Source organism: Pyxicephalus adspersus, chromosome 12, assembly GCF_032062135.1.
Source record: "Pyxicephalus adspersus chromosome 12, UCB_Pads_2.0, whole genome shotgun sequence".
NCBI lineage: Eukaryota > Metazoa > Chordata > Amphibia > Anura > Pyxicephalidae > Pyxicephalus > Pyxicephalus adspersus.
The window spans coordinates 37,958,360-38,178,416 of record NC_092869.1 but is presented as its reverse complement, the minus strand read 5'-3'; the positions used below and the strand labels follow the sequence as shown (position 1 = coordinate 38,178,416).

General features: G+C 40.5%; 3 protein-coding genes and 1 pseudogene across 7 annotated transcripts in view; 3 read left to right on the top strand and 1 right to left on the bottom strand.

Annotated features, from left to right (window-relative positions):
- The first annotated feature begins 4,385 nt into the window (after nucleotides 1–4,385).
- TMX1 (thioredoxin related transmembrane protein 1) lies at nucleotides 4,386–15,966 on the top strand. The gene is made up of 9 exons (XM_072427764.1): nucleotides 4,386–4,631; nucleotides 6,402–6,517; nucleotides 7,185–7,230; nucleotides 8,377–8,505; nucleotides 9,314–9,359; nucleotides 9,791–9,892; nucleotides 11,009–11,078; nucleotides 11,830–11,982; nucleotides 12,599–15,966. Exons 1-8 carry the CDS (start codon nucleotides 4,495–4,497, stop codon nucleotides 11,958–11,960), a joined length of 777 nt encoding a protein of 258 aa, XP_072283865.1. The 5' UTR covers nucleotides 4,386–4,494; the 3' UTR covers nucleotides 11,961–11,982; nucleotides 12,599–15,966.
- Nucleotides 15,967–40,319: 24,353 nt separating this feature from the next.
- On the bottom strand, nucleotides 40,320–40,428 carry LOC140342749 (U2 spliceosomal RNA; annotated as a pseudogene).
- Nucleotides 40,429–50,631: 10,203 nt separating this feature from the next.
- On the top strand, nucleotides 50,632–171,338 carry FRMD6 (FERM domain containing 6). 2 transcript variants are annotated; one of them, XM_072427583.1, is made up of 14 exons: nucleotides 50,632–50,838; nucleotides 144,810–145,042; nucleotides 145,322–145,412; nucleotides 148,519–148,598; nucleotides 151,863–151,939; nucleotides 154,223–154,409; nucleotides 156,021–156,176; nucleotides 156,937–157,002; nucleotides 157,864–157,932; nucleotides 158,904–159,078; nucleotides 160,234–160,560; nucleotides 161,450–161,569; nucleotides 164,378–164,469; nucleotides 164,603–171,338. In XM_072427583.1, exons 2-14 carry the CDS (start codon nucleotides 144,944–144,946, stop codon nucleotides 164,885–164,887), a joined length of 1,824 nt encoding a protein of 607 aa, XP_072283684.1. In that variant the 5' UTR covers nucleotides 50,632–50,838; nucleotides 144,810–144,943; the 3' UTR covers nucleotides 164,888–171,338. The 2 variants fall into 2 exon arrangements, with proteins under 2 accessions (XP_072283684.1, XP_072283683.1); XM_072427582.1 differs by lacking the exon at nucleotides 50,632–50,838 and adding an exon at nucleotides 115,717–115,863.
- A 17,254-nt stretch (nucleotides 171,339–188,592) lies between these two features.
- GNG2 (G protein subunit gamma 2) overlaps nucleotides 188,593–220,057 on the top strand; it is a 45,386-nt gene continuing 13,921 nt past the window's right edge. Inside the window, exons 1-3 of one of the 4 annotated variants that reach the window (XM_072427899.1) lie at nucleotides 188,607–188,685; nucleotides 188,932–188,987; nucleotides 219,258–219,323. The gene's annotated coding sequence lies outside the window, so the exon portion shown is untranslated. Of the gene's footprint in view, nucleotides 188,686–188,760; nucleotides 188,988–192,825; nucleotides 192,845–219,257; nucleotides 219,324–220,057 lie in introns of those variants that run through there. The other 3 variants (XM_072427900.1, XM_072427898.1, XM_072427901.1) reach the window with 3 other exon arrangements.

Sequence of the window (220,057 nt, the reverse complement as noted above, 5' to 3'; positions counted from 1 at the left end):
GGCACCCCACATTATAACACTGCCCCCATAGGCACCCCAGATCATAACTCTGCCCCCACGGGCACCCCAGATCATAACTCTAGCCCCCATGGGCACCCTAGATCATAAGACTGCACTCACAGGCACCCCAGATTATACCACTGCCCCCACAGCCACCTAAGATCATATCATTGCTTCTACTGGAACTGCAGATAATTTTACTGCCCTCAGAGGCACTCCAGATCATAACACTGCCCCCCTCCCCCCAAGAACCCCAGAGCATAACACTGATTCCACAAGAACCCCAAATCAAATTAATGCCCCCAGAGGCACCCCCGGATCATAACAGTGTCTCCACAAGCAACTCCAGATCATACCACCGACCCACAAACACCTTAGATCATTACACTGCTTCTACAGGCACCACAGATCATCACACCCTATTTTTATTTTATTATATATATATATATATATATATATATATATATATGATTATATGATTATAGCTTTGTCCCTACAGGTGCCCCACAATAATAACACTGCCCCACAGGCACCCAGATCTTAACACTGACCCCATAGGGACCCCAAATCACAACACTGCTCCCACAGGACCCCCCAGTTCATAACACTGCCCCACATTCATCCTAGGTCTTAAAACTGCATCCACAAGCACCCCGGATCATTACACTGCCTAATAGGCACCCCAGATCTTATCACCGCCCCACAGGCCTGGATTTATCCTTGACCCTTAGCATTTACAGGCACCCAAAATTTGGCCACTCAGAACAATTCTAAGTGTCCATTTTGGTTGGATGACTCCATATTAAAGGGGAGCATTGCAGCAAAAGCTGCCTTATTTTCTTTCCTTGGGCTTTCCATTTTTTCCTGTATTTCTATTTTATTACCTGGTGTATTTCCCAAACCCAAAACCACATGTATAAACAGAAAACAAGACAACAATGCTATATTGTGCCGGACACACATTAAAATGCCCGAAACTGGAAAGATTGGCGTAATTACATCAGCCCGATAACAGCGATCAGAGCAACAATAGTTATGTTTGTGCAGCCCACGGCACGGCTGCCTGCAGAGACCCAGTGGGGAAAAGTGCCATCGACAATCCAGGCCTGTGGATAACAATTTGAACGTTTTAACGAGAATATTTCAAAGGCGTAGAAACGTTGGAAATCTGACATGTAGCTAAGGAAGACTATTGTTACAATAATAGTACAAGCTGTATGAGCTTCGTCCTATTGTCTTGGTGCACCATAGACTTACAGAATGACAGGAGCTCTTCATTTATTCTAGAACGATGCATGATTCATAACACGCGTGCGTCATTCCATGAGCTCAATGCTGTACCTTAATATCAATGATTCACTTTTATAGAACATTATAAATAATTGTTACCCGGGTATATAAATAATTGGATTATGAAAGAATTAAAGTATAGGATCATTTTGGATAGAATATGTATTGTTGTGTGTGTTGCCCATTGGGACCCACCCAATTGGGGGAATTTTTTACTTCCTATCCTTGAGACACAACAAGAAGTAAAAGGAAATCTCCCTTGGCACATTGGGTTGGCAGCCATCCGCCCTAACCCTAGCTAGCTCTCGTTGCAAGTGCTTACCCAACAAACATTACCCTCCGGACACGTGCAGAACAAGGGAAGTGCAAAGTGTGCCCCAGGTTCTACATAGCCAACAGGGGCTCCTATAGCCAGGGATTGACCTGAGGCATTAATGCAATGCAGTAGTGGAAGGGCCACTCCTTCAAGGGCCCCCTCTGCAGGCATGGGATTGCAAGCAGATCTTTCCCCAGGGTTAGGGGTCCCCAAGTCATTTCTGCACAACTGTTGGCTACATCTGCCAAATGGGGTGACATTCAAAACTCAATCTGTATGCAAACCCTGGATAGTTTAGAAGGGGATGAATAAATCCTCTTCTTCTCTGCATTGAATGATTTAGTTCTTGAGATGCTACAAAACTCAAAACTTACAAATACCAGAAAATGTCTGCATCCTCTTCCAGTATCACTATGGAAGCCTTTCTTAATTTGGCTGCAAAAGAATCATTGGAACATTTTGTACTGTATAATATTTGTTGGCAGGAAAGCAGCAAACATAGACCAAGAAATAAAAGCAATTAAAGCAAGGAAATTAATAGAAGAATCGCAGCTTCAGTTCCTGACTTCCAATGAGAATGGTAATGGCCTGGCTGTCTCTGGTTTTCTTTTGCTGACCAAGAACAAACATACAATAAGTAAAATCAAAGAAAAATCAGCTTCTAATCTTTTCTGGGTTAGCAATTCAAAAAGAATCGAAGTCAATAAATTTTATTACTGCAAGATAACCAGATTTTTAACAAGGTCCATAATGAGAAATGTAACTTTGCCTGAACTGAACTTACATAATTAGTGAGAATTCAGAAGGCCTGGACACAACCCTGGAACTCAGCCGCAATAGCCATGCAGGAATAGAGGGGCTGAATACAAAAACACTTTATTTATTCTTTTCATACCCCAAGGCTAGATCCAATGTAACCCTTTATTTTAATTTAAAATACTCTTTAATGGTATAAAAATAAATAAGGAACCAAACTGGATTGCGGAGATGTTTGTAAAATAAGTAGAAAACTGGTGATTGTTGAACACCTTCCTGATGTATTATGAGTACTAAACTATATTAATTTATGATTTTTTTATCTGGAGTTCAGCTTTAACTTAACTTTTTTTTGTAATTGTATGAGCATTTACATTTAGAATCACTTAGCAAACTATTCCATGTTTCAAATTAATAGATAGATAATTTATAGTTTTTTTATATTTTAGGATTCAAAGGTTTAGGTTTCAGCATTTATCATTCTATGGGGATAATTCGGAATTTATCTTTTTAAGAATAGCTAAGCAAAATTTGTGCAATTTCTGCCACCTGCTGGCCAAATGTGAGAGTACATACAAGTCTTTTCTGCATTAGACTGATCCTGCTAGATGGAGTCATTGCTATTTCACAGCTCATCTTCTAAACCCAGGATTTCATTTATTCAGAATAATTGTAACCTGTAAACTAATTGCACCACAATAATGCTTGATGTATAAAAAGTATTGCAAAAGACTTTTTGGGTACATGTGAATAGCGCCTACAGGTAGCCAGTGAAGTGCAAAAGCCAATGACATCTAAAAAGAATGGAATTTTGTTCAGTGAAAGTGCTTGTTTATTCATTCTGTGTGCATTTAGATGAGTGAATGTAATTGAAAGGTAACTAGAGGTTGGTGAATGTAATTTATTGTATTTGCAATGCATGAAATAGACATGGGTGAATGTACTGAGAAGTGCACAACATTCAATGTGTATTTCTGTGCAAATGTCCTGTATTATGCTTTTACTTTATACTAACCTGAGTTCATGGTTGCAAGAAAGGCCACAAGTGAAGGGAGTCCACTATGCTTAAAATGTAGGCCAATGAGAGATAAACATTATTAACTAGTGTGGACATGCTGGTTATTGGGGTGCACAGCCTGCATGCTCCTATTGTCTGGTGGTTGTAAAAAATACTAACCTAATGCCAAGAAGAGCAGACTATTTTTTTCCTTTTTCTGTTGCTGTGCTGCAATACAGGTGCATCATCTTGCGCCAGGCGCCAGGTAGGATTTATGTAAACGACAGAGGCCTTAGACATGATTGCATGGGGGGTGAGGGGAATAGATATACTCAGCAAGGGGTAAAGGGGTCAAAAAAATAAACCAATCCATAAAAGTTGATGTTGTTAAAGTTGGGGATTACTTTTACTTTTTCACCTTTAATGAACATTGTTTTTTATAAAACCGTTAAAAAAAGTGAATAGCTGGTGATCCTGTCAGTCCACATCCTACAGGTCACTTGTTATCATGGAGTCTGATGCTAGAAGGTCATTTTGCATCCCTGTGCAATAACCTGACCCATTGTGTCCCAGTAGCTCCATAGTTGGATTGTTCCTGGTGAGCCCCCAGATCTTCCCAATTCAGGTGACATTGGCCCTGGGGCTTGTAGCATCATGGTAATTATGTAAACGTGTATAGAAGACGGTGTGAATGAACCCCTAGGTAAAAATGCCTTTTTTTGTAGCTGTGATTTTAATACATTATTGTATTGCTTAAAAAAAACAAATGACAATGCAAGTCAGTCAAGAGCAATGGGTGTGTGCAGTGCAACTCAAGCCAAATCTCAAAGAGGATTATTAGAAATTATAAAAAAATATTATGCATGTACTTCAGCCCTTATATTTGTATTGTATTGGTTGATGTGCTTGCTGGAATTTATTCTTTCAATTCAAACCAATTTAATCCAGCAGATGGTGGAGTTGTTATGCCTCCGTCCACCAGGTGTCGCTGCAACAAATCTTGATGGCTATTCCTGGTGTGGAATGGAAAGGGTGTGTCGGTGACAGCTTGCTGGGCACTTCCTGTAGAAGCCGGTCTGCTTACTCCTCACTGATCAGCCCGGGCTGGGTATAGGGAAGGCTGAAGGATCCGGTCATGGCTCCGCTCTATGTTCTCTGTCTCGGGCTGCTTCTCGCTCTCCCGGATGGGCTGCTGGCCGGGAAAGGTGACGTCATCGAGATCACCGACAGCAACTGGAGCGAAATCCTGCAAGGAGAATGGATGATCAAATTGTAAGGGGCTCGTGCTGGCCCAGCTGTGCACACTGACTTTCGGGGGGGGAGGCATGCAGAGATCATTAGAGATCTCAAAGATTCAAACAGAGCTCAGTATACTTATAAAGTCCATGCAGAGTTCTGCTGGAGATCCATATGGAGTTCTGTTGGAAATCTCTGAATCCGTGCGGAGTTCTGACGGGGGGGATCTGTGTGGAGTTGTGGTGGAGGGGATCTGTGCGGAGATGTGATTGATTTTTTCAGAGATCCGTGCAAAGTTTTATTAGTGATCCAAGGTCCTTTATAAATTTCAGTTCTGTCTCCTGCCCTCTATATTGGATCCGGGCGTTCGGCCGGAGATCGGTGCGGTTCAATCTCCTGGTTCTTCTGGACATCTCAGTGTTTTTTGGACATCTCAGAGATCCCTGCAGAGTTTCCGAGATTCTTTTAGGAATCTCAAAGCTCCAATTAGAGCCCTGGCCAGAATTCCCAGCTCCATGTTCTGTGATAATGATATCTGTTATCATCCTTAGAGATAATCATCAGAACTGAGGTCTGTGATTGGACCCTATCAGCCTGACACTTCCTGGGGTTTAATTGAAGAACCTGTCCTCTGTATACCGGCACCATGAAGGTCTCCTCCTTTAGATATCAATATCCTCCCAGATAATTATTTAAGCTGGGTGTGAAGAAGCTGTAGGCGGGTGGCAGCCCCTGTAGTGTGACTGAAATGTAGTAACAGCCGGGTGGTGGGCCCAGCTTAAACGGGCCAGGGAGAACACTGGATTAGTTCTGGCTCGCCCCGTCCAGTCTGAAATCAGTAAAAGTAGAAGCGCACTCCATGCTGCAGCCATGTTCATTCCTGTAGAGTACAATGGTACTATGGTGGTCTCTGGGTCATGGACCTGCACAGTACGGTTCTTTCGATATGAAGGAACTGGCAGCGGTGTTGGTAGACACGTTGGAGAGAAGTAATCGGGGACACTTTTATACAAAATGCTGTGTGGCTTTGGCCAGGGCCACATGGTTAAGATTGCTGGAATAAGGGCAGAGGAAAGTACTGGACCAGGTGGGCTTTATTTAGGGGTGGTGCTTTAATGGACAACTGGTACCAAAGCTTCAGTTATCCATTTGAAGCAAACCATTTTGTTTCCTTGGCTATATCACATCCTCGGCTTTCCTTCACCACCCCTTCTAATATTCACCCAGAAATGTGGAAAGGAGGTGCAGGGTAAGCCCTGGGTCCCTGAAGCTGTCATGGTGCAGAGGACTATCTCCCCGTGCCCCAATTCTTAGCCAATCGCCAGCACTGATTTAGCAATTGAGTATAAACTCGTTCTTATCTTAAAGTGCTAAATATTGTTTTTGCTTTCAGTGGCTGAATTGGCTACATGGAGAAAGGGGCAGCCAAGTGAATGGGGCAAATTACAGGTTGTGGTAAAGGATGCACAAAGAGATCTCAAAGAATTTCATCTCCAGGGATATATTGAGAGCAATGGAAGTCATGTCTCTGGTGTGATTTTTTTTTTTCACCAAGATGGTCAATAAACTAGAAAAAGGTAAAATACACAACAAGGATTGAGGAACTCCAAACTCTGTCCTTGCATGTTGCTGGTCGTTGGCTGTCCAGGTAGTGAAGGCATTTCGCTCCCTACACTTTCAATTTAATAGTCGGCTTCGATATTTGTTTCTTTTAAATCCTGGTTATGGTTTTTTGCTTAGTAGCCCTGTAATCTGTATGTGCCATGGTGTACAGTTCTTGGATAGTAATGGCTTTCATGTTCCCAGCTATGCGCCCTGGTGTCCTGCCTGCCAGAAGCTGCAACCAGAATGGAAGGAATTTGCAGAGTGGGGAGAAGACCTCAATGTCAACGTGGCAAAAGTGGACGTTACGGCTCAGCCAGGTAATTCTGCTTCATTATTCTACCAGGTGTAAGAAGAAGGGTGGTGAGGAAAGTTCAGAAGCCTACAGGAACCAGGCATGAGCCAGAGGTTACCATTCTGTATGGGTTACTAGTTATCTTTGTCAGGACATGTGTGGGAAGACCTTGTGCGCCATAAACTTTTTTTCAAACAGTTTGGAGACTTCATTAAAAATAATAGACTAATAAAGCCATCGAGCTCTGTATGCTTCAGAATAGGAGAACCTCCCAAATGTGTACTTGGTTCAAGGAGGCCATCACATCCAGATCAAGGTCATTCCTAGACAACATTGTCTATCAAATGTCCACTTGGCCTGAGGAGGCCATCACATCCAGATCAGTGTCAGACGTAGATAACAATGTCCATCAAATGTCCACCTGGCCTGAGGATACAATCACATCTAAATCAGCGTCTACCATAGACAACATTGTCCATCAAATGTCCACTTGGTCCAAGGAGGCCATCACATCTAAATCAGCGTCTACCATAGACAACATTGTCCATCAAATGTCCACTTGGTCCAAGGAGGCCATCACATCCAGATCAAATGTCCGCTCATAGACATTTTAAAAACATGGTGGAAAATTTGATTGTTCAATTTCTAAGGACTGTGCTTCATTCCCAGTAATTTATCTTATTATTTTACAGGTCTGAGTGGTCGTTTTATTATAACCGCCCTGCCTACAATATATCAGTGAGTATTCTTATTATTATTAATAAATAGGATTTATAAAGCACCAACATATTACGCAGCGCTGTACATTAAATAGGGTTTGCAAATAACAGACAGTGGCACAGGAGGAGGAGAGGACTCTAGCAGTAGAAGTATCTTTGAACAGACATCACTTATGCATTGTGTTATTCTATGGGGACACCAGGGTGACACTGCCATGGCATCCTCTTTAAAATTCTGTACTAGGTGTCAGGCAGTGGTTTAATCTCCTGGTCATGTGATCTACCCCATCCCATAGTGTTGGAAGGCTGATAAGAGGAACCGCTGAGTGCAGCAGGCAATAGACACAAAAAAAATTCTCCTGAATGGGGCAGCTTGGGTATCCTGGAGAGTTAGGTATTTCTTTAATTGGGACTTTAGGTTTGGATATATTGTTCCTTCAAAGCTGAAACCCTACCAGATATAGAGATACAAGTCAGTGCTGCTTACAGGAATCATTCTTCTCTGCAAATGAGTGTAAGGAAGGTAAGAAGTAGTGGGGGGTGAATTGACAGGAAGAAGAGAAGAGAACCTGTCACTTTGCCAGAATGCAGAAAGTTTTTGGAATATATTAATTTCACCTCACTAGCAGTAAAATAGATTTCCCTGTAAAACTTCATACCTACAAATCAAACATTATCATTTCACTCATCTGTTTGACCTTTGTTAATGGAGAGAAATGTAAAACTCACCAAACAGAGTTGACCTTTATTATTATGAAAAGATCAGTGCATTCCATGATAAAACCACAGAAATGTGATCTACTCCCAAATGTAAATCAGAGGATGTCATTGCTGATCTTCTGAAAGGGCTGATTGCCTGGCTGCTGACCGTTTTGTGCACCCATGTGATAGTGCTTCTCTGTGATTGGTGGCTTAGATGCTGAGTACTGCTTTGTGAGTGGAGGGAGGTGGTCACATGTCCTTCCATACTCTGGAGTATGGGATAGTTGTGTGTTGTGCAGCAGTATGGTCAAGGTGTTAAGAGATGTGGGGGTGATAAAGGGGTTCTGTCATTTTATAGTGAATGGGTAAAGGGACTGTTTCATTTCCCAAAAAATTGTGTAATTTTAGTGTTTTTTTTTTCTATTTGGCTAACTCATTGTCTATTTATTGTCTTTGCTATCAGCTGTAAAGATGGCGTTTTCCGCAAATACCACGGGGCCAGAACACACAAGGACTTCATAAGCTTTGTGAATGAGAAGGAGTGGGAGGCGCTAGAACCCATATCGTCCTGGTTCAGTCCAAACTCCCTGCTGTAAGTAAAGATACGGGATGGAGTGCATACGTTGTATTTGTGCATTCAGTGTGATGGCATTCATCTAATCTGCTCATTACAACAAAACCTCCCCTTATTTGAACATGCTCACCAGCCTTTACTTAATTAAATCTGCCCTTTGGCCTCCCCTTTATTAAATCTGCCCCTTAGCCTTCCACAAATGTACCAGCTCCTCTTCTGGACTGACATTGCTTCCTCTGATTTCACTGCACAGTACAGGTCTGATTTATTAAAGCTCACCAAGGCTGGAGAGAATACACTTTTATCAGTGAGGCTGGGTGATCCAGCAAACCTGGAACGGATCTGGTCCAGGATTCAAAACATTTACTCACAAATGGCAAATGATTTTTAGGAAATCTATTCCAGGTTTGCTGAATCATCCAACTTCACTGATAAAACTGTGTATCCTCTCCCGTCTTCGTGAGCTTTAAAATATCAGGCCCAATGAGTTTCTCACAATTTGCAGAAGCTGCAGCAAGGCGGATGAAACCCATTTCCTCTCCTGGCCGGAGGACATCCAGCATTGTCTAGTCCCTCCCTCCCCAGCTTGACTGTCCCTGGCACGTCTCTTTTAATTTGATGGATTTCAGTTCTTTCGGAGGCTCAGCATTACTTGCAAGTGGTCTGCATCAAATACAGCCATCCTAGGAGCTTCTTCTCCTCCAGACTGATATCTACCCATCAAAGGATTTTGATATTTGATTAGCATATTGATAAGGGGGGGACTCATTGAGGCAAAATATAGGAAACTTCAGCTTTATACATTCTGTGCTTTTTTTTGTTCTAGAATGAGTGGTATGTCAACTCTGTTCCACCTATCAATGTACATTCGGGTAAGTAGAGTCACTTTGTTTTCTGCATTCTCTGCACTCTGTTATACTGAAAAATCAGTGACTTGTCACTTATAGGACAGCTCTGTTGGACGTTTCAATCACACAGGTCAGTCACAAAGCAAACTACTTTTGCTGAGCTACCCCATAGTGGTCTTTAAATCCTTTACTTTGTATTAAATATTTGATTATAAAAAAAAGTTTGTGGTGGGGGGGAATCATAAATTATTTAAAAACATGAAAAGACCGAGCCAGACCTGAAACTGTTATTGCTTTCTGATATAGCGGTAGTAATAGCAGCAGTTCTGTGACTGAAGCTGTGTGATGAGCTTGTGCAATGGCAGTTCTATACATCTATGTATTCTGATCATTTATGTTTATTTTCTGTAAGTACCATATGCCCTGACTTAGAACGATATTCTCTTTCTTTGCAGTACTGTCATGAATATTTTGTTGAAGATCTTGGTATTCCAGTCTGGGGATCGTATGCTATATTTGGATTGTTCACTCTGTTTTTAGGCCTCTTTCTGGGCTTGGTGAGTACACAAGATTTTTTTGTAGTTGGGGGTTAGATTCAGACAGATTTCACCCTTTTCAGTCCACCCCACACCCTTGTGTCTGTAGTCCGGTGATCTTGCAAGACACTGCCCTGTTATATTAAACTTCTCCAGATGGTGATTGGTAGAATACTAGGAGCAAAGAGAGGATGATGCATAGGAATAGGAAGTACTGTAAAAGTGATCTGTGTGCTTCAATAGCCTACAGCGACCTAAAAGAAGAACTAAAAATAATCAAATAAAATACTTCCCCCTTGTCCTTCTCCTGACTCTTTCTATCGGAAGTTCAATAAAAAGAAAAATGGAAGGTTCTCTACATTCTCTGCCCCCTGTCCATCCCAAATCACCTTCTCCTGAAATTTAAGTAAATGGAAAGCAGATCCTTTATTGCAGAAGGGACAGGCAATTTCATCCCTGGCTCTACCAACTTCATTGGGGATACCTTATCTTTGGCCATCTCGATTAGCAGGGTGATGTTTCGCATGCACATGCCAGTGGGAGTTCATTCTGTTACAGCAGCCCAGGGGTATGCCATGATACCTGGCATATAATTCAGTCTTATTATTTTTTTTTAAAAGGAAATATCGAACAGGCAGGTAAGTATGTTTTATTGCAGAAGGAACATCACCTGTAATAAAGACCTGCCTGCCTGCTCTCAAATTTTGCAAACGGAACTATAGTTCTGCTTTAGAGAATCCAAGAAGAAAACATTTGGAGTATACGTGCCTTAGCCCTGTTTTTCACCTAGGAGAGGATGACATCACTGTCCCTCCATGAAGATTCCTGTGCAAGGCAGGGCGTTTTTCCAAAATGTAAATGAACCTGCTTTTTAAAGCTGCCATGTGTTGCACATGCACCATCGCATGTCATGGCCATTTCATTGATTCCTTAGCACATTGGTAGGTTGGAGCCTTCAGAGTAGCTTCTCACTGATCTGCAGATGGGACGGCCTCCCTGTTCATAATGCTGTATTTATAGAAGAAATCAATACTGTATTTTCAGTTTAAATTATTGTTTTTGTACTTTTCTATACAGCAGATGGCATTGTGATCTATGCTGTGTGCCTGCTATGATAATGTTCCTTCTTTCTTGCAGCTTCTGGTGTTTGTGGCAGATTACCTGTGTCCAACAAAGAGGCACCGACCTCAGGGATACCCACACCACAGTGAGTGTTCCCATGTGTATATGTATTGTTTCATCACTGGAAATCCAGATTAATTTTATGTAGTTATGATTGTAGAGAAGATTAAAATTCTCCTTGGTGCTTTTATTGTGGTTTGTGCCCCAGTTAGGAAGAATTGCCTTCACTTTCTGCCTCAAAGACAGACAGGAATCCCCCCGTGGAGCAGGGGTTTTACCCTTCCACATTCTAAATATCTGTTAAAACACATGTGCATTTGCTGTTTAAATGCAGCATTTGACCCTTAAAATCATATTTTCTCACTTGTCCCTGTCACCTACAGGATAATTGGACAGGGAGAAACCATAAGAAAAAAGTAGACCAGAATAATTCGCCCGACTCCCAGCATGCCTCGGGTTTTTGCTAATGTGCTAGGAGTATGCAAACATAAAATCCTTAAATCCATTAAGGGACACAGGTCCCAGCCCTCTGTATTTAGGAACATGCTCTCAATATCTGCATTTTGGATTTCTTTCAAGCTGTTTGATCCTGTACTCCCCACCCCAAAGAGAACCAGTCTAACTAGTCTAATCGTTGCATCTAATTGCTTGTGCACATACACCTAAATGAGTCAGAAGGACACACCTTCTTTCTTCTCTTTTAGAATTGATGGGACCTGTAAGGATATTCAGAGTAAAAGCTTTATTTTATAGCAAAAAAAAAAAAAAAGTTTTACTCATACACATGGCCACTTTTTTTCACTGAACTTATTGGTGTATACGTTTTTTTTTTTCAGAAAAATTGAGCCCAGAGGCGGCCAGAATACTTAAACAGTTAGAAGAAGAACAGGACAAAAAGTCGGCTGACAATGAGGAAACGGGAGAGAATGATCTCTCCAGAGTCCGGAAACGCACTGCAAAATCCTAAACCCCTGCACCCTGTGTAATAGGTGTGTTCCTTCCTGAGGCTATCCAGCAGATAGAATAGTTAGTGTTCTGTAAGACTAAGGGACTTAGAAGCTTGGATTGGATAAACAGATCATCACTTCTCTTCTCTATTCTCCATTTTTGCAAATCAGATCACCAGTTTTTTAATTTTATATTTATAAAATTAGTGATCAGAAGCTTTATTAACTTAAAAGAAAATACAAAGTGCTTCAGTGAAGTGAGGGTAAATGTTCCTCTCCTCTCCCTTCTCTTCTCTACTCTGTTATTTTCTCTTCTCTTTTTCCCTTTCTCGTCTCTTTCTCGTATATTACTCCATAGTCCTGTATTTTTCCTCTCTGCCAATTCCAGGGGTAATGAATGGTCACATTATTCTCTCTTCTTGCTGACCAGGTCACTGCCCACATTACCCCCCAGCTATCAGGTAAGGTGGGAGACTTTGACACCCCAAGCTCTACAAAGCCACGGGACACAGATAAGAACTTTTTAGGGTTCCCAAAAACCAAATTGTTTTTGTCCACGTCAGTCACTTACCTTGGGGCCATCTATAGGTTAGGTCTCTTTAAAAAATTATCACAGTAACAGGAGCATATTGGTGACCTTTTTGTTTTCATTTCTCAGCCAGAAAAGTTACCGAAGAACGGTCATGACATTCTGCCCCAGATACAGTTCCTCCACATGACCTGGGCCCAGGAATTCGGTTGTCTCTGTCCTCTTAGTCAGACTTGCAGACTTTGTCTCTCCTAAACCAAGGCCTGGAACGACAGACTCTTGCTAAAAAAAATGATTAGTATTTGAGAGATTTGCATACTGTTTCTTTTCAATAGACCATAATCTCTTTGGTGAAAACACTGTTTTATGCAATGCTCTGCACCTATGGTTAAGTATTACTGTACATAACAGTCTATGTACATTGCTTCTGTCTTCCTACACCTGTTCTGGCTGCTTTGCCATTTGTTTAGCTTGTAGACTTTAATTCTCCACTTCCAGTATTCCAGAGGTTGTATGTTTGATAACCAATAATTACCTAACATAATGTGAACAGCAGGGGCTTGAATCTGTCATATGAGGGCTGTGAACAGGAAATATATTAGTTTTCCTATACCTGTACCCACTCCACAGAATTAGATTGCCTTCTGATTTGGTCATTCACGTTCATATTTAATAGATTGGGTTAGAGATCCGGGACGAGCCCCCAACCACGCGTACCACGGGATCCTCATTTTATTTGGTTTTCGGCAGGGAGCTTCCTGATCTGAATTGCATTACTGATAGTTGTGTTGTGACAAGCAAAGCTCTCGGGTTCACTTTATTACACAGCAAATTTCCTACTAAGAATGGCTGTTAAGTTAGGGCAGGGAACAATATACAGTGTGCATTAACTAATTTTAGCCAAATATATATACAGGTTGACAATCGAAAATCCGGCCATTGAGAGTCTGGTTCCTTCGGTTTTCTGGCATGAAATTCAGAGCGCATTTTCAATACAGGGACTGTAGTACACTGTTTGGCCCCTTATGTTTTGATGGCGCTGTTCTGCAGAAACAGCTGTTAGGTCTTGCTTGCTATACTAAATACACATTGAGACGTCCCTGCTGCCTGCTATCCGGAACTGTGCCAGATGTCCGTGTGTGCTTTTGGGTTTTTGAATGTCAACCTGTGTGTGTGTGTATATTTTTTTTTTTGGATATGCTTTGGGTGGTATTGGGAAATTGGTAAGGCCTATAATAAACTGTGTACTCTACATGATCATCTTCATGTTAATGCATTAGGTTAGTGATCCCGGATGAGCCCCCAACCACGAGGACCATGGTGTTCTATTTTTTTTTCTTTTGGTTATCAGCAGAGACTTTCCTAGGTGTATTGCCATACTGATAGTTGTGTAATGGCCAGCATAGCTCCAAGGGTCAAAAGGACACACAAGATTTGTCTTTCTGGGCATAGCTGCTTAGTTAAGGCAGAGAACAGTAAGCTTTGTGTAATTAGCAGTCGGCTTTTGGTGGTATTGGGCTTGTAAATTGTGTACTCCATGTAAATAATACTGCTATAGCTGCAATGCACTTCACTTCGAATAGCCAGGCAAATAAAACTTTGTTACAATCCTTACTCTTTATTATCCCCTAAAACGCTAGTTGCCTGGCTGTCATGTCTTCCTTTCCCCATACCAGGACACGCAGAGTAACTCCAATAAATCTGTATTAATATTACTTTATTACAACATATTATAAGATGATTTCAGTTTTTGTACAATGTAATTTCTGCTGTTTGTAAAAGCACAAACACAGCAGCATTTGCTATCCCAAATAAAGAAGGATCAGCACTGCTTCTTTCTGGTAATTTCTGCACATTTGGCTGCTGCAACTATGCAGTGCACTCCAGGACCTTTCCTAGCCAGTATGTGGCACACAGGCCTAGTGTGAAAAAAACACTTGTGTGAATGACGTGTCAATATGCTGCATTGAAAGCTGAAATCTATGATAATATTGTGTAAATACAAGAGGCGTGTGTATTTTTATTTGATTTTGGTGAGATTTGTATATTTCTTCCATATGTGCAGTAACTTCCTGTAATAAGGACCGGTCACTGCTGCTCGCTGATGATGTACAAGGACATATCTGGCTTCCAATGCACTCATAGTAGCTTTATTTTTTGTGGCTATTGAGAACAAATTCAAAAAAGGGTTTTTAGACTGGACATTGTATAAAGAATTATCCTAACGTTGACTACTTTGTAAGGCAGCCACAAGTTTTTTAATCTTGAAAAGACCTGGAAAGTGTAATTTTATAAAGTTTTTATTACTTTCTGTGTCCCCCGTCAGGAAGATATTGTTTCCTGGACCGGTAACAGCAGGATGGGAAGTAATGGGAATAGACGTGTCTGTACCTAGAAGGCACTGACCGTAATAACCTGAGAGGTCCGAACCCTTTACCAAATCGCGTTTTGGTGTAATCAGTGACCCCACTGGAAAGATTTCAGATTCCTTCCTGTCCTGATGGGAAAACATTCTCAAAAGGGACCAACTTAAAAAAACAGGAGAGATTTAACACACCAAATTCAAATTCTAATCAGCAATGTCCTTTGTAACTTAAAGAGAACCTGTCACCAACCTAAACTACAGAAAAACACCGGACTCAAGTACTCTAAATGCTTATTTGCAATTGAACTGGCTAGGAACTTGCTAGACTGCTGGCATCACATTGAAGATGGCAGCACCCAGCACCAGTGTCACGGCAGATGACTGCACCAAGGGGGGCTTTTACAGCTACATAATATATGTAAAATACATAAAATTCACATATAACCGTATGGGAGAATTTGGTACATAGAGAGGTGTGATGACAGGGACTCTTTTAACACAGTTTTGATATAGGCAATAAGGTTCTTATATCCTCACCTAGAAAGGGAAGTCTGCATTGTGTAGATAACGGCTTTATAATATTTCTCTGGATTTCGGCATCAATTGTCCTGCTCTTCCAAGAAATTACTTCTCATTCCTGCTGCCTGCCAGCTTTCCCCTCCCCATTGGCTCCTGAATTGGTGAATTGGATCACAGAAGGGTTTGAGGACCCTTAAAACAGTTCCCATTTTAATCACTGTGACTTACAAATTATCCGCCATTTTCCCTTTAGTTTTTCCATAACTTAAAATAAACCAATGTGGGCAATTACAATAAAGCTTTGTCAGAGGTAGCCTAAACCCAACAAGGAAACCTTGGAGAAGACTTTGGTATCGGTGTCACTTCCCACCCGGATCCAATGTATGTAGGTTTATTATTATTGTGGTGTCATATTGTGGGTGGAGGTTGCTCTGGGGCGCCTTAAAATGCATTTTGGGTGTATGGCAGCTCGCCTGTGACTGTATTATTGGGAATATTTTGTTTTCTAAGAATGATAAATATCATGTATTCAATGTGTAAGATAGTTCAACCTGAAAATATTTTGTATTTTTTGTAACAGCTAAAATGCAATTAATAAACCTTTTTGCTTTTATGTTTCCTTGTTTTGTTACTCCCATGATCTCGGATGATGTGCACTTGCATTGATTGGGATCTGCTGGATGCATGGTAATTGTTGTTAAAATTTCCGTAACCCCAGGAACAAAAATTGTATCCTTTGCAGCTTATCAGTTCTTTGATTTGATGGCTGCATTCATTATTTAAAATACTTTTTCATTGAAAAGTATGGAAATTCTGCCTCCAAGACATTTCCTGTTCTCGGGTGGCCATGCTTATTACTATATGGTATCCATATGTAGTGTTTTAGAGGGGGTCATGATGGAAAAGGCTTTGTATTGTTTTTGTGTAGCACGAAGACAAGGTTGCAAAATGACTACATACAATATATGGCTTGTGGTCACCTGACTATCACACCTGTATCCGCTTGTTGGACATTCAACCCAAAGGCATTCCAAACCCAAGCCAAGACCACTTTGCATTTATGGCAGTCTCCACCCTTCTGAGGTTCTATGGCTTCACAGAAGATTTTGCATGGTGGCCATGTGGATGGATTTGTGTCATTTTAGCCTAAAGAACATTCATAACATTATAGGTATTCATGTCAGATGAGAAGATCTGACTTACAATGCTCATTACAATTCATTTCAATGGGGCTGAAGTTAGAGGTCTGTGCAGGACATGAGTTCCTAAACATCAAACTTCCCAAACTAGAGAAACTTTAATGCAGTGTTCCTTAATCAGGGTTCCTCCAGCGGTAGCTTTGTGTTCTTTGAGCAATGAGCAGTTTGTGCCTCTCAGGTCAGTTTAGGTGACACCAATTGGTTATCTGTAAGGGTGACATTCCAATAGGGACACTACGAGGAGCTGCTTTTGTATCCAGGACTGGAAGTTATTGGAATCCCCCCAAGGAGACATTCCTTTCTCTTTATGTGGATTTTTGGCTTTAGATATACTTTGTTTTAGGGGCAGAAAATATGGGATTAAATGTTTAATTAATGTAAAAAAATGCACAAAGCTGGAAGGTTATATGCAACCTGATTCAATTAAATTGTGGTACCTTAGGGGTGTCAAACTGTGGCCTGCGGGCCAAATGTGGCCTGCAATGGCCCTTTTTTTTTGGCCCCCAAAGGAATCCTAAATATGATTTGCAGTTGGCCCGCCGCTGCATTGAAATAGCGCTGCTACTACAGTTCCTGGCATCACTCGTGTGTATAAACCAGCGGCCTCTCTGACCATGCATGGCCCCGCATTGGACTGTTTTATAGACGCAAGTATTGCCGGGAATTGTAGTAGCGGCATCACTCGCGTCTACAGACCAGCAGCCTCACTTCCTATGCGTGGCCCCGTATTGGACTGTTTTCTTGACACAGGAAATTGTAGTAGTGGTGCTATTTCAGTATCAAGTTTGGCCCGTGACTTTGTCTAAGTTTTTAATTTTGGCCCACTGTGTGTTTCAGCTTGACACCCCTGTTTTAGGTGATGTAACATGGGGGAAACCTTGAAATAACTTTCAGAACATCAGAGACCCCCTTCTATAATAACTATCAGTATTAGCATGGTGATCAATGGGAAGAATGCCTTTTACATTGCTGGCCATTGGGAAGAAAGTCACCCTTACAGATAACCAAAATGATAATTGGTGTCCTTTGTGGATCCACGAGAAACAGTTTAAACCTGGCAGGGTTGCAGCAAAACATTACCATGTCAGTCCACTAGGTGACAGTCATGTCTTTCTAAATCAATGTGCACTGAATTTGACCCCCTGTTTTTTGGTGCAGGGAGGGTCATGTGACAGTCAATTGTCATCCATTTGTGGCAAAAACAGGATCATATCATATTTCATACTAGACATTTAAATTGCTTGACGTAAATCGGTAACTGCTGCCTTTTATCCTACACTGTTCTACAAAAGTAGTTCCTGAAAACAACTTTTATATATGCTTAGGCATTAACATATTGAAGAGAGGGAACCAAAATAGTTACTAAAATGGAGCAATGTGCACCTCAGGCCAGTTTAAGAGACACCAATTATCTTTTTTGGCTATTTCTAAGGGTGACATTCTTCCTACCGATTAGCAATGTAAGAAGGATTCCTCCCACTGGCCACCACACTAATATACAATGAGCTGTAGATATTATTATTATAGAAAGAGTTCCCTGGAGACCTGAAAGGTTTTTTAATGGTTCCCCATGTTAGAAAGGCTGGGATAGGGACTTGCTCTGCATTGTGCACATTCACTCAAAGTCAATTTTTTCCCCTACAAAGTCTTTAGCTTCTCCTTTTATGTAACCCTGTAATTTAGTCATTAGATTGTCATCTTTTAAGTATATTTACAGATCTTTGATCTCCTCAATCTGTTTCATCTCTTTAGCTGTCATAATATCCTAGCAGCTGCTCTTCCAGGTCCTGATCCTTTGTCTGCTCCCCCAGGAATGAAATCCTCAGCTCTGTTGTAATGTAATCATACAATAAGATGGTAAATCTCCTCCGCTGGTGCCTTGGATCTGATGATCTGGTCAGGTCATGACATGTGCTGGTTATAATCACATAGCTAAGTGTATACTTAACACTCCGTGTCCTCAGTATGGAAGGCAAGGCCTGCAGGAAGGGAAATGGATCTGATTATGGGGGAACTTATGTTGGGGAGTAACATAGAAAGAACAGACTTATTTCTGCAATACGTGGACATTTCTCAATGTTTTATCCTTGCAAGCCACAAAATCCAGTGTGCACCCAACTTCCTGTATAGGCCGACAACACAGTTCCTCTGCAGCACTGAAATTCCCACAAACCTTGTCATGCCTGCTTGCTGGACTACAGCAATCCTTCCCTGACCCACTCTCCACCGCACTGTTTCTTCAAATGTTCTACTTTGACTTTCAAGATCTTCTGCAGACACCTAGGGTACCTTCAGAGGTTTCTATGGGTTCCTTGAGCTGCAGCTGGTTGACCTCTGATTTTACGGTGCTTGAATATTTCCAAGTATAAGTCAATACCATGACACCTAAGATCTCTTTCACCGTTCCTTATTCTATGAGAGCATTCTTCCTATTGGTCACCATTGTAAACGGCACTACCTTCTGACCCCCCTGAGACCTGTAAAATCTTTAAGGGTTCCTCTTTGGTCAAAAGCTTGGAAAGAGCTGCTCCATGGGGAAAGGACTGTATTGGGAGATGTAGTTCTGGAGGGGTTCCTATGAAAGAACCGAGCTCCCAACAGCTGCCCCAGCACATTGTTTTTACCAGCCTGATGTCCCAGGGAGTAAAATAAACTGCTAATAAAATAATGATAGAATGTTCTAAAGCAGTGGCCGCCAACCTCTTCGAGCTTTTGGACCACTAAATTTACGGACTCCGGACTGAGCATGTGCGGGGAGCTGTGTTGCACTCAAAGGGGAAGAAACTGACGTCATGATGCCTGAACCCGTCCTGAGCCTACGATTTGTATGGAAGACATGATCCACAGTTCTGGCCGGTGCGCCCCCCAGCAGGGTAAGAAGGACCACGCTGGGGGGCATACTGTCAGAGCCGCGGACCACCAGTGGTGGTTGGCGACCGCTGTTCTAAAGAAGAAGAAGAAGTAGGTGTGGGGGTATTTGTAGCTGATGCCAAGATATATCAATAGGGGACGTACAGACATCAGTGAATGTATCAGGACCCATCATGATTGTGATGAACCAAATCGTCGGGGGTGAGTTTCACTGGCTGATATTGGCAATTATTGCCTTCTTTAGTGGTATGGAGAGGAGCAGTCACTTCGGAAAGGTCTGGAACATGTCCTTGGTGACACGTCCTCTTAAAAAGGCCCTACTGGTGGGCCCAGGGGAGGGCAAAGGAAGGTCCAAAGTGTGCCACTGTATGAGGGCTCCATACCCTTCTCAGATACAAGGGGCCCTAATCTGCCATTAAGAGAACCCGGAAGTGTCTTAGAAGATACCCGAGGGAACAAGGACCCTACTGATTCTGCCCCCGCAGAACATGGAGTCCCTATAACCAATAATGGCAGAAATACAAATCACATCCCTTTTGCCCCCGCAGTTGGTCTACCCCCATCCAGTGCATTTTGTGCTTTTGCTTTTAACAGTGTAGACCTCCTGAAGATCCAATATCTCATAGGACTCTTGTCTGTATGTAATTCCTTACTTATTCCCAGCACCTGTAGCCTTGGATATATTTAATACTCTGGTTGAGCATTTTCTAATTTGGTGTTTTGGTGTCCTTCTGTAGAAGTGACGTCCATAGATGGGGTTCCGCTCAAATGGTGGGTGAAGCCCTCCTGTACCTTCTGAGGCTGAAATTTGTATTGGGCCAGTTTACTACATATAGTGATCAATACAGTTCACAAAGTCATAACAGTTCTAAATCTCCCCTCCAGCCTTCCTCTGCCCTGTCCCCTTTCAGGAAGCATCCAGTGTTAGACTGACAGCACTGTGTAGTGCAGTCTTATTGGCTTAGCACACTGCCCTTCCCCCTTCCAGGATTGCACAAATCAGATACCATTGTTGTGTACTTGTATATTTCCTTTTCTGTAACTTTTTATATCTGTTTGGATCTTGTTTTAAAATAATATAACTGAGGCAGCTTAGAGAAGCCAACGCTTAGTAATAAACCATTTCCAGGATGGAAAATGGACTCAGCGTCACTCTCGGCTGCCTCAATAGTTACAATTAGGCAGCAAATTGATTGGTGTGTAGAGATAAGTACGAGGCTAATTACTGCACTAATTAAAGCAATTTGGTTCTTGCTGAGCCATCACTGGAAATACAAAACCCATAAATTCCTTGGAAAGGGGGCTCATCCAGTGATTGTATTTAAAGGGAGCCTCATGTTTTGGATTAGATTGAATGCAGGGGAAGAGCTGGGAAGCCGGGCACTGGTTATGTAGACCCTCTGCCTACAATGTCTTCTGGGTCACTGACCTGGGGGAAAATAAGCCAATCAGATACAGGGAAAGAAGTCAATTACCTATTGGGGTATTTGTTCTCGGGTATCATGGCCCATTGTAAGCTACAACCTCAGCCATTAATAGCTCACCCATGACTTTCCTCTGAATAACAAAATCCATGTCCCTTCCATATACCTTGTTCTGTATAAAGAGGTGGGAGTGTTCTGTAGTCGTTATAGTGTTTTTGACCTGGGGTGACAACGCTGCTCATCTATTCAGTAAGGGTTGTCATCCTAGGACTGAAGATGTGGCTTTTAATGGTCACCGGGTGATAGTAAGACCTGGCTAACGTGCTTAAAACTAAATCCCAAAGAAGTGGGAAATGCACCCATGTATGCTATGGGAATGCCCACAAATGCCAAAAGCCTTATTCTTTTCACTGCTGTTTTTTTGAGCATTTGTGGTCATTCATGGCCATGACATGCAATAAAACAAACTTACCTGCCTAACCTCAATCATCTTAACCTTTTCCTTCTATAATGTACATTGGGCCGCGCATGAGCAGATCAGCGTATGATCCTAACCGTTTTCATGTGCTCATGCGTGGGAGTTTCATCATTCTGGTCTGGCCAATCAAGGTGACCAAAGAACCATCAGGAAAAGGTGAAAATATCGGCACTGGCAAGGGAGCAAGCAGGGTGAGTTTGGTTAAATAATTGTGAACAGGCAATTGTTGAAATGACATGGTCTGTCCCTTCTGCAGTAAAGAAAGCCAAGGCACCCAGTACTTCTAAAGATCAGACAGGTTCTACATTGTTTTTTTTGTTCTTGGGTTTAGATCAGCTTCAGTGTAAATGTTTGGAGTGTGGAATGGTTGAACCTCGTAGTCTGATACTTATGGCGATGGTTAAGGGTTCAATGGGTTTCCTCCTTGATCCTCTAGCCTGGAAGGTGAAGAATGCCAGCCTCTTGGTTGCTCATCACACTCCCCATATAAAAACATAGATTCCATTAGCTTATCAGTGTCATCGCTCAGGATGTGACTGCGGCTGATAAGACAGAAGAATCCCAGGCTGAGGGTGGCTCAGTGCTCCATGCGGTCATGGTGTCACTTCTCACTACCGTGGTTATGGCACAGACCAAGCATTGGCTCCATATGCTCTGTGCTGCAAAAATAGAACCACACCACTGTGCAGCTCTTTTCCTTGGATAAATCCAATTAAATGCTTAGTTGCCCCAGCAGGGGGTTTGGGGGCTTATCAGCATATCTGCCCTAGATGCAGTTTGTTGCTGACAAGCCTGAATGTGTTGTCAATGGCGCTATTGGGCAAGCAATGGGGAAAGGTACAAATGGGCACTGAAGTAAGAAAGAAAGGTTTATTAGCAGCAAGAACTTCCAAAACAAGGACCAATTGGAATATGGAACTGGTAACCAAACATGTGGTACTCACTCATCATCCATCACTAACTTGGAGCACCCTACGAAAACATTGAAATCACATAGAACTTGCCCCTTCATCGTTATGGTAAATAGAATTGTCCCTGAAAATTGGCCATTTGACCAATACCCCATCACATTTTTTGTAAGTTGTTTTTGGAAATCTGAGCAGGTAATAACCAGCACCCAAGTCATGCATAGACTGCCACAGCCAATTGGAATTTCTGGTTTCATGACTTTCCTTATTTTAGATCAATGGCATCTTCACTGGGTCTTTGTGTATCTCTGTGCAATACACTCAGATCAGAATTGCTAGGAGGGGCAGCAGGGCGCATACTGAAAACAAGGAGCTATGGCAATGCCCACATGTGATACGGAGCCATCATGATTGAAGAGAGAACGGAAATGTAGGGGCACAAAGGCTGAGGAGTAACGGGGTAGATCACACCTAATGTCCTCCAGCTAGGAAATCAAATGGTCTCTATCTCATTGGTCCCCAACCTTTTGCACGTCACAGACCACTAAATGCACAGACTCCGGACCGCGCATGCGTGGGGAGCCATGTGTCATTCAAAGGGTCTAAGCCTGCAAAAGAATAGTGAGTGGGTTGTGTCCAGAGACAAAACCTGCCCTCCTCCCTGAGCCTGCGATGCATATGGGAGACATGGTCCGCAGCTCTGGCCAGTGCGCCTCCCCAAGCGGGGTCTTTCTCCTGACCCCGCTGTGGGTGTACCTACCGGCCAGAACCGTGGCCCAACTGTCAGACGGCCAGGGATTTAGGGACATTTTCTCTATCTGACTGCAGCTGCAGCTTCTAAGGCTTTCTGTGAGCAATTTCAGTACAGCAGATGAACCTGTATGATACTGCAAAGCAGAAAGTGAGAATTGAGTTTTTGCACTCCCACTTTTTGCAATCAGCCAGAAGATGCCCACAACATCTCCATAACCACTTTGCTGCAACCTGGTCATGTGGTGAGCATGGGGCACCTATGAAACCTCAATCCATGGCGAATCTAAGGCACCATTCATCAGCCAAGTTATAAACCCAATTGTTTTCCTATTGATGTACCCAGGGCTTTTCTCTGCTCCAAAGCCTTTTGTCCAATACAACTGTCCATCTGGCACAGATACCTCCAGACCCTGCACCCAGCTTTACACCACCGTCCTGAACATTGGCTTCCATTTAGACAGTTCTGGTATCGGCCATCAATCAAAGTAATTATGCAGCAATTAGGGGCAGTCATCTGGGTTTACAGTAATGAAACTGCTGGGGTGGGTGTCAGCAAACAAACCAATTACCAATGGAACAATTGGGGCAATAAACCAATCTAACGCCTTGTTAAAAAAACAAAAAAAACAAAAAGGAGCAAATTGTAGTGATGGCTCTGAGGAGGGTGAGGGTAGCACATCTCTGTTTTCACAATTCTACAACCAGTTTGTCTTCAATGTTACTCCAAAGGTGAAGATTTAACTTAATTTCTTTCACTGGTGTAGACTGAATAGGTGTGCAAATTTCCAAGCATTAAAATTGAATCTGGATGCCATGGGCATGGCTGTATCTTATGGATCAATGCACTATAGACATCTCCCAGCTAGGTCTGGCTGATTGAAAGCAATAGATTCTTTGTGTGGCTGATATTGTATTTAAGCAGCCAGTGATTAGGAAGGATGTATAAAAAAAAGGAAGGGATGGAGCAATGGGAATATGGTGCAGTTATATTGAACAGCATAATAATTATTTAGTTAAAAGTGGGATAACAAATCCCTTAAAGCTGAACTTCATATAAACATAAAAAACACAAAAATGCACCACTGGAGGTTGGGAGAGAGTTATAGCTAGGGCCTAGGGGTTTTTGTTGGCCCTAGGACTACTGGGAGTTATTGCTTAGGGTGATCATTTCTTTCCCTGGGGGTCATCACAATGTTTATGTAGGACCACATCTACTTTTATATCCATGCTCATCGGACTCCCATTTTTTTAATTGCTTTAGACCTCCCATCTTGTTGGGACGTCCATATTCCACTCCAAGGGTGACAATGCTCCATCCTCTTCCTGTTTCAATATAAGAATAGTGTTGTCATGCTAAGACAGGGCTACAGAATACCTCTCTTTATTTATATATAGCATTTAGGGAGTATGTTCTTGTCCTTAGGACAACCTAGGGTTGAGTAAGTGTTTACCACCAACATAAAAGAGATGTTGTTGGTGTTTACAAACACTTTATTCAAAAATGATTTCAGTAGTGCAACTCAGATTTAAATGGTGGCAATGGAGCTCCAGCCACAAAGATTTGCCAAGAAGATTTATGCCAATAAAGAATCATAATGCAATTGTTTGTATTTCTAGGAGCCATTGCACAATGCAACATTCTGCTACAAACTCCTCCATGGTTCCAGCTATTCCTATTCAAGTGAAAGGCTGTTGTTGGTGGCCACTTTTGCATGTGACTGTGGCTGTTCGAGAAAGCAACAAATCGCTTTTGGATATGCAGTTGCTTGTGGAAGGAATGCACAGAGATTGTAAGCTCTTCTGAGTAGGGTCCTCTTTTGTCATCAGCAACCCCTAATTAATGTACAGCACTGCGTATTATGTTTGTGCTATATAAGTACTGTTTAACAATAATATTAATAATAATAACTAAATAATAACCATATGCAGTTTTCCACTGCAGGTATGAAAGGGCCCTAAGAATGGTTTAACTGGCATCATTTCAAAAAATCTTGAATTGTTTTTGTTACCCATTTAAGTTACAATGAATCCCTTGACATTCCATGCATTGATTTTATCTCAGAAATGACACCTTAGCTGCTAACTTTGATGTGCATTTCATAGAACTACAAGACATAATTTATGTGTCATGGGTGTTTGAAGATTCATGATGACCCCATGTTTACTGTATGAAAAAAGCCCAAACTGTCCTGTTTACCAACATTGTGCAGGCCCCTTTTGTCATCAGAGAATTAGTTTACATTAGCAGACATGTCTGCTTCTGTGATCAGGATAAAAGCTCGCCTCTGATCTCCAGAAACCCCCCACCACTGTCCTTGGTTGCCTTGTTCCCCCCCCTCCTGTGCTTTGCCTTCAAATCCCTCCACAGTTCTTGAATAGGATTTTGTATTTTTTGTTTTAATGTTTTGGAAAAACTAATAAAATACTTCTAAAAAAAAAGTTTTGGTTAGATAAAAACTTCAGGGCTACAACACACTTTTGTGATCTGCTGGGTTGGGTAATATGAGGGCTATTGTACTTTGTGCTGCATCAGAAAAACTACTACAGGACCATTTTTTTCCATTGTTGTACGTTGGCAACTTGAAATGAATAGGCTGTCTTAACAAAACACAAGTTACCAGGACTGTAGTAATATAATGCATGGGAATGGCAAAGTGTGAACTTAGTATTGGAGTGGGTTACGGCACATTGTACTGACTCACTAAGTATATACGTGTGTAGATCTGCTTAGTGTAGACTTTGTGACATCTGCACACACTGCTGTATATAGTACAATATCTGCTGAGACAGCCTTCCATGTTTAGAATACAGAATTGCTGCCAACCCCATCTCACCTGGCCCTGGAAGTGACAATGCCAAAAGTAATTCTGTATAACTTATCCCTATGGATATAAATGTCTTTATTAGGAACCTTTGTACTGCATCTGCTTCCAGGCTCACCTCCCCAATCAAGGAAGAAATTGTCAGTGTACTCACATAATATCAGGTTTTGCATGTAATATGTGAAGTTCCTTTAATTAAAGTGAACCCTTACAGCGCTGCATGAATAAATTGCTGACATCACATATACAGTAGTGGTATAATTACACACAAATTGTATCTTATCATCAAAGCATATATGTAAAATGTTTTTATTTTTGAAAGTTTATTTTCAGATCTCATGGAATTCTTTTTATAATTACTGTATCCACATTCCCATTGGGAACAATGTCACCCTTACAGATAGCCAAAAAGATCATTGGTAACAAACCTGAGAGGCACAAATTGCTCATGTCTCAAGGAACCGCTAGCAACTTCTAGAGGAATAAAAGGAAAAAGACTAAAAATTAATTATGCATTGATAAAATGGTTCATACATATTTGTAGGTTGAAGTAAAGAATGAAAAGAAAGCCAGAGAGTTTCAATTATGGTGAAATATATCCAATAAACATTTTCAAAAAGAAGGAATGATTGTCTTTCTTATGTATACACTAACAATATATACAAATGTGCTTTTTCTCCCCACCAAAGACAACTTCAAGGGGGAAAGTTCCCTTGAGGAAGCCTAAGTAGGCGAAATGCATCGGGACACAAGACTTCCATTTACCTATATAGTGATAAAATCCAGCAGTAATTTATTGTCTAGTGCAGGGGTCGGCAAAGTTTAATGGCCACAAGGTTATTTATAGGGTGGGCGGGAGCACACTAGGCCAGACTTGTCCTAATGGCTCTGCCCACCACCAGGGAATGCCCACTGAAGTGAAATCCCTCTCCTCCGTATGCATTGCGGAGGAGAGGGATTTACCTTGAGGGAGCTTTCCCTATTTACGGCGGCAGAATAAATAGGGGAGCAACAGCAAGGAGGCAGCACTGGGGCTCCGACGGCTCCGGTAGTTCTAACGCCCCCTGGCAGATCCGGAAAGCAACCCGAGGCCCCGGAGTTGCGGGTTGCCGGCCGGCATTTTCCGGATCAGTTGGGGGGCGTTAGGCCGGAATGAACTACTGGCTAGGCTGTATCTGGCCTAAAGGCCAGAGTTTGCGGACCCCTGGTCTAGTGCATGGTCTTGCTTTTTTTTCCCCCCCGATATTGTCTTTGGTGGGGGGAACTAGCGCCTTTGTAAATATTGTGATTGTAAACATAATATTGCCATTTCTTTTTGAAACTGTTTATTGAATATATTTCACCTCAATTGAAACACCCTGGCTTTCTTTTCATTCTTTATTTCAACCTACAATTATACATATCAGGGTATAGGGGCCAAATTTTGCATGGAGATGTTTGATTAGCACCCCTCTTCTTAATTATTACTGGTTCATAAATAATTACATAGCAATCACCTTGTATATCGCCAAGCCTGGTACATCATCACAGGGTTGGGATATTCATGCTAGACAACGTTCTACTAACACAATAATCATAGGATAACCGTTCCAGTTTGATTCAGCTGACGCGTTTTGCGTGATAAGGCTTCCTCAGGGGCTTTCTGGGACTAAGACGGTTTTTGTGTAGATATTGGATCAGTACTGGCAAAAGGCCATTCAGTAAAAAAGTAAGTGAACTATTCATGCTCCCAATATAGGGAAGTCAGTGTCTGTTCAGTATCCACTGGTGGTTATTAGTATCCCCACAGATTTAAGTTTGTTATTAGTAGATTATCTTTCTTGTTTCCTAGTATTATACTAAATCACGGGGTGGCTACCACTTCCACACCTACCTCTACAGAAAGACAGAGAAATTCTATATCCATCGGGAGGAAGCCTGGTTGAGAAACGCTGGCCCAATATATTGCATTATATGGCTCAACTCAGATTGATGGAGAGAGAAACAACACAAGAAGCCAAGTAGTTATAACTGAGCGCTGAGGCTGCTGTGATTTGCAGTTTGCTTGATTGGCCATTGCAGTTTGGCAGCTGTTGTAGGGGTGTTTAGACCAACGATACTCAGAAGCAACCACAGTCAGCACCCACTGCGCTTTTACTAACCTGTGCAGGCATTTTGCAATTGACCGCAAAAGCCTGAAAGAGAAGAATATTTGTTTTTCCCCCTTTTTTTATTCTTTTTGTGAATTGCAAGTGCAAACACTTAAAAAAGCTTGCATGAGCAGGGACAAAAGTTTTATTAAATTCTAAATAGACAGCAAGGGGCAGAGTGCCACCGTAAGAGATTGTGTGTAGCGTCTGAAACAATATGCAGCAAAGTAGCAACACAGGGATTAATAAGGACCTATATGGTCCAATTGTAAAGCCAAATTTAACTTCCCTGCGGAGGTTAACTCGATCGGGTCCTACGCTGTCCTGTTATCTGTCTGCTGGGTGCCGCCATCTTCCTTCCTCTCCTTCTGCCTTCTGCTTACGTCCCCCGATATTGCACTGCACAGGCGCAGGATTGGGTGGCTTAGCCTGCGGTAAACTGGAAAAAAAAGAGCGCCAATCTTAGGGAGCATGCGTGGTATCGGCAATTTTATTTTCCCGAAAAAAAGCTCCGAAATCGGACATGCGCCAAAGGAGCAGCCAGAAGCCTCCTGGGATCTATGACAAATGTATTCCAGGAGGCTCTGGGCTCCAATCACCGTAGCAATAAAGACAGAAAGATAGGGGCGTACCTTTTTTTTTTAAAAAAAGGGAGGTTAACTCCCCAAAAAGAAGGTATTTTATAGGTAATAATAGTTTTGTATATCTTTTTTATACCTTGACAATTTTTGTTTAGGTCTACTTTAAGTGACAGATCTGCTTGCAAATTCTGATTGTCCGATTACTCCCCTTCTCTGTACACTGATTTGTCAAATCTCAGAGAATGCATGAAAATGCAAAGTTGAGAAAGAATATTATTTGGTGGAAAACTTTTTAGTTATATTGGAATAAACAAATCATTTTTAGTTTCCTCCACATGAACCTCAACAGAAATCTTGGAGGAAGATATTACTGTCAGGATCAAGCTTTATTATTGTTTGCTGGAAAAATAAATTCCTCCATCAGGTTGGATTTTGTCTTTGGCCGCCCGATAGGACCCTTGGCTGTTACGCTGAGCTTTTCTCTGCCCCACAGGCAAAATTCTTCAAGCTCAGCAACCCTCGCTGGGATTTTCCACATATCACATGAAACATCAAAATACATTCCCAGTGAAATATTCAGCGTGGATTTCCTGTTTGTCTTCTATTTTCGTAGGCAGCTCTTTTTTTATATAATCGAGTCTCTGTGGGGGTTGAAAGTGACAGATGAGGGCTTAAAGGAATGTATGCAGTGGGCTATTATGATCTGATTTATAGTGATAAACGGGAAGTCATGTCAAGAAGTGTTGGTGAAGGACAATTACCGGCATGTAAAAAGACAGATCAAAACAGAGAGAGAAGAGATAGATAGATAGATAGATAGATAGATAGATAGATAGATAGAGATAGATAGATAGATAGATAGATAGATAGATAGATAGATAGATAGATAGATCTCATCACTTTGCACTTTCACTTGTAACTGTCTAGGCTGGGGTGGATCCATGATGATCTGGGATCAGAAGAAGTGGGTTAAATGGCTCTGGCCATCAGACTTAGGACACCTAGGGCAGAATAAAAGCACACAAAGGCAAATAATTAGGAGATCTACCTAAATCAAATGCACCTATAACCTTCTTTCTGAAGGCCTATTTTGATCTTGGCATGATGACACCACTTCCATCAAATCACAATAAGAACATCAAACCCTTGATTTTTAGGTTCATCTTGGATTGGTTCCACCCCCATATTCTCTACCCAAATCTTAATTGTTGGCATTGACCTGTTCTGGTGACTACTGTCTAAGCAGGGATTGCCCTCATGTTGAAGACATCTATCACTTCTTGTTGTTCTTCAAGACAAGAAGTGAAGATAGATTTTCCCAATGCGACACAAACAGCAAAAGTAATCTGAATGGGTTTATAACCCTCCCCTACTCTAACCAAAGCTGAAAAGAAAAGTGGTGACAGGGTTGGAGACAAACATGATGTTGTAGAAGTCCCTGAGGGCCAGGAAGGGAGGAGGTCAGATGGGGGCAAAGAGGTCATCAAATCAACCAAACCATAAGGAAATGTGTTTTATCCCTTTCATATCTTATGTGGTTATTCCTAAGAGGATCAGACAAATTATTTAACAAAAAAAAAAAAAAACTAAATCTGGGGTCATGGAAAGCACATAAAATAACATATAACTCCACCACAATGCTATTCATAGTCCTTTACTGCAGGGCTTACCTATAGGAAGGACAAATCAGCACAGCAAAGGTTGTTTAGTAAGATGAGAAGACGAGTCATTTGGCATCCATGAATAACTCTGTAGCTGTCATTCTTCTAATGCAATTTATAAAGCAGAATTTGGTTAATTTTCTTACCCCCATCTACTGGAAAATGCAAATGGAAAGTACAACATCAACATCAGCCCAGGACACTTTCACTGCTCTGCAGATTTAGCATATGCATGGGAGAGAATTCACCCCAGAACCTAGGGAAGCAAAATGTAACCCAATAAATGGCAAAATCTGTGCCTGGATTTGACATTATTTTAATACCTATGCTCCTTAGAGTCCTAATTCTGGTATTTAAACAGGACTCTGGGTAATTGTTTTGTTTTGATAGTTAATAAATAACAAAGTTAAAAGTGTTTGTTGCTGCAATACTCAACGTCAGTCTATAGGCGTCACCTTCAGTACTTCTTTTCCACCACTAGATGTCTTCAGTCTTCTGGCTGAATGACGCCCATTGATAGTTAAACCTGAAGTATCTCCTGGGCGTCATAGTCCCTCCCCTTAAATGGACATCATCACAGCACCCTGCATTTACAGTGTAAGTTTGCAGATATTTGCACTGATATCATCTGCATCATCCAAGACCACCCAGCTCTGAGAGAAGGCTGATGCCCTCATGTTAACTTGGCAAACCAGTAAATACATACGAAAAAAAGTAAAAAGTGAAATATAGAGGCAGCTGCAGTGCATTTTTTGTATTTTAAACTTGACTCTACCAGTAACACACTTCCTGTCCTATAGTGACAACAGTAACTGTACTGTATCAATGGCAAAGCAGCGTTGTCACCAAAGAAGTGTGTTAGAATTATAGAACATATCCTTACCATAACATTGCGTGGCAGTGTTTTGTAGTCCACATAGAAAACTAGAAACATTGTAACCCATTACAGCAGAAGTGGGATCACAAGAACAATGGGTATTTTTCGCACTTGGAGCAGATATAACAAAACACATCCATTGGTATACTTAGCTGATCAAAAGGGAACAAATAGGAAAAGTTCATTGTTAAGGGTTACATAGGAGGTAGTCTGATGTGTTGGCAGATTCCTGGAAGGACTGTTATTTTCTGAGCCGTTGTGGACAGTGGCAGTTCACGGATTAGTAAATTCCCAGTAATTTAATGTTCCCTGGGGAGTATTTACGCCATATGAGGCTTTGTGGATTGTGCAGATGATGCAAATGTGGGAGACGGAGAGCCAACACTATAATTCTGGAGCCATGAAGGCAGTCCGCCAGTTGTTGTGTGTATTATATGGGTTAGAACGATTCCCTACATTCATCTGTGTGGACGTTGTAATATGTGAACGTGTTCTGTATCAACGGTGACTGCAGCACCAAATTCACCTTTGTAAATGGATTTCTACAAGTTCCTATGTGGGGTTTTTGCATCTTGGTACTTGTCCGGTCATATGTAAGGTGCAAGCTATAATTTTAGGTCCATTTTAATATCACACATTAAAAAAAGCCAAACTATAGTTCGGATTTGATGGCCATGGGGTTGAGGTGTTGTTACTGCTTCCTCATGCCAGCAAACTGATTCCTCGGGGGAGTGGCTACAAGATTCCCCTGTGGCAGCTGAATAGAGAATAAATGGGGGCGACAGCTGTACCAGTACCACTCGCCGCCACCAGTTATTAAAGTACCAGTGCAGCAGTGCAAGTGCCCGAGTAGTAAGATACCATCCACCAGGAACAGCAGGTGATCGCTCGATTCTGAGGCAGGTCTAACCCTGCCATTAGAAGAAAATTCCATCTTCCTGCAGCTGCAAACTCACACCCATGCACTCTGTGGAATCAGTGGTCTTGTTGCAGAGGTTCCACACCCCTCCTGCCAGGTCAGACCCATAGGCCTGCAATCAGTTCCTCATACTGACAAAGCAAGGGGTGTGTAGCACCTATACAGAGAGACCAATGCTTCCATACAGACAACAAAGGTAGCCTTTTGCAAGGTTCTTTTACTTAGGTTGAGTAGAAAAGTTTGCATTTCTTTAGTTTTGATGTCCCAGGAAGCTAATTTAAACTCAAACTCAATTGGGCTCTATAGTGACTGAGCTTCCCATTGGGTAATAAATGCTGGGGTATATTCTCAGAAGCTCAGCTGCTTAGAAGTTCTTCAAAATTACAAAACACATTACAGTCCCATTGATTTTGACTAAAGGTGGCCTAGCCTGGGTGCATCGATATCAATATCAATTGTCTCCATTGTGCACCCATTGAACAGCAAATCCAACATTCAGATGCAAGCATCCCTAACATCCAATCCTATTCCGACCCTAACATCCCTAACAGCCAATGGGAGCTGAGTTATTGGTGTAAACTATGAGTAGTACTCCCATTGAGTGGCAGTGTGTGTTTTCTACCAAATGATGATAAAGAAACAGGCTTTCCAAATACATTGATCAAATATTGATTGGGAAATCCCTGTTTTGAATATATCTGCATTAGAGTTGATAGTTTTTTATTGAACCGAATATCTCACCTATCACATGCATGGTGGACTTGTAGTAGTATATATTCCCCCACCTCCTAGATTGTAAGCTCTTCAGGGCAGGGTCCTGTCCACCTGTGTCAGTGTCTGTAAGAATCTATCATTTGCAACCCCTATTTATTGTACAGTGCTGCGTAATATGTTAGTGCTATATAAATCCTGTTTAATAATAATAATATGCTACTAGCACTAACAATCTGAATTAATGAGACCCTTCACAGACTTGTTGGTGCTGAAAGTGTCTGTTCTTCATGAACATCATCATCAATGAATGCCTGAAGGTATTGTCCACTGAAATGTTAGAATCTGGATGGTCCTACAGGTGGTTTGGGGTCTGGTGGTTTGGTTGCCCATTTTAGAGCCAGGAAAGCCTAAAGCAGACCTATACCTAAAGGATTACAATTCGTCTTTTAGAATACTGGGCTTTAATTTTTAACCAAAAGTTTATTTATTTTAATATAAATTGTTTTTATTTGCCTACTACATCCTGTTAAATGCCACAGGGATGGATGGTCTCTACAGCACATATTCCAAAGCTGCAGAATTCAGTGCAAATTGGTGTCTAATCTTGCTCTTCATTTGCAAGATGGCGGCATGGGACTGGACATATAACAGCAGAGTGGTTGACTACACAAGGGTAATACAGGATGGGTAAGATGTTTATGTTTCTTGATAATTTTCTAGTTGACCAGGTAAATGTGGAGTTGTATGGACATTTGTCATGAGGGGGAGTCCACTTATGCGTCAGGAAGGGAAGTGGTTGGGGACAAGGAGTCCTTTCGGAGTCTCTACATGGAGTAGGTCCTATGTAGGTTCACCTGCCCCTTTCATCGTATCACCCTCATTATCCGAGAACAGCTAGAATGTTGTTTGCTATCACACATCACTGTGATGAAGGCAGATTTAGAAATGATTCCTGTAGGTGTCTTTATCAGGCCAGACAAGTCAAGCGAGTTTGAATGAAGCTTTTGTCCCCGGATACGGTGCCACCTCCATCAAGACTCGCACATGCATGATGCTACAAGTTACTGGTCGCCTACATACTCCTTCTCTGAATAACAATACAACTACACCCAAAGACCAGTTTCCCCAACACAAATCTGATTATATTTATCAGCAGCCCTTTTTTTTTTTGCATAGTCTAGGTGTGGGCCCCTATTAGTCATTGTTAACCCTGCAGAAATTCAGACAGAAGTACAAGCGAGGATTATTTCAGGAATCTCATTACGGGAGGTAACATGGCCTCGTCTTTTATTGTACACAACTATTTGTGACATTTTCACATTGGAATAGAAGAGCTTCTGTCATGCTGAGCACAAACAATAGCTTAAAAGTGAACTCATCACATTTAGCACTTAGAATGAGGAAGAGTTAGAGCAGCCATTCTCAATCAGGGTTCCTCCAGAGAATGGTAGGGGTTCCTCGAACTTTGGCTCATGGACCTACCATTTGATAATGCTTGCATCAGCAGTGATGTCAAAACATTGGGGCCAACATCATTTGGCCAACATCATACCATCTGCATGACTCTTATAATGTTTTAGTTGTCTATGAAGGCGTGTTTCCAGCCACCACTGTAGGAGATCATTCTTTCCACTGGCCACCAATTTAAGAGGCCTTTTTCCCACTGGCCCCAATAAATTGGTGTTGCAGATGGTTCCCTGAGACTTGAAAATTATCGGGTTTCTCAGAAGTAGAATGGTTGAGTTGAGTGTGCCCACGGGGGGATTCCCTCGGTTTTTCGTACTGTTGCCCACTCACACAAGGATAGAAAATAAGGGGACATTTGAACTAAATGTTTTACCCAAGATTCACCTAAATTTTAAAAATGTTGCATTGTGAATTCAATTAGAAAATTTGTAAAGTCTTATATTGTCTCGAAGTCTTCTTATCTTCTCTAAGATGTGCCAGTACCGTTCCTGCCACTAATATCCATCAATCAATGGAAATCCTCTCTACTAATAATTGGGATCAATGGTTAGTAATGAAAACAGTGGGGAATACTGTTGGCTGATGGTTGTTAAGCACTGGACTGTGCCATACTGTTAACTTAAAACAGTAGAAAGTGGCAAGCAGGACACCCCTATCCTGGCGTTCACCAGGATTTAATAACTTCTGCAGCATTAGCACCCAAGGGACACTGGGTAGGGGCCCTCTTCTGGGTTAGGGATCTTCAGCTATCCTGATTGGCAGGGCTAAAATGACATGTGGGTTATGCAGCCATATCTGGCATTGTAACTAAGCCGGGCATGTGAAAAGTTTTCGAAAGTTTGTTTTATCGGCAAACAACCTGGCTGCTCACAGTTTTTATTTTTTGCATTTAGTTCTAATTTAGGTTAAAGGTAAACAATACATTTTCCACATCACTTCTGAGTTACAATTTACATTTTCTGTATAATACCATTTTGTTTTTCCAAACTCTAATCCTTCCACTATTCTTCGCATGTCTTGGATGATAGCTTGGACCGCACCCTTAGCACTTGCATGACCAAATCCATGTGCCAGATTATTGCTCCAGTTCACAAGGAGTGAAGCTGTCTCCATTATCTATTGTCTTCACTATTCTTGTGCAATCATTGGCCAAGATCTGTGTTTTCCATTTTTCTGGCGGTAGCTGCCATCTGCTCATCTGCTTTCCAGTTATTTGTTTGGCTACTGATTGCAGTTTATGAAAACATACAGCATTTACAGTGTTTATGAAGTGCAGAACTTTTATTACTTTGGAGAAATTTTTGGGATTTGAAAGCATTTTAATTCTAAACAGCAACTTTCTTTCTTGATCTAAACTCTGCAGCTGTTGTGGCTGCTACAGTACAATCATTTAAAGGGAGACTTATCTCCAATGAAGAGCTTCCAATAGCTCCTGGTGTGCTAAAGTAAACCTCAGATAAAATAAATATATGGGCTGCCATTGCTGACCATTTATTTGTTTTACAGCCATTGCACTCCTTTGGCATTTATCCCTTTAGAGACACTAATCCTATATTTTATGGGCATACTTTCTTTTATCTGTGTGCTTTTATAACTGTGTTGTTACAAGCAACCCAGTAAAAATAAAGTAAGGCTAAAGCTACAAAGTCTTTTTATTATGGTGCTTGTTCCTTATCTTCAGGATGCCCCCCACATTGATAGTCCGCTAGTTGAGCCATGTGAACATACATTGGAATTGCCATCTGCTTTCTGAAAGGTTACCTGCACAGAGGAAAACAAATAACCTGATTCGGGATTGACAAAGCTGCTCACCGACCCATATGTGCCAGTTCTCAGGCCTAACCATTGCACACTCAGAAGTGAGCCCAAAAACAGACCATGTTGCATTTTCCCCCAGGGCTGCAAAGTCCAATTGGGGTTGCAGGTGGCAGATTTAACCATTGCTTCATAATCATTACAAGGTCCCTATAATTTTAGCAGGGTTGGACGAAGCAGCAAATTTAACATCTATTTGGCTATTCCGTCCACTCTTTGGACTTTTCCTAAATTTAGCAAAAGAACTGCATTGAAAAGGAGTGCAGAGGCCCCCATATAGCAAAAAAAGCATGAACCCATCGCTTTTTGTATGTTGGGGTGTACTTTAAACCATAAATATATATAATATACCAGGGGGTGCTGAGAAGTTCCTGGCTTTGCCCCCTTCCAGATCAAATAGAAAATGAGTGTGGGGGCATATGACAGCCTAATATCTTAGTATGTAACTGTGCAAATATCAGGTCTTTGTGATTCTTAAAACTGTTTTTTGTTTTAGTGTGAAGCTGTAATTGCAGAGACACAAGCAAGTTCACGTCGTTGGAGTTACGGGCCGTCATGAAGTTTTGTTTCTCCAGGAAAAGTCAGCAAAGGACATTCACACTGAGATATCACACTTGGGGAGAACTGTCCTTCCTACAGCACTGTCATACCTGGATATCTCATTTCAAGACCGGGCATTTCACCGTTGAGGATGAGCCCCGCAGTGGGCGCCCCCCAACCTCAGCTGACCCGGCAACCTGCAATGCTGTCCATGAGCTTATTATTGGGGACCGGTGAATATCCGCAAAAAAGATAGCCCAGATACTTGACATCTCACGGGAGTGTGTTGGGCTTGTTATCACCACTATCCTAGACATGTGCAAGCTTTAAGCGAAAGCTTGAACAGTGATCAGAAGAAGGAACGAGTTGAAACATCCAAAGCCGTTTTGGCCCATTTTGAAGCTGCGCAGGACTTTGTGGCCAGGTTAGTGACTGAGGATGAAACCTGGCTCCACATCTATGATCCTCAAACCACGGAACAGTCAAACGAATGGCACCACAGCGGGTCCCCGCATCTGAAGAAGTTCCAAACCCAGAAATTGGCCAAAAAAGTCATGGTGTCCATTTCTGGGACAAAGACGGTATTCTGTTGGTGGACAACCTACCACAGGGCTCCAGTATCACCTGACAGTATTATGCCAACCTCCTGGACCAACTGAAGGAGGCAATAAAGACGAAACGCTGTGCAAATTTGACCAAAGAGAATCCTTTTTTTACAGGACAATGCACCAGGACAATGCACCTGCTGCGTTGTGGCTGCCAAATTGAACACCCTGGGTTTCCAATTGGTCCACCATCCCCCTACTCACCTGACCTGGCCTCTTCAGACTATCTGTTCCCGAATTCAAAGAAACACCTGAAAGGGGAAACGTTTTGAGGACTTTTTTTGACGTGCAAGATGCTGCTGAGAGCTGGTTTGCGGCCCAACCAAAGGACTTTTATTTGAACGGTCTAGAAAAGCTGCAACTACGCTGTATCAAGTGCATCTATCTCAGGGGGAACATGTTGAATAAATCAGTTATTTCATAACTCTGGCTCTCTTCTTTCTGGGCAAAGCCAGGAACTTCTCAGCACCCCCTCATACAAGCCACTTATCAATAATGGAAAACAAATGTGAGGCAACACCCTTTATTAAATTTCACTGTATTTTTTCATGTTATCCCTGTGCAAAGCTCTGCAAATAACTGAAGTTCCTGCAACTGAAGCTTAAAGTGATGGCGTGGCAATGATGCTGCAATGCTACTGCATTCAGAGCAGAGTTGCCACTTTTATGAAGACCGTGCAGGGGCTGTGGCTATCTGCATTGTCACTGCTAGTTTACATACTTGTCAATCAGCACCTGGACATACCGGTTCCCACTCTGTGTTTCTGGATTGACAGCTCTGCCCCTGTTGCTGAACCCCTCCCCATAGGATCTGCAGTGTGTCTAGGGGGGAGGGGAGGGGGGCATGTGAGGCACAAAGGTGGATTTGGCTTTTTCAGGTAAGGCAAAGAAATGTATTGAAGTTTTTTTCAATATAATAAGCTCTTCTGGGCAGGGCCCTCTCCTTCTCCTGTGTCACTGTCTGCAATTGGCAACCCCTATTTAATGTACAGTGCTGAGTAAAATGTTGGAGCTATATAAATATTGTTTAATAATATTAATAATATTAATAATAGTGACTGGTTTCTTGGGCATGAATTTTATAACATCTGTAGAAAGGTAGAAGCATGCTTCTTAACACAAAATTAATTTCTGCATCTTTTTTTTCCCAACAGTGCATTTTAGCAGTTATTTTTCTACAATAATTACATGACATGAAGGGCAGAGCAGCTACAAAAGGGCATCATTGAAAAGCATGGCATACAACCCCCAGAATACCTTTGCTAGTAATTTCTGCTACCAGTCCTCCTACATCCTCCTACAGAAAAGAGACATACCATTGTAGCCTATGGCAGCCAATCTTGGTGCAGTTCTTATCAAGTGCTTAAATAATGACCCTGTTTGTCCTCAGTTTTCATAAATCAGGACTTATTCTAGGTATTCTAAAAAACAAATTCCAAAGCTAAGTCAGGAAATGTGGATCTTCTAAAGGGCTTTTATTGCATATTTGCAAAAAGAAAATAGTTCCCTCTTCAAGTTTCTTGAGCTTGATGACCTCATTTCTTGAAAAGATTGAATTCCCATCCTAGAAACAAGCACAACGGTTTAAACAGATGGAACAAATTCCATGTTCCGTAACTCAACCTACTTTATCCCAGGATGTGGTCTCCACAGCTCGGCCAAAAATGTACGTAAAGTCAACTCTGCTTCGGGCAGCTTGTAGAGTTTCAGTTTTGGCTGCTACTTTCATTTTCCATAGATGGTGGGGGGAAAACCTTGTTATAGAAGCAAGTCAGTCCTTTATTATGGCTGTATAAAGGCCAGAATTACAAGGTGCCAGTGACATGGAGAGCAGGGGGTGTCCAACTTGAAGAACTTGCTCTGATTTTTAAAGTAATGCTGTTATCCGAAGAATGAAAACATAAAAAAATTGTATATATATATATATATATATATATATATATATATATACATACATATAAGGCTGGATTTATACCTTTTTCTCCTCTAGGCCAGCTCACTTGTGCCACAGACACCCCACCTAAAGGAAAAACTTTTTTTTTTTAAAGATCCGCTGTGTGCAAGCACATCTTCAGGTGACCTAAAAACAATCCAATCTTAACCTGGTGCAACAGAAAAGTGAAGTGCGCAAGTATACCACACAAAAAATTGCACAAGGCCCCTTACCTAAAGGGACGAGGGCCTCTTTGCCTGAATCCCCACTAACAGGAGACAAGGCTTCCAAAACATGAGCCCACCTGGCTTAATCCAGGTGGTACCAATACCTTAGAGCAGCGATCACCAACTGGTGGTCCATGAAAAAATTTTGGTGGTTTGTGGCTCTGGCTGGTGCGCCCCCCAGCGTGGTCAGGAGAAGGGCCCAACTGGAAGGGCATGCCAGCCAGAACTACGGACCATGTCCCCCGTATGGACTGCAGGCTCAGGACGGTGGGGGAGTTGTGTCTCAGGACACAACCCTCTCACTCTCCTATGGCAGATCTGAGCTGGTGTGGGTGGGTTCTGACATCATGACGTCACTCTGGGGAAAGTTTCTTCCCCTTTGAGTGACACACAGCTCCCCGCACTTGTGCGGTCTGGAGTCTGTAAATTTAGTGGTCCAAAAAGTGAGCTCCAAAAGGTTGGCGACCACTGCCTTAGAGGGTCGACTGGATCCAGGCTTTCACCAGTAACTGAGCAAAGGGCTCTCCAGAAGAGAGACCCAGGGTTAGAGAGCACAGACCAGAAGACCATGTGCCCTCTCCACACCTAACTTTCAGGTGAGGCCAAAAGGACAAGCACCTTACTTGTCTGGTATAGGGTGAAAGGTGAACATACGTAGACAAAAAATAATAATTAAGTGCCATGGAGGATCCATAAATGGCTTATCGGCCAGATGGAAAAATTCCACCGGTCTGGCCAAAAGGCCGCGACCACGAGGTGGGTTGTAAAAGAGAAGTGCAAATAAAGGTTCCGTGTCTGCAATATTAACAGTGCATTTCAGCACACAAAATTCACAGTGATTAAGGCACCCCTGGGCCGCCTAAACCAAGACTGGAGTGGGGAAGTTGTAAGGGGGCAATTTCCCTAACATCGTCTGCTGATGGGAGCTGGACTGCCATGATCCCGCAGACATTTCCTAGGCCAGATCATGGCAGTCCAGCTCCCTTCAGCAGACGATGTTAGGGAAATTGCCCCCTTACAACTTCCCCACTCCAGTCTTTTAATCTAGAGTGCACTAACCTCAGTGTCCCCCCAAGGCGCCATGGTGTTCCTGCTATAGAAATGACAAGAACAGATACTACACTTGATCTTAGCCAAAAGGCTGATAAGAGAATAAGGCAAAAGACTTGATCATGACCCTAAGACCTGTACATGAAAAACCGTGAGACCTTTTATACTTAGGTCTCATATTTACCTCAATACTACCCAAGGGAGTAAACTCAGCCCTGCAGCAATATTTGAGGTCTTTTTGTGGTTGTAAAGCCCCCAGTAAATCACCTGAATGTTAATCTGGGAATAGGAGATAGCTGGATGCTCTTTTCCCCTCTTTTAACAAAATCCAGGGCTTCAAATAAAATGTGCCACCCTTCTGCACCAGTGATCTGTCTTCGATTCACCTGGGTGTAACTTTTTCATCTTGTGCTTGTACATGTGCACTGGCTGCTTCCATACACGGTCTGCCTTTTGGCACATATCCAGGATATTTGGGGAATCTAGCAAAAGGGCATGGCTACACAAGTTGGTAAAGGGTCAGATATAATAGTGAGCAGGAGTGGCATAAGAAGCGAAAAAAAATCATGCCCCTAGTGGTCATGGTACCCTAGGCCATGGCATAGATGGCCTTGTAAGATATCCAGCCCTTTATATATAAGTCCTTTAACCTAATTAACATATCTGCATGTTAGTTTTACTAAATAGAATGCATCTGCTGACATCCACTAAAGAGCTACCCCCCCCCCACCCATCCTTTATTAAATAAATACTTTCTTTTACATCGAGATCATGGCTGACATGAGGGTCAATAGGGTTCTGTGCAAAGCTTCCAGAAGATATCAGAGCACCCTGCCTCCTCCTGCTAATTACCTTTGTGTCTGCCTGTAGGATGAGTTATGCAAATATAAAATGCACCCCATAGCAGTATGGAGGTTTGGGTGTTCCGGTGCAGATTGCATTTGCATGCATTCCAACATAGGTCATGCCCACACATGATTCTGATCCTTTATGATGAATATAAGCCCACGTGACAACACAAGAACACAATGGGAATACAAGGACAGAGCATTATCACCCTCTAAGAGAAACAGCCTAAACTACGACCTTCATTGGAGAATCCCCACTATATGATTTTAATAAACACAGCAGATATCAATTGATTAAAATTACCAAAAAGTTTATTCTGAATTTTACTGATAAAGTTTTTATATATATTTCATACTTAAAGCTGCAAAAAAACTTGCAAAAAACATCCTATAGCAATGCCTTTGTAGCATAAAGGAAAGGAAGAAGAAGTCTTAATGGGAGGCAATTAAAAGATCAAAGGAAGAGACAAGTTGTTGAACTATTATATGCAATCTCATTGTCTGTCTTGCAGCTTTTATAGACAATTGAGGAGGATTAATATTGACTGACACAGGTTAATACTGTTGGGTAAATTGGGTGAGCACATTGTCATAAATTCATTTCACAAGCTGTTAAATTCTGTATATCAAGGAAGTAAAAACTACTGCCAATAGCAACTCATCATTTTGTAAGCTGAATACTGTTATACGTGTAATGTTTTTTTTTTCTTTTACAGCTGAAGTCCAAACAAACAGCTAAATACACAGCAAAATATATATGAGGGAATCTGGCAAAGAATAAGTATTCTTTTTTATCTATCCAGCCTTAAACTTGTTTGTGGGTAGTGAGCTTCTGCCATAATCAGCTAGTCCAGGACCTGTCATCGCTGCGACCTAGAAAGGTGCCTTCTTCTCGCTGGCTCCATGGGGGACTTCTGTGAAGATGGATAAGGGATCATCACAGATCTGTATGGTTAAACATATATTATTAATAGGTAATAGGAATCAATTAAAATCATTTTCTTTTTGTTGTAGGTTTGCTTTAATTAATATCATATGCAGAACTAAGGTCAATCCTTTGATTTTATATGATTAAAAAAAATACAAAGTAACAATAATGTTACATTGTATTTGCTAAATTGCTTTTGCAAATAATTTTTGGAAAGCAGCAGCTGAAGCCGACTGCTTCATTTTTATATATTATATTAATATATATATAACATATTATTATTGATATAATATATAATTATTCAGCAAATCCTAGCTGAGAATTTCTGGTAAAAACGGGTGGTGGTGGGGGGTGTATCTAGGGGAAAGAGACAGAACTTATTACGTATGTCTTGTGTACTTCTATGGAGATTTTTGGAGCATATATAACACGTTTAAGTTCTGCAAGAACATCTATAAAGCTCAACCATTATTTCCATTTAAAATAGGAGTAGCTCCATGATTGGAGGAGTGCTGGGCCATATAATCAGTGATAGGTACATGTCTAACTTTCCTCCAATAGGGAATTCTCTTTGTTCGATGATTGGAAAAGAGCTGGGTCATACAACTCATAGAAGTTGCATGTCCAGCATTCAGATTTTGCCATTTCCAATGTTGGAATCCCATAGTGCTGCCTTTTTGGATGACTCATACTAACCTTTTCCTTTCATGTGCTTAATCTTATATCCCCCACCCAGTGACAAGGCCAAACCCAAATGCCTGGTGGTCAGAGTTAACCTCCTATTTGGTGCCTAACCTTGACCTTCCTGCTCAGCAGTCATTCTCAATTGATGAAATAATGAACGTCATTGGTAAACTGCTATACAGATGTTCGCCCGACATGAGCACAACCGTCTCCGGCAACAACCATCTGATGTGTGTACGTAGTTTTAGGCTTCCCCCCAATTATGAAGCTCTTTTTTTTCTATTCAAGAAAGCCGCACTCCGAAAACGCCATGGCCTAATTCTTACAACTGGGTGCAGCAAAGAGTAACAGTGCGCTGATCCTCTTACTATCAAGTATTGCAAAAGCTGAGCAATCGAGATCACACTAATTATATTTGCCAATCTATTTCATGAGGAACCATGAAAGAAAATAATCAATGATGGCTTTAATATCAAAACCAAATGTTGTTTTCAAATTAGAATCTAGAATTTCAATTGCATCTCTGCGTCTCCCTAGGCGTCTCTCCACCAAGGATCTCTGCGCTGAATAGAAATCTTTGTTTTCCAGGTTTGGCATCTGTTCAGAAATACTTCAGATTGGTTTAGGAACCGTTGGAGGGCAGAAATGCTCAGACGAGCCCCCTTGTTAATTATTTAAATATGTTGGCAACAATAGGCTATTGAGGAGCGTTTTCCATGCTCGCCTGTTGAGCATGTCCTTCTCACATAGGAACTCCATTGGGACTTTAATTTGGCCGGGACTTGTGCACATGTTCCATTGCATGCTGGAACTTCTATCCAGGAAGAAAAAGTTTATCTTGAATTTTAATACAAAGGTGAAGATAAACAGCCCTAAAATGGCAAGGTCGCAATCCTAATTTTTCTCTACTGACATTGAATTACACATACAGGTCCGGCCTAGGACTGGACATTGCATGGAGAAGCCAAAAACTAATGAGCTCACCTCTAAGTTCTTTTATCCTATCAGCACATTCTTACTAGGATACGAGCAATGTAACACAACAAACACCCAGTGCAAAAAAAAGCCTGTACAAAATACATCAGTGCACAATGTTTTTTTTGCTACTTTTAAGAGATTTGATAATCTTTGTCCATGCTAGGCAAGTCTTAACATATACCCTGTATATTTGATTTCAATACCCCAAAACTCGCACTGGGAGTGGCTGTGTCAGCACTTCAAGCCAATCACAGCTTTGCACATAGGTGTCTAATTCTGTAGATTACGGTGGTATCAAATGTGCACTGCTGCTCCATTATCATCCAATCAGCAGGCAGGAGGCTGAGGCATATTCTAGCTTGCAGTGCCTACCTGGCATGGGAGAATTGTGATTGTTGTAGACCCAAGATTGGCTAAACTGTAATACAGATTATGTAGCAGATAAGTAATTCACAGAAAAGAGCTGTCAATTGATCTGATTGTCATCATTATGTTTACAATCCTAATTCTTCAATCTTATGGATTGAACAAAGTTAAATATTCTATTAAGGTGGTAGGGCCAGGCCAAATTAGCTTGGAGTTCAGATATCTGATAATGAATCCTTGGTGCTGGTATGAGACCATCCTTCCAAATCAATATGAAGATGGTGAAAATATTACAATGTAGCCCCTAATATAAGGAACAAGCATCTGGGGGGAGGGGGTATGAGTCAAGACAAGAACGTCTCCCCATTAGTCCCTAGGGAACATCTCCAGAAACATCATTCCTACCATGAACACGGTAGATCGGCCCCAAATCAAGGTTTTATTTTTACAAATCCCCCATTGTTATCTTTCCAGATTATTGGATAATATTTTCCATCCCCAGCTCTGTATGCTGGGAATTCTGCCCAGAATTAGTTGGCATTTTGTTAAATAGCCTATTAATAATTCCATTTGTCAAAGCAAGTGACTCAACAATTGTGAATGGGAGTCTTGTTCGAGGTTTACTCTCTTATCAGTCTGATTTGGGTTCCAACACCTCTATTGTTGTTTTCTGATATCGCTCAGCTATGTCAGGAATGTGGAGAAAATAACACATGCCGGTAATGGAAACCAAAGCTCCACCAGTGCCAGGGGCAATACCGAATGGGTAGTGGATGTGAACCCCATCTGAATGGCAATTAGGGGTCTGGTATTAGGCAGTGAATCTGATATTTACAGTAACATTTCCTAGTAGAGAATCAAAATTTGCCATTGAAACACATGGACCTAGAAAACGGGTGTATGATTGTGAATCAGTGAATGTCAGTTTCTGCTTTTAACTATAAACTTTGCTTTAATATGTAATGAGCAGAGAAGGAGGTGTCTGTAGTCCAAATCTTGAGAACAGCCTAGGGTGCACCTCTATAGATACAGTGGGTGAATGTTGTCACCCTGAGACAGGAAATGTGTCCACCAGGTGAAAAAATAATATACCAAGGCTGTAAAATTGGCGCAGCATAAGCTCGCCATTCTTACTATTCAATGATAATGGAACATTTGTATTTTTCCACTGGGCAGTCATCACAATGAATAGACTGAGCTGTCTTTCTTTTCTGTCACCCAACATATGGTGAGCATATTGTTTTTATGATAAATAGAACTGAAACATCATTTATTTATGGGAAGCTGTGCCGGAAGCCATCCATTGTAGCGCCATGGTTCCATGCTGCTGGTGATGAATAGGTAGTGCTGCATGCGTTGTAGAAAGCCACATGGCTCCGCTAGTTAAAGGGGTCTCTGCCTGTAGGTTTATCTAATTCTCCCTTCAAGCATCTACAACAGGAAAAGAAAGCAGAAGTGTTAAAATAGACAAGTTCAGAGTGGTGGTATTTTACTATGGCATTTACTACCCTGGGCACCTAACAGGAGTGGAAACAAACTGTCACAGATTGGCTTTTTTGAGTATATGGAAGCGGGTGCAAAAACCTAGCAGTGGTTCCTTTTTTTTTCCATTTTTCCTTTTTTGGAACTGAAACCTTTTGCAAAAAGCATTCGTAAATGCTTAAAAATGCTTCCATGAGTGTTTGCAAATTGCACCAATTCAAGTATGGAGGTGGCAGGGACAGCAAACCACCCCATGACGTTACATGCAGCATCCAAAAAATTGTGCAGCAATGATGTCACCTTCTAGTACCTTTCAAATAAAGAATAATGAAAGGACCCATACAGCCCAATGGTAACTATTTTCTGCAAGCAAAACCACTAATCTGAACTCCTGAAGCCTCTGACTTCTGCGCAGTTCAGCAACATATTGTATCGTTGTGAAGTCTTACCTACTGTCGCTCCAGTGCCATTACTTTGGGAAGCTGACCTATTCTTCTTTCCCCTGCAGTACAACAAGACACATGGGTATGGCGCTCCATGGCAATTTGTAGCAATAGGGCCACCAATAGTGCGAGTGGCTTAGTACTGCATGCTGCCAAATGCTGGTTCATTAGGAACCAGTGCAGTTAGGGTTGCCGAGTGGTTGGTGAGGTGCCAACCATGGGGAGCCACCCAGGAACATTTATTTTCACTGCCCGCCTGAACTTACCTTGTTCCCTCCATCAATTTGGACTGTTTTTACTTTTCGCTCTAAAACGCTCTAAAACTTGTTTTAGCCTATTTTATTCTTGAGGTTCTCAGAGAAATCTAAATAATTAAGTTGTCTGACTTTATTTTTTTTAGGTTGCAATATGAATAATACATCAGTCAGAAAAAGGAAAACTCCACACATTACATCGTCTACAGAAAGAGCGAGGACAGGATCTGTGACAATCAGGTGCCTAAATGCTGCAGAAAATACATTCCATTTATCTGAGTGAGCGGATTAATTGCCTCTCGTTTAAAGCCGCGTACACACTTCCAATTATAATCATTGGAAAGGATCTTTCACTATCCTTTTTAACGACTATGCACTGCACGATGCATGAACGAGCACTGTACGTACAGCACCATTCTGCTCTATGGAGAGGGGAAGGGGAGAACGACGGAGTGGCACCCCAGGGTGCGCTCCCTCCTTCACTTGCATTACGATCGTTCGGTTGGATCCGCCAGGACGGTCATTCGAACGATGAACGACGCGCGCTCTACACACTTCAGATTCTCATCCGATATCGGCTCTGCGACAATTATCGGGCAAGAACCATTGGAAGTGTGTATGTAGTTAAAGTGGTGCAGAGACCAACCAGGCTAAAGAAAAATAACATAAATACAAATATGTTTTATTTCATTTAATCAGTTTTCGACTTAATGGGTCTGATTTAATAAAGCTCTCCAAGGCTGGAGAGGTTACACTTTCATCAGTGAAGTTGGGTGATCCAGAAAACTTGGAATGGATTTCCTAAAAGTAATTTGTATTTGTTAGTAAATGTTTTTAATCCTGGACGAGATCCATTCCCACTTTGGTGGATCACCCAGCTTCACTCGTGAAAGTGTATCCTCTCCAGCCTTGGAAAGCTTTATTAAATCAGGCCCAATGTTCTTAAAAAATTATCATTACTCTTGGAAGCTAGCTTCATCTGCCATTGGAATGCCCACTGGGAAGTCCTATTTGCTGCTTTTGGCTGTGATTGGCTCAGTGCTGTACCCATGAAAGGGTGGCACGGTGCACTCAACTATTTGCATGCCACTTGTATGTTCTTTCCATGTTTGTGTCGCTTTCCTACTACATCTTCTGTAGTAGGGACATGAGATTATGAGCTTTTCATAAGTGTGGTGTAATGTGTCGTCATTGCTCAGATGGCTTTAATAGATGCATACCCACCCACATAGCAGAATAATACAAAAGTTTCCCAGCACTGTTTTCTGATAATCAACAAAATAATCCTAAACTGATTAAACCACTCAGGTTAAAGGAGAAGTTTTTGTTGCTACAATTGCAAATACGTGTACATGTGTTCCAAAATCTAAAGACAGATATGGCAATGCACAATGTCGGTTACAAGAAAGCAGTCTTCTCCCACTTAAAGTATATTTACACTTTACAACATAGTTTGGTACCATTACCTAAAAGCTGTCCATCCACCAAAGTATACTTTCTGAGATTCCATTGGCCAACAGTTGGGTAATGCCTATACATTACAGACCAAAAGACCCCAAGGGGCTGGTAAACAGATACAAGGAGATCCGTTTATTAGCCCCATGGAAGTATATGTACAGGCCTATTTACTGCAGCGCTAAAATGTAAAAAAGGTGGGAACCATGAGCTCCTCAAAAGTTCCACTTGACCGATTCTGAAGCCACTCTTTTGGCTTTTGACCGATTGTTCCACCATCAGCTTAATGCACAATGCAGAACCAATAGCCACGACTTATGCTGCATTGTACATAATTACATAGAAAAATCTCCCACATTCCAGTGCAAGAGTAAAGAAAACTGGTCAACATCCTAGAACCCTGGAATAAGGTAACTAATATGTTCTTCCAACATAGAAAGCTGGGATACTTCGCACATCACGGCTTCCCCTGCAGTGTGAAAATTATGACATCCCGGCCTGGCCAATCAAGACGGCCAAATATTAAAACCAGGAAGAGGAGAGGAACCAAGATGGTGGGGCCCATGTTGCAACAGGGACAGAGGAGAACAAAGAAAAAAATGGCATCCCACAGGTAAGGTTATTGAATTGCAGAATGGACGTCTCTTGTCTGCCTGCCTGGTGGCAATTTTATATTTTTTGGGTTCAATTCCACTTTAAGTCTTCTGCTATAAAAAAGGTGTTGTATATTCTTCAGCTTGGAGATGGATTTAATTTAATTTAGTAGCACCCGTAATTCCCCAAGTCAATGGCTACATTTACAATATGTCGGGACTTGCACTTTGTGTTTTTATTGAAGCGCAGAAAACGTTCGGTATTCCTCCTTCCTGGCTGATTAGAATGATCCCTTATTGTATTTTATAGCGGGTGCAGGAATTAAGGGGAGGCTATATTTGTCCCCATAAAAAGCAGAGACTTTATGGCTTCTCTGGTAGAACACTGAGCCCGTGGCACCGTGACTCACGCAGCACGAAGTGACATTATTAGTGCGCGCAGCAACTTTCCCCAAGGCAGCCATGAGTCACTCTAACACAAAAGATATTTCTGGATTAACATTGTCTCAGGTCATTTGACAGTCACATCGAATTAGGCTACATTTCCAACCACCGAAAGATATTCTTATCAGATACTACAGATACCTGCAGACCTCACATGGGGACACTCCAGACAATGATAAATACTCATTTGGGTCTTAAGAGGATGCCATGCGCCGAAGCACAACCTTCATGCCCTGTCCAGACATTGCAATGGCAGACTGGTCCATCGCCCTTCCTATTATCAATAATCATGCAATCTAAGAACTACTTTTGCTTACATAGTAGCAAAGTATGAGCAGGAGTTCACAAACTATGTGTTCCATGCTGTTCCATATGCAGAAAGTCAGATATATGTGTGGCAAGCCTTAAAATATGCCTACACACCCACCCTCCCAGATTTATTTATAATAAGCTTTTATTGAGTTATCAACAAAATTATTACCCTGAAACAGAAAACATAAAAGAGAACAAAGAAAAATGAAAGGGGTGGGAGGGATAGGAGGAAGGAATGGAACAATGGGGACATATAGGGGGATTATAAGGGAGGAATACGTATAATATACAGCCATTTAAAAACATAGGTAGGTACACTTTCCACATATTTAGATACAGTTGTGTTCAACACTTTAAATTATGCCCAGGTAAGTTTGAATTTCTGGAGTGTTTTTATAATACTTCCAAGAGTCCCATGACATATCTTTGGATCCATGCATTTCCCACAATGAGATTCCATAACTTGCATCTTGTAAATTTCACACATCCATTCTGCATTAGCGGGAGTTGTGGTAGTGGCCCAATGTCTAGCTTTTATTCTCTGGTCTGCTATATTAAAGTGTCAGAGGAGGCCCCCAGACTTATGTATTGCAGCTTAGTAGTCCTCAGATGTGTTAGGTTTCTATTTGCAAGCTAACCACATTTTCTGCCAATACAGAAAAGTAACGTACAGACTTACGGAGTGTCTCCATAACTTGCTGTGCACTGAACTGATCTCAAGCAATAAAATCATCTATGTTCTGTTTACTACCCCTCCTGCAAATATGCAGATTAGAAAAGTAAAAAAAAGTATTATCTCCCTACTACTGATAGACTTGGCGAAATAAAGCAAATGGATCAATATGCCAACCAGGTCAGAACCAAGTGCAGAATATGATTTCAGCAATGGCAACTCCCTTGTCTCCTTTAGGAAGAGTTTTCTTTAAAAGGCCATTGTTTAGCAAATATGAAATGGATATTTAAAGGGGAAAAAAACCTTGGGGATACTCATCTGTTCCCATGGTGGGCACCGCCATCTTCTCCCTTTTTCTTTTCTGTATTCTGATCTTGGTCTGGGCCAATGTGACGTAACTCCTGGGCAATCTCACCATTCAGTCCCGGCATCCACAAGGGAAACCAGGATTGCTGGGTATCCCTGGCATGTGCAGGTAAGAATACTTAATGCATATGGAACATCTCCTGTCCCTTTCTGCAATAAACACCTGATCCCAAAATTTTCAAGTAGGGTTCTTTAAATCCAATAGACAGGTGCTGATCCTGTTGTCATTGGGTTTATGTAATGTCAGTGCCCTTATTAGAGAAATAGCATTCTTGTTCTGCCAATAATCCAGCTATCTGCTTCCTCCACAACAATACAAGTCCCGGCTTGAGTCTTACAATGTATTCTGCTTGGAAGGACCAGCTATGTTACATGAGTAATTAGAAGGTTCATAGCTCTGCCTGCTCTCATATTTAGATTGTAGAAGGTGGCTGTTGGAGGAGACGGCACGCTCCAAGGTGGATCATGGCTATGGACAGCAGATATTATCGACTGGGCTCGCCATATAGGCAGAGAAAGGTCTGGGAACCCATCAGACTTGTTTGCTGAACAGGTACTCTTGTTTTACAACACTCCATTGGAAACTGAAGCTTTCATCTGACTGTTTCATCATCTGACTCTATTCATTCTAACTGCAAACCGTGGGAATAAGTTTGTGATATTATCTGTGGGCCACTACTGGAAAAGGTAAGTCCTTCTTCTGCTATTCCAATTACTTATATACCTAACAGCATTTTAAATGATCACTCCACCCAATTGCAATATTTTAATTTTAGCTAGATGCAAATAAATAATGCATCAGCCTTCACAAAAAATCAGGGGTCACAAAAAACTCTTTTGCACTTAGCTGTGATATTATTGCATTTCAGTCAAATCTGCAACAACTGGTCTGCATCTATAATGAATTGTTGTATTTTTAGCTATTTTATTGTTATTAGTAACCCTGTTTGTTCTCCATAACTTTTCCTATTGTAATAAAGTGTATGCAAAGCCAAAACTTTCTTCTTTAGTTTTAGATAGAGTTGGGAAGGGTTTAAGTGCCTGTTTGGCTATATTTTGCTGCCTGTGTCCCACTGTGGGGATTTCTCTTGAAGATGCAAAAGGAAATGAGAGAAAATCCCCATCTTTGCGGTGATAACTCCAACAACTTGGAGTTTCAATCACACAGTCTCAGGGACATTGGGTATTATTTCAAGAAGAGGGGTGAACCCTACAACAAAAGCCAGACAGATAGGGGGGTCAAATCATTCTATTAAAAAAAGGTCAAAAATTGTCTTTGCCTTAATGTAATATTACAATGTGTGAATGATTCACTAGGATGAACTTGGTCCTTTCTCTGCACAACTGTTTGGGTATGTCGGGCAACCTATTGGGGTCTATTTTTATACTTTTTTACCCACCATGTTCATTTAAGATTTACCCATTTTTTTTTTTTTAAAGACTCCATTAGTTGGTGAATAGTGAAAGAAAGCTGTGTGACTTTTAGGTGAAAACACTGATAAATTCATTCCATAGACTTGTATTGGGAAAAGAGGCTGCACGGGCTGTGCACTTTATAGCAGTTAGATTTTGCTACCTGGAGGCTAATGAACCTGGAAGGTTAAGGTTCGGGGTTAAGTTAGGATAGGTTAGGCACCAGGCAGGAATTAGGGTGGGGGTTCAGAAAGTTAAGCACCAAGCAAGGGTGGCTATGATTGGCCACTGGGCAGGGGGGTTAGGGTTTGGTGTGCCTATACGTGCCAAGGTGGGGGTTACTTTTAGGCACCGGGCATTGGAGTGGTAAGGTTTCAAACCTGGAAGACCATTGTATGTATGGGCAAATAAATCCCCCCCCCCCATGTAATGATATATTTACCAAATATAATTGAGAATCTATTGTTAAAGCGGGGAAACTAAAATCCATTAAAATAATCATTCACTGTCATGAAATCTGGAACATCTGCCCACCAGGGATCATTTATTGAATGTCAAAATTAATGCATTATAAATCTACCCCATGGTAAGGAAGTTTTAAATTATTAGCCTGCATAATATTATTTTTACATATCTGATATCCGTTATATGATTTTATGGAAAAATACTGAACAAAGCTATGCATTGCCTTTGCTGGAAACTTTGACTTACCAGCAGAGCAGCTCCGGAGAATCACATTGGCACTGATAGGCAGACATAATGATCAGACTTTTCAAATGGAAACAAGGGATGGGAGAGCGTTACGGTGTGAACTATTTTTAGACCTAGTATTAATCTTTGCAGGAAGAGACGAACATTCTTTTGATAATTCTTCCCCAGAACTCATTCTGTAGTCTGACAATGGAGTCTGAGACACAGCAACGCTGGGGGAATATAGGGGAGACGGGCCGTGTCGGCTCGCTAGGCAGAATCCTGGTAATTTATGGCAAGGGATCTCATTTAAAAAAGTAGTTAGTTTTCTGTTTTGTAACATTTGAGATTCTCTGTACAGTATTAGCATTCATTGTTATGCTGGTCATACATTCATACGTATTATTTAACCATACAACCCAATCACAAATGAATTGTGTCGAGGTACAAAACATAGCTGCTAACCCCTATCCAAAATAAAAGAGGGTCAGTTGCCCCTGTTTTTGGACCCCCCCCCCCATAACTCACACAGTGATAGTTATGTGCTTGTCCACACACATTAACACACATACCCTAACACACTAACACACATACGCTAACACACTAACACACATATGCTAACACACTAACACATACGCTAACACACTAACACACTAACACATACGCTAACACACTAACACACATACGCTAACATACTTTATTCAGTGAACCTGGGTGATCCATAAAACCCAGAATGGTCAAGGATTAAAAACATTTGCTTACAAATTGCAATGACTTAAAAAATCTATCTCAGGTTTGCTGAATCACCCAGGTTCACCATTAAAAGTGTATCCTCTCCAGCCTTAGAGAGCTTTAATAAATCAGGTCTAAAGTCCACACTAAACACACACCTGCTTGACCACTCTACAAAACCTGCAACCCCAGACCGCTAATTTTCTGCGCTGTTATTCCTCTTATATGTCACCCTTCCATTCCAATCCTTCAATTTATGGGGCCCAGGCTAATCCTTCCAGGCTGCCAATGACACAACTTTCTGTAGCTTCCAGCTCTGTCTTCCTGCCCCGTACACTGGGTTGCAGGGCGAAATTTTGTAGGTGTAGACAATGAAAGCGATGACCTTCCCATGTGCTGTGCTGGCTATCCAAATGGCACGGGAAGGGAAGGATAGGTGGCAAGTGGCCAGGGGAGAGGAGCTTGACCCCCAAGGTCCAGAAAAGAGGAATCAGAGGGTATCACAGCACAGTACAACGCTCCAGATAGGCTGCCTGGTGTTGTGGGTTCCAGAGATAATTCCGCTAGGTGTGTGTTTATTGTGCAGTATGTATGTTAGTGTATGCTTGTTGATGTGAATGCTCATGTGTGTGTTAGTGTGTGGGTAACAATTATCGCCAGTGTTGAGGATGGGCCTAGGTAATAAGGGCATGCAGGTTGCAGAACAGGTAATTGCTACTCCTCTTCTTTCTTCTTCCCATTTAAAGTTTTGCTGGGGAGCGCACTGATTTCTAGTTACTCCATTAGGCACAGGCAGCAATACTACAGGGCCAACAAATGTCATTTGCAAGGGTCCCGAATGTGATTAAATGTCATTTCATATGGGATCAGTACACTAAAGCTTCAGTACATGTTTAAACAGGAGAAGTGGGCCACTAGGCCGATGATCACATAAACCAGAATAAGTACTCATTAAAAGTATGTGAACATTTCCAAGGATTTGGCATGGTACCCTCAGAAAAGCTATTAGCGTCATTCTTCAATACTCAATTTTAGTCTTTCCAGCGCCAGTAATAAAAAAAACTCTGCATATAGATTTGTCAGCAGCTTTGGGCATTTTCTATAATGAAGAACTAATTAATGTTCTAATCAAGGGTTGTAAATAAGACATTAGAATTCTGTTCATTCAGCCGGAGGGTGTCGGAGGAGACCTAGAGAGGTTTTTTTGATCCAGTCGTAAATTTTTGAAGCTGAGCACTCTATTTACAATCTGTATATACCTTTATTTGGAGGTGGAATTTTATTTTGAGTGTAATTTTAGCCAAAACTTTCTTTTTTTTTAGTTTTGCATTGAGTAAGGAATAGTATAAAACTGTCAGGCCCCTTAATGCTACTGGGTGCAATTGTCATGTCAGGGTTTGGTCTCATTACCTGCAAACAAGTTCCAGGGCAAATTTCCAATGGATGCTTTGTAACAACTTCAGCAATGATAAAAGCAAATTTTCCCAACAAACAGAGCCCTAGATTGGGACCCTATATTTTATTTTCAAAGGTAACTTCCATGATTAAGTCTGAGAACCAATTAAAGAGGGAATCCCAGGTAGTTCTTGATTTGTGAGTTTTAGAAAGAATAATTCTAGACTACCCCCAAACTGCTGGCCCTCCAGTGGGCCATATGCACCAAACCTGCAGATATTCTGATGCAAAGAAGCATAGGAAAAAAAAAAGAAGAAATACTTATCTATATGGCTGGTGGTGACGCCCAACCCTGCTGTCTTCAATCACTACAGACACCAACAAAATCCCCTTATCCAACACCTTTCCAGGTGTATCAGATGCCTGGGCCACTTTGCACTGAATGGTTCCTCCCGTCGGTCGGGCCATATAGTAATATAGGTTGGAGCTGATGAACCACAGCATGCATTGGGAACACAATCATCCAAAATGCCCAGAAGTATATGAAGAACTTAAAACTTTGCCCAAAAATTTGAAGCAACAGAGTCCATATGAGGCTTTGTTTCACAAATATGTTAATTAAAATGGGTTTGTGTACACAAAATGCCAGATATTTCCTAGTAAAAGTAGTAGTGAAAACATCACTGTGCTGCCCATAATCAAGGCAGCGATTGGAGCTGTAGGAGGGGCCCAGCAGACCCACCCACTACAGGCTGCCTGCAGAAAACTCTTGAGGGGGCGGATACAAGACCAGCCACCCTGCACAAGGAGAAAGAGCAGAACTTACCGGTATTGGTCTTTTTTACAGGAAGCTGGAGCATGTGCAAAACATGCACAATAGATTACTGCACAGGTCTGCAAGAACCTAAATTGGCACTCCATGATTCATTTAAGAATACACATCTCTTGTATTTTGACTATATTTGCTTAAAGTATTGCCCAACAGTTAGAGAAAATGAAATTTTCTGCAGCGGGGTTCATCGCTGTTGCATGTATAATTTGCTTGTGAGTTATGTCTTTTTAATTTATTGGGAACATGAAACAAACAATCAGATTATCGAAGAGGAGTTATAAAGGCACCGCACACAAGGAACAAGCCCCAACAAACAGCCCTTGGCCCATGTTAAGAAGCTGATGGCAAAGAAATAGTTAAATATTGACAGCTTTGCTTTTTCATGTCATTACACTTACATGTAACTACCTGTCGCTGGGAAAAAAAACTCCTACGTGTGTTACTACTTGAATTATTGGAATTCAGTGCAGGTTAATGTGTAAATAGGTTTCCCTTGTAGCATTATACCTGACCTTACCTTGTTAGAGTGTGCAGAAGGAATAATGCCAACCGTGTTTTGTACAAAGAACGGCGGAAATGAGGTTCAAAAACAATGGTTAATGCAGATCTAAACTCCAAGTGGATGACATTTAGTTTCTAGAACTGTGTATCCTAATCAATTGCCCCATTTACCCATGCTGTTATATTTGCTACCCCCACCACTGCATAGGGTAAAGTGGAACTAAAGTCCTTCTTTACAAAATAAAGGATCATGGAAGGTAGGTATGAACATGCATGGTGCACTGATGATACAGAAAGGGACTTTCCTTCCTCAATAACCTGTCTTACCTGCCTGATCGTGCTGGGGAAATGCCAGGTAAACCCGGCAATGCCAGCTTCCCTTGAAATCCTCCCGGCACAGCCAATCTTATTGGCCAAAGATCGTCTTTGGAAGGAAGAATAAAGGCAGATGGTGGCACTCTGTGATTAAGGTTTGGTTCCACTTTAAATGCTGGTTTAGTTAGAGGGTGGTGCATAAGTATCCATAAATATCCAATTACTTGCAACTACAATCTACTTCTTCTGTGTGTGTGACCAGTCCCTGAAGCCTCTTCATTTTTCTGCATTGGAAAATATACCAGTTGCCCTATACAGGGCTTTAATGAACATAATTTTCCCATGTTTTTATCCTTTGTTGATGATCTCCTGGAGCCACTTTCTCCAAAGTTGTCTGCACATCATTTCTCCTGTTCAGTGGTGGTTTTAGAACAAGGGAGTCAAACTCTGGCCTGCAAACATCCTTCTTTTTGGCCTCCAAAGTAATCCTAAATATGAATTACAGCTGGGCGATCGCTACCCCAATCCCCGGCATCACTCACGTCTATGGACAAGCGGGCTGTCTGCCTATGAGTGGCCCTGCATTGGACTGTTTTATGCCAGGAATTTCAGTAGTGACGCTATTTCAATGAAGAGGGAGTTTCAACAGGGGGCCACTCATAAGATTTAGCACCAAATTGGCCGCGTCTGGCATTTCCAGCTCTCCCCCTCAGCTACACGTGGGAGGTGCAGGAGGCTTTTGGAAATACAGGGGCTTCTTGGGGACCTATGGCCTTGTGTCATATAACGGCGTCTCAGGCTGTTAACCAATTGATGTTGGTTGTGATCGCATCAAGGTTTTATATCTAATGAGAAGAAAAAACTTCCTCAATTTTTTCAATAAATTTCAAGGTTGGCCTGTGACTTTGTCTAAGTTTTTATTTTGGCCCACTTGAGTTTGACACCTGTTTTAGAAAATGAGACCCTGGGCAAATATAAAAGTGGGGGAACCAAACAGAGTTCCAACTTCCTGCACCCCTGCTTTTCTGTCAATTGGAGCCCTAGAGAAGGCAAAGGCCCAGTTTGGAAGATCCTAAAAGAAGCCCTGGTTGTGCTGGTGACAAGTAGTGCTAGTATGATTGCTTGCAGTCTTCCCAGGGATTCATGTGACAGGGTGATAATACAGGAAGTTTGGTAATTAAGACCAAATTGATTTAACAGCAAAATTACCAAAATTACTAAAAAAACAATGCATTGGCCATTGGGAATGTTTTGCTTGGGTGGAGGACTTTAATGTCACTCAATAAGCTCCTTAGGTGAAAATTATGTTTCATTTTTTCATGTGTTTAAAATAATTTATTGTAGCATTCTTTGTATTTGTGTTTTCTGATTTTTTATGTATTTGATGTTTTGTTTACTGAGACTTGTCTTTACTATTTGTTGGGTGGTCTGAAAAAAAATAAAACAAGGGGCCAGAATGGTTCAATGGAGATTCTGTACCTTTTAGGAGCCTATAAAGCCTATTACACTCTTGGCATCTACTGAAAGCCACCTTCTTTTTGTCTTCCCTATTGACTCCATTCACTAAATGGCAAAAACCAATAAATCACTAATTAGTTTGATCGCAACCCTTAATTTCGCCAATATCTCCTGCTGCTGATGAAGAAGCTTTTCCACCTAGATTGGTCAATTCTCTATCAAGGTTCTAATCTAATCATATATACACATTGAGATTACCATCCATTAAAGCAGCCTGTTACAAACAATCCCTGAGTTCCTTTATTTTGACAGCGGCTCCAATCCAATTCAGAGAAAATCCAGAGCCCCGGGCTCTGATAAATCCCTCTCTTGTACAACACTTGAAGGATCTGTCTTACAAATAACGTTTCAGTGATGGCGATGCTGGGTGATGGGTTAGGAAATCTGGTTGACCTCTTTGCCTATTCAAAATGACAGATTGAACAGACCTGGTAACTATCTTGGAGCACAGGATACCATTTATTAGGGGCTTTAAAGAGACCCTGTCATCAATCTAGCAAAATTGCGGATAAAAGCTCAGAAAAAATAAAGTAATAAATAAAATCCATATAAAATATAAGAATGGGAGAATACATTCACTGATATAGTGTTGTTGTTGTGAGTAAATTAGTTTTCTGATTTAAAAGACCAAATACCCACAATGTACAATAATATCTACAAAGCAAAACATTGTACAGAGCCATTAGAAAAAAGGGATTTGGTTTCAAAAGATGTACTGTCCCTCCCGAAGATGGACATTTGGGAGTTTCCCATTCCTTTCCCTTAGATCTTATAAATGAAGTCCTGTGTGTTTTTCTGCTTAGAATGAGCTGGGTGTTTTGCAATCCTGTTTATTTGTTTCATAAGGGCATTCCATCATGCGTGTGCATCGTGTGGACATGTCTGGCCTTGTTTCCTTCATTCATGGTATGAAATAGGCCAGGGCACAGTATGGATCTCCAAGGACGAAGCACTTTGCTTGTGAACCCTGTCAAAAGAATATACAGGTGTGGTTTGATCAAAAAACCCTGTGGGCCAATCCATGCTAGCTGGTTAAATATACATTTCGATGTATGCTTCTGGTATATGCATGGCCATAACTGAACCCACGAACTTTACTAGGGCTGTTTCCACCAATGGACCTGGTTAATTAAAGCTCTCCAAGACTGGAGAAGATAAATTATCATAGGGAACTTGTGTGATCCAGCAAACCTGGAATCGATCTGGTCGAGAATTGAAAACTAAATGCAAACTATTAGCAAATGATTTTAGGAAAACCATGCCAAATTTGCTGGATCATACAGGTTCTCCCATGATAGTCTATCTTCTCCAGTCTTGGGGAATTAATCAGGTCTAAGATCTGGTAGCTGTATTTGTTTGCTGGTTTCACCTAAATTTTGTCATTCAAGTAAATTGCATGCCTGGAAAATTTTGCCAACAAAAGTGTATCTGAAGGTGGTAATGAGAATTAAACGCACACACGTGGGTGTAACAAGCAACTTTTTTGTTGACCAATGTGTCTCTGGCACAAGGGAAATTTGTGCAAAGTAAGGTAAAGGCTGCCCTTGCTGACCTTACTTCCTTAAAATGCTTGTTTCCTGTCATGTTGGTCTAATGACTTCAGAGTCCCTTAGCCAAAGCAAGTTTGCATGAATTTCTGAAAGTCGTGCTTGTTCCAGGCCAGTGACTTAGATGTATTAATCCCAGAGACAGCTGGGGAACTAAGTATAATCAAGCTTAAGGGGCACAGTAGCAGGGGAACTCTAATTTTTCTCCAAGATTTTACCATAACTGTCCAGAAGGAAGGGCCAAGTAGGGAGGGTAGCTGGGCCTTATTTTTCCCAGTGCCCCTCCATTTACCAACTATTTCTAGAAGATACAAGAGAAGTTAGTAAAAGGGGAAACCTTGTTTTATTGTTCATTCCAGAGATCCTCTAGCTTCAAACAATAGCTGAGTGAAGGAATGGGTGCACAGTAAGATGGAGGAACTGTTTATAAGTTTGCTTTGGCGCCCATTCATTGCTCCAACATTGCTATGTAAAGAAGCAGAGGACACAGTAAGGGGAACCAGTTTTAGGTTTGCTCCAAGTCTGGACCACAACTATTTCAAAAACCAAGCGAGCAGTAAGAAGGACCAGTCCTTTATTTTGTTCTAAGTTGAAACCATGGTTATGTCAAGATTGAGAGTTGCCATGAAGGTGCAGGTCCTAGATTTGCTCCAAGGTCCAACCATAGTCATTTCAGGAAGCACGGCATAGTAAAAAGAAACCAGTCCTACTTTTGATCTGGTCCTCGTTCCAACTACAGATATGTCAAGAAGCAATGACCCAGTAAGACGGAGGAACTGTTTGCTTTGGCGCTTTCCAATAGCTCCAGTTGTAACTAATTTAATAAGCGGAGGCATGGTAAGCGGAACCAGTCACAGTTTTGCTCAAGTTCTAACCATAACTATGTCAAAAAGCAGGTGAGCAGTAAGACGGACCAGCCCTATATTTGCTCCAGGACCCATACAAACTATATCCCCAGTAAGGGGAACCAATCCTATATTTGCTCCGGTTCAAGTTCCAACCATAGATATGTCAAGAAGCAGGGGTACAGTAAAAGTAACCGGTTCTGTATTTACTCCAAAGTCTCTCAAAGTTCCACAATAAGTGGAGGTGGAAAAAAAGTGGAGGGAGGCCCATTTCTATGTATGAGAACCCATTCAAGTCCCATGTCAGCTAGCAAGGGTACCGAAAGATTTAGGGCCTCTCAAAATTCAATCCATACCATTGCAAAGAAGTAGGACCCCCCAATAAGAAGGATGCTTGGTTTGCGTTCGATTCTCCAATGTTCCATTTATAGTTATGCCAAAAATGGGGTTGCAGAAAAGGAGAAAGTACACTTACGTCTTACCCAAAGCCCCAAGGTGTCAGTGGCCTTGAATCGGTCTAACCTCTCGGAGAACCTCATGACTCAGTCTATGACTGGATTTACATCGATTGCCATCTCATTATTAAGTACTTTGAGAAGAACGCACAGCCACTAAATCTTTGTCAGTCGGAATATATTTCATTTTGACTGATTGCATCTCCACAGCAGATGACATCACTGTGCCGCTGTACAAACACTTCCAAATAATTTATCATCCCCGCTATGAACCCGTGTTTACTCCTCGCTCAGCACCTCCACGAATTAGACCCTAATGCATTTACCAGATTCGATTATATTCTGAAATGTGTCCGAATCCCAGCTATAACTCTGCAAATTACAGATACAAATTTAGACTGAGAAAAGTTTCAGAACAAAGTGACAAATCCATTTAATAGCTTCTGGCTGTTAAAATGCTGCAGAAGTGATTTGCTTTCAGTATTGAGCATTTTTCCTAAAACTCCAATCACACAAAAAATGTGCAGAACTGTTTTAAATAACAGGGCTGCGAAAATTACTAAATGCTGCAAATTACTTTTATGTCGCAGCTCCCTGATATGGGGGGATTTATTATTTAGGCCAAAACCTGACACCCTAAAAATTTGTATTTGCAAGAATCACTTTGCAAGGGAATAATCATTTAGCGTATTGACCATGGTGAAAATTAACTTTGCAAAGAAAACGCAATCACATGCACCGAAATCTCAAAGAACAGGATTTTCTTCGTACATGATTTGATGGTTGAAGTCAGCAGAGCTGCATCTCAATAGAGATAAGGAACTTTGCTATGTGAACAGCCTGTATTCTTTTAGTAAACCAACCCTGCTGTAACAATTACAATACGAACAATTACAAGGCCGGTAAATAAAATACTGTTAAAACTGCTGTTAAAAAAAGTAAACGCTCCCCATTCCTGGTGCTGGTGCCAACCAAGGCTATGTACACATGTGCAATCATTGTCGTTGGAAAGGATTGTGAAGTGCACGATGCATGAACATAAATCACTGTTCCCCTCTATGGAGAAAGGAGGGGGAGAACGATGGAGCAGCACCCTGCTGTGCTCTCTCCCCCTTCACTTCCATTAGGACTGTTCGTCGTCCATCGTGCATGGATCCACCAGGACGGTCATTTGGACGATGAGCGCTGTACACACTCAAGATTCTCATCCAATATCGGCCCCGAGCTGATTATTGGACTAAAACAATTGCACGTGTGTACCTAGCCTAAGACTGCTCCTTTACCTAAATTCTACTCGGAAATGACCCCTTATGGAAGTATCACAATCCTAAGACTCCCTGCAACTCTCAATGATTCACCCAATGTCAATGCAGGAGAGATTGGTGATGTGAGAGTCAGAAGAAGAACCATGGAGAGTCCCAGCTGAACCAGGAGATCCACACTGGAATTTTTGGCTCCCTAGCAGATTTTGGGTAATAGATTATGTGAATGGGACAGTTTTGGTGGAAGCAGGAAAGGTGAGCATTGACTGCCATTACAGGTAATATCAGTTATGTACCAGGGTCACTTTGAGAAACTCTTTTAGATAGCCCCAAAAGATGAAAGAAGTGATTGGCTGCACAGAGAAGACCAGTGCAAAGACTTTACCATGGGATAGGGGTAAACATGCCTCTGCGGAGGGTTGGTGTAAAAAGAATAGGTGTTTAAAATGTGCTCAACCTTTAAATGAAGGCCTCATGTAGGTAAAGTTAAATCTGAAGTATATATATACAGTATATTTGTACTGTTTTACCTGTCAAACATTTGTCAGCAATATGTTAAGACTGTCTTATTGCTCAGGGTGGTACATGGACTATTAACAATGGTGACCGGGACAAACAGAGGGTCATGTTCCAACCTGCTGTGAGCGTTCCACAGGTCCAACCTCTCTCATTCACGTGAATTGGAGCCATTGGGAATTTTTTTGCACATGGCTGTTACTGCAGCGGTTCCTAGAAGTAACATGTCGACATTGAACAGGCGGTTGCTGTTTGCCGCAGCTGCATGCAAAACTTACTCAAGGTGTTGTTTGCTGTTCCTGGGTGTACAGCAGTTTGCTGTGTGCCCTGGGGCTGCCAACTGTGTGTTAAATAGCCTGAAATTTCCCTCTAAGGGACACAAACAGCAAAAGAAAGAAAAAACAATAACTTGATTAAAGTTCTAACTGTCCAAAGCTAAAAAAAGTTTTAGCTTGGGATAACAAGTAGGATGAGGATCATGTAGGAGCTACTATACAAACTCAAAGATTGCTTGCGATCTTGTTTGTAATATCATATTTGGATGAAAGCAGCGCTGCTGCAGAGCCCAGACGTCAGAGCTTCTTTACTCGCCGTGAGAAAGGCGCTTTCTTGTGTTTTTGATGTTGGCTTTTCTTTTCTAGTACTCAAATTAAGCCATAAAGGGATTTTCTTGTGTAAACACAGGACTAATCTTCTGTGCAATTTTTCACCTCTGCTGCCCTGTAGATAAAGCTGACTGTAGATATTAGAGAATGCTGATAAGACCTGAAAAGGCCGTTCTAAAATATTTTTGAAAATATAAAGATTTCCCAGGCATTATTATTATTATTAAACAGGATTTATATAGCGCCAACATATTACGCAGCGCTGTACATTAAATAGGGATTGCAAATGACAGACTAATACAGACAGTGATACAGGAGGAGAGGACCCTGCCCCGAAGAGCTTACAATCTAGAATGCACTTTTATATTTATGGAGAAAAGGATTTGGCCAGATATCCCCAAAACCAGCAACAGAAACCATGGGGACGGTGGCACCAGGTGAATTTGACTGTAATGGACTGAAAGGTACGTGGGATGGGGGGTACTAAAATATTCACAGTGGCCATCACGTTGCATGCATTTACGGCTTCCTCATGCCAGGGAACTGTTGCCTCTCGGGGGAGCGCCATAGAGAATAAATGGGGCTGGCAATAAGCGTTACCAGCACCGTTAACTGGCACCATCTGCCAAATGTGCATTTGCTGGTTCTTCAAGCACTGTGGTGTGAGTTCAAGGTGCCAACCTCAGGGAACCACGGAGAAATGGTCAATCCCAAAGCAAATCTCAACCTGCCCCTACAACATCCTAAACCCTTCATATTATGCATGGAAAAACACAATTTTCTCTTAGTAAAAAGTTTGTTTCTTGTTCTTTCCCTCCAGTTCTCTATGCTGACATAGCTGAGTAACAAGCACAGCCCTAATCACATTGCCTGGCATAATGAAAGAGAGGGGGTATGTCTGACTTTTCTGTCTTTTAGATTTTAATGTTTTCTGGACAGGTTGGTCACACTACGCCTATTGGAGCTCAGAGTCATCATGAAACCATTCTAAAGCTACGCATACATATTAGATGATTGTCACCCAGGATGAACAGTTGTGTTTGTCTGACATGTGTTCAGCTGTCCCCCAACATTGTTTATCAGTCTGTCCTGGTGGATTGATGAACAACCTAGAGGAAATGACTGCTGTACCTTTCTATAGATGAGAACACAGCAGGGTGCCATTCCTTTGTCTTCCTCTTTTCCATTCCCATAACACAGAATAATGTGTACACCCCTCGTACATTCCTCTGTCCCTGAAAAGGATCACAAAGATTGTTTCAAGCGACAATGATCTGATGTCTGTACAAGCTAGCAAATGGAGAATATGATTATTATTACACAGTATTTATATAGCGCCATCATATTACACAGTGCTGTTCAAAGTCCATAGTCGTGTCACTAACTGTCCCTCAAAGGATCTCACAATCTAATGTCCCTACCATAGTCATATGTCATTAATGTAGTCTAAGGTCAATTTAGGGGGAAGTCAATTAACCTAACCCCACGTTTTTTTTGGAATGTGGGAGGAAACCCACGCAGACACAGGGAGAACTTGCAAACTCCATGCAGATAGTGCTCTGGCTGGGATTTGAACCTGGAATCTACCTTTTGCAAAGGCCTGAGTGCTGCCCATATATAAGAATATAGTATGGAAGAATAATGTTTGCATGATTGGTTTTCAGCTGATATTTAAATGTAGCAATTTATAGACTAGCTGCTACAAGGATACAGAGATATCAGAGACGTAGGGAAAGCATTGCTTCAGTGGGTCCGCTGGTTCATAGACTTCCATTGTAGGGAGGTGCAGTAAAGCAAAACCCTTGTGTTGTAAAGCAGAAAGCAAAGCCTCTGCATAGAATAGGCAAATATATCTTCTAGCATGTACTTACCTTTTTATCAATATACTATCTACTAAAAGCAATGCCTAGAAAATATTATACACTGATAATGGATTTATCAGCAACAAGTCATTTTCTTTTATTTGTATCAGTTATTATTGTTAATAAACTTTATTTATATAGTGCCAACATATTGCGCACAGCTGTACATTAAATAGGGATCTATGGAAAGAAGCGTGCACCCCCCCGCTGCTGGCACTTCTATCCTATTTGCCAAACAGTCTTTTTCTGACCTTGCTGCTTAAAAGAAAATGATTACGGTTAATCTCCAATTTGTCTGATCTTGGTTTCTGCTGGCTGAGCTGCTCGGGTATGGTATGTTTATTGGAACTCCGAGTAATGCTGTGCATCGTCACTCCGGCCCTGAAACTTGGTGTTCTTAGAGATTATACAGTGATAGGAATAACTGTCTGTTCTGGTCTGCTTTGATCTGAATACAGCAAAGACGCACAATGTATTGTTTCATATCCCCAGCTGATGACAAAGCACAGACGGGAAGATGGAATTACATTTTTTTGCTTTTCTGTAAATATATCCTGCACTTTGGAAATTAAAAGGCATATGGTCATAACGGCATGAGTCCCTATCGCAAGTAGCTGACAGTCTACTGTCCCTATCAAATACTGACACTTAGGGTCCCCACGATATCTGAGCCCCATTGTAGGTAAACTTTCTGAGCCCCCCTCCACAACGTTCCAGCATTACAAAAGTCAAGCTCTCTTGATACAGAAGTAACCCTTGCCCCCCAATCTTGGATGGAATCTGGAATAATTTACCCCGGGTCTCCTGTACTTGAAGGCATATGTGTGTGGTTCAAAGCCTCAGACTCTAATTATACCCCTTTCAAGCCAATACTGGAGCAATCTGGCACTGCCACCCCTAACCACAAGAGTTTCTTGGCAAGGCCTTGATCTTACCAGTACGGTTTTGGAATTTGGGTGGAGCACATGGGGAAACCTAGAAATATTCAAATAGAATTTTGTGTAGGACTTTGTGTAGACATAACACCATGATGGAACATTAACTAGGAATCTCAGTGTTGCAAGACAAAATCCAGCAAACCTGGAATGGATTTCTTAAAAATCATTTGCTATTATTTGCATTGCAGGATCACCCAGGTACCCCCATGATAGAATATCTTCTCCTATCTTGGAGAAGTCATCATCAATAGGTTTGTGTGGTTCTAAGCTTGCTGAGCTACCATAAATGAACTGAAATCTAATTAATGAAAGGAGAGGTTAGAGATGGTCAGGCTTGGAAGGAAAGGGTTAGATGATGCTGGACGTCCTCCTGCCAGGAAAAGAGGGAAGCTCAATCTGACTTGCTGCAGCTTCGAATGCACACCATTAGAAGCATGCAGTAGAATCAAAGAAAGCAATTTTAGTGCAGGAAACGAGCTTGTATAACTGTGCAAAACTGAAGGCAGGGCTTCCTATTATTGGGTTTTTCGGGGGTGGACATAGCAAAGGTGCAAAGTGTGCGACAAGGACACGGGATCTTTCTAAGCCAACAGGAGCTCTCAATGAGGCCCCGATTCAGATCACCAGGGGGGCCCAGGTCAGTTCTGCACATAAGCTTACTGTTGCCTGCATGCACCACTGAAGCTAAAGCCAAACTATCTAATCTCTGTTAGCAAACAGAATATAGGGGGTAAGGATTGTGTACAGGTTCTCTTTAAGTCAGCTGACATGCCTAGAGGTATCTGATAATGAATTTTAAAAAACTATATGAACATAATAATTAAATAATTATCCCAATATTACAAAATGTAACCTTTGAAGGAATGTGAAGGAATGCTGAGGGCAACACTTTCATGCCAAGCCAAGCCTATGAACATTAGCTATACATTTATTGTTTTATGATAAAAAATAATGTAAAATAAATGTATATAAAATTACATTACATTTATATCAGTATTCAGTATTCATATAATTATGCTGAGTCCTCTAAAATGAATTCCCAGCGTGAAATTACTTTACCTTGCAGTCACAATTTAAAATGTTTGACCCCATTCCAGACTAATTAGGCTTCCCATAAGGTGAGTTATGTGCAACCTTCACCTGCTGCCCCAGGACATTCGAAAGACAGTCAGAGGGAATTCTTGGAATAATTCCATTATTAAAGAAGACCTGTTCATGATAGAGGAATGTGAAAGTGGAAAAAAGAGTGAAAGTTTGTTAGCAGCTGACTTTACAAGGGCCAAACATCGGCAGGAAAAAGCCATCAGATGTTGGGACAGAACATTTCTTTTGAATATTGTATGTACACCAAAAAAGCAAAATGTAATATATTGCAGCACATCTGTTGATAATGATGATTGCACTGATATGATGATTACACTGATATGATGATTGCACTGATATGATGATTACACTGATTGTGTAAGATCTTTCAATAGATATATCATAACTTTGTCTATGATATACATGGCTAGACACAAAACGTTTCCAAGGCAGCTGGGGCAGTGTTATGATCTTGTGTTTGGTGGGCAGTGGTATGATCTGGGGTAGTGGTCTCCAACCTTTTGGTTGTCACGCACCACTAATTTTACAGACTCCGGACCGCGCATGCGCGAGGAGCCATGTGTCACCCAAAGAAGAAGAGACTTCCCCCAGAGTGAAGTCATAATGCCAGAACCGGCCCACTCTACCATCGCAGGTCTGAGCCTTCCTAAAGTAGGATTATCTATAGGACATCTGCGGACGCAACCTGCCTACTGCTCCGAGACTGCAATGTGTATGAGGGACACAGTCTGCGGCTGGCCAGAGCCACGGACCACTGATCTAGGGTGCCTGTGGGGGCAGTTTTTTTGATCTGGGGTGCCTGTGGGGGCAGTTTTATGATCTAGGGTGACTGTGGGGGCTGTGGTATATTATGGGGTGCCTGTGGGGGCAGTGTTATGATTTCGTAAGCCTGTTGGGGGAGTGGTATATTATAGGGTGCCTGTGGGGGCAGTGTTATTTTATGGGGTGGCTGTGGAGGTAGTGTTATATTATGGGGTGCCTGTGGGGGCAGTGATATTTTATGGGGCACTCTGTTCCTTTTTGCCTTCCAAATTGCCAATCACCTGCCAATATTCTGCAAACCAATGAAATGATAAAAAGAAGGCAACCCTTTCATATAACCCTTCCCTTTGTATAGAAACCCTTTGACATTGCCGGCAGTTATCCTTTGCCAAAGGCAACGCCAAACTCTTGTGACCTCATCCATTATTATTGGGAAAGACTCCATTCTCAACAAACACAAAATTCCCATCATTTCACATTCTTTATCCCACAGAGAATTTAGATTCTCATCAATAGCATATTCTTGGCTGTTTTAATTTTCATCTCATTTGTTCTGTTTCCAGTATTCATATTGACTCAAACAAAACCCTGAATAGGCGCTGATTTCAAGACAAAGTGTCCTATCTAAAAACTCTGAAAAGACTTTTAATTCTGAAATAACAAATGGCATTTCTTGTGAATGAAAATAACTCTTCTGTGTTGGTGTAAATGTTACTTTCCCTGTTGGGATACCATTATAAAATATAATAATATTTAAATCTGCCCCCTTTAGTCTTGCACAGTTGTACCAGATGCTCCAGGACTGAAATTGCTTACTCTGCACTATGAGCTTCTCATAATGTACATTAGAAGCTGCAGCAGATCAGTAATGCCCGCCTCATTTTGTGGCTGGAGAACATCTAGTGTCGTATCATCTAGCCCCTTTCCCGCCATGATCTGCCCGAGTTGCGCTGAGACCCAGTGATGATGTAATTGGTTATAAAACAATGTCATGTGTATGGACAGGGAGAGGGTACCAGGGAAGAAAAATATTAGCGAATTACCCTTTATATTTAAACATTTTTGTTTTACATTTTTGGGGGGATTGTTTATGGTTAAGATAAGCTGTAATATTTATTAATTCTAAAATCCTTTCCATAGCTCTATCTGTCAGCCAATAAAAAGTGAGTTCCACAGAGGCCAGCCAATAGTATGCAACCAAAAGAGGAATACTGTATTATAAACTTTTATTGCTCCATGTTCACTTTGTGTTTGGTCTCTTTTAAACTCATGCAAACCTTTATCTTTGTAGCTTTTATGGGTATTAGATTTCTTTTATCATTTTTTATGTTTAGCATTTCCACCAGCATAGATACAGATAGAATATATATACTGAATATCCAGAAGACTCATCCACACCTGTGTGTTATTAGGCTCTTTCTAATGGTCTCCTAATTCACATCTGCATACTGTACATTAACCTTAATGACCACAACACATAAACCAGTAGGCACCTGTGCTATGTTAGGAAGAAAATGTGAATTTTTGGATTGTGAACTTAATTTGAGGAGCCGTAGGATATGAATGTATGTATACAATGATGCTGTAAAGCCCATCTCCAGACATAATTGTATGAAGATTTTATATTTTTGGAGTAATGAATGGCTAAGACCCCATCAATTTATTTGATTTATTATTTTTCCTGTATGGCATTGGGGAGGTTTCCCTTCTGTTTTTGTTGCAAAGACAGAACAGGAAGCAAGATGAGTTATCACTGGAACAGAAGTTCCTTTTGGAAAATTTCCTTTCACCTCTTGAGATACTGCACAGGTCCCCATGGCTGGCACCTTTCCAGATGCTCAGCCATTCATACCACAGTGTTTGTTCATCGAAAAACAGCATTTGAAGATTTGATCGTGGTAGTGACTGATACCGAACTGCCCACTGCAACCCTCATTCATTCTCTAATGGGCTATCATGGGTAGAGGCTACATGTTGCATCTACCCCAAGTTATACTGAATGGTTCACTGTCAACCCTTTTCATTCTCCATTGGGCTGGCATGGATAGAGGATACATGTTTCATCTACCCAAAGTGATACTGAACCATTCACTACCAACCCTGTTCACTCTCCATTGGCCCGCATAGGTAGAGGCTACATGTAGCGTCTTGCCCCAAGTGATACGGAACTGTTTACCACCAACCCTGTTTATTCCCCATTGGGCTGCCATGGGTAGAGGCCTCATGTTGGATCTCTCCCAAGTGATCCTAAAACATCCACTACCACCTGCTTTTCTCCACTGGGCTGCCATGGGTAGAGGCTACATGATGTATCTCCCCCAAGTGACACCGAAACGTTTCTTACCACCCCTTTTTTTCTCCATTGGGCTGACATGGGTAGAGACTACATGTTGCATCTCCTTCAAGTGATACTGGAATGTTCACTACCACCTGTTTCTTTCTCCATTGGGTTACCATGGGTAGAGTCTACATGTAGCGTCTCCCCCAAGTGATACTGAACTGTTCACTTCCACCCCTGTTTCTTCCCCATTGGGCTGCCATGAGTAGAGGCTCCATGTTGTACCTCCACCAAGTGATACTGAAATGTCAACTACCACCCCTGTTTATTCTCCATTGACCTGCCATGGGTAGAGGCTTCATGTTGCATCTCTCCCAAGTGATCCTAAAACATCCACTACCACCTGCTTTTCTCCATTGGGTTACCATGGGTAGAGTCTACATGTAGCGTCTCCCCCAAGTGATACTGAACTGTTCACTTCCACCCCTGTTTCTTCCCCATGCCATGGGTCTTCCACTGGGCTGCCATGGGTCTGCATCTCCCCCAAGTGATACTGGAATGTTCACTACCACCCGTTTTTTTCTCCATTGGGTTACCATTGGTAGAGGCTATATGTGACGTCTCCCCCAAGTGATACTGACCTGTTCACTTTCACCCCTGTTTCTTCTCCATTGGGCTGCCATGGGTAGGAGCTACATGAAGTGTCTCCCCTGTGATGTTACAAGTATTTTCTACCCATGGCAGCCCAATGGGCCCATGTATTTTAGATTTCCCATCACTTTCTGTATCATAACAATGGCCACCAGGAAAAGGATGAAAAAGACACTTGTATAAATGCCCCCCTAGACATGTTCATTTGTATGCGGCCCCGCTTTTGCTAGAACCATGTGGTGTCCATTTTACCACTGGTATATTGGATCATGAACTCTTTCCAGGTTTGCTTTTAAATCCCATATTCTGTATAACACAACCTCATTGCTATATTTTGCATTCCAGTCTGTGAACGCTCCTGTGTACTAAACTCTAATGGATGTGGAAAGCTGTAAAAGCCAGGCCACGTCCTCCAGCTCCATCCATTGTACAGCAAAATTCCCAATACTGTTTGCAATCAAGCTGAAACTCCCAATTGTAAACTTACTGGGAGTCTAAATTAATAAAAGTGCATTGATAGAAGGCAGAGCTCTCCGAGGCCGGCCAGGAATGTCTGTAGCAATTCTTACAGCGTTCTGTTGTATGCGCTGAGAAATGGTTATTGCTCGGTGTTCTAAGCTACCTTAATGAAAGTGTTTTTCAATGATGCCACTGAGTAATAATTATCCCATACAGAATGCCAATGTAATGAGATTCCTTTCTCATGTTTGTTTTTCATTAGTTTATAAAAGTAAAATGCAGCTCGTAGGTTAGAATAATTATATGGCAGCACTGGCGTCCTGGTTGCATAATTGGGTTAAAAAAAAGATGTGGCCATTATCTAAATCCAATCATAAAATCCATATATAAGCTATAACATATAAAATTATAAATATTCCTAAACCTGCAGCTTTCATTGAAATAATACCAGCTATAAGGACCTTTGTGCAGGCACTTCCAATTGCTCTGTATCACAATTGTATTTCTGTGTGCCACATGTGCATCTGATAGAGGATACAAGTGACCTTTTCAACACACATTACCAGGTATGGTCTGCCATTGTCACCATCAATCAGTAAACCCAGCTTGAGAAATGCCATGCGGTCAGTGCTGGAGGGTATGTAGGCAGGAAGTGGCTGCAAAAAGGCTGCAGTGTCCTTGTAATTTCCTGTATACCCAATTAATACCAGATATTTAATTACATCTACAAACTTGCCTTCTCTATGTAATGAAGATGATGTAAGGTGTTTGAGATACAACACAAGATAAAAGATAGACATCATCTAGAAACATAAATGGCATTTAGTTGCTTTGCTCTGCAAGTTATAAAAAAGTTCCAGTAAAACACCTAAAGGTTCATCTGATACGATATTACACCAGCAGATAAAGCAAAACTAAAGTTCCATTGTCATTATTGCAGGGACAGGTGATATCATTTCTGCAATAATCCCTCCTACCTTCCGGATTGCTTCAGGTATCTGGCAAAAAGCTGAGCTGTGCATGAGCAACACCAACTTTGGCTGCCAACATACCTGGCAATCCTGGCTTTCCCTGAGCGTGCCAGGGATGAATGAACCCGGCAGAGGAAGAGAAGAAAGAAGAAGGCCCTGCCTTGTGAGGGAATGGGGACAGGTGAGTGGCGCAGGATTAGTTCCACTTTAAATATACCCGATTGAGATTTTATTAGTACACAATATTTATATAGCGCCATCATATTACGGAGCGCTGTACAAAGTCCATAGTCGCGTCAGACTATGAAAAGATAAATCTCTTCTCTTCTTATCTCACCTTCCTGTCTTCTGTCTCTACTCCTTGTATGTAATAATAATAAATTATTATAGGTGTACATTACATTACTATATAGATGATATTGTTCATACGTGCTGATTGTGCCATTTTGTATCTTGTAAAAATGCTGTAACAACAGAATAAAAATTGTTGACCTGTTATAATTCCAGGGTGCTTCCAGTTCTGTAGTTCAAATTGTTAGTCATATGTGCTGGACTACAAAGTTATTAATATACAGTATGTATATAGCACCATCATATTATGCAGTGCTGTACAAAGTCCATAGTCATGTCACTAACTGTCCCTCAAAGGAGCTCACAATCTAATGTCCCCACCATATTCATGTCTTTAATACAGTCTTGGGTAGGTGTCTTGCATTTAGGTTAATTGACCCCTCAAGAGCCGACCTTGGCATCTCCAGAGGTGAACCTTGAGAGGAAATTTGAGTAATTTGGTCAATGGACATGGCCAATCTCCCCATTACTTTTAAATCAATCAGCAGAATATTGAACCATCTGATGTTTCTTGGTAGAGCTGGCCAAATAATGTTCCTATCACAGCCATACATTTGAACAAGCGTCACTTTCAGGTGCAAACCCAGATCTCCTCCAGCATGCTTTTATGTAATTTGACAAAGCCAGAAGCAGTAGGAGGAAACCCACACAAACATATGGAGAACATACAAGTTCCATTTGGATGTGTTCTTGGCAGGAACTGATCCAGAACCCGAGCAACACAACAGTGCCCAACAGCTGAACCACACAATACCGCTCCACTACAAATGCTAAGACAACCTTAGCCAAATCAGCCACAGAACTCTGGTACAGCAAAAGCAAAGAATATAACAAAAACACTGAAATAAGAAAGATTTATGAAGCAGCAAATCACATTGTGATATATTTACCAAGTGTCTGAAAACTATCCAAATATCACACTGATTGGCTGCTGTAGTTCTATGGGAACATTAAAGCCCAACTCAATATTGCATTTCTGTTTGGACATGCCCTACATACTTGCATGTTATGGCTGGGGTGCCATGTGTTTTCCTTGCTCTAGTGTTACTGACAGCCCAGCTAACCCAATCACCTTTCCATTAATGGCACTGCCGCCACCTTCATCCACAACCAACGTTTTTCTTTGGCCAATGGGCGACTTTTTATGATATTCCTCCTATGCATGCATGTAGCAGTTACTGTTCTCTTGACTATCTTGCAGAGAATGGACATAGAGTGTACTGTGCTTGCATTGCTGGTATCATTCAGGGTTACTATCTACAACCTGGACTAAGGAGCTGGCCCTGAGCTGTGAGCAACACAGATCACAAATATCTGAGACCTCTGCAGTCCCTCTCTTTGTAACTTGCCAGAGTTACAATATTTCAATCTGATCACTGGAGGAGAGGAGAGTGAGAAAATGCTCCCTACTGCCTGCAATAGACTAATTATTTTATCTAAGCCTAGGCATAGTCACTGACAATCAAAGATGGCATTTAATGATAAAAGGTGGAACTTGTTCAAAAAAATATATACTATTGCTGGATATTGTGATGTGCTAGGAATGCAATTATATACAGTTATTGAACAATCCATCGTAACATTCTCTATAGATCACCCATGATCCAGAAGCTGAAAATTGAATGTATTACTAAATGTGCAACAAATTTATGATGTTGCAGTCTAATCATTGGGGAAAGGAGTTTAAAAAAATGTTTCCCCCTTCCTGCGGTAGACTAATGATAATATGCCAGCCAAAAGAAAGAGCTGTAATATAGTAAGCAAAGAAGCTGCTGTTTTTGTGATGTGAAGAATAGTTTTATGCATACTTGTAAATTTACCATGAGATTCACTTTTATAATTTACCATGAGATTCACTTTTATAATTTACCATGAGATTCACTTTGTTGCGGAAGTGCTTTAAGACAGAAAAACAGCATTTTATATGTTGGGATATTTCCTCTCTCTTTCAGCTAGTCCATCAGAATGCATTACAGCTATAGCAGGCTATGTGCCTAGGGACTGGGGAGGATAAATGTGTATTTTGGAAAGGAAAGAGGAAACGTTTGTGTGTTTTTCTAGCTGCCAGCTGTTCCGTGCACCTTGTTTCTGTGCCAGGCACACAGCTGGTCCCTTTTTCCTATTCAAACTCAGAGCCTTTTAAGAGATTCCAAACCAATTACTCCTATGCACAATTAACATTTATGGCGATTTAATATTAGACTTCTAAATTCCATTCATGGCCTCTGGTTTGGTTACCAGAATGGGTGTAGAAGACGGGGGAAGGGGGAACAAGGGTTGACTTTATCAATGCTGGAACTTTTGGACATTGGGTAGGGGTTCCTAAAAGTTTAGTATGGAGCCCAGACATTTTTGGTGGCGATCCTGGCAGAGGATTAAACTCATACAAGACCCAAGAGAACAGGGACGCCCATCATAATTGCCCTTCCTACATTATTTACCAATTATGTTCTCATGACAAGCATTGTATGCCAAAGTAAGCAACCTTTTCCTCTATATGTGCTGTTTAGACTTTTTGTTGCCTTTGCTGTTTTTTCTTTTAGTTTCTAAAGCCAGTGGGGAATGGTTAAAACTCTGGTCAAGTTTGGGTTTTTTCATGACCCATTGGGGAATTTACATTGACTTCTTGCCTCTGAAACACAAGTTAGAAGAATGCTTAACAAAGGTAAAGAAAGAAGAACAAGTGTCCCTATAGGAGGACTTTCTCAATTTTTGTTTCGTTCTTGGTGACAAAGGTCATCAGGACAACTAAAGATGGTGAATCTCCTCAGCTTGGATGAGGACCGTCAGAAGTTCTTGTATGTCTGCTCTATCTAAAGTGGAAAAATGTTGGCTTTAGACACACTTTAAAGCAAAGATTGAGAATAAAAGCTAAATAAATAAAGACCCCTTTGAGCTTATGAAGGATTTGTAGTTTTCTGCAGCCATTTATGACCTCAAAACCATATTCAGTTTTGCAACCTCCAATGAATTAACAGCACCAACACAAGACCAAAACACATCCTCAGCAGTCACAACTCTGCTCACTTTGCTCGTTCCTCACTACCAACACATGTGCAATGCAGCAGAGCCTGATAGGTTCCTAGTAAAGCCCCTCCCTCTTCCAGACCAAGTTCTGCAGAAGGTTGCAGAAAGATGATCTTAAGACAGGTTCAGATCTTTAAAAAAAAAGCTAATAAAAACGTAAACTTTTTAATAAATATATAATCGAAATCATTTATTTTTTTATTTATTTTATTGGAAAATTAGTTTAAATACAATCAAGCTGCCTACAGACCTGGGATGTCAAACTCAAACATATAAGGGGCCAAACTCAAAAACACAGTCATGGTCACGGGCCACATTTTTTATTAGGATTTTAACATTTATTGAACAATTGTCTCAAAGTGAAAATAGTTTAACCAGAAATTTATAAAAAGAAAGATAGAAACATGAATGTAAGGAGAGTGCAACAACCTTTCCCCTTAATAAACTAAATAAAAATATATACAATAATATATTTTCTTTTATTGATAACCTTTTCGGTGAAGTTGTTAAGATGGTGAAGCAGGTCTCCTTGCACTCTTCTGTCCCCTTGCCAACTGTGACCCCAATACTGGTCCAAGGCACTGTACGCTGCGCACCGCTGCCTCCATCTGATGTGCCGCTCACAGTGAGGTCTTCGAGGCAACAGGATGGCACCGAGTGTGGATATAGATCGTTGCTCCATAAGCGGTAACGTGCTGGTTTCTCTGCTTCGCTCCTGCAACAATGGTAGGTGCCCTTGTGACACAGTCGCAGTCACAGGGAAGCTCTCATGTGCCACATAAAATGGCCAGAGGGCCGGATTAGGCCCTCGGGCCTTGTGTTTGACACCTATGCTATAGAGTGACCCTTAGAGGGCATCACTTTAAAATAAAAACAAAAAATGTCCATAGGACACAACCAGCCAAGCTGGTTCAGCAAATTATTTGTCTGCATGTCCAGCCAGTTACATATGACAAGATTTGAAGTATAGGTTGGTCTAGCGTTTCTTAACCAGGGTTCAGTGGATCAGTGGGGTTCCTCCAGAACAGCTATTCTCAACCAGGGTTTCATGGAACACTAGGGTTCCTCAGAAGTTATCAGGGGGTCCTGTGGCTGATTGACTACCCATAATATGATACCTGCAAAGTTCCAGGGCCAACACCACTTGGCAGAGCCAGCTATATGAAACCAAGCTCGTTGTAGCTGTCTGTAAATGTGGTTTTACCTCTGGCAAACAATTCAATTTTAGAAGTGGTTTTCGGACACCTGGCAAATATTGGAAGGGTTCTTTAGGGGTGAAAATGTTGAGAAAGGCTGATCCACAAGTTTCTGGGGGTTCAATGAGCTTACATCAATGGCTATCTGTAAGGGTGACATTCTTCCTAATGGCCACCAATGTAAGAGAAAAAACTCTTCCCACAACACTAATATACTGTGAGCTGTGGATATTATGATTATAGAAAAGGTTCCCTGAGACCTGAAAGTTATCTCAAGGGTTCCCCCATGGTAGAAAGGCTGATCTATACTGTTCTTAAGCAGCGTGTGTTTAAATCTGGTGGAAAATAATTACAAAGGGTTAATGTGAACACCACTTCCCCATGCTGTTGTCAGGAAAGGTGAAACACAATTTGGGGATTTATTTTTACTGGCCACCCAGGTTGATATATGACGTTCAGCACTAAACCACATTACAGGCTCCTTCCTCGGCCACAGACCTCTTACATATCGTCTGCCGGAGAGCTGCATGGAGTAAACATTTCTACATTTGGATATGGATTGTTCAGAGGTGTGCCGGGTTATAGAAAGCATTTGATAAAACACATGGCCAGTAAAGATATGAACTTTATGGAACTGAGGGAATTAAACCAAAACTTTCTGCATTAATAAATTCCTGATTTGTTTAGCATTGATCCATAAAAAGATGTATTTGAGCTCCGGGCGGTGACAATGCCCAGACTGAGATGATGCCATAATGCCAAATTGAACAATTTCTGTTCCCCAATGATCAGGCTGCAACATTGTAAATTTGTTGCATTACATTAAAGAACCGGTTGCTGGAACATGGCAGAGCTGTTGGAAATGTTCGGTAGCCTTACCTAAGGTCAACCAAACTTAGGTCATCTCAAAACATTCAGCACCAATATCATCAGAAAATCACATATTACTATTAGCATTAAGCTCCAGTCTGGTGACTTTATCCAAGCTGAGATTATTATTATTATTATTACACAGTATTTATATAGCGCCATCATATTACGCAGCGCTGTACATAGTCCATAGTCGTGCCACTAACTGTCCCTCAAAGGAGCTCACAATCTATTGTCCCTATCATAGTCATATGTCATTAAGTCTAAGGGAGTTAGTCAATTGTTAGGGAGAAGCCAATTAACCTCACTGCATGTTTTTGGGATGTGGGAGGAAACCGGAGTACCCGGAGGAAACCCACGCAGACACGGGGAGAACCGAGATGATGCCATGCTATCTCAGTGGTTAACACTCCAGCCTTTTCAGCGCTGGGTCCCAGGTTTGAATCTTGGTCGGGACGATATCTGCATTGAGTTTGCAGGTTTTTCCCGTGTTTGCGTGGGTTTCATCCGGATACTCTAGTTTTCTCCCACATTCCAAAAAAAAAAAAAAAATCCAGTTTGGTTAATTGTCTCCCTCCAAATTATTATTATTAAACAGGATTTATATAGCTCCAACATATTACGCAGCGCTGTGCATTAAATAGGGGTTGCAAATGACAGACTAATACAGACAGTGACACAGGAGGAGAGGACCCTGCCCTAAGGAGCTTACAATCTAGGTTGACCTTAGACTGTGTCAATGACATATGACTATGGTAGGGACATTAGATTGTGAGCTCCTTTCAGGGATAGTTAGTGACATGACTATGGACTTTGTAAAGTGCTGTGTAATATGTCAGCGCTATATAAATACTGTGTAATAATAATAATAATAGTATTAACGCCATCAGTCTGCTGCAGGCAGGGGCTGATTTTTGGTGGATATTTGTGAACACAGCCATGACCTGCATTGGCCCCAGTATTTTTAATAACTGTCTCTTCTCTAATTAGAATCCTACTGTCGCTAGATGATGACTGAACAAAGATGGCTTTGTCCTTTTGGAGAGAAAAGCAGATGAAGGCTTTGCCCAAGGGGAGTACTGTAAAAGGTAACGAGTATTACATGTACATATTAGCGCATTTTTGGGGTCAGTTCTCTGCAGTTCCCTATAGCAAACAATTGCAATTCAGATTTTCTAAGACTTAAACTGAACCAAAGGTAACACTTCCTAAACTTCAAACTACCTGGTCACGTATTATACACAACCTGAATTACTGGCTTGGGTGTGAGATATGGGATAGCAAGTGATGATTAGCACTCAGTAATTGCCTCAAAGACAAGTGGGACTTCTAGAATAATGTAAATATTTCACACAGCAATAATTTACTGTAAATGTTGCACAATAAAATGATAGCCAGTTATTGTCAGGAGAATGTAAAATAATCTTGTTATTAAGCTACAGATTTTAAAATGTTGTGTAGCCTATCCATTCGCTAGAGACCAGTGACATCACTGAGAATGCAGCCTATCTATTCCCTAGAGACCGGTGACATCACTGAAAATGCAGCCTATCCGTCCACTACAGACCAGTGACATCACTGAGAATGCAGCCAATACATTCACCAGAGACCAGTGACATCACTGACATCACTGAAAATGCAGCCTATCCGTCCACTACAGACCAGTGACATCACTGAGAATGCAGCCAATACATTCACCAGAGACCAGTGACATCACTGGGAATGCACCCTATCTATTCCCTAGAGACCAGTGACATCACTGAGAACGCAGCCAATACATTCACTAGAGACCAGTGACATCACCATACCCAATACTTTTCCTTTTTTTTTCCAGTAGTATAAAGCCATCACATCTTGTCAAATAGATAAAACAGGAAGCTATATACGAGTGAGAAAAAAATCCCCCTTAGACTATTATTGCTAAAATATGTGTCCCCCCTTTTCCCTGTTATGGCACCAGGACCAAATAAAAAGGTTATCCTTCCAACCAATAACATAGACATAGACAAAAATCTGGCAGAGGTTCTACCCCCCTCCCCCTTTATCCAAATCAAAAATGCTTTAAGGTAACAATAACAAGTAACAAAACTATAAGCAGTAGTGCTGGGCATGTTTCAGTATATTAGTCAGTGGGACACATAGGGGTCTAATATAAAATACTTTCATCAAGATTCATCCAATGTTTACCCAAAATTTACACATTTTATATTATAATGATTACTGGACTAATATATTATTATTTTGGATTTTTTGTGAATTAACTTATATCTATGATTCATATATTTTCTAACCATCAATTACTAGATATATATACATCTATGTAGTATATTATACTTTGTTTACAGCAAGTAATGTAGATAAGCCCCCAATTTGAATCCAAAATTGGGTGAACATTTGCAAAGTATAATATTCTATATAAACATAAGCTCTGCTAATAGCTGACCCTCTTTCCCATCTCCCATCTCATACAGACTAATTGGGCCTGATATATTAAAGCTCTCCAAAGCTGGAGAGAATACACTTTCATCAGTGCTGGGTGATCCAGCAAACCTGGAATGGATCAGGTCCAGGGATCAAATAGCAAAGGACTTTGAAGAAATCCATTCCAGCTTCACTGATGAAAGTGTATTCTCTCCAGGCTTGGAGAGCTTTAATAAATCAGGATTAATGTGCAAAAACAATCTGTCAACTGTTCCGGTAAAAACTAATGGGTCAAAAAGAAAAAAAGACACAGCATCAAAAATATTAATTAAAAGAAATGTGGTGATGGGGGGTTAAATTATTTAAAAAAAAAGAATAAAGAACAAAGTTCTTGCCATGAGCCAGCAGTACTCACAATGGGTGTAAACCCCGAAACATTCTTTACATTTCTCCCCTCCTTGCCCCATATGACGTTCCCTGAATACAAGACACAATGGCTGTTCCTGTAGGTGCAGTTTGGCCCCCGCAATGAATGGATGTTTAGTGCAATAAATGAGAAACACCTGGGCTGTTTCCTTGTGCGATGGTACACTGCGACTTCTTTGTTTCCACTGTTGATCTTAAAAAGTTCTCTTTATGACAAATGCTGGAGCCGCGCTCGCTCACAGATTGCCTTGAACAGCTATAGCCAGGGGGCATTTAGAGGGAAGCCATTTAGGAGGGTCTTGTTTAAGTTAGTGACACAGAGACCACAAAAATTCACCTCTGGGACATTAATAACCAGGAAAAGTAAAATGAGACAAAAGCCCCCCTGTTGCCAAAAGGCCATTGCAGTTTACCTGTAAAAGGATCACGCCCCCCCCCCCCCCCTTCCTCTTTAAAAAGATCAAAACTCTCCTTTTGTAATAGTTTATGTGTTGGTGGTGCAGTGTGCGGTTCATTAACTGTACTCCCTCCCCCATGACAATGAATTGTAAACTGACGCAGCTAAATTCTCCTTACTCATCGTTTTTACGGGGCCATATGGCCGTCATACCATAGAAAAAACAACCTTGGTATTTAAAGTCAATGCAACTAATGATTGCAAAATAGTTCATGCAATCAAAAAAAACTCAGAAGCATTCCCAAATTCAAGTCCTTTCAATATTTTTTTTTTAAATCTACATAATTTTTAATAGTATTTTCTATTCTTGCATTTTCTGTTTTTTTTATTATTTAATTTTTAATTGTTTAATTTATGATAATTATTTGATTTAGCAACTGAGTTACATGTATAGTTGGCCATTCTGATCAATTAAACAAATATCCATTTATTGTATTAGAGAACCAATCATAATACAGATCAATATATCAAGAAATATTCTTTTATTAGATCATTTAACTTTGTGAATGCTAGATAGTATTATTGATATTTTTCCTTGAGCACAATGTTTCTGAATACTGTGTGTGTTGAATTGTTTGAATTCTTATTCAATGATTAATTCATTGTTGGTGATTGCTTATACCTTGATCGATCACAAATCACTACAGTTTTGGGCACGATTAGTCTAACTCAACCATTCTCAACCGTTTTAACACGAGGAAACCCTTAAAGTAACTTTTAGGTGTGCAGGGAACCCTTCTTCAATACCATGTCACCAGCTCACAGTATATTAACCGGTGATCAATGGGAACAATTCCTCTTAAATTGCTGGCCATTGGGAATATTTTCACCCTTACCGATAGCCAAAAAGATCATTGGTGTCACCAATACTGACCTGAGAGTCAAAAATTGCTCAAGGAACCCCTTGAGGAACCCTGTTTGAGAAACACTGGTCCAGTTTACTTATTATTATTATTATTATTAAACAGGATTTATATAGCGCCAACATATTACGCAGCGCTGTACATTAAATAGGGATACCATTGATGCAATGGCTCAAACAATGCCTTGTCTTTTTATTATTATTACACAGTATTTATATAGCGCCATCATATTATGCAGCGCTGTACAAAGTTCATAGACATGTGACTAACTGTCCCTCAAAGGAGCTCACAATCTAATGTCCATACCATAGTCATATGTCATTATCACAGTCAAAGGTAAATTTCGGCGAGCTAATTAACCTAACTGGATGTTTTTGGAATGTGGGAGGAAACACACGCAAACATAGGGAAAACCTGCAAACTCCATGCAGATTGCTAATTTTTAAACCTGGGACCCAGCACTGCAAAGGCTAACCTCTGATCTACTGTGCTATCAGTCTTTTATGAGTCTTTTTATGTAGTTTTGTTGGAAGAATCTGTATTTGGGAATTTTTCTACTCTTGATAAATTCTGTAGAAAGTGTTACGTGGGTATTAACACCTGTGCAAAGTGACTCATTCAGAAGATATTCAGTGGGAAAAATTTGCTGCTAGAAGAGGACAGACAGGAAATAATTCTAGAAGTAAAAAAATTTCCCTGGAATCTCTTTAGATGTATTTGCTGCCATGCTTATACCTGCCTAACCCTCAGCTAGGAATCCTGCACATCTAAAGGGAAGCCGGCCATGCTTTCTTTAAAACAAATCCTTGTGCAGAATGTGCCTTGTGTACACATGGCTTTATCAGGAAAGCACATTTGTGCCAGCAGAATGTTTTACAATTTTAGTTTGGTTCTTCAGGAGAAACTTTATAATTGCAAACCTCATTGTTTTACCTGGACTTGTATATGTTCACCAGACAGCTTTAGCCACCAATGAGATATTTGACGTCCACTGGTACCCGGCTGACCTCTACTGATACCCCACTGCCAACCTCCAGTGTCCCTGCTGCTGTGCATTTGAAGAAAATTCATAGTTTATTCCTTGAGAACAATACAGCTCTGCTGTAGTTCTGGTGCTGCAACAGTAAGAGTTATTTCGGACCTGCAATATGAAACTGCAAATTGCTGCTGTGTGGCAGGTGGAGTCATACCAGCCACCATGAACAATATTTGCATGCTGCTGTGGTCATTTCACAAATCTTCAGGTCATAACCACATGGCCAAAAAAAGGTGTTGCTATTATCATCTGTGTCATAAGCTGCCACGTGCCAAAATGGGTCCCAAAAGCTTACTTTGAATGGGAGAGGTTGGGACTGTGGTTGAGCCCATTGAATGAGCTGTGCTATGCAAAGCTCAGCTATGTGTGCAATGGTGTCATATACAGAGCCAGCCAACAGGGAGTCAATGGCCAGCAAATGGCCAAAGAAGATATCCAAGGAGCTGGAGGAGAAGCAGGGAAGCTGGGGGCTTCCTAGGGCATGGCAATGCCAAGATCTTGGACCTGTCATTGTTGAATGGCTTCTGCACACATATAAACTTGTGCCATAGTCACCATATAGCAGAAGCTCACCACCTACCAGCTAGTGCAGTTCTGCTTTAAAGGCCCTTTAAGATCTTTGCATTGTGATAGCACATGCAACATATATTGAGGAATTGCAAAGCCATTGATTTTGGATTGCTCTCCAACACATTAAGGCAGGGGTGTCAAACTCTGACCCATGGGTAAAATCTGTCCCCCAACCTCCTTTTTTTGGCCACAGAGAAATCCTAACGATGAACTGCAAGTGGCCTGCTGCTGCATTGAAATAGCGTCTCTACTACAAATCCTGGCATCACTCACGTCTATAGACCAGCTCCCTGCTTATGCGTGGGCCCGCATTGGACTGTTTTATAGCCGGGAATTGTAGTAGCCATGCTATTTCAATTAAGAGGTAGTTCCAGAGGCGGGCCACTCAAAAGTTAGCCCCGCATTGGGCAGCACTCCCCATCAGCTACACGTGGGAGGTGCCAGAAGGCTTTTGGAGTTACAGGGGCTTCTTGGAGTTACAGGGGCGACCCATGGCCTTGTGTCCTATAGCTGTGTCTCAGGCTGTGCGTAGCCTGCTGTTATCCAAGAGATGCCGGTCATGATCACATGAAGGTTTTATATCTAATGAGAAGGAAAAACGTCCTCAATTTTTTCAATAAATTTCAAGGTTGGCCCACGACTTTGTCTAAGTTTTTAATTTTGTCACACTGTGTATTTGAGTTTGACAGCCCTGCATAAAGGCAACACATCTGCATTGCATTGCAAAGTGCACGGGCAGCCCATTTATTTTTAATTGTGCTGCCTTAATGAATGCATGTTAATGTGTGACTCTTGTGCATCACACGTCGCACAGTGGGACCTAAACTGAACACTTTAAATGTACAATAACATTTTTTTGTTATAGGAAGTACAATATTCAGGTCCCCCCCCCCCCATAACTTTACTTATGTTTATTACTGTAGTGCATGTGCTCCATAAACCCTCCATTGATATTTTACTCTGTTGATTGTAATTTATTAAGCCCGGCTCTGTTTCCATGAATATTCCATATCCGTATTCCCTTCGCTGTACTGGGAGAATCATTATCTGCCAGGATAGATAATGGAAGGCTGAAGTGTGCACACTCAAACAAGAGATAATAATTACAGCCCATATATTAAACATTAATGTGCTGTTGGCACATGGGCAAGTCCCCACAACTTTCAATCACTTCTTAGCCTCATCTGTGAAAGATTTTGTTAAATTATTAAAAGCCGTTGTTAAACCAGAGGATTAAAGAACATCAATTCTTAGGCTGATCATCAGGTATAGCAAACATAGACCCCTTCAATTCCTTAGTGAGAGAGAAAGATCTGATGGAGTTTAGACCATACAAGCTAGTTTAAGGGAAATCTGTCATGGAGGAAATATAACCTGGTCTCCTGAAAATGCTAGTTGCCTTCTTCCTCAGAGACCCAGGACATGTTAGCAGCAGATGGGAGCCAGGGAAGTCGGCATTCTTTATCTTTGTACTCAGGGGCCGACATAGGTGTGCAAAGTGTGCCGCTACATGAGGGCTCTGGATCTTCTTCAGCCAACAGGGGCTCTCAAATCAGATCAGCGGGGGAAGACCCAAGTCCCTTCTATACAGAGGCCGATAGGTGGTCCACCATTGCTTGTACTTACCTTTGGGTAAAAATGGTGACCACACAATTTCAGAAGGAGAGGTCAGCTATGGTCATATGGCCTGCTTCTTATCTTAATTTGAAATAATACAACCTAACGCTTGGGCTGCCAATATATTTTGTGAAGGTTAGAGCAGAGATCAGGTGACCAAATGCCGAATCGTATGTTTTCCAGAGATCATATGACTTACTATAAAGAGAGAATTTCTTAAAGCAATCAATACAATTATTCTTTTACTGACTTTGAGCAAGCCTTTACCTAAACCTTTATGGTCTAGATCTGGGGTCCTCAACCCCCAGACCACTAGTGGGCCGCAGGTGTCTGACAGTTGGACCGTGGCTCTGGCCAGTGCACCCACCAGCTGGGTCCTGCTTGGGGGGCGCACCGACAAAAGACGCGGACCGTGTCTCCTGGAGACATCGCAGGCTGAGGGCGGCGGGCAGGTTGTGTCTTTGGAGACAATGGGTGGGTTCTGGCATCATGACATCACTCTGGGGGAAGTTTCTTCCACTTTGAGTGACACATGGCTCCCCACGCATGCGCAGTCAAGAGTCCATGCATTTAACGGTCCGCGAGCTCCAAAAGGTTGGGGACCACTGGTCTATATGATATTATTAAAAAAATAGTGAGAGAGTCGAAAATACCTACATTTCCAAGAGATAATTCTCCTCCTTATTGCTGGCCATATGACCGGACAGCCTAGGCATCAGGTTTCAGATTGGCTGATCATCCCACGCAGTATTCATCACATGACCAAATGTGTTCTTCTTCAGAAACCAATGCCATAGGGACATTGGAACAGATGCATTTTTATAATATGTGGATTATGAAACGGATACTTTTTATGTTTTCCTCTAATAAATCTAGACCAGTTCTTGCTCTGGATATAAATATAAATCTCTGGAGTGCCCTAAAAACTTTAGATTTTCTGATTGCTTAAAAATAACACAATTGAAGGTTTTCATAAAGCAACTCTAAACAACAAGTAAAGCTGGCTACTGACCTGGGAATAATGCCCAGGAAACTTTATTACTGTAATAGGTAAAGTAAGATTTACTGTATATATTGAAATCTCGATTATATATTTTTTTAAGATGCAAAAAATATCCTTCTCTATTGAGTCTATAGGTGTGTATAGGAGTATATAGATGTGTATAGGAGTGTATAGGAGTGTATAGTTGTGTATAGGTGAGTGTACAGGAGTATATAGTTGTGTATAGGAGTGTATAGGTGAGTGTATAGTTGTGTATAGGTGTGTATAGGTGAGTGTATAGTTGTGTATAGGTGTGTATAGGTGTGTGTATAGGTGAGTGTATAGGAGTATGGGTTGGGCTGCATTGGCTTGGTGCTAGAACCGTCGAACACACTTTTTTTACAGCCTCAAATTCTGAGCATTGAGAAGGTTGGGATACCATGATCTTTATGGATCTAGTACGCAAACTCCAGAAGGCTACCAAAATAAAAGTCAGGTTCAGACCTCTGATATTTATATTATATATATTAGGCTTGAGGTTTAGGTTCTGTCCCACCACCAGTTTGACTTGAGCTTGGATAAAAGCTCCCTGCTGTGTATCCCAACAAAGGGCACATAGCTAATATGTACCATGCTTTACGGTTGGTAATGTAAACTTTAGCCTATTACTAGGGTATCCAGTGGGCAAAAAAGTAGGTTAGGGGTATATTCAGTTTTTATTTTTTTTCTGCACTAGAGATGGCCTGGTTTTGTCAATGTAGCCTTACTAGCAAATCATATAACTTCACACTGCTAAACTGAATGATAATAAATGGCATTACCCTCTTCCATTCTTCCAGCACAAATGTTGTGTTTTCTGTTTATTTACTTATCCAAGCCTGTGCCAATTCTGCAAATCTGTGTTACCATCCCTGGACGGAAGTCGGTGTATCAGGAATGTGACTTGTCTGCAGTCCAGGGAACCACATCCTACACAGCTTCCATGTCCGGGGCATTCAAAGCTGCACCATCATTATTTTTATCATTTCCCCACCATTTCCTTAACTTCCCTTCTGAAATTCTGAGTAGGATGGAATTCAGTTGTGGATCTTTGGAGACTTTTTATGAGCTGTAAAGCTGAAGCCCAGGGAAATAGCAAAATACTCATAAAAAGAAGTCTGCTAGTTTATGTGCCGTCACCAGACAGCAGAGCCAGAAGACCATTTTCCCTGGTACAATTAAGAAATACAGGGGTGGTCATGTCCCCATATCCAATGGATCAAGTGCCCTGTCTGTAATAATGAGCGTTTTCTTTAGCATTCCACTGACCCCTTTGCCCCAGTTGATTAGGAAATGCTGCAATGTATATTGTGCATCTCCAATTAAAAAAAGACTTTACAATAAAGCTGGCCAGGACCTCCATTAGAAATTTCTGGGCCCCATACTAGAAAAATGCTTTTCCCCCTCCACCAGGTTTAAAAGTTCCAGCATTCCAAAAGTCAAGGCTTTTTGATCATGGCCCAGTACGTACTAGGCTTCTTAATATTTACATGGCATTTCAGTGGGAGTCCCATTTCTACCCTGTTAGAAGTCTTAGGGATATTTCAAAATTGTGATTAGCTGAAGCGTTCTGACATGGGCTCAACTGCAGTCCCAGATGCTCCCATTCAAGTGAATAGGACCATATGGGGACCATTTTTTGCTTTTGGCTGCACACTACGCAGTTCGCTAGGTTGTTTAGGATTTGGGCTGCAGCCATATGCATAAATGGTTGCCCCTGGTGCAGTTGGTTTCTCCTGGACACACAGCAGTTATCTGTGCACCCCAGGAGCAGAAAACAATTTTAAACCACAGGTCTGAAAGGGCCCTTAGTATCTAACATTACATTCCACGTTGCATTGCTTCATTACCTGTTAAGCTCCCATCAGTTGCAGTTAAGTGACAAGGCTTGCTATACCACAATAGAGAATAAGAGAGGCAGCTCAGTTGTATAAATTAAAGCTCACATTTCTCAAGTGACCTGCCCTCACAATATAATCACTATGGGACCAAACAGAAATCAAAAATCTGTAAATAAGATCATTTTCCTTTAATATTTAACTAAAGCTAATACAATCATCAGTTTGCTAACAAAAGTTTTGTTCCTGGTGAAAAGGTTATCACCCTCAGGAAATGCAATGGTGATCCTTCACAACAATAATTGAATGCTATTGCTATTCTGGGCATGGCAGGGTGTTATGGCCTGTATATGTGTAGATAGTATAAGTCAGTGCCTGTAATCTTGGGAGGCATAGGGCCAATGGTAACCCATTACAACCAAGCAGTAACGAACGAATACATTGGCTCCTAAGAGTCTTAAGCTGCCAACACATATTAGAATGGTTGCCCTAGACAAATGGTCATGCTCTGGCATATGTAATGTGGCCGATCAAGAACAACCATTGTGCACTCCTACCGAGATAAGCACAACATGGTGCCACTTGCTTGTCCTCCCCATTCCCTTCTCTATGGAACAGAACAGTACTGTGTATACATTCATTTGTCAATGGAAACGATCATTAAAGATCATCATCTGATGTCCATCAGGTTTCTCAATGAGGCTTTAAAGGAGTCCTGTTATGAAGAAAACCCCTGACCTCTTTGTGTAAAAATGATTGCTTGCTGACCCTCATGCTTCAGTAGTTAGGAGTTTCTGATCTTCAGCAAGCCTGCAGGAAACTATGTTTCCCGATGAGCTAACTTGTTATTCAGTGACTCATAAAGTATACAAACTGGTAGGTCAGGTGAAAGGTTATAGAATGGGAAATGATGTAGAAATGGCATAGCAGATCCAAGTTGTAACTTTATCCCGATCTCGTAGTGTAGACAACATCAGATGATCTAAGTTGGTGTAATGTGGGTGGGGGCAAAAGGATAAATGTTCAAAGTTAACTAAATGAATGTGCTGACCCCAGAGCACTCCGGAATAAGATTACCAGTTCTAAGGACTGCTGGGAGTTCCTTCTGGAAAAGACGGGCTTAAGAAAGTCTTAGATCTGTCACAAGTACAAGGGCAGTCAAATGGTGCCTATGGTGGCCTTTGGTATGTGGAGCAAAAGGAAGAGCTGGAAATGTCAAAAGGTGGATATTTAGGAGTGTATCAGGTTTAGGTAATGATAACATGTACAAAGCTAACCGGTTTCCAGGAATAAAGCCACCCAATTTCTTCAGGGTTGTAAACTCATATGGTGAAGTATGATATGGTAACGTACTGATATGGTGGAAAGATGCTTCGGGTGAAGTGTCTCGGTTCTTGAGACTCTTTGATTGTAAGTGTTGTCACCTTTACTGCCATCTGAGGTTGATTGACACAATAATAAGAGGAGAATTAAATCTAGCACCACCCCGTAGACCTATTGATATATATAATGACCATGGCAGGCAGCCATAGCCCAAACATACGCAGGAAACACAAACATGCAAGTTCGAGCTCAGCAGACATGCATTTTTGGGGGAACCACTTTTAGGCGAGTCAGAGCGGCCACGCAACACTTCCAGGCACAACTATCAAGAAAGAAGAAATTGGCTCAGAGACAGATCCGTCAACCGAGGTTGTCTGGCACTTTCCATGGTCTTGTAATCTTTGCCCAGCCCAAGATTGGTTTCCATCATCCCAAGCCTATAGAAACCCCATTCTTACATTTTCTTTCTGCCCTATGTCATAAGTTTTTTTTTAGTAATTATAATTTCGCGTTAAAATCCAAAGGGCAGGTGACATCAACATTTTTCCCTACGCTATTTACATTATTTTTTGGAAATAATTCTGTTTTTTTTAGAACGGCCAACCCTAGACAGCTGCTGTTTTCCTTGGAGTGTGTACTTGCTGTATCTCAGTGCTGAAAAATGTAAAGTCTTACTATTTGTTTTCCTTTGGCTCCCCGGGGGACTCTCTCTACTTCCTGAGCACTGTTCGGCTCTGCTTTCTTCCTCTTCGGGATGGAGATGTTTACTTCTTAAGGTTAAAAAAAAATTGGAAAGCCATGGTTCACTTTAGCAGACGGGTCCAACCTCAGATGCGGGATAATACACAAGCATCGTACACACAAGGACTTAAAGGAGTGCTCACTGCAACAAATGCACTTTACACATGGAACACTCTTTGGGTTAAGGAACCTCGCCATGTGCTACTATACAACCAGGGATGCCAGCATTGTTCAGTATTGTTTGTTCTTCTACCTTCTTGTTTTAGCATGGGGGTGGAATATTATTCAATGAATCACTATATGTAGGATACAGATGTTAGGAATAGATAATCTGCTTTATAAACTGAACATTTAAAAGCATGAAAAACATTTTTGAGGGGATATTGTTAAAGTAGGCCCCATTGGTTGCAATGTCAGCCCACAATGATGGCACCATAAACATGGTGGACCTCTGCAGAGATTCCATGCTTCAATACTTTCTATAATCTTATATGCACAGAAAATAAGGTATATGGCATGCTGGCAAAGGACAGTGTTTTTACTTAGCTATGGATGCTTTCTATAGAAAACTATATAAGACTTTTCTCTCTGTTTTGCCTTCTGTACACAATGCAGACAGATCATGGTTCATTGGAAGGGTTGGTAGATGCTGTAGATAGATTCCTGAAAATACAAAACTGTGGTGCTGAGCCTTCATGATTGTAAAACATGAAATCCAAAAAACAAAAGGATTGGGTTAGGGACAATAAGGCTGGGATAGGAAGGGTTGGATGATGCTGGATGTCCTCCAGCCAGGAAATAAGATGGGCGCTATCTGACTTGCTGCAGCTTTTAATGCACATTGTAAGCAATGAAGTCAGTGGAGGCAATTTCAGTACAGGGTAGGAGAATGAAGGGAAGTCTGGAGATGAACTTTGCCCTGAAAATTCAATGGGACGTTAAAGTGGAACTAAAATAGAATCCCAATTTGGAAGTTGTGGATCAGACAGGTGTTTATTGCACAGGTGATGTCCCTTCTATGATAACTATCCTTACCTCCATGACTGCTGCCCAGCCATCACGTTTCCATTTGTTGCTAAGAATATCTGGCAATCCCAGTTTCCCTTGAGGGTGCCCGGACCGAGTACAGGTATGCAGGAGCAGTGCCCATGACGGAACGCAGACAGGTAAGTATTAACTGGGCTTAGTCCCACTTCAAGTGCTAGCCAGAAATAGGTACACCCAAGAAGGAAAGAGAGTCAGAAGGTTTTGGTCCCAAAATAAGGACAGGCCCTCCATATAGAGACAGATGGGAGCCATTCCAACTGCTAACAGGTCAAAAAAACAACCAGTTCAGATGAATTGATCTGCTAATTATTATTGACAATCATCCAAATCCAATATTTTAATATTTTTTCTTTAAATTTAAACCAGATTTAATAGCGATTGATAGTCCTCAAACCTAACTATAAGATTAAAGAATTCATTTTTTGGCATTTTATTGGCACAGTTTGTTGGAATATCTCTGCACAATATTGCATTCCTAGAAGAACAGATACAGCCGCTGTCTGGGATAAATAAACACACGGTTCCTCTTGATCTTTGTGTATTTTTCCCCCTTACAGTTAACTATCAGGGGAAGTGAAGGGGAGACAAGTGCGGAGAACAGACAGTTATGCTTTCTGACTAATCTTTGCAGTGCAGCATATAGTGTTACAGAAATCCTGATTAGCAGCCATTCAGAACATGATGCTGGAGCCAGTCTGCGGCTGATAGGCCTCCGCTGCAGCTCATTCCTTTCCTAGAGCCACCAAAGTTCATCTGACAGGAAGAAGGGATCACAGACCAAAATATTTGTACCAGAGGCCCTCTGTGGTGCTGTAGGGCTGGAAGCAGCTCTGGTTCTCCCGTCTCACTTATGATATGATGTTTATAAAATGACTTACAATGGCTCCTAGCTGTCCCTGGACTAAATCCTTCAGCCCCTCTTAACCACTGAGCCACTTACATGCATGATCATGCTGTTTATGTGAATGTGCCATTGAAAAGTCTTTTTTTTGGTTAGTGTAGGAATGGATAAAACCCCCATTGAAAGTCTCCTCTGGAAGATTTCCACTTACCATTTGTTAAGGTTTTATCTGTCATATGTTGTCATTTCCCATAATGTTTTGTAACAAGGACAAACAGAGTAAATCTACCCAATGGGTACAAAGAACCTTCTCAAAGCTATCCGAATCTAATCAAAAATGTTTAGCTAAATGTACTGTGCAGCAATAGCTAGCCCACTTTTGAAGGGTGTATACAGAGTCAGACTGGGGACTTCGGGTAGCCAATAGGAGGATGCACCACAATGAATAGCTTTTCTGGCACATTGGTATTTTTCGTTGGGCAGCAGGGGCCCAACAGAAAGCTAAAAAAAATAATAATTTGGAGCTATATGACTGGTGACCACCAGAGTTTTTTCCCAGTTCTTTTGTGCCCCAGTCCAACCCTGGGTGAATATGTATCACTTAGGGCTTTCAACTAAGCAATTAGTAAGGGGCGGCAAGGTTAATGATGGAAAGTTCTTGCTTTCTCAGGTCTGTTTTGGGTTTTGGAGCTCAGAGACTTTGTATGGCTTATGTTGTGTTCAATCCTCCATTCATGGATCCACATTTGGTAGCCAGACTTGATTATCAGTCTCAACTGTCCACAGCACGTGAGATGACCAATGTGTAGGGCTCTGTATTGCTTTGCTGTGAGATCCTGCTGTCGGGTGAAAAAGCCGACTGCTGATAGAACACTAAAAATGTACAGTAAGTGCAATTGTTTTGGGGAACCCATTTGAACCCATATAGACTTATTGGACCAGTGATTCTCAACCAGGGTTCCTCCAGAGTTTGCTAGAAGTTCCTTGAGCAATGAGCTGTTTGTGTCTCTCAGGTCTTTTTGGCTATCTGTAAGGGGTGACATTCTTCTCAATGGCCAGCAATGTTCCTACTGACCACTATACTAATACGTATACTGTGAGCTGTGGATATAGTAATTATAGCAGAGGTTCCCTGAAGACCTGAAAGTTATTTCATGGGTTCTCCCCTGTTAAAAAGGTTGAGAAATGCTGACCTGGGCTGTTTCTGGGTGATCCCATCTTGTGCATAGTTTTCCATTTCCACTTCTAGTTGACCCTGTCCAATTTATAGCACATAAGTCCTGCAATGTGACATTTATATCCTTTTATCTGACCGGCAGATTATGAGTTCACTGGTATTGTTCATATATTACAAGAATTTCTTTCATCTTTGAGAACATTGGCTCTCTTGCATTGCATTTTGTTTTTGATGGCAGTACATTCTATCACAACACTTAATGACGGCCATGAACAGTCTGTCCGCCTCCCAGATGTGACGGCTATCCTGGTCACGCATGCACCTTTCTGTTGTTTTCTTGGGGAAATGCATCTGGATAGGAAACGCAGACTAAACATGTGGAACGGGCCGAGACACAGGAAAAAAAGCAGGAAAGGGATTCTTATTTCACCATACTGCAGAACGCTCACATGAGGAGTTTATTAAGATTCCATTATTCTTGCTTTGAAGGTGCTGATATTTTAGTTTTACAACCATGTACTGTATTTATTTCAGAACAATAAATTGTGGAGGTTTATAATAACATTCTGGCAGGATCAGATAAGCATTCAAAGTTGGCAAAAAGCTAAATGCACAGATGAAATACACATAAGAGGATGTTTTACCTGCAATATGAATTATATTTCTGGCCATGCAGTTCTGAGGTTGTCCTGCCAGACAGCATAGCTGGGATGCTGAGCTGACTTTTCTCTTCTGCAATCAGGGTCACATCCCCATCACCATATTCTGATTGGAAAGTAATGCTGGGTTCAGATCTTAAATTATCATGCATGGTACCCAGAAGTATAATGGACAAACTTTTCGGGTCCCTTTCCAGCATTGCGAAAGTCATGCACTTCAGGACAGGAAAAAGTCCCAGTTGCCCCCTCTGATGGCAAAAATTTCCTTGAAGTTCCGACGGTCCACAAAATTTGGGCGAAATTTCCTGAAACCATCAAAAATCTAGGAAATCACTATAGGAGGATTATCGCGGCTGCATTCATAAATGCAGCCGTGGGGATCCTCCTGTCAGTAAGCAATCCCTGGGCACTACAGGTCAGAACCTATAGTGCCCGTGGATCTCTCACTGAGAGGAGGATTCTCACGGCTCCATTCACAAATGCTGTTACGATACTCCTCCTGTCAGAGTGAGTCATGTGGCTTGCGTTTATAAATAAAAGTGGCCGTGGGAAAAATCCTCTGATTTTTCCCACGCTGCATTCATTCATGAGCAGCCAGCGAGACTCACACTGTGTTCCTCAATAGCGAAACTCTATCCAGGAACCCATACTACAGGGCAGCAAAAGCAATCAGGGGAGCGGAGCTGACAGCAGGTCCCAAACATTCGGTCTCGCCGGCTGAATTTACAAAGCCCGTTCTCGCCTACTTGTTTGGTAAGTGAGAACGGCCCAATTCACCACAAGACCAAATTTATTAAATTCGCTCGCTTGTCCCTAATGGCAACCCATATGGTTCTTCAATAAATAGTAAAGTCTTTGTGCATTGAATGGCACCCCAATACACAATAATGGTTGCAATAACAAGCAAAAAACATTGCAAGCACAATTTTTTGTATGTTGTCATGCATTCATTAAATAGGCTACCTGACCCCACTGAACAGCAATGCACAGCTAAATTCATATCTGTCATAGCTGCATAGATGTGAATCAGGCCTAACCCTTACCCAAAACATTTTATGAACTTCAAACACAATTGAATTCTTTTTGATTTTTAAAGTGGTGAGCACACTTATCAGCGAATTATAAAACCTAAGTGGTAGTGCGTGGGTGCAAAAACTGATTTGTACAAGGAAAGTCAAGATTAGCATATCATTTCATCTATCTATTTCTCCAATTTCATGATTCTTTCTAATCGACTTTTACTGAATCTAAGCTTTTCTGCTTTTTTTTTTGTTTTAATAATAATTTGAATAATATAATAATAGACCTTTGCAAATTGAACTATTGCATCCTCTTTTCTGATATTCATCTCATACTAGTGATGGGTTTTGTTGGATGATGTACAAGCAAGGTCAGTATTGCAGGAAAAGGAACTGCAGATGAAATTCAAACTTGTTATTGTTTGAGAATCATTTCAGTTTTACTTGGCATGAGCCCAACAGGTGATGTAACTGTATTGCATATGCAAAGCTATAATGAATGACTGTCGGAACAGGTCAGTTTATATTTCTTTATTTGACCAAGATATATTAAAAGAAAGAGGTAAATTATGTGACAAAAATGAATCATTTTATATTTATAGGCTGCTAAGATCACTGTGCAGAAAAAAAAGCATTTTGGTGATACAGCATTGATCTGAGAATCCCTGGGTATGACACAACAAAGGTGTCCCCAAACACCCCCACTGCAGGCGCCGGCTGTCTCAAACATAACGTCATAAAACAACAATAAAAACTTGAAAGTTTATGCATAACTGGTTTGGTAAAGATTGGCTTTGTTTTTGAAGTCCATAGAGAAGGTGAAATGAAGGTGTGCAGCGGGCTAAAATAGATCCTGAGGGCGAAGGAAGCTCCTTTTTTATTACCCTAGCCTGTTTTTGTGTTCAAAAATGCTAAACCTAACATAAACCCCAAAGGTAACCTCAACCATAACTCTAATTAGTTGAAACAGTAATCCTTTGTTTAAAAATGAAACCATTGAAATGCCATATCATGGCACGTTGTATATTCTGGACCCATTCTTGACCCACAAATGCAAACTCAACTGGAACTTCAATCATAACCCTAATGGTAACTGTATTAAAAACCCTAATATTTATCGTAACCCTTTGATTATCAATGAGGCCATTAAAGATAATCTCAGAATGTCAGAGGCAAAGGCTAGGTACACACGTGGAATTGTTCTCGTCCGATAATAGGCTCAAGGCTGATATTGGACGAGAATCTTGCACGTGAACAGCGTCGTCCATCAAAAGATCCTTTCCAACGACAGTTATTGCACGTGTGTACATAGCAAAAGTTATGGTCATCACATGGCTTTAGTAAAAAACAAAACCATACTAATAACTGGACTTTGTTTCCCCACAAAGCCAGGTCAGAGAGATAGCCAGGTCAAGAGCAGAGATCTTACAGCTAAGGGCAATGTTGATTTCCCATCTTTTATTGTCTTGGGTACAATGGTAAAATATTAAAGTTTAGGCAGGATATGCACGTTAAGGTTCAAGGATATCTGAACCCCAAATAAAAATGATATATATAAGTCCTCAGATACAGTGGCTGCATTATGTCTATTCTCCTTTTCTTTTTTTACCTGGAGATCCTAGACATTTCTCCACTTTATCTATAGAGGAAGCCATGGCTGTCACACTGGCTGGACTTCAAACATGTCTACCTTTGTTCCTTCCTTCTACATAGTGGAATGATGGAGTGGGGTGATTAGTAGTTTGCACAACAGAGATAACATTGTTTATGCTGTCTTATCAGCTCACAGAAAGTGACAAGAACATTGCATTTTAGCACAATCAACACCACCATTGTGTCCTGCAGTGATGGAAGGGTCAGCAAAAGGAACCCCAAAGTGTAGAGAGGGGACAAGCCACCCAAGGAACGTTGGAGTTTTTTTGGCCAGGGTAGCCATTGAAAGCATCCAAAGATCATTGTAGAGAGGGGTCAGCCAGCCAACAGTCCAGGAAATGTTAAATATTGTGGCCAGGGTAACTCTTAGAGACATCAGAGATCATGGATGTCAGCATTAAAATGTAGCTAAACCCAAGAAAAGACCACAGAAAGTGACAAGAACATTGCACTTTTGGCATGATCAACACCACCACCGTGTCCTGTAGTGATGGAGGGGTCAGCATGAGGAACCACAAAGCATTCTCTGGATCACCACCCAAGAAATGTTGGATTGTGGATATTTTTTGACTGGAGTAGCACTTAAAGGCATCAAAGATCATTGATGTGGGCACCTAGCGGGTGAGCTTTAAAGTTCAAGTAAATACAATAACTTATAATTCCCTCCAAAAAAAAAAAAAAATACAAAAGCCACCTCAACTAATGATCAGTAAGCTAAAATATGTTATATTTTTGAATTGAGTTTAGTTATACCTTAATACTTGCCCGTCTAAATGCCCACACCACCAATCTCTGATGTCTTCAAGCGCTGCCCTGCCCAAACAAATCCCCACCATCCAATGATTCCTGGAGTTTTGGGTGCCTAAGTCCCCTATGTACTATCTGGTTTCTTCTTCTGACCCCTCCATCAGTATAGGGCACCTTGGTGATGAAGGGATCAGCAGGAGGAACCATGGAGCACAGCGGGCTCCAGGCATTGGGCACACTCATAAGTTTGTCTGATGCAAAGGCCATTTTTCTTGCAATGAATTTTTCCTTAGCAAAAAACATGCTGAAAAGGAACTGTGCTAAAAACTCACATTATCCCAGCTTCTAAGAACATTTGTAGAACCTGCCATAAGAATAGAAATCATAATATCTGATTAAGTATCTAACTTTGATCCCATCCTGACCGGTCCTCCCCAGCCTGTGCGGTCTCCTGCGGTTTCCCAGTGTGACACCAATGGACTCTTTTTATCGGGATGTCAGTAAAGCCAGTTGGGTTCCTACATCCTATTTTCTTTTCATTAACATGCCGGTCGTGTTTTTGATTCTGAAGCCAGAGCTTCCCTTTTCTACATAAAATATTAATGCCTTTGATTTAGCATGTGCAGCACAGGATCGCATTTCAAAGTTGAACTTATCCTTACATCTCCGAGCTTTCAAGACGTTTGGATATTTTTCTGCACTTGTGCAAGAATGTTCTTTGATAAACCCTCCGCTTGTCCATTGTGTTCAAGACAACCTGTCAGATATGCAGTAACCTTCAGAGTACAGAGTGTGTATGGGCTCGGCGGGATTCGCTGCAGAAGGCCTCATGCTGAATCTATATAGCTCAATGGTTTGTCTGAAGGATCCATGGAAGTTGGCTGGTGTATATCTAAATTCACAACATTTTTTTTCATTTAGGATGAAGTAGGTAAGGGTTAAAACCAATGTTGGCATATTTTTTGGGATTGGAGAAATTTCTTTTCACTTTTTGTCCTGGACAGACAACGGGAAGTTGGAGGAAGTGAGAAAAATTCCCCCATAGACAAAGGTTCCCTTTTTCTGCAGAGTTGGACAACTCCATTCCAACTCCATTGGGGAAACAGACATCAGTAAAACATGACGAGGGTTTGCCTTTTCATATAATTGCCCATCATTAGTGCTTTTAACTCCTTTATATGGAGCAGTACCTACTGGAAAGGTAATAGCAGCCCTTTTAGTGAAGACGTTAGGGGAAATCTCCTCACAATAGACATAAAAAAAAACTACAAAGAGGTCACACAGAAGTGGCTGGCACTCTTGCCTTTGCAGTGATGGGTTCTAGGTTTGAATCCTGGCCAGGACACTAAGGTCAGGTTCAGACCTACCTAGGAATCGAGCACTAAAGCACTGGTTCTGAAAGGTCCAACGTCTTCACAATTGACAGCTCGTCTAATGATTGGTACCGCTGCTGGGAAAAGCTACATGTAGCATCTCTGCAGAGGGAGCGGTTCTCTGGCATGAGGGCTTAGCGCACCATAACCCCATGGTCAGCGTGAACATACCCCAAATGCAAGGAGTTTGTGTGTTCTCCTGTGTTCATCTGGAACTTCTTCAGATGAACACTGGAACTTCTTCTTCTTCTTCAGCTTGGTGTCCCCAGAAACTGTCCCTGGTTTGTGCGGAAAGTGCAGCACAAACAGCCGATTAATTGATGAGTGAGAATGATAAAAGAAAATAAAACTAATACAAAACAACAGGGAGGGTGTACACCTTTTCCCGCTATATCATCAACCAAAAAATACCCAACTCAGGGCTCAGGGTTACCACCATCACCCACCACCCCTCACCCTTGCTTTGCTCCCCCTCTCTCCACGCATATTAGAGCAATGTTTCTCAAACAAGGTTCCATGGGGCCTTAGGGTTTCTCTAGAGGTTGCTGGGGGTTCTTTGAGTAATGAGCAATTTGTACCTCTCAGATCAGTTTAAGTGACACCAATGATGTTTTTGGCTATCTGTAAGGGTGACATCCTTCCCAATGGCCAGAAATGTAAGAGGGATTCTTCCTACTGACCACCACACTAATATACTGTGAGCTGGGGTTATATAAATTACATAGAGGGGTCCCCTAAAGACCTGAAAATGATTCGAAGGCTTCCCGGTGTGGAAAAAGGCAGAGAAATGCTGCATTAGAGAAATCCCCACCACTATTTACAAACCGTATTTCTATTTTTTCCCTGTCCAGTCCATTTGCGTTATAGTTTATTTTCACCTTCTAACATGGTGCCTTTTGCATTATTCTCCTGCAGGGTGGACACCCAGGGCTTAAAGAGAAATGGGCTAGGCTATGTACACATGCTAGATGATTGTCGATCAAGACTAAAGCTATGTACACATGTCTAATGGTTCTCGCCTGATAATTGTTTCAGGGCCAATATCGGATGAGAATCTGGCGTGTGTACCGCGCCCGTTGTCCATCGTCTGAACGCCCGTCCTGGCGGATCCACGGACAATCGATGACAAACGATCCTAACGCAAGGGAAGGGGGAAAGTGCACAGGAGGGTGCTGCTCCATCGCTCTCCCCCTCTCCATGTAGCAGAACAGTGCTGTATGTACAGTGCTCGTTCATGTATCGTGCAGTCCTTAGTCGTTGGAAAGGATCGTGAAAGATCCTTTCTAAAGACAATAATTGAATGTGTGTACCCAGCTTAACAGTTATAATTATTCTGGAGATAATCTAGCATGTGTGCATCGGTTCCAAAATGCTCTTCTGTCCTGGCAGATCAATGAATGACCTAGCTGGAATGATCCTATGGAGAGGAAGGCATAGCAGGGTTTTTCTTGTTTGTCCCCCCGTCTTTTTAGAACGGAGCACCTCTGTGTGCTCCATTATTCAAATGTACCCTGATTTCTCTAAAATAAGACCTAGCATGATTTTTCCATATTTTTGAGGATTCTCCAAATAGAAGCCCTACCCCGAAAATAAGTTACAACATATATAAATACATAGACAAGAGGTGATCATTTAAGAAAGCGCTGTTGCTAGACATGAGAAATTGGGGCCAATGGTTCTAAAGGAAATGGAGTCACAAGAAATTCAAGATGGAATTCAGGGTTTGGAGAGTTATGATGATGTTCCAGAATGTGATGACATGACTATATTTTAATAAATGTTGATTTTGTGTTCATAAAAAAATAACACATCCCCTGAAAATAAGCCTTAGTGCATTTTGTGGAGCAAAAATTACTATATGACAGGGAAACAGGGTATATACAAAGCCTTAAATAATGTCTGGTGGCTTTTTAGTGAAGTTTTAATTCTTTTCACACAATTATATATATATATATATATATAAAATAATAATATTAATATATATAATTATATTTATTTACTATGGTATTTACAAACATACTGGGATTACTGATTTTTTATTTGTGATAAATGTTGCTGTTTCTGTTCATTTTTGTGGATTGGTATATCCCCAATGAGTTCCTTAGCTCCTTCCTGACCCCATGATGGGGGGAATATTTAACTGTCCGCAATTTTCTAAACTAATATTATAGTATGGGAAATTTCTATTACAGCTGAGCCGTTATACGACCCGATCTCGGCTCTGTCGTACTTAGGACGGAGTTAACAGTAATCTTTTAATCTGCAATTAGTTTTAATTAAATGTTGCAGTATAGTCAGCTATCAAGCATTATGGGGAATACAGTTAATGAGGTCAGCCTTGTAAAATGACAGAATAAGCTAAGCACAATCTTTTTTAGTGCAATCGTCTCTGTGGCAATGCATCGCAATGAATATTATAAATTAGATTTTTGCATTATTCAATAGGAACGGCCTTTCTATGTACATATAATCTGAGAAAGGATTTGTATTGAGTGCATCCAATTGCAGGATTTACACAACTCAGCCACACAGCACAGCCATTACTGGAAAAATAATTTGATTTTAGTTAAGTGATACATAGGGGATTTGTCCCTTACCCCAGCCTGTGACTGGCCTGTGAAAGGAGAATAGGCAGGCTGATGAATGCATCTCTTTGCTCTCTCCTGCAACCTTTTACCCAACCCAGATCTGTCTGAGCAGAAAACCTTTGCCTTATATTCCAAGGCGTTTTTTTTTCTTAGAAAACTGTTTAAACAAGAAACTGATATAAAATAGAAACATATTTTTAGCTTTACCACAGTGACTCACCTGGCTGACGAATGTTTATGTAAATGAATTCATAGCTTGGCTGTTCTCTGGGTAAAAAATGAGCAAGAGGTGGATAGATGGACAGATCCTGAATTTATCCCTTCTTTCATTGTTCTAAGATCCTCTGTGATGTGTCTGATTGCGTGAATATTTTATGAGCAACCATGGCTGCCACTGTGATGCATATAATTGCAATAGGGTTGATTTACCAAAGGAGTTTATGCTGTTCACTTAGCAAGAAATAATTTACTAATCAATTTCCAGCGACAGAGCGTGAGACAGCCTGTTCTGTTCTATGGAGAGGCAAAGGGAGAAGACAAACAAATGGCACCTTGCTGTGCTCCCCTCCCATCACTTGTATAGTGGTCATTCCTAATTGATTGTTCATGGATCCGTTCCGGCATATTATTATATTTCATGGTCTCCACTCAGTGGTGGAAGTAGGCAATAGTGGACCCCTGTGCAGAACCAATTTGGGGCCTCCATGCCAAACTAATAATGGCTCCTGGGGCTCTTGGGCACACTTTGCACCTCCCTATGTCTGCACCTATTGCAACTGGTGGGACCACCTTGCTGCAGTTTATGGAGTATTCCACTCCACCTCTTTCAATCCCAGTTCCGGCACCTTGCAAAGAAGATGAGCAAAGATAGAAACTCACTGCAGAGTTTTGACAACTAAAATGCCAAAAGACAAAAAGAGTTCATCTACTTGCCATTGCAATGTAGTGCTGACTTCTTGGATATGAACTCCTTTAGGCTCCATTGTCTTGAACATTCGCCTTTCTTTTGCTGGGGTTTCCTCTAGGTGCATTGTGGCCTTTAAGAAACCAAAAATACACTGGTGATCCCATTGTGTTCCTTTAAAACTGTTCCTATATCAGTAGAGTGGCATTTATTTGTACCCCTAAATAGGAAATAAACATACTCCTGTTTTAAAAATTTTTATGGAAACCTGTACAGAATGTGATATCCTAGAGATCCGAGACGTGTTAGCATTTTTTTGAATTAGTATTGATTAATAAACAGACTTCAAACAAGTTGATCTGGGTCTCTTTTTTTTTTGGATATATATGTGGAAGACTTTTGATTGATTATGCTTTAAAGCAAAATGCCTGGAAGTAGATAATACCAACAAAAGCCTGGTACTACACACTGTAATTGATAGGTTGCCAGAAAAACATTACCGGCATTACCAAGTCTTCCAATATTTCTATACTTAATTTCTTTCCTTCATCAAGTCAAGTTTACTCTCTAAACTATCAATTATGTGTGTGAATCATCCAATTTCATTTTTTCATCACCTACCACAGACTTTAACTCCGCTCTACGGTTGCTTTGTTGCCCCTGAAGAAGCCCAAAACGGGTTGGGTTAGAAGCCATGAAAAACTATTTGCTTGAACTCCCCCCATACCATACTTGGGTAGGAAGAAAGATGTATATACTGGTTAAACAAGTCATTGAGAGAATTATCTGTCTAGACCTTTAACTCACATCACGAGTAATGGGACAAGGCACCATTCAGTACATTTAATTTGTTTGCATTGCCTAGTTTAATTGTATATAATGCTATCACTATTTGTTCTTTATTAAAATACTTAACATTTCTGGTAAAAAAAAGCCCAGTCTTTGTTTATATTTTTTTCTTTTCAATGTGTATGCATATGTAAAGGTTCAGGCCACCCCAATATTACAGGCAAGGGTATATACTTCTTCATTTGAATCTCATGCTTCTCTCACCTCTTATTCTACTAACACACGACTGGACCGATTATATAAATTGTAATGGAGGTCTCAAGGGTAAGAGTATTACTTCCGTATCTTCAATAATATTTTTTTTTCTTTAGCTTTAGCATTTTTTAAGTTACCTACCTGTATCAATGATAAGGAAAGAACTTCTGACTCTGCCCCCTTGTTGGGATCATTATACCTGGAGACCTCCAGAGGACCATGGTTTTCAGTTGGACAGTAACGGCAGCCTCTTAATTTCTCCCAGAAGATGTTTCCCCAAATCATGTGCACTGTTTAGTCCTTTTTGATGGTGGATACTCCTAATGTTACATTTTTGATATCTACTTCAAAAACATATTGCCATCATTTTCATCATTTTAGCTAGCAGTCAATCACCGAGCTGTGACCGTGGCCCGTATAATCCAATGCAACGTAGAGAATGCCATGTCTCCCTTTGAAAACATTTGGCTTGTCTTCAAACGCAAAAAGAAACGGTTGAAGAAGAAACAAGGATATGTGTTTTGATTACAGAAAGTCTTGTCGGAGCCGGGGCGAGAAGACAGTTGAAAGGAATTATCCTTCAGTTATTCCATTCCTGCGTCTGGAGTGTATATAAGTAGACCAAAATAATACACTTTAATCACTTGTGTGGACTACAAATCTCACACCTTCTAGAAATAAAGATAAACTCCAAATTTCAAAAGATTCCAAATTCTATTTACTCACCACACAAAGTAGAATTGATACCTCAATCTGCTCCATATAAAAACAGACCCTGTGGATAACTTTCGAAAAATGCAGATAAAAAAAGAACAGAAAAATCAATATTTTAAACCTTACTTGCTATGGAATTCCTTTAATTTATTATTATTTATTTTTTTGCTAGCAATGGGCCTTTGAGCATGATAGAAAATTTGGCAACTCTTGGGGCCAATCCCGTGGCACAGCCCTTCTCTCCATGCATGTCATAACCCTCCACTCTTTTGGGTGTCCTACTCAGCCTATCCCAACCTTTTTAACATAAAGGAACCTTTGAAATAACTTTCAGGTCTCTGGAAATCCTTGATTTAATGATTGTATTTACAATTTATGGCGTGTTAGCATGAATAGGATAGATAAAAGAATTGGGATTTTGGCGAACTTGGAGGACTGAAGTACCTAGGGATGCACTCTTTGACAAACTGGCAGTCAGTGACTTGAAAGCACTTTGTATTGGTGGTCAGTAGGAAGAATGTTCTTTTTACAGGGGTGGTCAGTGAAAGCAATGTCCCTTTACTTTGGTGGTCATTTGGAAGAATATCGCTTCTAGTGGTGGTCAGTAGAAATAATGCTATATTTAAGTTGGTAGTCATTTAAAAGAATGCCCCTTACATTGGTGGTCATTTGGAAGAATGTCCCTTACATTGGTGGTCATGTGAAAGAATGTCCCTTACATTGGTGGTCATTTTACATTGGTGGTCAGTTGGAAGAATGCCCCTTACATTGGTGGTCAGTTGGAAGAATGCCCTTACATTGGTGGACAGTGGTAGGAATGCTCCTTTACATTGGAGGTCATTGAAAAGATTGCTCCGTACATTTTTGGTCCTTTGGAAGAATGCCCAGTTGAAAAAATGCTGCTTTACAATGGGGGTCAGTGTCAAGAATGCACCTCTATGTAGAAAGTCATTAGATAGAATACACCTTTACACTGGTGATAAGTGGGAAATATGCCCCTATTATTAGTAACCAGTGGGAAGATCGCACCTTTACATTGGTTTTCAGCAGGGAGAATATCTCTTTACATTAGTGGACAGTGGTAATAACGCCCCATACATTGGTGGTCAGTAGAAACAATCCAAAAAGGATCATTATAGTTCATTGTTAGGGTTTACGTATACTTCAAACATGACAGTTTTCTGTATTCTTCCATCAGGTGACTGTTGGAAAGCAGTAACCCTCCTCCACCACCACCACTACAACCACCTTCTATCATTTCAATTTGCAGCTCTCATAAACTCCCGAAACATTTATATAGACAACTGAGACTATTATTACATATAATTTATGTTTATTATTTGTTGATGATAAAAGTAACAAGAAAGGCAAGCTTCCTCTCTGCTTAATAAAAGTGCTAACTGAAATTATTTCTGCATTGCTCACAGCTATGAGAAAAATGACAGACAAGCTTGTTCATATTTGTGCCTGGAGAGCAAATAATTTGACGTTGGAAAAATGTGTGAATGCTTTTTGGGTCTGTTTGTACAAGAATAACACTCCTTACATCAATAGCAAATGTTGGAATTTCAACAGCCCAATCCTGTAATACAAAGCTGTGCTTATGTTAAAACGTTGGCATTATGCTTCAAAGGTAGGCTGCATTCTCAGTGATGTCACTGGTCTCTAGTGATTGGATAGGCTGCATTCTCAGTGATGTCACTGGTCTCTAGTGAATGGATAGGCTGCATTCTCTGTGATGTCACTGATCCCTAATAAATGGATAGGCTGCATTCTCTGTGATGTCACTGATCTCTAGTAAATGGATAGGCTGCATTCTCGGTGATGTCACTGATCTCTAGTGAATGGATAGGCTGCATTCTCAGTGATGTCACAGGTCTCTAGCGAATCGATAGGCTGCATTTTCAATGATGTCACTGGTCTCTAGCGAATGGATAGGCTGCATTCTCAGTGATGTCACTGGTCTCTAGCGAATGGATAGGCTGCATTCTCAGTGATGTCACTGTCACTGCATATAGAATGATTTTTCTGTGTTTTACTAGATGGATAGATTGTATTCTAAATGAGGTTGCTGATCTCTTCTAAATAATTTGTAGGGAATTGTTAGCAAACACTTTTATTGATATTCCTGGTCTTTTATAAATTAACAAGCTGCATCCTAAGTGATATCATTGTCAGGACTTTGCTACAAACCAGCTCCTCCGCTTAGAGTGGTTTGTTATAAAACCTAAGTCAGTTATGTGTGGGCATTGTTGTTCATTTTTAACATTTAATTGTACATAATGGAAAATTCCATGCCAGTTACATGAATGGATAGTATTTGACCTCGGTAACCCTATACAACAAAGAGGCTATTTTTCATTTATTTTTTTCCTGATGGTGATTGAATTGCATTGTGACAATCGTGTTTGTCCGGTTAGAATTATGCAAATGAATGAGGCTTATTATAGTAAGTCAGCATGTGCCAAAAACACCCACAGGCAAGACAAGTTTAACTCCCCTTGGGTATAAAGTGGAATCTTCAGTGTGTTTGTATAATTCTCCATAGAGGTTATATGCAGGAAACAATGTAGCCTTGTAAAGGATTGCAGCTACAAAGTATAATCTATTGTAATTATAGGGTAGTGCTAAAATATAGGATGCCACATACAGAGAATTGCAAAAAATGTGCATAGAATTGAGATGCTTTGCATTAAATAAACAGTGCATTAGGGCAGATTTCGACCTGAACTGCCATTAATTTTAATCCGGGGTTATTGGGACGGATGTGGGCACCCAACAGTTGAAGTTGCCATTGCACAAGCGAAACCTTTGGACAATGGTTCAATGTGTGGACAATGATCAGAAACCTGCTAATTAAATTCTGACACTGAAATCAAAATATATATATATATACAAACGCACCCTAATGCCCATGTGCAGAAGCTGGCGATGTACCCATGCTGCCCCACAACAAAACACCCATACTGGGCAGCAGGGATGGATTAGCAGCTAGAAATCTCACTTTGCACTGCTTTGATCCCAGATATAAACCTCAGGTAGGACGCTTTGGGCTCTATTTATAAAACAGGGAATCTTACATTATAATTATTACACAGTATTTATATAGCACCAACATATTACACAGCGCTGTTCAAAGTCCATAGTCATGTCACTAGCTTTCCCTCGAAGGGACTCACAATCTAATGTCCCTACCATAGTCATATGTCTGAAGGTCAATTTTGGGGTCAGCCAATTAACCTAACTGCATGTTTTTGGAATGTGGGAGTTCCCAGAGGAAACCCACACAGGCATGGGGAGAACCTGCAAACTCCATGCAGATAGTGTCCTGGCTGATATTTGAACCTGGGATCCAGGGCTGCAAAGGCCAGAAGGAGTGCTAACCACTGTGCTGCCCATGACATGTATATAAATGACATAAATGAAAACAATGGGTCTTCAACCTAATTTCTGGGTGGTGCTGGTGCCATCCCCATACCCTAGGCACTCAAATTGCAAAAATAATTGCCCAGGATGCAATGGTGATGTCACCTATACCACCCAAAAGATAGGCTAAAGTTAAGTTATTGCACACAATATTATTTTTTTAATTATTATATTTTACTTAGGGGGAGCAGACAGAGAAGCCAAGACAGAGATAAGCTGCCCTGGTTAGCACATAAACACTTCAGCACAATTGATTTGCAATGCATGCTTCTTCATCCTGTCCAGCCTGTGTTCTACTATATGGGGACTGACAGAGACCCAGGCCAGATCAAAACCGGGCAATTTCACTGTAATATATATTTGTATTTACTAATGAATACAGAGCCACATTTCTTCTATGTCTGCTTTGAGTTCAGCTTTACACATGCAGATGGATAATATTTTTTTTTGATGATGATGATAGCTTTGGGTGCAGCCATCAGGCTCAGAAAGTCTTCATCTCGATCCATTCTGTCATCTGTTTGTTGGGGGTTCAGCAGTTTCTATAAACCACCTGGCAAACAACAGGTAATTACCGATTCAGACTAATTACTATATATTCCAGCAGAGCCGGCTTAAAGCCTAGGAATTGTTATCTTCTAATAATAAGCTTATGAATAGTGTAAACAAGGTGACTACCTGAAACCATGACCATTTTCTGGATTTGCTGCTGGATCCATTCTGTCTGGATGTGCTGCAAACATTGGTAACATAATTGGTGTATTTAAAGCACCATTTTTATTTGAATACCAAGGAAGACAAAACCGAAAACTGGGACTTTTAAGGTATCTAAATCAATCTGGTTGTTTATTTATTCATTATATTAAAAAAATATTCCTAAAAACATCAAATTTATATTTAGGATAACAGTTCCAAAATTGGTCTCATAATAATGCTGATTCTATGCGTTTCGCAGAACACAGTGCGCTTCTTCAGGAATCAATAGGACCTATAATAACATAGTTCACAATATTCAGACAAAATTTGAACAGAAATGTCCTCAAAAAATATACAAAACAAAAACATTATCGTACAAACTCTTCTGACAGTGACATGACTATGGACTCTGTTAGTGAAATATGAATGCATGGTGATAGTACTGTGATGGGAATATTTAAAAAATGTTGCAGTTAGATTTTAGATAGTTTTCATCTATTGTTGTGCTTTGGTTATCTTTTGAGCTGAATGTCTTTAAAAAAAATTAATTATAACTTTTTTGGTGGTCCGTGGCTCTGGCCAGTGCGCCCCCCAGCGGGATCTTGAGAAGGACCCCGCTGGGAGGAGTGCACTAGACAGGGCTGCGGACCATGACCCCGTACGGATCACAGACTCGGGTGGATTGTGTCTCTGGACACAACCCGCCCACTCTCCTATCGCATGCTCAAACCTGCGATGGGAGAGTGGACCGGTTTTGGCATCATGATGTCACTCTGGGGGAAGTGTCACCGTGACACACGGATCCCCGCGCATGGGTTGTCCGGAGTCCATGAAATTAGTTGTTCATGAGGTCTAAAAGGATGGCGATCACTCTTCACTGGTATAGGGGGTTTGCTACCTCCTATGCCTCCTCTAAATTGCGTCAGAGGGCACGGTTGAATGTAGCATGGCCCTTAATTTACCAACTGCCATAGCAGCCTTTTCTTTCATTGTGAATTGTGAGATTGGCATCACTACTTTCAATTTGGTCCACTCCAAACCATTGTCATTCCTCTGGCAGCCAGAAAATAAAGAATTCAGGGTGCTCATATTGCCAGGAAGATTGGCATAAGAGAACAGTTTGGCCAATACTTTGATCCCATGTTGTTATTAATAATAATAATAATAATAATAATTATTATTATTAATAAACAGGATTTATATAGCGCCAACATATTATGCAGCGCTGTACTTTAAATAAGGGTTGCAAATGACAGACAGATACAGACAGTGACACAGGAGGAGAGGACCTTGCCCCGAATAACTTACAATCTAGGAGGTGGGGAAGTAACACACAATCTAGGAGGTGGGAAGTAGTGATGGTTTAAGAGGCAAAAGATGGGTAGGCAAGTTTGAAAAATATGGGTTTTGAGTGCTCTTTTAAATGAGCATGTGGTGAAAAACAATCATGTTGTCTACCTCTGCCAAGAAGTTGCCATTGCAACCAGGCAGTGGTAACTACAGGGCTTTTTCATGTATTTTCAAACCCTGTAAAGCATTTGCTTGTATTGGGAAGTGGTGCTTTTTTAAAAAATTGTATGGAATTACATCATCCATGGAAAAAATAAGGAGTTGCATTGCAGCCTCCTTCCTTGGCCTGTGTCTATCCATATCTATCACATGGCCTGTCCTTACTTTAAATACACAGAGTAACTAAACATGTGCCATGATCACAATGCCAGACGCAGTGAATCACATGGTGAATGCATTAGCCCTAGACAATATATTTGGCAAAATTAGTTATGATGCTGCCTGTGATGATTGTGGGTTGGGATCAGCAAGGAACAAAGTCTCCTCTGTGATCAAAACAAGCAGAGAGTTCTGATCAGTGGTTAGGAACCATGTTGTTTACCGCTCCTGGGTGCCAAGAGGTTACCATTAGGCACAGGGGAGTACTTATACGTGGTAACTGCATGACTTTTTCATACATTGGCTTGTGGTTGGAAGTAGTACTTTTTTAAAACTTGTCTATGGAAATACATCCATCAAAGCAAATGGTGCAATAAGAAAAACTGAGCCAATTAATCTGTAGCTTCTCGTGTTTGGTTCGCGCATTCCGAAATGTGGGTGCTATTTGCCTACAAAAGTTACTTTTTTGCATTTTATTGATCATCTCTAGGACAGCCCAGTGACTAGGGGTATTTATTAGGTTACAAATGTGCTTTAAGGTGCATAAAAAGCTAGAGCTCTTGAAGATTAATTGCTCTTTACTCATAAGAAGTAGCATCTGTCTATCCAGTGTGGCCTTTTAAATGATTGGGTTGACCTAAGTGGGTGAGAAGGAGTGAAATGTGCCTTGCATGCATGTTATTACATCAGTGCTTTATTTCTAAATTACATTTCTTGTTTTTAATGCAGCTCCCACAACTAACTAAGAAAACACATTTTCACACACACCAGATTGGGGATTTTTGCTTGTTTGTGAGCGTTGTTTTGGGCCATTAATCAAACCTGCAGCTGCAGGAGAAAGCCAGCTGTAGGTTTCCAGTACTCAGTGGTGTTATTGTTGTTTTACAGGTGGGGGCGGCTGCCTGTGTTAGCAGGGGGGTATAATTGCATTTTGGTAATGGTGGTTTTTTAATTATCTTTGTCAATTTTACAAGCAGTTTGTCAATCACAGCAGCCCATACGCCTTTTTTGTACAGTCATTTTATCTTTATTGAAGTTATACACATTCCTTAAAGTGGAACTATAATTCTGCTTAAAAATATTGCAATCGGGCAGGGTTGTTATTGCAGAAGGGACAGGCCAAGTCAATAAAAGTCTCTTACCTTCCTGATCGTGACTCTGGGATATGCCAGATATCTCAGCCTCCCCCCTGACTGCCAGGACTGAATTAATAATATTATTATTAGTAGTGAACAGGATTTATATAGCACCAACATATTACACAGCGATGTACAATAAATAGGGGTTGTAAATGACAGACAGATACAGACAGTGACACAGGAGGAGAGGATCCTGCCCCAAAGAGCTTACAATCTAGAAGGTGGGAGAAGTATCAAACAATAGGAAGGGGTAAAAATTAAAATTATTATTATTACTACACAGTATTTATATAGCACCAACATATTATGCAGCGTTGTACAATAGTCCATAGTCATGTGATTAGCTGTCCCTCAAAGTAGCTCAAAATCTAATATCCCTACCATAGTCATATCTCTTTAACACAGTCCAAGGTCAGTCTTGGGGGGAAGCTAATTAACCTAACTGCATATTTTTGGAATGTGGGAGGAAACCGTAGTACTCGGAGGGAGGGAACAAGGAGAACCTGCAAACTCAATATAGTGTTCTGGCTGGGATTTGAACCTGAGACCCAGCGCTGCAAAGGCCAGGGTGCTAAAGGATGAATAATCCCCAACACCTGCATTTACGGAGGTAAGTGGGGGCTCACAGGTAGGTATATTAAAAAAGGCCGGCATAGGATCAGCTGACTGTAAGCCATGGCTATGGTGAATTAAAAGTCACATTTTTCATTTCTTCCCCTTTAACTCCCATTTATTGGGTGTCTTGTGTTGTGTAAATGTGAAACGCTTCATTCGCTGCCTTCTGCAGAGCCGTCAACAAGCGCAGCATGAAAGGACTCATTAACACAACCAGAATTCTTCTTCGTTTGGGTTTTGATCTAACAGAGAGGAGACTTTGTTCCAACCCACAAGGCAGCATCACAATCGATTTTCCAAAGCTGCTTTTATCCCAGCTATACTGCGCACAATATCTGTAAGCGATATAAATCTCATGCATTTGCGGCACAGCCCTTATTTTCACATAACAACTCGGCCCCAGCATTCACATTTTGCTTTTTTGGCTGCCATATCTGTGCACAAAATTGCCCCTATTTAATGTACAGCGCTGCGTAATATAATGGTGCTATATAAATCCTGTTTATTAATAATAATATTAATAATAATACCAACATGGGATCAAAGTATTAGCCATATTGTTCTCCTATGCCAATTAATAATATTAATAATAAGTTCCTGGAAAAAATGGCAATGGGAATATCCCAAAAACATCAGGAGAACCGGAAAACCATTTGCATTGGTCATACATAAACAAAGAAGTTATGGTGTATGTAAAGGCCAAAGTTTTTTGTTTCCCTTTAAATACTCTATAAAAATGTTTTTTATTGCTGTTGGAAAGATTTTCCCTCTCAATTCTTCTTGGCGATCCTAATTACTAGGACAGATAAAAAGAGAAATCCACAATGTTTCTTGTTATCAGCATAGCAAGAGGTGAGGTCAAAATTTATGCGCATAACTGCAACTCTCTGGGAGATTTCTCTAATTTCCTGTTTTTGAAAAATTAAAAAAGATTTGCATTACATTGTCTATCCAAATCTATTACATGGCCTGTCCATACTTTATATAAACACAGTAACTAAACATGTGCCATAATCACAATGCCAGACGCAGACAGTGAATCACACGGTGAATGTGTTAGTCCTGGAATATATATATAAGGATATATATTAGGATAGCCCGGGACCATGCGGAGGATTACACCCCTCCTCTATGAGCCATGAAGAATTGCAGGCATGTAAAGAATTATGGAGGTCTCTCTATCAGGGGAAGAGGGGGGAGGTTGTTCTCTGTCACAAACTCACAGCTGAATTCCTCATCACATACTGTCATCAGAATGAGATTTCTCAGTTCTATTTGTTTCTGGAATGGAATATTGATCTGTTTCGGGGCAATATTGCATTATTAATATTTATTATGCATTATTATGTACTACATTAATGACATACGACTAAGGTAGGGACATTAGATTGTGAGCTCCTTTTAAGGACAGTTAGTGACATGACTATGGACTTTGTACAGCGCTACGTAATATGATGGCGCTATATAGATACTGTGTAATAATAATAATAATAATAATATTTGATGATATTGACATTTTCTTGTCCTTTGTTGTGCTCAGTGTTGCTCAATTTAAAATATATGAAGTTAAAATATATGAAATTCCGATTGATAAAATTAAGATTTAAATTATTGCAAAAGTAATTTAATTTTAAAATAAATTTAATTGAATGCAGACCCTATTTATTGTACAGCACTGTGTAATATGTTGGCGCTATTTAAATACAGTTTATTAATATTAATTTATTGCAATTCCGTTTTTAATACAGCTTTTGAGAAAGTAATATCAGATGATTCTGCCATGGTAGTTCTTCATTGGGTACTTACTGTTGCGGGGTGACATTTCCTGCCCCTGTCTCCCAGTCTCAGTGGTTAGCATGGTGGCCTTTGCAGTGCTGAGTCCCAGGTTTGAATTTGGCCAGGGCACTATCTGCATGGAGTTTGCATGTTCTCTCTGTGTCTGTGAGGGTTTCCTCCCACAATTGAAAAACATGCACTGAAGTTAAATGGCTTCCCCCTAAAAATTGACCTTAGACTACATTAATGAGGTAGGTACAGTAGATTGTGAGCTCGTAGGGACAGCTAGTGACATGACTATGGACTTTGTACAGCACTGTGTAATATGATGGCGCTATATAAATACTGTGTAATATTAATTCATCCCCCTGTCACATGGTCTTCCAATGGAGCCATGTGTACTTTCTAAAGAAAAGTTCATTATTTTACTACATATATACAATCGCACAAATAAATATTTAATACATGACAACACATTCATAATGCTGGAATATTTGGGGCTGGGTTCATACTTTTCTGTATTGCATAGGTTTACACACTGGGCCCTCCAAGACTGACTGTCATGAGAGAACCTGGGTCATCCAGCAAATCTGGAATGAATAGAATAAAAATCATTTGCTGTTAGTTTGCAAAGGTTTTCAATCCTGCACCGAATCCATTTAATGTTTGCTGCATCACCCAGGTTCACCCATGATAGTCTATCTTCTCCAGTCTTGGAGAGCTTTGAAAAATCGGGCCCTGCTCTGTGCATTAGTGTGTGGCAGTGTTGCATTTTGTTTAGCAACTCAACACACTAAAGCTATTTACACATGTGAGATGATTCTTGCTCAATTGGGTTTTCTCTGGCAAGAATTTGACATGTGTACAGAATTTGCCCAATGTCATTCCTGAATCCATCAGGACAGAACCATGAACGACCGCCATACCGACCGCTCATTCTCCCTCCTGCCTCTCCAAAGAACACAATGGGTACTGTGTGTACAGCGCTCTTTCCTTCATCTGTCACTCATTGTCGCTGGATCATTGCTAGCCGCATTTTAATATCCAATAACAGATTACTATGGTGCTCCGGGCATGAGCAAAAATGATGCATGAACTTATTTTTCCCAACATTGTAATGTTATTATGTCATTTCTGTATGACTTAAGAACTATTTAGCAGCTTGATGAATCAGAGGCATTGCGTTCTGTAAACAGTCAGTGAGCTATATTCAATGCTTCATAAATGTAGAAGGAAATGTTCAAATTTCTGCATGCTGACTCTTTATAAATAGCTCCCACATTTTATTCGTACTGTTGGAATATCCAAGCCAATTCCTAAATGATGGAGTTTACCTTTACCTAAATCCCACTTTTGGAAGGTCACTCCACATCTATATATATATATTTAATTTTATAATAAATATATTATGTATTATTATAATTATTTTGCTGCTAATGTATTTGATGCATAATAAAAACAAAACTATTGTTGCAACATATTCTTAGTGCAGTCCCAAAAAGAGAGACACACTGCTCTGAGGTCCAATGCCATTCATCTTCTCGGTAAGATAATTGCCAACATTATAGATCCCACATCCTGTGAGCCCGGTCTATCATGCCTACTCCGGCTTATGGAATGCCAAGTACCACAAATCAACAGTGGAGTGGTTAATATTGCTGGAGCAGCCAGAAGACTGGCATCATTAAGAAGGGGTGCAATTATTCCCTGATTATTATTATTATTTACTGTTTTATACCACTGGTATAGGGGGTTTGTTACCTCCTATGCCTCATCTAAATTGGGCCAGAGGGCATAGCAGCCTTTTCTTTCATTCATTTTGAGTTTGGCATCACTACTTTCAATTTGGTCCACTCCAAACCATTGTCATTCTTCTGGCAGCCAGAAATTAAAGAATTCAGGGTCTCACATTGCCAGGAAGATTGACATAAGAGAACAGTTTGGCCAATACTTTGATCCCAGGTTGTTATTAATAATATTAATATTATTATTATTATGATTAATAATAAACAGGATTTATATAGCACCAACATATTACACAGCACTGTACATTAAATAGGGGTTGCAAATGACAGACGAATACAGACAGTGATACAGGAGGAGAGGACCCTGCCCCGGAGAGCTTACAATCTAGTAGGTCTTCCTTGATCATATACGAGTTACATACGAGATAGGGATTGTAGGTTTGTTCCTAAATTGGATTTGCAAGTAAGTTGGAACAGGTACATTTTGTATCAACATATTTATATATATACGGGGATTAGGCTAGGTACACACGTGCAATAATTGTTGTTAGAAAACAAACGATTAACAACCGATCAACGTTTATTTTGAACAATACAATTCGTATTGTGCACAATTCTGTACATGCTATAATGATACGATCGTTCAGATATAATCCACTAATAATGTACATCCGCTAGATACGATCGTTTGAACGGTGCAGGAAGTGACGTGTACAGGAGAAAGTGTATCACAGAACAATCCACGATCACTGACCGTACACACGATTGATAGCGAACGCTCGTCGCCCAATGATCTGTTCGTTTCCAGTGACATTCGCATTATCGTGCACTTTTTTTGTTCACATTTTTCGGACGATCGTTATTGCGTGTGTGTACGTAGCCTGAATTAATTTCACCCCTTTAAATATTTAATGTACAGCGCTGCGTAATATGTTGGCAATAAATAAATCCTGTTAATAATAATAATAATAATAATAATAAAATGCCCTTCTCAAAGATGCTAGAATAATTTTTCATATTTATAGAAAAAACAAAGCAAAACACATAACACTAGAAACAAAAAACAAATGTAACATGAATGGTTAATGCCTCTTTGATACATTGTTATTTTTTAAAAAGCTCTCTAGACATTCTTGTCCTTTCTGTTCAGGCTGTGAGTCCTCAATAAAGCATATTGAGAAAAAAAAGTAAGGGTAAAAAAATGGAAGCATGCTTTCATTCCAGAGCTGTGGGGAGTGATGCAGGGAGGGGAGACAGGAGTAGGGAGGAGTGACTACATGCAGGGAGGAGTGACTACATGCAGGGATTGTGCTCATACAGATCAGAGTAGGCTGGGGAGATATTGCTGTCACACTGGAGGAGTCTTTAAACTTTAGAACTCTGGATACAATTTTGCTTTGTTTTCCTGCTTTGTGAAAAGGATTTCATCCAGTTTTGGATATGCACCCTGAGCCAGTTCCAGCTTGCATTAAAGTAAGTGAGCATCTGTGGAATGGAATTTGGAAGTGTCTGCATGCTGTAACCCTGCTTTCTCTGTCTTACTGTAAAAAGCCATTTACTCTACAGCTGTCCCATTCTGTCCCTGATCCTTCATTCAGATATAAATCTGCTTTTATATAGAATAGATATGTTTTAATAATTATATAATAACTATTTACACTCCTTGCTGGCCAAGAAAAAGTTCTAGCCGTATGCCTCCTATTGTGTAAATTCCCCCAACTACTAGATTGTAAGCTCTTCGGGGCAGTGTCCTCTCCTCCTCATGTGTCACTGTCTGTTTTCCCCTGTCATTTGCAATCCTATTTAATGTACAGCGCTGCGTAATATGTTGGCGCTATATAAATCCTGTTTAATAATAATAATGGCTACACATATACTCCTAGGGTGCAAGCCAAAGTTGCCAAGGTACAGGTTTGGGTTGCTGTTTGGAAGTATGGAAAGAACATTCTTCCCATGCAAGTTGTGTGTATTTTATTTATTTTCAATGAATGCTAATTAACTTTAAAGTTTATATTGGGGTTGCTGAAAGGGATACATGTGCGGAAACATGCATGTAGACTCCTTAAAGGGAAATGTCCATGGATGAGCTGGAAAATATATTGGCGGTATATAAATCCTGTTTAATAACAATATTTATAATAATAACCAAGACTCCGGTGCAACAAGGCAAACATAAAAGGAACATACTTTCATTGAAAGTTGTGTGTATTTTATTTGTTTTCAATGAAACTATTTATAGTATATATTGGGGTTGCAGAAAGGGATACATGTGCAGAAACATGCATGTAGACTCCTTACAGGTAATGTCCATGGAAGAGCTGGAACCCAGGACTCTGGATCAACAAAGCAAACATTATTATTATTAAACATGATTTATATAGCGCCAACATATTACGCAGTGCTGTACATTAAATAGAGATTGCAAACGACAGACAAATACAGACAGTGACACAGGAGGAGGAGAGGACCCTGCCACAGAAGGAACATACTTTCATTGCAAGTTGTTTGTTTTATTTATTTTCAATGAAAGCTAATTACCTTTATAGTTTATATTGGGGTTGCTGAAAGGGATACATGTGCGAAACATGCATGTAGACTCCTTACAGGTAATGTCCATGGATGAGCTGGAACCCAGGACTCCGGTTCAACAAGGCAAACATTATTAATATTATTATTAAACAGGATTTATATAGCGCCAACATATTACGGAGTGCGGTACATTAAATAGGGGTTGCAAATGACAGACAGATACAGACAGTGACACAGGTGGTGAGGACCCTGCCAGAGAAGGAACATACTTTCATTGCAAGTTGTCTGTTTTTTTTATTTTCAATGAAAGCTAATTAACTTTTTAGTATATTTTGGGGTTGCAGAATGGATGAGCTGGACACCGGTGCAAAAAGGCAAACATAGAAAGCATACTTTCATTGCAAGTTGTGTCAGTTTTATTTATTTGTTGTTAAAGAAACCTGTTTAGCCCCATAGTATATTTTAGGGTTGCAGATAGGTGATATATGTGCAGAAACATGCATGTAGACTCCTTGTAGGTGATGTCCATGGATAAGCAGGACACCAGTGCAACAAGGCACAAAAGAGCCCCCCTTTAAGGAATGGTGCTGTAAATGATCCTCTGCTGTATATATAGCATTATTTTTATATTTTTATCATATCACATGAAGTGCCAAGCTAATATGGAGCTCTTCCTAGTCATGTCACTGGCATCATAAGAGCTCACAATCTAATGTAATTGTTTATAAATATTTTTAGCTGTGTACATGACAGAGGGAAAGTATGGAGGGGCAAGTTTAAGGTGCAGGCAGAAATGATCACATGAATTAACCTGGATGCATATTAATATTATTAAACGGTATTTATATAGCGCCAACATATTACGCAGCACTGTACATTAAATAGGGATTGCAAATGACAGACGAATACAGACAGTAACACAGCACAAGTTTTCTAGAGCAGAAGGACCATGTGTGTATCTTGTAGTTTTAATAAACTTTATTGTGGGTATATGGGGAACCCACAAACTCAATCGCCTGCTTTCAACCTTATAATTTAATGCACACAGCCTCTGTGTTGCACTTGAAATACCAAGGAGCAGTCAATAGCATCATAATGAAAAATTGTAAGCATGGGCTCCCAGGTTATTGGGTTGCCCAAAGATTTCCAGTGAGTGTGATTGTGTGACAGATCCCTTTATTTCCAAATAGACTTTCGCAGTTTGAGAGAACAGTTGCTACTTTTAATCATGAGAAGAGAAAATCAGAGAACCCCCTTCTTCCCTATAAGATGCTATAAAATTTGTTCTTGCCATGGATCTTCCTATGCAATCAAATTGTGCTGAACGATTGGAGTTTATATTTGGAATTTATGACAATCAACAGAACATCCAATCGTGCTGTGATTGTTTTATTTTTTTTGTGCACATACAGTCGCGTATCTGCCAAATAGCAATAACTTACCTATAGCCAGCCATACGCTATGGAATATGTTTGATTAATCAAAATAATACATTTTTGATTTTATTTACATTTGATTTTTGGGCAAAATGTCAATTGAAAATTGATCATGAAAGTAGTATAAAATCAAAACCTTTTTTTGTGCCACTAATATCATTTTATTTAGATATAATAATAAAATGATCAAATATGAAACAGTTGGATTGTACATGAAATACTTGTAAATCAACTCCAATTTCAATCGTAATATCTGTGTATATCTGTCCTAGGAGGCTGGTTTTGGGAAGGTTTATTTACCAGCTCTGCAGCAATGTGTTCCAGACATCAATGTTGAAACATTGGGAGCTGTGAAATTTTGTGCGTGCCGTTAGCAGCAAGCCATCAATTTCCTTGGCCTGAAACGTTCTGCTAATTAGCCTCAGATTTTGGGTTTAGAGATGTGTCCTGGTGACTGCAGAGTTGTCATGAGCAGAGCCAAACATAAGCCATTGTCACTGGCTCTTCATTACTATCCCTCATCATGTCATACGCCGTAGGGGCTTTTAGAGGAAATGTAACAGATTTGTGTCACGTGTAGAAGTTGGGTTATTTTTGAGTTTATAGAGGACAAGCCCAACCAAACAACAATAGACGGCCAGATTGTTGTACAAATGAAGGGAAATGTAAAGGTTTAGTCTATTCGGAAGTGATAGGACGGGTTGCTGATTGGTGGAAAGTAAAGCCATCCAACAGTTTCTGAAGACTAATTTGGGTTTGCCTGGGTAACTGTGTTCATTAGTAATGGCTCCCACTATCCGGGGTGGATTTATTTATGTTATAGAGAATGAAAGGGGAAATTTTGGATCACCCAGCGGTGAGCAGGGAGTGACACCTAAACCCAAACAAGAACCCACTCAGAAATTATGGCATGGACAACTCACTGATGGGGAATCCAAGAAAAAAAAAAGGGTTCTGTTGGCTCACAAAGATCTACCTATAATTTCAACAACACTTTTGGAGGAACCAACCATTTCAGTTCTGAAATATGGTAGCATTATTCACCAGCAAGAAACTGATTTTAAAAAATGGCATTTGAAAGGAAGTTTGGAGAATGGGGTAGAGCTCTTAGCTTCTGGGGGTACTTTGTGTCCAACAGAGAGGACTCACACATTTTTCCAACTATATCCAATTGAAAACATTCTATAAACTTGCATGTGTGGATTCAAATCTAAATAAATGATGTAGTGACCAGCATGCTGAAACATTTAAATGAGTCTTCAGTGTTCTTTTTTCTCTTTTGTTATTCTTTTAAGTGTTAAAACCAAGGTATCATACGAAAAAATCATTGGGCATGGATGCCTTGTGTTTTTTAACATAAGGGAATTGGGGATTTTTTTTTCAGCTGCATGAAGCCTTACCTTTAGGCCTTAAGTGACAGGTGCTCATCTGGGACGGAGGTGAGAGAATTCATTTGCCATCTACTGTTTTGCTGGCTGAGCATGTAACGGTGCCCAGAGGACTAGCTGTATGTCAATCTGTTACCTTGTATGCTCAGAATCCATGGCCGCCCTATAAAATGAATAACCTTGGTTGCTACTTTGTACAACTTGTTTTCATTAAAATAGATATTGGAAAGATCGGAAAATCTTTGTATTGATTGTGTAATCCTTGTGTGAATTGTGGATGTGGATTATACCTGTAATGGGGAAATGGAATACAAATTCCTGCTAAAACTTTTGATATTTGTTCACCTTGTTTTAAACATTGGGTGGTTGTATTGCAAGATTTTTGAAGGTGTACAGGTTCCTGCATTAGAGAAGGCTCTTTCTATCAGGGACCTATCAGAAATGTCTGGGCCCCATGCTTGGTAAACATTTTGGGTCTCCCAAACCCCCCCCCCCCCCTCTCATGTTCTTTGGATTGGGGCCCAGTACAGAGGTGGCCCTTCCCTCCCTCAATGGTGGCTCTGCTTCATATCCATCTGTTTGGCATTGGGGGAGTCTTAAGTCTAATGACCTTACCCCCCCCCCCCCTCTATGTTTAACATTTCCAGCATCGCAAAATTCATGTTCTTTGGATTGGGGCCCAGTACAGAGGTGGCCCTTCCCTCCCTCAATGGTGGCTCTGCTTCATATCCATCTGTTTGGCATTGGGGGAGTCTTAAGTCTAATGACCTTACCAGATGGCATAGGTTTACCCAAACCCTCACACCCTGCTTCACAGCCGCACATGTTTCTCGTTTTTTTTCCTATACCAAATGGCTGGGATGTGTTTTATCCCCCTTTTTCTATCCCCCATCCCCAAAATCCAAGACAATGTTCCTGTGCTGTGGAACTGCATTGGCCATGATATGTTTGTCCAACTGATCTTCCACCCCTCTCCAAGTCCAACCTAAATTTGCAGCAATTTTCTTAATTATGTTTTGACAGTCAGATGGTGCAAGCCTTTCCTGCCACTGGCTTGTGTCTATGGGCACCTTAATGGAAAGGGCTACCAATGACGACCATTGACGAAAACTCCAAATACCTAACTGTTACACTAACTCATTAGCTGTGGGAATTTAAGTCACCGACCCAGGTGAGAGAATGCAAATCAGGAAAGTCAAAGATCCCAATTGCATGTTTGTCCTAGTACAGCGATTTAAAATTTGGTGCCAAGCAAACTAGCACAAGAGCCAAACAATTAGCAGTTTCAAAAAGAGAACTCGATCCTAAGAGTTTTTGTGAGGATCAAGTTCTTACAAAGCACACAATTGTAACCCTAGGTTTGGGGGTTGGTGGTAAATGGCAGGTGGGACCACAAGGATTAGCAGGGGACACCTGATGCAGGAGATTCTTCAGCAGCTGTGGCACTTGTAGACGGGAGGCACGGTGGCTCTTTATTCGCAGGCACCCTATTTTGGTCTTTTTGCAAAAACTTTAAGAGCAGTCATAAGATCTGCAGTATTTTCTGCTAGTAACACATCTGATTTCTAGGGAAAATTTTAATTATCACATTTAGGGTAACTTGAATTTGCCACAAAGATGATGGGATTGGCCAAATTTGGTCTTCTTCTCCTCCGTGGGGATGATGGTATGAGGAGCGGATTGGCTCACTTTCCACGTCTCTTTTTGCCGTACTGAAGATTCTGGTTAAGATTTAGTGTCTCTTGATATAATTAGTCAAATAACTAGCAGCCCAATATAGAAAAGCTTGTCTCCAGCAGAATGGCACTTGGCACCGAGCGACCGTTTATAACTGCACCCTGCAGACACTGATGGTGTGACGGGTTCTTGTTGTGACCGACCGTTTAACATTTCCTAAATTCCTGACGCTAATCCTGCAACAATCAGATGGGATGGAGGCAATTGTAAAACCTTAACGGGCTGAAGACTGGTTTGCTCTTTTCCCATATTTATTTGTTGCTGACATTTAAAACTTATCAGTCCTCACCCAATTACCTAAACTTACCTCCCCCTCCCTTCTTAATGTTTCTGCTTTTTTTATTTTTTTACTCCTGTAGTGAAAAACAGTTTTTATTCTTCACTGTGACATCATCACCAGATTTTAAAACTTTGTGCAGGGGCAGCTGATGGGGGGTCTGTTCTGAGCAATGATTACACACCCCCAGAACTACACCTCCCAAAAGCCCTTTCCAAATCACAAGGTCTGTTTTTTTGGGAGTCAAGGAAGCGGCATTTGTTTTGCTGGGAAAGTAATTGATGCATGCATAAAGTGGTGGGGGGTTGGTGGAGGTCTTTAGTCCAGCAGGCTAGGCTGACAACTGCATTGATTTTAGTGCAGCAGGAAAAAAACATCTGACATTGAAAATGTCCCAATTCTAAAGCATACTTTTACATTTAAAGATGGCACCATCCTTATGCATCACCAAGACATTCCAGCACACAAATCATGTAAATGTGCCAGTTACATAGATCAGCTTTGGCCGCTGCCAAGCAGATTGAGGAAATTCTTCCTTATACCTGCAGCAGACAGCCTAGGCAACTTAGGCAAAGTCTTTTGACTGAAGCTCAGTGGTGACTTTTTAATTAAAAAAAAGGAGCCTTTGTGAAAAATAATGCGGTTGCTGTATCTTGGGACAGTTTTCAAGTGTATAAGAGTTGTGTAATGCAATTATTTTCCAACGTACAGCTGATCACATATCAGCCAGTTCTGAGGTTTATAAACAACTTTTTTTCTGCCACTGTTAAATTAGGAAATTGCAGCAGTTTGCATGTTTAATGTCTGATTGCCCAAAAGCAGTTAAAATCCAGCGGTTTGGACTCGGTTACTGCTGGGAAATTACACTGTAGCTGAGTCTGTACATTTTCCGTCTTAGTAATTACAGGATCAGTATGTTATTGTTGTAATCTGTTGGATTTCACCATAGAAGGGTGAGGAGTAAGGACTACATGTATAGATGGAGGGGGCAAAAATTCCATCTGGTTGGAATTGTTTCTAGGTGAATGTTGCATTTATTAAAGGGATAATGTTGCGTGTAAATCCGCATTGTGCAGGTATGTTTAAAGTGTATGTAAAGCAAAAACATATTTTTGTATATTGTACGGAGTGGAGAGGATTTAAAACAGTCTGTTAGATTTTAACTTCTGTATGGAGCTTTGTTAACTGGGGACTTTGCATCAAAAATACTGTCTGCTTTTTTGTTTATCATGTCCCCCCTTTTCCCCATGTTGACTACTTGTAGTACATGAAAAACAAAAAAACTTGACATGGAAAAAGGACCTAACCCAATTTGCTGACCACCTAAAATCTCTCAAGAAGGTGCTGCTGCACTGGATTGCAGTCCGTCTTATTGTAAGATTTTAGGATACTCAGCAATGCCTTGGTTTGCTGGAAAGAATGGCAACATCACCTTGTCCCTTGACCTATTCATAGAAGCCACTTTACTTTGGTGTTCCACCAGGGGCAGACAATCTGATATCATCACGTAAAAAGCAGAGCCAGCAATGGCCCACAATCATAGAGTGTTGGAGGAGCTAGGGCCAGGGCTGGCCTGAATCCCTTGTGTCGGGGCACAGGACTGTCAGGATGCCCCTGTCACATGGGCACAGGACTGTCGGGGATCCCTTGTGTCAAGGACCCCTTGTGTCAGGATCAAAAGAATGTCAGGGACCCCTTCTGCCAGTCCTGTGCCCCTGACACAAGGGGTCCCAGCTAGTTCTGTGTCAGGGACACATAACTTGCAGGAACCCCCAGTAACATGGGGACAGGACTAGGAGGAACCCCCAGTGTCATGTTGCAATAGTCTGTTACCCCCAGTGTCATGGTGCATAACTGGCAGGTACCAAGAGTGTCAGGAGTGCAGTACTGGCAAATACCCCAGTAACAAAATGGGCAGGGGTCCCAATTTACTGTACAGCGCTGCGTAGTATGTTGGCGCTATATAAATCCTGTTTAATAATAATAATAATAATAATATTAATGAGTACTCCCAGGGTCCGTACGGTACTGGCAGGTATGCCTTCTTGGTAAGTTTGGTGCTCCCAAGCACTCCCTTTCCCAAGTAGAGATTAGGAGGATGATGTTGTAGGTGTGCAGCATAAAATTCCACAAAAGCAAAGTAAATTGATTTAGGTCCCTGTTCTAATTTCATTTGCAGAGGTAATTGATCTCTTGGAGGGAAAATCACATCCCTGTGACTCTGACGGGGTCATTCTGAGGACAGCTGTCCCTTTTTAAGGAGAAGCTTCTCTTGGTTTCTTCATCATTTCACACATGCCGGAGCTGCTGGGCAGAGCAATTGACTGCTGGAATTGCCCTAATCTGACAAGGCCACTTAGGCGGACAGGGGGAAGAGCCAGAGCTGTCAGATATAAAGATTTATTCCAGGGAGGGGGTGACCTGGGGTTCCTATCTGTCACAGTGAGATGGGTCAAAAGGGAACCAAAAAATGCCCACTGGTAAAATCCTGTATGACCCAAGAGGATGCATGACTCTATGGCCATCACAAGGCAAATAATAAGAAATAGCATAAAATATATATGATGCTCATTTTATTATGTGCTAGCCAGGGCCCATCCACATCGGGTGTCATAAGATCAGGAATTAAGGGAAATCCCACCAATGGCGTCATAAGATATGAAACCGGAGACTGCCTGCCACATCTAAGCGGTCATTTTGTTTTCAAGCACCGTAATACATCTTCACTTTAAAATTTTCACAATTGGCCTTTTCTGAGATTGCAAGAATGACTAGAAGAGAAATTTGATCCTTCATATCTTGAATAGTTTCATAACGTGTGTTTTTATTTTCCTGATTCAAATACCTGACATATTGCCTGCGACGTGTTATGTTCTGCTTTTCCTCGCAATGTTTGTTGCATGAACGGTCGGGTTTAGCCACAGGGCGAAGCTGGCTGGATTAGTAAACCCTGAGCCTACGATTTCACCCCATAAGAATGTTAGTCATTTCCTCTCGCTGCTGCCTAAGTGCCTTAAATCCAAAGGGAATGTTTTCTTATGTACATCTGGGAGGCTGAATGCTTGCACAATTTTTATGCTTTGTGTTTGTTACTTTTGGGCCGGATAAAAAAACATCTGAACCAGGGGCGGTGTCTATAATGGCGAATCAAATTGTTCCATGGAGGGTTTAGTGTGCATTCGAGAGGATATGAACACTAGCAATAAACAGAATTGAACCCTATAAATAAAAAATTGCAACCAGGCAGGCCCATCTCCTGTCCCTTCTGCAATAAAATAAACCTACCTGCCTGATGAAATTTTTTTTTTTTATTTGTACTTGCTCATCCTCGTTTTATCATGGGCCATCATCCACTGCTCTTCCAGGTGTCAGATCTTCATCCCTCTTGACTGGTCAGACCATGACGTAACTTCCATGAACACACATAGGATTTTATTCAGTCTCAGCAGCCTCAGGGAATGTTAGAATACCCAGCAGATCCCAGAATGCTGCAGTAAGTTATGCATGTGCACAGCACATTCCTTTTTATGACCAAATTAGTTGTTTGGTTGTCTTAGCACACTATAACTCCTCCGTACCCGTACTCCTCTGATTTTTAGACACCATTCTGCTCAGAAATAGACTTTAAATATATTTAATAATACTCAGTACTTCATGGTTCAGTCTTTTGTAGTGGCCACCCAGCTCCCTCTTTATCTTGGATTACGGAAAACTCACCATAAGAAGTGTTGTGACACCACCCTTTAGATTTGTGACTTTGATTCTGACAGATAACTTTGACAGCAGAGTAAAGCTGGAAATACTAGTGGGGGTATCTCATTATTATGTCTAAAATATATCAACACCCAAAAGACATTTTAAAGAGACACTTTCACTTTGTCCATTTTAGCTTCTTATTCTTCCAGTGCAACTAGTGCTAAGATGACCAGTGGCGGTTGGTGTCAAACAATTGGTGTACTGGTATTGTCAATACTTTTTTCATTCTATTCCATTTGTTACATTCCATGGGACCAGCAGTTAGCTACTAGACCTGGGAACGGTCACATGGAAGGATGAACCCAGGTACGGAGGCCAGATGTGATGGAGGAACGAGAGGTAGGGCTGGCATTGGTGGTACGACCTCAATGGGTGCATTGAATTTATTATTATTATTATTATTATTATTAATAATAAACAGGATTTATATAGTTCCAACATATTACGCAGCACTGTACATTAAATAGGGGTTGCAAATGACAGAATAATGCAGACAGTGAAATAGGAGGAGAGGACCCTGCCCCGAAGAGCTTACAAATTTGTCTTTGTTTTCTTTCCAGCAACCAACAGTTTCAGTTCTAGCTGATGTTGAGTTTTAAATAGTGCCACAGTTCAGCTATAAACATATACATAACAATATGGACTATTATTATTATTATTATTATTATTAATAAACAGGATTTAAGTAGCGCCAACATATTAAGCAGGACTGTACATTAAATAGGGGTTGCAAATGACAGACGATTAGATGGTACCACAGGAGGAGAGGACCCTGTCCCGAAGAGCTTGCAATCTATAAAGGTGGGGGAAGTAACACATAATAGGACGATGGATCATTTTAGAACAATCATACCACAAGTTAGAACTCTTGATCTGTTTACATCCAGGTCTTTGTTATATAAATACCATTGAAGTCAATAGCTATGCATGATAGCCAAACAGGGGTTCAATACACGTGGTGTGGCCAGTAATGATTTGTTAAAGCACAGGGGATTTTCTTAACATGGAAATGTGCAGAAAACGTGAAATGGAATAAGGAGTTCAGCTAGAATTGTCATTCAGCTTATCAAAGACCCAGCAGGAAAGATGCAGTCAGAGATCCATAGATAAAAAAGGGAAAGAGCATCAAATAAGTGTGAGATGACATGTCCATGGATGAAAGGGACTTATTATAGTGGAAGGGGGAGGAAGGAAGTCTGGAAATCTTACCCTATTGTATCCAGCACTGACCCTGTGGTCAGGAATATGTCTTCAGGGCACTGCACTAAGTTTACTACAGTAGTGTGTTCGAGAGAAGCCTCCAGCCCTATTTACATTGTTCTTGTGTCATGGTGATCTGTTTGTTACAGTTGTGCTCTTTATATCTATCTTCCTTCTCCTATTCCTTATCAGACTCACAGGTGTCTTCAAGTGAACCCTTCACCCCAAGTCACCAATAAATTAAGACTAAAGCTACGTACACACTTCCAATTATTATCGTCGGAAAACGAACGACGAACGTTCCTGCACGATATACACGATATACCTCCTGCACATAGAGGTAACGACACGATCGTTCGTAGATATTGTACACACAATAGATACGATCGTTTGAGCGATAGAGGAACTATGTGCACGACAGGAAAGTGAACGGACGTTCGTTCATCACGCATGCTCAGCCCATGGACGATCAACGAACGACCGCACACATGAACGATGTTCAACGATCGTCGTCCAATCCGATCCGCCGGTCCGGTCGTTCGTTTCCAGCGACTTTCCTCGTTCGTCGGCGTCGTTGGTTACTTTTTTACGAACGATTTTTTGCCCAATCGATCNTTCGTCGTTCGATTGGAACGATAAAAATTGGAAATGTGTACGCACCTTAGCCCTGTAAAAAGATGTATAATCTTACATTGATGTGGGTCCAATGGCTCCAGGTTTACTCCAACTGCTATGTCTCTACGAGATAAGGGGCATAAGGAAAAGTTATCTGGCCAACCATGAAGGGTCAAACACAGAGGATCAGTGTCGTAGAGGTGTTTGAGGACAAGGATCACCTAAATGAGTGACTCTATAGTGATAAGGCCACTTTACTTTATTGGGTGGTGGATCATGTGGGCACAGTCTGAATGCCCTAAGGCATGTTTCCCAACTGGCTTTTTGTCCTCTGTTCAGCTAGTTGTGTCGGTGGACTCTTCACGTCTAGGTTTTCTAACAAAAGTCCTATTGATGAGCCTCAATCATGGAAGCTTCAGGTGTCCCATAGAGTATGGTGTATCATCAACAATTGGTCTTCTGATCCTGATTCATTTGTATGTCTCCATACCCTTCTGGTATGGCTGCATAACATTTCCCAGGGAGGTAAAGCTCATGTAATGCAGGACATTGGAGGATTGTACACATACTATATTTCCACCTTAGATAATCATTAGAGATTTCCTTGCTGAATGGCCAAGCATGTATTCAGATCTTTAGATCGTTTTTTAATAATGAAGGTAAACCCTAGTAGGACTTTGCAACCTTATTCTTCTCAGTTCAGACCTATATAAAATAGTAGGCCTATTCCAAAGCATTTTCAGTTACATCTGTATAATACTGTTGAATATCCCATGAGTTAGCGCCATTCACTAGATCTCAATCACTCTTGATTCATCACCGTGCAGTCAGTTTATGCAGATATATCAGCCCTTTACATCTTAGCCCCCATTGGCTTTGTATTGATCCTTGTGACAATACCAGACTGGGCCAATAAATCAGTTTTATGGATCTCAAATGAAGTGGACAACGTTTTAGATGTTGATTAAATGACCTCAACGCATCTCACACCCTTAGCTTTCCCTATTTAACAAATACAATAGAAGAAAGAAAGCTGCACATTCTTCAGGAGACATTATTTCCATAATAAAATGATCAGTCCTTCTTGGAATTTACCACCTTAAAGTTTACTTGCGTACCATCACATTTTTTAGCTGCTTGAAAGTTTTGATGTCTAAAATAAGATCTAACATGCAGCTCAGCATTGTTCTCCTTAATTCAATACGATTTATTTCTTTTAAATGTGAGGGGGAATGGATTGTTGGGGGGTTATCGCCATCAGCCATTAAAAAGTGCAAATATCTGGGGCACGATTTCCATGTTCTGGGACATGACCTGGATCCACAGGGTATTGGGGAAATCCCAGGACAGTGGAATCCTTAATCTTCAGGGGTGGGAACAAAGATTAAAAAATGATGAAATCAAGTATTTTATTTACAAAACACGTCTCTTGCTAATGATACACAATGCTTTTTTAGACTAAGGCTGTCCATTTACTAATTGGTCATTCAGCTCTACCAAGCAGCCCATTCTACCACTGCATTGAATCCACTATAAATCCGAACGTGAATGATATTAAATGTAGAATTTAAAGAACCTCCATGTTTCAACTTGTACAAGTATCTGATGAGTATTGGAAACCTCTCAATTGATATCTGCTTTTATAACATTTTTGGCGTGCACACAATTGCGTATCATTATTTGGGAGATGGATTGGGTAAAAGTAATACATTAGCATTTTGCAGAAGAAGAAGTCTGTTTGCTAGAAGTTTGCTAGTCTTAGTTGTTTTAATCACTGGCCAACATTTATATTATACAACTTGAACTGAAAATTGATCCAATTAAAGTCTTTTAAAGTACAGCTAGCCTTTAGGCTAAGTTCAGATGGGCGGTGGGGCATTTCCGAGCAGCTCTCTGCGGTTCCCCAGCTGTTGTTCTGGTTCTTAAAAATTCAGCGTTTTAATGTTTAATAGCAGGCTGGACTCAACTGTTCTATACCACTCGCGTCCATACCCTATGGGCAGCCGTAGGTGTGATGATACATGTAACCTCTCAACTGTGGCACACATGGACACGAGGAAGCTGTTACTGCATTGCAACCTCACCATGCGTCTGAATTTAATGTCGTTCAGGGTCTCCTTTATGTCCAACAGAAATTGTTTAGGAGACGATAATACACAATAAGCAAGTGCGTGCATGAATATAAAAATTCTTAAGGGCATTTGAAATAAACTCACTCTAGAGTATATTTTAGGGTAAATGTTTGCACCGTGCAGAGTACATGATTTATCAAAGCAGTTGTGTGCTAAACAAATGTTAAAAGAAGTCCCCAAAACGTTCACAATATTTGTGCATAAAGCAGAGCCCATGGATGTTGTACCAAGCATATTGGCACTAAGGGTTCTATTTTTATTTTATTTGGTATCCTTCATTCGGTGGGCAGGCTGGGGAGAGAACTGGCTGGAAAATCTGATTGTGCCTATGAAGGCGAATTATCCTTAATGTGTAACAGATGTCGAGAGGCTCGTTGATTTTAACGTTGATGATGATCTAAGCTGGTTTTCTGTCGATGCTGAGACCCCAGATGGAATACGCAGGCATGGAGCTGTGGTTACCAGATCTGCACATTTTGAGAGTTTTCTTCCACCTCTGCTGGCTCTCTTTCTGCTTATCTCAGCCTTTTCCATCAGCGCTGGGGGTGGGGAACCCCTTCCAAATATGAACGAAGAGGGGCAGAGAAGTTTTGTTTTAAAACCTCTTTTGCAGATCAAGAAATATAAATTTAAATCTGGGAAAAATGAATAGATTTTTGTCTAATGATCATATCTAAATATTTAAAGGAGAAGATCATTTCTGCCATTGGTGACCTCTCCTGAACCAAAAAAAAAATGATTCCTTGGTTATTTAAAGGATGCTTTGGCTTCAAAATTATCACTAAAGTTCTGCAGCCTGAAAGTACCCCATTGCTGGACCTTGTACATCACATGACCCCAGTATTTGGGGTATTTAGGCAAGGATTTTGTTAAAAATCGGTCCAGGGATTAGTTAGAATAGAGTTGGAGGATCCTTGTCCATACTGGGACTTGAATGGCTTGGAATTAAGTTATTAAGGTATCTGATGACACTTTATGTATTTGTATGCATGCGTTATTTTATAGTGGTCAATTTATTGTTATATAAGAGATTCAGTGGTCTGGCTTTATGGAGAACATTAGAAGCAGCACAAGAATTTTTGTCTTGAGATGCAACGATTGTCCAAAAGTCTTATGCTCCATAGTGGAATTTATCCAGCATCTGGACCACACTAGACATAATGTAGACCCAACCAACCATATTTAGCCACGAATGCCCAGCTGAAGATTGAAGGGGCTGAGGTTCTCGTCTTGATATCAATATCAAGAATATTGATTTCTGGTGTTACCATTCATTACCCAGAAATCATACGCACTAGATTGGATGAGTTGTCAATTCATTTTGATTGATAAATGCTCTGTTGACCATTCCGCAAATACAGGGTGTCCCAAAAGTCACCACACACTTCCTTTTTTTGTATTTGGTTCCAGGTATCATTCAGAGAGACTTAAGGCAATTAACATATGACAACTGAGGCTTTTTTTGTAAGCGTATCATTCCCTTAGCCATGGCTCGCCAATTGACATTAGGGCAGCATTGCAAAATTGCCGCTTGGCAAGAAGTTTTTAAGTCCCTGACTGCAGTTTAGCATGAGTTTGGGGATCTTTATGGTAAAATCTTTACTCCAAAGCCTAAATTGTCATATGCTAATGGCTTCAAGTCTCTCCGAAAGATACCTGGAATGAAAGAGAAAAAAGAAATGTATATAGTGACTTTTGAGACACCCTGTATATTTAATGAATTTCCAATGTAGGAAACAATACAGCATTGTGTCTCTGCCCTTACTAATTGGAGATAGACCAGCCAAGCATGTGTGCAGCACATAATAGATTTAAATGGACTGGAGACATGCAGCTTTAACTGAAATAAATTACATTTCCAGTCTCTTTAATTAGGTTTGTTTGTCATTCATAATGACTTGCTGTAGTTAGAATGTCAGCTCATCCATTCTACACAGATGTGTCAGCAGTCTGGGAGTGACCATATCATTATTAGATGGAGGATCCAGTATTGCTCGAAATGTACCTGTCAGCACAACTTCAAATTGTTCAACATGTGCTAAGGCTTTGCAACATTTCAAGCCTTAAAGAGGTACTATACTCAAAAAAACACGCCTTCAATCCCACGGGGCAGACAGATCACTACGGGGGTGTCTGGAATCTGGTCCTGCTTCAACACGACATTCATCTCAGAGCCGGCACTCCGGGCGCTGCCATCTTCTTCTTCTCTTCCTGGTTCTTCATCCTACGTCACCTGACCCAGGCACGAGAGCGGATGACATAGGATGAAAAAAAAATTTACCAATCCCACTGCGCATGCGTGAGATTGGCAACTTTTTCTCTTTGAGCAAAAAGGCTCATTCTGCGCATGCCCGAGATGCTCGGGCATGCGTAGAAGGAGCGCCCAAGAGCCTTCCAGGATGTCTGACGAAGGTATCCCAGGAGGCTTTGCGCTCCCATTCATTCTCGACCGCCTAGGCGGCCGAGAATTGGGGGGTGGTGCTGCACCTTTTTAAAAAGGGTGTTGCACCTAAAAAAGAAAGAAAAACAACATTTTTACCCTACATAAAGGGGTTCTCTATCTGTTTTATGTAAAGTGAAAATTCTGAGTATAGGTACGCTTTAAGTTCTGCACAGCTTTATAGGTTCCTCTCCTCTACTGAAATTGAATACCCAGCGCTTCTCACAATGTGCAATAGAAGCTTCAGCAAGTCAGAGCCGTCTTATTTCCTAGCTGGATCTAACTAACCCTTTCATCCCCAGACTTTCATCCCCCTCTCATTCTTTCATTTATTGGATTTTGCATCATATATGAGTGTTACCTAGGGCAATCTACATGCAAAACACTCACTGTTACAGACTGACATCCATCCATTAGCATTTTGATATTTGCAAGAGCTTCTCCTGAAAGCCATTCCAATACTGTAATAGTACTTGAGAAAAGTACTGAGAGCAGGGAGTTGTCGTGTTTTCATGATGTTATATTCAGCACCCTGGGCCTATCCCACCAGCCATGATCTCCCTTCATTACTTTTCAAGAGCATAGTGCTTTGCATATTACAGCGCAAGTAAGCCACATTTCCAATGGAGATAGTTTTATTCTTGAAACCCTTTCAGAAAACATGGAGCTGGTGTATAAAGGAGCAATATACTTTTATATTCCAAAAACAATGTTTCTTTATGATATCAGACTCGTAAAGACTTGGAACTTTTTTCTCGTATCCCTTTGTGTCCAGAAGAACGTTCTTAGGCCTCCCGACATTTCTCAAGCACTAAGAAGATCCCAACACACTTCTTTCTCTTGGTACAGGTATTATTTTACCTATCCTGTGACTTTTTATGCCTCTATACCAAGATTTTACCATTGTAGTATATTCTTATATTCCTTTTGTGATTAAAATGTATTATTGGAACAATGTGCTGACTGTTCCCATAGGACAGTTGCAGGATAGTTGTTTGTGCCTGCCTATAATTAAGTAGCACTGCAGGCTGGCATGCTTTACTAACTTGCAATATGGAGGCTTCTTAACTTCCACAGAAAAACATATGCTGTAATTAATGTTTTGTTACCAGGCTGTCAGAACAAGTAAAACAGAAAAATTAAATAGTTAGAAAGAATGCATTATGAGTTGTAAAGTTTCTCTCTAAATAAAAATGTGCCGGTTGTATGCAGTAGGTTGGAGAAGAGGAGCAGCCATGGAGGGCAGCCTGGACAATCGGCTCATGCCTAAAGCTACATACACACTTCCAATTATTATCGTCGGAAAACGAAGGACGAACGTTCCTGCACGATATATATGAACGATCGTATAGCACCGATACTGCACATAGAGGTAACGACACGATCGTTCGTAGATATTGTACACACAATAGATACGATCGTTTAAGCGATAGAAGAACTATGTGCACGACAGGAAAGTGAACGGACGTTCGTTCATCACGCATGCTCTGAACATGGACGATCAACGAACGACCGTACACACGAACGATGCTCAACGATCGTCGTCCAATCCGATCCGCCGGTCCGGTCGTTCGTTTCCAGCGACTTTCCTCGTTCGTCGGCGTCGTTGGTTACTTTTTTACGAACGATTTTTTGCCCAATCGATCGTTCGTCGTTCGATTGGAAGGATAAAAATTGGAAGTGTGTACGCACCTTAATTCTTATAAATCTGATATCTGAAATAAATCGGATGTCAATCTGCTTCTTGTATTAATGTGCCATGGACTCGGGGTAGAGAGGGGACATAATCCTGTTCTTGGACAATGCATTACTAAGACCTAATTAACAAAGGTCATGGAGGTCCTTAGCTGCAAGTGTACATACTGGTGAAGTAATCCTCCCTAAAGTCCTGTACAAACATCAGATTTCTGTCACTGGAAATAATCAAGAAAGCAAGAGAATGAACGAGTGGTATGCACACAGATCGGTTCTGTTCTATGCATAGCGTATGGGGCAGGATGAGAAAACGGTGCCCCATTGTGCTGTCCTCCATAGCAAAATGCCAGGTTATTATATTGTATTTATATAGCGCCGACATATTACCCAGTGCTGTACATAGTCATTTCACTAGGTGTCCCTCAAAGGGCCTCGCAATCTAATGTCCCTACCTTAGTCACATGTCATTAATACAGTCCAAGGTCAATTTTGGGGGAAGCCAAATAACCTAAGTGCATGTATGAAAAAACCCACCCAATTATGGAGAGAACATGCAAACTCCATGCAGATGGTGGCCATGATTTGAATCTGGGACTCAGAGCTGCAAAGGCCCGAGTGTTAACCACTGAGCACCATGCTGCATGATTGGATTGATAGAACAATGCTGGGGCAAACATGTTAGATTTGCACCCGTGAAGCTCATGACTGCTCAGTTTGGGCAACAATATTCTAGGATGTGTTTTAGATCAGTAAACATTTGGCACTGGATTAAGGTATCCATATTGGAAGGATTTTGAACTTTCCATCACACTTGGGGGGGTCTGTTCAATCAGACATTCACTGGTGGAGAATCTTCCAAGTCTATGTGTTTCAGTGGCAGTAAATAATTCTCCACCAGGGAATGTTTCAAATTGTTCATTTAAAAACTGTCCAATGATATAAAATAATCTATGATGATTCTTGGGTGTCACAAGAGATCCAAGCAGTCAAATTTGTCTGGGAAAATATTGTGCATATTTACTGAACCATGGATGTGCAGTTGGTGGTCAGTTCACCAAGATGTCTTTATGTTTGTATCTATAGTTATTCCAATTGTCTGCCCAGCCCCACATAGGAGTGTATTATTGTTGTATATATGGAGTCTTGGATTGTGATTGACATTTGGTAAGAATGCTTGTTCTATAAGAATTAATACCGACCTTTATCAAGCATATTTACCTAGCTTTTGATTATATTTAAATATGTTTGAGAAAAGTTTTTACTACCTGTGTCTTTTTTAACATAGACAAAGTGAGTTCTGTAGATGAAATGAAGAACTGTACAAGCGATCAGTTTATGGCCATCCAGCAATATCCGTATTGCAGCATGCAAATCTAACGCTCATTCTTCATAGGTTGTAAGGCCTATATTAGGACTGCCAGGACTGCATTGCTCTGACTCCTATCAGGTTACTCTGCTGCTGATGTTCACCTAATGATGAAATCCTATTCCTCATCTCCTGCATGGAGCCTCATTAGGAGTGATTCATGGCTTGTGACAAGTTACCAGCTTATAAATGGATTAGCTGGGTGATTAAAGTGGCGGGTGATGTGGGATAGAATGCAGCCATGACAGTTCAGTGACTGGGACATAGGTCATTAGTCTTATTTATAATGTGTATTCATTTTTAAAATTCTGCAATGATGAAATGAAGCTTAGCATGCCTTTGATAGCTAAACTTAGTTTCAGTTTTGGGTATTGTAGTTATTTAATTGTCCTCCCTTTTTGCAAAGGAAAGGTCTCAGCATGCTGACAGTGCCTATTGAGAATTGTAGTTCATGAGCAGCCTGTGTTCATTGTATTTGCTGTGTTGCGGTGCCACATGATGTTAGAATTGGCAACACAACAAGAATTGTCAAAACCATGCACCATTGTTTTGGATGTCACAACGCACAAGAGTGCCTTACTATGTGCTTATGGTAAGCAGCAGCCTGGGTGATGTGAGGGGTGTGTTGTGTTATTGTGTTAGGGTGCCATCCAAAATAATGGCACTACACCACAAAGCTACCATTGCTGTGCAAAATGTGCTGTTACTGCAACACAAGAACAACAAATGCTGTGCATAAAAACAATTCACATTTATTAAATATTAAAATACTTTTCATATTTTCTTTGCTGCAAGTGTAACCCGACTCATTGTACCCAGAAAGAAGAATTTCTTTTTCCCCTGATTTTTCTTCAAGGCAACAGCACTAGCTTTGTAAAACATATGATATGCGCAAAGAAAGACAATAAAATTACTTTTTTATGGAGTTTTTGGTGGATAGATGAGGTTCCACAGTTTTTTGTGAGGGTATAGTACAATATTTTTAAAGTGTTCATAGCATCAAATATATTTTTACCATTAAGTTCATGCATGATGGGTATTACGCTGTATCTGAGTGTAGGCATTCTATGAAAAAATAAGAGGATTATAAAAGTAAATAGAATTTAAATATAATGATAGGCCAGCAGGTAAACTGAAATATATTTACATTGGATAAATGGGACTCTGTTTGCTCACAGCTACTTAAATACCATCCGGTCTCCTGAGAGCTGGAGATTTAAGTGAGTGTTGCTTTTGGAGAAGGCCTCGGAACCGCATTGCGCTGGCAGCACATTGAATATTCTTAGTATATGTTTACCAGCTTGTCCGGGCTCAAGCAACAACTAATCTGTTTGCAGGAAGATTAATTTGTGGGATAGCCTTTGGGGTGTGGAATTATTAAAAGTACGAGCTCAAATATTTGGTATTATGGGACTACAAGCTGTCTATATTTGAAATGACTCTTGGCTATGGCCAGTGGGCACACTTGCGTTGTCAAGTCTATCAAAGTCGGCCTACACCTCAAATTATTGTCACCCAAGCTGACCAGTTGTGCTTATCTTTAGCAAAAATCTGATTTGTATACAGTGGTCCCACAATGCCCTTCATTGATCTGTCCTGGTGGATCAATGAACAAGCAGCCAGGAACAAATGTTGTGCATTTCATTGCACAGTAGGGTACTGCTCCCATGTGCTCTCCTCCATAAAAGTACACAGTGGTCATACCCAATCAGTTTTTTTTCAATCCACCATGGCGGATTGGTGAATTTGTGCTCAAGATGGGTATGACTGTTCGTCTAAGGTGAGATTCATCAGACATGTGTACGTAGCTTTAGTCTTAATAAGTCCATGGTCATGCCAATAGTGGTCCGTTGGAGGAATTCACAATCTAATGACCTTTCCATAGTCTAATGTCCCCATAGTGTAACTGTAATTTTTAGGGAAGCCAATTACCTACCACTATATTTTTGTAATATAGGAGGATACCAAAGTGCCCAGAGGAAGCCCACATACGTACAGGGAGAATATCACATCAACCAGCCCAATGCAGACAAGACCACGGCCAAGATTTATACTTGGGACTTGCGTGCCACAAGCCCAGATTGCTGCCTGTTATGATGTCCATAACAAACAACTGGTATTCTGTAAACCAGGTTTGTGACCCAGGCATTCACTCCTGCGAAAGGGTACAACTAGGTCCTGAACTACATTTAGGCAGTAAAGCCTAGTCAAAGACCTGCCCCAACCTGTACAATAAAGAAGCAACACTGTGGAATGTAGTCTGATTGGCTGTGATGTCTGTTGAAGCCCCATGCCCTGATTATAAAGACATATTCTGATCCTTATATTTTATCTATTTGGAGTAAATTCTGTTTTGTAATGCCTGGTATTTAGCCTTAGCAGGAATGACATTCGCTCCATCTGCACGATATATTTGGAGCAGAGCGTGCTGATTTAAATATCGCAGCGCTCCAGTGAGAATGATGTCTTTGTGCAGTAAATTCCTTGCTGTAGCACTTTTTCCTGGGAACATTTTGCTTGACGCACTACAGATGAGAGAACATTTCACGCTTACTTGCTAAATCTGACATGTCCTCAGACCGCAGTCGGCAGAAAGAGGATCTTTTTGGGACCGAAAATCGCTGAATGTTAAACTAATAACGTCTGATTAGCTACACTGCTGTAAAAAATAAAAATGTCAGCTTAAGAGTTGTAAGGGGGAAGTCAGACTTTTTCTAGTTTATGGTGATTAGGTTGGCAAAAGAGGCTTATAAGAAATGAGTTTTATAAATATAGTATATATGTCAAGTACAGTATAACATCAAATTATGCCTAAAGCAGAACAGCAGGCAGTTAAAGCTAAAAATTGAACAAAAGGAAAACTGGTTTACCATATCAGAGGTCTTCTACCTCTCTGATCTGTTGTTGAAGCCACTATCAATGTCTTTGGCATTTGACACTTCCTCAAGTGTCAAATATCTGTGCCCCCCCCCCACTACCCAATGTGGCTTATTCCTGTGGTTTAAATCGGATCAGCCAGTCTTTTATGTTGATCCTATTTATTGCCCTTTTTCCATAATTGTATCCAGCTTGCCTATTGGACAATGAGTGGGTATCATTGGCCCTGTCAAGTCAAGAGAATGGTGACCCAGGAAGCTACAGATTAGCTTCGTAAACCAATGGATGTGCAGTGTTAGGTTTGTGTGAATTTACAGAATGACTGAACAGAATAACAATTACTATGAAATTTAGAAACCGAAGAAGCCTTCGTATAGAAAAAGCTGTTTTGGAGTATTGACCACACAAAGTAAAAGGTAATCCAAAATCATAAAGCTAGCACAAGAGCAAAAGATGAGAAGAAATCTGATGTGGTCAACTGTTTTGGTGACTGGTGTCTTGGTGGAGACTTTCTACTTATTCATAAAGATTTGGTCTCATTTCCTATTGCATATTTGGGATTTTAGCCCTACTTCCCAACTCCATACTCACCTATACAAAACAATATTGAAGCATAATTGATGTATTTCAGCTTATATATTTGGTTGCCTGTGCCATAAAGCTGTATAAAAAGTTGTGCTAAGATGAATAGGAAGAAAATAGTAACTAAAGTAACTAACTTTAAACGTCATTGGGGGGAAATTCGAGGCTCCCCTCGGGCTGGCTATGAAGGACTAGGCGTTACATCTAATGATCTGTGCTAAACCTGAAGCCTAGCCAGTCCAAATTCTGATCCTCTGATGTAGCAAATGCCTCATGACCAAATGTGTAGGCTTACAAATGTGGTCAGCACCAAAGAAATCTCTCACATCTTTGCTTTTAGAAAAGTCAGTACTTCGGCCCCTCTGTTACTCTCATAGTGGCCATGAAGGTATGAAATCCAGCAACCCTTGACAACACAAATTGACCTTGTTGCTCTGTTATTTTCATTCTTGCTGGTCACTGAAGTGCCACCAGCCTTAAATTAGATCAGGAGATGGGCAGATGTCATCCAAGCAAAATGATCTCTTTATATGATGGAAGGCGAGTCTCAGGACTGAAAAACGGAAAATAAGAATTTTGTTATGCAATGTGGGCTGGTCGCTCCCTGGCTGCTCATTCTGGCAGTGGTGGTGAAGACCGGAGCCATAGAATCACTGGAGGCCGGGTGTGTCCCAGCAGATGTTCCACTTGTGTGGGAAACCAGGGGTTGAGGTTTATGGGGGCAGAAAGAAAAAGCAGTATTAGACACGATTACCATGACGAGCCGGGGGCTGGCAGGAGTCAGGGAGACGTGGCTGTATCTGGAGGCCATGCAAGCAACACCACAGTCATTCTCCTTTGGTTTTAGTTACTTCAAATGTCTAATTCTATGTGGCTCAGTAAATTAGTATTTACATTTTTCAGTGGGGAACTTGCTTTGACTAATCATAAACCACTCAATAGACTATCTGTAACTCATACCATCAATTGACCTGCCCAATCCACCTTATCGGAACACCGGTTGTGATTCTGTGGTGGAAGTTCACTTAATTATCCCCTATATCCCCTAATCCTGTTATTATACTTATATTCCTTTCACCTGCTGGTGAAAAAGTGAAATAAAGGGCAGAAAGTGAGATTATAAGGGGGTATGTGACTCCTTCTCTTTCAATTACCAGGCCTTAGCAATGTCACATTGTGGTAAAGAGACAGTCTTGGCCAAGTGTAAGGTCCAACTAGACCAACTTTATACTTGTGTTGATCCTCTTCATTTCATACCTATAGGTGACTGGTAATCGAGCATATCTCAGAGTATGGGGGGGCATGTGACTATTTTTTCTTCCCATTGGGTGGCCAATAACTAGACCTCCGCATGGTCACATGAAGGTGGTGTGGGAGTCTTGGTCATGTGTAAGCTCAAACTAGACCAACATTAAGCTTATGTTGATCCTTTTCATTTAATTTCTATGGGTGACTTCCAACAGAGTCACTACCGCAGAATATAAGGGGGCATCTGACTTTCTCTTTCCATTGGGTGGCCAATCACCAGGCCTCATCACTGTCACAAGAGGGTGGGAGGGAGTATTGGTCATGTGCAGGCTCCAACTATACCAACTTGAAGCTTGCACAGATCCTAATGAATTCATTCCTATTGGTGACTGCCAGCAGAGTCACAGCAGGGTCACAACTGCAAAATATAAGGAAAGTGACTCTTTCCCTTCATATTGGGAAGCCAATCACCAGGCCTTAATACTGTCACATGAGGGACTCTTGGCTATGTGCAAACTCCAAATAGACTGACTTGAAGCTTACACAGATCCTCTTCATTTCATTCCCATAGGCAGAGTTTAAGAATGGCATAGACGTCCTCTTGTATACTGCAAGCCCCAAAAAGGCCAAAACCATACTTGCTTTTGGGCTTTGAATTCCAGGAATGGTACAAAAACTTGTAGATGTATCCTTGGATATTTTTGGTTCCATGAACGGTACAAAAACCCATAGATGTCCCCCTGGATATTTTGGGTTCCATGAACAGTACAAGAACCCATAGATGTCTCCCTGGATATTATGGGTTTCATGAACGGTACAAGAACCCATAGATGTCTCCTTGGATATTTTGGGTTCCATGAACGGTACAAAAACCTGTAGATGTATCTTGATATTTTGGGTTCCAGGAACAGTAAAAGAACCCGTAGATGTCTCTCTGTATATTATGGGTTCCAGGAACAGTACAAGAACCTGTAGATGTATCCCTGGATATTTTGGGTTCCGGGAACAGTACAAGAACCTGTAGATGTATCCCTGGATATTATGGGTTCCAAGAACAGTACAAGAACCTGTAGATGTATTCCTGGATATTTTGGGTTCTGGGAACAGTACAAGAACCTGTAGATGTCTCTCTGGATATTATGGGTTCCAGGAACAGTACAAGAACCTGTAGATGTCTCTCTGGATATTATGGGTTCCAGGAACAGTAAAAGAACCCATTGATGTATCCTTGACTATTTTGGCACCCAAACATATTTGTGCTTCCAAAGGTTGTCAAAATGTACCAAAAATTTCTGCAACATGCAGTGAATTACTGTCATCTATTAAGGTGAATCCCCAGCCAAAACTTTTTCTTTGGATAGGCAGTAGGGAAGGGTCCAAGCACATGGGAAGTTTTGATTGCTGACGTCATGTATGGGGAAATTTCTGCCTCATTTTTTTGTTCTTCAGGAAATTAACAAAAGAGAAAATTTCTCCTTCAATAGAAATTTGATAGAACTGGTCAAACAATTCAATCCATATCCAAAAACAAACTAAAAATATATTTCAAACCAAATATACCTTTAATTTTTTGTATCTTTTATATAGCAATCATAATCTAGGAGCAAAAGTTAAAATACTAAAAATCTTCCCATCACAGAGTATATACAATTTATAAACTTTCTGTACTTTTCATTACACACTCCAACAAGCAGCTGATCCGCCCTGGAATCTGTTTTACAATGTTGGCATCTGTGCAATTCATGGAAAGTTTTGTAAGCTAATCACTAGCAGCCAATTAGTCAAATCCTGCTAACGATTTCTGTAAATGATTCTTACAGTTCTTTGTGCATGGAGCAGTTTCTGAACAGATGTTATGGCCGCTTGTATATCATGAACTGGGCTGACTGCGCTGTTCATAAAACTGTTGTTTGAAAGCCATGTTTTCACACGAAATCGATGCCTCAGTGGCGATTTTTTTCCAGAAGACTATAAAATGTAAATATACATAATACTAATGAGAAATGGAAAGACTGCGAGTGGTTTTATTATAAAAGGTAGCAAGCAAGGGGTGCCATACATCTGTCAATTTTTTTGGGAAAGGTTCCATGTAGGCATTCTTGGCAAAAAAATATCTGTGATCTCATATGTGGCTGTACCTACAGACAGTAGATGACGAGCGGCGATCCAGCTGCAGATGTTTGGGAATAATCGCATATATACATCAAGCTAGCATACAAGTTTATACCTAAATGGGGGTTACACAGAGTTCAATGTGTGCCACCTTGCCAAATAAGAATAAAAAGGCCTTTCCAAGTATAAAAGAGATGCTTATTGTTCTAACCCTTAATTATCTTTAATTGGATTCATACCTATACAACTTCCTTAAGAAGAATGGAAGCGAAAAATAATATTTAAATTATTCAAAAGCTAAATGTCCCCCGCAGTACTTCATTTTTCATCTCCAGAGGTCCCTAGTATTCTTGTTTGAATGACAGCCTGCATCATTCTACCCACTTCCATGGTGCCCAGGCTGTCAAGGTCCTGCCTCCAGCCTTTGATTGGATGCAACTATTCTGCACATGATCCGATTGGATCCTTGTGCTACCTCCTTTGAGTCACATTAGGATATCTGTTTACAGGGACTGCAAAGGACTGATGAGTCAAATACAGATTATTTTTTGCATCTATTGGTGTCACAGCTTGCGAGTTCCGCTTAAAAGGGTATCACAGTTTGATATTTTTGTTTTGGCTAGAATATGGCTTTAAAAATCCTAGCAACTTTGTTTCTTTTTTGTGCCATATAATGAAGATGCCCCTATTCTTCCTATATACACCATTGTCACTGCCCCTGTTGGAAGATTTACCCCGCTCCAAATCTGTTATTTAGTGACAAACTAAAATGTGTTTTCTCTTCTTCATGACCGTGGTCATGAAGTAATAGAGAAGAGTGAATCACTATAACAATGATTGAACCTACCTTTCTATCCAAACCTGGCTTTAGATACACTTTACCTTTCCAGAAGAATTTGTTGTTTTTGGATCCTTTCAATGCTTTGTTAGTGATCACATTTAAAGGTGAAAAGGTCAAGAATTAGGTTGAGAGATCAGAAAACAATCGGATGTAATAATGGCATATCTAAATGTTATTTGGTGCTGAAAACAGGGACATTTCTTTGCAAAGTCTTTAAATTAGGAATTTCCCCAGAAATTAGAAACAGTCATCAAAATTATTCTTGAGATCTGTAAACCCGGGAATATTGGTGACTTGCTGTGTGACTTGTAAATATGACTGTTAGGATATCCTGTCTGGAAAACAAATTTTTCGTCATTCGTTTGGAGTGACTCATGGATGAGGAATCAGAGACTGATGGAATTGTTTATTAAGGAATTACAATGGGGATGAGTAGATTGCAGTCACCTCTAGCAACCCGATGACTGCAGTCAGCTAAGGTAAGAAATTAATTGCTGGATGGTTGTAATCGTCACTGCACCACCCTGATGAATAACCCTGAAATAATTTGCAGTTCAGCAGTGCTGAGCTCCGATCCTCGGGGCCCGTTAAATGTGATTTCTTTAAACATGCTTAGCTTTTAGGAAAACACAATAGGTCAGGTTGTATTTTTTCAGTGTTACCCCTATGAACTCAAGCATCTAGGAATATGTGGTTAGAATTTGTGTGCATTAAGACTTTTGTAACTTGGGGGAACCCTTGTAACTTGGGGGAACCCTTGAAATAACTTTTAGGTCTTCAGGAAACGCTTCTATAATTACTATATTCACAGCTCACTGTATATTAGGATGGTGGTCAGTGGGAGGAATGCCTGCTACATTGGTGGCCATTAGGAAGAATGTCACCCTTACAGATAGCCAAAAAGATCATTGGGTTCAGTTAAACTGACCTAAGAGGCACAAACTGCTCATTGCTCAAGGAACACCGAGCAACCTTTGGAGGAACCCTAAGGTTCCACTGAACCATCCATAAAATGGAAAGGTTTCCTGATAGTGATCGGCTAATATTATACACTGGAGGGGTTGGGCCAAGCATGACTTCAGTTCTCTAGGAGTTCTGCAAGGCATGAGCATATATAATGTGTCTGGTTATGGTTTATTATCTGTTTAGCAAGTGGGGAAACATTACCTATTGATTCTACCAGAACACTTGCAAGCTGGAATCATATCTGTTACATTGTTTACAGCTTTTGCTGGTGACAATTACCCCTCTAAATGATTGAGTGGCTCATAAGGAGCTCCATAAAGACAAATTTGGTTTGGTGACCTCAACTCTCACTTTATGGATGACTTTTGTCCAGCATCAGTATGTGGCATTACAAGTGCATTTTGGGTTGATTGAGCCAAAATTTCAAATCTAGTAAGCTTTCCTGGAAGAGTGGAGGCTCTGCAAGTGGCAGAGGAGGAGGTAAAAACTCCACATTAATGGCCATTGTCATGAAACGTGATGCCCAAAAAGCTCAAATAGGTGTGGTGGTCAGGAGTCCTCAAAATCATGCTCATATAGTGTAGCATGCTAGATTCAGGGGACAAAGGTGGCAAATTTAATCCTAGACCAGAAACAAAATGTGCAAAAATAGAACAACTAGAAAGAGAGTTTTTTTTTTAGCAAAAATCTTTTGATTTAGCAATAAATCTTTTGATTTATTGAAATTTAAAACTGTTGAAACAAAACACTATACGAAGCTCAATTGGACTTTATATATAGCAGAATATAATGTATAAGCATTTCGGACGACGGACGACAAGCGTTGTACACACGCCAGATTCTCGTCGGATATCACCCCTAAAGGCAATTATTAAACGACAATCATCTGACGTGTGTACGCAGCCTAACAGAGAGAGTTGCTGGCCCTTTAAACCACTCTGAAAGTGGTTGACCAGTGTAATTCGATTGTGTGTGTGTCAAAACTCCCATAAATAATTCAGGATCCCTGACATTTCCTGATTCGCTGAAACCTAAGGGAGAATCCATAAATAGTGTGTTTTCTGTATCCGTGTTGTAATCTATAAAAGAATCAATGTGTAACCTATCACTTAGGGATTTCCAGTTGCCGGGAAGGAAATGAATGAATTGCCTGTCATGTGTCAATAAGTGCAGAATTCTCAGACATTACATATGATCAATGTCTCCTCTATGTCTCTTCCAGCGATGATTCACTGACGGGTGAGGAACTTTCCTCCCTTCCTTGATGATCATGATGCCTTCTGAACGGTGGGAGAGCTCTGGCAAGTCCATGGAGCTGAGAGCAGCGGACTGACCCCGACACAGGCCAGAACAAAGATGAGCAAGCTCACCTTCCAGAACAACAGAGCCATGCAGGACCGGCGGAGCATTTGTGTCTTCCTTCCAAATGATGACACCTTGAGTATCATCATCAGTGTGAGTATCTGCTTATTATAAAGAATCAGATCCTATGTAATGGTTTTTTATCTTAGTCTTGGTTGGAATTTGTGAAAACGAGGGAATGGGGGTGGTAGAATACCATTGGGTGGTTACTGCTATCTGGGCCTCAATAAAGGGTTTTACTTTAACTTCCTATCCTGCTGACCAAGTTTATGCAAAAAGAAAGCTGCAAAATGTGGCTATAATCATATTGTGTGCAAGTATTTAAAAACATATAGCCACTTTCTTTATATGGGTGTATTTTCTTTTTTGCAGGTTAAAGCACTTTGTCAAGAGCTACTGGTCCAAGTTTGTGATCTCCTCCGTCTAAAAGATTGCCATCTCTTTGGGCTTAGCGTTGTTCAAAGTAAGTTAGTGGTTTGTGTCTATTCGTTTTCTCCATATCTTAAACCCTATACAGGACATTAGATTTTCTAATCTGGAAATAATTGGCACCATGCTATCCTCTTCTTCAGAGGAAAGAACAATGGTCATCTCTGCCCTGTCGTTCATTGATCTGCCAGGGCAATTTGCCAAGCAATTTGTGATTCTCAGTTTAGTTTAACTGATCCCAATGATTTTTTTGGGGTGACATTCTTCTCAATGGCCAGCAATATAGGAGACATTCTTCCCATTGACCACCGCGCTAATGTACTATGGATATAGTAATTATAGCAGGAGTTCTCTAGGACCCAAAAGTTTTTTTTCAAGAATCTTCCCATAGTAAAAAGGTTTTCGAAACACTAGAATGCGTACGCATCTTTAGCAAAGCAAGGCTGAACCAGGAAAATAATTGCTCCCATAATGCAAATGGAAATGCAAATTCTGTTACATCTGTAAATGTTATTTGTGCACTGAAATAATTTCATGGGTATGTGCTAAAAACTAAAGAGTATCTAAAGGCAAACTTTTTGAGTTTTGGATAAAGTAGTGCAGGGTTAGAACCCCGATTGGGTTCTTTGTTTGTCTCTGTGGCCACTGGGGAGATTCACTCTATTTGTCCTGGCCCCTAGTCATTGGTATTTAAAGTGATCAAAAACATTTTAATCACCACCTAGGCCTGATGTATATCACTGTTGGAGGGAATATAAATCTGGGACAAATTGTATCCACCGATCTTTTTTCATTCTTTAGCTGTCATAAAGTGCAGATTTGTCCAAGATTTCATCCAAAAGCTTTATATATGAGTCCTTACATGACCTGATTCAATTCTTCTTAATAATCATCAGAGTTGTCTTTCTTTGTGAAACCAATACTGAAGTAAAGAAAAAAGCGATGGTTCTATTTTTAGAAGAACCTTGTCTTTCACCTCTCCAATAAAATGTGAGCAGGCAAAGATTGATAGAAAAGGTACTATTACCCTGTCTACAGCTTCCCCGGAGTTAATTACAAGTGTATTTATCTGTTGTCTCTCAGCAAGCAGGTCAATTATCACCGGCTTGGACACGTCTGGTGTCTCATGTGACCCCATTCTTATTGCTGAACATATCGCTCAGCCTCCTTTTTAGTCATGCTGGGTCGTCAAGTTCAAATCCCTTTTTTTTTATAAGTGTACTTAGTGCTTGAGGGGGGTTTTTTTTCTGCTATTTGATTTTTATTTAAATTGTTATAAATAAATTCCTCACCTGTCACGATATATGGCAACAGAAAGCTAAATCTACAAAACTGCGTCTTCCTTTCCACCCCTATTTGTGTCATGCATACTTAGTTTTCTTTACCACTAAAACAATAGCTGCCTTGGTATCTGAGAGCCTGCCCTTATGTTGTGTAGGGAATGAATGGACTTTTGAGATATGTAGTTCTGGGGGTTGTGGCTACATCAGCAGAAACTGATCTCCCTGCAAGAATTTTACAAGCCTGGTGATAGAGGTAAAAGAAGTAATAGGAGCTGTTTTGGGTGGCTTGGTGGTTTAGTAACTGGTATGTTTGGTTTTACAGCACTAAGGTCCCAGGTTTAAATCTTGGCAGCACACTTTCAGCATTGAGATTGTATGTTCTCCCCATACTTTCCTTGGTTTCCTGGTTTCCTCCCACATCCCCCTAAAAATATGTAGCATTCCAGCTACAGTTGAACATGTTAGCCTGCCCACTCGCTTTAAGTTGTCAATATTTACTACCTATCTCTCCGGCTCCTATCTCAACACCTGAGTATATCAAGGTGTGATCATCCATGTGGACTAAACATGTGGCTTTTAATATTTCCTAAATGTGTCTGTGCCTGATCAATGCAGAATTGAGTAATTCAATGATAACTCATGATTGATGACTTGGCACATTGTTGACAATTCAGGAGAACTTGATCGTGCACGTAGAAGTGTCACTTGCAAGTCTTTTTGTGAATTTTCTCACTTGAATATGAAAACTGCTCAGTATACCATAAAGCCCGTCCATAGTCATAGGTAATGGGCAGCATTGTACGTTTTCACTTTCCTTCAGTTTATCCCCTGAATGGTGGTGTTGATTTAACACGTGGAGTTCAGTGTGATGAATGGAGACAGCTGAAGCAGCCTTGATGGGTGTATCCTCCAGGCCTTACATTCCTGTGCCTGCAAATCTCTTCCAGTAGAACCCACACTCACAGCAAAGAAATCTTTCTTCTTCATTTTCAAAGAGAAACAAAATGGCAAAAGTAAACAAGCCAGCAAAGCAAAAGCCTGATTTTCAGTTAGATAGCAGTGCAAGATAGATGTGAGCTTGCAGCTTTTGTGCAAGTGAAGGGCAAAAGGTAAACCTTGGTATCATATAAATATATATACTGTACACCCGCTCCTTGATTCTTTGGTCTGTTAAAGTTGCTTGAAGAATCTTCTTAATCGCCAATTCCAGGGATGGAGAATATGGGTGTTCCTCATCCATTGTGTGCTTTCATTGACCACCTACATAACTACCGTGACCTGTAGCAACGTGGGGGTCAGGAGAAGGATTGATAGCACATGGGAAATCTGGGTATTTTTCAGATCCTTTCAATTTTAAAATTTTAGATATTTTTGCAAATAGAATGGATTGTTTAAAAAACCTAAGAAAGAAATGGGCAGAGATTGCACAATATGGTCACTTGAATACCAATGACGGTGGTGGTGGTGAGTAAGAGTGAAGGGCAGCAATAACAGCCAATCGGATGTCCTGCATTCACATGTACTTATGGGAGGAGAGGGGATATTGACCCTGTGTTGAGGAAAATGACAATACTGTATTACCTGTAGCCGCCAAAGGTTTAGCCATTGATCTGTGTGAATCTCAGAAATGGCCTAACAGAAGTTCAGAATCTCCATTACCATAGGGGGTTTCCAAATATATGCTTCAACTGTAATGTTTAACCAATGATGTAAACTCCAGTTGTGGCCTTTAGTTGGGCTTCAAGTTTTTTTTTTTTTTTTGTATATCACAACATTTGCAAAAAACAAAGGTTAAAAGACAAAAGATTGTAATGTTGCTTTATAATAATTGTTCCTTCTCTTGTGTATTGTCCATAGACAATGAGCATGTGTACATGGAGCCATCTCAGAAGCTGTACAAGTATTGCCCCAAGGAGTGGAAGAAGGAGGCCAGCAGGGTAAGTCACCTGACCTGACGTGTTTGCTCAGCACATTTCTTGGCTGTGTTTTGCTGCAGCATTTTGCTGCTAGGATAATCCATAAGAAACATTTTCTGTTCTATAGAATAAGTCTGTAATTTTGCAATGTTCTGATGGTGAAACAACCAAATTAAAAATCAAATCACACCTTCACATGAGTTTTACAATTAATATATTTACTCAACATGGGGGCATAAAAGGAGCAATTGTACTAAAGGTGAGAAAGATAAAAAAATCTAATGTAATATTTAAACTCCTCCAAACCTGGGGATAAGCATACCTTGTTTTTACACATAGCATCCGGATGCCCGAAGATTTAAACATAGCTTATAAGTGCAGTTTTCTGCGTACCTATAGTGCGTGGTGGTGCATTGTCACAAATGGTCCAGGTCTAGTTTTTGGACCACTGTGGTGCAATAGGCAACCTATTTAATTGAATGGGTCATTTAAGCAGTTATGTATATAAAAAAACAAACAAAATAAAAATAGCCAATTTAATGTAGCATAGGGATCCTAAACCAAATATTTTGTCCTTTCTGGACTCCAGTGCACTGCAGTTCTTAGACTGGTGGTGGTGCTTCCTATTAAACATCATGGCTTGCATATAATGAAGTGAGTGCAACGTTGTCCAGGAATACTGGACAGCCCAGGTTGGTCCGATTTCATAACCCAGGGCACATGTCCAGGACAGCTAAATAATGATTGGCATCATTCCACCTGAAAGTGTGTAGCAGCAGATTGGTATGTTTGATGGATGGCACCAATCTGGGGGTGAATATTGAAACTGATATGGTTAGGGTCCAATGATTGTCTTCTTCTTCATAGATGATATCCAATGGATTCCAAGGATAATGCAACTCCACTTCTTCAGCCCTTAAATGTTCAATTGAGTGACTGTCTCTGGATGGCTGCTTTGCCATTTCATTAAATCGAGCCACAAGCATGCAGGGAGCCATAGTTTACATTGCCATGTCAGTCAATGTCCTTGACATTCAATCCCTGAAGAAGGGACATTCCCTTCCCCAGAAACATGGTAGTTATTAGCTAATGCACCTAACCACCTCATCTGTATATCCATTTTGGCACTCGCCGCTTTCTATGCTTTAGGAAATTGTCCTGCTCACTGAGGGAGGAGGTTATCTTCCTTTTTTGTGCCTCATCCAAGTCTACAACACAAATCTATCTAAGACTTGACCTGCCTTCCACCTGTTGGAAAGAATGTTTTTATGTTTTGTTAAAAAAATCATATATATCTTATAATTTAATTATTCTCATGGTGGTAGCCAACCATTTGCAATGTGTTTAATAGATTCCATTTTTATTTACTGATTTTAACATGAGCAGGTTTACAAATTCACCTTATTAACAAGAATTGAGAACGTGCTGCTGGCAGTAATAGCCGGTATTCTTCTCCAGCGGTTGATTGATTTTCCAGAAATTTGGGGTTTCTTTTTTGAACCACACAAATCTGTTGAAGTTCTCCATCTAGTGGTATCGGGTTCACATTATGCCTTCCCAATGTCGTCATTTAAACATTTCAGCAATGCTCTTGATCCCACAGCTGAATATATGTGATCTAGTGTTGGCTGTGTGATTAGCGTGCCACGTATAACTTAGACATTTGTATGTCATTAATCCAGGGGCCGTATACTGTTGAGTGCTGCATGCTTGCAGCTTGAAGTCATCCTGTGTTTCTCAAAGCATCAGTTCCATTCCCCAACAACTGTCATGAGTAGGGGGCGAAAGGGCGGCATGTTACAAGGGTGGGATCCTCCTGGAGGATTGGGGTCAGCTGTTGGGTTTCCAATATGCAGGAATTACACAGGTTTGGACAGGAGGCCACACAGTTGGTGCTGTTTGTCCATAAAGGGACTTTATGGATCTTTGGGTTCTCCATGTTCTTTATTTTTTCAAATTTTAAAATATTGCTGGGCTTAAAGGTTCAGCACTCCTGGGGATGCAAGATTATTTTTGTTAGATACAGTATTGATTTTTGTTCCATCTTGTATACCTAGAGCTTGGAACAAAAAATGATCAAGACATTTTATCCATAATATGACATGGAGCCCCCATGACTCCATCTATTGCAAAAAGTTAGCTGTTAGCAAATTGGATCCAATGATTAAGATAGACCTAGGTGAAAGCATTAGAACCACTGCAGGAGTAGGTGGGGGATTTTTGTTCTTAAGTCATCATTCTAAAATAAGGACAAAGATTTTCATTTGTACATTCACTTTTTCAAATTAAAAATACCAGAACTAGGTAAATTGTATTTGCATATGAAAGTTATGGCAATCCCAGATCTTTCAGTTTGTGGAATGGTTTATTTAATCTGCACCCACAGTTTAGCAGGAACCTATTAATCAGCAAAGGAGGAGGTAAGGGAAGGTCGGTCCTGCCCTTGTTTTTCTAGTTACGAAGGGTTTGTAATTTTTAAACCATACATGTCATTTATCTGTTTAGCCCAGCTCCAGCCAACACTTTTTGATTTGTTTTTACATGTGTAGGTAGACCTAGGAAGAGTAAATAGCCCCATTAAGGTAATATTTCCACATGTGACCCCATTAGAGGGAATTTGCATCACTTCCAATCTATGGTAATATATTACACATATTTATATAGCACTGACATAGTATGCAGCACATTACAAAGTCCATAGTCATGCCACTAGCTGTCCCTCGAAGGAGCTCACAATCTAATGTCCCTACCATAGTCATATGTCGTTACCACAGTCTAAGGTCAATTTTGGAGGCAAGCCAAATAACCTAACTGGATAGTACCCAGAAAAAAAACCCATGCAAACACCGGAGGAACCTGCAAACTCCATGCAGATAGTGCCCTGGCTGAGATTTGAACCTGGGACCTAGTGCTGCAAAGGCCGGAGCACTAACCTCTGAGGATGCAAAATAGCAGAGGGGGTCGCTGGGATTGGAAGGCAGTAATAAAATTCATACAAATGTTATAACCCTCCTTCTTTTTAATGCAACTTTTGTCCCCACTGGAAAGATTTCCTATTCCTTCCTGCTCTGGTATAAAATGTGCCATATGATACAGGAAGTTAGTGTTGACATAGACTGTAAAAATCATGTCAAAGGTTCTGTCGCTTAAGTTCACAATGGTGATTAACCACTTGCCATTCATTTAACCCAAGGTCTTTGAAAAAGCCATTCCGAGGGTAAAATAGCTTATTGGAAGGCTAGAATTAGCAAATGAGAATGTTTTTTTTTTTTTTGTTTCTTCTAGGGAATTGACCAGTTTGGTCCTCCAATGATTGTCCATTTTCGAGTGCAATATTATGTTGAAAATGGGAGACTGATAAGGTAAGAACCATTTTTTTCAAATGGCTCTATCTGAAGTTTTTAAAGCTTAAAGTGAATCTGTGCCTTGCCTGTGTCCGAAGAGCTCACTATTTACTAACAGCATTAAAGGCTTGGTGGCCATGATAGAGTAGCAGTAGAGATGTGTTGTGGCCTATTTGTAAATGAGGTGACTATGCATGACTGCACATGAAAAGAAGTGTATGCACTTGTGTTTACCATTGCAATTCATGGTTCAGGTGGCATCATGTGTTGTGATGTGGCATCCTTTGTTGTGGTATGGCATTATGTGTTGTGGTACACCACTACACCATTAAGATGTATTAGGGTTCAGCTTAGTACAGGGGTGGGCAATCTTTTTCAGTCGGGAGCCACAATCTGATATAAAATTTGTCAAGGAACGTGATGTCATGATGGCATAACCCCGCTCACCCTCCCATCGCTGATCTGAGCCTGTGTTGACAAAGTGGGCGGGTTGTGTGCAGGGACACAGCCTGCCCACCTCCATGAGCCGGGATTAAAACAGGGGACATGTTCCGCGGCTCTGGCCGGTGCGCCCCCCCAGCCGGGTCCTTCTGCTGACCCTGCTCGGGGTGGCACCGGCCAGAGCCGCGGACCAACCAGCCCATGCCTGGTTTAGTATGTATGGCATTGCATCACACCATTGTTTGTTACATGCCTTACTTTGCAATGTAGTACCCTAAATGTTTTTTTGCAAGGTCCTAACTTCCCACCTGTGCTGACCTGTCTGCCTCTGCTGTACTGAAATAAGTTTCAGTGTTCTCAACTCTGCCTAGTTCTCCTCTGTTGCACTGTAAAGCACAGGACACTTCCCTTTCTTCTCATTTCCATCACATAAGGGGAAGGGGTTCTGCAATCCAAGGGAGGGGTAATTAAAAAAAGGGGAAAAAAACTATTCAAAAGGATTATTAATGTAACATATAGTAATTTTTTTCTTTTTGGTTGAGGTAGAATGTGATTAAAAAAAAAAAACCCATTCACATACCACTAGATACCATAAGCCACCATGGCCCTGCCATTAAAAAGACCTGACGTGGCAGAAGTGAATGTGTACAAATATCCCATTTCCACATCTGCTCATAAAAAAATAAATAAATGAAGTCTGATAGGTCTGTAATGTATTTCTATAAACATACATCAGTTCTCGGGCCCCTGCGACCTCCTTAGAACATGACATGGCTCAAAGGGACTGGACTGCAGATGTGTCCAGGGTGGGGCCCAGCCCTAATCCTCCACTTTGCTATTCATTTCTTAGCCTAAGCAAACATCTGGCTTTCATCGAATAAATGGAATATGTTTGGCTGGGAAAACAGAGTAACAGAACTCCGGGGGAGAAAGATGAAAAGATAACGGGGCTGGATTCATCAGCGAGCAGTAACTCCTAGCAAACAGTCAGAAATCGGCTTAATAAAGTAAATGCAAATTAAAGCTGCACTCAAAGCTAATTTATTTCTCCATTTAAAAAAAAATGGAACTCAGGCTGCAATACCTATGTATGCTACAATACTGTTCTCTGGGGTAAACCCTTTTCACCCCAAGAGGTCATCAGTCTTCTGGGTTGAATGACACCCAGCATTGTATTGTATAGAAGAGCATTCAGCCACCCTAATTCCTCATTACAAGCTTTCCTATGGCAGGGTTTATGTTGATAGTGGCCCAGTTGGCTGCTGATAGTAATGGGAGGCTGAACACAAGGCTGAGCACTTTCTTAATACCCCCATGCAATAGCACCAGAATGGCCAAGCACCATTGCAGTCACAGAATAGGGAAGGGAATATGTCATATGCTCTCCCATACACAGAAGTACTTTTTCCTTCTGCCATGGGGGTGGTAGGTAAGACAACATTGCCAACATCTTGAGTGTAATGCTGACCATCTCTTCTATGTATTGCTGCATACTTATTCCAGGTACATGTAGCAATGGTTTGAAGCCAGAGATCGCCAAGCAGATAGCATTTCCAATGGCTGACCCATATTTCAGACCATCCCAATGAAACTGTCAGTTGGTGGCTCTCTGTCTATATGGATATATGTTAAAGGATTATGTAAACCCAACCAGAAATCTAACTGGGCCACCCCATATTTTATGGGGAAGACTGAGGGGAGGTTCTGTTGTTTTGAAGCAGTTCCTAGGGTAGATAAAAAATGTTACTATAGGAAAAACTAATGCCACCACATATTAACCATGCACTTTATTGTTCTTGGTACATTGTGATTTTCAGCTGATGATTCTGTGGTTCTTTCTTCCTTTCTCTCGTTGTGCAGTGATAGGACGGCACGGTACTATTACTATTGGCACCTGCGGAAACAAACTCTGCTTTCTCAAAGCACCGTAAGGGAAGAGGCCTACTTCCTACTGGCCTCCTATGCCCTCCAGGCTGACCTGGGCAACTTCAAGAAGAACAAACACCATGGAAAGTACTTTGACCCAGAAGCCTATTTTCCTCCTTGGGTAAGATGGCATTTTAGTTGGTCTCACCAGTTTATGACTAGTGGCCATCATATCTCAGATGCTTAGACCAAATTTGGCAACACCAATCTGATACCTCAATATGACACCAGCTTTGAGAAGCTCAATTATTATTGCTGGAAGCCATTGTTAGCATTGTTTCAAACAACCGTAGAAAGAACAAATGCTGTACAGAAAGCTCCGTTTAATGGAGGAGGTGGGAGCAAGAGAGGAGTCCTGCTGAGCCCTCCCCAAAGGTAAATAATAGCAGTCATTACTGGCCAGCCACTGGGAGATAGTTGTACCAAAGCTAAATTTTCATCCAAAAATATGGATTGAATTTCTTAAAATAATTTACTGATATGTGGCAAATGTTTTCAATCTTTGGCAAAGTCCATTCCAGGTTTGCTGGATCATTCATGATAAAATATCTTTCCTAGCCTTGCAGAACTTAAATAAATCAGACCTGATATCTCGGTGTAAAAAGAGAGAGACTCAAGGTAAACCTCTACTGACAACTCTCTATCCCCTTTACTGCTTTGTCTCTGGCACAGAAAATAAGGAAAAAATTCCCCATTTCCTACTTTATCCAACATTCCAAAACTTCTTCTGGCTTTATTTATACGTTAGTATTCCAGTCCTAGAAAAAATAGCATTTCCCATTTAAATAAAGCCTGTATGTAAATGTTATTGTGTCGCTGCCCTATCCTCGCTTTTAATAAATGGTGCAAATCCCGCCGGGGGTCAGGCAGCCGTGACTGTGACACAACGCAATAAATAAGCACTTTGACAAGAAGACAAATTATAATGATGCTGGAGAGCAGTGCATCTGCAAATTCATTATTACAAATGGAAAATTGATCGAGATACTGATTGCTGTAGTCTCTGCTGGGATGGGAGGGAGACCGGCATCAATCCAGCTTTATTTGAAGATTCTGGCATAATACGAGGACACAGTCGAAGAATGCAATGTATGCGTAGCCATTAACTCAGCAAAGCTTTATCTTCCACACCGTAGGGAGCCAAAGGCTAATCTGCAGATGGGGATGGAACAAAATCAGCTTCATAATGTTCAAAATCATCTACTTAGATGTTAGATTACGTATCATTAGGCCTGTATTTACTGTTCAGGCTTCCCTGGGTATGGTGACACCCCTATTGAAAGGCTTCTTTGCTACTGTATCCACATAAATTTACAGTTCAATTTAATGTTGCAGTTAGCTTGTAGATTGCTTTCTGAAAATATAGAGAATTACCATTGGTATTTCCTCTTAAGAGGAGTTAATAGCTTGCAAGAACAGCAGAGACTCTTCAGGCACCCAAAAAAAAACGGAGTTACCTTTTACCTGTTCTGTTCACCAGGTTACAATTCACCAGTTCAGACTCTGCAAGGAGAAGAAAGTTTATCTAAGTTGCAAGGGGTCTTCTTGCAAGTTAACGTTTGGCTCCAAGGGTCAGACCACCCAAAGCTTACATTACAGCTTAGGTCTGGCCTTCTTCATCTGTTCACTTTCTAAAGAGGATACCTATACGGTTACATATTCTTAGTGCCCCACCAATGGGTGTTATCTTTCTTTCACACTACGTTCCTCTTTGTATTGTTTTCTTCTGCAGATAATTAAGAAGCGAGGAAAGGATTATATCCTCAAGCACATTCCTTATATTCACCGTGACCAATTTGCACTGACAGTGTCGGAAGCACAGCTTATGTATATTAAGGAAGCGGCAAGACTCGACGACCTCTGCGTCCATTACTACAGGTTATACAAGGTGAGAGGGTGGATATGAAATGAAAGCTGCAAGCTCAGCCATGTCTGTATTGTGGTCCCCTATATATGAGATTTATAAACACATTGCCTGTCCAAAAAAAACTAACACTCTGATATTTCCTTGGACTGTCATTAGCTTTGATTACAGAACACAACCACCATGCTAGTATATCATTAAGATTATGTAATATCACATTTATTTCCATCCAGAGTTGCAATAATTTTTCCCTCAGGATCTTGTATTGATAATAGGAATGTAGGAATAGGAATATTCTTTTCCAGCCTATCCCAAAGATTCTCCTTGGGGTGAAGGTCTGGACTCTGTGACAATGATGTTTCATGATCCCTGAACCATTCTTTCACAATTTGAGCCCAATGAGTCTTGGCGTTGTCATCTTGGAATATGACAGTGTCATCATGGAAAAAAAAATCGAATCATGGAAAAACCTGTTCATTCCATATATTCAGGGAGTTATTTGACCTCATTGTTTGAGCACAGAATGTTGGTGAACCTAAACAAGACCAACTGAAGCAACCCCAGATCATAATACTGCTCCACATGCACCCCAAATCATAACAACCCACCTCAGGCACCCCAGATCATAACGCTGCCCCTACAGGCACCCCAGATCATAGCTCTTCTTCCACAAGCTTGGGGACGGTTTTTGGCCAGGCATACATACATTATTATTTGTATTAAAGCAAACTTACAGGATAAATTCTTTAAAACCAATTATTGTATATTTGATTTCATGTTTTAGGATAAAAGGGAGTTAGAAGCCTCGTTGCTCCTTGGACTGACCCTGCGAGGAATCCAAATTTTCCAGGTTGGTCTTATAATAATTATTTTGTATGTCTGCATTCATGAAGAATCTTTAATTAATTATTATTTGGTATACCTAGACATCTTACTTTTATCAGGGCTGGTGTTGATAGTCATTCAAGGGATTGCCTAGTTCTTGCTTCTATTGGGATGTGTAAACCGGTTCTCTTTAATCTCAGAATTATGTGGAAAACAATAAGCTAAGGCGTCTACAACTGACTTTTTATCAAAGAGGTACCCATGAAATAAATGTTGGGTTCCAGGGTAACCCTGATGAAAATATTTCATTCAGGACTGATGGGAAGTATACCCCTATTGCAGCTATAATCCAGAAAGAATGTGTTATACAGTGTTGGTCAAAATGCCAACTTTCTGGACTGCTAATAGGTTCATCCTAATGGCTCTCCCAAATTTTGTTGAATCCAGAACTATGTAGGCACCATCACTCACCATGGTAAGTCAATCAGCCAAAACACAAGGGGCACCTAACTACTTCTGGAGGAACATTATGGTTCCATGGAACCCTGGGTATGAAAAGCTGCTCTACAATATAGTGCCACATACCACTTTAATATCAGTAGCAAAGTGTCCAGGTATATTTATGCATCAGTTCCATTTCCACTAAATCCAGAGAAAAAAAATCACCAGGATAGGCTGGTAAGGGGTGCAATGTTGTGTCCTGGCCTGCACTGTAAGAAGGAATGGTAACTGTGCAAAGTCAGAACGTATCACTGCTTAGCAGATAGCAGGGCTTGCATGATGAGATATTATGAAGGAGTCTGTGTCTATATATCATTTTAAATCTTCGTAGAAACAGGGATTTTAAAACATTTCCATTAATTTGGTTTTTGCTTGTCTCTTACAGAGTTTAGGAGATGAAAAGCAGCTGCTGTATGACTTCCCTTGGACCAATGTGGGGAAACTGGTGTTCGTGGTACGTGATTATGATAAAATCATGACCGGTCTGGATGGCAAGCACAATTTCTGAACTGTACATTTACTGGTGTCTTGTTTTCCTGTAAAGTGTAACAAAGATCACAATATGCAGGAGCAAACCAAGAACCAAGAATGACAGGATTATCCCTCTTTTATTCTGGGATTCAGACCTGAGAGTAGAGTCGACTACTGCTTTATAAAATAAACTGCATCTGTGCCCAAACTTTGGATACTAAAGTAGTAAGGTATTTTTACAAATATTGTTTAAACAAGCTTCCATAGACCACTGTAGATGCAGGTACTGTGGGGTAATTCATTCTTAAAGATCCTATCACGGACCTTGAAGTCCAGTTTGTTAGTTTCCATTTGTTTACAGCATCTGCTGTTTGCTTAAATTAAAAGGCTGGCAGGCTCCCCCTGTCCCGTACCTGCCAGAGACATTATATGTAAGGAAGCTGCAATTCAGAGGATGAATTTCTGCACATTGTTTGCAGCTACATAGGTCAGTGACGATTCGTTTTTGTTTTTTTAAATATATGTAAATAATTTAATGTCCATAGTCTGGGCACACGTTTGGTTGTTGCAGGACTTGGCAGTAACTATATAGGGACTTTTCATACTTTATCCTTTTCATGGTCGTTAACAGATATGTTGGTATGCTCTCTAAGGGTCATCTTTATGTTAAAAACTGCTATGAGCTTTCTTGCAGAAGAACTACTAAATATTATTGATCAACAAGCTGAAGAGTGTATTGTGTTTGCTGAAAGCGTATTGATACAGCTTTTTCCTTGTACCTGCATTTAGCAAATAGGAGGCACACTTACTGTACAGCACTGCTAAGGCAAAGGTGCAGCCTGTGTATGCAAAATGCAGATATAATTGTCACTAATGCAATTCATTATTATACATAACCCTAATGAGTCATTGAGGATTGGTATCTTCAACGTTCTTTATTTATATTTTCTTCAGGGCAAAAAGTTTGAGATCTTACCGGATGGCTTACCCTCAGCCAGAAAATTGACGTACTTTACCGGCTGTTCCATGCGTTCACGCCATCTACTTCAGCTGCTGAGTAACAGTCACCAACTCTACATGAAACTACAGCCAGTACTTCGGCAAGTTCGACTGCTGGAGGAAAATGAAGGTAGGTAATGATGGTGTCCATTTAACTTCTGCATGGCATGGTTATGAATGTACTTTGACTTTGAAACATACCGCATAATGTGTAATGCAGTGTTTCTTTATTATTATTAATGCAGTGTTTCTTTATCATTATTAATATTATTATTATTATTAATAATAATAATAAAAAGGATTTATATAGCGCCAACATATTACGCAGTGCTGTACATTAAATAGGGGTTGCAAATGACCGACAGTTACTGACAGTGACACAGGAGGAGAGGACCCTGGCCCGAAAAGTATCTAGGACCTATATACCATGAGGGGGAACCTTTGAAATAACTTTCAAATCTTTAGGGAACCCCTTGTGTAATTAATATATCCACAACTCACAGTACATTGGCATGGTGGTCATTGGGAAGAATTCTACCCTTACAGATCATTGGTGTCACTTAAACTGGTCTGAGAGATCCAAATTGATCATGGCTCAAAGAACCTTGGATGGCAACCACTATTTTAGACCAAAGTTTCTCACCCAGAGTTCAACAGAACTGCAAAAGGTCTCCAGGGGTTCCATTGCTATCCAGTGTTGCAGCAGAAATTTGGTGGTGGTCAATGGTGGTCTAAGTGTCCCTGCAGGCTTCCACTATTTAGGACACAGAGTACCAATGGGCAGATTGATAATATTTGAGTTGCATTGCCAATGTCGTCATTCTAAGCCAACAGTCCAGAAGAAAATAGGTGGCTCATCACATACTAAAGTTCTACTGAGACTCGATCCAGAATCACTGACTATGTTTTCCATTCCTGATTTTTAATAACATGCACATTTTATTACAGTGGCATAGATTCTAGTACTGATTAAATTGAATTATTTCAATGAATATCACTTTGTTTCTTCACACCCTTTGTGAGCCCTAACAAATCCTTCCACCTTCTTCATAATACAAAATAAATAAAATTGCAGCAGAAAGAACTGGGACCGCTTATAATGGACACAGTATGTATGCAGAGCTCAGGGCATTGATTTTACCAATAGTGACCCTGATAGATAAATTGGTTTTAATCCTCAGCTCCTAATGTAACCTCAGATCTTGTTATGTGTTGTGTAACCCAAATTTTTGACAAAGCAGCTAAGTATTCCTGATTTGGGTGTGATTGCTCTTATGTATTACAGAAAAGAAGCTGTATAGGGAATCGTATATCAGTGACACTTTGGATCAGGATATGGAGCAGCTGGAGAACCGATCTACAAGCAGCGGAGGAAGCACAAAGCACAACTGCCTCTGCAGGCGCTCCACCACCAGTCACAGCAGTTCCCTCACCTCAGGCATAGAGGCGGACACGAAAACCAGGGACATTGGAGCAGACGATAGTTTCTCCAGGTCATCGCTTCACCACAAGCTGAAAACATGCAGCTCTATGACCAGCCATAGCAGCTCCCACACCTCCGGGGCCGAAAGTGCAGACAAGGACAGACTGGACGATGACTCCCAGGATGACGGTAAGACAACTTTACAAAGTTTAAAGGACTTCAAGGCAGTTATTCATCATAATATATATTTTAAAAGGCTACTATCAGATATAGTAACAAAAACTCCAAGCAAAACTTTATTGCAGTTAGTCCCTGATGTTGGATGGTGAGGTCTGGCTCAGTGTTGGCATTCTCATTCCCTCTACAGACTTTCGATGGTTGGGTTGAGTTTGGATGTTGGGTCGTCATGTTCTCCCTTCCTATCCCAGCATCCCAGTCCAGTGTTGAGATAGATTTCTGTATGGGATGGATAAGGTCCATTTTTTTGGACTTTGATTTGCTGGGGAATTATGGAAGAACCATCAATCAGCACCCTTCCACATGGGAGGTAGTAGAAGGAGTCACTTGATACCCATAGCTACCATCACGGGGTATTTCATAAACCTACCAAAGATTGTTGATCAAGGGAACATCCTATTGCTTCACAGAATCTGGAAAAAATTTTTGCCCCTGTTGGAGCAAATTAAACTATGTTTTCCTGAGATTTTTTGCCTTCATCTGGATCATCAATGTATATATGGTTCTTTACGGTATAAGCAGGTTTCTAGTATGTTTAATTCCCTCGTAGTTTAACTTATTCAAACAAGCTAGATAAGGACCCATTTCAGGGCATCATAATTAAAATGCATAGGAAAAGCACATAAATGTGACCACAAATATTCTTTAGTAAATACCTCCTAATACTAAATTACCCCAATTTTTTTTTTTGCTTATGCATATTTATGAATTTTTTTAACAAAACTTCACATGGAATCAATAGTTTCATTCAAACGTACAAAAACTTAAAAACTGTGAAATGTACTTTTTTCATTTATTGATGTATTTTCTGCTGCTTCTCACATGTCATTCCTTCCTACAGAGATTGAGATGCTCGTGGATGATCCAAAGGACATTGACTTGGCTTTGAATGTCAGCCCTGATCTCTGTGTATACATAACGGAAGACATGCTGAAGTCACAGCACAGCAATGGATTTTCTGGTAAGTGAAAATAAATGGTTATATTGTCCTGGCCATTGCTTCTGTCGCTAGAGCAAAAGCTGATGCCAAGGCTTTTGGTATTTCATATAAACATGAAAGTTCAACCAGTTTGCTTAGTTCTTGATTATAGATTGATAGTTTTTAAGACCAGTTAGAACAAATGGCTCCCATTTAGTGCCTATGATGGCTTAACTTAGGAAGAGGACCAGGCCATGGAGTAAGGAGAACAGACGGCCTTAGCAAGAGAAGTTGGGGCACACCAAGCAGAATCTGTGCCAAATTAAATTGCAGTTATTGTTGGTGGGGCATGTATACAATTTGACCTGTTTACCTTGGATACTCAAGGACCAGGGTGCTTAGGATAAGCTTTTCCATGCTCCTCTCTCTTCCAACCACACAGTATTTTTTTTCAATACTGACTGACTTAAAGGACATGTCTGCACAAAAATGATATTTTCTATAAGTGAAGATCGGTGAGCTAAGTCAGCCCCTGACTATATATATATATATATATATATATCTGATACTCCCAAGACTGATATCTCCCTGCCATAATTATATGTTTCTGTCCACTTGTGAGTATTAGACATTCCTGGCCACCTTTGTGTTTTCCAGATCCTCCCATTACATTTTCCGTAATACAAAATAAATAATTCAGCAGGCATAGTGGGAGCTTCATTATCACGGGCATAGTGGGTGTGCAGACTCAAGAACTCGGCACCAAGGTCTCACCAACCAAGTTTTCAATTGAGTCCCAGAGAAATAAAAGAAACTGATGCGTGGTTTACTTCTCTAGCTCAATGTCTCCTGACCTTTTAACCTTGGGGAACCCTTGAAATAACTTTCAGGTCTTCATGGAACCCCTCCTATAATTACTAGATTCCCAGCTCATAGTACATGTGTGTGGGGAGATTAGGAAGAAGATTGTCCCTTACATTGCTGGCCAATGGGAAGAATGTCACCCTTACAGATAGCCAGAAAGTTCATTGGTGTCACCTAAACTGATCTAGAAGGAACCCATAGCAAATTCTAGAGGAACCCTGGTTAGGAAAACCGGCTCTAACATGTACCAAAAATGTAAATATTGGTTGACTGTAGGCTGACACCTTTAAAAAGTCAGAATACTACCTAATAAGGGGAATGGCTGTCACCACAAAATGGTCTGACAAATCTGGATATTTATCTTCCCTATACCAGGCCTTTGAATTGCATTTTCCCCCTAAAACTGTGCTTTGCTGATTTCCAAGCTTCGACAGAGAGACAGGAGCTGTCTGAAAACCCAGCACTTTTAATCTACTCAGCAGATAAAATAAATCACTTCTACATTTTCATGGTTGAGTCACTGCAGAAAAAAAAAAACTGTCTGTGGTTTTAGATTGAGAGAAAAAAAGAAGAGTACATATTCTCAGTGCAACATGAATAGTTTATGTAGGCAAAATGTTCTAAGTTTGGAAAGCCATCAGAAATAGCTGAAGAAGGACAAAACTAGGGCAAATTATGATATCGTTGGCACATGGAGCTTTTTGATAGTAAATTCTTCCCTGAAATTTGACAAAGGTGGAGTTATTCTTTGTGGGGCTAGCTTTATTGGTGCTTTTGACATCACAGGAAGTAACTTCAAGGGTATTGGTGACGTTGGCAAGGGCACAGCTTGGTAAGACGTGGCTCTTAGATTGTTAGCTCTTTTTTGCAGGGTCCTCGTCTCCTTTCGTGCCAATGTTTGTGTCTGTTCTGTCATTTGCAACCCCTATTTAATATACAGCGCTACGTAATATGTTGGCACTTTATAAATACTGTTCGAAAAAGTCTGCGGTTTATAGAGATCAATAGCTCAGACTGGATTTTACACATAAGTAAATGTCGGAGTCTAAGCTCGAACTCTTGAATCTCCCCCTTCTCTTCCCTCTCCCCACCCTGCTATATGGACAGGACAACAAACATTTACTATTTTGCTTGCTGTGCTCTGCATACTCTTATAGCATTAGTGCACACTGTATTAAATATTTTTTTGTATAATGAACATTTTTCTAGAGCGCCCTACCAACCACCAGCCAATGGAAATACCTTAACAATAGGCTGAATGGTATTTTCAGTCCAGAGTATTCGATTCCACTAGAACTGAACAAATGTTGAATGTTAGTATGGGGTGATAATGAGGACCACATTTCTGGCGTATGAACAGATTCAGGGTCTTCTGTAAACATCTGGAGTCATTTTCTTGTTTTCCTAAAAACACAAAAATTTTACAGAAATTTCTAGATTTCCAGCAACATCTTGAAAATGAAAACTCTAAAAATTTTGCTCATTCATGGTGATAAGCATTACTTGAAGCTTACATGGGGCTAAACACACTCTGTCCACGTGTGACTCGCCCTTTTTTCCATATGGCAGTGCTGAGGATAGGAAGCTCAGGGGAGTTGCATGTTCCCCATACCCCAAAAAAGGGTTCATATTTCTCTTTGCTCCCCGTGGTTCAATGAAGAAATAGGGGAGTGATGGGAAGGCAAGAATTTACTGCTGGTGGGCTCACCATTATAGTCAACCTACTGCTTGGCCAAAGTATAGGTTGTCTTAAAACCCCTTCTTACTAGAAGAATAAGAAGATTATAACTTATTAACCGCAAAAGGGGGCAGTAGGACTGTTATGTTGCCTCAATGTGTTTGATTACTCTTGCAATCAAAAGCTAGTTAAGGTTAATTGAAATTGCCGGAGGATTCCCTTGTATGACCAGCATGTTGCATTGTCTTGTGAGGAACTAGTAGACTATTTGCTGTTAAATAACTTCCTGTTTGTTTGTTGTATTTTAGGTTTAATTGTTAAAGAAGTCAATTCATCAACTTCTAGCTCTTCAGAAACGGTAGTTAAGCTGCGTGGTCAGAGCACCGACTCATTGCCACAGGTAAACCTTGACTGCTTAGTATACTGTAGCTAAATACCAGACAAGGCAAAAAGATACAAATGAATACAACTGTCTGTGTTATCAGTGTTTAAATGTCTATTTCTGACCTAACAGTGTTTTCAAAACTTTGTAGACGGAGTGCCGAAAACCAAAGACTTCCACCGATCGTCACAGCTTGAGCCTGGATGATATCCGTTTGTACCAGAAAGACTTCTTACAGATCGCCAGCCTGTACCAAGAGACTGCCCAGAGCTATACTTTCGGCTGCGGTCACAATGCGGGTGACACAGGACTTTACTGCAATGGCTGTCTCGCCCAACAGTGCGTCAACATCCATGAGCCCGTCATGTCCAAGAAAGCCAGCAAGTACTTCTCCTTGGACCTTACCCATGATGATGTCCCCGAATTTGTGGTATAAATGCTCAAGGATGACATACATGGATGATTTTTACTGGCTTGCATGCCTGGTAATGCCAAAATAGGCAGACAGACTTCCTACAGATTGCCAATCTGTATCAGGGGCTGGCCCAGGTCTATTCATTTTGGATACAGGACCTTTCTGCAATTGTTGGCTGGGCCAAAAGCTTACCAATATCCACAAGCTAATGGTGGTGAAGAAAGGCAATGAGTACTTCTGGTTGGACGTTACCCATGATGATACACCCTAATTGGTGGTGTAACCCTCAATATTAATGGAAATGAATACGTATAACAGGCCTGGGTGCCTTTTATAAGGAAATGTAGAAATTCTACAGATTACTGCCTTTTATCTGTAAGCTGCCCAGATCCATACAGTGATGGTCATGACGCAACTGATACAACATTTATCATGGCGGTTGTCCTGGACGAAAATTCATCGGCTTCCACGAGCCCCCTTGGTGGCGGGAAAACCAGCTCTTTTTTTGCTCCAAGTTTGTGGTGTAATCCTAAACAAAGAATAGGGGCCTACTTTATTAAAGCTCCTCAAGAGTAAAGAAGATATCATGGGGAAACATGGGTGATCCACCAAACCTGGAATGTATCTGATCTATTCTCATCTGATTTTTAAGAAATGATCACCCACGTTCAGCTTCGATAAATCAGGCCCTTTTCATTTCACAAATCTATTTCACAGGCCTGGATGCCTGTGTAAGCCAAAGTAAGTAGAATGAGTTTGCCTTTTTTCATGAGCCGCTTATACTTCAGACCATATTTACAAAAGTGTCCCAGACTGAGCAGCTTAAAGCTAAACTCCAGGCAAGTAACTAAGTTCCACAGGATAAATACATAGACTTTCCATCTAGTCCAAAGATTTATGGAATTCGGCCACACCATGACTCTGTCTGGCATGGCAGGGGACCTATAATAACTGTAATGATAAATGAATAAATATAGGGCAGCATTGATTTGTTCTTTATGTCTTCCTGGAGTCCAGCTTTGGGCTCAAGTATGCAATAAATGGAAGTATTTTACATGCCTGGATGCCCGTGCAGACAAACCTAGAGAAAAGCTTCCTCCAGATCACCAGCTTGCACCAAGAGGCCACCAAAAGCTTCAACCACAGCTGCGCTAAGGAACCAGCTGCCTTTCCCAGCCAATATTTATCACGGCCAAACAATTTACAGGTCTTGATGCCTATGGACACAAACATTGTGTCTTAAAAATGGATTCCTAAATGAAAGCCATTAGACATCACACTCATATTGTAAAACTGTGTTCACCAAAAACATTGAACTTCTGTTTATTTTTCTGTATTAGAACAAATACGGTACTCTTTATGTACAGAAAATGAGTAGACAACAAGCATTCAAGAGATGCCAAAGAATTATTATTTTATCAAAATGCTCTACAGAATATTTTTTGATGTGTTCCTATATCAAGTGGTAGTAAAAAGAAAAGTCGTAAGAATTGGTGGTGAAAGAAATGAGAAATGAGAAAGAAATGAGAAGAGTGGTTTCTGGAAATGTGACCAAAATATACATGTGCAACAATAGAAATAATTCTACTATGTCAAGGGGGTTGGGAAACAGTTTTGGGATGGGATTTTCACAAATACTTATTGCCCTATTCATCAAATGATTTTCCCAAAAGTCTGTGGACCCCTAAAAATACCACCAACCTATATGGACAAAAAGCAAGTGGTAATCTCTCCAAATTATGGAGTTCTGATGCTTCCATTTAAGGGTACTTCCAAACTTCAGCCTCAAACTCCCCAATGGACATTCCATTTCTGTCCAAGAGCTGCCTATATTACAATGACTGCCATTGGAGTAAAACCCACCATGGATTCCTCATAACATAAAGAACCTATCTAAGAGAATGAGCTCTAGGTTATGGGGACAGAAGCACAATATATTGTTTTTAACCTTTCAGGGCTCAATCAGTCTTGACCACATCCCAGTTTATAATATATACAAAAAGTCACAGGTTCCTCTGAGGGTAGCCATCAAGTAATGGGACTTTTAAGGTCAAAGGGCATACAAATGGTTTCATACAAGGACGTGAAATCAGAATATAGCTGTATTCAAGAAATCACTCATTAAAATATGTAACATAATAAAAGCACAGCACTCATTTAGACAGAAGCAGAACCTCAAAAAACAATATTCACTGGTTGGATTGACCCATATGTGCTATTTGTGGAAATAATTGAAATAATGTTTGTATATTAGATGAGCTGAGGTCAGTTAGTTCTGAATCTTTTGTAGTTGGGTGGCTTTTTGCATAAAAACCACTGAATGCCGAATAAAACTTCCTGCTTCAAAGCCAATCTGTACAAAGAGGGCCACATGTGCATTTATGGCACCAGTGTCACACAAAAGAGGGCAATCCAACACTGGTGATGGCCCTAGGGAACTGGGGATTCCATGGCACAGAATTTGGCAAAGACCAAAGTAATTCAGGTTGGAGTGTTGAGGTTACAGAAGCACCCTAGTCAGCACCCTAGCTGACCCTTTATATCACTTACACAAGAACCACAGCAGTGATTGGACTTTCCATTAATATGACTGGTTTGCGCACAGTCTTTGGGTCCCCATTCCCTTTGCCAAATCCGATTCTCTTCTCTTAGTAGAGGACCAAGGTACATTAAAAGATAAAATTAAATTATATTTGCCTTACGCCCATCTTTTGCTTTCACTGCTTGAAGTCATCAAGCTTCAGCCAATGACGACTATACTATCCTTTGGGAAGATTCCTCTGGAAAGCAAAGCAGCCAAAATTCCACTAGAAGAAGCTTTTGGAATGGACGGCGGTGCCGATTTTGCCTGCTTTGTGCTCCACAGGAATCTTTACAATGGAGATATGCAAATGATGGAGGAGTAAAGTGAGAATGATTCTAATCTTTATATCTTTAGGTTTTTCACCAGATAAGACTGATTTGGGAAGGGAGACCAAATGGCACAAGCGGAACCACCACTTTAGATAGACATGGCCAATTTTGCAATCGTGGCTCTTAAATAAAAACCTTGTGCCCTAAAGCTACCCAGACTGCTGATGCTACTCCCTCCTGTAAACCCTAAAAAATATATATAAACAGGTTCCTTTTGGAAAATAAAATAAAAAATACTGTTCTGTACATGTAGCCTAATGTGCATTTGGTTTCTTGGCCAAAGCTGCCCCGTAATAGTTTTGTAACATTGTAAAACCCGCTCTGGGGCACCGTGACATTCCGCAGAGATCGGGGTCGAGCAGGTGTGCTCATTTCACATACACCCTGAAGTCATCAAGCTTCACAGCTGTTGCCGTTCCCTATTGAAATGTATTATATATGTGACAGACGTATTGAAACCAACACAATGGAAGCCTCCACCAAGCTTTTGTGATTTTATCACGAAGCTGTCAATTCTTCTATCACTTAAAAAAAAATACACAAAAAGCACTGGTATAGTACAGTACACCATATCTCTTTGTTTCCCAAATCTACACAAGCGCTTTAATAATTCATAACTCGGAGCTCACATATGTTGTCAATACATCGCTCAACTTTGCATTATTTACAGGGCAACAATTGTTCAAAGCAGATTTACGTAAAAGACTTCTTAGGCAACCTTTTTAGGATTCTAGGATATTGTGTTCCTGAAATGGAGGTAGTACAATGGGGAGCTGAATGTTTCCATGATGACTTCCATTATTCCATAAGAAAAATACTACAACTGGTAAAACTTTAGCTGGATTTGGAGTAAAATGGCAGCTAAGGGAGAATATTGAGAGCAGTTGATTTCTCATTTTCTGTGCAGAAATGGGTACTTCTACATATAACTTTGTACATGATAATAATAGTAGTGGAATATTAAGATTTTTTTATATTAGGTTTATTGGTCCTGTAATACAACCTTCAATGTTGCATATTTTAAGAATGTGAAAACTTTTTTTTTTATACAGTGCCAATACTCACCAAGCTTCTGCCTCTTGTACTGGTCAAGCCCTCGCTCTCCTTTATTAATGCCTATGATGTGATTGTTTTATCTCTGCTGGGTTCATTTAGATCTTTGCATTGTGGCAACAAATTGCTATAATATTGTCTTGTGGTGCCATTTATTTTATGACAGCGTACCTGTATTGTAGCAGGCTGCAATGCATGGTAAGGCATGGTGGTGCTTTGCTTTAGAAAAAAGGGTCTTTTTTTGCAAGTTAAAGGGCGTTGGCAACATATTCATTGTCTTAATGCAACACCCAACAAAATATGGTAAATCGCATGCAGAATGCAGCTGACCCATGGCTGACTTGCCTATCATTGGATGATGCCTGCATTGTTCTGGGGCCAACACCAATTGGTAGAGCCAACTGCATGACTCTAATGATTTGTCTTTATTCTAGCCACTACTGCAAGGGGGCATTACTTCCACTGCCCACCAATTTAAGAGTCTTTTTTTCCCAATTGACATCCAAAAATTGGGTTTTTCTTGAGTAAAAAGGTTGAGAATATTTGCATCAATTCTTTTCATGGATCTAAAGATTTCTCCTAATTGGCTGGCTCTTCCTGTACAAGGGCATCTCGAGTTCACTTAATGAGATCACATGACCACTGCCCAAAACTGAAGTTTTTTTTTTTGGATTCAAGGAGGAAAGATTTGACCCTTTGTTTTTTTAAAGTTTTTTAAAAAAAGGTAAACTTAAGGATTTCCTTTAATTTCACTGACCAATTAAGAGAGGATGGGAGGGCAAGGCTTGTTATTTTTCTGTAAATCTATAGGGCCAGTAAATCTAAAAGTAAATTGGTTTACAAAGCAGAACAATTCTTAAAGCTTAGGGTCCATTCACACTATGCCTTGATCAAAGGCAGTCTGTTATTTTAAATAGGCTACAAAATGCATCTTGCCTAAAGCTAAATAAATTCTACAACTTTGTGTAAACAAGATGCCTTTGCAAACCAAATCATCACAGGGCTGCCCATAGCATATGCTGAGCTGTAGGAGGGGCCCAGCAGCTCCTCCCTCTACAGGTTGCCTGCAAAAAACTACAGGAGGGGCGGAGACAAGACCAACCACCCTACACAAGAAGAGAGAGCAGCAGTGACTGGTCATTATTACAGGAAGCTGTAATAAAGTATCTTTATTACAGCACAGATCTGTACTAAAATTAAAGTATGGCATAATATTTGCTTATCCCAAAGTTTAGCTTTAATGCAAAAAATGTATAATACAATCCATCAGCCTAATGCAGCAATGGACCCTAAGTTCGTAATAAAGGATAAGCAGCTGCTCTTTAACCTTTGTGTTATGGGATCTCCAGCTACATTTATTCGTGCAAAAACAATTAACATTGCACTATATGAATACATTTGAATAAGGTGCTTAAACTCTATACAACTGTCAGCCAACTGTATCAATCCAAGGTCTTGTAAGGCCATAGGTGTGCCCAAATGATGTGACCCACAGCACATTTTAAAGGGAATCTGTAATTACACACTTGGGCTCTATTATAAATTATTCCCCCAGTTAATTTCTCCAAAATTTGCTGAAATTGTATTTTTCTACAATTACTGCCACCTAGTGGCCAATCATCAAAATTGCACAGCTGTCACAATAGGAAATGAATAGGAAAGAAAAACATTTTATGAGCGAACTTAAAGAGGGAATCATTTATAAATAGAGCCCATTGACATTTTTTCTATAATGTTTTTTTTTTATATTTGCTTTTAATTTAAAATAATACAAAAGTAAAAAAAAACTGCTCTAATTGCTAATGTACATACATGCTGTGCTTTATCTCTATAAAACACATTTGTCTAGTCGGCTGATAAGACATTTCAATGGCCGATCAATTTGAGAGGTGATGTGAGGTTCATCTGATTGATATATATGGCATATAAATAGGAAACAAAATCTAAATAATGAAATAAAAACTTATTATAGATTTCTTTATAAAAAACTTTTTTTTATTTTTATCTTTTTTTGTTTTTTGGTGCTCATGTCTTGCTTGCTCTGGTTAGCAAACATTTGTATGAGTACCTCTCTCCGGCCTATGTGTGCAGCATCTTTGTATGAAATCTTTTGTGTAAAGTGTACAGTTTGTTTTGTAAAGCTAAAAAATTCCAAAACAGTTCCTTTCCTTAAAAAAAAAAAAATATTTTTATTGACTGCATAATATTTTATAACGATTGACCATATTTTGATACTTTCTGGCTTTCTTTTTGTGAAAAGAAATATTTTTCTAATATGGTTGTTACTGAATAATAAAACTGACTTGTCCTCACCATGTGTACGGTATAATCAGTGTTAATGCAGTGATTGGAGAAGGAGCGTTGTGTGCATGTCTGTAAATATATAACCATATAACGCCATAGCTGCTGCTTTGTACAAGCTTTTACACTTGTATTCTTGAATGTCATTTTTTTTTGTAAAAGTGTGACTTTATTTGCATAATAAATGATGTTTTTAAAGGGAAAAGACTTGTCTGTTTTGCAAAATCTTCTATGCATGGGTAAAGTCAGCTGGTTTCCTTTAGTATGCAAGCAGAATGGCTTCCAAAGCCATTTCTCCTACAAGTAATCTCCGTTTATTAAAGAGTAAAAAATGTTTCATGTTTTAGTCTTCCAACAACTAGAACTCACAAATGGAGATTGACGATAACATGCAGTCTTCTATACATCCAGCAGAGGGCGCTGTAGTTTCAATTTCACATGTTTAGCTTTCAGCTATACTTTGTCTTTTTTTAAGATTGTACATAATAAATATGTAATGGTTTCATAGTGTTTGTTCTCTGTACTTTGGAGTCTTGCATCTGCAACAGGTTAGTAATAATAATTGGGATGTGGTACTTACACTCTGTGGGGTCCAATGCTCTTCAGCTATACTTAATGTAGCCCACACAACCCAAAAAAGTGTAATATAGTCCGTAGTAATATAACCCAGTGTAAAGGTCCACTATTATGTTGCATTTGATACCAAGTTACATCACAGCAGTCTTTACTAGATGTCCTGGTGCCAAAGAAAACGTATATAATAAAAAATAAAATTGACCCAAATACCATTACAGTTTTCATTTAGGCATTCCCAGTTTTACAAGCAGATGTGCACAAACAATTTTGTCTATAGTTACACAGCTCATCAGACTGCATAGGGAACACGTCTATAAATATTAAACTGTCATTGTGAAAGTTCTCTGTGGTCACCTACTGCACTAAGTCTGAGTTAAAGTTTATTTCTGGGGATAGGTAATTTTTTTTTTTAATAACCCAAATAAAAAAAATGTAGTTCTCTGCAATAGCCAACTCTTGTCTAGTGCAGTACCTTGCACTGGCCACTAGATGTCCTCAGTCTTCTAGGTTAATGAACAGCAAGCATCATGCAGCCAGGAGGACTGAGGACATACTGTGAGTACAAGACATCATGGACAGGGTGGTTCAAAGTGGAACAAATCAAAATGCATTCTCACCTCTGTCACAATAAAGACCACTTTCTGCAGGCGAAGAGGACCCTATACATAATCATCTATAGGAAAGAAAATATGAGTCAAATAAAAAAACACAACAAATACCGCTAGAAGGACAAGGGGGATGATGGGGGTAGGTAGACTACAGTGTAAATTTGGAGCTTGATAACGTTCCCATATATAACCATTATATAAAGAAGTTTGCACATAATAACTCACAGATGGTGGTGCATTGCTATTCATTTTAAATTAAACCCAAATGCACTGATTTAGTAAAGGTCAACATACCTACACTGCAGTGCATTAAATTATTGTCCCTGAGGAATGGTATACAAGGGATCTTGGGGTTGTTTTTGTCATTAGATGTTCCCTTTTAGGAGGTAGTAACACTTTTGCCATTCTTTATGAATAGGCTGCCAATGCGCTGCAATGATGCATGAATGTGACTCCTCTAAACATCCCCTACAGCCTTTAGCCACAAATATCCAAAGGTAGCCAGAAAGGAAAAATTAGGTGAACATTTTTGGGCTTGTTCCTTCCTCTTTATTCCTGCTGCCCTAGGTTTTGATCCACAAGTTAATTTCTATGCTGATCCACCTTATGGATGCCTTTAATTCTGCCTGCACAATATCAAGTCATATGGTGACATCTAGTGGTAGGAGCGTGCACCTGCATCACATGTAATAAGTAAAATGCTTGCTAAAGAGTCCCTGTCCTCAGATCATTTATTACCGGTAGTAACCAATATTCCAGTAGTAGTTATTATTTATTCAATGCAGCAGAATTGTGTATTTTATGTTCAAAAGGTGTTTTTGCCCTTAATTGTAGTGGTCCCAGCAGGCTCAAACCTGTCATTTCCCTGACATCTTTTACTAAATCCTACGTAAGAGAGGAAGATCTGACACTCTTATAGGTAACAATTTCCTAGCATACAACAAAATGAAAAAAAAAATCAAATTATTGAAAAAATGCATAAACCAAGATCAACGATAATATTGTTCTTAAGGTTCCAGTGCCATTAACACAACGCAGTAGGAGAATATTGCTGCATGGCCTTAGATCAGTAAGTGTAATTCTTGTTTTGTTTCAAGGGGATGTAAAAATGAAGAACACTTAATTTAATGCATTGGCTTCTTTCCCACCCCACCGCTTGTAGTAGTGATAAGCTTTCCCCCAAAGTTGCTCCTCTTTTGCAGTCGTGTAACCTACTAGTTGAAGTGAGTACAATGCAGAACCAATGGCCACCACTGCTCTGTATGTGATGATGTTGAGGGCCCATATTTATCAATAGGGACAAAGAAAATTGGATTGCCTAGCTGCCATAGAATTAAAGTTAGTGTTAGATCCAATATGTAGCAGACCCTCTTGCGGGATCGGAATTAATACCTTTATTCCTTTGATCCTGCAAGTTTCCCTAACTTTGCATGACCGGTTCCCCAATTCTTGCTTCTGATCACAGGATCTCTATATCTATCACATTCAATGCAAGACCAATGGGCCACCATACATCCCAAGAGCATCACAAAGTGGGGTTGTGTGAAGGGGGCTGGGGAAGTTAGGAATCAGATATTTGTACTAATTTATCATCCCTTAGAGAAAATGAGCATTGTTAAATTTCACATGGCTAGCTAGAGTTTTACTTTAATACCCATCAGCATCATGAATATGCAGAAGGAGGGGAGAACAGCTCATATTTCATGGTCCTGTCCAAAAGTCTGCCATTACTTAAATGCTAGCAGTGCAATATAGTTATAGTTATCCCATGGCTTTAATATTTTGACAGGTGCCAAGTATGAAAATCACGATAGGTGGAACACTTAAAAAAGGACTTTAGCTTGTGGATCAGAACAACAACCGTTGAGACTGCACTAGACAGATATAGATCCTAATATCAACACACAAGATGTTTATCTACCACAAGTTCTGTACCGAGCATGACAATCTACATGGAGCTTGCGGAGCCAACACGTTTCTCCCCACATGTGCTTCCTCAGGGGTAATTGTGCGGTAGCGGACTTAAATACAGGTACTGCATGCGGTCTAAACATGTTATAGAACTACATGGATATTTATATCAGAAAATACAGCATGTAATGAAAACATATAAATAAATAGTCAATCAGCTCTTAAAGGTGCCTAATAAGAGACAGTAAAGGAAAGTAAAGGAAATAGTTATAGTATCATGGTGATCAGGGATTAACTTTTGTAATGTATCTATACTCAGATAACTAAAAAAAAAGAGGACGAATCAAAGACAAAGACCAACATGGTCCCTGTATCATGAATATTAATAATTGAAAACATAAGGCCATATTCATTCAACACTTCAATGATATGAAGTATTAAATAGTGATTATAATTTTTGCAAAGTTGGCAATTTAATATTCTACATTTCATTTGGCAGATCCAGCACCTACCACCTTTTTATTAGCTTTGGATAAAATTAAGTTTAGAAGCACACTTTGACGACTGTGGATATTTCTTGACACTTCCTGTCCAAAACACCTTGTTGTATCCCAGCTCATAGTATAGTGCTGGAATAGAAAGTAAGGGGAAGTCTCCCCATCAGACATTATAATATAATTTCCAGTATTTCTTATTATTGTTTACTATTAGAAAAGACTTGTATTGCTGTTGCTAGCTTTTAAGAGCAATGCTGCCTTTCTTTCTGTTCTTATACCGAATAGGGGGCACAGACAGCAAGCACACCCATCAAAGGGTGTAACTGCCTTCTTTAATCTTAAACAATGTAAGCTGAAGCTGTAATACTACAGATGACCAGTAGATGGCGGCATATACCCAGTGTTATATACACTGAGCTGTATTCTGCCATTGATACAATGTTGCAAAGCAGAAATAGCACAAATGTATCCCCAAATTGTAAGTGGGGCAGTCAACATGTGCAGCATCAGTTTCTCTTATAAACTGGGAATAAATAAAGACCTACAGTGAGATATGATGGAAGCTGTCATTGCTGATCTATATCTAAAACACTCTGGACTTTGCAGCGCCAGGTCTCAGGATCCAACCTTGGCCAGGACACTATCTGCATGGAGTTTGCAGCTTCTCCCCGTGTTTGCACGGGTTTCCTCCGGGTACTCGGGGTACAATCCAAAAACATGCAATTAGGTATTTTGGCTTCCCCCCATAATTGTCCTTCAACTGTGTTATTGACATATGACTATGGTAGGGATATTAGATTGTAAACTCCTTTGAGAGACAGTCAGTGACATAACTTAGGACTATGTACAGCGCTGCGTAATATGTTAGCGCTAGATAAATACTGATTAATAATAATAATGCTTCATCCAGATGTCACTAACTACTGAACCCAAAATATCAGCATTACAACCAATCGACATTCGAGTTCAGCACTAGCAGTTTACATAAAGGCAGCCTATATATAGATCACTGGATAGATTTCCTTTCCATGGTCTACCTTTGCCTTGGTTAGCCAGAATGCAGATTCTTTAGTAATGTGCTGCAGATAAATGAAAATAAACTTGCATAGCCTGAGATTACACTGTATATAATGTGTGTGGCCCCTTTATACCCCGCAGAATGTCGAGGAAGCCTCTCTCTCGGTGTAATGACTGTTTTCTGAGAAATTGAGTTGAATTCCTGGAAACAATGCAGAAATATCTGCTTTGCTCAGTTACCAGGGCAACCCTGGACCAGCTGCTTCCCTGCGAGCTGTCATGCGAAGTGCAGTTTTTGTGCTATTTTAGCTTAGAAGCACACAACATAATGGTCTGGTGAAGCTGGGGACACCGGGCCTGCACCTACATGTACCAAGGTAATATATATATAGCACTCATGGCTCACATTTATTAACACGTTCTTCTCTTCCGTTAAGGAGGGAATACATCTAGGTATTGTGTATGTGTATTCTCTCCCTATGACACTATATGTAAAGAAATAATTGTGATGACGCACCTTCCATAGCGCCTGTGTTATATTGCATTGTGCAGCAATATCTCATCAAGCTTTGTGCTGCACAGCTAAAAACGCTGCAGGAGCGGTTTCCGGTCCCCCAAATGCACGGGCTGCCTTAACGCAATGTTAAACACTCCACAGTGGACTGGGCAAGGAGAATAAGTATTTAGGCTTCATGCGTAAGGCAAAATAGGCCCCCTGGTTTCTAAAAATCCTTTATTTTCTCTGCAGCACCATGTACTGTATATTGTCGCAGTAACAGTTTGGTACATTGCAAGATCTTTAAAAAATGGCGCCCAAGCATGTCTCATACCAGGGGCGTACATAGAGAGATGCATACGTGTGCTGCTAAATGAAAGTCCCATAATGGCCTCAGCCAACATGTATTTCGGGTTTCAAGTCAATTCTGCATTGTTGGCTATTTGTGTCACTGTCTCAAGGTGCAGCATGTGTGCTAAATTCATTCAAAGTTCAAACAGATCATTCCATGTGTTGTTTTATTATGCAGCTAAAATTAGCCTCCATTTTTCTATTTGGCTTCAGAGCCCCACATGTTCGGACACCCCTGGGACCAAATGAAGGTGGATGGCTGACAATCACATGGTTAATCACCTCTGGGCACAATGCACCTGATTTATCAAAACTCCAAGATAGATTCTCATAAATTGTTGAAAAAAGAACTGTCAATCCCTTTTTACACACAATGTCACCACATCCCAAGATTAGCAAATATTCAGAAAGAAGTATATTTATAAGAACTTTAAGGGGGACAAAAAGTTACTCTTAAAAATAAAATAAAATTTATTGAAATATTTGTTTCAAAAAGCTATAAAAACAAACCTCCAACTATCCACATTGAATTGTATACAATTCACCCAAACAAATTTGTGACACGTAGATGAATATATGCATCAAACATATACATTACAAATGTAAGGACGTTCAATGAATGTAGGATACCAGTTACAGAACTTTTCGTTTGAATCCATTCATCAGGAAACTATTGACAAGGTTTTATTTACTGCCAACTTTATCCCTGATGAGGAGGATTTCAGAAGAAAGTGTGCATGATAAACTTGGCTGCAAACCCATATATAGGTCTCCAAGTTAATTATTCTTTACAAAATGGTCAAAGATCATTCATAGTGAGCATATGTGTCTTGCATGATCAAACAAGTTCCACTGAGTTATAACCGATTTATAAAATTGAAAGTATAACAGTGCTGGGGAGCCAAGCTTCTATGTCAATCCTTCAACTGGGAGTGCAAGATAGACTATAATGGAAGAACCTGGGTGAAACAGCAAATTGGATTTCCAGCAAACTGGAACAGATTTCTTATAAATCATTTGCTATTATTTGACAAAGCAAAGTACCGAATGGAACCTAGCTATCCTCTGTTTTTTAAAATACTCAAAGTTTCGCTAAACCCAAATTTTAGATACAAAAAATGGATAAAGAAAGAAGAGATCTTCCTCGCAGATCCCCTGAGGAAGCTGAATGGTGAAATGCGTCGGGAACTGGATGTTATTATCAGCCTAACTGTATTTGAACTATGTCTAGTAATACTTTTTGGACTTACCTACTATTTCTGTTCACTTGCATACAACGAAAGTCAGTGTGTCATATATGATGTGAAATATAACATACAATATATGTTTATTTGCCAGAAAAACCCAGACTCTCATTTTTTGTATTGTTTGGCAAATGTTTTCAGTCCTGGACCAGATCCATTTAAAGGTTTTCAGGATCACCCAGGTTCTCCTATCAGTCTGTCTTCTCCAATATTGGAGAGCTTTGATAAATCTCGTTGCGAATTCGTCCGTTCTCCCTTATTGAAATTGTAAGCGAAAATGGCCGGTGTAAATTTGCCGATCGATCTCAAATTTAAAAAATAAAGGAAAAAAGATTGCGGGCTGTGCTGATCAATGAATGCAGTGCTGGCTGGATTCATTGATCAGCTCAGTGTGCAATCCCTGACACTAGAGGTTAAATGGGTTACAAGTTTCCCCATTCAGAACCTCTAGTGCTCTCTGATTGGCTGAGGAAAGCTTTCCTCAGCCAATCACGAAGCACCAGAAGTTTTGAATGGGGATACTTGTCCCCATTTAACCTCTAGTGCCCGGGGATCTTCTCAATGAATTCTCTTCTCGCATTCATTGAGAACAGTGTGCGATCCCCAGAACTAGAGATTATCAAACCTCTAGTGCCCCGGGGATCGCAAACAGGAGGATTCCCACGGAAACCTGTGAATCCCCCGTGAATCCTCCTATCATGTCCTTGATCTTCCGATGGTTTCACGAAATCTGTATGCCCAAATTTTGCGGAACCATCGGAAGTTCGAGGAAATTTTCAGGAGAATGCCAGAGGCATTCTCGCTTATCCCTAGTTAATACTGAGCAACCCAGTAAAGAAGAAATATGGATCTGTATCTATGGGCATATACTTTGGTAAGCAGATGTGGTGCAGTTGCAATTCTCCAGCCACATGTTGCAATGGATCATGGGTCATCTTCTTTAGAATTGTTTAACCACTTTGCAGCTAAATGCTATTGCAGCTGGAAGATGTTCCATTTATGTCAGAGGAAGTGATTCGGAGGCAGACCGACCAGCATGGGGCAATGCCTACCGATGCCTGCAAAAAATGGTTTTGCACCAGTCATATTAATTTCAATTTTTTTTTTTTTTTTTGGGGGGGGATACAATACTGGTTTTAAAATGATGACCCCCAGCACCACCACCCCATCTAAGTAAAGTTGGCCTCTTTGTGTTAGCAGCCACATTGACTTCACCTGTCTATAACGTGCGGTCATTGGCCCCATCACTTCCTCTCTACATTCAGACATACAGGAAGGATTATCTGTAGACACAGACCACAGGAAAACATGAAGTGACCTCATGATGAATAATAACATTGTCATACAAAGAAACAACATCATGCTTTTCTGATTTACATGATTCTGCAATGACAATCTTTGCAGAGCTTATAATCAAGATAGGAAAAGCAAGGAAGGCGTTTAGATTTCAGCGAACGCATTATCTCCGGTAGCGGCTGTGTGCTGCACAAGTTACAGTGATAATAAGGTCTCGTGTGATCGCAGCTTTATTATTCATAGCACATATTAGTTCTGTTCTCTATAGATCACCAATGGAAATTAGAGAAATCAAAGAGGATCATAAAAAAAATCAGAATAAAGGGTAAAGCAAATTTAATGGTATGTAAAGATAAAAGTTTCGGTTATGTTTCTTTGCCATTTGTGTCCCTACTTGGGAGTTTCATCCCTCTGTTTGTCCTAATGACAATTTGCATGAAAGTGATGGGAATCCAAATTTTTACATTTGTCACAGGAGGTGAAATTTCCAGTGACAACTGTTTAACTGCTCACTATAGGGAGATTTTCTGTTACTTCCTGTTGTTTCCAAGACAGGAAGTCAATGTAGTCCTCCCATTAGGACACAGGCAGCAAAAAGTAATCTGGAGTTTAAGAATTTCTCTTCTCTACTCAATCAAATAAAAAGCATTGGCTATGAATGCATTTTTTGGACCATTTACTTATTTTTGTGGTATGCTAACACACATGTAATGCGCATTAGGGCACCACAGTTAAAATTAAAGGACACCTTAACATGCTTAAAATTGCATGTTTTTTGTAATACATTGCGGCATACTACAGGGTGCATGCGCTGCCTTAGGGCATTTGTGATAGTTACATATAGTTACATAGTAGGTTAGGTTGAAAAAAGACATACGTCCATCAAGTTCAACCACTAGGGAAATAAACATTTCCCAGATATAAAACCCTATAAGACATAGTTGGTCCAGAGGAAGGCAAAAAAAATCCCCTGGCACAATTTGCTTCAACAGGAAAAAAAAAACTCCTTCCTGATTCCATGAGGCAATCGGATGTTCCCTGGATCAACAGTCACTGTTATTTTTACTTTAAATCCTTAATCCCCAGTTATATTCTGTGCTTCTAGAAAAGCATCCAGCGATCTATAGTAGTTGCTGAAACTACTTCTTGAGGGAGCCGATTCCACATTTTCACAGACCTTACAGTGAAGAATCCCTTCCTTATCCGGAGCTTAAACTTCTTTTCTCCTCTTGTTCTTTGTAATGATCTCAAAGTGAATAATTGGGAAGAGAGTTCTCTATATGGACCATTTATATATTTATACAGGGTGATCATATCCCCCCTTATACGTCTCTTCTCAAGGGAGAATAGATTCAGTTCAGCTAATCTCTCCTCCAAGCTGACCTCCTCCATTCCTTTTATTAGTTTAGTTGCTCTTCTCTGCACTCTCTCCAATTCAACAATGTCTTTTTTGTGAACTGGTGCCCAAAACTGGACTGCAAATTCAAGATGTGGTCCGACCAATGCTTTGTACAGGGGCAGGATTACGTCTCCATCTCTGCAGTCTATTCCTCTTTTAATACAAGAAAGTACTTTACTAGCTTTAGATATTGCAGCTTTGCATTGCATGCTGTTATTATGTCTATGATCCACCAGAACCCCCAGATCCTTTTCCATTTCCGACTCCTCCAAATGTATTCCCCCTGGACAGTATGCAGCATGCATGTCATGTCACCACAATGTAATGTATGCAATACTGAGAAATGCAGCAATATGCGGGCTGCTGTAGTGACCATTGTGATTCCAGCCTAATTATACCTTTGAAAACAATTAAAGTAAGATATGGCAGCCAGGAAACTAGCATTTTTTTAGATGGTCCATTTGATCTCAATACCATTAGTATAAATGTTATACAGACATGTTAATTTATTCCCAAAAGTTGTGTCCAGTAAATATACTTCTTACTTTTCTTGTCTGAGTCAAATCCTTCATTGTGTCTCACACACTCCCCATCCCAGGCATTGCAGATCTCAGTGGGAGGGTTTCTGCAGAGCTGTCAATCCAGAAAGCAGTGAGTGGGGTTGAGTGTTGCCAGGGGTCATTAAGATTGGCAATAACTTTGCCCCCTGCAACATTTCTTCATCACTGTAGAGCGGCAACCCTGCTTTGAATTCAGGAGCAGTGCAGTATTGTTGTCACCCCCATGACCGGGATCTGCATTGGGTAGACTTCATCCGCAGGATCAACAGGTACTTGTAGGACCTTGCAGGGGGTCTAAGAGCAACCTGTTAATGCAGTTTCAAGTGAGGACATAGTTCTTCCCCAATTATAATAAACAAGGTGATCCCCCCAGGTGGTCCCCCCAGGTGATCTTTGTTTTGGCTCTGCCTGTTAAAGTTTTCCAGTTGTGAGCCGGTACTGTGACCCCGTTGCCTGCAACCCAATAGAGACCTAAACATCCATGTCAATGTGTATTACATAACAGGATGGAGCAATAATGTGCCGCTAATGTGAGAGCCATTGCATGCAGACAGGAAGTGGCACTGAGCAGCAATGAAATATAAAAAAGTTTTTTTTTTATGAAAAAAAAGCCATGGCTAATAATATCTGGCATTTTAACACAAACTATGAGTTTTAGACAAAGTTGCATTTAAAGTGAACAAAGGTGACATGAAATAGGACACTGCCAGATCTTTTTCTTTCTTTTTTTAATTACAAGCAGAGAAGCGGTAATTCCAGGCCTGTTAATAATCATTTGTAGCAGCTGATTTCATCCCATGTAATTATAGAGGAACCCGGGCTCTGTACAGCTGTCTGCTGAGAATATTATGGATGGATTCCGCCCTGCATGATCCGCATCTCCTTAGCGGGACCCTTTCCTAGAAATAAAGTGCAGAATTCCCAAACACAGTGGGATCCTGGTACCGGCTCCTACTGACACTGAACAGATGGAGCTGCAGCCAGCGTTGTGTGTGACTCCACAAATACTTCTGTGAGCTCAGCATGGGATGGGGAAAATAGCAGATAGAGATGAATGATGGTTTATTATTGAGATGGAATCAGATGTAAAGCTCTGTGCAGTGCAGACGCTCATACTAAGGCTTGTTAACCTTGCAGGTACCTGGATGCATTTTGTTGTGGCACAGCGCAGGAATGCATGTAAAGCAATGCTCTACAGTGGAGTACTTTCTGCATTTTCATACTTAGCAGCTGGTTGCGAAGTGCAATAGTGAAATGCAATGTTCTGCAGCACACACAAATGAAGCACTCACTCCAATAAGAGTAGCTGTTTGTACCCGAGTTCTTCCTGGTGGGGTGACTTCAACAAATTCACACTGGCTCACAAAACTGTCTTGTTGAAGTTTTATTGTAAAAGTCCAACAAACATAGGCGAGAGGTCAAGGATAGCAGAGCATTACAGTAGTCTATCCAGTTGCTGTACATAAATGTGCCAATGCCATAGGTGGCAGTGATCAGAATCATGGACACCAAGGTAGTGTATATCAACCTTTTGGGGAAACTTTGAAATAAGTTTCAGGTCTTATGGAACCCCATCCATAACACTAGATGTAAGCTCTTCGGGGCAGGGTCCTCTCCTCCTGTATTACTGTCTGTATTAGTCTGTCATTTGCAACCCCTATTTAATGTACAGCGCTGCGTAATATGTTGGCGCTATATAAATCCTGTTTAATACATAAAAATAATAACAACACAGCTCAACAAAAAAATAATGTTTCACTTGCCAAGGATTTTTCAATATATTTAGTGTATTTCAGGTCTTAGGGACCCCATCTGTAATTATTATATCCACGGTTTACAGTACATTATCATGTAATCAATGGGAAGAATTCCTCCAACGTTGCTGGCCATTGAAAAGAATGTCACCCTTACAGATAACCAATTGGTGTCACTTACACCGACAGCAGATTCACAAATTGCTCACTGCTCAAGGAACCCCCAGCAACCTCTGGATGACTCCTAGTTAAGAAATACTGCCTTAAGGTCCAGAAAATAAGGGCTCCTGGAGAATACTATCCTTAAAGTGTAACCAAACCCTGCTAAACCCACCTTTACCCATTCCATCGGAGGGCACCGTCATCTTCTTCCTTCTTCTCTATCTAAATACAATCTTGATTGGTTGGGCTATCATGACATCCAGGAGTTCATTCATTCCCAGCAAGTACAGGGAAAGCCAAGACTACCGGGTATTGTTTTTGACAGTTCCATGGAGCGATCAGGCAGAACATCGTCTGTCCCTTTCCGCAATAATGCCCTGCCTGATCCAACATTTTTAAAAATAGAAGTTTGCTTCCGCTTTAAGATCTATAACTTCCAGCCTAAGCCACCACTGAGGCTTTTAGGGTTGACTATCCTGAACTCCCACCCTACCAGTATGCCATGGTTCCAGGGGGAGCCCCTGGCTCCCTAGCTTTCTAGTACAGCCGTCCCCAAACTTTGGTGTTACGCAGCTCTGGCTGGTGCACCCCCCAGCGTTGTCAGGAGAAGGACCCCGTTTAGGGGAAGGGAGTATAGTCTCCCATATGCATGGCAGGCTCGGGACGGTGGTGGGGTGGTGTCTCTGGAGGCTCAGACCTGAGATGGGAGAGTGGACCGGTTTATGACGTCACTCTGGGGAAGTTTCTGCCCCCCCGCGCATGCGTGGTCCGGAGTCTGTCAATTTAGTGGCCTGTGACATCCAAAAGGTTGGGAACCACTGCTCTAGTATTTAAATACTTCACCATTACAAATCCAAAGGCAGCAAAATATCCCATAATCCTGAAAATAACTGCAGCAGTGTACACATCCCTGGTAAAATGCAAAGTTTTGTTCAAAAATTATACCACAATAAATAATTTCAAAACATTTCCCACATTTACTGTAACCTATAACCTGTACATGGTGGTGGCGGTATAATGCTTTGGGGTTGCTTTTCTTTAGCTGGAACTGAAGCATTAGTGAAGCTGGAGGGAATTAAGAACATTTCCACATAGCAGTCATTTAAAGATTAAAGAAGATAAATTTCACCTTTCAGCACGACAATGACTCCAAACAAACAAATCAACACAAGAATGGCTTCATCAGAAGTAAAGTTTTGGAATGGCCCAGCCTGAGCCCAGACATAAATCCAATAGAAAATCTGTAGGGTGACCTGATGAGGGCTGTGTACAAAAGATATCCTCGCTTTCGGACAGAGGCAATTACGGGCAAATATTGCCAAACCAAGATGTGCCATGCTAATAGACTCCGATCCAAGAAGACCGAATGCTGGAAATAAATCAAAAGGCTTCAACAAAGTAATCCTGTGTTATTTCCCCCACTGCCTAGATTGTAAGCTCTTTGGGACAGGGTCCTCTCCTCCTCCTGTGTTACTGTCTACATTCGTCTGTCTGCAACCCCTATTTATTGTACAGCGCTGGGTATTGTGTTGGTGCTATATAAATCCTGTTTATTAATAATTATAATAATAATAATAATAATAATAATAAAGTATAAATTTAAGGGTATGCACATTTATCCAACCAGTTTATCATACTTTTTTTCTTTTTATATTTTTTCTCTTACAGATTTGTTTGTTTTCAATTGAATTGTACAGGTAATGGCCACAATAAAGGCTGGACAAGTTTTGTAATTTATTTATTCTCATTTTTTTTCATCTGACATTTTAACGGGTGTACACATTTTATACTCTATGCCACCTAAAAACTATCAGTCAAGTAGATACTTTTTTGATATTTCCTCTAGCAACCAGGGTTATTTCAGGAAGCCTTTTATGTTTAAAGCATTACATTTTTTTTGTTGAGGAAGTCATTGACATCTAGTGGTAGTTAGTTACATTCAACTGGACCCAACTGTAATGGTGGTGCATGGATGGTTAGCATTCACATGAATGGTTAGCAGCCACACTTGAGGTCCCCTATAACAGGTAAGGTGACCACAACTACCATAAAAGCAGAAGCTCACAGTGTGCCATGAAAGCAGAGTAATTATTCTTAGTCCGGAACGACTGTGCAACACTGGACGGAAGGCTGAAGTATAGCCTTAAATTAGCTCTAAATTCCAAGTGGAAGTTTGCATTTAGAGCACTGAGTAACATAAACCAATGCCACGTTTTTTTCACTTTTCTTTTATATATATAGTCAATGCTGGTGAGCTTCTTGCAGCCACATACTGTCTACATGCACTAGCTCCATTGGCTGCACATCCTTGCTCTAGACAAGATAGCTGTTGGTGACAACAGTGGACCATGAGTGTGCAATGTGTAATTGTGGTCACTTGAAGTCTTCACCCAAGGCACTTCTGTATGGGTGACAACACAGAAGCCCAATTGGAATACAGTTGTCATTTTATAGAACCACATAAAAGAACATGAGATTTATTTATAAAAACATGCATATTAAAAAAGATCAAAGATATATAAGATTTTAGTATTTTCTTGATCAATAGATAAATGTTGCTACTTAGGAATTGAAAAGTGTCCTGCTTTAGTTATACGGAAACAGTTAAATGCAAATATGGGGTGCTTAGTTTTCATAGCATTGGGCACATGGGTGCTGGGTGAACAGGGCATTCCATCAAGTTGTAGCATGGTGGTACAAAGTGTATGCACCACATATCTCAGCTCCAAATTTCTGCTTCCTAACTTCTGATTGGTTAGTGAACTTTGATGAGGCAAGCAATAGATTGCCTGATAAGTGATAAGATTCTGAAACTAGCCAGATCAGATAATTATCATCTCATACCTCTGGCCACCCAAACACTTGTCATGCAGAAACCTAATTAAATCAATTAGCATGTTTCTGGCAATCCAGCCAGAGTCCGGAACAATGTTACCAATTACAGCATAATGATAATTTCATTCTGGGTGAGGTTGTGTTTAGTAATCCTGTGCTGAGAATAGCATCAAGACATGCTGGGTTCAGAATATTGTGAATATAAATCCTAATAATCAACTATTTGCCCTGCCAGTTCTTAATTTGGATCTCAGAATTATTTCTGTCTCTGTTATAGAGATGAGAAAAGTTTTTGTTCTGTAGCAACAGAAAACTGTTCAGGGCTGACACCACTTCATCCAGAAAATGCTATGTGTTGTCAAACCTGTTAATTGGCTACTCCTAAAATGCTCATTGAGTGTTTAAATGGCTTCATTAGGTACTCTTTCTGTAGTCAGCAACCCCTTAAACCGCCCACATTTATTTTCATGGTTGGACGCTACTTGAAGCATGTGTCCTGTGACGACGGTCATTATATATATTTGTGTGTGTATGTACATATAGCACCAACATATAATGAAATACAATGAATGTGCTTGCAGGGTCTTTATAGGGATATGTAGGGGACATGGGAATGTATTGCAGAAAAATACTGTTTATTTTGCTGTGACATTATTATTATTAATATTATTAATATTAAAAAACAAGATTTATTTAGCGCCAACATATTACGCAGTGCTGTACAATTATTGGGGGCATACACTTTAATCAAAAAGTTCCAAACCATTGATTGATCAGCAATGGAAGAATTAACTTAAAGCTACACCTGCTACCAATTTTAGCCAAGAAGCATGTACAAACCTTTCCGAAAGCCCATTTTCAGTAAGGCAGTGCACCAAAACGCACTATACTTCAAATGCATTGGCAGCTTCTTTAAAAGTGTGTTAGAGTGCCATGGCACCACAACCCCAGGCAACGTGCATCATATAGTATGTTCATCTGCTGCAAAATGCACGAGCCTTATCCCAATGGAAAACCAAGCAGCTGTGGAAGGTGACTATACGAGGGGGTGCTAAGAAGTTCCTGGCTTTGCCCAGAAAGAAGAGAGCTAGAGTTATGAAACAACACATTTATTCAACATATTCCCCTGAGACTGATGCACTTGGTACAGCCTAGTTGCAGCTTTTCTAGACTGTACAAATAAAAGTCCTTTGGTTCGGCCGCAAACCAGCTCTCAGCAGCATCTCTGACGTCAGAAATAGTCAAAACGTTGCCCCTTCAGGTGTTTCTTCAAATTCGGGAACAGATAATAGTCCGAAGGGGCCAGGTCAGGTGAGTAGGGGGGATGGTGGACAAATTGGAAACCCAGGGTGTTCTATTTGGCAGCCACAATCTTTGACGTGTGCGCAGGTGCATTGTCCTGCAAAAAAAGGATCCCTTTGGTCAACTTTCCACGGCGTTTCCTCTTAAATGCCTTCTTCAGCTGGTCCAGGAGGTTAGCATAATAGTGTCAGGTGATACTAGAGCCCTGAGGTAGGTAGTCCACCAGCAGAATACCGTCTTTGTACCAGAAAACGGTTGTCATTACTTTTTTGGCCGATTTCTGGGTTTGGAACTTCTTCGGGGACACACTGTGGCACCATTCCTTTGACTGTTCTTGGTTTGAGGATCATAGATGTGGAGCCAGGTTTCATCCTCAGTCACTAACCTAGCCAAAAAGTCCTGTGCAGCAAAAATGGGCAAAAACGGCTTTGGATGCTTAAACTTGTTCCTTCTTCTGATCACTGTTCAAACATTTCGGCACCCAATTTGCTGAAAGCTTGCCATGTCTAGGATAGTGGTGATAACAAACCCAACATGCTCTCGTGAGATGACAAGTATCTGGGCTATCTTTTTAAGGATATTCGCTGGTCCTCAATAATCGGCTCATGGACAGCATCGCAGGTTGCCGGGTCAGTTGAGGTTGAGGGGACGCCCACTGCGGGGCTCATCTTTAACGGTGAAATGCCCAGTCTTGAAGTGAGATATCCAGGTTTTGACAGTGCTGTAGGAAGGACACTTCTCCCCCTGTGTTTGTGACATCTCAGCGTGAATGTCCTTTGCTGACATTCCCTGAAGAAACAAAAAGTTAATGACGGCCCGTAACTCCAACGACGTGAAACATGCCTCTGCCATCACAGCTTCTCACTAAAAGAAAAAACAGTTTTAGGAATCGCAAAGACCTGATATTTGCACAGTTACATACTAAGATATTAGGCTGTCATATGCCCCCACATCCATTTTTCTATTTTATCTGGAAGGGGGCAAAGCCAGGAACTTCTCAGAACCCCCTCGTAGTTGTGGCACCAAAGCTATAAAAAGTGAATTTTACCCATCCATACCAATCCAAAAATTCTTGCACTGGACCCATCTTTAAAAACAAATCCCACATTGATCCCCCCATGTTCTGTATATAAATTACAATAAAAGAACTCTTTGGCTCTGGCCATTGGAAGTTTTTATTCCAGCTGGGCACAAAGCGGGCATTTGTCACTGAAGCAGTTAATCAGAATGCATTAATCACCTTGGTTGTCTGTCTAGAATGAAAGCAGCCTTTTTTTCTTCCATACAGAACAATAGATTGCCCTGTGCCAGAGCTTCATTGTACCACCGCTGCATGGTTTACTAATCTAGCCACTGCAAAAAAAACTAATTTCCAAGCAGATGAGACAGCCAGTGTGTGCTCCTTTTAATCATGCATGTGTTCAAACCAGGGAACACCCATCTGAGGACATGACAGATGGCACTTAGAGGGGGGAAAAGCAAAGAGGAGGCAGAATAGAGCCAGCAGCTGGGGAGAACTGCCACAGCAGGACTGGCCTGAGGAGGTGAGTGATTGGCAGCTGCTGCTGCTTCCCCCCCAAAAAAACATCACTGCTGCAGCTAAACCTAATCTGACATGCAGCAAGAAACACAGCAGCAGGCAAATGCAAGAAACCAATAGACCCCTTTTCTTTTTTTTCTTTCAAGCTAGAGGAAGTGGGTGATCTTTAATTTCCTGATGGGTGGAGATAGCTCCACTAGGGCTTTTTCTGCTTTCCAAAGAGCCTGAGTATTATTATTGCTTCCTACAGAGCTGCATAGAGGGGACTCTGCTAGACCTGCACCGCCTGCAAAAATAAAAGCCAAGGTACAAATCCTTCATTTCCTCATTATCTATTGCCAAAATGATTCTTTAGAACATTGTGCTTCACCCAGCACTGTTGCTCATTTTCTGGTATCATAGTTTCATAGTTGCTTATTATTTTTTTTCTATCCTTTATATAGCATTGGAGAAAACATTTATTTAATCACACAGAATAATACATTCACCCAACAAACATTTGGATTTGAGAGTGCAGCAGAAATCAGCCAAATGTTACATTTTATGTTTAAATATATATATAATTGTTATTGATTTTATTATTTTTATTTGCTGTGTTTTATATTGACAAACAAAAAAAATCCTAAATAAAATAAAATCCCAATGATCACAGTTGTCTCACAGTTGCTAAACAGTGGATGTGCAGCTGATGTTTGCTTAGATCTAATTATATTTATTTTCTAAGGCTGTGGTTAATTATTGTTTATTGTCTTTTTTTTAATATAAAGTAAAGCTTGATTAGAATGGCAGTCCACCCCTATGTATATTTAAACAGTCATGTGGGCTTTGATTGTGCTAGCAATATACAGTGTACCATTGTGCTGGCTTTGGGGAGAGGGTTGGGCAAACAGGGTTGCAAATGGTGTAGCAAAAAAAAAAAAAAAACCCTCCATCAATGTATATTTGTATATTTTGTTAAGCCATTCATTCATTGGTACAATACCCCCTCTGTAAGCCAGTGAATTTTTGTAATAGCTGCTTTTAAACAAATTAGGATGCGTGGATTTGTGTTGTATTTTTAGCTCATAATACAATCCATGGTATATAATAAATCTGATACATTGATAACATTGCAGCTTGTTGGAATAAAATGAAGTAAGGTTAAAGGAATTGAGGAATTGTCTGCTGCGGGAAAGCTTTTAAATTATACAAATATTTAAATATAAATATGTACTATTTAAAATGTAATTATTTCACTATTCACATCACTGATCATATGCAAAGGGTAGTTTATAACAGCCAGTCAAAATTCAGTTTAATAAGGCCTAGCCAATTAGCATTTAAGATTAGGGGTTACTGTACTGCATTTTTCCCCTAATAAATAAGTCTTGTTTTTAAGGAAAAACGAACAAATTTACTTCCTCCACCTGCTGCATTTCCAGCTATGCTTGGGATTTGTTTTAATTTGCATAAATTAGCATTTCATTGACCATATATGGAATATGGCATGGCGCACATATGTGGGGTGATAGTGCTGTATGTTTAGGAATAGTTTAAAAGATGCGATATGGTCTCATTCATAAAATCAGTGGACAAAAGCAAACGGCAGAAGATGCCAATTCCACGTACGGCGCCCTGTGGTATGCTTTACCAACGCCGTGTGAGGAATTTTCTCATACATTTGGCCTATTGGCCGGATCATTTGTAAAATATAAAAAATATTAATAATCCTCTTTGCAACCATCTGGCTCTTGTTTGGAATTAAATCACTCAATTAGAAATTTGGTAGAGAAAACAGCTGTGTCAGCTCCAAGAGCGGGGCGCTGAATTAACACATCCATCATCCCTGAGACAATATGACGGCTCAGGGAGGGCTTTGTTGGGAAGCAAAAGTCCTGTGGAATTAGGCTCTGATGGAAGCTATTTGCACAAAGCATCAAAACATTTGCAATTAATTACCAGGGGTCACCAAGGTTTTAAAGAGGACCTGTCATTAATAGTAACACATTCCTGACATGTCACAGCATAAAGAATCAAAATCATTTTTCTAAAAAGCCCCCCCCCCCCTCCCTCTTTATAAATATTAGGCAGATTTTGAGATCCAGACAAGTGACTTTGTCTAGGCTGAGATGAGGTCATCAGTCTGCTGCATGCAGGATGAAACATTTCTCTCCCTCAGTGATCAGATTGCAACATTGTAACTTTGTAGCAAGTCACATGGTGAGAGCAGCAGGGGTTAATCTGTATATAGCAGGAATTGCATGATTGTGTCATCTCTGAGATGGCATCTCAGGCAAGGAAGTGGATGGTGACCCTGGATGATGGCTGAACAAAGATGGTGCCTCGTTTTAGAGAAAAGCAGATGAAGGAATTGGCACATTGGGATAGTTAATAAATACCTGAAAGCGTTGCATGTACTCATTACTTAGAAAGCATGCAGTTATTGTGAAAAGATTGGTTTCTTAGCTTTCATCAGGTTTGTTCAGATCTGTGCCGATTGCTGCAGACTTAGAAATTGACTTTCTATGCCATTTGACTTCATGTCCCTCTTTTTTGCTATTTCTTTATTACGACCACAAGTTGCTCTCCAGATTTTAGAAAGCCATGTATAGCACCCTGCTAGCTCATGATCTGCCTGTATTCCATTGAGAAGCACAGAGGCGGAGCTTCTGGTGGCTGGGGGCTGGACATTAGCAGTCTATGGCTGTGATGTTGGAATCCCCACCCCTGCTTATCAGAAGCTCCACCTCCAAGGTATGTCTGGGCTTCTTTATACGAGCATGGATTGGAGGGGGCACAAGCCGTCCTGGTTTTAATGCCCCTGAGGGATACTACGAGCGCCCATGCCAGTACCTATTGCTGTCAACAACAGCATGAAATACGCTTCTCCTACATCATTCACCCAGCAATTGTACAGTCTTACTGACTGCAAAGCGAGATGGGGCATGAAAACATGGCACCGCTCTTCATTATAAACAGTACTCAATATAATCCTAAACCCTTGCAGCACTGTGTATGCCAATGACAGGGCTGTATTTTTAGGACTATCATTTTTTCCTTGCAAAGCTTTGCATCTATCTATCATGACTGCATGTTATCTGCTACTGTTATGTTTATTGCTGTGTAAAGTTATGTGGTTAAGTTTTGAGTTTATGTAAAGCTTAAGAGCCCATAAGGCTTACTTCTTCGGGTGCAATAAATGAAATTTTCAAGTGTGATAGGAAACACATGGAATAAAAGTTGTAAGTGCCAAAAATGCGTGTACTAGAATTTCTGGCACTGAAAGAAATAAAGAACTGGTTTGGAACGCAGATTCATTTTAGTTCCCAGCCCCCTACAGATGTCAGGTTTGGACTGTTCTACGAGGGGCAGCTTCTGTCTGAACCAACTGGATTGTGCACCAGGAAAATGAAGGGGATGGTCACCATGGGCACAGGTGGAGATACAGATTGTAGGGTTTAATGTAGTTGTACGTTAAATTTGATTTACAAGATTTGGGTGGGGTCTTGATTGGTGTAGAGCAGGCTTTCTACATATTTAGACCCCTTAACATGAGCTTTGGGTCTTGGGTGTCATTTTGGGAACATCTATTACATGATCAATGTTCTAGCGGTGGTCAGAATGGCACCCATGATCACCCTTGGAATGTTTTTTGGAGACCTTAAAAGATCATTCCCAAATGGCGTTAGATCCAGAACTTTCACGCACCATCTAATGGGAGATCAACCGCAGCTCAAGGAACCCCTAACAATTTTGGAGGAACCCTAAGGCTCCATGGAGCCCTGGCTGGGAATATAGAGTGTTGAAGCTGAACTAAAGGTTAAATAAAAAGGAATGCAACAAAGCAAGTCCTTTCCTGTAGATGTGACAAGGGATGTCCCTTCTGCAATAAAATAAACTTACCTGTCTATTACATAAAATATATATTATATATATATATGTTATATATAATTATATAAAAATAAGCTCACCTGTCCATGCTGTTGCAGGAACCATCATCTTCATCCGGTCCTCTGCCCGGTTCAGGATCTTTGGCCATCTTGGCTGGTGGGGCTTGAATAGCATTACTCCCATACATGCGAGCAGTAGTTATTTTATTAACTACAGATTGGGCGGATTTGAGGATAAACAACATCGTGCACTCAGCTCAGTGTACTTTACAAAAAAAAATTGTAAAAAGATAGGTAAGTATGTTTTATTGCATATAGGACATCACCTGTCCCTTCTGCACAAACAACCCACCTGCTCGTATTTTTTTTCCACTTTAGCATCTAAACAACAATCAGTTCCATTGTGTCAGGTTTGATTTTTTTTTTTTGCACATTCTTAGCCCTTTTGAACTGTTTAGTTAATATTTCTTTTTTGGGAGGAGGGGAGATTTAGGGTAATTTATTTAATGTAGGTCCTTATTACAGCCAACCAAACTAGTTGCAGCATACTTATAAAGAACAGCTATGTGCTTTACAAATGTGCTTAGCCCTTGCAGTCTAGACCAGGGGTGCCCACACTTTTTTGGCTTCCGAGCTACTTTAAAAATGATCAAGTCAAAATGATCTACCAACAATAAAAACTTGGACCTAATAACTCTTGTGCGTGATTATATTGAAAGGCAGGGCTGCGCGATCTACTGGCGTTGTCTTTGCGATCTACCGGTAGATCGTGATCCACCTCTTGGGCACCCCTGGTCTAGACCTTCCAATTGGCGTTTGTCTAGCAGCCATGCCATAGCGCCTCCCTTTTATCTGTAATACAAGTTTACATTGTGCTGAAAGGTGTGGATCTCCCAGGATTAAGCACAGGAAAGGGAACATAGAAGGAAAATAATTCTAGATAGAAAGACATGCCCAATCGTTACTCATCATTACATGCAAAGACACAGTACTCTATAGAGAAAATACATTAATGGTACATTGATCAATTTAAAATGCATTTCAACCCACAGAATATTTATTTGACAAATTCCACTTTGAAGCCTGAGATCTGGTTGTTTGGTGCAGCCTTGGTGTTCTGCTAAATACATATTCTATAATTCTTGCCAAACATTGGACTTCCCTTTTTGTGAAATGTTCTTTTTATTTGGAGGTTTTAGTTATATGATCTCTTCCAGCTAAATGTAGGCTTCTAACTTTCATGTTTTTTAATCTTGTTGTTCTGCAAATTACTTTTGCAAAAGGGAACTGTTGGTCAGAGTTGCACATAAACATTTCTTATCTTGAAACATGCAAATGTTGGTCATCGTTGTTGTCAGTGTGCAGTTTTGGTAAACAAGAATAAGCAGACCTTGGCACAGTTTGAATTTGGGGGAGATAATTAAATGATGGGAAATGATGGGTGCACCAATTCAGTTGACCATTAGGTTGCCCATTAGGTGCACCTAATTTTCATCTGAAAGAGCATTAGAACAGTTTCTTTTCCCCTTTTGGTCAATGGAAACACGGATGTCAAATGCAAGTGGTAAGCAACTGCATGCACATGTGTAGCTACTAGGGAAGCATACTCTTTAACTCAGAGATGGGGCCCCAATTTCCTACCATCCCTTCTTCTGCTCCTTAAGTTGCCCCATTATGTGGACTGGCACAGTGTTGGTTTAAAATCATTTAACCTGCCCTGGTTTATGTTCTGCTCATGTGCCCCTTACTCCCTTATGGAACAATCCAGAGTTTTCCCCTGGCAGAGATCTCAAAAAATTTTAATGGTGGATTGATAGAGGCTATCTTTAAATTTAGGATGTAATTGATGTAAAAGACGTACTTGGTTTTGAATTTTTGGTTAGCAAGAAGGGCCTTCCGAGACAGGAATTTTTCAGTTATCGCCAAATTAATACGTTTGTATGTTCAAAAATCAGACAAGCTCCCCACCCTCTATGATCAACTGCATTTGAAACTTCCTGTAAATCTATTATTTACACCAAAGGCCAAATATCCATAATTTATGCTGTGCTGGCGACTCCGCCACCCAAATTGAAATGTATGGAGGCATAGGAACACAATCTAGGGTTTGATTGGTCCCAAGAAGAATTGAATTAAGTGGTTAGCTCCCTATCTAAAATTTTGCTTAACTAGAAGCGAATTATAAAGTAATTTTTAAATGGTACCTGGTTCCTGATAGGATTGCGTGACCCTTCCGCCTCCCCGATGTGTTTCGGAGGTTGTGATGCTAGAGGCACCATGGTCCACATGTGGTGGTCCTGTCCCATTGCCCAGGATTTCTGGTTTAAGGTTTTTAGGCTAATTTCCAGAGTCACTAATAGAACTCCTCAATGTACTCCGGAATGTGCCCTTTTTAGCAAATGTGATGCGAGAGGCCCTAAACACTCTTTGAAACTAATTAGTCTCATTCTGTTGGCAGCCCGCATCACTTTAACTAAAGCCTGGAAATCCCAGGTGATTCCTTTTGAGCCCTTGTCCTCCAAAGTAGATTGCATCTTGGTTCTTGATAGGCTCACCCGCACTATCAATGATACCCTGGAAAAGTTTAATGCGATTTGGGGCCTGTGGAAAGAATACACTTCTCACTGAAAGAGTGGCCCCATGGCTCCCTCCACTGATTGGTTTTATGAGTCTTCCACCTTCCCTTACTGTTGAGTTTTGATCGTTCAATTGATGTTTTCTATAAGAATGTCTGTAAAATGATTGTCTTTGTTTACAAAAAAGTGATTATTGTCCTGTTTATTTGAAAAAACATAATACAAACATTGAAATATAAAATCATATAACCTCTCTCCATCATCGGGTGCTCCTCTTTTGTGCAGGAGCCCACTATTTCATGCAGTGTTCGGTGACCTCTCATGACATATGAATAGCAAAATTGCAAGGTGTGTGATAGACGAAGATTTAACAATTAAGGGAGATAATATACCTTTACTATATAATTTCTGCTGTACTCTGCATGGGATTAAAGTGGGTCTTTGTGGCTGCACTTGCGATATGCCCCTAATGTATAGGCTCCCTAATCATGGCCACCACTATGGGAATTGGCAATGTAGTGGAAAGCACCAACATTTTGATGATCTGTACTTAAAATGTATAATTTATAGTTACAAACCTACCTAAAAACTGCAACAGTAGCCATAAACTTCCGCCACCTTCATTACAATCTGATTGTGCCATCTCGTATGTAACAGAACTTTAACATAAATTCTATAGGCCAAGGCTGGTCTAACCAAGTAGACCCTTGTAATAAAAAGTTGTTGGTAGATCTAGCAAAGATTGTATAATCAGACTGATCAGTGTGCATTCATTAATTGATGCCTTATAAATGGCATTTGGGAGAACCCATGTGTCAAGAGACTATACTCCTGGCCAGCTTGTCATAGTTATAACCAGGTTGTAATGGATAAGCTCAATGAGCCTGCATTGATCACTCCTATATTACAATGTGGCTGGATAGCTGACAAGGACTGGGAGCATCTGCTACCGATGCCACCAGGAGAACAAATAACATTTCTATGTGCCCGTATTATCGAATGAAACCGGCTCTTCCTGTACTGCTATTCCTGTATATACCCTGCAGTTGCTGTGCTGGAAGAGACACGCTATGAGTCATCCGCAGATTTAGTTTGCTTGGCCCTTGCTCCTGCCTAGATACCGATATTCCATCCCAATAAAGATAAATACAAATAGGATATTTAAAGGGAAATCATCAGTCCAGTCAATATTTTATTATTGTAACTTCAGAAAATGTCAGATGCAATTTTAATTTTTTTTGAAGCAAGAGCAGCACTACTGGCCATTTGGGTTCTATGGCATGCACATAAACTGATGGGTTGTTGTTGCCAAAACCTGAAAGCAATGAGATGACCCACAATTGACTGCAGTATTCTGCCACAGACTCAACCATGGTTCCTTCTGCTTCCACGGGAGAGGTTGTGATCCATTTTGTGCATGCCTCTGACACAGTTTCAGCAGTTCCAGAAAGCAACACTTTCTTTTTGGTCACACTTTTTCATTTCCATCGCTCAAAGAAGAACTGCACAAATGGAGACACAGCTACAAATGTACGCAAATGCATTTACCTGTGGTGCAGTTTGCCGCTGTTGGGTCAACAGGCTCATCCATGGTCCCTACTGCTTTCATCCAAGTAAAATGAGAATGGTTGTGATCCATTTTGTGCACGCTTCTGATGCAGCTTCAGATGTGGTGGATAACAGTGCGGTTCCAGAAAGTAGCATGTTTTTGGCCATGCCGTTGCTTTTCCAATTCATGAGAACCTGCAGACACAGCCACAATTGTATGCAAATGTTTGTGTGCATCCAGTTTGCTGTTCTTGGATGCACCGCAGCAGTTAGCTATGTGGCTGGGAGTGGACAACCATATGGTTTTCCCATGAAAGTAGAGAATAAGCCATAGCATGCTGCTGTTGTTCCTTCAGTATTAAATTGGCAGACTGCTAGGGAGGTGACACAACTCATTCCTTAACTCATAAAGAAAAAAAACACTTACCTTTACAGGTGGAAAGCTGTCCATCCCTCGGCAATCCTAGTACAGTCGATCCCGCGCCATTCCATCTTCATTCCAGTGTGGGCTGGGGACTGGGTGCCACCATCTTCCAGGTTCTTCTTCCTACATCACCCAATCTCGCACAGCTCAGGCATGAGATTGCGCCTTCCGGAAAATGTAAAAGGTGCTGATCTCACAATGCACAAGTTGATGAAAAGAATTACCAATCTTTTGCACGATAAAGCAGCTCATCTGCATGTTTCAACTGTGTCCTGTTTATGTTTACCTAGAGTTCTGCTTTATTCTGTATGCATCCTTATGAGAACAGGGAGCTGATGATATAATATTGCATAAGATACAAAAGGTAGATCGTCCAGGATCAGAGCTAAAGGGAGTGCCCTCTGGGAGCTCTGCTAATCCCACTCCTCATTAAGATTAAACAGTCTTCCTCCAGATTGAGGCCTTGTCTCCCGATAAACGGTGTCCGGGGACCCCGCTGTCATGTCTGGTTTGGGCAGACAAGTTCACATGAGATTTAGATGAGTTTTGCTCCAGCAGATTTCTGTCTGACTCGTACACACTGGGATAGCAGGAGACTCAAAAAAACAACCGTGGGAGGCAAATGTATGTTTTTTAAATTATTTAATTAGGAAAGCATTTTTCCTGCTTTAACAGTTCTGCTTGTTTGTGCATTGTAAAAGTGATGGAAGGGTTTGAACATGGCCTGTTGGCCAACTGACATTATAACAAACCTATGTCATATGATATATGTCTATCTGTCACCAACTGTACATGAAATTTTAATAGTTGTTAGAATGTTGTCTCATTTGCAAAATGTTGATTTCTGATGGGATAAAGGACCAGTCCACTCACTTGTGATATTTAAATATTGGTATAGACCGCTTCTGTCTTCCATATTTCCCAATTCTGTTTTTGTCTACCTGGGAGTTTTGGGTGTTCTCCAACTTTGTGTTCTTCTTATTCTCCATAATATAACACATAAAAATCCAGCAGGAAATGTGGAAATTCATCATAATGAGCACAGCGGGACTGCAGACCTAGCAACTCGGCACAGAGATCTCGCTAATAAAGTCCCTGAGAGATAGAGACTGTCAAGGGGTTTAACTCTCCAACCTCTAGCAAATTAATTAAAAGTTTTGATAGACTGACCCTTAAAGTTTTTGTTCACAAGCAATTAAAATGACCTGCAGGTACTCCTCCCACTTCCCGTTCATTTTGATTTATTTTGTTGTTTTTCTTTCCCATCTTCTTGTAATCTAGGTATTTCTATATTTAATATAGAGAACTTATAGGTCATATGTACGTGACCCAATTATCTGGAAAGCCATCATGTAACTGGTAGGAAGACGCTGTTACAAGCCAAGCAATGTATGGGTGGCAAATAAAGTCTGGACATATGTGGAGTCCAATATTACATGGAGCGCACATTCACTACCCCGGAGAAAGAGAGCTTGGAGCGTGCTTTATTCTGTTTAAACCAGTCCTGTCCAGCAGAAGAGCCCTAGAACTTTGGTTGGTTAAGCTATCATCATCCATGAGTTTAGTAAGCTTTGGCCATGCAGGTTGAGTTTTGTTTCCAAGATTATCTGCAGCAGTGGAGTGTAGCAAGCATGGTTTGAGCTGTCCAGAGAAGTTGGGGATTTGCTTTTCACTGTGAGTAGTGCATGGTTTTACAACCACGGTTCCTCCAAAGGTTGCTAGGGGTTCCTTAAGCAATGAATAGTTTGTGACTTTGTCAGGTCAGTTTAACTGACCGTAATGAGATTTTTGGATAAATGTGTTAGGATGACATTCTTCCCATGACCACCACACTAAGGCTGGGTACACATGTGCAATAATTCTTTTACGATCCTTTCCAACGACAAATGACTGCACAATGGAAGAACAAGCGCTGTACATAAAGAGTCGCTCTGCTCTATGGATAGGGGAGGGCAAGAACGACAGAGTGGCACCCCACTGCGCTCTATCCCCTTCACTTTTATTATGATTGTTCATTGTCGGAGGATCTGTCGGAACGACGGACAAGAAGCACTGTACACATGCCAGATTCTTGTTCGATATCGGCCCTGGGGCGATTATCGGACGAGAATCATCTGACGTGTGTACATTGCCTAATGTACTCTGATCTGTGGATATATAGAAGGGGTTCTCCAATGCATGAAAATTATTTCAAGGATTCCCCTATGTTAAAAAGGTCAAGAAACACCGGTGTAGTCAAACTACAAAATAATGCAAGACAAAGTCGGGTGGAAATGAGTCTTCTAAATCCTTAGGACCTTAAGCACCATTCAAAGTTAAAAAAAAATTCTTGATTGATATAGGGAGAACCACATTCCATTTGGGACTTCCAATAAGGCGTTGCTACTATGCATCAGTTCAACCCATTCCCTTTTTTTGGTGACGTGGGGTCTCATGCTGTTTTGTAAGAGGTGAGAGGATTCTCTAAACACCCCACCACCACCATCAATGTAAGCCCCTTGCTACTTTTTCCCATACAACAGGTTTTTAGTACACAAAATGCTAATATTTGGAAGATGCAGGACGTTGAGAAACAAGAATTTGCACAGTACCAGCTCCAGAAATTAAAGTGACCATGTGAGGTGTTTTGTACATTCTTGCTGCAGTGGATTACAGAGCAGCTTTAGTACATATTTGATTTTGCAATTTCTATAGTTTGCCTAAAATTATCTGATTGAGACAAAGATTATTGTGGGGAATGCTGCAACCTACAGTAACCTGACAACACTCATGTAATTAATTATTCACTGCTGTGACTTTAAAAAACTGAACTTTGAATGTTATGATTGTACTTCATCCATGACCTTTTCATTGTCTTATCGAAAAAGTAGATTGGTCTAGTTATAAATTGAAAATGTGCATGAAAACTATAAAAAAGTTTATGGTATGATTAGTTAATAAGTGCTGGAAACCAGGATAAAACTTGAGAACCTGGGACTGTTCCTGGTAAGTGGGGCGGCCGGCAGCTTTGGAGCAGATTCTTGTATCTGTACAGCACAACATACTTCATACTTCAAGGCACTGAAATGAAGTTATTACAGAGATCCCCATGGACTTCCCGTCGTTAATTGAATTAGTGTAAGTTTGGTTTCTTCTGTATCTCTCCAAAGGGCCAGAAACTCAAACTGGGACAGAGAAATCCCATCAGCTACAGGAGAAAAAGTGATCATTGATATTTTAGATCTGTTTTAAGTGTACAGTTCTATCTTCTTATTAAAAGCTCATATCTGGGTAAAGCAAATCATGTACAGCAGTCTTTCCCAACTTTTTGACTCATGAGGAACTTGGTGAATCTTTAATGAAATCATAGGAGGTCAATGGGAAAGTTCACCCTACTTGGTCAGTGGAGAGAATGCCCCCTTATAGTGGTGGTCTGTACGCTATCCTTACAGATTGTTAAAACAATTTCATTGTCATTATTTTGGTTATGCCATGTGGCATTGATCACAATAGAGATAATAGACAATAGAGGTCACCAATAAATGGGTGATCAATGAGCCAAAACCTGAGGAACTCATGGTAACCCCTGGAGGAATTCTAAGGTACCACAAAACCATGGTTGGGAAAGACTAATATTTAGTATATAAACCACACTTGTGCCAAAACCTGAGGAACCCAAAGTACCCCTGAAAGAATTCTAGGGTTCCACAAAACCATGGTTGAGAATGCCTGACATTTGGTATATAAACCACACTTTTGCCCAAACCATGGTTATGCCATGTGGCATTGATCACAATAGAGATAATAGACAATAGAGGTCACCAATAAATGGGTGATCAATGAGCTAAAACCTGAGGAACCCCTACTAACCCCTGGAGGAATTCTAATGTTCCACAAAACCATGTTTGGGAATGGCTGATATTTAGTATATAAACCATACTTGTGCCCAAATCTGAGGAACCCAAAGTAGACTCTAGAGGAATTCCAGGGTTCCATTCCACAAAACCATGGTTGACAATTGCTTATATACAATATATAAACCACAGTTGTGCCAAAACCTGAAGAAGCACTAGTGACCCCTGGACGGGGTTGTGCCCTGGATTAGGAAGTTCACTAAATGTAGGGGCCATGCCAACCAAAACTTTTATTTAAATTATTCACAGCTACCTAGAAAAACCTGCCAGCATGCTGCCAAGAAGGGCTCCTGTCCTCTATGTGAAAGCCATGGTCTCTTTGCACCGACAAGCAATGAACAAAGTTCACGTTCCTTACTGATTGGAGGGCTCAAGCTTTGACTTCAGGGGACACATCAGACCTCTTGAAAGAGACCCCTACCTCAAGCACAAAGCAAAGGTCCTTCTCTAAAACATACCAACAGAAAATTTGCCAACTCTATCCAAATTAGTTCTGATTGCATCTCTTCTTTAAGAGGTATTAAAAACAACTAACGTTAGATTTATGCAGAATTTCTTAAATAGAACTTAATTCCAGAGAATGAGGAATTTCTGAAGCCTATTTAGGCAATTTATAATGTACCAGTTGAAGTTGTTCTTGCTGTAAACACCATCTATATGGCCTGCGGTTGTGAAAAGTCTTCATTCTGATGAATGAGCCCACGGCTTGTATTTATGTTACAGAAGCTCGGCTTGCCTTTTACGGATTCTCTTTTTTAAACAAGCCGTTTTTATTATAAAACATCTGCTGGCTGCTCACATCGGGAGTCGTTTTCACTTAAAGGAGACTCAGAGGGATGCCAAAACCTCTTAGAAGTCTGGGGTATTGGAGGATTAAGCAATGGGGAATCTGAATTTGCAATTGAAGTATGTTGGTAACCCTGAGATTCCTACCAAAATCAACCCCTTCTATAACACACAATGGGCACATAACCATATGGCAGCAGATGATGACTGCTATGCACATGGTATTTTGGTAGGAATTGCAAAAGGAGACTTACGTGGCCAAAGTTACAAGATCCAGCATCACATATAAGGTGCACATAGACATTAAGAAATGCTTGGATGACATTTACTCTTTTAATTTGTTATTTCCACCATTGGTTAGGGTTCCATTAAGATTAGCAGATTCGTAATTTGGATGGACCTCTGACCAAAAGGCAGTAAGCATGGTTGACTATTTGTAGACATTCTTGGCATATTCCTAAAATAATGGGTTGAGCTCAAAAAAGGGTTTACCAATCTATAGCTCTTTCAGCCTACAGCAACATATCACAGATCATTATGTTTCCTATCCTAATTATATTCTGATTATTATTTAATATGATTAACATAAATAAGAAGCTATCTGTTGTACAAAATCACTGGGAGTGTTGTAAAAAATGTGGAAAAATTGGTTTTGTAAATTGAACCCATAAAAATAATTTTATTAAACAAAGTTATAAAATGCAATGTATATGCCTACCCGTCTCCAGTCATTTGCTTTGCTAGTGTTTCACAGTTTTGAGTAATGCCGAGGGTCACCTCCTTTTGTCAGGGCCCCAATGGACAAAATGACAGGGGTGCATGGAATTAGAATGCTCTGCATTTGGGCACCCCACTTCATTTTCGCCCAGAACCCAATATTTCCCCTGGCAAGGTTACAACTATTCTTGCCTTGATCTGAGCATCTTTTATTCTTCCTTATCTTCCTTCACCCAATGCAGACTGAGACGCCTTAACTTTGAGGATGGTGCATTAGGGGTGATGGGAATTTCAAAACTTGAAGGTTGCAGGTTGCCATTGTTCAGGTTAATAGGGATTTGCATAATCAATATATAATCATATAACATGCAAAATATGAATATGTCTGATAATGACAACCATTTGGCTGTTAGGCTAAGCCACTGGTTACATAGTTGTCAGCATATGTCTGAAATTTATACAGCAATACCACACAATACAGCTCGATCTGGTAGGGCAGCAGACTAGATTTTTCTCAGCTGCAGCTCAATTGCACTTAGTAGTCTTGTCCCTCTCCTAGCTTGTGATTGGACAATGAAAGTGGATGCAGAAGACTGATTAGCTCATCTCTCTGTCACTCTTCTCTTTCCTTTGTCAGTATATAAGGTCATTTACATTTTACAAATATTATACTGTCAACATACCCACATACTGGATACTCTAGATCAGAGATGCAAAAATTAATCAGACAGTTCAAAGGCAGAAAATAAATGATTAGAATGTAAATGAAAGCAGAAGTCTTATTTGAATATATTTGCAAATGAACATGGAATCCACAGCACCTCTGTAACATTTGCTCCTATTCTGATGTATCAAAGTACCAATGCTGGAGAACATGGTAACAGGAGGTGAGGTGGCTTTTTCTTCTTGATTGCTTCCTCTTCTCTCTTTGATTTGGTTTTACAAGTGCAGAACAATGGAACTTGTAAGAAGGGCTAATCTGTGTCAAAACTTTACAGGTAGCAGGATTTACCCCCACTTAGCCCCACTTCTCTTCCCTGCGCTCCTACCCTTGTGCAACCTGTGAGCCGGGTGGTGTCTGTTGGCATTGTTCTCACCTGGTGATTGCCCACTCTAGCCAAAGCACTGCACCCTGGCATTTCATGATGAGGATGGGTAGAGAAGGCAATGGTCAGTTTAAGAATTAGGGGCTGAGTTTTAAGGGGATTTGGCTTGTTTTGGCAAAATTACAATCTCGTCTGCATAAGGCAGTCCTAAGGGTGCCACCATCACAAGACTAGAATAACACATTTGTGGCAGATAACACATTCCCATATACTCCTATGTTCTGAGCTGCTTGCCTGCAGTTTAGTTTTAACAATTAAATCCATCCCTCTAATTAATAAGAATATTGGCTGGAAATATGGGACTGGAACACCAAATGTTGTTTTTCTCCAAGCCTGGCACAGAGAATCTATACAGCATAGAGTGATAGGAATGACATAGAGAGCTGTGTGCTTGCAGGACGGTTCAGTATTTGCTATAAATGAATGCCAAAACATTATTCATTCCAGCAGCAGATGAGGAGCTAAAAACGCCATTTATAATAATAATATAATGTGGAATGCATCATACTATCATATAGGAAAATGCACTGCAACATTATAAATCCCAAATGTCCATCAGATGGATCATTTTTTTAAAATTCTGCTTTGCTAACATTAATTGGCCTGATTCAATAAAGGTTTCCAAGGCTGGATAGGATACACTTTCATCAGTGAAGCTGGGTGATCCAGCAAACCTGGAATGGATCTGGTCCAGGATTCAAAACATTTGCTAGCAAATGGCTTTGATGAAATCTATTCCAAGCTTGCTGGATCACCCAGCTTCACTGATGAAAGTCCAGCCTTGGAGAGCTTTATTACATCAGACCCAGTGTCTCAAGATGGGCATTTTAAGTGATTTAAATTTGTTTTAACAACAGCACTTTTAATTCTGGGTGGTGCAGTGCAGCGGATGCTCACTCTTTGCTATAGGTGACCTTAGATGAGATCCCTCGCCAATTGCAGCAGCCAATATGGTTTCTGTCCCATCCGCCTAATAAGACATTTCTTTCAGTTTCCAATGACATTGGTTTTATAAATCCAGAACAGTCTGAAACCTGCATTTGGAGATACGTAGAGACTGCCATTGCTGAGCATTTGGAAATGTCGGTTGCCATCATTCTGGCCTTCTTATTTCAATACTTACTATGGATCAGTCTTTCTCCGTGATTTTACCATGGGGGAATCCATGAAATAGGTTCCAGGTCTTCAGGGACTCCCAGCTATAATTAGTATATCCATAGATCACAATATATTATCATGATTGTCAGTAGGAAGATTGTCTCTTACATTGCTGGCTATTGGGAAGAATTTCACCCTTACTGATAGCCAAAAACATCATTGGTGCCTGGGAGGTACAAATCCCTCACTGTTTAAGCAACCCCGGGCGATACCCTGCTTGAGAAAGAATAATGTAGATAGTGTTCTTCACTTTTGCACCCATTTCTAATGATAGGCATATATTACTAGTTATTTGTGCTCCACCCAGTAAATGATCAATGATCAAAATAATCAAAAATGCATCAGGGAATATTGATCATTTTACTATGATGCACACCCAGATTTTGAACAGACTTAGCGTCTGATTGGTTGAAAGTTGGATTGCTATAACTTTGTACTGTGCTCAAAAGCAGTGCTATATCTGAAGATTACTCTAGGCCCTGGGAGATAGAACAAAGTGGCAATTGATAAAGGAGCTGTGAAAGCAGCTCCTTTATCAATTGCATAGACTAAAGCTACATACACACGTCCAACGGTTCTCGCCCGATAATCAGCTCAGGGCCGATATCGGGCGAGAATCTGGCGTGGGTACAGCGCCAGTTGTCCATTGTCTGAACGACTGTCCTGACGGATCCATGGACGACTAATGATCCTAATGCAAGGGAAGGGGAAGAGCGCACAGCAGGGTGCCGCTCCGTCGTTCTCCCCCTCCCCTCTCCATAGAGCAGACCGGTGCACTGCACGTTCATGCAAGGATCGTGAAAAATCTTTTCCAATGACTAATATTGCACGTGTGTATGCAGCTTTATACTGATAATGTGTGGTATCTCCAAGACATAAAGAAATGCAAGAGGTGCAGGAACTCAAATTTAGCTGATCACACGCTACTTGGTCATTGATTGACCAAAAACAGAATGAGCTTATACGGTCAATAGATTTTTTTTTTTTTTTGGTCAAAATTGATTGAGCAAAGATCTAAAGTTTTCCTATAATATTCAATTCCCTGTTTTGTTTGAATGTTCAATCCAGCCACTCCCAACCAGGGTTCTTCCAGAGGTTACTAGGGGTGCCTTGAACTGTGCCCGATTAACTCCCATTGGTGAATCCTGCATATTTCTGGGGCCAACACCACTTGGTAGAGCCAACTGCATGACTCTAATGATTAACAGATTGATATAATATTTTAAGAATCCAGGAAATAGAGAGATGATCACATAGGACAATTCAGATGTACTTACCATAAAGAGCATTACGTTCTATTATGATTATTATACTTATTACGCAGCGCTGTACAAAGTCCATAGTTGTGTCACTATCTGTCCCTCTACGGAGCTCACAATCTAATGTCCCTACCATAGTCATATGTCATTACTACAGGTCAATTTGGGGGGGAAGTTAATTATTCCAACTGCATGTTTTTGGGAAACATTCGCGAAACCAGGTCAGTATTTTCCCCAGAAATTCTTTTGAGCTGGGTGGGAATAAGCTGTAGGTGGGTGGTGGCCCCTGTATTGTGACCCAACTCTTCAGTAACCACCCAAAACGGCTAAAAAGTGCAGGGCGGTGCACCCAGCTAAAAAGGGCTGGGGTGAACACTCCCTTGTTTCCCTCATTCATTCCCTTGTGTTTGTTTTTAACGGTTTCCAGACCAGTGACCTGTTTTAAGTTTATTTGCACCAAGCTGACCTCTATCAGGAAATCTAAATAAAGTACATGTAATAAAAATATACAAATCCCGACAGTCTACCCATTCTTGCATATGTAGGATGCCTTGGTTTGAGTTAACTTGTCAGCATCCATCCATCACCAAATTTTGGTCCTGAGTGGATTGACCCTTTAATACCCATTCCATGAAAGTAAACTTTATATTCTGTGTGTCGGGCCCAGACTGTCATTATATAAGACACAACAGACATTCATACCCAAATGATTCAGAGTGTTTGGATTGGGGAAATTGCTAAAAACACAAATACAATTCTGCTTCTGTTTGCCATTGGTAAACTTGCATTTCATTTACTAATGTTTGCAAAGGGTTTCAACTCTACTATTGATTTTCACAGGACACCATTAAAGTGAACCTGTAAAAAGAAAAACTACAAAACAACAAGCAGGAAATGAATAGCTAACAGTCAGAATGTTTTCAGCACTTATATCCTACAACAAGGAAGATGGAACTGTAATGAAATGATATTTAGTTTGCTGAAGTGCCATGAATATTGTAAAATTATTTCCATCCATTCAAATCAGCGCTGCGTAATATGTTAGCGCTATATAATATCCTGTTTATTATTATTATTAATAATAATAATAATAATAATAATAATATTATTAACCAGCTGGTAAATGATCCACTGTCTACAATTGGCTGCTTAACCCACTTGTATATGGTTGATTTTCTATCAGCAACTTTGTCTTAATGAACTTAATAGAAAAGAATTTTAGGTACATATATTCTATTTTGTATGAAGACTGTCCTAGGTAAAGTTTGCATGTGACGCTAGGACTTCTTGATTGAACAAACTGAAGTCAAATGAATTAAAGGGGTGAGCTAGAATAAGTTGGGCAGGGACCAGATAATGCTGAGTGACCTCCAGCCCAGAAATAAGACGATCTATATCGGACTTGCTGCAGCTTCTGTTGCACATTGAGAGTAGTGTATTGATTGAGAAAGCAATTTTAGTTCAAGACTGGGCCTGTACAACAATGCAAGACTCATGGGAGATCAGATTTAAAAGTGTTCAAGACTTGAATATTCCTTATTTGTTAGAAGGATAGGAGGAGTTAAGTTCTTGCTTCCCTGTCAAAATCAGAAAGATTCCATTTCAGTTACTCCAGGCTGCACAATCACTTCCTAAAACAACTGGCCTTCCTGACGTTTTCATGAGAACACCAACCAGGGTTGTTGCAACCATGTGGTCAGATAAACTGGGACTACTTCCAATGTTCCCCCGATGGTCCACTTCTGCTTAATTCAAACCTAATGATTGAACTGGAGCTCGAGCCAAACAGTTCTCGTTTTTGGACAGATTGGGGAGAGTTTTGAATATCTATTGGGTTGTTTTGCTGTGTGAAGTCTCTGTAAAAGATTTTCCTTTTTTACTGTACAAAAAGTGAGGAAGTGATTAACAATCTTTCATGCAAATAAAGGGAGCAATAATAAGGTTTTTATCTATGAATAATAAAGTTCAAACCCTAACATTTTCATCAGGGCTGATGAACTCCCCAATGGGATCACAGAGAAAAAAACATATCTTCCTCTCCCTATCCAAAATCCAAAAAAGTTTTTGAGATGGAGCCTTTAGGTTTTGCTTTTGGTGACTCTTGATGTAGACAAGCTGGTTTTGCATTGGTAGTATAAGTCCATGCAGAAGTTCAGATTTCACACTGACTGCAGTCAACTTTACTACGCTTGCATGATCAAGTGCATCATGGATTAGAACTGAATGGAAAAGTCTAATATATTTTAAAGTGATTGCAAATTTAAATTTTTTCCACTGTGTGTGGTTGCACATAATTGGCAGATAGTTAGGGAAAAGACAACACCAGTTTCCTAATTAACTAGGCTAGCTCAACCCAAGGACTGGAGAGCCTTTCTTCTACCTAGAGACCAAAATCACAACCTTCCAATGTAATTAACACCTTCTCAAATCCAAATTGGCCTTCTCTAGAGTTTTATGATGTGTCCTGATGATTCTTTTCCAACAGCAAGTCATGCAGGCTTGTTAGATCTTCCCTGGTGACCTCTTCTGTAAAGCTAAATATAGTGGTTGTGATTAAAGTAGAAATATACCCTATGTATCATAAATTGGCATTTTTTTACCTTTGTAATCTCCTGCTTTATGGGTTTTGTCTACATTTACTCCAGCAAAAGCTGCCTAGCATTTCTCAGGGCAGGTTTACTGATGGTAATAATAGTGGACCATGCTGGTGTAAACGTGTTAAGGTGACCACTTTTGATCTCCATCAGAAGCTAATTCAATGGGAAAGAACACATCTGGAATACAAAGCATTGTCACCATGAAGGGCTTAAGCAAGGACATTCATGGTAGGATTACCAAGTGTTTTTTCATGAAAAATATTGGATGGCTTCCAATAACTTGTTTAGTAATTGTAAATATAGACAAAATATATATATATATATATATATATATATATATATATATATATATGCAGCTGCTGCTTTATGCTTTTCTCTGCTTACTAATGTAAGTCTATAATTCAGTAGTTGGATTAAAGGAATCGGATTAGTTCCAAGCTGGCCATAGACATTGGAGTGCATTTGGTTGTTGGGGTGTCATCTGACTACACCAGGGTACCTATGCCACTCCATGCTTTCCTATGGTACCTAATGAAGTATTATGTGGCAGAGTAAAGGAAGAATGTTTAAAAAAAAGCCTGGAGAAAAACTTTAAAGTGTATGTAAACCCTACCAATGAGCTTCTCATGTTTGCTCCCTTTTGTGTTCTGTTAAATATGCAATTGGGAAAGTGTTTTGTTTTTTCTGATAAGTCCAGTCTCTAAGGTCTACAGAACTCCTTCTCTCTTGAAGAGTATTGTGTGGAGGTAATAAAGTTTGATCTAGCATGTAAGGATGGGTAGGTAATATTTCACCTTCTTTTTCTTGGGTTTAGATTTGCTTTCAGTAGGACTGAAGCCAAAGTTTTATATGTTTCTCAATATAAAAGAAAGTTCTAGAACCTTTACCATGTCTCTGCCCTTAGTGGGTTGGTTTCTCTTCACTTACTTTCGCATAGAGGGGTCCGGATTAGTATAGAAATCTCCCCAGGTTGGAGGACATCTCACAGTTATCCTCATTGTTAATGTTTTACAACTGTAAAAGTTTGGCTTTCCATCTCTTTCTATAGTGACAATGATCACAAAGACAAATAATGAGGGGTCCCCAATAATGTCTGCCAACAATGTCTCTGTCCCCAATAATATGGGTTCTCTACATTTCTGTTCCATGGACAGGTCCAGAAGAAGATAACTTTGGGAGATTTCTATCTTCTGTTTTAGTGAAAACATTTGGCTTTCTACCTCTTTCTGTCTGGGGTGGCAATGGTCACATAGACAAAAATTGAGGCGTCCCCAATGTCTCCATCCCCAGTGGGTTGTGTTGTCTACACATCCTGTTCCATAGACAGGTCCAGAAGAAAGTAGAAAAAATCTCACCTTTACCAGTTATCCTCATTGTGCTCTTCTGTTTTGGTGACAACAGTATTTTTTTTTTTTTTCCCATCTCCATCCATCCAACAATGGGCTCATACAGGGGGTACATTGTTATATGGGGTGTTGGCAAACTACAAGAATCATAAAGCACAACCATTGTGTAGCACTACAAAGCACCAAGCAGAGTTTATTATACGATGATAGAACACAGTAGCCCTATGGATATATACGGATTGATGTAGAAAGGAAGTTTTCATTGCTTGTTGGTTGTATTATTGACTTCAGCTTGATCTCCGTTACAAAACACTAAATAGATGATACAACCCCTTTAAGAATGATGTACGGCATGCTCGTGTTTTTTTCCCTTTTTATATGACCAGTCTTATCAGTAGAGGAACAACAATAATTGAGAGCTGATTGCTGTGACTCATTAACTGGCAGCGCAGATGTTATTTTGCGTTTCCGTTGTGCCCCATTTGCATTTCTGAATAATCCAAGCTAAATATATGATATAATTTAACATTGCATATATTTAACTATTTAGCAATATGTAAATGGACATCTGCAGAGAGGAATAGGTGGGGGGTCGGGATTTGTGGCCTCTAGAAAACTTGCAGATGCCAACCAAGGTCCAGATTTGGGCATTGTGGGTAGTGGGCAGACATATTCAATAACCTGCTGCTACCATTTCTCATAGCAGCTAATAAGATTTCCCCTGATGGCTTGTTGGACTGCCCTCTTATATTGGAGAACCCCCTTATGCCATGCAATTTAGTTTCTGTTGGAGTTTATTGTATATATAAAAGACAGAAATAATTAAAATCTATTAAATATTTTTTGCATAATTACATATCTTTTAAAGTGTGCCAATTTGACCTGATATTAGCCTCTCACAAGAATCTTCAAGTGCAAGCCCATAGAGAATGAATAGGGTGGCAATGAGTGATTCACCCATTGCAGCCCATAGAGAATGAATGGGGGGGCAATGAGTGATTCACCCATCTCTGCCCATAGAGATTGAATGGGGTAACGGTGAGTAGTTCAGTGCTGCCTGCTGTAAAATGTGCAAATGCCAATTCTTTAAGAACCAAGGGGGTGATGCCAGCTGCAAGGATCCGCATGGACCTGCCAGGTTCTGCCATGGGTCTGAACATAGCTTAAGAACATTTACTATGGTGTTTTTGTCCAAAATAGCCTCTTCAACTCCCCATCTGAGAGGACATTTAGTTATGAAACCAAGCGCTGCCACTAACTGTCTTCATGTTCTGAAAAAGTGTCTTTGCTGGTTGTCAGAAGTCATACTAGCTAAATCCTTTTGCTGCCTCCACTGAATAATTACTTTTTTATAATTTTTTGCCTGAGAAAAGTCATTTAAGTTTTAGAAGGCTTCCATTAGCCATGACCGCCATGCTTCTAGAGGCTTCTGGCTTCCTAATTAATTGCTCGGAAATCTGATCAAAATTGTCGGTCATTATTGTAGTAGTGATGAAGCAAATTAGTCCAGAAGCTCCCATTTTTTAGCATGGTCCTTTGGTTTACTCTACCACCCAATGATCAGAAGGACAGAATATTCTATGTATGTTCGATGTGTAATGGAATAGATAACCATGCAATTGGTAAAGTGAATAGACCTGCTGGGTGAATGCAAAACTGGCAATGGATCTGTGTGTAATAGACTCAGGGTGAATACATTTTTCCAAATGCCCTGATTTGCAGTGCCCTGGTTTATCTAATTTTAGTAATATACCTAATACATAAAGTAACAATCCTGGCATCTCCTTGTTCAATATGTGTGCCATCCTGGCTTGTGTTGCGGGCCATACAATAAGCTATAGGCTTTCGGTAAGTTTTGCAAGGTGCTAATACGCAATAGCACTTTGTAAACATGATTGTATTCCGCTTGTCTGCCATATTTGGTTAATATTGCATAATTTGTGATTTACTTTGTGTCAATATCAAAGCTGCCATTGCTGAATTTAAGGTTTTACAGTAGGACATTGACCCAAATGTTTTCTCTTTAATATAATTGATAAAATTTTAAACCCCACCTGGAATTTGTTACCCCACGTCATACTTGGGGAGATGGGACCTCTAGGGGCACTGGAGTGGTGTGAACCCTGGGAAGGGCCAAGGCACAGAGTCTAAGCAGTACCTGGGTCCTCTCCAGAGCCTCTAGTGGTGAGGATGTTGCGCTGCTGGTTACTGCCAAGTTGTGGTCACACCAGGATGGGCAGGATGATACGCAGTACCAAATCGTTGGGTGGAAGAATTGTCAAGGAAGGCCAGGGTCGAGGCAGGCTGCAAGCAAGAGAGGTCAGGTCACAAGCCAGGGATCAAATACCAGGGATCCATGAAATAGACACCAGTGTCATAGGGGCCATTGCAGGCACAGGGAACACAGGAGACACTGGAAGCAACACGAGGCACAATGGACATGAGGATAACCACAGAGAGGAACACTGGAACAGCACAAGGGAATAGGCTGGGAAACCGATTGGGCAACAAGCGGTTAACACAGGAGCTGGATAGGAGAAACACTGAATCAAGCAACAGATGAGCAGGAACTAGCTCAGAAGCTAGGGGCTCCGCACTAGTGGAGACACATAGCACGAAGGCTGAATGCTATGTCTGGGCTAGATAAATAGCCAGGGATGATTAAAAGGCTATTTCCTGATTGACCGGCGGGATTGGCGAAACTGATAAAACTTGGGAGCGCAGGCACGCCCATAGTCAGAACTGCCCACATGTGCAGGAGAGGCGCCTGTGCTTTAGTGAGGAAGAGGTAAGTGTGACAACCCATGTCCTAAGAACACAATTAAGCTTTGGTTTTAGTAAAACTTAAGGTTTAGCAGTGCAGAATGTAGCCAACAGTGGGCCCTGTGCAGAAACGCCCGTATGCAGTGGCACACTTTGCACCTCCCTGAGGACTAGCACATACCTTCCAACATTTCAAAGACAGAAAAAGGTACACTTGGACAAGCTTTTGGCTTTACTTCAAGACTGCCTCTATCTCCACCCCATGTCTTCCCTAATGTCACCACTCACTCACAAAATATAGTTATGTGATTCCCTGGCTGATGTCACCCCACCTCTTGCCCCTGCTCTGGGTGTTAGCCATTCTTAACTGGGGCAGTGGACTACACAGGGGACAGGGAGTCATGAGCCAATTGGAATCCAGACCAATGGATGCAATATTCACAGTCAGTGGGAAAACATGGGGCTCCTTGATGATAGAGACTGTAAAGTCGGCACTGTACCAGTCAGAAAGGTACGGTAGGGGTGCCTGCAAGCATTGTCTCAAAAGAGTTCAATGGCAGACAGAAAGGGCATCTGGATGTTAATGGAAGCTACTGCATATCTCTTTTCAAACAAGGAAGATTCTGGTGAAATCCAGTAGGTATTGACTTTTTCCAGAGGTTATTCCCCAGTGCTCGGGTTGCTGATCCAACAACTTATAGATGTGCCAAATATCTGCATAGCAGTATCCTCCTCCAACACTGCTGACTCCTCTTATAGAAAGCAGGCTTTGACCTTGGCTTCCTTATAACGGACAGAACCTTATGGGTTTTTAACACTATAGCAAAAATAGAGTTTGTTTTATGCATTGGATAACTATGCATTATGCATTGCATGCAAACTGGATAAAAACCAGTAAGAGATGTTGCCTAAAGCAATCATTTTGATGATCATTTTCCATGTCCTTTCCTTTGCTCCTTGTCCGCACATAAGCAAATTGGCTCATTCCACTGCTCCTTACTTGAGCACTGCAGGGTTTACAAAAGGGGTAATACTAGGTACAAAACGGTATTTACTGCCCATGCTGTTCTTGGTTGGTGCCTGAACCACTTTGTGACTTGATATAAAGTTACAATGTGCAATCTAATCACTGGGGGGAAGAGACTGGGCAAATGCTCTTTCCTGCATGCAGTGGACATAATGATATCATCACAACCTAGTCAAAGTCACTTTACTGGAATTTTAAAACTTTAATAAAAGGCTGGGGATTTGAAAAATGATACTGTTGCTGTATATTGGCACATGGCAGGGATTTATTCGTCCAGGTACTGAACTGTTGACTTTGCATGCAAATGTATTCAATAGTTGAACATTTTACAATGGGCTTTGCCGTTACAACCAAATTCCAGGTAAAAAAAAAGAAAAAAGGCCCTGTTTTGATATGACACATTTGGTATTACACTGGGGAATGCATTTTTTGTTGAGTTAGATCATACACTTGTGTATCCGCGTTGGTAACCAAGAAGGAAGCATTAAGGTCAACACAGATGACCCAGTTGTGTTGGTGATAATGCAACAACTCAATGACACTCTTTATGTAAGCATATTCTTCACAAAGAGAAACTGAATGGCCAATTGGGACTGACCCAATGATATTGCCATTGTGAAGGAGGACACACTTTAAGCTCTGCTTTGAGCTATCGATGAATAGTCGCCATTCAGTTGGGTTATAGATTAGAATTCCCAATTCCTCCATTAAACCAGATAGGGTATGGCAATACACAAAGCCACTGTCAGTTCTAAAGTACTGCAGAAATGCAATGTGTCTGGTTTGAAAATACGATACCTTTGTTCCTATTTCAAATAAGTTTTTCTCATGCAGTCTTGATGGTAGGAGTTCTGAAGCCTTCTTCGATAGTCCCAAATTACTCAACTCATGCTGATCAAATCCCTTACAAACAGAGTCCTCTTCAATTTCAAACTCTTCATCATTGTTGTCACCTAGTTCATATTCATAATCATGTTCTTCAAGAGAGGGTAGTGTAACGAAAACCGGCACTGGGATTTCATCTGAATGAGCTACTGGGCGTATAGCCGATGGTGAACTAGGATACTCTGTTACATTTATTTTTCTTGTTAAATTCTGAATTTTCACTATACAAAATTAACTTCACTGAAATGATCTCCTGGCTCTCGCCAAATCATAGGTATACCAAATGGCATCACGTGTTCCCTTTGTCCACATCCGTAAACCCTTGTCACCCTTGCACACCTTATGAGGGGCCCAAGATTTATCTTAATCACCAAATAGGCTTGCTCCACAAATGTGCTGATGTTCGCCCCTGACTGGGAATGGTGAAACTTCCACAGATATAACAAAATGAATCGGGGTTGTTAGGCAACTACGGCGAGAACCAGCAGAGCCAGACATGATCTGAAAGAAAGGAAATATGTAAGTAAAAAAATAAATTTTGCTTTTTCACTACGTAGAGCAGCGCACAACCTCTGACCACACTGTCTTGCTTGTAAATGAATAGCCTATACAAATCCACGCTACAGTAATCACATTAATATAAGTGGTAGAAAAAAAAACTGACGTGATGGAAGAAAACTAACTTTCAGAATCAGCATACCTATTTTAGTGGAAATAAACTTAAAAATTGAAGTCAACAAAAAATGTGTTCAAAATTGTTGTTCATATATATATATATATATGTGTGTGTTTTAAAAATGAATTGGTCCAAAGCTCTCAAAGGACTAAAGAAGAGAAAATGGAATATGTGATTCCCTAGAGAAGGTCCCGTAGCCTCTTATAGTCATCTTAGATAATCATTGGGGCATAAACACTCCCACAGGAAATCTTTCGATACATTTAATTGGATAATGAGGCTATATACTAGAAAAGGGCCCATCTGCCATGGCAGAATCTCTGGCAATTAAAACATATACTAAAAGGGCTCGTTTCACACTTGGCTTGTCCTCCCATAGTACGATATTACAATCTGCTGTTACAGGCTCACTGCAAAATACAAAAAAAAAACCTCTTATTTGTAGCAGATGAATTTTGCTAGAACAATAGTGCAGATATGTTTGCAGTGTTCATAGGCAGCACTATTGAAGATAAAAATAATCGGTAATTTTTTGGGGGGGAATTTTTGGATCGGTTTGAACATGCAGGCACTTTTGGCTTCAAAATGTTATAAAAAATAAGGAAGAATTCAGGCTTCTATTTTTTTTTTTTTTTTTTTTTTTTTTTTTTTTTTTTTTTTATACCTTCTCCTTGCCTAAAGAGCCACGTCAGTTACTAAACTCCACTCCTTAATTCTAATGTTTGTAAACCCAAACTGATCGCATTTGATGGCAGTTCGCCTTTTGAGAATTGTTGCTGGTATAGATATCGCACAACTCCCAACTGCCCTCACTTTGGAGGGTCTGTCCCTCTTCATATCTTCCAAATGCCCCTTATTTGGAGGAACTTTCCCTCTTCATACCTCCCAACGGTTTCTGATTTGGAGGGACTGTCCCTCTTCATACCTCCCAAAATTCCCTGATTTAGAGCGACTGTCTCAATACCTTATTATTATTATTATTATTATTACACAGTATTTATATAGCGCCATCATATTACGCAGCACTGTACAAAGTCCATAGTCATGTCACTAACTGTCCCTCAAAGGAGCTCACAATCTAATGTCCCTACTATAGTCATGTCATTTTTTTTTAGGGAGAAGCTATCTAAACTCACAGCATGTTTTTGGGATGTGGGAGGAAACCGGAGTACCCGGAGGAAACCCACGCAGACACGGGGAGAACCTGCAACTTGCTGCCCACCGTACTTGGCAACTCTTCCCGTTTTAGAGGGACTGTTCCTCTTCATACCTTCCAGTTGCCCCTGATTTGGAAGAACTTTCTCTTCGTACCTCCCAACGGTTTCTAATTTGGAAGTACTGTCCCTATTCATACTTCCCAACATTCCCATATTTGGAAGGAGTGTCTCTATACCTCTGACCTGTTCCGGTTTTGGAGAGACTTTCCCTCTTTCCTACCTTCCAATTGCCCCTAATTTGGAAGAACTGTGCCTCTTCTTACCTCCCAACTGTTTCTGATTTAGAGTGACTGTGCCTCTTCAAACCTTTCAACAGTTTTTGAATTGAAAAGACTGCCTCTCTTCATACCTCCCAACTGTTCCAGATTTGGAGGGACTGCCCCTCTTCATACCCCTCATCTGTCCCTGATTTGGAGGGACTGTTGGTCTTCATGCCTTCCAAAATGCCCTTGTTTTGTTGATATCTACACCTCTTTAACAATGAATTAATCACCTTTTGAAAGTGTTATTTTGCACTAAACCTTCATCCAGCCTCTAAATTACCCCATTTGTCATTTCAAAAAGCATGTATAAAAGATATATAGTTGTGAAAAACACTTGCTGGCTAAACCATTCCTTTTTTTTATTGTCCATAAAATTGGGGTGTGGCAGGAATATAACTTGTTTACAGATTTTGAGCTAAATAGTGTTTTTCTTCCCCATGTTACCCATACCATGTTCTAGTATGAGATGTATATATTATTTGTAATACTCCAAAAACTCTGTGGCTTAAAATAATTTAAGCACTAAGATCTAATATTCAATATTTAATGTCATCATTGTTTTAAGCAACAACATTTTAATAGTCTCTAAATCAGCAAATGAACCGTCTTTTTTATGGCACCCGTATCTAAGCAATATTTGGCCGGCACTGGTTTGCATAGAACTCTGTCCATTGGAGCGTGACTGATCTATAGCACACACATTAATGTGGATGGATACACAGTAGACAGGTGTTATTGGGCGACATCTTACCCTAATGTATTTAACTGTGCCATACGGTCTCTTAGGCAATCGTAAACACTCGCTATCTACGGCACAATTACGACTAGAGTTGGACGTAAGCACATTATAAGTCCTCGTAATTTCCCATTAGTAGGTGAGCCAGACTACTTAAACAATGATTGCGTAGGGTTTTAGCGTCATAAAAATAGTTTGCTTATTAAATTGAAAATAATGCTAGGGTAATTGTAAGTAAATTTAAAAACAAATTTGAATAAAAATTTTTGTCCACATGGTGCCTACCATGATTTTTTCTTTGGTGTGTGGACACCCCCTGACCATGCCATCATGTGCTTTTCTCTTTGAAAAGTCACCACTATTATTGGCCAGGCATTTTCTAGGATTGCCCCCTATATCCTGGACTGACATGTTGGCTCAATGATAACAAAGTCATGTAAATCCTATTGCCTGTGTTCTTAAATATCTGACACGGATCCATTCTTTCCATGGCTTACCTTCTTTTTTGAGAAAGTTGTAACATTGCATACTTATCTTGAGGTGAGGAGACTTATAAAAAGCTTACACCTGTCTGTACCAAACCACACTCCATCTAAACCAGGGGTGTCAAACTCAAATACACAGTGGGCCAAAATTAAAAACTTAGATAAAGTTGCGGGCCAACCTTGAAATGTATTGAAAAAATTGTGGAAGTTTTTCCGTTTCATTAGATATAAAAACCATTTCATATGGAAACAGAGGTTTTGCTTAACATTCAATCTGGAACAAGCCTATAACAGAGAAATTTTATTTAAGAAAAAAATCCTATGTCTCTTTCTCTATATGTAGCCTTCTGAGTTAAATATCAATGGTAACCTTTTTGCACAGGTTAAGCAACTCTACTACAATTCCCTGTGTCTATAAAACAGTCCAAGACGCCAGTGATGCCGGGAATTGTAGTAGCGGCGCTATTTCAATGCAGTGGCGGGCCAGATGCAGTTCATATTTAGGATTTCTTTTGGGGGCCAAAAAAAAGGATGTTGCGTGTCGTATTTGGCACCTGGGCCAGAGTTTGACACCCCTGATCCAAACTGTGTCAGAGCTTGGATAGGGAAAATAAGTTGGTGGTTTGTTGGAAGCCCTGCTCCAATCACAAGGGCTCCAGTGGTTACACATTTATTATTTCATCACAGTCTCCAAAATCCAACTTTCCTTCCTACCTCTATAGGCAGCTAATTTGATAATCATTGAATCTTGACTTTTACGTTGTGTTCAGCCTGCCTAAAAACTATTAGAAATGTCCAACTTATGCCAACAGTTGCTTTCATCTTAGTTTGAACCAAAATCATTTGAAAATGATTGCATTGGTGGACCAACAAAGGGTAGATTGGATCAAATATGAAAGCTTTTTGTAAAAGAGGGCATTAATGTGCCTTTGTATTATCATACCATTTTCACACTGTGGTCCAAAAATCTAATTTTTCTTGATAAGCTATTAGGTTTTCACTCTATCTGTTCCATTCAACAAGTTTTTTTTTTAATAAAGTAGACCTTTACTTTTTTTAGACCTCTACTTTTTTAATAAAGTAGATTTATTTAACATCTATCTTCAAAAGTATGCAGTATGTTTTTTTTCACACAGTAACCTACCTCTTGGGAATTAGTTCTATACAATTATATAAATTCTACCAGTGTAGAAACTCCCATCTATTGCCTTGGACTAATCATTTTACTTTTCGTTCTCTCCATAGAAAGAAGAATAGAGGAAGAAAAGATTGAAAGTTAGTGATTGGAAGAGAAGCACCGATAACCATTTGGTAAAATTGACAATTGCAATTCTGTTACTGTCTTGTTTCTTTATTATACTTGTGTTTGTGGAGAACTATCTCAGCCTATGTTGGTTCATTGCAAATTTTTGCCGTCCCTTGGGTCCATGTTTACCAATCGTAGCCCACACCATGGTTAGGAGGGGGGCACCATCAAATGCAAAGCTTGGGTATATATAACCATAACATGTGTCCTAGTAACTATTGTGACTGTTACTTAGTGAAGGGAAAATCAAACATTTTGAGTTATGAAACAGGAATACAGGAAAATCCTGCAGGATACTTTACAGCTATGAAATGTTTTGGTTAAATTGGACTTTTAATGTAGAAAAAGCTTTTGTTTTTTCTTGTTTGCGAATTAGGAAGAAGGTTCCAGACTATCTAGACATTTCCCCATTTTTGACTTTGCTTAAACAGCATCTCTCTGTGGATGCTGCCATATTGGAGGCAAGGATTTGCCACCTCATAAGAGATCTATGATCACTGATGGCTGGTGAAGGGATATTCAAGAGATCAAAGGAGGAGGATAAAGCATAGATCCACAAAGGTAATAAAGAAAGGGCGGGGAGATCATTGAACTGTAAGTCTTCAGGTACAGCTTCCACTCCAGCAAGGAGAACAATGGTGACTCCTTCCAAACTTACTCCAAATCTGGTGAGCAGTGTTTTAGACAGTTCAGAAAATGTACAATTGTAGGGTTCAAGACGTGCCCTGCTACTTTTTTT

Bases quoted from the DNA above. Each gene is read 5' to 3' on its own strand.
- TMX1 (XM_072427764.1), top strand. From the start codon at position 4,495: ATGGCTCCGCTCTATGTTCTCTGTCTCGGGCTGCTTCTCGCTCTCCCG. The intron at 7,231-8,376 runs GTGAGTATTCTT...CTTTGCTATCAG, and splicing joins GCCCTGCCTACAATATATCA to CTGTAAAGATGGCGTTTTCC. The intron at 9,893-11,008 runs GTGAGTACACAA...TCTTTCTTGCAG, and splicing joins TAGGCCTCTTTCTGGGCTTG to CTTCTGGTGTTTGTGGCAGA.
- FRMD6 (XM_072427583.1), top strand. From the start codon at position 144,944: ATGAGCAAGCTCACCTTCCAGAACAACAGAGCCATGCAGGACCGGCGG. The intron at 151,940-154,222 runs GTAAGAACCATT...CTCGTTGTGCAG, and splicing joins GAAAATGGGAGACTGATAAG to TGATAGGACGGCACGGTACT. The intron at 161,570-164,377 runs GTAAGTGAAAAT...GTTGTATTTTAG, and splicing joins GCACAGCAATGGATTTTCTG to GTTTAATTGTTAAAGAAGTC.